Source organism: Leptosomus discolor, chromosome 1 (genome assembly GCF_034619465.1).
Source record: "Leptosomus discolor isolate bLepDis1 chromosome 1, bLepDis1.hap2, whole genome shotgun sequence".
Taxonomy (NCBI): domain Eukaryota; kingdom Metazoa; phylum Chordata; class Aves; order Leptosomiformes; family Leptosomidae; genus Leptosomus; species Leptosomus discolor.
The window spans coordinates 136,838,983-137,127,340 of NC_141391.1; the positions used below are offsets into that span (position 1 = coordinate 136,838,983).

At 42.1% G+C, this 288,358-nt stretch overlaps 4 protein-coding genes across 9 annotated transcripts; 1 reads left to right on the top strand and 3 right to left on the bottom strand.

The window, feature by feature from the left end:
- Positions 1–736: 736 nt before the first annotated feature.
- VWF (von Willebrand factor) lies at positions 737–142,577 on the bottom strand. Its single transcript, XM_086465735.1, has 52 exons — positions 142,554–142,577; positions 140,970–141,024; positions 140,237–140,395; positions 138,498–138,600; positions 138,203–138,411; positions 128,795–128,919; positions 121,459–121,675; positions 119,290–119,412; positions 117,667–117,778; positions 115,531–115,577; positions 111,134–111,270; positions 109,603–109,741; positions 108,895–108,995; positions 105,736–105,931; positions 104,478–104,693; positions 98,225–98,465; positions 97,308–97,402; positions 95,936–96,096; positions 87,975–88,078; positions 81,677–81,815; positions 79,852–79,986; positions 76,602–76,748; positions 75,807–75,947; positions 74,073–74,192; positions 73,315–73,471; positions 72,623–72,781; positions 71,299–71,434; positions 67,338–68,677; positions 66,457–66,576; positions 64,129–64,272; positions 54,962–55,105; positions 53,831–53,995; positions 51,463–51,506; positions 46,865–47,042; positions 43,062–43,282; positions 41,823–42,015; positions 40,822–41,163; positions 37,417–37,622; positions 33,489–33,591; positions 33,309–33,383; positions 32,687–32,791; positions 32,009–32,214; positions 30,561–30,710; positions 22,472–22,582; positions 20,376–20,559; positions 19,436–19,476; positions 14,416–14,532; positions 11,108–11,206; positions 9,621–9,749; positions 7,862–7,901; positions 3,223–3,320; positions 737–925 (listed from the first exon to the last, which is right to left on the bottom strand). The coding sequence occupies exons 2-52, from the start codon at positions 141,022–141,024 to the stop codon at positions 737–739; spliced, it is 8,418 nt and encodes a 2,805-aa protein (XP_086321861.1). The 5' UTR covers positions 142,554–142,577.
- A 28,997-nt stretch (positions 142,578–171,574) lies between these two features.
- On the top strand, positions 171,575–194,176 carry CD9 (CD9 molecule). 6 transcript variants are annotated; one of them, XM_086465753.1, is made up of 8 exons: positions 171,575–171,693; positions 184,100–184,202; positions 187,074–187,171; positions 188,383–188,457; positions 189,399–189,495; positions 190,077–190,162; positions 193,050–193,133; positions 193,832–194,176. In XM_086465753.1, exons 1-8 carry the CDS (start codon positions 171,628–171,630, stop codon positions 193,895–193,897), a joined length of 675 nt encoding a protein of 224 aa, XP_086321879.1. In that variant the 5' UTR covers positions 171,575–171,627; the 3' UTR covers positions 193,898–194,176. The 6 variants fall into 6 exon arrangements, with proteins under 6 accessions (XP_086321879.1, XP_086321893.1, XP_086321871.1 ...); XM_086465767.1 differs by having other exon boundaries at positions 190,077–190,156; XM_086465745.1 differs by having other exon boundaries at positions 189,399–189,491; positions 190,073–190,162.
- A 19,510-nt stretch (positions 194,177–213,686) lies between these two features.
- NOBOX (NOBOX oogenesis homeobox) lies at positions 213,687–230,829 on the bottom strand. Its single transcript, XM_086465782.1, has 9 exons — positions 230,784–230,829; positions 227,115–227,810; positions 226,609–226,715; positions 225,960–226,048; positions 224,846–224,979; positions 217,517–217,787; positions 216,624–216,970; positions 214,321–214,664; positions 213,687–213,725 (listed from the first exon to the last, which is right to left on the bottom strand). The coding sequence occupies exons 1-9, from the start codon at positions 230,827–230,829 to the stop codon at positions 213,687–213,689; spliced, it is 2,073 nt and encodes a 690-aa protein (XP_086321908.1).
- Positions 230,830–235,652: 4,823 nt separating this feature from the next.
- ARHGEF5 (Rho guanine nucleotide exchange factor 5) lies at positions 235,653–253,190 on the bottom strand. The gene is made up of 14 exons (XM_086465794.1): positions 249,611–253,190; positions 247,668–247,749; positions 247,246–247,310; positions 246,665–246,927; positions 245,606–245,766; positions 242,342–242,494; positions 240,811–240,940; positions 239,865–239,939; positions 238,310–238,399; positions 237,822–237,976; positions 236,986–237,147; positions 236,492–236,562; positions 236,076–236,180; positions 235,653–235,807 (listed from the first exon to the last, which is right to left on the bottom strand). The coding sequence occupies exons 1-14, from the start codon at positions 253,188–253,190 to the stop codon at positions 235,653–235,655; spliced, it is 5,247 nt and encodes a 1,748-aa protein (XP_086321920.1).
- Positions 253,191–288,358: the final 35,168 nt, after the last annotated feature.

The following is a 288,358-nucleotide window of genomic DNA, read 5'->3' on the forward strand; positions in this document are numbered from 1 at the left end:
AAGTTATGTTATCTAGAAACAAGGGACATAACTGATGACCTTTCTCTTCAAGTTGGTCTGTGGAAATGCTGAAGTATATAGGTAAGAGCTGTCCTTCAACTCCATTCACAAGCACTGAGGACTTGCAGAAGTTACGCAGCCTGTCCTCAGCACACAATTTCTTTGCATTCAGCTTCAGGAGGAATATGTATATGCAATGCAGAAAGGTATTTGGTTGCCTGAGCCATAACTAGCACTGTTTGCGTACCAAGAACATCACCCTCTTACTATGAAGTATTATGCTTCAGAATTACTGTACTCCCTGAATGGAGCGCGAAAAAAGACCAAAAGCCTCAAAGTCCATAGTGTGCCACTAAGGTCTGGAGTGGGGAATGCAAGTATAATGTCTCTGAACACAATGCTAAATGCTTTGGGATATGTTCTTTAAGTTGAAGTAACTGTTTCTGTTACTGGGTTGTGGGTTTGCTTTTTTTTTTATTTTTTTAATAATGTGGATTACTCTCCATGGTGAAGATGAAGGGGAACACTACAATCCGCAATACCTTTTCTATAAACCACCTCAAGAATAATCAGAAAATGCTCTGTTGTGCTAGTAAGTTTTATTGTTTGTTATGTTGATACAATTAGTTAGTCAGCATTCTACTGGATAAAACTCTACAGAGAGAAAATGAGGCTGGCACTGTAAAGTTCCTTCATCATAAAACTTGAGATTAAACAACTGAGTTTTTGGAAATATTCAGTCTGTACACTTCCGAGAAGAGCATTCACACTGAGAGGCAGAAGGGATATAATGCTGCACCATCGTCCCGTTGGCACACCAGAGAGGAATTGTGACGATGGTTGTTCGGGTGGCTGTACAGCAGCTGCACAGGTCTTCCCATTTCCCTGTCTGAACAGAGTATCTGGTATTGCTTCTGCACTTGCCCTAAGTGGAAAAAAGAGATATCAAGATTGTACAGTGCCAGACCTCAGTACAATTAGAATCCAGGTTCTTCCCTTCAAAACTTTCATGGATGACTTCACCCGGAGTTCAGTGCTCTGCTGTAAACCATGAACTCAGAAACAGACATCGATTCCAGAATATGGGGTGCTGGTCAAAGAGTAATGTCTCATGAGCATAATCATAGCAAAGGAGAGGTGAAGCAACTGGTCACACAAAAAAAAAAGCCCTCAATTTAAAATATCATCATCGATGCTGAGGGCTATTGCATTGGCTTCTAAGCACATATGGTTATCATCTCAGCTGTATGAGATCATGCATTCAGAAAGTACTTTAGCCCAAATGTTGCAAGCCACACATCTGTTGTTGTCCTGCTGGTTGCTACTTTTCCTTGTTCTACTTCTCTCTTCACTTTACTAATTTAGACCAAGCTGTCAATGCCTGTAGCTATATGCTTTCACAATGCAAAAACAAATGGCCCCACATCAAACTCTGTCAGAGTCCATTTCTTTTTGTGGCTCTGCACTCTTATTTCTGAGATTAATAAAAAAAAAAAAAAACCTGCATAGAATTATCAGGGAGGACTTTAGAAAAACTGTACTCAATACCAGCTGTAGCAGAAGTATTTAGTTTACTTAATATATGGCCAGATTCACAAAATAAAATCTGTACTTTTGCAGGGGAAAATTCCATATGTATGACACCATGGCTAAAGACATTATTACCATTGACTTTGTGGACAGGACTAGAGGTGAAGAATTCTTTTTTTTTTCTAAATGAAAGGTAAGGGGTTTTGTTGCTGTTCTTAAAGCTTCCACCCTTATTAAGATTTTGTAGCAAATGAAGGCCCTTTGCCAGGTAGCTATCTGAAAAGCCTGGGCATGAGGTGCTGGAGCACATCCAGAGCAGGGCTATGAAGCTGGTGAAGGGCCTGGAGAACAGGCCTTACAAGGAGCTGCTGAGTAAACTGGGGTTGTATGGTCTAGAGAAGAGAAGGCTGAGGGGAGACCTTATCACTCTCTACAACTACCTGAAAGGAGGTTGCAGTGAGGTGGGTGTCGGTCTCTTCTCCCAGGCAACAAGTCACAGGACAAGAGGAAACGGCCCCAGGTTGTGCCAGGGGAGGTTTAGATTGGACATTAGGAAAAATTTCTTTACCCAAAGGGTTGTCAAACACTGGAATAGGCTGCCCAGGGAAGTGGTGGAGTCACCATTCCTGGAGGCATTCAAAAAATATGTTGATGTAGTGCTTGTAGATATGGTTTAGTGGGCATGGTGGTTGGACTTGATGATCTCAGAGGTCTATTCCAACCTAATGATTCTGTGATTCTGTGTATGCTCTTAATACTACTCCTCCCCATTCCCATTCTTTTCCCAGTAGCCATAGGAAAGATGAAGACTCATTTTGCCTACTGCCTTAATTAAAGGGAACACACAAGGGGCTGGGTGCAAGCCATCTTCTTGACTGCCATCTTTGTATGCCATGGTTTGGATTGTGTATAAGGGTTGTATACAATCCTTGTATGAAACATGGCAATCTCAGATTAAGCAGTTGTCCTGCTACAAGCCAGTCTGGGAAAAGAATGTCGTCTTTAGTTCCCAGTCTCAGAGAGATGGGAACATATTCCTGTTTCAGATGAAACTTGCTCTATAAGGTGTAAGCAGTGACGGGCAGGAAATAAAACTTCTAATCTGATTATGGAAGAAATGCACAAGACATGCAAAACATAACATCTTAGTATGCACACTAATGGAAGAGTCATAGAGCTTACAGAGCACAGAAGTCAAATCTTAGTGCTCAAGTTTAAATGTCCTTTAAAGTACCATGCATCTAAATACCCACTTACACTCTCATAAATCAATTTCAGAGCCTGAAGAGGCATATTTGTGCTTAACTGTAAACTCAGATCTGAAAATCAGCTTCACTAACACTAAGATGAACATTCTTTTATGTAGAAAGTCCTAACAAAACCACTTTAGAGTCATTAACTTCTGATGGAAGCTAAGGAGAGTGGTACAAACAAAGTCTTTGTGTCTAACATATGTGCCTTTTTTCATGCTAGATTGAATAGGGAAAATTCAGCATCACCAAATTACTTTAGGAAACAAGTGTCAATGAGGTTTACACTGTTTGAGTGCATCAATGAGAAGGACAGAAACTGATGCTGAAGAGAAAGACAGAAACTGAAGAGAAGCCATAGTGGAGGCCAAGGTTTCCCTTGCAGAAGAGAGAAAGGGGACAAGGGCAAGTCCTGGGGCAGGGGGTTGCTTTTGTTATTTACCTCACAATGAGAAATAGGCACTTCCTTTTCAGCCACACATCCGTTGGTATTCCTATACTGAAGTCTGGTGCTTACTGGTCGACATTCCACTTCCACACCTACCAAGTTAAAAAAAAAAAAAAAAAAAAAAAAAAGAAAGAAAGAAAAAGTGTTTGATAGTGCTGAAAATTACTTTTTTAACACCTGGGCCCTTATTACTGAAATTGCCATTAGTGAGATGTCTTTACTGGTAAGAACCCTAGCAAAAGATTTAGGTGTGTCTCCTTAGAGTAAGTAATGTAGAGCTGTGTGACTATATCACACTACAGCCTTAAAATTCCACCGGAGAGCAGGGTTTCCCTGTTTCTTTTCAATTGACTGCTTTGTATTAAAGTCACCTTGCCACCTAACATTTGTCTTTTACTTGTTGGCTTCTGTGTTAGGAAACTCTCCTTTTAAAGATAGTTCAATGGTACATTGGGTGAGCCGGTGCACAAGAAAAAGATGACACACTTCGGAACTTCAACAACCTAATCAGAAATCAGAGAAACTGAGCACCCTGACCAGGCTATCAATGGGGCTGTCACAGGATAGAGGTCCTATTGTCTTGGGATAATGCCCTTCAAGATGAGTCAGGGGGAGCAACTCTCCAGATCACCTTACAGGTGGGTGGGTCACTGCCTTCAGGACTAGATGATATTTCGAGGTCCCTTCCAACCCCTAACATTCTGTGATTCTGTATGACTGTGTGGGACTCCTTATTCGATGCTAGGGAAGAACATTTTGGGATTCTACAAGATTTATTTATCATGGGATTTTTACAGGAGGACCCAAAGGTGGGGGAAGAGAGGGATTAAGGTGGTTTGGTGAGGAACAAGCATGGGCAAATGGATGGATAAAGGGATAAAGGAGGCTGGTTGCATGTTAAACAGATGCCAGTCCATACTTTCGTCTGACCTTGTCCTAGGTTTGATCACTGCAGTCTGTCCTGTCTTCTTATTAAACTTCACTTCTAACTACTTGTCCTGAGTGATGGACTCTTTGTTGTGTGTTGATGTGTGTGTATGGAGGGATAAGTGCCAGGAACTGGAATTAGACTATGGGTCAGAGGGCCCATGAGTCTAGGTTAGCAGGGATGCAGGACCAGTTACTGGACAGAGTACGTAAGACCACTAAAGACCTTCATCCTGATCAGCCAGAGGGGAGACCAGGATGAGAATGTGTGTGCTATTTGTGTTTGCCAGAGTACTGAGTGTTTCTCTGTGTACTAAAGAATGTGTGTGTGCCTACTGGGATATGTGCTAGGCCTCACTGTTGCCTGGACCTGGAGAAGCCTCGCCTCTATTGGCTAGATTTGACAACCGCTAACAGTCCTTGCATGTGTGGTGGATTTTGGAGAAAACTAATGTGACAAAAAGAAAAACTATGAAAAAAAAAGTTAGAAAACCAATTCCATGAAAATCTAACTTCAGGTCAATGGGAACTTTTCCACTGTCTTCAGTAAGTCATGAAATACTCTGATACTTGTTTTCCAATACTTCCTGCTCTTAATGTTAGGTAAATTATCCCTGTTTTTTTCTGTCTAATGAGAAATCCACACAAAAGGCAGTAGGTCTGGATTTCTTATGTACGGAGGGTGCAAGCTCAGGGAATCTGCTGAACCCTCTTTGTGAAGTGCAGTTGGTTTGCTATGATCTGTTAACTGTGGTAGTTGATGGTGACTCTTCTCCACTTTTGAAGGGAATCTCACCACTGACATGCTCAAAAACAGACTAATCCAGAATATTTTGTTCTGAACAGTCCTGTCTGTTTAGGTCCACATCTAAAGACTTGTGAAGGAGCTAATGATTTTTTAAGTGGGTATTTTATGCACTACAAGTAGCAGTTCTTTGTAGTGTTAATATAGTGCTATGCCTCTGTGTAAAGACAGGCTCCTACTTTCATTAAAATTTCTAGCTAACCAGTGGAGCTTCTGTATTTACCAGAATACTGGACTATTTTGCCTGTACTAGACAACAGCGTTTCAGAGAGCTGAAGGAATTCAGCAGGCCAACAGCACAACTTAGTAGATACATAAATTAAAGAGAAATGTATCCATCTTCCTATCAGCAAACATAGCTTTCAATACCTTTTCCATGGGAATGTTAGTACCAAATCAGCTTGGTGCCTTGCTAAGGCTTTACATGTCATTTAAAAAAAAAAAAAAAAAAAAAAAAAAAAGGAAGAAAAGGAAGCTTGAAAAGCTTTTCTGGCTCCAGGGCTGGAACTGCCAGTTATCTTTCAATAGTTTCATCACTTCATTTGATAAAACTTGTCCATCTGCAAGGAACACACAATTGTGTCTGCACAACCGAAAAGCCCAAACAAAATAATTATAATCAATCAGATGCAGCACAGCTTCATCACCTTTTCAATTCTGACTTACCGACTTGTGCTTGAGTTAGTTTACTACTTTCATTTACATTTTTTGTAGATTGTGACTCCTTTGCAAAGGCAAGTGCTTGTAACTTAACAAGACATATGCAATTGAGATCAACAGGGAAAAGAGGTAAGAAGCAGAGATGCAACTTCTTTGTTAAGTGGGAAAAATAAGGAATATCCTTTGCAAATAATCAAGTCCTTTGCTAGTACCACAAAAATCTAATGAGAAAATAAGCCTGCTCACTTATACGCTCCTATGTACTTAAAACCTGGTACAATGACCTCAGACACACTAATGAACTCCAATTGCCAAGGCATAACATAGAAAGGGAAGCTGGCTCCTTAAACAACCTTTGCTCAAAGCCATATAGGACTGTAGTGAACCAAAGGCATCACACTCTTTTGCTTTGAACTTGAGAGAACAAGTTATTTGCCCAATTTTTTATGGTACTGAGGTGTCTGAAAGATAAACTCTCTCAAGACGTGGGAAGGCAATGTAACCTCTATCTAAGTCTTTGTATCCACAAGAAACTGATTATTCTCTTATCTGACTTCCAAGAATAATTGAATTACTCTGGTTTTATAGTAGGTTTACCAAGCCTTAGTGTTCCCTGTAGAGTATGTAACAGACTGCATGTTGGTACTGAGTGCCCTGGTGGAAAGATATAAATACAGAGAAGAGAGAGAGTTTGGCATCTAGAAGTATCTGTTTGATTTAAAGCTGTGTGTTAATCACGGTCCTTCAACTGATAACCCACGGTTAGTTGGCTGGATGCAGTATGTTGGCTTTTCCCGTATGAAGGGCCCTGAACAGAAAGGCAACCAGGAATAGGACTGCATTGTAACAGGATTTTTCAGTTTTGAGCTATGTCCAAGCAAACATCAATGGGAATAATGATTTGAAGGCCCATACAATATGGGCGGTTTTAGGCCTGTAATGTTTCACTTAGATCAGTTTTCCTTTGCTACTGCAAGGACGTAGCGCTTTTAAATCACTATAACTGCTAAATAAATACACGTATTGAGCCGTGCTCATTTCTCCTCTCCTCAATTGCAGTGATAGGCATTCTCAACTAGTAAAGCCTGCCCACCACCCTGTCTTTTGAATCTTAAAATCCATTTTTGTTAATAAATAATTTTCAGTATTCCTTACTTGAAGCCTGTTAGACTAACGCTCTCTTAACTAAATTACCTGTTTGAGCCATTTGATGACAGTCTATCTCAATAGCTTTCTGACTCTATTTCTCAAGCCAGAACTCAGTGATTATAGAGACAGGCAATGGTTGCAAACTCCTCTAGGAGTTAACATCCTTCATCAGGGGTATTATTACAGCAGTTACTGTGTCAGTGTGATGATGGGCTGCTATGCTGGCCATCTTTTATTTATTAGCAAATGCATAGAGGGGAAAAAAAAAAAAAAAAAAGAGATAAAGGCAAGATGTTGATATTCTCACCTTAAAAGAGAATCTTTCATTACTTTTTTTCTTTATTTTAAATGAGCTACAGCATTATTAATTTTTTACCCACGAAGGAGAAAACTGAGAGGTTGTCTATTCACAAAAGCATCAGAGATTCATTTTAGAAATAAGAACCCAACCCTGCAATCCTTCCTCGTGTAAGCAAACCCTTCCTATGCTCACAGCCTGACTGACATTTGGATTATCTACACAATGATGCATGAAATTAAGAGTTGCAGGACTGACTCCTAAACTGCTGAATTTAAGATGCAGTCAGGCTGTCCATTAGGAATGCACCTTTGACAAGCATTTCCCCTACCATTTTTTGGTTATTATGTTATTAAAAAATAATCAAAATTACATTACTGCCACCAGGGGTGCTTTTTTTGCTAAATTCATTTTAAGTTGATTGATTATTCATTAAGTGGTTGCCTCACATATGCAGTATCAGGTTATCTGACTTGTCAACCTGTGTGTGCAATATCGTTCCTGTTATCTTTAGATGAACAGTAAAATAAAACATTCATAATTAACATCTGCATAAAATGTGGAGAGTATTTATTTCTTTCTAAGCACTTGTGAATACTGTCAAAACACATGTTCTAGTGGACAAAACATGACAGCATTACCCCAGTCAGAGGGCAGACTTGTTCAATGTTTTATTGTAACCGCATTGCTTAGCTCTGTTTCATTAAACTGCATCTTATGCAAAATGTAGCACCTTACTCAGTAGCTTACACCCTCTGCAATTTCCATACAAGACTTCTGGCTTATTTACTTACATGTGTCACAGCAGGTATTGCCAATTTTTGCAATTCTGCCCTAAAACAATAAAAAAAGAAAAATTCTATTTTGGCAGAAGTAATAAACACTTGTCCTGCTGGAAGAATACAAAGTGATGTTTAAAGCAGGGTATTAGGCAAGAAAATTGTAGTTCTATATTGTATAAAAATATAAATCTACATTAGTAGTCATCTCTCCATTTTAAGGTTTTGAACTTGTGATTGTATTTGTTGATAGCTGATTGGAAATAACTGACTATATCAGCAAGTACAAAACCTGAAAATATTGCTTTCACCTTATATTAGGAGCTTTCTAAAGTAAAGACATTGAATACAAAACAAATTCTGGGAGCCAGAGTGATAGAACCAATAGCATTCAAGTCTCATGTCTGTTTAAGAAAGCAAATTAAACAGTCCCTCTTGATTTTTTTAGCAATATAGATGAAAGCATGCCTATTCCACAACAGCTGAAAATGTACAAGCAAATCATCATAAAATGTCACATCTGTCAAATAAGTTTTAACGGCCAAAGTTTTTATTTTTTTTGCTTCAATACTACTATGTAGAAAATAATTTTCAGAAATATATGTATAGTGTAAAATTACTGAAAACTCATAGTGAAAGGAAAAATGGAGAAATATTTACACTGCAGGGTGAGGCCATTGTTGCACTAAACATCTGAACTTAAATGCAAAAGTTTAGAGGCTTTTTTAATTAAAAAAACCTAAACTTCCCATCTGTAGCTAGATGAAAACCACCAATTTTATAGCTGAAATAGTTCATTTTTTTTTGAATGGGAGGAGAATAAATGCAGTTTGGGAAGTTCTGGTTAAAAAATAAACTATTCTTCATTTATTTTCAATGAGGACCTTTAGAATACGCTAATAACCCCAAGCCTGTAACACTATCCAGCATTTTTCTAAATCTTTATATAACACAACTGTGTGGGCTACAGTGATTTCACAAAGTGAGAAATGAACTGTAGAAGCTTTATTCTTCCTCCATTATACACATCAAATCCTCCATTTGCTTGACGTGTATGTAGAGAGAGGTTTGGGCATAAGCTTTGTTAACCTTTTCCTGCTTCCTGTCATGCCCGAGAAAACGGGGACAGATGAATATAACCACATGTGTGATGCTAGCTGAGCAAAAGCAGGACCCCATGTAGTACACTCCAGCCTGCACTCTGGTCCTTAGTGTATGGCTAACCGCAAATCACAGGAAAGATGGGTGGACATGTTGAGTGGGGTTTTTATTATTACGCCATTATGCCAAACAACTGCAAAAGTGGAAGTTTGAGCGCTTCCTACAGCATTGCAAAAATTCCTTTCCCTAACCTCATATGATAGTAGAGAAAAAACGTCTTGAATTTCATATGCATATTCATAGAAAAAAAGGGGCTGATCTGACTATTTTCTCAGTTAGCATAACTACCCACACAGTTATGCTCTGGATACCAAAGCAAAAACATTGTTAGAACAACTATTTTCTCATGTTTGCTACTTCACATGGAACAGAATTACTGCAAGCTCAGCATCTCCTCTGCAGTATAATCCCATGTAAAACCAGTATATATTTTAAAATACAGAAAACTTACATTTTTCCAAATTTCAAAGAAAGTTCAAATTCAGTTTAGCCAAAGTGCTGGGAGAGGGTTGGGTTTTCGCACCCTAATACATATAAGGTACCTATATTCAAAACCATAACCATGACAGAGTCTACTAGGAAACCTGGAAACAGGACCCATGTCATTACTTACTCCTTCAGCCAAACATCTTCTGGAATCAAACGGAGGACAGCCAGTGATTCTCCTTTCCCAGATGAATTCCCCTTTCTCACTTACTTTACAGGAGTGACTATCACAGCCATCCTGAAGTGATTCGTTTGGCTGTAAAGATTTAAGGGCTGTTATCTTTACACAGAAACAACATGTAAGTTTTCAGGATACTATACAACCCTACTATTCCATTACTGATATTTTAATTAATGTACCATGGTGTTAAAGTTTATAAAACATGGGAATCTTTAGTAAACAGAATCATTTATAAACAAAGTCATTACCCTCTATTTACTTCCATAGCCATATCGATTACAGTTCAGTCAAGACTGCCAAAACCTGACCTTTTTCAGCTCTTAACAGGGAAGAAATTTCCATTGATTTAAGAGAGAAACTTGTCTAAGTGAGAAACTTGGGAGTTTGGCCTATGAATTTTCTTTTAAAGAGACATATACGTGTATATTTAACTTCTGGCTGAGTTGGGAGCTTTTTTTAAAAAAATACATAAAACCACACCCCCACATAGAATCATTGAATCATTTAGGTTGGAAAACATCACTGAGTCCAACTGTAAGCCTAACACTGCCAAGTCCACCTCTGAACCATGTCCCTAAGCACCACAACTACACATCTCCTAAATACCTCCAGGGACGGTGACTCAATCTCTTCCCCGGGCAGCCTGTTCCAGTGCTTGACAACCCTTTCACTGAAGTAATTCTTCCTAATGTCCAATCTAAACCTCCCCTGGCACAAATTGAGGCCATTTCCTCTTGCCCTATCACTTGTTACTTGGGAAAATAGACCAACACCCACCTCACTACAACCTCCTTTCAGGTAGCTGTAGAGAACAACAAGGTCTCCCCTCAGCCTCCTTTCCTCCAAAATAAACAACCCCAGTTCCCTCAGCTGCTCCTCATAAGACTTGTTCTCTAGACCCTTCAACAGTTTTCGTTGCTCTTCCCATACTCCCTCCGCCTAAAACTTAGCTCATGAATGGAACAAAAGAAAATGTTATATGCCATTTCTTGTGACAAGCTGATGCGTTTTAAACCAGAAAAATATCCACTCCTGATTAAGAACCTATCATGCTGGAGAAATTTTTCAAAATTCACAGTTTCAACTTAAATTATCCATTTCCCATTTAAAACGAGGATTTCATTTCCTCTAAGTAGTTGTTGGAGCTCATATTCCAGTCAAAGTTCATTGATAATATTCATGTTTCCAGGTGCATCTAGAACGTCCCTCTAGAAATCTGCACTGTGATATGAAGTCTCCTTTTTTCCATTTACAAACAACAACCAAAAATCACCTTTCTCTAGAAACCGTTCTGAGATATAAAAGAAAAGGCACTAGTAATACCATGCTGCCTAACCAAAAAGGAGGGGGAAAAACAATGCACTTTCCTTGGGTTCACCAGAAGTCTGTGCTGCATTTACTCATAAATAAAAGAAAGAGTGGTTAAAATTTACCTGAAGGTATTTAAGCCTTCCGTCTCTCAGCCTGATGCTACATGAAGTTGGCACACATTTTCCACAGCAAGAACCAGGGATTTCCTGCCTCCTGTAATTCTAGAAGATGAAGGACATTTTTCTGGGTATGTTTTATTTTAAGTATGCTTCCTACACTTATTTCTAGAAGCTTTTTTTATTTAAAAAAAAAAAATCAGTGGACAAAGCGATAGCAGCAAAATGCTTTTTTTAAACAGTAGGACTAGACCAGCTTAATCTAATTAGTTGCATGCTTTTGTATTTTGTTTTATAAAGGCTGGCATTAATCCTTGTACCGATTATCATACAACAACGAGAGTTTATTTCCAAGTACAAAGCCTCCTGCATTCACTAAATTCAATATTCTTTGACTATAACAGTTGCAAGGTCAGGTCCAACAAACAACGTATGACAGTAGGACAGGGTAAGAAACTTATTAAGAACTTTTGAGTGACATACAGCATTTGTGGTCTGCAGGAGTTTCTCTGTAAAGCTAATGAATGCTACACAGTGCAACTTGGAAAAGTAGTCTGGCTTAAACTAGGAGAAAAGGGCAAGATAACCAGTAAGCAGTGGGTATGAAAAGGGGAGAATAAGGCTAAGGTGGAAAATTTGGACTATGGAAAGAAAAAGAAAATGGCCCGATAAAACAAGAAAGCAAAAAGAGCATCAGAGAGGGTATGTTAAAATAAACCAAAAAAGGAGAGAAAAAAAGAAAAGAAGAATAATGGAGCCCCACAACTGGCACAGGAAGGAAAAAACAGTGGCAGGGAAAGGAGCATGGGAGAATGAGCAGAACTAGATGGAGAGGAAGAAAGGTATAGCGAGGATAATGGAAACAGAAAAAGAAAAAAAAAAAAAAAACAGAAAGGAAAGGAGTTAACACATGAAGTGTCCCACAGTAATGTCTCCAGCTGCTACACATAGCCAACAGCTGCTTATGATGAGCTGAACATTTTTAAGACAACAAACACTTTCTGGTTGAGTGAAGGCATGCATGTTATCCATATGTTTTTTATAGAAAAAGAATTTGGGGAGGGTGGGGGGTACTATTAAATAATTGGCAGAAAACATAGTTTTCTTTTGCTCTACAGCAAAAATTTAAGCACCTAAATTACACCATAAAATGACCAAAAAAAAGTGACCCTGATGAGCAGAATATGCTGCAGTTGGCTGCACTTCAGTTACCAGTGCACTTACTTTCACAGCTTCAGCATCCAGTAGAAAGCAGGTGCTCCTGAGAGAGTGTATACTCTTAACCCATTATTTTATCCATGATGAAGGAATTACTTTTAATCTGGGTATACCATGAAATCAATGACTCTGAGACAGGAAAGATCCCAAGTATGTGTGTGAATCCCACTGGCCTTGAAGGGATGAAGACGTTTTGTATCTTACCTGATTTTTTTTTTTTCCCTTCAAGCTCCACAGATTCATTACAATGGCTACAAAGGGATACATACACCTAGACCTGCAACCTGCCTTGGGTAGCTGCACATCTCCTAAACACAAGTTCATAATGCTTAATAAGCCCAACTGGAAATTGCCGTTTCTTCAGGGTTTTTTGTTTAGTCTGTACTTTTGGGTCAGGTAGGGGAAAGGAGCTGTTTGGGAATTGTGTAGGTGGTGAAAGAAGCAGGAGAGGAATGTTTCCCCATTTTTTCACCATGTATTTTATTGATTCCTCCCTCTACCTTTAATTTCTACAGCTGGCTTCTTGCAGTGAAAAGCAAGAATTGATGTTTGTGTATTTTTGTGTGGGAACATATATATGCACACATGTTTCTGGCCACAGATACATTCTAGTGTACCTGGGTTTTTTCATTGATCTGCCAGGTTATATTTTATGGAAGATGCTCAGCACTGAGCTTGACCATTTATTTTCCTTTCAGAAACCTGTGTCTATAATCGTAACTTACAGGAGCAGTGATATTAGGGTCTAGAACCACACAAAGTATTCCAGATTCTCCCTTTTGTCAGAGACTACATTCATACCAGCAAATAAAGGGGGTCAAGGCCGGTTTTCTGGCCCTGAAGACAGTGGAATATGTGTGTTATGTCTGAATTGCATTCTCCCCACAAACCAGGCTGGCCTTGGGTTGTCCTAACCACTGACCTGTGCCTGGGTATTATTTGGAAGTCTGATATTTAGAACAGGCCAGCTGGGACACTGCTGGCAATTCTTCAAGATAAGTGGTTGCAGAACACAATTTGTGCCTGCAGTCTTGCTCTATTTGGTTTATTAGCACAGATGAAACCACAGAAACTTGACTTACTACATTGTCCTTTCCAGTTCTACTTAGGGATTGAAAACTGGAATCATCCAAAACTCTGCCCCCCTCTTTTGCGGGATCCTAACGATGCATGCCTCTCCTAGATATCAGCCAGGAATCCCAGAAGACCATGTTAGAGATGTGACTTTTTGGTGCAACAGCCGCTGCTTGCATAGGCCCTAGGTTTGGTTGGGCCCATTGGGCTCCATCCATCATCCAGGGAAAGGCAGAAGAGGAAGAGGCATTTAAGCCTTTTTCTGTGAAACTTAGCTGCTGGTCTGTGCTCTTCAGAGAGGGGGAGATTAAGCCAGCCTCTGCAACTTGCTTAGATCTCCTTCTACTTGAGGTATTGGTGATAAGAGAGAAAACTACATGGTTGAGCAGAACTAGTCGGGCACTCCAGTCACTCTGTTGGTCAGTGGAGTAAAAATGGGAGCTAGTTGCCTCTGGCTTTCCCAGCCAAGCTCACACCTTGCAGATGATAGCGGCAAAGCAGCAGCAAAAACATCAAAAAGGCCAGTGGAACTGATGGGGAGAAGTACCTCAAATCACCTAAGGCATGGCTGGGAACCAGACAGAAATATTATTGAGCCCAGCTATTAGACAATTTGGAATAGTCATAGAAAAGCCCTGAAGCATGGAGATCTGGCTGAGCTGCAGGTCCCTGGAGGGGCAGATGATACCTAGGAAAGGAGACACAGCAGTTCCTGTTGCAAATTATTTGCCAAACCTTATTTTGTCCTAAAGGTAAGTAGTCTAAAATACACAATAAAATGTGCCTGTGTTCCTGGGTACTATGAAAAGTTACCTTTCCTATGGTGTAGATTTAAATCACATTTGGTATATTTCACCCAATTCAGGGAAAGAAGAACATGGGGCCATGACTTCTCAGAAAAACCTGAAGAAAGGCAACTGGTCCCAGAGTTGTACAGAACATAAACTGGTGTATACAATGATGAACACGACCTTCTTATCATACACATCCTTAACCAGAACATCTACATCACTCGCACTTACTATTGGGCATGGCTCACAGCTTAATTTTGTGCATGTCAGAGTATATCTCCGAGAAGATGTTGACTGGGCAGAGCAGAGACATGTTGTGCATTGATCCACCATCAGGCGTCTCCATGGCTGAAACATTAGAACCAATTTTTTAAGTCAGTAAAACTCAAATAAATGAGCAATTTTACCTAGGTTAAATTGCTTTCATTAAAACTTGCATCGCAATTCTTTGCAAGAGAAAACAGAAAATGTCCCCACTTTCAGAGACCCAAATTTTTGCATCTGTAATTCCACAACAAGCAGCATAGCATGAGGCTATTTTTAAAGCAAGCCCTTTAGAATTCCTGAATCTGTAAAATGGTATTGGCATTTCTTACTTCATTGCTTACAAAGCTAGCAAGCAAGAAAGGAATCTTTGTAAGTGATGAGGAAGATTTTGTCATGAGCTATCCTGACTATGTGTTAGGGAGTTGCCACCAGTTCATTTTTCCTGCGTGTAGTGAATTGGTTTGCCACAAGATTTTATTCTTAAGCCACCACAACCCATAGATCATTGCCAGAAATTACTTGTTATCGTTCTTCTAATAATACTGCTTAGACTCTCTGGAGGCCTAAAAGCTTAAAACTGAGAAAAGAAAAATAAAAACAACAACAAAAACAGAATTACTGAGTGAAGAACTGGACTTGCCCCTAGTTACAAGTAAATAAGTGGCTGAGCTGGTGCACAGTTCAAATTCCCTGAGTTCTTCCCCAGCGCCTTGTTTGCTGGATCCCATCACCTTTGCAAAGCAAGCAAAAATGACATTTAAAATTTAGAGCAAAAATGCCAAACTATTAAATGGAAAACAAAAGAATGTGGAGTTAGTAAATGGATTCCTAGCACTGGAAGGAGTTTTAAATAAAAAGTCTTTCTCCCTCCCAAGCACACAGTCTTTCATTTCAACACCAAAATAACAGACCACTGTGGTTGAAGGGACAAAATGGGAAGAGGCTATTCAAGACTTTCACAAAGAACTTCTAAAATCTAATAAGGTAAACAGAAACTGAATATTGCTCAATTATAAAAGCTTTGAATTGTTCTTCAAAAGTCAATGGAATGTCACTGTTGACTTTATCTGGAACACGAATTTCTCATGCTACACGCTATGCATATCCTCAAATTCCTTTTTTTATTGTTCCACACTAGTAAACACCCATGGAACAAATGAAGCAAAACTAAGAGGCTGGCCAGAGTAACAGGGTAAAGGTAATGCATTTATGGGTAGTTCAGAGCCAATACTCTGAAGGCTATACGCTGAAGGACAAATGTTCTGATTAAAGAATTTTAATTACATTCTTACTCTGCACTGCAGCACAACAGAGGTCCTCAGGCCTCAGTGGTTTTTTATAAAGCACCAGCAATAGCAATGACTTTTTTCTTGTTTTGTGGAGGTCTAGAGAAAAGATCCTCCACATACAATATGATGAAGGTGGTAATACTAATGGGGATATCCCTGTCTTCTAACAGCTCAGCTTGAGACCTTGGCACAGGTCTCTTCAGCTTTCTTGGTTTAAGCTTTTATAGTGAGTACTGGGTCATTAATGTGGAAGGTTAAAAGACCTCAATGGATGCAGGCACGAGGACACTCTCATAACATTTTCCTGTGGGAGAGGGATAGATAACAAATGTCATATGAAACTCCAGACTCCTAGTTTACTCTCAACATTGGAAAGCATTCAGACACCGGAGTGATAGTTCTAGTACAGACTACGTGGTCTCGCAAGGGCATTCAATCCTGACGCTAGTATTGCTGTGCTGGTTAGTAGCTCCACCACACATGCATGTGCATATACACACAAAAGTCCTGCAAATCCGGGAGATGCCCTCATCATGTTGACCTGTTTCAAAATACGTTTCAGTTTGTTCTGTTTATTATCATAATCACACTTAATTCAGGCCCTCTAGAAGTAGATGCTTATCACAGAATGCCTCCCTAGCTCTAGGCTTTCACATCATGAAGAAAAGGTCTATAAAGCTACAGCTAATATTATAACTGATATCCTCATTGGATCTTCTAATAGTTCTAACATTCCAATCAAATACAAAAAAGATAGATAAAGTTGTGTTTATACTAAAATCACTGTTACGGGCAGGAACATAGGGCTTACTAGAGACACGTTGAAACAAAATCCCCACACACAAGTGACTTGAACTTTTGGGGGAAGGTCTTACCTTGATCCAAACTTTGCATCACAGCTTAGTTCTATGATATTATTTAATGTATTTAGGGATCAGCATGCAAATGTTTAAGAATGGCTTTCTGTGAATAAACATAGCTTATCATGACAGAACTGAACGAAATAATGGACCAATACATCTTTTTCCCTTTATATAAAACACCTATCGTGTTTTCCTGGCTAATGTAGAACTAAATGTCAACGTCTGCTAACCCAGTGTTAGTCAGTGCAACCAAAATAACCTGCATTAAGCCCAAATCTACTCAGATCTCCTTCAAAAATGCCACTCACTAAAAGCCTGGGAAAACAGATGAGTGATACAGATAATCCTTTTTGTAAATACAGCCACCTGCTTGGAAGTCTGCAGTTAAAGCCCACAGCATTGTTAAGAACAGCAGAGTGAATGCAATACACCAAATTACTGGAATATAATATTGGTAATCAGATACAAGACAAAAATGCAAAGGGATTAAGGACACAGTCAGTTAACAGAACTGCAGTAAAAGACTCAAAACTTGGAACTATTCAGTGAATGAGTTAATGGAGCAAAGTTTTCCCTTGATATGAAATGAAACTTGAAACCTATTCTTAAAGGACCCAGAATAAAAGTTTTGAAATCCAGGAAGTATAAACTTCTGTGGACACCACATCTTCCTTCCTGACCAGAACTCTGGAACAGTCATTGAAGTAGAGAATAGTGTAAGATAAAGCTGTAGTAATGCCAGCTGCTCAAAAGCTTTCAGACATAGAGCTAATTAGCTTACAATAAGTCATTAAATGAAGCTAGTTTAATTGAAAAGTTCATTAATTTAAGACAAGTTCTAATGTAAGCTCTAATTTAATTTAAAAAAATAATCAAAATGGCTAATTTGTTTAGAAATCTTCCAAGATTATATCTCAACTCAAATTTCACACTCTCCATCCTGAGAAAATATTTTGGTAACTGCATTGCTGAATGCTAACTTCAGTAATGCTTGACATTTGCGACAGCAAGAGCACAGAAGTAGCGTAACAGCTGGGGCCTACCTACACCCTCAAAATCTTGCAAAGGCAATGTTTGATAAAATGATCAATTGTCAGGAAGAACAATAACACATTTTAAAGGCTGTATTAAAAGGAAAAAAAAAAAGAAAAACATTTTAAGACAGCTTTTATGTATAGCTAGTTAGCAAATAAGATTGAGCAAAAATGTAGTTTTGTGTCAGCTGAAACACTCTATGAATTCATTCCAAATTGGGAAAATTTTATTAAGATAGGAATTACTTTCAATATTGTAGAACCAGAAATAATTTATTTTTAAGTCTTCAAATTACAGATACTTCTCATTTTGCCTTCAACATGAAATTTTGTTTCAAAATTTGCTTACGCTTCATTTTAAAGTGTTCCCAAATATTTTAAATGACTCAAAATAGAACAAAGTCTGTACTTGACAGATCAGGTAAACATGTGTTGGAAGAGAAAAATTCAGTTGTTCATGAAAGAACAGAATGCAGCCAGAAAGACATCTTCTTTTTGCAACACAGAATATATACATATGCATATCCTGTATAACAGAAGGTGACAGAAGCTAGCAATTACTATACTGCATAACATTGTCTACAAGTATGGTCTTTATAAAAAGCCACACCTAGTTTTGACAACATACTATGGAGGAGACAAATAGAGGAATCAAAGAGAAAGCAGATTATTTCAGATTTTACCACTTTAAAACCCTTCTCCCAGTGTTCCGACAAGAAAGGCAGAGTTATTCCTTGGATTCAATTCTACCGGGAAGTAATCCCCAGAATGACGGATGCTTGATGACAGGGCTTTAGCTCTAAGAAACTGATAAACTTATGCCTATCAACTATGAAAAAATCAAAGCCAGAAGAAATCAATGGAGAAAGGTTCTCTCCATCATATTTCAAAAGTCCAAAGAGATTTGGATAAACTTATCTTTTAAATAAATGAAAAAGGAAGACATACTTGACAATGCAGGAACATATAGGTTAAAAGTTAGGTTAAATAACTAAAGAGGACCTGTTTCTCTGGGGGATGATGAGAATATTTAGAGCTCTTTGACACCAGAGGTGCTGCCAGAATATGGATTTAGGGAAACAATGAACAATTGACAGAGCTCTCCAAAGATAAATTCGGCATAAATGAGATCAGATGCTTAACTCTCATCATTCCCACTGTCATGGGTTGGGTTAAACATGTCTTAATCTATCCATTAAATATGAAGTTGAGAAAAAATTTCCTCTGAGGGCATATCAGCAGGGATCTTGAACGGGGACAGAGGTCAAGAGTGAGGAAGCTCAGCTTTCCTGTTCCTGCTAATAGCCAAGGAGGGATACCCCTTCTTCCACACAGGTGGAGCAAGAGTCTCCATCCTTTTTTAATCTGCTTTATCCTCTAGGTAGAATACGGGAAGTTTTTGCTTCCCTGAAGTGGGCAAGGATCATTTTTGAGATTATCCCTTGCAGATAGTTTCCTGTGTGTTTGGTAGCCTGCAAGTCATTACACAATGCAGATTACCACACTTTCTAAGCACTTTTCTCAAGCACCCTTTTAAGATAAGGAAACATTACTGTCCCCATTTTGCAGAGGTATTCATTGTCATATAGGAAGACTGTAGCAGGGTCATGAACTGGACATACAAGTGCTGAGCCCCTTGCCATTGCCTTTTACTCCAAGGTCTCACTTGCAGAGATTCTGTCTGAAAAAAGCTGGCCTGTATGCTTTCATGTATTCTGGCAAGTTTGTGTTCTTCAAAAGCTCATTCATATATCTAAATGTCTTATCATCACAGCAAATAAAAGGAATCATGTCTTACCCCAATAACGGTGCCATTCAAAGGACAACCATTCAGGGGTACTGAAAAGGAAGATAATATTCCATTTAGCATTACCATTATCATGACATTACCAAGATTTAATAAACCACTGCTACACTTTCTTGACTTACTAGAGTTCCAGCTGAGGACATTTAGATCCAATTTCACTGTAAAAAGGCATAATTGAGCCCTCCTACATTATACCTTGAAAGGCAGTAATTTGTCAGAGTTATCCTGAATTCCATCACCAAATATCTCTTGCTGAGCTGTTTTTTTAACAAGTACATGACACAATATAAATTTTCCGCTCCAGTTCAAGCCTCACACTCACAGAAGATGCACTCAGGTTTTATGCAAGTTGTAGTGCACATTTCACCTCCTCCTCCCACTGCCCAGCTCCTCACCCTGTGATTGCATATATACTTGTCAATTAAACGCAACTGGGAGTCTTCCCAGACTGAGGCCAATTAGCCAAATCTTCTGATCTGGACTTTTGACCCATGTCTATGCTAGGAAATGGCCATAGCCACAATGCTCAGAGACACGCAGAAGACAGCATAGCTGCATGTAAACTCCCTGCTCATAGCAGGCACTGGGAGAGCATTGAACCTTCCTAGGCCAAAAGCATCTCAAAACCTCTTTTAAACACTTAACAATTCAGGCTAGAGCTGTAGAAACATAGCCTTGTATGTCTCTCTCAAGCAATGCAAAATAGCTTCAACAGTGAGCAGTTCAAGAGGAGATAGTGAACATCAGTTGTAAAGAGAAAGTAATAGCAGCAGGTGCTATTGTACTCCATGTCTAAATTATACATGAGAGCTTCAAATTAGTACTATACTTGCATAACATGCACTTTTGAAATTGCTGTTGAGAAACAGGAGATCAGCACATGAGATGATTCATTCTCTAGTGATTCCGTTTGTCATACAAAAAACCTTACCACATCTGCAGGAAGGACAGCAGTCTATTATTTGGTCACAACGTAGTTCAGTTCCCTCTGGACAGTCAGGCACATCCATTTGAGAGCAAGAAAGATTCTTTTGCTGCACGAAAACCTCATTGTTCACCTGGACACACTCATTGATAATGCAATGGTTGAATGGGGATCGCCACTCTGTGCCAACCTGATGGGAAATTGTAAAAGGATTAAATACGGGTAGCAGCATTTGTGCCACTGGATAGAGGGAAGACTACCACAGCCAACATGCTGGTTTGCAAAAAGCACATCGCTGCATCAGGACAGTCTGTCACTCAACAGTTCTCCACAAATCCTTACAGCGACAGTTTCTAGAACAGCCTGCTGCTTGGTTTGTAGTGTATAGGAGTTACAGGAGTATCCTTAAGGTGAAAAATAAAGAGGCAGGTGAAATAACATGTGAAGAAGAAAAAGCACTCTTAACTAGATTTAAATCTACATTTGTTACCGGGTAGCTGGCTGCACTGCATTGCACTGTAGCCGAGATGGCCGTCTTTCTGCTGGAACCTGCTGCAAATCAGCTCTACTAAGCCCAGAGTAGGCTTTAGCAATAGGCTCCAGACCTGAAAATACTTGCAAATGTAGGAGACTGGATCCTGTTGACAGTCCTACTGATTATAATCACCCATGGGTCAGACAAAGCACGAACTTCAAGTGCTATTATGGGAAGAGACAGCACCACAGGCCAGAAAGTAGATGCTGTCACATTTCAACACGGGGCGGAGCTGATCGTTGCTTTGAAGCTGTATGCCTCCACTGTTAACACTCTGAATACACTTCAAGAACAGTAAAAGTGAAAATCAGATCCTCAACTCCAGTAAATTCAGACATCTTTCCTCAGAAAGTTAGGGAATACTTCTCTCTCATGTGTTACATAGTACTTTGTTAATGACGGAAGAGTTGGAAGAGGACATAGCAAGAAAGAGACAGCAGAGCATAAGGATCTATTACACCATTAGGACAGCAGAAAGCAGTAAGACACAGTGGGACATTAAAATAGGCCTTCTGAAGGGATGTTTTATGATGCAGAGAAGAATATTGATCCACATTAAGAAATGCCCTTGGTAAAATCAGGGAAGAGGCAGGCTGCAAAATGATAAATGAACATTTTTTAAAAGCTGCAGCAGACTGCCTTTGTAAAAGAAATCATTAAAAAGTTAATATTAAATATATGAATGTGAGATGTAGATGAAAACACAGACACATTGTAAAGAACAACACTTAGGGAAGAAAATGTAGGTAGGTTTATTATTTTAAACATATTTAACTTACTGTTCCTGCCTTCGTTGAACCCAAAGTCTGCATAGGATTATGCAATTTAATGCTACTGGGGCAGGCTTGCCAAGGGTGCTTGGATTAGGGACAGAACAAACTGAATAGCCTGAAGGAATTAAAAATGCAGGCAAGAAAAGAAACAAATATACACATAGATTTCCAAAGTGGTAGGGTAGCTGCAGCCCATTTTAAGTGGCTGTCGCATGCGCTCACTTCCTGTTGGGGTCTTTGAATCATAAGGGAAGAGGCACACTGCTGAAATTAAACTGTTATTCTGAGCAGAAAACAAGCATGGCCTGGACCACTGCGGTCTGATCTGACATGCAGCAATCATCTTCAGCAACCAGAGAGTAATTCATGTTTCTATCCTCATTTACTTCCTCATATTTCAGTGTGTACCAAATAGGACATCCTATTTGAATAGGACTGTGAAATTCAAGCAATCCACTACCCCATCTGCCTGCTATCCATAGAGTAATGCAGATTATTATGGGATAATTTAAACAAATAGCCTACACACTGAGAAGCATTCTTTTGACCTACCACTTGTGAAATTACTAATTTTACACAAAACTATTGTTTCCTTAGAGCCTGAAAAGGGTGGGGAGGGTTTGCTTGTTAGAACCAAATTAGTAAGTCACATGCCCCAGAAAACATTGTTTTTCAGTGCTGCTTGATGTATAGCAGAAATAGCTCATATCTTCTTCACCTCCTTCCGTGGAGCACAAAATAATTCCAGGACACTTCTGCTAGAAGAGGAAGTGTCCTCGCCACTGCCACCTCACCTCATGCAAACGAGGATCTGCATCACCCGGAGACCAGAATAGCTGCTCCTCACAGGCAGTCTTCTGGCATCTCCCACAACACTCCCCTTCTTGGACAACATATTTGTAACCCTATAGGAGAAAAACAAAAGGATTGGCTGATCCAGGAATAGGAGACAAATTAGAAGATTAATCCTAAAAGAAAACAGTGGGATAAATGTTTAATGTTAGCAACTTTTTATGGAAAGGGGAGTTTGAAAACAGAACTGTAAGGCCAGGCACCGCTATTACAAAATAAACAAGTGCTCCACCCAGCTCAGCATCCTGTTAAATGGTTAACATTACGTGTCAGAAAAAATAAATTAAAAATTACATATTAGGAGCTGAAATTCTTCCTGCTTAATATATATTTTGAAGACATATTGACTTCAGCTACATGGACTAACTCTAGGTGCTATCCTTGCTACTACCCTTGCTCAGGTCATGCCAATCAACTAATGGGCCTTGTGAGGATACCCACTTCTCTAGTGTGGTATGGAGCACCCCTTCTTGGAGTACAGAAAATGTTGATGGTGCTTAGCATTAATAAATAAATAAATAAATAAATCTGAAATTGCCTCGGAAACATCTTCCTTTTACTAGGATCTGCTCAAATATGTAATAGCACAAAGATTTGCCACAAAACAGAAAAGAACAATGACATAAACAGGTAGAAATGGAAAGGGAAGAGGTAAAAGAAAAATGCTTTCAGAGGACCCTGAGCTATTTCAGCATCAAGCAGTCATTTCCAAATGTTAGTTTATTGTATGTGAGCAGTTACTTTTACGCATTAGCCAATTGTAAAGAGCAAGTCTTTCCAATCATATGGCCCAACAGAGAAGTGTAAAAAAGTAAAAGAAGTAAGTCCACTTCTAAGGATGATTGTCAGAATTGCCATGCTCTTTGGTAGATTTTGAGAGAAAACTATATGTGAATGTTAAGAATCCAGTTTAAAAAAAAATCCCCACATTAAATCACCTCTCTTCTTACATATGAGTCACATATGAGAATTTTTATTTTGTATTTTGAAAATGTTTTTTATGTATAATACTATGTTACAAAAGAAAATGGAAGGCAAAAATTATTCTAACAGCATGTTAATCAGCATTCTTGGATGTTAATCAGCATTCACAACTCCCCTTCCCACCCCTAGGAATTCAAGGTTAGGATTCAGTCTGAGCACATTCAGACATCTGACTGCCCTGTGCTGAAGGAGAGTGAAGGAGTTGGTCAGACATGTAGTCTAGGGACCAGTTTTGACTGATCATTTCATCTTTTCATCTCCTGAAGCAACCAGCCAAATATTCAAGCATTGGAGTATCTAAGTGCAAGAAAGCTTTAATCTAATTAGAAATAATATATTCTACATTTAATAGCTAGGCAGTCTCCAAGGGGCAAAACATAACTCTTGATTTCAATAGAGTTGAAGGAAAGATATTCTGTCAAAGAAAATATTGTTCATATGAAAAATGTCAATGAAAATAAGCATAATTTTATTTTGGTCAACCCCTTCAAACTGAATTGCTGAAGTATTCCAAATCACTCCCTCCCTTCAAGAACTGTCCTTGATTTGCAATATGAAGCACATTAGCAAACCTCAATAATCAGCAGACTTTCATTTGGAAGTGCATTTTTTATAATGTCATAAAATGTAATATCAGAGTTTGACCTAGCTTTGTGGAAAAAGTTGTGCTGTTGAGCATTTTGTTTTATATGACTTTTACCTGCTAAATACATCTGAAGCATCTGAAGTATTGGATACAACTTTCTATTTCTATGGCAAACTCAGAGAAGTAAAAATCCATGAGCTGTTTGTGCCCAGAATAAAGCAAAATACAGATGCAGGACCCAAATTTCACTAAGTTGGTTTGAACGGAGCCCTCTAAAGTGAAAACAAAAACATGCTACACAGTAGACTGCAGGGGTGATTTGCATCCCTAAGGCACTGACAATGTTGGTTTGGGACAGTTCAGCTTGCCTGAATGGCCCTTTTGGTGTTCACTGTGTTCAAAATCTGGGGGCTCTGATTCCTAAGGGAAGGAAACACGGGAGATCACAACTACCAAGCTCAGTGCCTGCTGAGCATCTCCTAACACAGCCCTCAAGCCACCATAAACTACAAAACTGTCTCAGAAGACAAACCTGCAGTCTGCAGAAGTCTACAAGCTCCTCAACGAGCAAAGCATCCAGGAGTACAGTGGACAGTGTTCCCTGCTGTCGCAGATCCTCCACAGCATGAGAAATATTTCACCATCAGAAAACTCCACTTTTGTACCTCATACCATGGAAACTGGGGCCCACGGGAATAAAGAAAGCTTTATTTTATGTTTAATTCAAAAAGTGGAAATGTTTACAGTTAGATCTACGAAAAGGAAAATGTATTGTGCATTTGAGGTATTTTTTTATTGTTGGGTTGTTGAGTTTTTTTTCCAGTTAGATGACTTACGTACAAAGAGTATATGCTACCAGGATTATTCCTGAGCTGCACAGTCTATGAACATGAATGTCTGACAAGTCTCAGATACTGTGCAGTTGAAGGTTAATGTTAGACTGAACTACGCAGAGTAATCCATATCCATCTCTTCCTTCACTATTTTTCATTTCCTAACATATAGACAGTAGCACACAGAGATGCCAGTGCTCGCTATGGTTTGTTCAAGGACCACTTATAGTCAATATTGTGCTTATACCCTGCTTTTTCTGGACTGAATCTGTTCCTTTATTCCTCCTCTGTATCTTGGGGTTTTTTTTGCTTTTTTTTTCCTTTTAAACACAGAGTTCAAACTTCAAACAAGGAATTAAAATTCAGAAGAAGCCCTTGGTAAGTGTCTGACCATCCGTCACACTGAGAGGCAGATCACAGTCTACAGGACTGAAAAAAAACCCCCGTGCCCCAGGAGGTAAGGGATAAGGCAACACAAGGCACCCCTCGCATTTGAACAGGTGCACGTGGCTGACTTGGGAGTGAAAACCAGCAGCTGTGATGAAGAACCTGACAAGTGCTCAGTTATGCTGCCAGATCAGGCTGTTTTATCAAACACAAATGCGGAGATAAAGCTGGTCTCCTGCATGGAGGGTGACAGCATACGGATTAAGACATTCTACAGGGGGGGGGGGGGGGGGGACGGACACGGACACACGACGACGACAGGGCATGAATTTTGCATTCTTTTGAACTGGAGCTTGGCTTGTGACAAACAAAAGAGGAATGCAGATTAATTCTGTAGCATTCAGAGCATGCACATTTTGGTCTCATCACCTACTCAAGGCTAATGAAGGGATCCACACAGGCTATGGCTTGGCATATTTATGCACTTCCTCCTTCATTCTTGTGTTGCTCAGGATACACAGCTCATCTTTTCACGGGTGCTAAGGTTTTGGCTAGAAAACAGTCTGCTGTCTTTTGGCCATCAAAGCAGGAAAGAAAGAACAGAATTTATTCCTCAACAGGCTTCAGTATTTGCCTTTTACATATTGAGATGATAGTACCTAGAGAGGGTTGGAGGAACCAAAGAGAATGAGAATGGCAACAGTAGACTGAGAAAAACCCAGTAGGATGGATATAAATCCACTTGAAATACTGAAAGCAAAATCTTCAGTGGCAATGAATCAGCACAATTCTAGAGATTTCCCTGGAGCTGCACTCATTTACCCCAGGTGAGGATCTAATTCTCTGTTTGTAAGTCTCTGAAACACTAAGGTATCATTTCCTAATTTTCATAATAAATTATGCTTTAAAACAAGCAGGACTTTTGAAATTACCTCCCAACAAGACCTTTGCAGTTTTTAAATAAGATCCTGCACATCTAATATTCAAACAGTCTTCCTTTTACACTAGTTTCCCTGACCTCCTTAATATACACTATTAACCAATTTACTGCCATGCTTTACATGTTACTTCAAAGGAAAATAACCATTTGAAATATTGGAGATTAAAGCCATAGCTTTTGTAGTTAGCATCTGGTACAACCATCATTCACTGTGCCTTTGCACATAGGGTGTAAATATTCTTTATTTTAATTTAATTAATCAAAATGCTTGAAAATCTAAACTAATTTACACATACTTAACCAAATGGTTTTGTCTCAAAAACTTATCCCAGAAAATTATGTTTCATTCTTTTCATAATCATCTAATACTTTAAATTGTCCAATACTTTAAGCCACACTCTTTTATATCACTTACAAAGTACCTAACTCCAAGAACGTTGACAGAAATTAAGCAAAGCAAATGCTCCCTTCACATTAGTATACCAGTGATTTTAAAGTGTTTTGAAAGCCGTTATCCGTTTTATCACCATGATTTTCTGAAGGGATGTAACCCGATATACTCTCGGAAAAATGATTTCTGAAGCTCCAGGAGGGAGACACCACTCCTCCTTGTGGCACATGCAATAATTGCAGCAATTATCTGCTTGCTTTCTCAAAACTTTGCTAAGAGATAGAAGAGGACAGAAAAAGTGAGAAGACTATGACATACAACTAAGCAAATCCCAATCTGGTTTGCAAGTGAGAAGTCTGTATTTGCTGTTTTAACCTCCTCAGAGAACATTTGTTTAAATGAAACATCCGCTCTTTTTCCATAGCATTTCTTTACATTCTAAAACTGCAGATAGGATTTGAGTTTGGTTTTGTCACGCTCAAGAGAAGAGAACACCTTTCACTCATCAGGTGAGGGAGCTAGTACATGTGTTATTTTTTTTTCCCTTTTTTTGTGTAGCTAGATAAAAAACTGTAAGCTGTTTTCACAGAAGTTAGATGACACAGTCGACAATGATACTGCACAACATTAAGACCTGCCAATGGTATTAATAACCATGAGCACCAATGGAATTAATAACCATGAGCAGCAGACAGTTTGAACACCATCATAGTAATGATCCATGATTAAAGTATGTCTTTAATGACAATACAACTTTTGATGCCACCTAATCTGAGCTGAAAAATGAGCTTTAAGGCCCATTCAAACTCAATTACAGAACTTCTGCGGTCCTTGATATATATATCCACTGAATCAGGAATAAGCAAATGAAAAAAGAAAATCTGAGCTATCCAGGCTCTCCAACAGCTATAGTTTTGGTGGTACAACTTTGATAACCATTAAGGGAGCAGAAGAAATGGCAGATTCCCAAAAAGAACTGGCATGGTTTCCACCAAGGCAAATTTTTGTTTGTTTTAAAAAAAGCTTTTTTGATGCTGCAAGGCTTAAGACTGATTTGTCAAGAAACTGTAGCTCTGCATTAACGATACTTTATTAGAATAACAATTTATTGATAAAGTTATGGCTATGAGCCAAAACACAGCCAGGTATTTTAGATCTAATATTTCATAATAATTGCCATACTAGAAACAAGTCACTTCTACAAACGGAAATCAAAAGGATTCTCTTGCAACAGCAGAAAGCTCTCACATCTACCCTCATGGTTTTCACTGCATTAGGCATTCTCAAGCTTTCTCACCAAACACTACACTTGCAGAAAGAGCACTGATTTGTCTGGTGTTGGGGTTTTTTTAATGGATTGGTATTTTTTGCTCTGGTCCTAGGGAATTACGCACTGTTTAAGACACAGCAGAGGAAAAATATTATTCAAAAATTTAGCTTTTTTTCACACCTTCTCAAGTGCACATGCATCTATGCTGTCCAGCCTTGTTTTGAAATAGAGACTGTAAATTAAATGATATTGAAATATTGTGGTATTATCGCATTTGAAATTATTTGAAAACCAAGGCATAATTAGCTTAACAGAGTTCAGAAAATATAATTGCTTTTCAGATATTGGTTTGCTTAACTGAAACGTTCATAGCCAAATTTCAGTGCATGATTAACTGTTTTAAAATACATATTAGTGTAAATTCAACTGAGAATTTTAAAAAGTCAGACAATGCAGGTTTCTACAACATTAACTCATATGCTGCACATACATACTCTATGGCCAAGGTCAGTGTTTGACTCCCAGACACATTAATAATGATGTCTTTTCGAAAGCAAGAAGAACACCTCTAACTTCTCATAGCTGTATGTACAAGGTTTACTAATGAAGAGCTTTCTTCCAAATGTAACTAAACAAAAGCAAGGAGGAAGAAGAGTTATCATGTGCTGATTTTTCTTGGCCTCTGTTCTGAAAGCAACTGTATAAATGCGACTCATTCCCAAAAAATGGGCAGACTTCTTAAAACCGCTTAAAAAGTTTAGGAAGAACAATGGGAAACAGGTTGCAAAGATATGGAGAATTGGCCGAGGAGGGGAACGTGCATGACATATTTATCTGGAGATTCATTGTGTTCCCAGCAAGAAGAGAAAAACCTACTCCTGAAGCAGAAAAAAGCAAAATAATCTTGTCTCACATGCAGCCCTAGAAAACCCAGAACTTCACAATAGCATCCCAGTCACTGCAGTGACTCAAACACAGAAGCAGCACCTGTCCCTCTTAGTTAAAGGGTTTTGCAGTTATTGCTGTAGCATGCCCTCCTTTGTGTTTCCCACTGACAAATTCCAGCTGGTCACCTATAATGATACCAGGGCAGTCTGTTGAGTCACAGGCCACATGCAGACTTTTATCAGCTACTGGACCACTGAAAGCACTGGTGTTACAACATACATTTGTAAACACCTACAGCTTGGCCAACTGTTTGAATTTTGTGGGGGCTAATACAATATACAGCCTAATGTAAACATTTAAAAAGCAACTTGGAGATTTGAACAGCATTAACTACCTCATCTTTGCTTCTGCACTGAGGAAAAAAAACAAATTAGCTTCTTCTTCACTTCACAGTTCAGGGAAGAACAAACCCATCAGGAAAATCCTGGGTCAGTAAAAGACCTGCAGAGAATATTCTGAATTCCAGACAGCCACATTTAGTTGTTTCACATGGACCCCGCACAGCAATCTGAACTTGCAGATTGTGAAAACACCAGACCATGGACTAAGGTGGAGCTGCTTCAAGTCAGACGTGCCTTTTCATGAATGGAATTGGCTAATACCATCAAGAACAATCTCGATTAATCCATGTACATACTGAAAAATTTACAAAGAGGCAAAATGTATTTGTGATAGCCTCTGATGTTCACAGCGCAGCTTCTCTGTCCACATGGCACTTGGTAAGGGGTGTGCATTGTCAGCACTTGGCTGGTCTGGGCAACCTCTCCTGCCATCTGTTTTCCTGCTGTCCTCACTGGCTGACCCATCCACACTAACCTCATGAAACAAGGACATAGGAATGCTCAGGGATTATGGGTACAAGGTGCTAGATACCAGAGCAAAATGCGACTCTAGAGTACCACATTTAGTTTTACAGTGACTTTTTACTTCTTTATTCTCCATATAATGTTAAGGTGAGGAATGCTAGGTATGTAAATGGTGTAGTTGAAAGGAAGTATAAAAAATATTTTGAACTTTTATTTGCACAACTCATGTTGCGGTAAAAGTCTTCTAATCTATGACACTGGCAAGTGCTGCTGACTTTTAACCAATTCCTTTGACCTGCCTAGAATTCTTCTACCAAGATTTTGTACCAAGTATTTGTCTCCTCCTGCTTGACCAGCTATGTCAATATAACAAAGCAGCTCATACTCCCTTTGTGGGCTTCCAAAAGTAGACTACATAATTTTATAGCATGTAGCAGATGTCTGAGCATAACAAAGGCCATAGCATGAGGTGTTATTACTGCTATAATGAGCAGAGCTTAGCAATAGACAGAGCTGAAACGTTCTCTGTAGAAAGTGAACTTCAGCTAGAAAAGTCATTTGAAATAGAACTTCAGACATCATGAGCAGTCATTGTGCAAGTGGTGTAAATGACAGACACTTTAGGATGCAGTTTTCCTCTTACTGAAATACAAAATAAACTTCTCGCTGATTTCCTTGGCAGCAGGATATGATGCTAGAACAACAACCCTAAAATAAAGTCAGTAATGCCCAGGCCTTTTTAGACTCTGTTTCCAAGATAATTTGTTGCTACAACACTTATTTTCTCTTTTTCTCTGGTTTCTCTAAACACACAGGTTTAAATGTAATTATTTCATATCCCCATCATGGCTCTGCTGGCTAATGCAGCGACTTAAACATTACTCACCCGAGTACAGAACGTGTCACATGCTTTGTCATGACACTCCATCATCTGAAGTCCTGTAATGTCATCCCTCATACCAGTGCAAGAGCATTCCCTGCAACCATCTTCCCAGGTTGTCCCAACAGGATAGACTATGTTGTTGTGCACACATACCTATTGAATGCAACAATTAATACATGAAAGAGCACACTGCTGCTGTAAGGGCACGCTCCTGCCTCTAAAAGGCTGTTTTTTAAAATATGACACCAACCATAAATTTTATGGAATATTTTGAACAAAGTAGAAATGCTACAGGTCTTAAAATTGTGGCCACTCTGTTGAGGAAAGGAAAGTGAGTGTAATCAAAGCTGCTGTTTTATAAAGAATAAATTGGAGAATTTTATCTGCAGTTGGTGGAACTGCCCAGGGTCTGACTCAGTTTCCCTGGAAGTATAATGTGACCCAATATTTAGAGATAATAAACAATGAGTCCTGTAGAAGGAGCCATACACAAAACTTCTTCCAGATGTATCAGCTGATCTGAAAAGATCCTACTTTGAGCTACAAGCATTCATTCTCTCGCATCCTTAGGCCATCACAACTACCACAAAAGTAGTGCCATCTCTTACATTGCACTTTTTATTAGAAACTTTTACAGCATGTTATTAAAGAGATGAACATAATTTCTTTTTATAGATATAGCAAGTAAGTCACAGAGACACAAAATGACTTATGCAAGGTCATGAACTACTTAGCAACAGAAAATAAAGGTCAGATCTCCTGAGCTGCAAGACATTGTAACCCTATGTTAAGCTGTTTATTAGGTAAGGTTCCTTCAATTGAAAAGGTTGCTCTGCAACCTCTCCTCTAAGCAACCTTATCTTAAAGGTTGACATACTATAACAACTTAATAAAAGTTTGGCAAAATAAGTAAAAATATGTCCTGGTAAAGCTTTAACAGAGTTGGGTATTAATTCGGCAAAACTTTAGAAGTGGCAATATAGTTCATACAAGATTCAACGCCTCCTCAGGCAGAGGCAAAAGTAATCAATGGGTACAAGGACTTTAGGTCTAAGGTGTCCCAAATATTTCAATAAAGTTAGTTTAGGATTTAAAGAATATATAGCAACTGTACTGATCCAAAAGCATGAGCCTCTGTTACCCAGAAACAAATCAAAAATTTAAAAATTACCTCTGAAATTCCTTATGTATAAATATATATATATATAAAACCTGATTATCATAAAAAATATGTTGGTTATGTCACAATAAATGACCCTAATAAAGCAAGCAACAGTGTGATGCAGATGTGTATTTTTCTCAGACACATATAAAATAAAAATGGCCTGGCATTGTTATCTGGTAGTCTCATTGGGGGTTTGTTAATACCTAGCTACCCATTTACTTTGGTGCTGTCACTCCATGTATAAAATATACTCTTATCTGTGGATATGACAATTCATTCCTCTTACCCTGCCTGGAACACAGGTGGTAGATATGCAGCCGCAGTCATTGGTGAGAGATCTGGATAGATATCCCAGTGGGCAGCTCACTGTTGAGTTCGTACAGCTGCAGGTACACTCATATTTATCACAGCACTCCGTCTTCTTAACAGTCAGCTCTCGATGGGGTGGGCAGAAAGGTCTTTGAACTAAGCTGCATGCTTCTCTGTTACATTCTAGCAGAAAAAGGTAAGTACCATGTCAAGCACAGGGCATTTCGGAGTGCTGCGAGTAATCAAGACAGTTCTCTGGTAGCAGGGCACTAATTGCTACTGCAAGCTGTTAAAAATCTGCTTAAAGACTAGGAAGTAAAGCAGATATAAAAGACCCAGGTCAAAGACTGCGCTGCAGGTTCAGGAATATTTCCTATCCTGCCAAAAAATTCTTGTCTCTCATACAGTCAAAAAGATTCATGAAATAAGCACAAGGGTCAGAGAACACATGTCCAAGGGTAAAGTGTTTCTCTTTTCTGTAATTCAGAAGTGTACTCAGAAAGTGCCAACAATACTCTTCTTCCAAGTCTGTGAAATCATTACATGGTTGGCTCCAAAATTAAATCTTTTAGAGGGAAAAATGTCTAAAGGAAGTTCTCGGTGTTGCTCAAACGCAACGTTCCAGTGTCACTCCCTGCTAAAAAAAATATCTTACCACATGTGTAGTTCGGTCTGCATTCTCCAGGGTTGGTCAGAGCAAGCTGCCGGCCAAGCTCGCAGACAGGGACAGGAGGCAAATCACAGGAAACCAGATCACAGACTAAGATGAGAAATTGAGAGAGCATTTAAGATCACACTAACTAATTAGACCTCCAGAAAAAAACAGGCATACGCATGCACGTCCCCATTAAACTCTTTCTCCCTACACTCAATTGTTATCCCAAAGTATCAAGTAAGTTAGAGTTCAGCAGGTCAGAGTTTGTTTTCAAAATAGCTTAGGGAGCAGTTCAAGCTTGGGTTATGAGGATTAAGGTTCTAATGTTACATTTAATGTGCAAATATAGACCATTCTCATGTCGTTTAGATAAAAAAAAATGCTCCATTCCCTTCCTCATCTCTTACAGAAAGAGGCACAAAGTCAGTTTGGAAGCGAATGGAGACTCACATCCTCAGGAGCTGTTTATTTCCACACAGATGATTGTACAGTCATTCAGTGGTTTTAAAAATGGAGCATTGCATTAAATTAAAAAAAAAAAAAAAAAAAAAAGATTCTATGCCTTTGAAGCACCTGGCAAAAATATGGACCAAGAAGATTCCAACAGTTTATGAGAACCTACCACACTCGTACTCGGGGCAGCACTGGCCAGGGTCCCTGCGCAGACGAGGGACTTCACAGGGACCACAATGAATAGCTGGAGTAAGAAGAAAACATCCATAAAACAAGTTTGTATAAGAACTAGAAAACTAGGTAACAAAACCATCAAGTCCAATCGTACTTAAGAGCTAAACCAATTTACGTTTGTCAGTAGGGCAAGGTCGGACCGTGCAGTTTACTTTCTTGTTATCAAGACACGTGCAGATGTTGCAAGGCTCACTGGCAGGAATCCAAGTTTCCATGTGCTGCATGAAAATAATAAACCAAACAGATTGTTAGAAAGAAATCAAATATTCTGTTCACTGGCACATTAGCGATGGGAGTGGGTGAGGGTGAGTGACATTAATTTGGAAAACCAGAAGATTATGCAGAAGTGGTTGTTGCACTGTTAGCAGTAAGAACCTAAGAAGACACATAATTCTGAAATGACTGTAGTGTACCAATTTAGAAAAAGATGTGAAGAATGCATGAATGGGAATTACTATTGTTTTAAGCATGAAAAATGATCAGATGTTATAAATGCAAGTGCAGGCTATTGTGAGTAACAATGAACTTGTGCAATGACATACCATGATGGGATGTTCAGTGGTAATAAAGGAAACAACAATATTTTGGGAAATACATAGAAGTGGCTGCTAAGTAGTACTTAGACACAGAGAAATAAGCAGTGCGTATTTTTTATTAAGACTATGTGGGGTGTCACCCCTTGATTTCCCAGCGGACTGAAGACAGGAAAAGTACTATAGCAACCCCAAATCTGAAACCATCACTGTAATGATTACCTGGAGGGAATAAGCACATTCAGAAACTGCCAGTAAAGTGTATCATTATTCAACCACTGTTCCTTCTCATGAGAGAGAGGGAAATCATTGATGTTAAACATGTAGTTACCTATAAAGAACTATCCACATTTAACACCCCTGTGAATAGGGAGATAAGACTGAAAAGATGCATTATGGAACCACAATGTTAATTTGCACAACCTATCTATGTTCTGGTTGAGAACATGTAGAGTAGGTTAGAATTCCACAAAGGGAAAAGATGTCATCCAGAAAACTCTGGAGTGCAGTTTAAAAATAACGTTTTGCTGATAACTTTAGTAGTAAGAAGAAAGGAAGGAAATATCTAAGCATACTGTCACCTGTACCCAGAAATATCTATGTATTTTAAGCCATCACAGAGTTTGAAAAGATAGTTTACTTTCAAAGGTTATGGCAAGGATAAGACACCAGGTGCACTAGAACAAGCCAACCAGAGGTTTAACAAAGCTTAGGAACCAGATCACATAGGGTCAGTTAATCCATAGGAAATCTATTTTAGTCAAAGAAAGCTTCCATTGATGTATTGCTAGTAAAGAACATTATCTCAGGGCTTGGAAAAACAACTCAGAGCCCTCTGGCCAGAGCATTCAGTGGCCTCAGGGTTAAAAAGTCCTGAGAAGGTAGCTGATAGAGAATGCCTACATTTGCAGGTGGTGATGTGAAAAGCATGTGGACATTTCAAGACACAGACAAAGAGAATCACAACGTTTGCTCTAACATTTTCAGCAGCCTTGATTTTCACACAGGTTTTCTTCAGTATAAGTAGGAGTCTCTTTCTAATACCAGAAGAAATGACAAGAGATAGCATAGTGTCAGTAGAGCTCTATATGGGCATTGGTACTGAGAATCCCGTGAGCCCAAGCACGAAGTGAGGTAGAAAGGAACAGAGGAATGAACACCAGAGGGAAAGAAGGGGGTTAAGGAAATCATAACCCACCACCAGTTGCGCTGCCTGTTGTATGGCTCACACAGCTAATCCTGCAATGGTGGAGATGCAAAACGGCTGTGTGAGCTGATCCTCCCCTGCCCTCCACCTCCCCATCCACACAGCAGCTGCATCTAAGCCTTGCCATTGGGGTACAGACGACATGTTTTCAGAGTTAAAACCCCATTAAGGGGCATGCGACAACTCATGAATTTCAGAACTTCTGCAGAAACAAGTAGATATCACTGCAGACGTTATTCCCAAGATGTGCACTAAGCTTTTCTCCATGAGGGCTTGAAACAATTATTTAAATGGAAAATGCGCTGCATTGCCTGAGGATTCAGGGATTTAAGGCACACAGATCCTAGACTTTAATCTTCATTTGCAATAACCATTTCATACAGAATCATAATACAATAACTAGAGTTGTCAGGGTCACTGAGAGTTGTGCACAAGTGATTCCTGTTTAGGGCAGTGATTATATACATTGTAAGCCATTTTTTTCCTTCAAAAGAAACAATAAGATTTTTTTGTATTCATTTTATTACAAAAATTACTGGGATTATTTCCCTACCATTTTGCCAGCTCTATAAGCACTACACAAACCCAATGATACTGTGTTTTAAACAAAGATCCAAAACAGAACACAAAGAAAAAATGATGGCCATATGCATAGAGATACTTTAACCGTAAAACAAAAGCTAGTACAAGGTCCATGTGCTCAACCCTTCAGAAAACTCTAACCTTTTTTTTTGAAAAACATTGTTTGGATAATGCAGTTGTGAATGAAAGAAAGCACCTTCCCTATGTCTTCCCTCTCACTGCCAGAATCTATAGGGTATGTACACCTGAGGAGGGGCCTTAACACTTTAAGGCTCCTGTACTGGCCCCTTGCCCCGCAGTAGGAAACCCTAAAAATCATATTTAGTGAATACATTTTCAGTGTGCTGTGCTTTGACAGTCCCAAGAGGTGCCACTAAGGTACAAGCAATGGAGAAGTGGGATCCTCGGACCCCCGTGGGCCTGTCCTGTGCGAGGCCAGGTTGCACAGACATGTGCGGGGCTCCTGGGTCAGACCTTCCACCACTACAGCAAAGCAGTGCCTGGAACACTTGCTTCACTAGGTCAAGTGCATTGCTTACTGGTACCCTACCACCTAAAGAAAGGTGTTCGCTCTGTTAAGTTTGACACTTTTGTCATTATGTTAATCAATGCAAACAGCAATTAAAAGAGACTCCACAAATAGTCTTGCCTTCCTTTCAGTTTAACTATAAACATTTATAACACAAATTATTGCTGAACTAAAGGTGAGTCAAAATTCCAATGTGTAAAATGAAGTTATTCAGACTACATATATTCATTTACTTTTAAAATCTATCTTTTTACTTAAAGAATACACTATACACACACAGAGAGACTTCTGTTACTTACAGAAGTTCTGTTACAAAAATGATTCTGTCTTTGACAGCAGGTTTGGTGAGTATGATAAAACCATCCAAAAATCTCATTAAGAATCTAAAGCCTATAAAAATCCCTTCTTCTTAAAGTCCCATAACAAAATTGCAGATTTAAGAGGACTGGCTGACTTAGGCGAAAACTCCCAGAGCTGAGTAGCTGGAGGTGAAGAGGAACAACCCCTGTTACTTAGAACAGGGGATGCAGGTAGGAGCTTGCACACCCGCTGTGCAATGTTGAAAGGGAAATCAACAGTCTTTTTCACTGCAGTCTGGCACCCAGCACCCATAGCTCTTCCCAATTCATTCTGCTACAGAGAGGTCTGACTTAGCTGAGGAACGTGGATTTTCAGTAAAACTGAAATGATGAATTTCATTGAGGAATAATTCCCATCAAGGAAAAGGCTGTAGGCTAACATGACTTGACAGAAGGTCGCCTTGGTGTCATTGCTCCCCACCAACCATTGAAAATATTTCAGTAAGCTTTGCAAAACAACACAATACATTTTAAGTAAGGGTTCCAGATTTATGATTAAATTGACATTGCTGGTAAAAGCCTGCTGAATGGAGGTGTTTCACTTGGTGAATGCTGACTTATGCCATCCCTCCTCTCTTCCCTCTAGCCCTCCCTCCACACAAATTTGTCATGCATTTCCGGGTCTGTACAGTCCCAGCTGTGAATTTTATATCCGTCCCAGCCAATTTCACACTAGGGGAGCTACATGGGGCTGACAGCCGGCTGGTTATGAGGAACTGAGCTAGAAAATAAAGTATCCAAAGGGGAAAATAGTTAGACTTATAAGACAGATTTACTTGCAAAAGCACAAACCCCAACCACTCACAAAGGTAAGCTGCTAAGCATATAGTTACCTGATGGTGTGTGCCATCTTCACTGACGCATTGTGTGCAGACTTCTTCATCAACACAGCTGTCATTAAAAATCACCTGTCTGTCTGGACAGAAGCAGCCTTCTGTGGGATAATCCTTGCAGACACTGAGTTTGGTACTATTCTCACAGTGCTTTATGCAGGCTTTGTGGCAGTGATCATATGTCAAATATGTGGGACATTTCATTGCTAAGGAAGACAGAAAAAAACTCTTTAGATAAAGAGATCTGAAATGCAGATAAATGTTTCCACTCACAGTTTTTTTATAATTATGTTCAGGTTTTTGAAAGACATCAGCTGATGAACTTATTTTCTCCTCTGCAGCCACTAACATCTTCGAAAATACATTTTTAAAACTAACAAAATCCACAGTGGAAAGTGATTGAAGGCAATCCTTACAATCCTTGCAAAATCATCAAGCCACATTTTCAGGCTACATGAATCAGAAAAGTAGGACTTACCCTAATAATCATACAATGGCTTACATGAGCTGAACATTTTGCCTACTAACTTTGTTTTTAACACTGGAAAGAGACATAAGAATTGAGAACCACCTTTACGTGCATTAGAGAGCACTGGTAACAGTGCATGGTTAGGAGATATCCAGGACAGATTAAAGGACTGAACAAAGGTTTTGTTTTGACAATTTGATAGGCAGCAGTGTTCCCGAGCAACTACATTAAGCTAACGAACAGAACAATTTGGTACTTCAAAACTGAACCTGCTGGATTTCTGCACCTTATTAACTGAATTGCTTATTAACAGAATTAACAGAATCAAGTAAAGTTGCGTTCCCCCTTAAGCCAACACATGAAATTTTTACCGATAGGTTCATAACACTGAAGTTATTGTCTCTAAAAGCAAACAAAAAGTAAAGCTATTCAAGAAACCTATGGACACAGCTTCCATACTGTGTACTCCCTTAAGTCTACTTTACTTTTCTCTACAGCTTCAATTAGGAAAAGTGTTTCTTATTTCCCAGTTTGTGACTGCTGTGAGGTTTATAAAACTTTTTTCAGTCCCCTGACAAAAAACACTGAAAGAAAATTACTGAAGACCTGAGCTCCCAACCAAACAAGCATTCATCAGATGAACTGTCTACACACACCCTTCTAGCAGCCAAAGGAAACAGAAAAGAAATGTCTTTAATGTTAACCCTTTCCTGTTTCAAGCCATGCTAAATCAAATTCTTTATGGTGTATAGGAGTTTGTGGTTGTACGTGTGCATAACCATCATAGTTCAGCAGATGTAGAGGAACTTGAAAAGCTACAGGAACTTGATGGGGAATCCAATCCCACCATTAAATGCTTTGGCTTCATTCTGAAAACACGAAAAGGTCTATCCAAGTAAAATAGGAGAAATGGCCTGCTTATAAACCTATACTAGCAGCTACCTAGACTATACTATGTTTTCCAGAAAAACTCATTTCCAGAAACAGTTCTGTAAACAAGGTCCCTACAGTAAGCACCAGTGCTTACTGCCTGTGACGGTCAAATGTCAGCTCTAATGAACATGCGAAAATACATTTACAGCACCTATTAAGGTAGTGCGTCATTTACTTTTTTATTCCAGTGTTAGTAAATATACTCAGCATACTGGCTTTCATCTTGCTTAGCTACCACTAGCCCTAAAGCAAATCTAGTAAACCTTACCTGCACAAAATTATATTAATTTATTTCAGAGTTTAATGCTGATGCCCATCAGTATAGAACTTGGACAGCTCTCAGGAAGAATGAGTACCAATGCTAAAGCCTCTAATGTACTTCATGTAACATAGCCCTTCTCCTTCCTCCTCTTTGGCTGGCATTAAGGAGCCAGGTGTGTGGAAAACTGCAATGAAGAACGGTGCCCCAGACTCGAGATATGCTATTGAAAAGCCTGTATGCCTGTGTAAAATGGCAATGTTTTTTCAAGGAAGGAAGAAATGAGGTGGTTATATTTTGCAAAAGAAATATAAATGAGCTCACATGAATGCCCTTGTTTTGAAGTCACCTCTGTCCTTGAGGGTATGGGAATGGGATGTGCATAACCAGCGATGGGATAAACTCCATCAAAGTCTGGAAAATCATCCTAACCATCCTTTCATCCTACTGGCACAAAAACAATCAGAAGACTGTAGAAAGCTACCTTAGACACATTACTGCACTTATGCTCCTGAGAGTTGGCCAGGTCCTACATGAATTACATTTAACTCTGCTTTTTGTATGGAAACTGCTGCCAGAGTCGTGGAAGGTGAGGAGGCATGAAGGATTTCCCTGTATTATGACCCTGTAATTGGCAATTTTATTTCTGGCAGTTGCACACATGAACCTGTTTGAAGAAAGAAGATGATGCTATTGTTAGGAGACTAACTAGTTGTTTTATGCAACTAGTGTTAAAATGGCAACTTTGTCTATCCTTGTACACACTGTGTAACAAGCTGGGAATTTGAAAACTGCAGAGTTAGTAAGGTACTCATTGGCATTGAGCCTTGGACATTACAATTTGCAAAGTCTGACTGAAGCACTAAATATGGAAAATGGCTGGTAATATTCTCCCTCTGTCTTCTAGGACTATACTCCAAACATGCTCTGATGTTTCTCAAAAGATTCAGTCTGCACCAGTAACATGTTCTTCAGTAACCTATCATGGAAAGTCATTTAAGACAGTAACTGGAGGTTCAGGACAAATTCACCTTCAGTTTGATTAGCGTAGCTGCCATGTGCTGGCAAGAAAAGACACCACGGAGAGTGACTTTTTCCCCATTTTTCGCTGCAGTAGAAATTTAAAATCATACTGTGTCTTCCATGACAGTTTGAAAGGTTTGGGCTTTGGCTGGAATGTGGGGAATTTGCAAAACTATTACAGAGAAAAGTCTTATTTTGTGTCATTATGTGCAGCTATGACAGTGACAGGCTGGGAAGCAGTTCCACTAGTCCAAATTATGAGTTTCCCTGTCTGACCTGTACAGATCTTCCTATGTCTGTACTAAAGCAATGATATCTGCAGCTAAAATTGCCTGGCAGAATCAGAGCAGATTCTCAGTCCAAACCTGACCCCACAATGGTTTTGTGGCTCCAAAATCAGGTACTGTCACATAGCTGTGCTTACCTGTGCACAGCTTTCACAGTATTTTTATTTCATAGGTTATCCCTCTGGCCTTGCATAACTACCTTGTCTTTTACTAGCAGCTTACTAAGAAACACTTTTTCCATAATATGCAACTTAGTGGAAGACAAACCAGTTATCACATCTGCAATATGATTTGCATGGGAAACTTGATCTAGAACTTCTGCCCCCTTACACAGCATTCAAAAATTAATATTACACTGACAAGATGGTCGTTGTCACCACCATCACCAAGTAAGACAGTTTCACATCAGTTTTAACATACAGTAAACCCCTTACGACAAAACTCGGGTGTTCTCCAGTCTATGCAGATCCCGTTTTCCCTGCAGATGTGAGCGTAGGAAGTTATCATCTCGCAGGCTTCATCTTCATAGCAGCTGCTCTCTGCACAGGCCTCGTAGAATATATTGGGAGGGATTACCCTGTGGCACTCTGCAAACCGATCAGATAGTAGAAGGTGGCAGTGGCTCGTCGCATGCTCAGAGCATCTGTCTTCTCTCCGAATTTCACAGATCTTCCCTGGCTCGTCCACTGTCCAGTCTTTGATAAACACACTGCTGTCAGGAGTGACAGAGCCATCATGTAACATGAAGTCATTGACATGGTTCTGGTCACACACCCCTAGGAGAGTGAGTAAAAGGAAAAGAAAAAGCCTGAATACAGTCAGCAATAAAATAAACCTAGAGAAAACAGGCATGGGGTAGATGGAGCTGGTTGGGGCCGCTTGGTAAATGCCAAGACAAAGAGGAATGAATGATATTCCTTACAGCTATTATCAACAAGACATAAAAACCCTGGGTCTTGTTTCCCTTTTCCTTATTACAAGAGGTATAGACTGTGCTACAGAGATATAAGATAAACAATAGATTACAGCATTGGGGATACCATAGAATTAATTCTCCTAGGTAGTAGTATCTCTCAAAAACCTTTGACCTTTACTGCAAGCATAGGTCATGTCTCTCATATAAATGTATTTGTAAGATACTAAAGTTAAATCCTCATTTAAAAAAAAAAAAAAAAAATCTCCTTGAAATGTAACGTGAAATAAGGAAAACATGAGAGATGTCTAGCCTGTTCTTTCTAAGGTATTACTGGGAGTTAATCAGATGCTACATCAATGGCCATAGTAGAAAACCCTACATAGATTAGCAATGTGCCAACAGCAGGGAATCAGTTCAGCCAGAGAGTTTACAGGTTCAGGGCCACACAACTTAAAATAACATAAATAGCAGTTCAAGCCCAAGTAGGAAACTGTTAAAACTACTAGTTTTCAAACTTACCACAAAGCCCTTGTGTTCCTGAAGAAAAGCTCTTTGAATTAAGTTTAAGAATAAATTCATTGTTTCTTGGAGTAAATGTGAGATTATGTCCAAGATGGGAGAATTTGATTTCATGCATTATTGCTCCATAGACAGCAACTTCAAACAAATTGCTAGCATAGGGGATGTGAACCCTTTCACCATTAACAGCCACCTGTTTCCAAAAAGGCAAGATCATCACATCAGTTCTAGCAAGCAGTTAAAATCAACCCAATCTTAGAGTTGAAACACATTTTGTCTTCACAAGTACTTGAAGTTCCAACTGTATCTGGACATAAGAATCATCTGAAACTGAATACAAAGTGAATGATAAAGCTGAAACTTTCTGTTGAGTCTAAAACCGAGTTGAACTTCATTCTGTGTACTAGATGAACAACCCTTTCAACATTTTCCCATATGATTGCATTCCTTCAGCATCATGTATTTACAGACTAGCAATCTAACGCCGTGAAGTTAAAATGCTGCCTACAGACCCTGACTATCAATAAAACTCAGTGAAAGTCAGGGCTGTCCATCACCATGCAGAACTGGGTGCAGGTGTTTTGGTCCACCCTATTTTGCTACACGTGGCAGAAGAGATCACCTTTGCAGGCTAGCCAACTGCTGTATGTTTGAGGACGTCCCTTCCAAACCCTAATATTCTGTGATTCTGTGAACCCAGAGATTGAAAAAGGTGTCATATTGAATTTGAATACTCCTCTGCCTATAAAATAGATGTAATGCATACTAACCTGGCCTTTCTTCTGATGCTGAGGTCCACCTGCACACAAGGTAAGAACCAACTCCCTAGCTCTTCAACTAGCCAGTCACACATAGATCTGTGAAGAATAGACTGCTCTCCCACGCACCAAATTATAACACTGTGTAAAGGACCTCTGCCAAAACAGGAGAATTAGAGTGCAGTAGGTCCTTTCTATAATCCCTATATTTCTGGCAAAAGTGTCAGTGAGATGTTGCCAAATCCCATGTTCTTGATATTGTCACATCAGCACAACAGGGAGAACAAGGGGAGAAATGTGTCTGGTTCATTATGTGAACATAGATTGTGTCATGAAATTGAAACAAGACATTTGCTCAGAAGCCTAAGTATAGTCTTCAAGGGGAACAGAAACTGGATAAAGGGAACAAATTTGTCCTCATAACCTGAATTCCATAGCATAACCAGACAATGCACAGATCATTTCATTGCGTTTAGCTTACTGCCATGTCACTGAAGAGCTGAACAGATGCACCGCGATGTTTCACTTCAATGGAGTCCATACAGTTCATCTTCGGTGTTGCTCTGCATGGTCCTTCATGGAGGAGAACTTCGACATCATGTAGCATGTCTCGAAACAAGGTGTAGGAGCAATTGCCAGTCAGCTTAAAATTCAGCCCATCAAAAGTGACAATATGTCGAGATGAACTTCCTATGCAGACACCTGCAAATCAATGAAAAAAAAAAAAAAAAAAAGCCATACAGGCATTTGCTTTCGTTCAAATTAGACTATTTCTTCACAGTTGTTATGGGCATGTGGAACTAATTAATTGAGAAAGACAAGAAGGTAATGAATTGCAAATGCTGCAGCAAATCATTGACAAGAAACTTTGGTGAATACTTCATCACATTATTTTTTTGAAGTATCTTTGTCTGGAGCAATTAGTATTACAAAATATTTGAACAAATTCATAGAAAATGGCTTTGCATGAAATTTAGTCACATTGAATGTGATTTATTAATAAATTTTATATGAAAAAACAAAATCAGGGATTCCCTATTTGTAGAAAGGCTGTAACTTTTTTTTTTTTTAATTTTAGCATTGCATTTTTATTATGGTATTGCATTTTATTCTGTACCATATTACATTTGAAACAAAATAAGACTTTCATTCTTACCAAACACAAGTGACAAGTTGATACTAGGGGACATTTTTTTCTTTCAGATGGGAAACAGTAAAAGCACAGAGAAATAACATACACAGGATAAACCCATGGTTAACTGTCAGCTTAGTGTCCTAGTCATTAGGTCATAAAAATTTACTTGTCTTCACAAACTCGAAAACAAGGAGGATTAAAATCTCACAAGTACCAAAACAAAACCTGAGCAAAATGATCCTTCCAACTCATGCATTTTCAAATCTTTTGCTTAAAGATAATAAGGACAATAAAAGCAACGCCAGCTAAACATGTAGGAAGAAAATTCTTATTGTCAACAATTCAGCTACTTGGCTTCTAATTGATTAATTTCCCAGGAAAACAGCAACTTGTGCTTAAAAAAAAAAATAAAAGAAAGAAAGCCTATTTTGTGTATTGTCAGGCACAAACTGTCAAGAAAACACATCCCTTTGGAGCACTGAAGCATCTTCACTTATTGTACCTGCTTATAAAGTGCATGTATAAATAACAGTGAAACAAGTTAGCAATAAAACAACGTTTCTCAACCTTTTTTTATTCATGGACATCTAAAAAAATTCTAAGGGTAATAGGAATCCTTTTAAATTTCTCATAAGTATTCTGTAGCACAAAATGTATTAATGCAATTCATTTAAATGTAGTTCAGAAACACCCAATAGCCATGAATTACACATTGCAAATCAAATTACTATAAAATTTGTAACTAGTTCATCAAGCAAGCACCTTTATGGTGTAACTCCTGATCTAGTCTCTGAACTCAGTTACATAACACATGAAGAACACTTTTTCAAGTACTTCCTCTTGGCAAAAGCATTTGTCATGTCATCCACGCTGTCAAGCTATCACTCAAAACCATGCTTTAGCTCTCCAAATAACTGAATGCTACTTTGCTGAATCACGAGGGTCAATTAAGCATGCACTGTCATGCTCCTGCAGCTCAGATTGCCTAATCAGCCTCCATCCATAACAACAGAGAGATGCTGACGCACACTGACCTCCTACATTGCTATGCCCATCCCTAAAGTTTATTGATCACTGTGATTTTTGGCTCTGACTTCAGCACATACGGCAACAGAATTAAACTTCCCACCTGCTACTGGTGTTGCTTTAGTTGACACAGCATCGCCCTGGTTTTGCTACATAGTCATCGAAACAAGGGTTCTTTACCCACAAGGTTTTGATCAGCTGTGGGGCTGGGGATTTCCTACCCCTTCCTTCTATAACATATGAAAAATTACTACTTTTCCCTCACAAACTGTATCACCTTGGGAAAAAAAAAAAAAAAAAAACAATATTTGATATCATGGCTGGCTCATTAAATTCATAAAAAATTAGACAATTCTTAGCTCATGTTAAACAGCAGCAATCGCAAGTTAACTCAGGCCTTTTCATGATAATCAGCTAACAGTACAAATGGTAATTTTCATTTCATCCTTTCAGAAATTCTTTATGAAGACATGTTCTGAATGCCAAAGTAATGCCTTCGTGTTGCTATCAATACATTTAGGATCAAGAAAATTATTACAGATGCATTTTTTATTGGTAGATATCACTAAGAGTATCTTTTAAACCTTACAAAATATTTGTGATTATTCAACTAAAATCTTTCTACCTTCTTGAAATACTTATATCAAATCAGAAACGTTACCTTTAAAGGGTTTGGATAATCAAATGTGTTTTTAGAAAATGCTAAAAATTGGGGTATTAAAATTTTGGATGTCTAACAGTTCAAGGATCAAAATCTAGCTATCCAGTTCAGGTATTTCAAGCAGTGCCTTGAAGAAATTGTTCTTAAAATATCCAGATCAGCCGAGGACACTTTAAATTGAGATTATACATTAGAAAGAGAAGGTATATACAGGGTTCTGAGTTACTTTTAAAAAGTAATCATATGATTTTAGACGTAAGCCAAATTTTCAGAATTATGTTGAGGAGTACAGTCCTCTCAGTTTCATCACAGTCAAACAGATGCAGGCTCTGAACAGGATTTAAATGCTGTAACATCTACAGGTTCCTGTTCTGGAGATTTCTGCAAATTTTAGCTGTAATAGCATGCATGACTGGGCTGTAGAAATGCATTCTTTTGTCAAGCTACAACCTTTAAGAGTTACTGGAGCTGATCTTTTTGACATTTAAATCAAAATAAACATCTTGACTATTTTTTATGGAAATCAAGCATATGACTCTAGTGAGGAGATAAGGCTCAGTCCCCAAACTCAGGCTGAGGTGTACCAAAAGACCCAGTGACCTAACCAGTGAGCCTACCCCTCTTTCCACCACGAAGTGCTCTTCCCTGTGACAGCTGTGGAACAATGCCCTGTGCTGTGCTACATGCAGCCAGGCATCACTGCCTCCTTTACCCCAGACTGCCATTGTTTCACTGTTGTCAGAGCATCTGTCTGGGCACTGAGGCAATCTAGAGGTTCCAGCTTGGTTTTTTTCTTAAAAATCATCATTCTTCCTCTCTCAAGTCTTCCCATCAAATATATGGGATTTTCCTAAACAATCTCTCCTTTTAATAAATGAATCACCAGCCTCAGGGCTGAATCCCTCTACCCTGTAAATGTGAGTGGGTGCACTTAATTTCTGTTCCTGTCATCTCAGCCAAGGCAATAATCACACAGTGTTCATCATTTCTGCTCAGATACTCAGTGTGAGATTTTATGAGGAGCATTTTTTGTTGTTTCTTTAATACATGCGCTTGGTTGAGTTCAGGCCAAACCCTCAAGCCTAAGATGAACCAAAAATACATCACTTGCTTACAGCTTGCAGAGATAAATTTCTGGTTTCTTCCACACTTCCTCCTTCCCAGTTCACACAGATTTGGTAATCAAGTGTGAGATTCTCTGATAAAAAACTGTAGCTATACAAATGCAAAAAATAAGCTCGCAGTGGCCTTGAACTTGCAAATAGCATCACACATTCCAGGCATCAGTGAGACTCTCATGCTCCTAGCTGTTTGTTTAACCAGTGTACAGTGTCAATTCCTCCCACCTCAGTCATCTTTGATGTGTACAACAACTGAGCAGCTCCATTCATCCCCATACATTTCTGATAAACATTCCAAGTGAAGGGGAGGGAGAGGCATACATGCAAAGATAGATACTCACATGGACACATCCATCGGCAGCCACAAGTTTCTTCAATCTTAACAGCAGGAAGATTGCTGTGACATACTGGTTTTGGCATCCTTTCACAGTTAATTTGGTGACTCTCCAGAACTGTGTAATCTCCTGGAAAGCATGTCACAGTGTGGCACTGGTCCGGTAATGTCCATTTATCACCAGGCTAGATAGGGAGACATGGATATTTACCAATTGAAAAGAACATGGGCATAGGGGAGAAAAATGCAAAACTTGGCTGCTGCCATTGGTTCTACAGCTAGCAAGTAAAGTGACACTGACAGCAGTGCTGCTCAAATTAGCCTTGGATAATTAAATAATAGAATGCAGTGTATTAAGGACTTCATGAGGAGGAGAAAGTTTAAATTAGCAGCACTAAGAAATAGACTCTGAAATTCCAAGCAAAAGATAATAGTCTAGAACAAGAGATGTTTTGTTACAGCAGAATGAAGTATCTGGTACTCCATCTATTGTTAGCTTAGCCGTCCTGCAGCATGCATGGATAGCATAGTCAAGAAAGAATTCCCCTTAGCTCTTCTTTAAATGTCAAAGCCTTTATTTTTCATAAGCCATAAAATTATTTTAGAAAGAGCTCTGAGCACAGATGGTCATGGCACAGCAGGAATTAACAATATTTGTTCCAAGCTAGAAAGGCGTGGAATACTCTAGTTATTTCATCCACGACTCCAAAACTTTAAAACAGTTCCTCCCTTCCCAAAGGGAAATTGTTCCTTTAGCAGATTAATGTTACGAGATACACATAGCGGTTTTGTAAAATTAAAAATAAAATGTAAAATATATTCTCTTCTTCTAAAGGTTAGTCTAAATTTTAAGGCATCAGGATTACATATTACTCAAAGACAGAGAAATAGATGTGGTCACAATCTAGAGTATCTCAAGATTCATATCTGCAAAAAGATGAGCTCTCTGTCCCAAATCCCACAGAGCTCTAAATTCCATAAATAGGCTCAATGAATTTCAAAACAGAGTGTTCATCCCTGAGGTCTGCATTCCCAAGAATATCCCCAAATGTGGGAAACAGCCCTTTCTGACCTATCTCTACAGAGGTGAGTCCAGAAGCACTAGTTACAAGTGAGACAGTGGTTCTATGAACTGCGTAACATTTCATGGCATTCACAAGCAGAAACATGTGGAGAATAAAAGAAGATTGCTATTGGGCAAGGTCATCTCCCATCTTCTCCTTTTCAGCTTACCCATTATTCCCATGAAAAGGAAGAGAAAAGTGATAAAATATGTAGGTAACCACAACATAATTCAGAGACTATTCCTGGCACCAATGTGCAAACCATGAACAGTGATGTGAAAATATTTCTCTGTATCTCTGAGCTATGTGATACTGTCAAGTCTAAAAGACAACTGCCAGACTTGCAGCCATAAAAATTTACATATTAAATATGAGTTAATTTACTGGACCTGCTTTGTATGTTTCAGGACTCTGAGGTGTCAACTTGTCCTGAAAGTGGCTTAATACTTTTCAGGCTTGTGAGCCTAGAAGAAGCTGTGAAAAAGTAACAAGAGAAGCTTTAAGTATGAAAAAAAAATTAGATAGGAAGAAACGGAATGTTTTTTTAATTACAGTTGTCTCACCTACAACTCACTGAAAGTGGAGCACCTGAAAGGGTACATATACAGCTGTGCAAATCTGGCTTCCATACATATTTAATTGTTTTTATTTCACTCCTGAACAGGACATCTATCGGAAAACATCTAAGAGTTGGACAAGAAAAGCAAAGCACAGCTCTTTAAAGCAAAAGTATCAGTTGAAAGATTCAAAAAAGCCAGGAAACCTGGTGCAGAGGAAAATGCAGGACTCTGAAGACAAAGAAAGACTAAATCCCAATTGATATGAAATTGTAAGAGTAAAAATAGGACAGAAAGAAAAGCAAAAGCAGAGGTTTCTAAATCGTGAAGGATAAGTCTGCTGAAACCGATGAGCCTGCCAAGCACACCAGAGGAAGCCTCAGACTTCCTCTCTGAGGGAGCTCTGAACCTACGGCCCTGGACTTGCACACTCTTTCTCTTACTGTGCATATGCAGGAGAGTGAGCTACATATCTTGACCAGCTTCATCAGCTGGCACCTTCTAATTTAGTCAGGCGTTTCTTTGTTTATTTCTTCTTCTCTAAACCAAGTGCTGAGCAATACTAAAAAGTCATATTATGGAAACTGCTAGTTTAGGAATGTATTTTTTACCGCCATACGTAGACTAGAAATGCAGAAGATGGCTATACAGATCACTTCATGAAGAAGTGCTACCATTGTAAGACAAGTACCTACACTTCTATTATCACCTTTATGCCTGCTTACAAGCACCAAAACAAGACTACTGATGAAAATTAACTGCATTAAAAAAAACCTTAATCTATTGCAATCATTCACATATTCTGACAGCTGGCAAGTTCCAATATTAAAACAGTGGTTCTTTACACAAACTGTATTTAGCACTGTTAGAACTCCTTACCATAGGATGTGATGAATACCAAAAACTTACATGGATTCAAAGAATGACTGAACAAATTCATGAAGGCGAAAACTATCGAGAACTATCAAACACAAAAAGGTGCCAGTCGCAGCTCAGGGTGTCCCAGAGTCACAGATTGTTCAAGGCTAGGACAGTTCAGGGAATTTTCATATATGCTTACTAACATTCTTCCCTGACTTCTATTTTTGGCCACATAAACAGGGGGCTGCACAGATTTTTGGCCTGACCTAGCACATTTGATCTTCTGTCCTTATGCTACTAATGGTGACCTTAGCCGTGAATCTTCCTTCAACAGTCATTTCCAGGGTAGAGGTAATAACAAAGAAAATGTAACAAATTATATCACTCATGATAGTGATAGTATTTAGGCTGAGAATTTTGATCCAGAGAACTCTGATTTCCTTGCAAACTGCAAGAGATCAGTTCCCACAATTTCCAGGTGCATGACAGACATCCCGCTTGGGGAACTGAGCCTCCTGCAGTAACTCTCTGAGTAATGCCTGAAATATTATGGATCCGATGTAACAGCCTGTGCTTTCTGAATTACTAAAGAGCCTTGATTCTTCATCCCCGTGGATTTGTGGACAAGGCCGGAAGAAGGTAACAGGCCAATGGCACATTACTGCCAGTGAGGCAGCAGAGGAGTTCAGAGTGTGGGTGCTGAACACCAGAGGCAGAACAGTTCCATACTGTCCTGTAAGGACTACAGGATGCTCAACAGCCTGCTCCAAAAGGCAATGGCTACCATGTTGGCACTGACTTCTAAAACCCATTTTTTCTGGCTGATAGAAGAGGTAACACAGAATCCCCCTAAAGGCTACCATTTGAAAGTGTGGTTCACTTTTATATGGACTGCAGCCTAGATTAGTTTCTTCCAAAAGCGTTTTAGCCAGAACGGAAATTGTGCTTTAAGTTTATCACCAAAAAAAAGAAACCTAACATATCCAAAAATTCAAGTTTAGCCTTCCAGCACCTATCTTCATGTACCCGTGTTTGCTTCTAGGAGCCCAGAGGCCTGGACACACGCAATTCAAATGAATAAACAAGAATGTGATTTTTTGTTGTTGTTTTTAATTAATTTTTTCAAGTTTAGTTTTTGTTTGTTGTTCTTTTCTTAATTAGTTTGTCAGCCTTAAAGCCACCAGGTTATACTCAGTGTCTGATCTAGCTAAAGCCTTTCTGTGTTCTGACCAGCTGACCGAGGCCAACCATGTAAGGCAGCTTTGATATATTTCCTGTGTCTAGACAACTCATAAGCATTTCTTTATTAGCCACATCCTTCCTTGCAGTCATATCTTCACAAGGGAAAAATCAAAGGAATATTTCTAACGTACTGGCAATCCAAGATAAATCCTAGGGGAGAACTCATAATCGATCCCTACTAGAAAACATGTACCAAGCTTATGCTCACATTTTTAAATGAAGTATCACACACACTTGAAAACCTTGGCATTTCACCTGAGATGAAGAAACTGAACCATTTACAACATTCCTTTCTTAGAGTAGATCACTTTTGAGAGATGTTTATTAACATGTCTGAACATTTTCTCAGGATTTATAAAAGCTTTTCTGCAAATGAACACTAAGAACTTTGATTTCATTACTTAAGAGATTGTTTTCCCTAGAGACGTGACTATCACACAATAATTATCTTCCTATAAAATTTTCTTAGAGATAAGGTACTTGTATTTTTAGTAGAAGGAGAGGGGCTGGACAATAATGTTGCCTCCCCCTATACAGGCACTTTTATTTTGGCCATGTCTACCTTTCCCAGAAGTTTTTTCACCAGGAGATGGAAATACATTTTTCTTTGCCAGGGACAACACACACTGTCACAAGTTTTGACTCTGCACTGCCTTCATTAGTATTCAACACATTGCAAGATCGGGTGTCACTGGGGGAAGTCTCCTTTGTGTGCAGTTATCCCATCAGTTCAAAAGCCAACATTTTCCTCCTCCAAAATAATTCTTAATGCTTAATATTATCTAACATTTTTTTTTCCAGATTATCTATGAAGGTATTCATGGTCCTGCATAAACTTTGTAACCTGAAAGCCAGATGGATGACCCAGGCAGTACACTTACTTTCTTTTTGTTTCCATCCTCATCTATACATTCTCTGACAGGGTCTGAAAGAGAAACAGACATCTTTTAGCCATCTCATTCCCTTATCCTGCCTTTTCAGTGGTGGTCACCAAAACACAGATTGCTTACTTAAAAATGTGACTTAGGCTGTGAGAAGTTTTTTCTGTGTTAGAATGTGAAAATCCCTACCTGAAGACTGCAGGCATTTGTCCAAAGCATACAAAAGTCAAAGAACACACTTTGTTACTGCCAGCATTACCTGACTTCTGCAGTGATGTTGGTCCCAAAATACCCTCTGAGCAACAGGTAGGCTGTAATTCTACAGCACTCTTTGTACTGACATATAGCTCTGCCCAGACGGTACTTAAAAGAACATCATGGCTTTAGCTTTGAGTAAGTATCCAGCCTTACTTCTGCATCTTGTGATGAATTGAGAATATTTCTTGTAATTAGCAGGTAATGAGAATTTACACACCCATGCACACACATGGTATGTAAATTATTAATTTATTAAATGCAGAAAGGTAAATATAGTGAGTAACCCCAAGAGAAAATTTGTCAGCAACTAGCATAAATATGAAAATAGCTGCAATAAGAATACTCAAATTCAGTTTCCTTACATTCAGGCATTACCGTGATGGGCAGTTTTTTATATAATCAGGTAGATGGTCACAAGGCACCCAATGAATTGCAGTTTCTATGTTTATGTGCTTTCATAACATACCTAAGATACATGGAAAGCAATTCCAGGTAAGTACCGTGGCATGACAATGTGATAAGCACGTGTCTAGGAAATTAAAACATCACTGACTAGCAAACTCTTTATATAATACTATACTATGCTAGCATATATATGTTATATGCTCTGTCTTTTCCAGGACAAGCAATGTATTTTGAAAGCATTTAGGAAATCTTTTAAAACTTTTTAATAGTATTATTTTTGGTACACTTCCATACACAAAGTAAGACTCTGTCCGTACAAGAAATCCAACTGTATGAGTCTGGAGGGGAAAATTACACTTTACAGATTGTAAGAAACTTAAATAAAACAAAACAAAACAAAACAAAAAACTCACAAAACCAAAACAAATTTGAAAAAAAGAAGCTATTTCCCACCCCACAGCAAAGGCTTTATCATCAGCAAAAGGGAGAGCTAAATTTTTCAGGTTTAGGTGTCTAATATAAAATACCTATTATTCAAGTTTTTGAGCATATGCTTTGTGCTGTTGGAAAAGCTTTCATAAAAATACAAAGTTTTCACCTCTAGTACCGATAGGTTATAGCACAGACTGCAATAAGAAAATAGTTACTGTTCTCAAATTCCTGCTCCCCATTCTGTATCTTGGATCAATGTAATTTAGGGCAAGAAAATCACATATTTTACAGTGTGAGGAAAGGAAATGCATCTTTAAAAGCTCATTTTAAAAGAAAAGAAAGAAAATGGCAGCTGTTTAAATCTAGAAAATGGCAGCTGTTTGATGCTCTGGAGAGATTTTAAAATGCCAGAAGTGATCCCAGTGGAGACTGATCGGATATCTCTAAGCTGGACTGTGCACACTCTGCAACTTCCTCATTCTTAGTGGTACTTGGCTCTGCAAAAAAAGTCCACTTATTTTAATGGAGACGTAACTAAGCCCTAGTAATGCTGGTAAAAACCTGTGCAATGACTAACACGATGAGACAGTGGTTTGTGGAGAAGACACGTAGATGTTATTGTAACAAAAATGACAACAAGAATATGAGTAATAAATATCTATATACATACAGACCAAGGAGGCAAAAGAAGTAAAATACTGGCCAGAGTTGAAGCAAGTTTCCTTAGATGGGGGGCACTGCTATAAATGTTTGTTTAAAATACTTTACTTTTTTTTCAGTATTTGTTTTCCTGGAAAAGTTAATTCTTTCTTATTCTTTTTTTTACACTTTGGCTGAATTCTTTGTAGACATTCGCATAACAATACTTAGGTCTGTACAAAAAAATATTTGAATAATTTGAAATCTTTACTCATAACTAACTTGTAATATTTCTGAAACATGCTCCCCATTCATTCATGACAACTTGAATTTTCCTGTTGTCCTTCAAGATGATGACCAGCCCTGATTATTAATAAGATGATAGCTTGAAAGTTCAGGCCTAAGTAATTTTAAAAATCTTGCTGAAAGTTGGTTAATTTGAACAGCACTTGGCTACATGCTGACAAGGCATGTGATTGTGGTGGTCTAGGTTAGCATTTGTGATGATTGTTGGTGAAACACTAAAAAAGGAGCATTGGGCTGACCTCTCAAATCAAGAAAAATCATTATGGTTTTGGCATTTCAATTTTTGGCTTTTACTCCAGTTATGAAGCTACAGCTATGTTGGACTTACCCATGCACACTTTTTTGATAAATTCACTATTCAATGTGATCATAGTGGATAAGTCTTCAAAAGTCTGAAGCTTCATGATTCTGTTAGCAGCTGATGGCCCGGTCAAAGTCCTTAGTTGCTCTTCATCATATCCATTCCCAACTCCAATTGGAAACAGGGATACCCCTAGGAAAAGAGAAGAAAAGGTTTTAAATGAGCAATGCACAGAAGAAGGCCTCTGCTGTTGTACTTATTTCATTTGCTTCTTAAAAAAAATAAAATAACTGGGAAAAGTTTTTTTCCAGCAGTTAATTTTTGTGTATTACTTGCATCACTCCCTCCACATAGGCTAAAGGCAATAAAGGGCAGAAATGGTGATGCTCTAATCCCAGTGTTAGCTAAGATGAGCTCTATTAGTCCCAAGCATAGTAAGATCATGCATGGTCAACAAAATGCAGGTGCAGACTTAATGACATCTTCACTTTTTTTCAAATGTAAAAAATTTCAATGCGTTGTTTTCTTTCTTCAGTTACATGGCAATTGGATGATGTTCAAACCATTTAATTAAAAAACATTAGTTGATAGTTGTTACTTAGGCTGTGCCTTATTCAATAGCTCCCAAAGCAACCTACAAAGGAAGTCAATGTGCCTCAGCTGAACACCTGAGGAAGCTGAGGTACAGACTACAGCTAGAAAACTTAAAAAAACCATAATGCAGCACACACTGATAGCAAAAGCATATTCCTGTATAGCTCAGTGCAGAATCTGATCAAATCCTCTCTATATTTATTATTATTAGAGTGAACCTTTCAAGATTCACTGTACTGCAACAGTAGTGAATTTGTAATATTAGATCACATTTCTGTCATCCCTGTCTAGCCACAGTACCCTGGAAAACAAAATGCCACTAATTTGTGAAGCCTATGGAAGCTGTTCAGCTTAAATTGCAGATTGGTCCTGAATTTATCAATATTTCAAAGGCATCTTCATCAGGCACATTTTGCTCAGGCCTGTTTCTTACCAGAACGTTATGCACAGAAAGTCCTGAGCTATTACGAACAGCAGTGCCTTAATTTTTCATCCTTTGTTCTGTTGCATTACTTAAAAAGCAACAACTCCGCTTAAAACCAGCGACAGAGAAACAAGATTTACTGTTCATTCTTGCAGAAAGTGCAGCAGCCTCCACAGTGTCTTCTGATCTCCCTGAAACAATGACTATCGCGACCTTTGATGCGCTGGGTCTCCCTCCGTGGGATTCCGACATTGCATTCTGAACTACAAAATCAATGGCTTTTCCTAAGAAGAAATGAAGAGATAAATGAGAAATATGATAGAAAACACATAGGAGGCTATAAAACTAAATCTTACATTGTATTAGTAGGTTATACAGTACTGGAAAATACTTACTCTTAAAGGACTTTTAATGTCTGCTTTATTGCTGCTACATGACAGATCTCAGCTATTAGAACCTACCAGTACTATTAACACTTCCCAACACAGGAGGACCATCCTTAGGCTCCACAGTCTCCGAAGTAATGGGAATTTTACTACCTTTCCTTAGCCACGAGGATAAAGTTATGCTCCTCACTTCAGTAGTTACCTTTTCCGGAAGTATTACCATTGCATTTACACAAAAGGAAAGAAGATACTGTAGAAGAGTAGGTACTTATTTCCAAATTGCAGAACAATAGTGACATCCAGTGGCCATCTGATCTACACCGTCACATCATCCTGAACTGTACACACAACTTGCTCAGCTCGCAGAGATCTAGTCCTACCCTAATTTGGTCAGCTTCTTCTACGGATGTGAACAGGGTATCTTGCCCACGACTGCCAGGAACTTCTCTGAAATCTAGACTCAGGCTAACCCACAATGTAATTGGCCGATTCATATTAAAACCAAACCAAAACAAAACAAAACCCCAAAACAACAAACAAACCCCAGCAAACCCCACAAAACACACGAAGAAATTCTACCTTAGCTACCAAATCACAAACTGGCTTAAATGGGTAGCTGCTGCCCTTTCACTTAACATCCGTGAATGCTCAGGCAAATTTTTGTTCAAAATCATGACCTCAGCAAGAGAGCGTTTTGCTAGTACTTGTATTGAGGTATGTATTTGCACAAATATTTATTCTGGGAATCATGATATGCAGCTTTCTTAAAAGATCCTTTGGGCTTGGAAATTATCAGGTCAGGAAGTAGAAACGATACAGTGTGGCTGATTTGACATTCAGGGCAAACAGTGCACAGTGAATAATAAATACTTGAAAGACTAGCTCCTTTGAGTAATCTGCAATATCTGTGGAGCAAAAATATGTTTGCATCAGGAACCCACTGAACAATTTTAAATAACCAACACATTCATAACACGCTGGAAGTCAGATCATAGATAATTCACCAGCACACCCCCAGAATACCTTAGTAGACCTGAACACTTTGCACTTTGTGTTTTTGTTCATCATGTCACGCACCCCTTTTCACTGGTAGAAGCAAAGATCCTTTTCCCAAGATGCTGCAAGCATGGACAACCTCTAGGAAGCTCACTCAGCACATTGACTATAGATAATGTGGCTACAGCAGTCGGATATCATACAAGGCTTTAATTAGGGTTTCAGGAAGAATTTACCCCTTGGAAGAATCTAACCTAGAATAGGTATCTGGAAAAAGCCCAGAAGTTTCCTTTGCCACAGTACTCATCTGGAGGTGACTCGAATACTGTTGCTGTCTTGTTGTCCCATACACCTTACAGTCCCTGACTGACAGCCTCGTATCCCCTTCCCACCTTATCCAGCCACCTCTTCTTCCTTGTTAGCCCATCATCACTATTTCCTCCCCAGAGCCTTAGCCTCATCTTCATGTGCCTTCTCTCCACACAGGTGCCCATAACTAAAGAGAAGAGCTGGGATCCACCAGGAACATCTGCCAGGCCCTGTCAGACCTGCCGTGGGAATAGAATCCACATCAATTTCTCTTCCAATAAGCTTCCACTTATTATGTGCCACCTCCTCCACTAGCAATCTCCTGTCTAGAGAGGGTCACATATTTTCCCAAATGCTCATTTTCATATAGAAAGATACATGTTTGTTTAAATCAAAAGGCTTTTTGGAGATGTCAGTTATGATCAGAAGGGGCGGGGGGGGAATCAACAGAAAGCTTTCAACAATATTTAATAACAAAATAGGATGTGTCTCTTCTGTTCCTTGCTATGCAATGATTATCTTTTATTTAGTTCTTCTACGTGTGTAAATTCACTTCATCCCTATAATTGATTTTCATTCCCACTATAATTTTGAATGTTATTTTACATACAAAATGAAAACACTTCAGAGTTTCTGTTCAGTGGAAACCTTAAAATTTTGAATGTTTTCTACTTGCCACAAAACACGTTTTATAACATCATTACTAGTTGAGTGATGGTGGTTCCATTTCACAAACGACTATTCCTAAGCAGAAAAATTAAATAACCCCAGATATTAACTCATGTTCTATACAGCTGTCTCACAATCACTGCTACAAACGGTTTTGTTGTGCAGTAGTTACTCCATATGTGTTAGATGCAGAATGGCATGTTAGCTGTAAATAACTAAGGGATAAAACAAAATCCAGAAAATTAATATGACTATATTCCAGTCCCTGACATTACTCCAGGATGGTCGCTGTGCCAGAAAATTGACTCATTTCCCTTTTCTCCTATAAATAATTACTAAAAAAGTATTTCAGGTTTTAACTTTCAAATATTTTAGGTTAAACTTTTGCACAGTAAGAATCACAAATGATTTTTCATTCATTTGTAAAGAGTATTTGGAATTTCTCTGTCTTTTTTTAGTGACTCTTTGACTTTTGTGTGTTTGGTATGGTCACTAGCTGCTCCAGCTCCGTTTTCCTTTCTCCTATTAATTCTGAAAATTTTCAGAAACTTCCATAATATCTGTAAACTGGAAAATCCATTATTTTTATAATTTCTAATAAAGAAAACAAGTTCCATTGTAATAGAACCAGGGACTATTTCAAAGTCCCCAAAAAACTGTTATTCAATTTAATGCATGGAAAAATTGTTTTAGTGTACTAAAATCTCTTTGGATTTCTCCCCTTATTTTGAAGCCAGCTCTAGAGAAAAGAGCCAGGTGTCTGAAGACATGATCAAATGAACACTTTTGTCCTGCTAGAGGGATTCAGAAAGTCACCATCCCAAGCTAGAAGCTGTCACTTCTCAGCTGTTTGTCTCTACATCTCACCAGGGAGGGAAATATCAAACTCCTCAGAGGCCATAATAAAAAATATTGACTGCTAATAAACCAACCAATTCAAACATTTTCTTACTACTAGACTGCAACATAACAGTAATCTGCCATTTCATACCAATAAAGCAAATTTAAAATGTTTACACTGAAATAAATATCACCAAGCACAAGGCTACGTTAAGACTGGAGAGTGCACAGCATCTGGGAGGTAATTAAACCAGCTTTAAAATCACCAGGTCTGAGCCATGTAGGCTTCAGTCTTTATAAGACCACCTCCTGTCTTGTACACCCCTTCAGCAGCTGACATCGGGGCCACTGCTGCTGCTGGCTCCACTCCAGCTTGCTCTGACATAGCTACACACATTACAAATGCATCTCTGACTGCGTTAGTGCTGTAGCAAGCTGCTGGCAGAAGGAAGGGTCCTCTCCTCCAGGTGCTCCAGCTGGGCATGACCTCCCAGTCCCCGGCAGTCAGCACGGCTGCCCACCTGGCCACGCAGCTAGCTGCCTTGGGCAACTCACTATGTCTGAAAAACAACCTTATTTAAAAAGTTCACTGTTTTCAGACATTTTGGCCCTTCCCTCAGCTTGCTGAAAGCTCAGTGCACACCACTTCCCACAGAAGGAAGGCAGTGTATGGCACTGACGTGTCTGGGGACTGGGGCTGGGCTCTTCTGCAGTAGCTAGCGCTTAACTCTGTTTAGCTGTATGGGACCACACCATCAGCTACTTATTTCAGTGATGGACCCTAGAGAAAACTGAAATTCTAATAGAAAATACCCTAAATCATGCTCCATAAAACAACGAAACAATTTTTTTGTCTTCAAAGAAAATCTGACAGTGGCCAAAACATCATTTGCTAGCATTGACAAGGGGCATAAGTCCCAGTGAAGTGAATGGAAGGATTGCTATGGGCTTTAAGGGTTACACATTTTTAAGGATTTTCTCTGTGTGTGCATGCGTCCCTAAGCCCAGACTAGCAGCCAACATGTTCCCACATACTGGAAATAGGAGTAAATTATGTTAGTCTCATGTATTATTGTTACAAATGGTTTCTGTTTCTCACATACACAAGGTGCTATCACAAAAAAAAAAAAAAAAAAAAAAAAAAAAAAAAAAAAAGGGGCAACAAATGGGCTTTGGAAGAAGAATGACTTCTGTACTTACATGCATTTTAGGCATTAGACATACAACCTATGAGAAATCAAGATGGAAGTCTCAAAGCCAAAAGCCTTCATCGCATACAGGAGAATAACAGAGCTGAGAGCAGCACAACACACAATAAAAAAAGCTGTTCCCAAAGCCAGTGGACATGATGGGGAATGCAAGTCTGGTCATCTGTCCCTGACCTCCTCCATCCTCTTCTCCTACTGCCTCCTAACGTGTTACACTTAGGCTGGTCTTCACAGGCATAACAGCCACAATTAATTTTACACGTGCACACACACCCCCTTCCCAATTTGACCATCTAAACATTTATCTAGATAACTGAACGAAAAGGTCCAGCTTGCAGAAGCACTGAGCCTTTCAGCTCAGCCAGTAGGGCATGATTGCTAGCCATTGGGCATGTCCAGGGAAAAAGTACAAATAAATAAAATGAAAAAAAAAAACCAAAAATCACTGATCTATATGGGCCACTTTAGAAAGGGCAGGTCGGTCATTCCAAAGGCTGCCACCACAGCACAGCACCTTCTCCCCATCTTTCAGTGCTGATACACTCCTGACTACACTACAGAGTACAAAACAAAAGTCATGTTTGGAATAATACACGAAGAAGATAATACACAAAGATGGGGCCAGGCCGGGGCAGGGAGTGGGATGGAGAAGGGATGGCATCACTGCACAGTCTTCTCCTGTCAGCTAAGACTATGAACATTTGATGCTGAACTTCTGACAGTCAGAAAAGACTGTGTAAGAACCTTTTTCTGGTTTCCTTGAACAAGACTATTCAATATGGGCTAATTAGCTGAATAATTTTTTTTTAAGTCACCTGACACCCATTCAAGCCAGACTCATAGTCTGAAGCAATAATTCAGAATGGTTCGTGTAGAGCTTCCTGCAAGGGCTGAAAGCTGATTAAATGGACATAAACAAGCTTTAAGGACAAAAGACAAACTGTTGAGCAGGGTTGGAGGTGTTTACTGGGAGTCTACAGGGAATTACACTAGATTCTGCCTTATTGATTAATTTCATTAATGATTTGGATAAAGGAGGAAAAAATGTGTAAAAGGCATGCTAATCTGAATCACAGATATTAGATTGGGAGCAATTATGAACATCATGGAATGAACTGAAAGAGCACAAGGTGCCCTAGAAATATTTGAAACACATCCAAGAAATAAAAAACCAAGATTCATCCCAGAATAAGCCAATCTGGAGGAAAATAAACCAGTACAGACATTTGATGGTTTGGTGGGTGCCTCAGGAAAAGCAGAAATTGCTTAAAAGCAACCTTTGCAATTATTTTCTTTAATTTTATCTGAAGTCAGGAACAAAATGTAAAGCCCCTGTGAGGGTCTGTGGAATTGTGACAGACAGGGGATTCCAGTTAGGCGGAGGTTCCTGCTGGGAGCTTGTGAATCAGTGCCTTAAGTGGTCTCAGTGGTTTCACTAACACTTCTCCTACATCTTGACCAAAAAAGAAAATGTACTACAAGAGTTTTAATCACCCACAAGTACAGAGAGCTGCCTGGGAAGAAGCAAAAAAGAAATGGTTCCTCAGCACTTGCAGAGGTATAGAAAAAGACAACATTATCTGGACTGTAGATAATCCATATTGTGTCTATTTAACCAAGGACTTGTCTAATCAGGAACAACCCTCCATGACAATAAGCCTGAAGCTGGTCTTTATATCTTAGTTTAGAATCTTGACTTGACATTGAATTGGGGTTTTTTTTTAACTGAAAACAGCAGATTATTTTAATTTTTAAACAAATTAGCTATTGCAAACTCATCCCACAGATTGATGCTTTAAATAGCACATTGATACTCTGGCATTAACTTGTGCCCATTAACAGAATGGCTGAACTCTTCATGAACGGTACAGACCTGTCAGTCCAACAGCCCACCACCACTGAAAGGAGCAGCCTATGAGGCCGCAAACCCTCTACTCTGCTTTCCTGGCTCGGATCTGCAAGTCACAAATCCTGCTCTTACCACGAAGGGGTTCTGATGATCCTGGGCTCCATGAGGACCACATTCAACCCACAAACCTTATAAGAGATTAACTAAAGCAAGCAAACGAAAAAACCTGCCAGGACAGTGAATTAAAATAGCTCAGGGAAGAGACTAGTAGGCACCCAAACAAAGCTGCCTTCAGAAAGGAGCTGACGCTACCAATTCACAAACAGTAGTGGGGGAGCAAGTGAGGAAGACCTCTTGTCTTTCAGTGGATGGGAGCCTTTAGATCAGGTCAGGTGCTTGCAAAACCATGGCCTTGGGTGAGTGATGGGGAGCAAGACTTTGAAAATAGACTGCATCACTCAGGGCAGCAATCTGATTAAGGAAAGGTGTTATGGTGGGCCTTTGCTTCCTAAACCACAGTAGGGGGTTAGAAAGGAAACATTTATACCTTCTTAATCATGACAGGGAAAGTTGAATGCTGCTGTTCAAATATGCTAATAAATACAGAAAGTTTCAGTAAAAATGTTTAAGTTTTTTTCCTAAAGTGGGGAGCGGGGGGCAACAGGGTAACAGGACACACACATATTTCTTTCCCTAACAGTGCTTTTAATACAGTTGAGTCACATAGATCATACTTCCTCCAAATTTTGAGTCTGAGGCAGGCAGTGGGCATGGAAAACATCAGTCTAAATGAGCTACTTTTAGTAAATGTATGAGTAAGCAAAATCATGTTTTTATAAAGTGTTAAGTGGTATTTACTGCAGGGATTGCTCAGTGTGCTCCCTATGACTCTCCTAAATACCCGTGAATGCTGAACAGAGGCATGTTTATGCGATTCTCAGTTCTCTCGCATAGATCACTCAGCTGAATGAAGGCTTATATCGTCAGCTCTTGCTTGCAGATAGTTTACTCTCTTTTTAGTTATTTCTTATGTGAAGTTGTACACAATTTCATGATGTCTGAATATCCCCAGAGCTTCTTCTCAGTAAGTTACTTGAGCCAAAATTTGCCTGATGTTATCTTATTGCATAAGCATGGGAAAGATTTGTGGTATAGGCTGTTCTTTTTTGTTCTGCCTATGCCCTCAAATACTCTGTAGTTTTCCATTATTTCTTACTAATAAAATGTATCTCTCTCCTGGAGTTTCCCTATGGTTAAATGAAACACGAAAAGGAACACTATCTGCAGTAAGACTTGTGCAGCGATGGCAAGAGAGTCTATGGTTGCTCTCTGCACATATAGCTTTTTTGACCAAAATAGGATTATTTGGATCAGCAAAGATTGAATAAGGATTACACAGTATCATGTTTCGACCATAGGGAAGTCAGCACAAATGGGAAGAAAAAGCACTGGTCTGATGGTAATGATATTATTGATAGGTAAATCCTTATCAAGCCCTTCATAGGCTAGAAAAGATTTCCAAAGCTACCTACGGAACTGCAACATCCAGACTGAGCCATCCACACTTTTAAAGAGCCTCTGCATTTCCAGAGCCTGATCATAGACAGAATGACATGAATGACCATGCATTTCCCATGGATGCTGAATCTCCTACAGAGTCAGCTGAATTCACACACATTACAAGGTGCAGGACAGGACCACAGTGACTTATTTTCATTACTTCATTTGGGAGGAACTACTTCTACTCTATTCCATTTTGGTTCATTATACCACATCCCTCATCGTGGTCTCTGAGCATTTTCCAATGAGACATAAACAAATCACTAACGAGTATGTCATGTGGCTGCCTCTCCCATTTCATTTCCCAAAGGCCATGTTTTCTCTGTTTATCCTGTAGTTCAGTGTGGCTTACTATACACATTACATGGAAGGCTTCATGAAACTTATCTATTTGTACGTAACAATTTATCCCACAATGAGCCTATAGAAGTCTCATCAGCCATCTGGTATTTTTATTTCTCCAGGCTGAGAAAGCAATCATGGCTAATCCTCCTGCGAACTATGGAAGTCAGGTTTTATTTCTCACTTTTCTGTACCAATAACTCTTTACAGTCTGAAGTAGGCCAAAGACCCTAAAAATCTGTGTACTCCTCAACTCTTATAGGACCCTAATGCTAGGTGTCTGCCAGAGCAAATGTGGTTCCAGTCCAGAAGAACAAAATTCTCAGGGTATCTGGTGAAAGATCAGATATGCTGTAGGACAATAATTTTTTTGCTGAACCCTACAACTGATACATGTGTGTGTACTGAATTTCCACAGACCCAGTGGGAAATCTGTGTTATGTTTTAGCACATGAAAATGTAAGCGGACATGTTTTTCAGGATGCAGTTGTCTGGAACAGAAGGTGATGTTTCACAAGTAACTCTTCATCTAAGGTGCCACCTTAGGTGGTCCTTCCTCCCTGGCACTATCCCCAGCTTTGTGCCAGCCCAAGTCCTTGTGGGACCAGCATGGCAACTTGGATGAGGAAACTGAACCACCTAGAATATAACTACTGTTTTACTAAGTTATTTTTCAACCAGATCAGTTACACTGGCTCAGCACAGAGTAACAAACATCTGGCAAGGGCCGCTATTGAAGTCAGCAGAAGCAATTCTGCTGCTAAATGTCTAATCAACTAATTGATGCTGAAAGGTTAATGATTAAAGTCTGTACTTCTTAATTATGTTTTGGCTGCTGAAAGATAATGAATGCAAATCCTGATAATTACTTCAAGATTAAAAAGAAAACAGTCCTTTTCTTTCCAAAATACATTAGATAACCCCTAATTCGAGTAACCTACTGATGATTTTAATAGAGAAAATTGAACCTTTACCAAGAAATGTACATATAGTAAAGATATGAGCAAAATAAAAAAACTGAGAGTCCTACTGCAGGACGCTACCACAATAGCACTGACATAAACTGGAGATTGGGGCCAGGCTATATTAAGCGTTTCTGGGGTTTTTTCCCCTTTTGTTTAAACATCAACATCCACACAATCACTCACCTAGTCTGGTAGGACCTTGCTCCCTTTGTTGAATTGAGTGCACCATCCTTACAAGCTTTTCAGTCTCTTGAGGCATGTTCCATGAAATTTCTAGATTATTTTCCCTGGCATACTGGAGAACTGACACATGAATTGAAGTATTGCCTGAAACAGAAAATAAACATTTTAAGCAGTGCATACAAATGTCTTAAAATAAATCTAAAGGACACATTATCGTTGTGCTTTATATTAAGCAGAACTACACAGCAATTTTCCATCAATGTGAAAGCCACATTTTCAATAACAAGATCAAAACTGAACTATTCCCAGGTGAAAAAATGTGCAAGTACTGCTGGATACAGTTGCTTTTCTGTCAGGAATCAGCAAGCAGTATTTTACCTCAGATCAATTTGACCATAACTGGAGAATTTCACTGTATTGATCTCCAAGTATTATTCCTTTTCCATTTTAAAAGTGTCTAAATATCAGGGGGTTTTATGTGTACATTGTTTTGCAAGAGTAGTAGTTTGATGTCCCCTTTGTCTGATGGGCCAGGCTCCCCGGATGACTACATTTCATGCAAATTTCCCTCTGTCATTCATCATTTGAGTGACATACATCAGGCTGCAGCATGAGACATAGTGGACCCAGGGAGCATGACCTGCAAAGAGGAATGAAGAGAAATTCCAAGTTTCTGCTATTCTCCGACATGCTGGTTCTGCTTATACATTATGTAAGAAGTCTGAATAAAACTATTAACAGAGGGTTGATATACATAGTTAATAAATATCAGACTTGCAGAACTGAACTGGACAATACATTGTTTATAATAATCAACTGTACATCTCTTCATGGTCTTAGAAGGACTTCTACTGTATACTGAACATACTTATGTATACAGCATGTTATTCTTTATCAATGTTTTGTAAAACATTTATGAATGAAGTCAATAATAACTGTGATTTAATGTACCCAAATGTTGCAGCACTACACTTTACGACTTTTTCACATTCTTCTTAAAGATTCTAAAATACAGGCAATAGTGAGGAGACCCATTTCATACCTACATTATTATTGCACTGTTGTTAATGATCTAACGTTTGCTGTTATGGACTTCAATGATAAGGAAAACAGCTAGGCTAAAATAAATTGCCTGTTGGTTTATTGTTTAGTTTGTGTTTATTTCATTTGGTTTGCTTCTCTAAGTCATGCATGTACACAATTTTGGGAAACACAGTGTCTTCCATGTATGATCTCTAAAAAAAATCTAAGTTGTTCTAGACATAGAGAAATGCTATACTTTTCCTCTATGAGCTTTCTAATTAGTACAAGTGACAAGTGCTGGTAATCACCTCTTTTGGAAGAACACGTGAACACCCAGTGCGAAACACCAGTAGCAACAGCAGCTGCTCCATGCACACAGTTTAAAGCTGAACTGAAAAAGTATGATTCTGATCAAAAAATCCAGGTTTGTTAAAACAAATGCTACTGGGAAAACACAGGATCCTGTGCAGCCCCTGCTATGCGGATGCACTTGGTGCAAGGACACACAATGCCACCCAGTCCTTTCATGTATGTGCAGGATATATGGCATTCTGCCAAGGTGGCTGCACTGATAATATGTGTGCTGAATGACCTAACTAGAGATGTACCTCCCATCAGTACATGTTCTGCAAGCTCAGTGAGTCTAGCACCCCCAAAAAGTGTCTGCATTCCATAATGGATCAGGAAACAAATCTTTAAAGGTCAGTTCCAGCCTAGGTTAGCCAAAAAGGGCTGGTCAGAACCAGAAATGCCTGTTCCAAAGACCAAAATGTTGCAGCTGGACCAAACCTGAACAAAAAACTCTCTGACTTATCCATTCTTACTTGAACCAGAACTGAACTTGAACTATTATTTTTGAGTCTGTTGAACCTAATCCAGAACTGAACCAAAACCAAACACGTATTTTTTCTTTTCTGCCACAGAATAACAATTCAACTAAATACTCTGTGACAGGGACCTCTTTGCCTGTTTGGCACACACACTTCTTTTGTTCAGTACAGTGTAAAGGGAAGAGCTCATCAGAGCTGTTGTCCAAGCTATTCCTTGTCACACAGTTCCCTGAATTGGAGGTCAAGCCTTTATTCACCTGAACCAGAACAGCTTGGTTTGGGAGAAAACTGAACTGCATCTGAACCAAAAGCTTTACTAGCCTGATTTCCCCAATATAAACTTGATATTTTTTTTGAGGGATTGGAATGAGTCATTTAAAAATAAAAATTAAAAAAACCTAAACTGAGAAGCTTTTTGAGAAGCAAAAGAATACAAAACATCTTTATCTGTTTGAGTTAAAAGACAGATACATACTGATCTCAGCACTTTCAATAAATGCCCGTACGAAGTTTTTCATTTCCTCAAACTCTGATGCTCCAATATTGGAACTTCCATCCAGAAGAAACATGACATCCATTGGTTTGTTGCACAACTCTGAGGAAGGCAGGGGGAGGAAAAAGGTTTTTTATACATGATAACCATAAGTAGCATCTGCTAATCTATTGGTAGGAGCAGAAAGGGCAGAGATACCTCCATTTTGGGAAAATAAAGCAGGATGATGACCAGTTGAAACAATAAGTGATGCCTCTTTAATGAAAACCTTGAGATTTACATTCAATGGGATACATGGGTATTTCAATTCCTGCTTCTCTACTAACGCTGTTTTACTCCCAGAGAACTAAACCAAAACCAACAGCAAACAAAAAAAAAAAAAAAACGAAGCCAAACTAACAACAACAAAACCCCAACAAAAACCAAGCAAAACCAAACGAAAAAAACCCACAAAATACACCCCAAAAAAAACCCCAAACAAACAAACAAACAAACCATAAGAACAACAAAGCGTTTTCAGGAAAGAGGAAGTATAATTTTAACTTGCTTGAGGCAGACAGAGGAGATAACTTTTTTTCTTCTGTCACCCTCCAACCTATCTGAAAGCTACTGTACTTTACTGACAAATGGAGTCAAGGACTTTTGAGCCTACAGAAGGCTGGCTGCAGGTCTGTGCTCAGTACTGCTGAAATGAGGCAGCATCCTCAGCCTCCAGTGAAGATAAATGGTCCTTCCTTGGCATTTGGACAACAAGATACCAAATGAGATATGGGAATCCTTCAAATTTCAGGGATGTGAGAGGGAAACAGAGGAGACAGGACAGAGGAAAGAGGAAATTACACATAAAATAAGTCCTACGTTACCTGGAATTTCCGTCCAAATTTTATGAGAGCAGCACGATTGCAGCACTAATTCTGGTGCTTCTTCAATAAGTGTGCTATAACTATGCAAGATAATTGGGTTATTAGGCTGGCTGATCTTTCTGAGCTCTTGGATATTTGCATTGGGGGTTATGCCTATGGGAATAACATTTATGCTCCTGGGAGGCCGTGTAATAACATCAGTGGAAGGACTGGATGACACCATATATACCAAGTGAGGAACATCTTGCCTGCCCCCATTCACTTGTGTAAATGTGTGTTTGGAAATGTAATCAAGGGCATTGCCAGTGTTGGTAGCCTTCCCTCCTTGGTAGGGTATGCTCCTCACCTTCTCAATAATACTTTCCTTTGACTGTATTTCCCTAAAGGAATACTCCAGAGTGACAGTCTCTGAATACTGCATGACTGTAATATGAATATCTTCCCATCCCACATTCATTCTTGTGATCACCTTCTCAAGGAACTTCTTGACAATATTGAAATTTTCCTCCCCTACATTGTCAGATCCTTCCACAATAAAAGCAATGTCCAGCCTTTTGCGAGTGGGCTTTTCTGAAAAGGGTGGTGGTGCTGTAAGTCCCCAGGGGGGAAATAAGACACTGGATATTGTTGGAGTGGATGTAGCTTGTAATAGAGGACTTTCTTCAGGTCCAAGATCACATAGATGATCAATGAGGAGATCCCTATTATCCATTAGCTCTAACACATTGTTCATTAGGAAGGCTCTATTATCTTTTGACTGCTTTTCAATGAACCTGATTTGCTCCACACTAACATAAGGTCCAATCCCCACAGGTATTACTGCAATTTTTTTATTCTTCAAAGCTGTGAGGATGTTGCGGAGTTTTCCTGGAGACTTGCTTGCTATAAACAGCACTGCAATTCTGGCAGCATTGGTCCTTTCTGCTTTTCCAAACACGTGAAACACAGTGTATTTAAGGACTTCAGTAGCCGATGCTACTTCATCACCTGTGTATTTTATGCTTTGGACAATTCTTCTCATCTGGGACTGTGTTTTGATATCTTTAAGGCCAAGATAGATTGTGGGGCCAGCCCTATACACTAGAATTGACACTCGGATTTTCTTTTGGGAGATGTGGAGTTTCTTCATTGTGCCAATTATGAAAGTCTTCAGATGTTCAAAGTCCTCCTCTGACAGTTTATTGGAGCCATCCAGTAGGAAGGCCAAGTCCATCATCTTGCTGCATGAGTATTCACTGGGCAGTAATTCAACGTCCTCCTCTGGAGCAGGTGTGGTCGGTGTTAGGGTGTCTTCCACTGGTTCACAGGGTACACAGGTTAAGTTCTTCCCTTCACACAGACTACAAAAATCACCAAATTTAACTGTAAAAAATCAACACTTACAATAACACATCACCCACAATAATAAAAGTATGTCCATACAGAAACAGTTAAATATCTCAAAAACCCAACAAAACCAAAATATGATGTGAATAATTTTTTCCCTGTCTCATTTCCCCACAAGTCCCCACAAGGCACTGTACAGCTAAATCCTATATGTTCATCTGTGTTTGTTTAGATCCAGGAAACATATGACAAACTATGATGTGTTTGTCAGAGTAAACTCTCCTGATAACAGCCTTTGGCAGGATGTGTAAAATCTGTGTCTGGAAACTGTCTAGAAACCCACTGTGCTTCAGCAATATGGCTACCTACAAGCCACTGGTGGACTGAACTGGCAGATCTGGTTTGCTTCACAAGGAAGCAAAACATGAGGCAAACTATAAGCAGTTAATACAAAGTAAAATCCTAGAATGGGAAAGATGCTTTTGGCTCTGATATGACTTAGCGGACTCTTGTGAGGAGGCTAGGTTTACCTAGATTTTAACCTTAGTGAAACAACAAATAGCCTTTTTTCTACCTTTAAAGTGCACTACATTCCTTTTCTTTTAACTAACTTCATTTTGTTTTGAATGCAGCTTTGGCACATGTTAATCCTTCATTTTTTTAATGTCTCTCTTCCTCTTATTTACCATGTCCTCTTTTTCAGTCCCCTTTCTCATATTAAATGATATATTTCATGTATATCTGATATCTCTTTTTAGCCCAATGTCTTCCCTCACCATTTCTACTCCATTAGTACATTTTTCTTTTACCCTTCCCATCTCGGCTCCCATTTCTCTTTTTCCCACATCTCTGCCTTTTCCACTATTCGTCCTTCTGTACCGCCATGAGATTTTTCACCTCTCTCACCCTCCACCTTTTAGGATCTTGTTTATAATTCATCTCTTTCTATCTTTAGCAAGGCTTTAACACTTCTGCCCTTCAAATTCCTGGTTGCATGATTCTCTTTACTTCACTTATTAGCAAAGAACATGACTGTACTCATGCACATGGTGGTACAGAGTCAGTCAATATGTTTTATTTGTCTTACTGAACAGTCCAAGAAACAGAATAGGAAAAGTTTATGAAAGAGCAAGGACCAAAAAATGCATGTTTTCACTGTCAGAGAAAACCCAGAATGCACAAACTAAATGATTCAATACTGGAAGAAGGCGCCATTTTTGAGGAAAAGACTTCACTTTACATGTGGCACCTCAGTTTAAGCTCCCTTAGTTTAAGCACTATGTTCTTTTCAAGCTGCTTTTAGTGTCTTCCTAACCGAAGAATGCACAGCTACTTTTGGCATTAATGTATAGCAACAGAAGATTTATTATTTTAATCCTAATATGAACAAGCCTCTTCTAGTTTCCAATTTCCTTTGGATATTTGCTATAAAATTCATTTTTGTGCAATATTTTCTATTGTTTGTACAGATGGTGTAGGCATCTAAATTAGGTGACAGCTATGCAAAAGGATGTTTCCCTAGTGAGGTAAGTTTTCCTTATGTTCTGAGATCTTTTGTAAGCAGTGGCCAGTGTATCAACATTTAAGATAAATTACTATTAAGAATTACAAAAATTAGGGAACAGAGACTCATTTATAAAGACTCTTTCTTGACCTTTTGATAAAATTCAAGGCTCTTTGTATACACTGTTAAAAAAATATATTTAATTGATTAGCCTAACAGTCCCATGCCCTGGGTTTATAGCACAGAAGTATGCTTGCCCCGGCAAGAGGCCAGGAATTCAAAATTCATACCCATTCAGATCTTCTGTGAGAATCAGAGCATTTGGAGCTAAGGTGTTAGTCTGGGCTAATAGCTGCTGCGGTTTTACAACTCAGTTTCTATTAAATATGGTCAAATTACAAGATGGAAAACTCTCCTGTATTCACAGCGTTATGACTAGTGAAAGTATCCATCAAGAGTCTAGACATCTGGAGAACACCAAACTTCCAGATACTATAGGCCATGGCATAATATGCCACTGGGCAGTATACAAAATGAAAATCAGTCTCTGCTACATTGCAGCTGAAGGCCCTCAACCTGCATGGTGCACAGCATTGTGCACCCTGTCATTAATTTCATCATATTTGGAAATGCATGCATGCAGGATCAGTCCATGGGATATCATCTTAAAATTTGGGGGAAATTGGTTTTCCAGTAATAGTACACAATTCCTCAGCAAGTTCTAGACTGAGTGCACATTCAGGTCTTGCACTATATGTGGGATTTTTTTAGTACTGGCAGAAGGAAAGAATCTGATGGCTTTATTGATGATGAATCACACCTTACACAAAAAGAAGTGGAACATTTGAAGCCAGTAGGGCCACCTACACACGGGAAAAGGCCTTTTTTGAAAGGAATTTATGAATTTCACTTACTGAAATTCAGCTGACATCCTATAATCCCTGCTGTCACTGAAAAACTTCAGCTTCAGATTGTATGTGAAGGGATAGTGACATAAAAGATGGTTTCCAAGCCTCATCTTCAGTGGTATATTTAAAGTTATGTCCAAAAACATTCATGTGGATGTGCTTCATCTCTCTCCCTTCATCCTACTAAGCAGGCATGCTATTTCACTGCATAAACCCATCATACCAATTTTGACAGTGCTGTCGATCATCTCTGTTCAAAACTATTCTCCTTCCATGCAGGATCTGGATATCTCCAACTGCACACATGGGACAATTTTCTGGACTGACACAATCCAGGGACAGTTCATCAAGAATTTTCCCTGTTTCAAAATAGCACAGTAGTATAAAGACGCAGGTTTTCATGAATTGCAAAACCAATCCTTGCATTTACCCTGCTACAAAAAACACAACAAGGCTTCTCAGTTGGGTGCAAACATTCTAAATACAGTGTTTGTGTTATGGCCACTGCCAGCTAGACATAGAGAAGTATTTCCTTTCCTTCATAACTACTTGCATTTAGATACTGGAAGTACTTAACCCATTACATAACCTGCAACAGCCAGTACCATACAGAAGGTGAATAAATCTCTAGAACAAAGCATTGAAGATGACAGGAGAAAATGGCATTTTCCTTTTGGCATGTATATTATTTATTTCTCCCAGTATCCCTTACTTCACTCTGATCAGAGATACCAGGGCCTAAAATAGCTATTTTGGATCTTAAAATACCTTCTTTCTTTGCCTTCATGTCTTCTCACTGTTGCCTTTAGGAGCTATTTATTCATCTGAGTTTTCACTTTCCTTTTGGAACTTACTTGTCCTTCACTCTTTCCCTTTCTGCCTGTCTTTCCTCTCCCTGCTCCATATTTCCTGTATTTTTTCCTTTCCCCTTTCTATGAGATAGTTGTTAGGAACAGTTAAGCTGAAAGCTCAGGCTCACAGGAGGATGCCTGCTGTGCACACTCAGGAGCATTGGAGGCAGGAAGCAGGTCAAGGCAATGGATTTCCTCCGCCGCAGCAGTTGTTCTGAAGAAGAGCATTTTATGAGTGTCCAGAACAAATTCATACCCTACTTTAACCTCATAGTCAACAATCTCTGTTGCTACACAGCCCCTAATCCTTCCTGTCTTGTCACCCCATTCCCATCCTCTCTCGTTCTTGCTGGCAGTGTTTCATTCTCCTTTTATAGGCACCGCTTCATGCCCTCCACACACTGTGCTCATTTCACAAATTCAAACCAGGATACCTAACCACCTTCCTCCTTATGCAGTAAGAAATTGTGGTGAAAATACATCAGCAAGCTTGTGAAGGAATTAACAGCTACATCCAAGTCTTTTGCAAACTCCAGCCTTACAAATTTGTGAATAATTCTGGACTGTAAGACCTCTTTTCATACAATAGGAATACTTAGGGTGTAAAAAAACCCAAACACCTATAGTAATACCTACAAATACCAGGAGCGCAACAGAAAAAGGTAAGTAAATGCTTAAAGCAAAAGATGGACTTACCTGCAGGACAGTGTACATGGCATCCTTCCACACACTGCAGAGGGCACTGCAAAGGCTGTGGGTGTTGGCACGTTATAGGACAAGCAGGTCCACAGCTATTATATCTCCATTCACATTGATAATCTAATTCTTGTTTATTCAGGTCCTCACAGCTTTGTGCTATACAATGAAAAAAATCAGAGGTGAAAAAATTAAACCAAGGTGTATTCACCATGCCTCTCAGAACTATGATGCCAAACTTGGTATAAAGTTGACCACATATACACAGAAAAAGAGAGATTTCCAGGCAGGTCACTTCTTCACAGTTACAACTTTTTTCAGATAATGAAATACTTGCTCTAGACCAGAGATATTTGGTTTTGCTAAAAACAATTGAAAAACCCAAACTTCTTAAGCTTTTATATATACATACATATATATAAGAGAAGCCATTTCTTTCTCTACATTTGTTTGTACCACAGATTATTATATCACTAATTGAGGGAATGTTTTTTCCAGGTATGGTTCTGAACATAAATAGAAAAGGGAGTGGAAATGTCACTGTGAGCTGCCAGACCATTCCCATTAAAGTGAACTTCTCTGGACATCAGTGGGAGCAAAGCTGGATGAGAACAGTTTATCTGAGCCAACAGCTTACTGATTAAAACCTTGAGCCTTTTCACCCAATTCTTCTTCATCTACCCTGTACTTACGGCACAGAGCTGGTGATCTCCAGTGAACAGCGACACCTTTTTGTGCACAGACTTGTGCATAGGCTGCTATAGCATCACAGAAGCAAGCACAGTCCCCAATAGATTCACAAGCACAAGTGTCATACATGCAAATATCTATGTAGGGCTCAGGATTCACCTACAAAAGAGAAATACAGGGTACTGTACACTCAATGATTCCCTTCACCTCCATCTTGTAGACATTTAACCTCCAGATGATTTGGCTGCTCCATTTGCCAAGTCGAGGTGCCACATGAATCAGTGTAGATCTTTCTGGTGAAGTCAGCAAAGACTCAAATTGAGCCACGTTCTCAAAGTTGCTATAGACACTGCAGTCTATTGTCCCTTAATATTCCCTATATGGAGTAACTTTCTACGGTTTTGGGCCCTGTCCCCATACCTTCTTGAGCAGTAGCTTGGGCAGAATGCAGTCTGAATGGCATTACATTAGTTCAGCTACTCCTCCCCTCAAACCTCAACCCTTGTTCTTGACTTCTAGCCTTTAGAGTAAAATTTCCCTCAAGCAAAAGTTATTCTATAGCTTGCTACTAGGTGGTATCCTGCACTTTCCCATGAAGCATCAGCTACAGGACAGGTTCAGAGATGAGAATGCCAGTTAGTCAGCCCCCTCCAAGTCCTGTGTGCTGTCAGCACAACCATACTTTTCCCCTCAGCTGTAATCAGTGTCAGCACAGATCACACAGAATTGAAGAATGTGAAACACATGAAACAATACTCACGATTTTTTTGCATTCTTCAAACAGATCCCCAGATAAAATGCTGCATGACGTTTCTACCATCACCTGCTTCACTATGTTTCCATCACACAGCGGAGACATCAAAGTCTGTTCCCAGTTGGGCTTAATTTTGCAAGAGACAAGCACACACTGCATTAGCCTTGCCTTCAGGACCTCGGGACTCTTCAAATTGCAATAAAAGACTCACTAGCGCTAGACGCTTTTCATGACAACGGAAATTGTTTCTGTGAGTAAAGTTTCAACCTGTTGTATGACAGGTGCAGAACCTGCCACAGGAGAATGCAGAGTAGAGCAGGTCACCTCCTACAGTTTCTCCAGCTCTTATTTGTACATTGCAGTTTTAACAGATATTTTGATGAGAAGTCCCATCATACTAACCAACCATCCTGAAAAATGATCATTCGCAGCTCTACAGAAGGCCCACAGGACTCACAAATAATCAGTCTTCAGCAGACTATACTCAAGGCCACTGTTGAATAAGAACGGCTCAGTAGTCTCCCCTCTCTCATTTAATTTATCTAAGAACAAGGAGCACTAGCATTGACACAGCATTTATCTCGGAGACAGTCTGCCAGTTCTGTCCTGTGCCTATTACACTGAAACAAAAAGCTGCTCCCTCCTCAGTCTTACCCTGCAGACTCACTCCTCATTACTGCAACTTGTTCTGTGATCCACTCAAGTCATATCAAAAAAGTGACATTCAGCAAGATAATACTGTGGCTATGTCACACTAGTACATAATTAGCAAACTAACCCAAAAGATTTCATGTGATCAAATATAACTGCTTCATTTTATTTTCTGATAATTTAAATCTTTTAAGGTAAGATCTAAAAGGCCTTTTTTTCTCTCTCTGAAAATTTAGACAAATTTTCAAGAGAAAATTTTCAGCCTTAAACACATCATCTGAATGAAATAGTTCATTTTACAAACATCAAAACAAGTTGTCTTCAAGTTGTTTCCTCTCACTTTTTGATTTGGAAATACTTTGGGCCCTAAGTATTTGTCAGCTCAAGACAAATTTATTATTCAATTTCATTCTTTCAAAACTATATGTGGAAAAGAAGAAGTATACTCTCATGTGTAGCATAAATAGTACCCTGTGAAATCACTTAATCTCCGTCTCCAGGACATAGATAACACTTTCAGATAGCACATAACCTCAAAAATCAGAAGCAGTGTTAGATAGCAATAAGGTCTTACATCCCCTCCTGTATCTTGCTTTTTCTGTTCAAGCCTCTCCAATCTGAAAATAATGATGGAATGCTCTTTAAAAAAGATTGAGAAGCATACAGAAAGAAATTAACCTGCGAATTCAGTTGTTCATAAACGGACAGACTAAGATTTGGGATATAGAACTTTGGTCAGGGAAATACGAAATTTTTATCTGAACTCACCCTGTCTGAAAACTACAGCTGGTTTTTTTCGATTAAGCTCTAAAATGAGATTCCCAGTTATACCTGGATTTCAAGCATCTGGGCTGGCAAACTATGAACAGCCTCTACTGCACAGATCGGCTATTTTAACATTCATCTGAAGCCAGGCAGCTTAAATAAGTTAATTGATCTTTTATCAGATTTCAAGAAATAATATTATGTGGCAAAAATACTAGGGAAGGAGTTAATTTCCATTTATTTTTATCCTTTCAAACCTCTTTCCCACTCTTGAGTGATGCTGTAACCCATATTAATTAGTTTTCACAGCTCATTTGCAATCACCTTTTCAACATCAGCACAGTACGGATTAACTTTCCAAGAATTCCCAAAGTCAACTGGATCTACTTCAAGATGTTCATTGCTGCTGGTCAAATCATTGTTTTGCGTTCCATCAAAATTTCCACACAGACCACACACTTGATCCTTGCAGGGAAAGAAACACAAAATACATAAATCTTACATTTGTAGACTGGCTTAGGGTTTTGTTAAGAAGTTTCTTTAGCCTAGTGCTTTAACAGCATGAGGCTTAAAAACTGCATTATCCCTGCTCTTGCCAAGTTCACTAGAATAGACACAATCTCTCACAGAGAACATTTAGCTTCTATTCCCATTCTGCTTAGCTGAAAGTAGGACCATACTGTCTCCAAAGACTCCAGGAAGCAAGATGACAACTGTGATCAGTGGTGCCTGTTGGCTCTATTTGGAGTATGTCCCTACAATCCCATATTATTTCTCGAGATGACTGTCCTATTGCCATCACTAGTAAATCTGGCTCCTTATACAGCTCTTCTTGAATACAGAAGAAATTGCTCAAGGCATAGTTATTCTGAGGCACCACAGCATTCATCCTTTCTGTCACAGCTCATCTCCAATGACCCAGAATCTACCCCTTACAGCTGAACTACTGGGAAAGTAAGCAACCCTTCTGTTACTACAAAAAAATCCCTTCATTTTCAAGCAAGTGTCTAATACTCCATGGAAATCTATCAGCATGTCTGCATAAAAAAATTCAATTCTCCAGGGACAGGGTAAGTGCATTCTTGAGTGAAAATAAGAAGTAAAGCAAAAAATACTTACTTTGAAATTGCCTTTTAAGATAACTGAGACTCCCATGGACAGATCCCAGGTCACACTGATGCTTTTGCCCAGTAAAATGATGTAATAACGGCCAGACCTCATGACTTCTAAACCATTGTCATCTTTAGGCGGTACCTTGATGTTTACCTGAACAAGAAAAACACACTGCGCTACTGACCGTGTTTCTAATTACTACTTCTTTTAGGTCACTTTCGCAGTGGGACACGTGCTCATAGATTAACAGCTATTTTCAAACATGCTGTCCTCCAGAGAACAGATAGTTCCAATATACTATACAGAGGCTCTAGAGCACTTGCAAAATGGTAAGCAAGGCATGGGTTAAGGACTGATTACAGGCTTGTCTCTACACTGAAAAGTTCATATGGATAAATTATTGCCTTAGAAACAACACATCTGAAGAGCAAGTTGGGATACAAGTAAGATATTTCATCATCTTTCTATAATCTTGAATGTGGCCATGTCCCTTGTGCTCCTGGGGTATAACAAACACTCACCACAAATGCTGACACACAAAGCAATGACTGCTAAAGAGAAGTAGGGCTGACAAAGGGGACAAGGTATACCAAATTAATAATCAGTTTAGCATTCAGTCAATGGTTCACTGAATAATTACATTTTATTTTTATTTCATCTTTTTAGGAAACTAACAATTCTGTGCTCCTGAGGCAGGTAGTGAAAAAAGGGCTGGCTAGGTTTAAGTGTAATTTGAACTGCGAGAACCACATGCACCAGTGGCCTCTGAAGGACCAAAGCCTGATTCTGAAGTCAGGAAGGACTTTCTTCCCAACCACTTACACCAACAGGAAAAAAACCTGAGAGATTCCTTTCGGTGTCTCTTCATTTTTCCATCACTTTCACTTCCCCTGTGTGCCTCTTTCTCTTCCCATCTGGCTGCAAATTCACAGCCTCCAGCTACCAAGAACTTAAGAGATTAATTTAAAATGCTTTCTTTCACACCATAATCCCCTTTCAATGGGAACTCTAATAGGATTATTAACCACATTTGGAGAGAAAGGTCTGGCATGGCTGTTACTTTAGCACCATTAATGCATTAACAGAAAACTGTTTCATTGTGGAAGAGGCAGATGAAAACTTTTAATGAGTACAAATGGTGATTAAAGCAAGGACAAAAGAGGAGCCCACGAACCATTCACCCACTCCCTAGTTGCAGGGCAAAATATTTCCATATTTCACTATTCTTTCTTGTTCAATTCAGTAAAAGCTCAGCACTGTAAATCAATTCTCTTCATCTCTGGTTCTTATCAGAAACATGTATGCCCAGAGAAGACAATTCACATGCTCCAAGGATCTCCTACAGAGGCCCTTTTTCTTTAGGGAAGAATATGTAGAAAGATATTTTAGGAACTGGAAGCTTTTTCTCTTATGCCCGATGTATTACTATACAGTCTAGTCACATTTGATCACTTAACTTCCAAATACAGTAGTCTCTGTCTTTCCAAACTCAGGCAAAAAACAGAGGAGGACAAAGCTGAGCTGGGAGGTTGACCTAAATTACAGAATTTCTATATTTACGGAGGCTTTTTGCTGAACCACGAAGTCATAAACTTTTGACCTTGCAAACCAGCAGATTTATTTGTTTCAGAAAAGCAAAAATGATTTCACGATAGGTTTTTTTTTTTAATGCGAGCCAGAATTTTAACATGCAGATACTTCAATTAAGCTCCCATTTACTTAAAACTAGAAGCTGCTCTCAAAACAATATCATCATAAAACAATGCTGCTTGGCAATATTTTAATAGCAAAAAAAAAAGACTTGATTCTCCAGCTGCTTTTAAGGATTCTTGTGGAAAAAGAGCGTAGGAAGTCACCACCGGGTGAGAATTTGCCTAAGAGTCTTCATATCAGATGTTTTTCCTTAATCTCTCCTTTGGTTGCTGTTATTTCTAAGAAAACCTGCTCTAGATACTATTACAATGACCTTAAAACTGTCTAGAAAGACAGCTAAATATTTGGTCAAGATGATGTGGACAGTCTTGTGATAGAGACCTAGCTCTTGTAAGGACATACTTTCTCAGGAACCAAACACCTTCTGTTCCTGGAATTCCAGGATGCCTTATCACCTCCTGTTGTTTCTGGCCCTTCTTCAGGTGTCCAAATGGAATCACAGCTTTTCTGAAAATACGTCACCTAAAAAAGCTTTCAGACAAAGCCTGGGTCTATGCAATGATCCCTGCACTATTATGCACCCTCACCCAAGTAGTGGATTCTTTAGCAGTAGAAATAAAGAATTGGTTGGGTAACCAATGCATCCTATGTTCATTCCTCCAGCAACCAAAAGCCTACATGGATCATATGCTGTCAAGATGCACTGCACAGACATTATTATTAATGGCCATGTTTTGTGTGTTCCTGTCAAGTATCAGTGGCACACAGCAATTTGCAGGCAATTTGCAGGCTATGCAAAATCTGGTACAGCTTTGTCTGTTAACCCAAAACAAGGCAAATGTAGGGTAGTTTCAAGTTTCACTGGGAACATTTTTGCAAATCTCTGGTCCAGATGCCAGTTCAGAGCACAGTACCTCTGAAAACTGAGCAACCGAAACACTATAATCCACTGTAGCTCTGTAATGTTTGAACACACAGGCAGTCTTAATTGTTACAGTGCTCAAGGCAAAGAGCTGAACTCTGCCCTTTGGAAAGCTTGCTTCCTGCTGTGGAGGGACATGGGAGGTGGAAGTGATTCTTGGTCAATTCTTCAGTGTTTGTTGGTAGGCAAGCAGGAAAAAAGAAGAAACCAGTCATCTGGATTTTCCATCTGACAATTTAACAGAGGAAAGGATAGTTGATACTCGCTTCTGCAGTATCAACTTGTTTGAGCCATGACTTCTTTTTTGCCTGTGTGCTCAGTCCCTCAGATGGTTAAATAAGGTCTGAAGTTTTACTAGTCATGGGGCAGTCACTTCTTAGCTCTTCCTTGCACTTAATGTGGCTTGAAATAGACTTAGACCTCCCATGTTTAGAAAGCACATTCCCCATATAAGCTTGCATTGAACAGCATTGTCATCTGAGATAAATTTGTTGGCATCAAGCAGAAATACCAAAATGGCATTATACCTCTGGGAGCAAAATGGATAATTATAATCCTACTAATCTGTTCACATCTGATCAAGAACCACTGAGCATGAGGTCATTCATGCCTCATCTTACTAAACAACCTGAAACTCTTTTCCCCAAAACAGGGAAAGAAAGAAAACAGAAGTGTACGTACGTTTCCGTTAAACAACTCTATTTCCCCACTTTCATACAGAATGACAACCCTCTTGGTGCACTTTTCTCCAGTGAAGCCACAGCCTTCATTTGAAATTAGTATCCGGAATGTTCCAGAGTTATCCTTGCAGAAATCCTATCAGATGAAAATAAATGAATGAGTCATTAAGGTGGAACATTTGAAAAACATATACAGATCTATGGAGAAAAAGGAAGCCTCAAATAATACCCTGTGTAATCTATGGCCAGTAGGGTATATGTTGGCATGCCAACTGTTCCCATATTAATTTAATTTGTGCTTAGCATTGATATTCATGTGGTCCACCCCTTCCTTAAAGAATGAGGTATACTCTGCCTGTGACACACACACGTGCATATTTTGCAGGGTATTCTTCAGCAGGAAGAATCCATGATATTACAGTAACTCTGATATTTTAAAGATGTACAATGGGCACAGATATAAATTGATGTAACACTGATCAAGACTCTGCAGCTGTAATGATAAAATAAAAATATAACCTTAGAAGGTTAGGTTAGAAAAAAGGGTTAGAAACTTGCTGCCCAGTTTTGAGCAAGATACTTGATGTCTGTGTTTTCCAGCCTGTACATGAATAATCATTACAACAATGTCAACTTACTTCTTGAGGAGCAATTACATAGTTTAAGGTATTGATTTTCTTTTAAGTCAAATATTTCTGGGATGTATGGAGAGATAGTACTACATTTATCTGATTACTTATGACTTTCAGGCCCTTTAGGTATTTTGGGGTTTTTTCTGCACACACCTTTTAAGAAAAAGACCCTGTCTATAGTTCTCTGTGTTTGTCATCTTAGGAAAACAGATCTTGTTCTCATTTTAAGTAGTTTTTGTAGTACTGTATGTTATATAAGGCCCATAAGACCTTTATACAGAACTCTCGCTAGTGTCAGAGCAATCAGTCTTCTAAGGTAATCCAGCTAGCATCAAGGTGGAAGCGTACTTCAAAGATGTAGCCAGAGACAGGTTGATCACACTTTCCTGCCCAAGAACAGCAAGGAGGAACCTGCTTCATGAAAAGGGTCCATGGGGAAAGTAGTAGCCCACCCAAGAAATGTCACTTTTAACTGCAGAAGACTGCCGTTATCAATTAGCAGTGGATCAGTCTTTAGTTAGACCAAATTTTCAGATTATTTCTTCTTCTTTTGCACACACATTTTTAAATACACAACGATTTGCATCTGTAGATGGGCCTTAATCTCATTTAACTCTAAACCTCTGTCTGCTCCCACAAATCACAGGCTGGTATTAGTGTGCTATGCCTTCATCCACCTTTCCTCTTTGCTGTGAAGAAAATAGACATTGTCAATGTACTCCAAATAGGTTGGTGCATGGAACAGGACAGTGACTTCGCCAAAGTGAATGAGCAGAGTCTGCTCTGGATACACTTAGAGAAGGTTCACCAACCACTTCTTGTCTCACTCAGTCAGACTGTAAGCCATTGCCACAGGATAAAGAGGCTAGTGGAGAATGAGATTTATTTATGGCTATCTACAATTCCTTGTTAGACATGATATTCAGACAGCTCCACTCTGTACCATGCTGCTACTGCGTGTTTTATGACTGCCAGACAGACACGTGACAACCTAATTAATTTCTACAGAACACAATGCAATCTTCAATGTTCTCAAGGCACCTTTTGAAGTCATTAAGATCTGCTCTCCTCTACCTACATCTGGCTTAGTAATTAAGAATAGTTTACTGTGATTTATCCAAACATTAGACTTCTCTCCTGGTGTACAACACCTTATATATCATCAGACAGCTTTGGCATTTGACATGTTCTTACCTGAACTAATACATATTGACAGTTTCCTGGAAACTTGTATTTCAATCCATCAAATGTCAAATAATGAGCTGTACCAATTACAGTGCAGGTGCCATCACACGTATTTTTGGTGCATTCCCACTTTCGACCATGGCACACACTGTAACAGAGGAAATGAGTTATCACTATTTCCAATTAATATAATAAGCAAAGAATGCAAGGTGCTCTAGGCGAAGTGAAAGAGCAAAACTTTCTACCTCCAGGAGCTCATGATCTGAAGACTCTCCAAAAGACACACAAGTGGTGATAAGCTACTATTTTGCCTTGTTCTGCTCTTTTTCCTGGGCTTGGGTCAGGGAGTAACTAACTGCAGAACAAACAGGAGCATTGTTTCCTTGTGTGTCTTAACCCAAACATAACCAGCTGCAGCTCTGTCCTGCTCTCCATCCTCAGGTACATTCCAGTAGATCCACTCTATGTTTGGCCTTGAAAAGGTCCCCATAGAAGGCTCCGTGCCTGGGCTGCTGGAATCCTTCTCTAGATAGACTTCCATAACTACACTACACTACAGTGCACTAGATGACACTCTCTCTCATGAACGTAAATTAGCATATGTTAGGATTGGGTGCATAAATCCAAATAGTGCATTAACATGTTAGGTGACTAAGGAATGCATTTCCCTTCTTCTTACAAGTTGCATGTAGGAGTATGTGCTTTTTGAACTTCCCTATTACAGAAAGAGGTCAGGACAGAGTCTGCTAGAACATTTCATAATACTATTAGTATTAGCTTCTTCTCAGAGCTGCTCTGCTCTGAGTAACCTTCTAGAAAAACAGATTGATTACACTCTAAGGACCATTAGAGGTTAAATATGAAGTATAATACCAGCAACCCTGGTTTTGTTTGCAGCACTGTCCATTTTCCCCTCATTAAAAGCCAAAATAGTAGTAAACCTAACATCCAGCTGATGTCAAAGGACATGCACTTACTCTAGTGATCAACTTCTGGGACCAAGTAACCAGGACCGTAATTCAGTCTGCCCAGTGGTTTTTGTTCAGATTATATACTTAACTATAATACCACCCTTCTTCAAAGAGGTCTTTCTTTTCTTAAATTAAATTCATTCTTCATGCTGGTTTATCTGACCTAGCAATTGGAGACGTTACCTCACAGTCTGATGAGAGCACATATATGGATAGAAATATTTCTTTTTCTGTACATAGGTTCAGATATACATACACCTGAGGAATGTCCTATAGCATGACAATGTCCCCTGAGGTCTCCTGTGGTGATTGAACCAGAACATCTGCCCTACAGGAGAATCCAAGTTTGGCAACATACAAGTAGGACTCCAAGCTAAACCTCAGCTTATGCAATAGGAGATGGGACAAGGTGTGACAAGACTCCTGATCAGGAGATACACAAGTTGTTTCCTGCCTGTATAACTTGCAAGTGATGTTATCAAGGACACCTTCTAGACTTCCTCACAGAATATGCAAGAAAAAAAAAGGGGACATCCTGACTTGCAGAGCAAAACAAGATGCTACCTTGTTTTTTCAGAGGGAAGAATTCTGAAGAGCAATCAGACACAAGGTTAAGGTCTTGATATCATTACACCCACGTTGCTGTAGCAGCTATACTGCACTGTCATTATTGTACAAAACCAGTGATGGCATGATGAAAGGGACCGTGGGGTTTCTTTTTTTGTCTCACTCCTCCTTTTACACTCTTTTTGCCTTCTGTTTTCCTTTGTTGTTTTGGTTTTAGATTTGTTTTAAAAACCAAAACAGAACAAAACAAAAAAACCCACACAGTGACCATTTTCTGAGTGAATATTCAAAATGCAAAGAAGGCCAGTTCTCTTATCTTGCTGTGACTTAATTGGTTTCAGTCTAATTATACCAGTGTAACAGACAGAAGGAAAAATAGTAGGGCTCCTAGTCTTCATGATGACACCAAACCAGCCATATCCAACACCAATCACTATTAAATTTCTGAGCATTTCCAATAACATTTGTATTCTTTCATTGCTGTAATATATAATAATCTAAATCTCACTTGGTACTCTGATAAATAAGGTTCAAGGAAGTAAATATGCTCATGTTAAAATGAGGGAAAGAGGGAAATGGAGAAATAAAGATAAGAGGAGGCTTCAGAGCATCCACCCTGTCCTCTTGCCCTTTTCCAGAGGTATCCTGGAGAACCACAAGCCTTGCTACAGAAGCTGCAGATATGAAAGGGGATCTTTCCCTTGGCATCCACAGACTTTTGAGCAGTGAAATAAATTGATTTGCTAACTAGAAAGAGACTGAGCGAACAAACAAAAAGGTCAATGAAGCATAAAATCTGATCACTTTTTTGTTTGTTGTTAATTTGCGGAGTTAGAATAGCATCTGACACCATACCTAATAAACCAATCTAATAATAATAACAATTTAATAATCTAATAAGCAATATCTTGCTTGAGGCTGGAGAAACATTCTTCTACTAAATGCTATATGAATACAGATGGACACCATCACTGCCCCAGGGATTTTCTAATCAAGCTCTATAAGAGCAGGGAAAGGGGAATTCTATCCCTGCTTTACAGATGGAAAAACTCAGGGATAAAAAACCTCAAGTACTTTCCCAAGATCAAATTGCTAACCAAAGAAAAACCGGGTACTGAACTGCGTTCTCTAGTAATGCCTTAACCCAAGCATAAGCATTGTTCAATCTTGATAACACTTCACAGTATAACAAATATTGTGCAATACATTTTCTTCAAAGAATGAAATTTCAGTAACACAAAGCCTATCGCATCCTCTGCTATTAAATCTCTGCTAATAGATAGAGCAAGACCAAGATTTTGTATATATGTGCACGGACAGATTATAAAGTATGTGGCGTAGCAAAATTCAGATTAGCAAATTTCTGCTATGTACTGCCTCATAAATGTTATTCCAAAATTTTCACTGAGCTCTACATGAATTCCCAATACATAGCATAACAAAAGTTTTGCCACTGGCTTAGACTTGGAGACATTCCGTTGTTCATGAATTAGGGTCTCCCATATGTCAAGTCGAATGTAAACGCCAAATCTGACACCTCTGGCTCATATATTGCGTTTGCAGGTGTTCACATCTGGCTAAGAACAAGTGAGAATAAGAACTCCTGCAACAGCAGTACAAAAAGCAAAAACAAAAGAAAAGGAAGATCTGACCTCCAAAATGCAGACTCTCAATTCTTATTAAATCTCAAAGCAATAGTAATTTCCTATATCATTTTCTAAATGGCATTTGACTTGATATTTGCTGAGAACTATCATGAAACTTTTCAAAGTCACATAGTTCAAAAAAGCCCTAGTGACACTTTTGAAGTGACTTTATTTCCAATTTTACTTTCACATTCGAGAAAAATACCTAAAATGAGAGGAAGAACATTTCATCAATGAGAAAAAGCATGATTAACATTTTCTTGACCCTGATATTGAAGAAAATTCTATGTATTAGAGGAACTGTCACTTACAGTGGCATTGCCAGAAACAAAAGGGCAGTTACAAGAATGAAGCAACATGGTTATGACTATGTTAAGATTGAAGATTAAAGAATGACTGAAAATAAAAAGACTGTGCATGGTTATTGTGAAGAATCTTGCAAATTTCACAACATCATCTAGGAGTTTTACACCTTACTGTTCTTGTTACAAGAAAATTTTCATTGTGTCTGTTTTTCAGTTGAGTCATTTTACCTAGATGCAATGGGAGCAGGTTGTAGTTGACCAATCTGACATCTGATATCTGATTCTATGATAAAATGACTGGCTGGGTGGATGAGGGGAGGGCAGTGGATGTGGTCTACCTTGACCTTAATAAGGCCTTTGACACTGTCTCCCATCGCATCCTCATAGGGAAGCTTAGGAAGTGTGAGTTAGATGAGTGGACAGTGAGGTGGGTTGAGAACTGGCTGAAGGACAGAGCTCAGAGAGTTGTGATCAGGGGTGCTGAGTCCAGCTGGAGGCCTGTGACTAGTGGTGTTCCCCAGGGGTCAGTATTAGGTCCAGTCCTATTCAACATATTCATCAGTGACCTCGATGAAGGGACAGAGTGCACCCTCAGCAAATCTGCTGACCATACAAAGCTGGGAGGAGTGGCAGATTCAGCTGAAGGCTGCGCTGCCATTCAGCGAGACCTGGACAGGCTGGAGAGCTGGGCAGAGAGGAGTCAGATAAGGTTTAACAGGGACAAGTGTAGGGTCCTGCACCTGGGGAGGAGTAACCCCATACACCAGTACAGGTTGGGGGTCAACCTGCTTGAGAGTAGCTCTGCAGAGAGGGACCTGGGAGTTTTGGTGCATAACGGGATGACCATGAGCCAGTTGTGTGCCCCTGTGGCCAAAAAGGCCAACGGCATCCTGGGTTGCATTAAGAAGAGTGAGGTGAGCAGGTTGAGGGAGGTCATCCTCCCACTCTACTCTGCCCTGGTAAGGCCACACCTGGAATACTGCGCCCAGTTCTGGGCCCCCAGTTCAAGAAGGACAAGGAGCTACTGGAGAGAGTCCAGCGGAGGGCTACGAAGATGATTAGGGGGCTGGAGAATCTCTCCCATGAGGACAGGCTGAGAGACCTGGGGCTCTTTAGCCTGGAGAAGAGAAGATTGAGAAGGGACTTCATCAATGCTTATAAATATCTAAAGGGTGGGTGTCAAGAGGATGGGGCCAGGTGCTTTTCAGTGGTGCCCAGTGACAGGACAAGGGGCAATTGGCACAAGCTGGAACACAGGAAGTTCAGCTTGAACATGAGGAGGAGCTTCTTCACTCTGAGGGTGGCAGAGCACTGGAACAGGCTGCCCAGGGAGGTTGTGGACTCTTCTTTTCTGGAGATATTCAAAACCTGTCTGGACACGTTCCTGTGTGACCTGGTCTAGGCCAACCTGCTTTGGCGGGGAAATTGGACCAGACAATCTCCAGAGATCCCTTCCAACTCCTACTATTCTGTGGCTCTGTGACTCTGTGATCTATAGTAAAATATCAACTTCTCCATCTTCCTCCCTTCAAACCTACTTTCCCCAGTTCTAATTATAGTACATGATTCACAAACTAACATGTAGCTACAAAGGGAAAAAATGAAACAAAGCACTGGAAGGTCAATATTTCCATATAAAACCATAAAACCTTATATCCAAGTCTAACTTACACTAGTTAGGAAGAGTCCCACTAGTATAAAAACACAACACTTGAAATCACTGTTGCTCAGAGATCAATGCACAAAACAAAAACCAAATCAAATGACTCCTTAATGGCGCTGATTCTCCGATCCAACTCCACCCAGATATACAGAGGATAACAGAAACACTGCTTCTGGGGGTGCCACAGAGCTGGGCAGGGACATTTCAGGCAAAATGTACAAGAGATTCTGAAGTCTTAGTCCAAAGAGGACACATTTTCCACACTGCTGGTAGCTGCATGTCCTACACCTTGGACACTTGGAGCTCTGCAGGAAAGAGCCACCATTCCATCCATAATCACATATGGAGAGCAAAGCACCTCCAACGCAGCAAGTGTGCTGTGCAAGCAGAAGCCAAGAATTGCCCAGCAGGCAAATACCCTATACCTTACCAAAGGCTGTGCTGAGGGCTTCCCTCCATGCAAGTCTCACAGCCCAGCACTTTCTTTTAAATCTACAAATTCTTTTCCAAGAACCAAACAGGATAGACAGGGATATGGGTGAAAGACATGGAGCTCTTTTCTTCTAAGAAGATACCATCAACTCTCTCTTCTTTTTTTCTCTTTTTTTTTTTTAAAGATATCAATGGACTAAGTTCTCATTTGAGATATGAGGTCAACTCTGTTTCTGCCTGATTCTTTAACATTTTCCTGAAGAGCTTCTGTCACATTATAGTTAGCATATCACACTCCTTCCGCTGATGCATGCTTCTGGCTGAAAAGGACTGATTTGAAGGACCCCAGATGGCAAAAAAAGGGAAGCATGACGGCAGAGCTTAGTGACTCCATTAGCAGGCTCCATTCCTCTCACCCCAGAACAGCTCCTATATTGTTATCTTGTGATGCAAGATCAAGCAGCAAATCCACTAGCTAGTGGCTATAGAGGACTCGTACAGACACATAGACTACATATAAGGTATTAGGTACAGTTGCTAGATATTGCACTGGTCTTTATGCAACATGTGAAGGGAATATGCTAGTCTGTGCAATATGTGTGTTACTACACTGCAAAACCTGACTTTATATACAATAGATCTGCTAAGTAAACAATATTTGGTTTTATCAGGACATGTAGGTGCCCTAGAGAAAAACAGGAAAATGCAGTTCCAGTGGCTCACCAGGTGTTGCAGTCATTAGTCACTGTCTCTCCCTTGGCATATTCTCTTCCGTTGTGAAAACATGGGCATCTCTCAGGAGCAACACACTTGTTTTCATGTCGCACCTAAGCAAAACACATAGTCAGCATGTGGGTCTGTCGGTACGTGCTAGTACACAGAGGAGTAAGCACAAGAACATGTGGATAAAGAATAGAGGAAAGGATAGAGGAAATGGCTCAACACTACCTAAGGTTAAGAAAGGTACAGCATTTCTAATATTTTTGTCATTAACATAAATAGATCCATGAGTACATAAATCACAGTCTTGATTCAGGGGCTGAACACCATCTTAAGCTGCTGGGAGAACAGAATAGATTACAGAAGAATGTCATGATAAGAAAGCCCAATTTGACCAAAACCAGCATGTGGTGAAGATAAAATAGGCTAAGATGAATACAGAAAGCAGATAAATAGCATATGCTTCTCACACACAACAAAGTGAAGGATGGCCTACCAGAAAAGCAGCCAGATCCAGGGCTCAGCTGGGCTAAAAACTGAAGTATGAACACTGAGGAGGAGACAAGGAGCTGCAGTGCCAGAAGAATCCAAGTGCAAATGCAGATTCTGTTGTCACAGACAATTGCCCCCCAACAAAACCACCCAGCTGTCAACTTGCCTCTGAAAATTGCAGTGGTCACTCATTTTCTTTCAAATCCCTATTTATTTCCTAGAAAGCAGGACAAACATCAGTCGACTTGAGACATTATTCCACTCTCACAGGCTCTGTGGCTGGGAAATAGGTCATTATGTTCTGTCTACAATTTTTCTTTTTTCAGTTTTACCCTACTGATCTTAGTTTGTCTTTCTATAACAACAAATCATTTGTCCCACTTAAACAAACAAACAAAAACAATCCAAAAAAAAAAAAGCCTTTATACTATTTATTTTTTTCCATTCCTTTTCTCTGTTTATTTCTGTGATTATTCCCTTTCCTTTTTGAAGACAGCCAGTTTTAGAGAATCAAACAAAACCAAGGCTGGCTATGTTGGTTTTCACTTGGTTATGGTTCTGCAAAGCCAGGGGTAGATTTGGCTCTTGCATCACAGAATACCAAAATGAAAAGCGCTTCCCTCCTTCTCATTCAAAAGTCACAAAATATCACCTTCTCAGTTTAAACTCTTTCTGTAAAATCATTAAAATAGTTTCTTCTTTACCATTAAATATGGGCCAATGAGATCAATGTAGTCTGAACGCCAGGTTAATAAAGTAGAACAGCTCTGCCTTTTCCTATGGGGACCTAGAACCGCCACAGGGAACTACTAATAAAAAAGATTTCACAGCCCACAGACCCTTCATTCATATGCAGCTCCACATGCTCTGTGGCTTATGGAGATCTATATTATGCCAAATAAACTCACACCGATAGAAGCAAGATGGAAACAAAGCAATGCTTTTCTTGATGACAGAGCTGGGGCTCTGCCTCAAACTTACTCCACAATGGATGGGGAGCAAACAGGCCAGAGAAGACTATATGTTTCCAAGTATGTGTAATTCTTCCTTCCTTCCTGGTGGCATTCAGGAAAAAAGCAATATATGACTTCACACTCACAGCTACATCTCTGCAATTTTCCACAGTGTTCAGCAACACAATTCACAGTAGACTTGAGGGCTAGGCTCTGGATACAAAACTTGGGATTAGACATGTGGTTAGTAAAAGGAGGATTAGGTCCTCTTCTACTTGCTCCCTCACACATTGCCATGAAGGTAATCACAGCCTATCCACAACTTTAAAAACTTAATAGACTGGTATTAAAATTTCCATCACAAACGTATTGCCACCACGAAGCTACAGTCAGCAACTGTTAATCCACTGACAAAGGGGGAAGACCACCTTGTCTGAACACTGTAGAGTGGGTGGACACAAACACCCAAAGTGGACTTTGACCAGAAGATTAATTATTTTTGCTGCAAAACTCAATGGATTACGGCTTTGTTAATAGTAACACACATCTACTGTTCATGTTGACACCATATCCAAAAGCTAGTATGTCTGACAGCCCAATGCCATGCTGCACTACAAGTCTGTCGAGCACAGTAGCATGTGGTACTACAAGGCCAGTGCCATTATTCACAAACAGCTGGACTTTCTGTGGAAGTCTCTCAATCCATCAATAGATAGCATTTAATACAGGAGATCTAACAGTCCTGAGTGCCTGAGGTGGTGGGAGGCATGAGTCTTGGGGAGGCAATCACAAGAAAAGACACAGGTTTGTAATGAGAACAGCTGCTGTTCGCACCATCTCACAACCTTATGATGATGCTCCTGAGAGCACATGCGTGGGATTATAAGTGGTTGACTAGCTGATGATTCCTCCTCTATTTGGGGATCTGACAGAAATTTCCATTGTTTCCTTGCTCTGTCTTATTAATTGTTAAGCTTTGACAAATCTTGCAAAAGGAAGGACAATATTACATATTTCAGAACCTTTAAGATTCTTCTTCCCTAAACTCTGCCTTGATGAGGCTGAATTTTAATCTCTTGGTTGACACAGTTTTGATGAGTATCTCGCTGCCAAGGGAAGCTCAGATTTTCATTGTTCCTCCTGATACACCTGAAGGCTTCAGCGGAAAGTCAGCCAAAGATATAAAAGAGTATGTGATTAAGTAAACGAAGTAGATCAGATTAGAACCCAATAGCTGATACGTTTTATCTAAAATGGCCTGTCACCTTTTCTATGCAGGCAAAGACAAGACAAAAACATGTTAGGACAGACCACTCAACATGTGCTAGTTTACACTTGACTTTTCTTATGTTAGCTGTATGCTTCTTACGTTTGTTTTATGAAGCATTATCCTGGGGCAGATGCACATACCAGAAAGCTGGTACCCACCTCCTTCTGAACACTCTGTCAAGTTGTTATATAGGACAAGCCTATACTGAAGAATACAGAATAGAGCTAGCAGGAAAATCAAAACAGCACTCCATTAAGTTTTTGTTGAAAACAGTTTGGAAGGAAAAAACCTTTCTAACTTTTCTGACTTAAATGTTTATGGATTTTTTTCTTTTTTCTACTAACATATCATAGTTTCAAAAACAGTTTTATTTCAGCAGCCAGAATACAATAAAACGTTTCATTTCAATTTTAAGCCTTAAAGTTGCTTCAGTTGTTGGGAATTGAAAGAAATTAATTTTGTAGTTTTGAAGTGTCTGGATTTTGTGCCTTCTGATTGTTCTGCTCCTCTTTTTCCCCAGAAAGGTGGTTAACACTCTATTTGTATATTTATTAATATTTTCCAATGGGAAAAACCTGGAGTGCAGTAAAATAATCTGAGAAAGCATATTTTTCCCCACACTTCTGCACATATGTTATGATTTATCTTTTCTGCTCTGCAAAAGGGTGACAAGTATGGAGAATTTCCCACCCTCCAGATGATCAAAGACAGAAAAAGAAGAATTACTTTTCATGACATATTGAACATTTTTATTTTCAAGAAATCAAAACAACGTAAAATATTAAGTCAAGATGAACTGGAAAACTTATTTTCCAGTTAAAAGAAATTAGTTTTCATCTGCATTTTCTGACTGGGGAAATAATCAACTGATTGATTGCCAATTTCTTATCCCAGCAAATTTTCCAATTCAAATCCAGGCAACGGCAGCATCACGTTCACGAACAATGCTTGATTATTGTTTTTCATTATTTTTCAGATATGTCATTCAAAATTGGCAGGCAATTTGTGCATACAGATTTTAGACTATGGATTCCTCTGTTTAAGACTGGTATCTCAGCTAACTGATCTGTAAACATCTCTTTATATATGGATAACATTGCACTTAATTACATATTGTTATATATACTTGCAAATTCTACTGGAGAATTGTTTATGTAAACTATATATCTTTGACTGTGTTTCCTGATGGTATCAATCATTCTAGAGAAGCAAGAAGATATTTTTTTTTTGCTAGTAAGTTATTCATGACCATTCATAATTTTTATATACTACTGTACCGCAAAAGAAAAAAATCGTCAGTAAAATGGCACAATTTCTTCCAAAGTGATGATATGTGCAAATATTTATTCCCACAAATGTTCAGTAATCTGTTACTTCCCACAGGCATTCCTACAAACAGCAGCTCACCTCCATGAGTGCTTGTAAATTAAGCAGGATTACAGAACGCCAACAAGGGAGACTGACTGGTAAAAGAAATATTAACACCTTTTTCAAGTCCCTTTATTGCTCAGCTCTGTTGGTACAAGCCTGGAAAACACAGACTTCACAACTTTGCAGCACTTTCCCTCATGCTCAGAGTGTTTAAGGTAGAGAGGTAGAATGGAAAGGAGAACCTGGTCACCACCCCAAATCCTTCAGTCTTTAGCAACTGATACTGTAAGCGCGTTGCGGAATGGAGAAATAAGGAAAAGGCCTTCCCCAGACCATCCTGGTTAGGTACCTGTTGGTGATAAGGAGGAAACTGCTCTTTGATAACAAGCTGGCAGGTTGCATGGAGCCACTTGCCAGGAGTCTAACATATGGCAAAGGGCACTCACATAATGAAAGCACTGAGCTTGATCCTGACTTTGCATGGCCACGCTTACCACAAAATCGTCTATATACTGGCTTCTCCCATAGTGGTTTTGAGAAAAGCAAATCTCGCAATTTTTTTTTTTCCCTGCCAGACGTGAAGCCAATGAGAAGAGCAATTATAGACTGTTTACTGGAAGATTGAACCATACTGTCATCTAGCGGACAAAGAACTTATTTTACTAGTTTTCTAAAAAAAATACAGGGCCTGATTCTTCTATCCAAAACCTGACAAACCATCTTGTTGAATTCAAGGGCGTGTTTCACATCACTACAGGGTCATCTGGAGTTTCCAATTCCAAAATGCCAAAGACTGCTTCTCCTGGCCAGAATTTTGTGAAGCAATTGTTTGAATGATAGTTCCAACCTGCTGAAAAGGAATATGAAACTCTTCACTAAACGTGAAAGTTAACTACTAGAAAGTTCATTTGGGGGAGTTTGCGGGGCAGCTCCCCCCGCCTTTTCTTTTTCCCTGCTGAGTAGCTATCATAATTTGTTTTCCATGATTATCTCTAAAGTGTACTATTATCATAGCCTGGTACTGAAACCAAATCTCAAGACCCTTCACCAAATCGAAAAGATCTGACTGTTACGTACAGAGAAAGATCTATTCACACTGGGGCGCCTGGAACTTTACAAGCAATGAACTTTTGTAAGTTTATTTATCACACTACTATTTAGGAATATTCTTCTCTAAATGGAAAGACATTTAGAAACTGAAATGAGAAAAAAAAGCAACACTTGCTTTTAAAATTGTGGTGAAAATTTGCTCAATGTTAATATGGATGCCTTCAAAATCCATTGCGTATTTTTCATTTTGTACCTACAAGACACTTCACAAGCCTGAGTTTTTGCCTACAGCTGGCATTTCATTCTGGAGTAGTACCTATTTGCATAAATGTGTGTTTATCAGCAAAATATGGCAGCAATGCTTAAAAATCCATTAATATTAATGCTAGAGATTACTGCATTATGAGAAGTGGGGGATGTTTCTAGTAAGACAATGGAAGGAATCTGGGGAGAGAAAAACACCTGTATTCATACAGAAGACGAAAAACCAACATACCTTTATAAAAATACATGGTTCCAAGTGAAATTAATTGCTTTTTAAAATGGAATTTAAACTAGTGGTTGAAGTAAATTCCTTAGAGCTGAAGCCTAAACATAAACATGGACCTCAACCCTAGAAGTAATAACCCACTCCTTCATTTGCTAACAGTCAAGGTCCAGTGCACATTAATCTGAGCCTGAACCTTCAGCAGGAATAAAAGATTTAAAAAAAACCCATAAAAATCTTTTGCATTTCCAGACTCCAAGGTGCAGCATTCGAAAACACTTGCTTTCCCATATGCCTCTCTGAGTCAGAAAACTGTACCAGCATGTCTCTAAGTACCACAGGTATCAAATAAAATCTCACAGTTGTAGAGTATTTTAGCCTACAAATACAATAAAGATAGAATCTCAACTCTCTTTTTCCAGTATCTACTAGGTAAGTTCATGTGCATTTCATGCATTGAACATCACAAACTTCTTAATCCCAGCAGTTTTCCTGGACAGAGAACTCAAAAGTGCCATTTACTTACCTTCACAAAGAGTACCATATGCTTCACCTCTATCTTATTCACATGATGCCTGGGACTATACCCCTAGCCCCCAGTGAGATCCTGTGCACAGCACTTTGCCTGCCCAGACAGTGTTGCACAGAACTGAACACTGATGCTTTTTTCTATTGCTCAGAAAACAACAGCATTGATCTGCTGTCCATTCTACTCTATCTGCTTTTTATCAGGGCTCTGAATTGACATTGAGTCCACAGTCACTGGCTTAGCAAACAAATGTTTTCTATTTGTTTTATTTAAAAATTACTAAACTGATAATTACATCTGAGCATTGAAAGGAACATAACCCTGGAATCCTGAAAGCACCTTACCAGTGAAAAAAGCATGCTCAGCACACCATCTGCAACTCCAGGACACACTCTGGCATAATTTTAGCAATTTTCATGTCCCATATTCCCTCTCATGGGGAACTCTCTGGTGCAACACACAGGAAGGCAGCAGCAGAGATGGAGACTTGACAAGGAGGAAACTAGTATCAGTAGGAGGGTTTGGCTGGATGTGGGGTGGGTATTTGAGGTATAGATGCCTCTGTATTTCTGTCTCTCTGACTAGCGAAGTTCAGCAAGACTGAGGAGGAGTTTAGTGGAGTCCTTCAGGGGTCAGTACTGGACCAGTACTATTCAATACATTCATCAATGTCCTGGATGAGGGAACAGAGTGCACTGTCAGCAAGTTTGCTGATGACACAAAACTGGGAGGAGTGGCTGACACACCAGAAGGCTGTGCTGCCATTCAGAGAGACCTGGACGGGCTGGAGAGTTGGGTGGGGAGAAATTTAATGAACTACAACAAGGGCAAGTGTAGAGTCTTGCATCTGCGAAAGAACAACCCCATGTACCAGTATAGGTTGGGGACTGAGCTGTTAGAGAGTAGCGTAGGGGAAAGGGACCTGGGGGACCTGGTGGACAGCAGGATGACCATGAGCAAGCAACGTGCCCTCGTGGCCAAGAAGGCCAATGGCATCCTGGGGTGTATTAGAATGGGTGTAGTCAGTAGGTCGAGAGAGGTTCTCCTCCCTCTCTTCTCTGCCCTGGCGAGACCCCATCTGGAATATTGTGTCCAGTTCTGGGCCCCTCCATTCAAGAAGGACAGGGAACTGCTTGAAAGAGTCCAGCACAGAGCCACAAAGATGATTAAGGGGGTGGAACATCTCCCTTATGATGAAAGGCTGAGGGAGCTGGGTCTCTTTAGCTTGGGGAAGAGGAAACTGAGGGGGTGACCTCATTAATGTTTATAAATACGTAAAGGGCGAGTGTCAGGAGGATGGAGCTGGGCTCTTCTCAGTGATGTCCAATGACAGGACAAGGGGCAACGGGTTCAAGCTGGAGCACAGGAGGTTCCACATAAACATAAGGAAAAACTTTTTCACTGTGAGGGTGACAGAGCACTGGAACAGGCTGCCCAGAGAGGTTGTGGAGTCTCCTTCTCTGGAGACATTCAAAACCCGCCTGGATGTGTTCCTGTTTGACCTACTCTTGGTGGTCCTGCTCTGGCAGGGGGGTTGGACTAAATGATCTTTCGAGGTCCCTTCCAACCCCTAACATTCTGTGATTCTGTGAAGACATAAATTGGACTTAGAAAAAGTGGGGTTTGGCTTTTTGATTATCAATTATTATTACAAGCTAAACTTCACCTTCTATGCAGATACACTAATATGCATATTTTAAACCAGCCACAATTTGGCAGAGTTGATACTTCACAACCACATATTTCCAAGCTGCAAGATGACTGCTGATAGGAAAAAAATGATGGCAAGAAAATAAAGAGGAGTCCGCTTACCATCCCTTTTGGACAGAGGCATCCAGATATGCAGCCATGGCTGATGCACTCCAAGTCGTAATTCTGGCAAGTCTTGGCACACTCCAACCCTTCAGCTCTTGGGTTGTTTGCAGGACAGACAAATCTTTCCATGGGGTGTCTGCATGTTAAGCTCCTTTTTACTTCAAAAAATAAATTTACAAAAATTGCAATTAGAACTCAAGTATTGTTAGCACAGTTTTTTTCTAAAGGACAGATCAACACTTTTCTTAGAAAACTAATTTAGGATATAGAATGGAGCAATACCACTACACCACAATGATGACATTATAAAGGTGAAAGTCCCCACTTCCCATGAAGTGACCTCAGTTAGGCTATCATAAGAGCAAAAGGAGCTGCATAAGGGTTCAATTCCAGATTGCACTAAGGCTATGAGCACATTTTAGCAATGTCAGCATGAAATCAATGTTCTGAGAAGGAATAGCACCATATATTATTGTGTTTAAACTCATTTCCAACACAGAGTATAACTGCACGGGTGACTGTTAATAACAACACCCTTAGGTTAAACAGAAAGTTTTCAAACTCTTTGAGAACTCATGTTCTGGTAGAAGATCAGGATTTCCCAAGAAACTCCAGGTTATTATTTCAAGTGATGCTAGAAATATTCCTCTCTGAGGTTTTGTAAATCTTAACACACTAGTATCAGGAAAATTATGTCTTAATAACATTACAGCAATAGTTTGGTGAGATATACACCTAGAAGGCTTCTCCTGAAGGACAGTGGGGGCCATTACTTGTCTACCAAGACATCCTCTCCCATCACAATCCCATAAGCTCCACCCATACATCAGTGAGGAACCTCAAAAAAACCCAGACCACTGATGTTTGATTTTCCAGTGCAGTGCCTAGTTCTGCAAGGCAGTTATTAGTCTCCAGGAGGTTTTATGGCGAGATGCGTGGCGGCTGGAGAGCACACTCAGTGCCTGGCAGCACTCTGCACCAGAAAGCAGAGCTTGCAACCTGGTAGTCAGAAGTAGGAGGTATACAGCGGGCTGGTTACTGACATCGTGTGATCCTCAAATAGCAGCTGGGGGCCTCAGATCACCACTAAGGTACCTCTTCAACTAAAAAGAGACTGCAATGGCTAACTACAGTTTTGAGAGGTGGGACACAACGACCCCTGCACCCTCCTACGCAAACATTTTGTTCCTATCCTGTAACAAAAAAAAACCTAGAAAAAATTAGAAAAAATTAGAAAAAGACTCAAAATATCACCACCCACTGCAACTTCTGGTACTTCTTCCCTATTCTAGATTATCAAGACACTGAAGACAAAGAAAAGAAAACAAAAAAAATCAGAAAAAATATAAATTTTTTAAGGCTTACTAACTTCTGGCAGACGGCCTCTCATCAGCAAAAACATCTGGCAGGAAGGCACCAGGAACTCTGTTTGTACTGCAGTGCATGAAGCCATTTTCACAATAGCTAAGAAAAACAATTAGAGCTTATATTTAACAAAGTGACATTTAGCTTTCACTCACACTGTTATTTGCAGACAGGCCCGCAGGGAACTTGTCAGAGCACCAAAATTACACCCCCCATTGGGGCTGATTTGTTGCTCTCCATCCACTGTGCTTATCAACCTTAAAGGCAAACCTTCCTTAAGACAGTTGCGGTGATATACTAGCATGGTAACCCAGCTGCATGTTAGCCCTGTCCTGCTGAATCCAACGCATCTACACAGATATAAAGCTGCGCAGGATAATAGTCTGGTCTGCTGTGGAGAGAGGTAAGGGACCACTTAGTGCCTGCAACTTACGACTTCTGTGGTAGAGGAGAAAACAGAAGACACTGTTCCCAAAACTGGGCTTGCCAGGAGCTGCCCAGCAATTACATTGCTACTCTCGGTGTACTGCTACTGGATTTAACAATTAGAAATGCTCTTTAATATTTGTATCTTTGATAGAGGTAATTAGGTTTTTAACATTTAAGAAATGTATCTCAGTACATCAAAGTGACATTTTAAAAGCCTACAAAGTAGCTATTGTCAGTAATTAAACCCCATTTCAAACTGGCAGGAACTGTTCAAGGAACAGGGCTTAGCACTGTTTTCTAATTTGAAATTATTATGGACAGAGATGCAACAGCAAAACCCACCATTTAGTTTGTTGGAGGCAAAATCTTGCTCTCTTTTAAACTAGTTTCAGTGGAGGTAAAGGAACTGAGGAACTGAAACAGTTAACCACCCAGGTTATCCAAAAATTTGAGTCACATCATGTAGAGATAAGTTAGAAACATTGCGCTTACCACATGGTGTAATGATCCGAAAAGATGTCCTCTGGCTGGAAGATCTCACCATCATAGTAACAAGAGCAGTGGGACTTGGGCACACACTGCTCATGCTCATCCAGGTAGTGCCCAGGGGGACAGTAGCATCCTTCTACGCAGAGTTCATCACAGTCCTCATCTGGGTAGGACAGAGATCTGCAGGTCTGGTTGCATGGAGTCCCACACTGCTGGTACACTTGGCCTTCAGGACAGGTCATTGCTGTTGAATGATGTACACATCAGGGAAATCGGAACTCAATCCAAAGCCAACTGAAGGAAAGGCTGCCTAAACCAGACTGGGAAACTGGGGATTAAAATGTATTTACTCAATTTACTCATAGATGGAGGCCTGTATTACACTGTCTGTCCTTAACTCTGCAGCACCGAGGAAGCCTAGGGTACTGCTTATATATACATAAGCAAAACCCTGCTACATGCAGTTCCCAATAAATTTTAGGATTGGACTGCTAGCCCAGCGATAGAAATCCATCCACAAAATTTCATCCAGAACGAAAAATATGAGCTCTGTCCAACCTCTGTTATTACTTGGATCTACAAGTTTAGGAGCATTACAAGTCACGTACACACCCACACTTCTCCTCCTTTGCAACGTAGTTAGGGACAATTTGGTTAAAATGAGTAGAAATGTAGGTTTCTGCCTTGATAAGCAGGTGCTGCAATAGTTTAAAGCCTCACATCCCAGAAACTCTCAGTCATTTCTGTAGAAATGGGTGCAAATAATGAAGTCATTTAGTGATCGTGGAGCCAAACTTTGGGCACTAATGATTTTTGATGATGAATTCATTTTTATGGAGACCTAATTACGGCCTTTGGAGCCATTTTGGCTTCTTCATTTATAAAATTTCCACTTAGTTCTACAGCGCTGATTCCGAGGCGATCTCTGCATACATCAGCATCGGCACTAGGTGGCAGCTATGACAACACATTTCAGAGGACCAGAAAACAAGTTAATATTATCAAGGGCTTGTTAACAGGTCTCCTGACAACCAGGATTTACAAAACCTGTCATTTGTAACAACCTTCCAAAGCAAACGGCCAGAGCTGTAAGGTGGTGAAGTAGGCTGTTCAGCCAAGTGAGGGAAGCAGCTGCAAACAAAAGTTGGCACATTTGTACTGTGCTAAAACCAAGATCAAGGGGTTACAGAGAAAGAGAAAGAGAAAGCTTTTCCTCATCATCCCTGCAGAATGATTCAATAATCCCCACCCTCTCTTCTGTGAGCACACACCACTGGGAACTGTAGCAGCAATGGCAGTAAAAGAGAAACTATAGCAAGGCTACAGCCCTGCAGCCTCTTCTAGCTGCTAGGGGGGCTGATTAACACTGACGCTAACAAAGCAAGACCTACGTGATAATCAACATCTAATGCTCATCTTCTGAAATGAAGAATTACTTCTATCTACTGAAGGGAGGCATGGTTGCAGCAACATCTCCTCAACTTCTGTCAAGACACCTGAAGTCCCATACGTGGGTGCGTAAGCTCTTAACTTGAGAATCCAGCCCAGAGGCATCTAAGGTGACTTGAAGCCTTCTTCAAAGCAAAGATCTCCCAGGTTTGGGACTTGTGCCCAAACTATTTAAAGTACCTTTCACAACATAGTCCAAGAAATTTATGTATGCTCATCAACACAGCAGGCAGAGTAAATACCTTGTAACTCAGAAATAAATAGATGATAGGTTCCACTCACAGTTACAGGAGTCTTTGGCAGCTATTCACAGAACAGTGCATCTAATTTACATAAACACAATCTTTGCACTAAAGCGAATACCAAACAAGCACAGCCCAGGGCTGATGACCATTTTAAAAGTAACTTCTATGACTAAAGGCATGTGCAAGCAGGACAACCACGAAGCCCCAAAACTACAATTTGCTACACAGGAACCTCTGGAAACAAGGAACTTGTTTGGCAGATTTCAGGCAGGTACACCATTTTACTAGTCTCAAGATTCAAAAAGGACAGGATAACTGAGCCAAACATCCTACCCTACTTTCTAGTCAGTGGTAACACTCCCTGCCCACAGGGACAATTTTGCAGTGGATCCCTTTCCTTAACTAAAGCTTTGTAACTCATCTTACCTGCCCAAGCACTTTCTAAGATTTTAGAAACATACCCCGTTTTTCCAGTTATGCTACCTAGCCAATGCCATGTTCACACTCCAAGTCCCCAGTATACTGATTCATCACCTCCCAGAAACATCTGTTTTTAACAGTAAAGAGGCAAGACAACTGACCTGGGAGGGGACCGTTGTCTGTACACTTTGTAATACACTGTCACTAAAAAACCAACATCCCATTATTGCCAAGAAAATGAAAGAAAAAGGCAAGGTGCATCTAGTCTCTACGGATGCTTGTTATAAAATCAAAACAGCTTAATGCTGTGCTCTGAAGCTCAGTCTGATGCAGGGATAAGATGGGAAATAGTGGGAAAGCATTGGAAAAATGTGTATCCATCAGATAGTTCATCCAGCTTCTTGTGAGTGGTTTTTCAACCCAGAATGAAAGACGCATAAATCATGACCAGTTTCTCAGGTAGTGCAAGGTGAAAATGAAACCACACCTAGGTCAGAGGTTCTGGGTGAAGACGCACACTGTCAAGACTAGATTTAACATGACTGCTCCACCAGCACTAGCTGGCATGCTGAGCCCCACTGTGCCATGTAGCCATCCTCAAATGCTGCTCAGATCCTGCTCTTAATTCCCTGCTCCCTACTCCAACACTCTTGGATTTATCCCATACAAATCCTCTCACAGAAGTCATGTAAAGACAATACACTACCCCAGCACCATCACATTAAGGAAAATATTGGGCTTACCAACAGGTCCTAAAACCTGAAAGACCTAGGGATCTGTTGATTTACCAATACATACATACTTACATACATACATACATGAGACACAGAATCACAGAATCATTTAGCTTGGAAATGACCCTTAAGATCATCCAGTCCAACCGTTAACCTAACCTACCAAGTTGACCACTAAAACATGTCCCTAAGTGCCACGTCTACGTGTCTTTTAAATACCTCCAGGGATTGTGACTCAACCACTTCCCTGGGCAGCCTGACAACCCTTTCAGTGAAGAATTTTTTCCTAATAACCAATCTAAACCTCCCCCTGGCGTAACCTGAGGCCATTTCCTTTTGTCCTATCACTTGCTACTCGGCAAAAGAGACTGACATCCACCTCACTCCTTTTAGGTCGTTGTAGAGAACATAAGGTCTCCCCTCAGCTTCCTTTTGTCCAAACTAAACAACCCCAGTTCCCTCAGCCGCTCCTCATAGGACTTGTGCTCTAGACCCTTCACCAGCTTTGTTGCCCTTCTTTGGACACACCTCGATGTCTTTCTTGTAGTGAGGGGCTCAAAACTGCACACAGTATTCGAGGTACGGCTCACCAGTGCTGAGTACAGAGGGATGATCACTTCCCTACTCCTGCTGGCCACACTATTTCTGATACAGGCCAGGATGCTGTTGGCCTTCTTGGCCACCTGGGCACACTGCTGGCTCATGTTCAGCCAGCTGTTGACCAACACGCCCAGGTCCTTTTCTGCCAGGCAGCTTTCCAGCCACTCATCCCCAAGCCTGTAGCGCTGCATGGGGTTGTTGTGACCTAAGTGCAGGACCTGGCACTTGGTCTTGTTAAACCTCATACAATTGGCCTCAGCCCATCAATCCAGCCTGTCCAGATCCCTCTGCAGAGCCTTCCTACCCTCCAGCAGGTCAACACTCCCACCCAACTTAGTGTCATCTGCAAACTTACTGAGGGTGCACTCAGTCCTCTCATCCAGATCATTGGTAAAGGATATTGAACAGAACCGGCCCCAGTACTGGTCCCTGAGGAACACAACTTGTGACCAGCCACCAACTGAATTGAACTCCATTCACCACCGCTCTTGGGGCTTGTCCATCTAGCCATTTTTTTACCCAGTTTTTTACATGAATGTGCATGAGAGAGACAGTCCTTCACAGTATGGCCTATCTGCTCCTTCCATGCAGCATGAAGGGATTGGCTCTGTTGCTTATTCATGGTGGGCTACAGGGGTATGAGTCAGCTCTTAAACAATCAAACTGCATCTAAAATAACTTCAAATGGGAGATGAATGTGCTTGTTAGCTTAACACACAGCAGAAATGCTGTGCTACACTAATGACCTACCTCCCTGCCACTTATCCACTTCAAATCAAGCAAACCAGTTCTGTCAAGTCATTTCCCAAGAAACTGAACCTCAGTTGACCAAGGCAGGGGCAGAGCATGTGTTTAGTGCACTGGGCCATCAGCACAAATTACAGAACCTGCACATTCACGTCTCAAGCCCATTAAAAGAGGGATTATTCTCCTTCATGTGACAGGAGACATCTAGGGCATCAGCATTATTTAATGGGGGCTGATGGATCTGCAATCAGGGAAATCGTCACTTTATGAGAGCACAAAGCGCTCTGTAATGCACAGAAAGGAGGAAGCAGCTCTGCACTATTAAAGATTAATTGTGAAAATTGACTTGTTCAATTACAGAAAGAACGATGGTGCATTACCGCTGCTCTTTCTTTCAGCCTCCAGACCTGCACATTTTTAAAAGGATTTTTATTACATTACTGTTCCACTATCTGAACATTTACATAAATTAGGTAAAATATTATGAAACCATGCAGCACTTTAACATAAACTGGTTTTGTTCTCATTCGCAGTAAATACTCTCCATCTTGCAGAAGCTGTAGTCACTGACCTTACAGATACAGACCCCACCAGGTGGAAGGCCAGTGACTTCTCTTTCTGTCTCTCTTTCAGTTTCTACACACTCAGTTTATAAATGTTTTTCCCACCCCCTGTTTGGGAAGAAGTAGCAGAATAGATCTGGAGGGCTGCCAAGCATACATGTTTTTCCCAAAAATTTTCAATTGTCTTCTTTCCTTAATAGCAACATTGCTCAGAAAAATGGGAAAACATCCATTTCACAAATATTTATGGGGAAAAGTGTGTCCACATTCCATCAAAAATCCATTGCAATGGATTTTTTCCTACCACACTGACCTAACAGAGAAAGAAAAGAAACAAAATATCTTGGCTTCTTTTGCTCCACCTTCTTAGCAGTTCGGTTATTAATCTTGCACTGGACTGATCTATGCAAAAAAATCCTATTCTTTCTGCTACCCCAACTCTATAACTCAAGCACGCAGTCTGAATTTTCGTTCTATCCTCTTGCAACATCTCATCTTTTAGAATCCAAACGTTTGAACCAGAGTGACCATTTATTACAGGTGGCAACTTGCAAACAAGCCTCAGGAGAACTCAAAACTCAACTCTTGCTGACTCTCATAGGATATCTACACAAAATGCCACAGACAAAGCTTGTGTTTGCCTAGCTCAGCGACGCCACCCACAGCCTGTTGATCAAGGTTCAGGAGCTCATCTTTAACCAGATGCCACATCACACTAGAATTTACAAGGAGAAGGAGGAAGGGAGCTCATATGTGGTTAGAAAAATTATGTTCACCCACTAGCTGAACAGCTGTACAGAAAATGAGATCTGACAGAGATCTCTGCACCAGCAGGGTGAGAGAGAGGGAGACACTAGAGAGGTTGTGCGATCTCCATTCTTGGAGATGTTCAAAACTTGTCCAGACAAGACCCCAGGCTATCTGCTGTAAGTTAGCCCTGCTATGAGCAGGGGTGGTATCAGAAGACTGACAGAGGTCCCTTCTGATACAAGTTTGTTTATACTTGTATGATTCTGTTCTGTGACAACCACTTGATTGAGTACCTGCCTTTGTGCTTCTTCCATACCCTCAATTTTGACTAAAGTCAGGAGTCACTGATGAGGTCAGGAGCTGGGAAGCCTGGGTCTCGAAAGAAGGAGGTACCAAAAAAAGCAATTTATGCATTACTAAAAATCACTTGGAGATTCCTACCCTAGGATATTCAGAAAGTTTCAAGGTGAGTAGCTGAAACTTAAATACAGCTGAAAAAGGAAATCCAGTCAAAAGCTCAGCTGAGGTATGTCAGATGACTGCTGCTCTCCCCCAGTGCTGAGCAGTTTCTGTGAACAGTTTTTGCATCCTTGCTAGAGTGGAGGTAAGATACACTCTCTCATCACTTGTCATAATAAATATTTGGCAGCTTGCAGAAATCATGTCATTCTAGATTTCTCATCTCACGTTGCCAAGAAATTCCTTTGAGACAAGGAAAATAAGTGGGTTTTAGGAGCATTTCACTTACGGCAGAAGTCAGGTTCTCTCCACTGGACCAGGATGCTCTTCCTAGCACAGGCTGCTGCGTAATTAGCAATAGCAGAGCACAGACAATCCTTGCCATTGGAGCAGGAGCAAACATCAAAGCGGCAGTTCTTCACATAGGGAGTGGGATTGACTTCATGGTGACAGGGTTCAAATGCAGAAGACATCAGACCTGAGCAAGAGTCCTCAGCGTATTTGGCTGAAAAGAGAAAAATTACATGCTTGCACTGAATCAATCAGTGGCTTTCAAGAAAAGCTAGAAGAACCACAGTAAGCATTTTCTTTTTCTTTTGTAAAAAAAAAAAAAAAACCTAAACAAAACAAACAAACAAACAAACAAAACCCAGAAAAACAAAAAACAAAACACACAGAACAATAAAATATGATCAAGTAGGCATAGATAGTATCATAGCTCATACATCATGGGCTCCTCTAAAAGAATAATGTTTCACTAGTAAAACAAATTGAGGAAAAGCAATGCTTTTACATTCTGTTACCACTGTTTCTGTTGCTGTAATTCCTTTTACAGTGTCTCTGCTTTCTGCTGCTTTTTATATTTGCAAAATTAAACCTTCTAGGCTGCACTACACTCACGAATCACCACTGCCTGCTCTGATCTACAGACATAAAATTTTCTATGTGCTTGGTCCTCACAAAAATCAAAGGTTGCTGTAAAACCTGGGACAAGAAAATTTCTGAGAATTTCTTCTCATGTCCAACCAGGACAGCCAAGCAGTATGGAGGGAAAGAGGAAGGCTGTCCACTGGGATGCAGTAAAAGAAGGGAGACAAGGAATCAAGAAAAGTGTATAAGGTGGAAGGACAGCTGGGTGAAGAAGACAGGTGTTTTGTCCATCCAGAGGACAAACATAGTATTGTTATCACTTGTCAGATTAGTTTCAGTAGCACAAGTTTGTGCTGTGGCTGTGATGGTATAACTCTGACTGTGGTCCCATCTGAACAGCAGCATGTTCCCACATTACTGATTTTTGTTTTCAGTTTTCACAAAACTTACATTTGCCTTAGAAAGCCTGTATCAATCAGTGTCTCTGTCTGTTTGAGGGGTTTTTTGTTGTTTTTTTTAAAAAAACAGAAATTACAGCTACCTTACTGGCAATGTAAGCAACATTAGCTTCTCCTCTTTTTATGTATTTTTCTTTTATTTTTTTTAATTTTTTATTGTTATGTAAAATGGAAGATCACCGTTTGCTACACATGTTAGTTTTGGATGGAGTTCAGTACCTAAACGAGGATTTAGATTACAGGGGTCACTGTCTTGTTTCAACAAGTCTTGGCAGTCTGCATGGAGTTTCCAGGAGTTTCCAAAATCTTCCAGAAGAGCTTCCACCATTCCAGAAGGTGTAAGAAAATCATCCCCTTGGTTACCATTGTAATTTCCACATAGCCCGCACATCCTTTCGGAATAGACTGGAGACAGCTAAGGAACACAAACATTAGCCTGGTCATCCTCCAGAATAGGTTACCACTGTATAGCAAGATTTTCTAAAGAGTGAACCATACACAATTTAATGATCAAAGAAATTCTCAAATACATTCCAGTTTCATTCTACTACATTCTTTAACTTCTAAAAAAAATGTTACTGTTTTGCACAGCACAGTGATAATTTCAGATGGTAACTAAAAGTGACTAGGAGAAAAATGGCTTACTTTTGTGCCTTGATCAGCACTCAAGTTTAGTCTTTTCCTATTTTTCCCCTTCATTCACATAAATGAACAGGGCAACAGCGGGGGTTGCATTTTTTAATATAGCGAGATGATTGTATTTCCAACAGTAATTTGGGAAAAGATACTGCACCTGAAACCATTTCACATTTTAAAAGAAAAATTGAAGATGAAGAAAATTTAAACAGAATGTTTTGTCACAAAACAGGGGCAATGTTGGAGGAGTTGTTTCCCTCAACATTAAGGACCATTAATAAAATAAGGAAGAGACTACTACCCATAAAGCTACCTTACCTCATGCAGAGGTTCCTCTTGCCTACAGAAATGTATGACACACTAAAAGCAGCATTGCAAACAACCCACATAGCAGATGTACTTTTCACCCTGCCTTATTCTTGTTGTAAATCAAGGGACAGCTGGAATGGGACACTAAACTTAGAGGTAGACACAGAGAAATCTCCTAAGCAACAACACAAAGGTGCCAATATCTTTTATTCTAGTAGGAACGGAGAGTTTCTATTAGAATGAAGGATTTGGTACATCACCAGTACTACCAACTGTCATTGGGAGCTGACTCAGTGCCTTAATGCTACAGTAGCTCTCTGCATGCATTTAGTAGAATATTACTTTAGTCATATTGGCAGAAGTAATCAGCGAAACAGAACCAAAAAAGCTAGAAAAACACATTTTTGAAGAAAACTGGGTTTCTGTGTAATTAAAAATAAAAACATCCTCCAAAATACAACCTAATACTACCCTCCCTTCAAACACAGTGGTCAGAGAGTAAATATGGAGCACCTGAAAGGAAAAACCATTAATTATTACAGGATACGTATCCTTATTACTTCAATGGCCAAGGAAGCTACTTTTTCACGTACTCTGCAGATGGACAATGACTCTTAAAAATCCAAATTCTAATGTGTTTTTGAGTGGAAGCTCAAATCACAAATATCAAGTTGTCAAAGAAAGGGGAACCTTCTTGAGGAACATAGAAAGAAGTTTTACCAGAAGTCTGGCCAAGGTAATGGAAGTGTATCACTTCCCCCAATTGTCAGAAATACTTGGCAACAGGTCAGCCTACAAATCCAGCATAAATTAACTCTCCAAAAGCAATTAAAAAGATGCTTTAGATACCCAGTGAGGTAAGGAGCTCAGAGCAGAACTGAATAAGTGCAGACAATCGGAGAAACTTCCACCGCTTGTATGGGTAAAGGATCTGAAGCAGAAAATTAGATTTGTTTTAACAGTAAGAAAGAATTTGCCAGGCTATACGGGTCTCTGACCAGGCAGAAAAATACTTTGAATATTGAGGAAAGCCAAAACTTCTGAGATGCACGAAGGGACTGAATCGAATTATTCTCAGTCCCCAAAAAACATTCTAGGACCCTTGGAGCACAGAGATAAAGGCTAGATTGAAACAACAACAACAAAACCATGGATGCTTTTTAAAGTTATTATTGACCTTTATTCTCTGTTGTCTTTTCAACTCTTGTACTCACGTCTGAACTAGGTTTCATTAACCTTTACACTGTGACAGACATGACATTGAAGCCAGATTTTGGGGCAGGCAAGGAGAGTGCAAAAGCAATGCCATGGTTTTGAGAGGGCAGTGCTCACTGCTCAGTAGAAAACCCCAGGAAAACTTGCTTTCTTGGTAAAACTCTTCTCAGGGAGCAAAAGTACCCCAAGCAGGGCCCAGCTGCAGATCCCCTATTACACGTGGGGCTCAAAGACAGCAGGGCTGTGGTTAACCACCCATCCATGCAAACATGGCAGGAGCACGCAGGTACACAGGTCCATAGCCATCTAGCATCACTCAGGAGAACATTGCCCTGACTTATCACCCATAGCCTGCAGGTCATCACACCAGGAAGCAACACCACAGGCAGACTCATGCTCCTGAGGGAGCGAACACACCCTCAGACACAGCACTCACAGTTCCTGAGACCTACTGATCGAAAGAAAACAGCCTCTTGTATAAGTAAAGAGGGCGATAGATGGCTTAGCTAGAGAAGCTGTTATGGTTTATCAGCTATATCAGGAGACTATTCCACAGTCAATACTCTTCCCCTGTCCCCTCACAGGCTTTTCTGCTCTGCAAATCATTCTGCAGCTTATAACACACACACAGTGGTTTACTTAAACCGTTCTGTCGTTGCAGATAGACTGCTTCCCTTACAGCTGTTTTAGGTATTTCTACACTCTGCTGCAGTCTGCAGCACAGACAAACCCTAATTGTTAATCAAGGGTGACTTTGAACATTCCTCACAGTAGAAGGAGCATGCAACATATCTTCTATGAGTTAATTGATTTTTCCTGGAAATTATAAGTAACTGTGTCCCTAGAGCCATATTCTTCCTTTATTTTAAGTCATACAAATTCATTGTTTTAAACAGGACAGTCAAAGCAAATGAAAGCAAAAATCCAGTTTGGAAGGTATCTGCTGAACAAAACACAAAACTATTCATGGTTAATAATGGCTGTCATTGCACAAAAAAATAGAGAAGAAAAAAAAAGCTACCAAGCTGCTGTAGCATGAAAATGTTTGTTTCTAGAATACAAAAGGACCTGTATATTACTCTGGGGGTAGCAAAAGAGAATGGCATTTCTTACATGCAACACAAAGCAATTTCTCACTTCAGACAAGAAAATCTTTGTACATGTTTGGGCGGGACAAGAGAGGGGGACAAAAAAGGCAGAAATAGAAAGAAAGGGTACCTTCACTAGGAGTTCACCATGACCATCCCAGTCAATCTGTAAATCTTCCCCATAGGTAAGGTGAATTGAAGTCCTCACCGTGCGCTGGATACGGAGGGCACCTTAAGACAACCACAAAGTGTCAGTCAGTCAAGCCAGGATGCAGTGTTTCATTGCCTGGGACTGCTGTGTCGTGCTGAACAGGTCAACAGAGTGGCTGCCACAGAGCAGCTGCCACAGACAAGGGGGCATGCAGGTCTACCAAAGCAAGGGGTGCCAGCAATGCCCACTTCATACTTTCCAAGCTCTGTGCCTGCTCAGCAGTTTACATCTGCATGAGCTTGTCCATAGGCACTCAGGAGCACTAGAAGACAATTATCTGTGCATTCTGTGAAACCTCAGGCATTAACTGTGACATTTTGCAAAATAACTGGAGGATTTCAAGCTTCTGGATTAAAAAAAAATAATTATTTTACAAAGCATAGACCAATAGCGGTTTTCAAGATCACATCTCGCAAATCCAAACAAGCTTAATTCTCCTGGTTTTAGACGAGCTGATGTGTCAGCTGCATGAGGAGAAGTCAAAATGACAGAGCTCCTAGAAGAAGCTGCAAGTGAGAATTTGGTATTGAAAACAGTTTTTGATTGAACTGGGCTAAGGCATGCCAGAAAACACTAGTAAGTAGGACCAGCTCAATGACTGGCCAGAGTTAGCCTATGCGAACACACCTTGTAGCAAAGGGATCTGTATGTCTTGTCCATTCAGTGAAATTCCTCCTCCATGTTTCATTTTAATGAGGCTGTTGTCCATATCTCGGATTCGGACAGAAGCTGAGCGAGTGCATACGGCATCAGGATCATCTGCACACTACAGAGAAGGTAAAATTTGCCCCAAACCTGAAGCTTTCACTTTATTGGTGACTTAGCCCCAGGCCCCCAGAAGGCATTTCGGCATCTAATTTGGGAGGTGTTAAGTGTCTCAACAGTTTTATGGGCCTAGCTTCTGCATCCCACAAACACTAGACCAGAAGCCTTTCTTCCATTATCCTGCTAATCACGCACCAGGAGCAAGCCGCGGCTCCTCCTTTCAGAGCCTGGAAAGCAATCCATGGGCGTTACACCAGACCCTCAGGAGCGGCCCGTGTCAGTGACCAGCATCCAGCCTCACCAGCTGTGGCAGAGGCAGGAAGGACATGCTGCCCCACATAGCCCATCAGCTTGGGAAACAGCAGTTCACACTACCCCAGACTCGTGCTATTTATTTTCCTGGCTGTGGGTTACGCAGATGAGGAACAGGCATTGCAAGCCCCTGGGTCTCCTCCCTGGTTTCGAAAGGGGAGTTTCAGTGGAAACTCGTTCTGCAAGTTCTCAAGTACAGATGACCTCAGAGCTGCTTGATCAGTGCTTCCTAATGCAGGATACAGACGTAGACGGTGCGTAGGACCGTCACACCCCATTTCTCCAAAACCTGTGACTTCTCTGTTGCTTGTGTCCTACAAGGCAAGCTGATACTCCACTCCTGTCAGTCTCCTGACTCCACTGTACTTCAGTTCCTCCATCCCTGCCCCTTTTCTTCTCCTCTGCTTGATTCAGTACCCTTTTCAGTCTCCAGGTTAGTTCACCTATTTGCATGCACAACTGGTCGAGAAATTTCATGACCAGGTTAACCTCCCTGTGACACACCGTCCAGGGTCCCCTTCCCTTCCTGTGCTGGCCTGGCTCCCTTTCCTGTCTCCAGCTGTCTCTGCTTGCTGACCTCCAGCTGCCTCTCTCACATCCGTCAGAGGAGACAGCAAAGAAAGTCAGGAGCTGCTGACTGGCTAGTGAGCAACAGAAATCACCAGCCAATATGACTTAATGTCAAGCAAGTAAAGGTACTAATCTGCTAGTGCACCCTACTCGGTGTCTGAGGAAACGTCTTTTCCCTGGCCATTAGCAAGGCACCGGCCTTCAGGGTGCTTTGCAAGGGGCGCACCCTCCTCTGCATTTGTTTGTTCAGCTGGCAAAGAGGCAGTGAAATTCTCCAATCTCATTACAAATCTCAATCTCCAGGTAGGCTCCTGGGAATGGCAGCAAGGAGAAGCAAAACACTTATTAACTAAGGAGGAAGACTGCATCTGTTATTTAAACTAATTATTTCATATGAAAATTACTTTTGTTGGCCTGTGCATCTGCAATTCATATCATACCCCCACAGCCCTTCCCGCTCTCTGAAGAGCATGCACAGAGGCACACAGGCACCAGCCAAGGCTGCTATTACCTGCACCGTCTCGATGATCACAGAAAAGGAATTTTCCACACAGTCCTTGGCAAATAAGTACTGACAAATTCCACTGAAGGTGAAATACTTGTTGTCAAAGCTTTTGAAATGGGACTGGCCAGTGACAGAGCATTCTCCTGAAAAATGCAGAAAGCCATTAATCACCCCAGTGCCAGTTGCAAGCAAAATCCTGCTGGTCCCCCCCAAGCCACCAAGGGGGAAAAGCAGCCCAGTGGAGCTGGTTGCACAAGGCCGAAGTTCCCTGCAGACCAGAAAGCACTGGTGAGATGCTTATCTCACTGTTTATTCCTGTAAATCATTAACAGTGGTATCAGCGACGCAGACAAAACCTGGGGAATATGGTATAAATCGCACTCAAGAGCTGAAATTCAAACTTACGGAAAAGCCTGTATAATGTTTCAAACAGAGTGTCACGAGGATGCCAGCGAACGGCTCAGCTCTCTGCACTGATGCAGATTTGATTCTTCTGTAGTATATACCTCGGTGGCTCTGGAAATTCAGTGCAGTCACTCAAGCTCTCCACAGGCTAGGTCATACCCTAAGTGATGGGCGTTGATGGCACTAACCAATTTTAAACACCAGCCCATGCTCTCTTTTATGTGGAAACTAAGTTTCCTTTTTTATACAACAGGGAAATTGAGGCACAGAGAGTGGAAGCAGTAATGCCTAAGACTGGCAGAGCTGGGAAAGACACACAGGATTACCCAGCATTAGTCAGACACTCCATACACTGGGACATGCTGCCTCTTCACCCCTATGTAGGAGCTCAACATCTTGACATAACACACTTTAAATCTACTTTTACTTAGCCCAGTGGGGCACATCTGCAACCATGGAGCTGGCTACAGGATGCGGGCATTTTTACAGAGTTAAAAAATCAAAATTTGCAACAAGACTCATTGGACTCTCACTGCTGCTCTGCTCTTCTTCTGTAGAGGTGCCTCATTATCAGTCTGTGTTCCAGTTGTGTCTTGGCAGACTGTGAGCACCCTCTTTGTCTCTCTACTGGTGTTTTTAGAGCATTGCAATATGTTTTTATGTAGGCGACAGTGTCTGAAAGCCTCCTTCACAATGGCCTCCTCGAACACAGTCCCTAAAAAGTGTTGAATCCTTTGTTGGGCTGCTTTGAATACCAATAAGTTATTCTAACATTAAAGTAAAAATACCTTATCAGAATAAAGAGCTGGAATATAATCACTGCTGGAGTTCTTCCAAGGGCAGAATTTATACTGGACTTTACTCTGAATCATTATCTTAATTAACTAGCATAAAGCTAAAAATAATTCTATAGTTACAATAGCTACATCTAAAGTCCTTCCAGAATAGTGTGAAAGTTTGTCTTGCCCATGCTTCTACTACCAAAAGAGGCTATTTAAACATATCAACATCTTAAAATAATTTGGTAAGTCGTGGCTTTTCATTTCCAGGAAGGCAGTATTTAGATGCCACAACTGGGATTTAGTATCCTGTTATGCTAGGGTTGTTGCAAACACATAGGGAGGATCTAACTCTACAGAGCTCACAAAGTAATTCTTTCCTGTGAGAAGACTATAACACTTAGAGATGGTCCCATGGCAAACGAGGTGGGCAGAGACCTCCTTGCCCAGAACAAAAGTCAGATGCTGGGCCTACACTGGCAATTCACTGACAATGGGTGAAGAAAGGTTAAGTGTTACAAGCTGGTAGGTGAACCCTATGAGTTATTCTCTCTTCACTGCCTTAGAGTCCCACATAAGACCTGTTTAAGGAACATCAAGTGGAAATTTCCCTCTTCAACATATTATGCAGTGTTAACTGTCTCAAACCAGCCTGTGCTAAAGCACAACCTCACAAATTCTGAGGATTCTCAGCCTTGCATGGCTTTGATTTGCCCTAAGAAAAGTCCAGCACTCACTGGATGTTTGTCATCCCCTAGCAAGTAAGGCAGCTTGGTATTAGCATACTCTACCCTGGAAATCCTACTTTCTGTTCAACTGAACTTGGATAAAGGTAAAACACATGTTATTCTACTCAACTTCAGAGTCAACTAACTATCAGATGTGGAAAACAGATTTAAAGAAAACTAGGCATAACCCACCATAGTGCATACAGTTTGATTTCCAGGGCGTTCTCTGCAACTAGGAACCAAGAGGATGGGTTTGCAGCATGGAAAGCTAGGGACTGCTACCCCAAGACAAGTCCCAGCCCTCTGGCATTGCTCCTAGAAAGGAAATTTCTTTCCTGCAGCAAAGCCTCTTCTTATGGGTCCCTCTATCTACTCCATTTGGTGTAATGCAACCCACGAGATTTGAAACCTACTGCCTTCATAATTAATTTAATTATGATAGCAGCTTGAGAGCTTCTTGCTAGTGCTAGCCAGCTATTGCTAGTTGGCTGACACAGCAGTGCCCTCTGAATCACTGCCTCCAGCTAGGTACCGAGCTTTATCACCAAGCTTACAACTAGGCAAGTCGTTCCTACAATATAAAAGAAACCTTTCCTGGCAAACAGGTTTGTTAAGAAATAATGGAACTACCTTCAGCTTATGTGAGTCTAAGTACATAAACTTTCTGTGACACATGATTTTAGAAATATTTGTTGCAAAAATAACTAACCAACAATAAAAATATGCCGCAACATTGCTTCAAATAAAGACAAAACAGGACAAGTAACAATATAAACTTGGCTACTGTTCCTATCAAGGACTGCTACTTTAGGAGGCTTTGCTGCCATCCCATACTGTCTCAGTACAGTTTGCAGACATTAGCAGGTACACATGCAACAGCTGCACTTTACAGCCTTCAGTCTTGTACAAGCCTAGCTGAAAAGTGACTTGGATATATTGGCAGAAGGTACAAAAATAAGCCGGCTTTCTTTTTGACTTCTGCTCATTTGACATAGCTTCCCAACTCAGAAAAAGGCAGCAATGCTATATTCCCTCTTGCAGAAAGCTGTATATCAACATGGAGTTGAGGATAAAAATTTGGACCACATAGTATTCATAGCAGCCCAGAAAGCAAGGACATTAAGAGCTATAACCTAGGTAAAAAACAAAGTTAGGAAAAGATCTTGTTTGTAAATACGTTACTGCCCATTAGCTAAAAGACATAACAAATCAGCTGTGTCCTTGATTCTTTGTTTTAGACAGTGAGATTCCCTACACTTGGAGAGATCTCTAGTGAACACCTCAAGCACAGGGCTTCTCACAGTCCTGCTTAGCATAGCTTGTTAAAAATGTCATTTCTACATTGAACAATTGCATAACCCCCCCTTTTTTTTTTTTACTGCTGACACTTTGGGGCAAGAGCTCTTTCAGTCTAAAGCAGGAGGAAATGGAACATTGGTGGGTCAGGCAAGCTTAACGTTAATAGAAAGACAGACTTTTTGATGACCATTTTAAGACTGTTGTAATTCTCCTAATTTGTGAGGATTGCACAGTCTCATCTCAAAAAATCAAAACAAAACAAAAACACCAAACCCAAAAGACCTGCTCTCTCTTTTCCTGTCCTGCCATAACCCCAGTCTCCTTTTCATCCCTTCCACTCTCAGTTCCCAAAAGCAAGGAGAACAAACAAGATAAAGAGCTGTGCACTTTCCCTGCAGACTTCTACGCACAATGCAAGCAGAGTCAAATGTTGTTTCAGGTCAAGCAGGCCTTTCCATGGCTGAACATAGTGCAGGAACTGAGACAGGGGATGGGCCACAGTACTAGCAGGAGGAAATAAGGAAGGCGGACTTTGCTGGCTAATGCACAGCATGGAAAGTCACATTCCCCATGCAGGCAAAAAACTGGGACAGCAGCCACCAGTACCAGTGAGTTTGGGAGGCAGGGTAGGAGGAAGAGGAGTAAGAACACCTGCAGAGCTGCCACTCCAGTCTACCACCACCCACTGAAGGCAGTGTGGCCACCTTCTCCCTGAGACTGTAGCTCCTTCACCTGTAACACGACCGTTAGGGCCCAATCCCATGGGGTATTAAGAGTGATCCAATCTACTCCCAGTCCTTGAAATTGTCCCATCAACAGATGTATGCTGATTCAGACAATCAAATAGGGAATGGTGCCTGGTCAAAGAAACCCAGCAGCGTTCCTCTACCTAAAAGCCAGTCCTCTGAACATACAGAGCCTTATATCTTGGTAAACTAGTAATCAAAAGAGGAACTATTCTTCTCACTAAACAGGATATTTCATTGTTACACATAAACCATATAGCACAATGTCTGGCTTGTCTCACAAAAAGAACTTAGAAGTACGATCCCATCTGGATTGCACTGGAGCAAGCAAGTAAGAACAAAGACAGATACACTTTTTGTCTGGAAAAAAATATAAGTGGGTGTAAGTGGGAGGGATGTAGGCAAGGCTCACTTGTCAAAATCTGAAAAGAGTAGAGCCAACATACCTGGGCATTCCCCATTGCTGCAGATCCAGGTGCCACGTCGACAAATGCTGAGAAACATATCATGACAAGTTAGGCAAGAGTACATGAATTCAAATCTTCTGTTGCAACTTTGTCACAAATACTTGAAACATGGGCCCCTGTTTCAGGAAAATTAGACCAGTCCCCAACATCCTTTCCATCCCCCACAACCCCGTTTCTTAATACATCCATCCATTCTTACTATCATACAGCAGCAACTGCTGGTAATAAGAGCTGGAATGGTTGCAAAACTCAAGAACTTCTGCTTTCCCCTGCCAAAGTTCTGTGTTTTCAACTATATTCCACTGATGTGGAATGAGTTCTAAATGCAGTTCTCAAGGTATGTCTATTAATACAACAGAATCATAGGAGAAAAAAGACTGAAGGAACCTCCATGAAAATCATATACTACAACTCCCAGCTCAAAGAAGGGATCTTCCAAGCTAGATGAGGTGGCTCAGGACCTTGTCCATTTCAGTTGAGAAATCTCCAGGATGAGGTCGGCCCCTCTGAGCAGCTGTCCCAGTGCTGCACCATCTCAGGGGAAGAATTTTTTTCTTACGTCTAAACGGAATTTCTCCTTCTGCAACTCGTGTCAATTGCTTCATGCTCTTTCACTCTTTGCCTCTGAGAAGAGTTTGGCCCTGTCTTCTTTACAACCCCCCTTTAGGCAGTGAAAGTTCCCCCATGAGCCTTTAAACAAATCTATTTCCCTTTGCTTCTCCTCACGTCATAAACTCCCCTGCTGTGATCATCTCCAGTGTCCTCCATAAGATTCTCTCCAGTCCATAATCCTCTCTCTTGCAGTAGGGGCCCAGCACTGACCACACAACTCCAGTCACAGCCTCACAAGTTCATCACAGGACAGCAATAATCCCTTTCCTTCACTGTCCAGCCAGACTTATGCTAAAGCAGACCTTCATCACTCTGATGGCACACTGTCAACTCAAGTTCCTCTTGCTTGGTTTCCCTTTCTGTGCAAGTTGCAAGGAGATGAATTGTCTCTGCTTTAATGTCTTCAGGTGGTGGATTTAGAGCCATCCCACATTGGCACTACTAGTAACAAGTAACGTGCACTGATAGTGATTGAGATGGCTGTCATTCTTGGGTCTGTGGGATACCATGCCAGACAACCCTAAAATCTCCAAAAGCAATTGTTTCAAGAGATGCTAGATTCTTCTTATTCCTTTCATTATCTCAGCCCTTGAAAACCATTAGCGGGGAGTCAGTTTATTGAGGATGGTAAATGCAGAGCCAATGGAATGACATTCTCCACAGCAGTATCAAATTTGAGTACAGGAAGCATTTTCTAACAATACAGCCCATCAGGCAGCACGGATCTCCCAAGAGCACTAAGGTTGAACAATGTGGCCAAGCTCAAAGCTTCAGACAGCTCCAGGGAAAAAGACAAAATGCTAATGTCATTGTTATGGTTCATATTTTGTGACACATGGTGCAGGCAATTAAAAACTTCTGATTAATAGTGATGATGCATAGACCAACTTTCTTCTGCATATGGTGGCCCTCACTGAGTCTTTCTTCTGTACTCTAATTGGAAAAATCTGGGCACAGAGTTGTCTGAATTCCTTCCACGAATATGTTCACACTTACACAAACCCAGATCAGGAATACATTACTCGTTCTTCCCCTTCAGGCTGGCATTCATGAGCGAAAGAAAAATCGTGAGCCGTGCAGCTGGGAAGATTCATTAGCTTTGAAAGAAGTTCCAAGGATGTGGCTGAACTAACTCCTCACAGAAAGAAATGGGGTTTAGAGGTTAAATAATGTAGGAAGTCAAAACAAAGACACCACCGTTGACACTAACCAGACATGGGAACCTGCCAGTCTGTCTTATCCACAGGAAACAGGTAGTTCTCTACTGTTTGAAGGAGTATGACCCTCACATTGTTCTATCAGATCAAATATCCTTTTAAAAGCGGAGCTGATTTTGTCTGTGTGAACAGCTCATTTCTTGGAAGGGGCTGGCATTTCGAATAAGCGAGCAGAAGTTTTAAAAAAGGAGAGAGAAGCTACTAGAAAGATCTATAACAGTCACTAACCCATGTGCATTACCTATCCAGAGCAACAGCAACCATACCAGAGAAACACAGAGTTTACCATGAGTTGCAGTCCTGGGAGATGGTGAAGCCAGGAGGATAATGTTTCCCAGAGTGGATACAGGAACAGTCAGAGCTTTCAATGCAATGTTCACCATCAAGGAGCTTCCCCTCTGGATAGATGAGGTAGTAGCAAATACACATGCCACACACACACAGGGACACAAACATAAATATGATTATTTTTTCTAGTTCTTCATATACTTTGGCAAGACTTCATATGCATTATTATCCATAGTTAGTCACAGACAGCAATAAAAAAGAATGAGGCTTGCCAAAAAGCCTCATGGGGGCCGGTGTCTACTTTCCTTCTAGCACTGCCTCTCCCTCACATGTGCTGAACTGAGCTTTTCTGGTGCTCCTAGAAGAGGTCATTGCTTAGCGAGTCCCCAAGACCAAAACACACATATTGGAACATACATGAGTCAAATACAGGGAGGACAATCAAGGTTGATCAGAGCTGCTCTAGAAACATGACTGTTGGAAAAACACACGCATTTCACTGACTGCAGTAAAGAATGCTTAGACAGGTTTTGTATTTGTTGCAAGAGAACAGAAGAGGAGACAAAGTAGGGAATGAAGAAACAAAGTTGAACGCCATAAAAGTCTAGCAGACAGGGTCTGAGAAAAAGAAACATTATCAGGTGGAGCTGTGGTTTCTCAACTTCTGCAGAAGCAAAAAGTGAAAGAGGCAGCTTCCCAACTTGGATCCAGCTGCTGAGGTTTCCATATTACACAACTATAACTGTTGCCACAGAGTGCTAGCTTTGAACCTCCAGTAAGTGAGAAACTGACAGCTAAATGGGAAACTATGAATGCAATAGTGACTCCTCAAACAAGGCTGACATTGTCATCACTGCCTTGTTTTGGAAACCAAATTGTGTTCTTAGTAAAACTCCACCACGTTTTGTATCTTGTACAGGGAAACAGTAAATACTTCTGTGCATTCATACAAAGTCCAGATTTGAAGGGTGTAATACAGTGCTATTAAAAACAAAATCAACAACAACAAAACCCACAACAAAAAACAGCTAGAAATGGAAGCATATGGAGCTTTGCAGCCAGGAATAAAACTCTCCTCCTGCAGTTGTCTTGAGTAAAATAGACAGAAAAGGAAGACAGTGCTGGTTGGGCTGCCTCCCTTAAGCCAATCAAATCTCCTGTACTGACGATTCAATAATAAGTGAAATAATTCGTCTAAAATCATGAAGATCTTTGGAATTATAGTGCAAGCTCTATACATACTGTTTTTGTAAGAAACTCCTTCAGTATATTCTCTCTTACTTTTTCCTCTAACTGGATGCTTCTAACCAAAAGCAATTCAGAAGGAATCTAGATATGTCAGTAGTAAGTGGCCCCCCACCAAGAAAGAAAGGCAATTCTATAGATGGTGCTGATCTTCACAGAAACATCTACTTTCTGGTTGGGTCTGAAAAATGGCCCTTTCATGGAGTAAGCATACAGGCACTATAGAAACTGGTTTATTCTCGGGCATGGTCCCAGAAAAGAGAAGTGTTTCTGATTTCAGGAAAATTTAAGGGAAGACACAGCTTTCCTTCTTCTAATAAAATAGGTAGCATCATTGCCAAATGTTTCTCTGTAAATAACCCAGTAAATAAATTACCAGGGCAGCTGCAGCCATCAACACATTGTCCGTGACACACTTCATTGATATTCAGGCTCTGGCAGGTTTTGGCACAAGGGGACACGCATTCCTTATACTCCATGCCAACTGGACATCTTGGCCCTGAAACAATTAACAGAAATTAGAAATGCAAATTCCTCAATAACTCTTAAAAAAAGAAATCTCTTAATTATCAAAGGCTGAACCACAGAGACACCAAAAAGACCATATCCTCTCCAATCAATGATTTCTTTTTCAGAAGCAGAACATTTAAGAAAGATTTGATTTTCAGTTTGCTGCAATACCATCATCTGTCAGGTTGTATAGCAAATACTTAAAGGCTAAAGCCAATTTCTTTTCTAATAAATCGGGTCTTAATAACTGAAATCAAGCGCATTAAGAACAATCAAGCATGCAATAATACCTAAGTCATTTGGATAGACATGCACATTCTGTACCTTTAAGCTGTGCAGTTACTTCACTCATTTGTGAAATTACACTGTTTCATGTTTCCAGAGAAAAGTGGGAGACAGTTAAGATTCTGAAATCCCATCCTTCTTCTTCCAGAGAACTGCCAGCACAGCATAACAGCTATGCTGTGGTATCTTCACTGTTGTCGTTATCCTGGCTAGGCCATTACACAAGCACATACTATAGACATTCCTTCATTTTGATGCATAGACATACCATGCAAGATTGCATGGGCATGGAGTGGGAAGAAAAGATTAGACCCTGCCCTTTTCCAACAAAATACAGAGGTGGGAGGGTAACAAAGGAGCGGTCTTGCCCTCTGTGGCTCCAGGACTTGGGCACCAGCTTGCACTAATACCGTGTGCCCAGCACCAGAGCTCTCCCAACACAGCAGAGTGTTTCATGCCTCCAGCACAACTATCATCACTGTCTCCTGAGAAAGCATCATAGCATTGTTGAAAATTAAGCTCCTGATGCGGCAGCAGGCCACCTCTCTTCTTCATGACTCATAAAAAAACATGGTTTGTGAAGTCAAGGGTTGGACATGAGCTCTTAAAACTCATAGGAACAGAGAGGGTTTAATTTCATTCATGGCTTTAGTTAGACTTACAGACAGCCTTAGCAAAAATGGGTTCTCCAGCTTGCACCCTGAGCGAGAAGACAAGTTTTCATCAGATCCTTTTTATGTCCCAATGGAAAGGTAACAAATTACTGCCTAAAATAAGACTCTCCTCTGGTGTACAATCCCTTGAACAAATGGTTGGCAGTATCCTCCTGCCCTAAACATAATCTGAACGCACAGTTTTCTTCAGTGGTGGCCAACAGCAGAATATCTCTACCAGAGAAGAAACTGTTGTCAGCACAAATTAGTCAGTTACCCCATTATATCAATTTACACTAACATCCTGAGAAAATTGTCCTTCCAGTGTAATGTAAAAACATGAGCAAAAATCATTGAAAACATTATATTAGAGGATTGATTTTATTATTATTATTCATTTGTGTGCTTCTGTGTTTGACCAGGATTCTCCAGTGGAGGTATATGTTTATATCAACAGTGAGTGCAAACATGACCTTTCCTCTATAAACGCAATCCATCCCAGTCAAGCTACGTAATTCCTTGTTGCAAAATCTTAGCAGAGGTGCAATCAGGATCTCTAACCTAGGCAAAATTTGGCTTAAAAAAAGGCAACATCTCAATTTCAATGTAATTGGTTCAAGCAAATAAAGGATGAAACAACAGTCTTTACCAAAAAAACGTTAAGGACAGCCTTTCACAAGGATGCTGACTTACAAGTAAGGCTGGATAACATGACACATCTGAACCATATGTCAAATAGCTCCTATACATCCTAGTCTATACCTTGGTGTATCAAATAAGTCTTCATTGACTTTGCATACCATGGTGGGACCTGTTACAACTCAGGATCTTCTTCATAAGTGGTTCAAATAACCCTGCCTTAGGGATAACAACTTCTAGAATTAGGTGGATGATGGAGGGCTGAAAGGGGGAGCAAGCAAAGGCACTTCAGATAAATGAAAGTGACAGGCACTTCAGATTTTAACCTGCCATGCCTGAATCAACCTGAATTAACATCCTAAAAAAGTACCAGTTGCTTTTAGCTGCAGCACACAACCTGCAAGACAGGTATGATCTCATTTGGGATCAGCAGCCTAGGAATAATCCTGTCAGCTTACTGCATGAGCTCTCTTCAGGCCACCCATCCAAAATCACTCCTTCGTGAGAGCAGCTTCTTGCATAATCAAGGAATACTGAGCAGTGACAGTCCATGCCCTGGGTACAGGCACAGATATCTCTTTCACAGAAATCGATATATGGCTCTGGATCAACTCGATGGTGGCACCGGGAGAAGGTCAAAGATGTTCTTAGCAGCTGGCAGGTTTCCATGATGCCCTGCACAATAAGTGAGGAGCAAAGGTAGAAAGAGAGAGAGAAAAAGGGACAAAATTAGTTACTATAGTCTCAAGAAGAAGGGGGAAAAAACAACTTTTCTAAACACAGTCACCACTGTTGTTAAACAACATTATGGTTGTTATTTAACACCAGCATGTAGTTAAATAACATCATAGTCAAGAGCTAGTAGTGAGCTACATCCATTTATTCACCACATCCATATATAACATACTGATTATTATAAGTTTCATATAAGGAATGTTTCACACAGAAACATGTCAGTCAATCAGTCAGCAAAGGGAGGGAAGCAAAGAAGTGCTTCCTACCCAGTGAAGAACCAGATGGCATATGGAGTACTAGGAAGACACACACAGCAAGTGAGGGTAACTTATAATTTAGGTACTTAGGAAGAAAAATGACCAGATCATATTTTGGATAATGATGGAAAAGAGTAAGTTTCAGAGTAAAAGATCAAGTCTGACTAGAATGCAAGGAACCAAATTTGTTTCCCACTTCTGGCCTCATGTTCCTGTCGCTCCTGCTGGCTTGTCCAATGCATGACAGGTCAATTTAACTCAGATAAAAGGCAGAAAAATAACCCAGGGAAGAAAAGCAATTTGTTCTGCTCTTCGTGAGTTAAATCAGCATGGTGACAGCTAATGTAAGGAGAGGACTCCACAGTGAGATGAGGGGGAGGGTACCAGCACCTCTCCTTTCAGATGGCAGCAAGCTGAAATGAAACTTACCTATACGTGAAAAAAAACCTAAGGAAAACTTAGTATATGGCCAAGTTCTCCAAGGAAGGCTCCCAAATAGACTTTCTTTTATGTATGCATTATGTCACAGCTCAGTAATTCTGAGGTCCCCAGTGAAACTTTCTGAAAGGATGACACTGAGTTTAGGTAAGTGGAAAAACAATTTTATGATACAACCCTAGCACAAACAGTTAAAGCTACTTATTGTCAGTGTTTTATATAAGCAGATGTAACCACGCTGTATATCTCAGGTGTTACGCATAGTGCTGAGGGGTGATGGGGCATGTTCTTCAGGGTAGTTCACAGTAATGGTGCATTTCTCCTGAATACCTTAACAAGTACCTGAGGTGACAGCACATACAAGTTGCTGTGCTAAAGGTGGAGGGGGGGTGGGGGGCAGGGGGGAGAAAGAGAGAAAGAAGTCTTGTTTTCATTTTTTGGGAGATGAAAAATGGGGAGCAAAAAACCCCACAGAGTTCAGAGGACATCTAGACGTCTTCTCTGAATTGCAGATGGTATACCTGCATAGGAAAACTGCTGAGTAGAAAAGACTTTTTGCTAAAGGGCGTTTTATGCAGGTGATCAGCTAAAGCTAGTACATGTCTGAACCAAGAGAGACCTTCTTGCTTACGAAAACAAACCAACCAGAAATGTCTGGCCCATTGGGAATATATTCAGAGTTTAGCAAAGTGCTCAGTGAACAACTACATACACAAAGAGGTTTTGAGCTTTCTGAGAAAGGCCTCAGGGAACTCAAAGCAATGCTAGCTGAGCGCTATTAGAGAGTTGAACATGATTGTCCTCCAGCAAATGAGCTCCAGCCTGGAATAAATCTGATGCCCAGATAACAGCCACCATGCTGAACCAGCTGGAAAAAAAAAGACTAGAAGGAAGCGAGCAGGAACTGCATAAATGGTGGCTGCCACTGCTCTAAGACTACGCAGAAGTACAAGAAAGTGGAAAAAGTGCCCTTAGGGTGGAAGTAACAACAGAAGCAGCCAAAAAAGCTATTAAAGCAGCACTTCGAGATGAAACTGATATAACCGAAAGTGAGCTCAGAGCCATTCAAAGGGTAAACAGTGCAGCAACTTCTGAATCAAAGCCTTGATCCAGATACTATCAAATGCAACAGAAAACCAGTATATGCTACAAGCCCATTTAGGGGCTGTGTTAATAAGTTTTCTTAATAAGGTTGTTAAAAAGGTAATAAAACTCAACTGTTATGTACAATGGAACTCGGACTTTGTATATTCCACTAAACAGCAACACTAGTAGAAACAATCTTTTATGACCATGTTTATTACATACCAGTAAATGTCAGATGTGAAAGAGACTTTAAAAATAAAGGAGATTCCACACACACAAAAAAATAAAATTAACCCCCCCTTTTTTTTTCCCTATAGTGTTCTTTGGTCTTGGTCTTGTTCAATAACAACATACCTAATGACTGAGTTGTAGCTGATTATCAAGAAACCAAGCAATATACGTTAGAAAGCAACAAACAGTTAACTTTCTCTATGTAAACGTTTTCTTGCCATTCAAATCACTTCAGATTTTCCAGTGACTTTATACAAGAAAATATAGTTGAAATTTTCCCATCTTTTAGACATATCTCAACTATTGTGATGAATTAATGGACATAAGCTGAAATATGGGTAAATTCAAATAGATACAAACCAAAAAAATATTTTCACCATGAGGATGGTCAAAGACTGGAACAAGTTTTCAGAGAGGCTGTGGAACCACCACCTTTGGAGCTATCCGAAATGTGAGTGGACAAGGACCTGAGCAACTTGACCTAGGATGGCCCTGTTGCAAGCAGGGGGTTGGACTAGATGGCCTCCAATGATCCCTTCCAAATTAAACCATTCTGCAAATTACTTTTATTTTCTCTCCTTTCTTTCTTTAAAACTCGATGGTTCAGGCTGAACAAAGACAGGTCCTTGTTCTTTAGTTTAGAGGACAACACACATACATGGTGAGCACCAGATATTGGCAGTCTCACCCACTGCTGTAGTGTTCCTGCTTATGCAGCAACAGTCCTGGAAGTTTTCTTTGCAGACAAAGAAACATCTAAAACCAACAGACCAGGGAATGAAGCCTCAGGCTGAAACAGTGCTTGGAGTACAGGTGGTTGTAAGATTAAAACTAGCAGAACTGACTGCAGTATCCAAAATACAGGTGAAGGTCTTGAAACTTCTCCCTTGATTTCTGAATGAGTTCTATTTTAAGTGTTTCTTTAAATGGGTTGGCGGTGTCCTGGCACTGACAACCCTTAGTGACCACAAACTTGCTGACCCAGTCCCACCACACAGAGCCGTAGGTGGAATTTTGTACATTCTTCCAATTTCTGCAGAGTTGCCTTCTGCTGCTGCATGAACGCATTTGTCTATTGCTTAGCAGTTGCCATTAAAGAGATACAACTTAAAAAGTAACATTAGAAACCAGAGACACCCTCTCATTCCTTTGAATTTAAACCCTATGGTATATAGATACACAGAAGTGTTTCTCCAGATCATTCAGGAAGGGTATATTTTGGTGCCATAACTGGATATAGTATAATAGGATATATTTCAGAATACATCTTCTTTTGGTTCACTCATCAAAGGGAGAATGATTTAGTCTCCCATCTTTCCAAGTAAAAGGCACCCAAAGCCAATATGTTTAGTACACTAAATGCTGGCTGTATGCTTGAGCAAATAACAACTGACAGAAGTCACTTCACTTGGATACTGATTCTGATAATCTGTATATTTCAGGAGCAGAAAAATGAGATTTTAGATATAGTGGGCCTTATCTTCACCCCTAAAATGTGTTATAGTATTGTACATCCACATCTTTGCTGGACTTGCTTGCGACCTCTACTACTACAAATTATGGTCCAAAAGTTGATAATTTCTCCCACTTGCTTTTGGATCTGGGGATAAATGCGATTTCTTCATTGCATAGGGAAGTACTCCATGGGATATGAGTGGGACTATTTCTTACCAATCACAGCAAAAGCTGAATTTCAATGAAAGCAGAAATCAGCTGACTTCTAATTTCAGTCGTTTTCACATCTAACATGCTATAGGTATGGTTTCCTAATAAGAAAGAAAAAAATGACAGAAAACAGTGGAGTGTGGCCTCCATGCACCATTTCTATTAGAGGTGAAATAATATAGGAAATAAAGGTAATGTCTAAGACCGCATAAATCAACTGTAATGCTTTGTTTTCAAGGCTGCCTCATTACCACAGTTACCCACATCACTCCATTTTATACGTCAAGATCCATCTTACCAATGCTGTTAGTCATCTGAAAGACTATTAGATTGCAGTACTTCATTGAACAGGCAGCCTAAATCATCATATCTGAGTAGTGAAAAAAATGGATCAGACAATGCAGAGAAGCTCTTTCTTTTTGGTAACTATTTAAACAGTAGTCAGAGAGGGCAGGGCATGGAACGGAGGTGGTAACTCCCTCCCTTGAACACTACCAAGCTTGGCATGCTCTTCAGATCACACAACAAGGTAGCTAACAGGCAGCTCCACCATGCAGATGCTAAGCTGCTTCCAGCCCTAAGAGGGGAATAACTGTATCTGAGAAGAAACCATATCCGCAGGCTGAGCAGTAGTCAAACAAATGTAAGTGTGTATGTGTTTTGGAGGCAGAGGGCAGGGAGAGGCCCAGAGCAACAGTAGGGTAAGAGTGTGAGCTGAGTCAAGACCTTCAGCTGATATATGGAGCCATTAATCAAGACAAGAGCTCTTCCTTATTAAAGAACACGAAATTGCCCACATTTTCTATGATTCAAAGATAAATGAGCAACAGGGCTTTCTGGCTTCACTGCATCTTGCAAAGAAGTCAGAAGCTGTCTCTCCAAGGATGCTGTTGGGTTGAGGGTGCTGAGAGGGCAAAGAAAACCTCAGATCTATCCCGAGTCAGGGGACAGGGGCAGAAAGATCACACTAAACCAAAGCTGTTGTTTTCCTCACCTAGAAGCTGATCGCCTGGCAGGGAGGGAAGCTGGGAGATGGAGGAGATTTACATTCCTGAAGCTGAAGCAAGCAAACAAAGTATGCTATTAAAAAGTCCTACATTCTTCAGCAGGCACTTGTTTCACTGGACTACTATTACTAGCGCTGTGTTTATTCTTGCACAGTGGATAAATTAAGCCAATGTTAAATGCTGTGAGCTCATGAACTCACACGAGAGAGAACATAATTTCATCTAGTTTGCAGGAGAGCAAACTTTATCCAACAAAACATCAATATTTAGTATGATCTGCATAAAACTCACATTCATTGCAGTCTACCCGTCAGACAGGATTTCGTCCTGCATGCCACTCCCTGGCCGCAGTTGCAATGTTGACATTTTCTAAACATTAAACTTGCCTGAATAGATAAAATTCCAGTGGCCACAACCTTTCACAAGAACTAGCCCTGCTCTAGAGCTGTAACCAGGTTTAAAATGCAGTCCTGTCCCTCAGAAGACATCTCAGCCAGGTTGAAACCCCTCATGCTTTGGTCACACTCTTGGCACCATGCACCATTACTCAAGTCAGGTGTTCAGTCAGTCCCGACCCCAACAGAAACACCCCATGCACACCGGCTCAGCTGAAGTAAAAAATACAGGCTGGAGATTTCCAGCCTGAAATCACTGCTGTATTTCCTTAGCCAAGTTTGTAAGCTGCAAGGCTGAAGCTATAGTGCTAAGAGGCACAAGCATGCTTCACTGAATTTCAGAACATGTCCAATACAAGCGTCCCCATCCAAAAGCTTAGCGGAAGTATAAATAGTCAGAACTTTGCAAGCTTGTCCGAGTCTTAGCTTTCTCCAGGCAACTAGGAAACCAGCACTTGAAGTGCCTGTAGAGCAGATATGTTCCAGGAAGTGCTACTAATCTTCAGAAATTATTTGAGCCTTGTTTAACAAGTATCGGTCTACAGGACTTGTACAACAAGGAACCAACTGCTAAATATTTGCTTCAGTTACTCTGGTGTAAATCCAAACCTGGTCCCCGCCAGATCATTCTGATTTCCAACAGAGTACATAAGATCAGATGCAAACCCTCGATGGATGAAGGCTCAATTTACCATGACAGTCATAAACTTTAATACCACACGCAGTCAGTATATATTCAAAGCTATTTTCTTCCCTGAGCTGGTGACCATCTGCGTGTGTCCACCCTGTGTCTAAGGGAAACAAGGAATACGTATATACTTATAAAAAAGGAAAAGAAAAAGGTTGATGCAGCAAAGGAGGTGACAGAGTTGGCTGAGGCAGGCAGTTCCATGTTTCTTCAACAAATCAGAGCTACTATCTATGTGGGTAGCTGAAGGCTACTACTCCTCCTCCTGGCAAGGGAAATAGCCTGGTGGCACAGAGCACCTACAGAGAACATCTCTGTCAAAAATAGCCTGGCTGCAGCATCTGCCCACTCTGCTGACTCCCAGGTATATGAACTGCAACACATTCACAAATACTATTTGTGCTAGTGGTGCCCACAAAGGCTTCAGAACTGATGCTTCCCTGCTGGCACAATCAGAGAGGGAATTAACTACCTCATTCTACAGGCACCACTTAAACACACCCTTCCCAAGCAACACCAAAGTTTCTTTGGCAGCAACTCACACTTCAGGCTCCAATGAGCTGTTGGTTTCTTTATCTGTCTGATGTTTGTGTGTTGGATTTGGGGGTTTTGGGGGGGAAAGGAAGGAGGAGTAGTTTTAGAAAGAATAGCGACAGGTAGGGTGCAGTAGGAAAGAAAAACAGCATCCACTAACTAGTGAGCAAACTTCCTTTCTCAACACTGCATGTAAATAAGTCACCAGTCATACCATGCAGCCTCCGAGGTCACTTCTCTACAGCACCAGGCAGCCCAGCCCAGTGCTTCTCTATAGCACCAGCCTGAGTCTGCAGGGAGGACTCATAGCTACCAGCTCAGGAACTGCAAGCACACAGCTGCATCCTGCATCCAGCCCCAAGCTCGCTCACAGAGAGGCTGGGAGCACCCACCAACAGCACAGGCATGTGCTGCAGTTGTGTCACTTCCACCTTCTGCTTGCACTTGATCCTGCTGCACCACAGCAGGGACCTACATATGGCCACCAACAGCCCCGTGGTTAACTCCTGCCAGGCTGGATGAGAAGCTGAGCTCATGAGCTCACAAGATCAGTGCCTAGCTATCTCAGACCACACTACACCTCAGAAACCCAAAATGGGTATCTCCTGCACCTTGCATTCTAACTGTTTGGAGAGGGAGGACCGTGTTAGGTACAGACAGGGATTCAAAGAAGCTTATGTGTTCTTCTGCTGAAGGTCAGGTAAGCTGCCTTCAGATAGGGGAGGACCGAAATCAGAATGGTATCTTGTGGCACTAACCTTCTCTGCAATATCAGATGAAATGTTGCAGGTGTTGCTTGGAGTCTGCACTCTCTTGCACCGCTTGTTTTCACTGTGCAAAGCCCAGGAGTTTGCAAAATCGTAACTGTTTTCCACAAGGGTCCCTGTGAATGAAGAAGAGAAGAAGCGCATGGCAGTTAAGGGGTTTGAGTAACAAGTGGTCATTATTGGCTACTATCAATGTGACTGTCTGCTGAAAGCTGTTTTTAAAAATAAAAGCTGTCGTATCAAATTAATTTCTATTCCAAATAGACTGACTGTAGAAAAACCACTTTCAGCAATCTGGACTGACTCCTGCCAAAGACCTCTCTGAGCTCAAGGACAGACTAAAGCCTGCACAAGGCAGGTCCCAGCATTTCTCACACCTGCATGAGCATGGTAGGAGTTATTTGCTGGTCAGCTATAATCTGCAGAAGCCTAAGCATGCCTACACATCTTCCTACTATTTAAAAGCTGCCAATAAAACATGAGGCATATTAGAGAGGTAAACAAAATGAAGCTGCTCTCCTTAACCAGAGAAAGTATTAGCATTCCTAATCCCAGCTAGCCTTGATTTCCTCCTTCTATCTGAAACTAAATCTTGTGTACAAAGAAACTTAACATACACCATAACTCTTGGGCCTATGATGTTGCTGTGTAAGCTGTCCTGAAATATGCTCCTCTGTCCTATTACAAGCAGCTCCCGGCCCAGGCTTGGCAAGATTTGCATCCACTTTGCATAAAAGCAAAACCGGAGGAGTTAATCTGTAGGGCTGCTGCTTCCTGGGAGATGCAAGCCATGTCTCTGCTTCTCTTGCTCCATCCTTCTGAGAAGGAGGATCTTCCCAGAAAGGGAATGGTCCCTCCTCCTCCTTTTGCCTCCTACAGCCTGGTTGATTTAAGGACTACCTCTGCTTCCTTCTGTGGGTAACCGCTACAAAATACTTAATTTCATGGTGCTCTCAGTTCTTTAACTTTGCTTTTTAAAACCCTACTGTGTTGCATGTGAGAATATCAGTTGTGACTGTTAACACATTCCCAAGACCTTATGTAGACAATATGTTGACATGTGACCCTGACTCTATCTGGAAACCAAAGAAATGCTTCCCAAATACATCTATATAATATTTTTATATTTTATATTTTTACAATATATAATTTTTAATATATATATATATATTTAATTAAAATTTCATTGAGCTACCTGCTGTACATTAAGTACAAACACACAGAACATACTGAACACTAAAACTGTTCCTAAACTAAAGGATAATCATGATAACTACACTGAGAATGCTAAGGCAGATGTAATAAAGCCAGTAGTCTTTAGTAGACCTTTTTTTGTAAACTAGAAATTAGGGTCTTATAAAAGTAGCATATGTTAGGCCATAGCAGATGTCAAAGGAGGAAGACTCCGAGAAAATGATGACAGGGAAGAGTGGTAAAAGGCATGAAATTTTCATCTATGCAGCCAGAACTCAGCACAGGAAAAGAAAAACAGCAACAAGAACACAACTCTTCAGCTCATCAGAGATTGTAAAGACTAGAGTAATGATGAAATCTAGTCTGATGAGAAGCAAGGTGCCAAATTAAACACATTCCCTTTTATTTGCACTAATGCAGCCTTACACTAACAGTTTTATAATAGGAGATGGGCTCTGCTCTGAATTAGTGTTCCTCTGACTCTGAATGCACGTCCATGTTGAGCTTCCCACTGGCAGGTACCACCAGATCCTCAGTTACCCATAAGTTAAGATTTGAAGGTTGGGACAACTGTTGGCCCTGAAATGCTAGTCACGTGTTTTTTCATTTCTCCCCTTCCATTAGAATTTTTTCTTCTGTGGTGCTTGTAAATTTATACCACTTATGTAGTTCTTTTATGAAACATTTGTATTATACTATTTTAACTCTTCTATGATAAATACTTTCAAGTACAATTTTTTTAAAATAATTTCCAAACGTTGGTGGGGTTGTTCATGGGTTTTTTTGGAACCTGCTTTTCAAACTCTCTTGCTCTCAGCACCTGTCTGTATAATAGCAGACCATTCCACAGGCACAAGCAATTTGGCAACAACTTTCCAGGCAGTTCTTCAACCTTGCCAAGTCCTGGAGCCCTTAAACCAAGTTACAAGCTGTTTGGAACAGGCAATACTTGATCAATTTCGGTTTGCGCAATAGCTCAAAGTTTTCTCCCAGGTAAGCCTCCTCAACATACGACAGTAAAAATCTAGGATAATAATGAATTACCAGAGATCAGTTGACTTTATTTTTCCTTTCATTTGTCCAGTGTAGCCTTAAGTGACCTATAGCAACAGATAAAGGGCTGGAGAGGCACTATGAACTTAAAATGAGAGTGCTGCAAAACTTTGCATGCGTGTTTGCCAGTCTGCTTTTCCCCAGGAGCTTTGTCCTCCATGCTAAACAACACAGTCACTAAAGATGCACAGTATTCAACTGAATACCATTAGTTATTACTTCCAATAACATAGATCCAATAGAACCTGTATTTTCAGAGTACTTGTATTTTTGTTGAACGAGCAGCTTTATAAACACACAGTTAAGATGCAATCCATACTCCTGGAAAGGTGAAAAACAGCTGGACATGCAGATTTCACTGACCATCAGAAGAGCTTTAAAATGAAACTATGAAGTGACTCTGGGGCCACTGAGCTGCTTAACAAATTGGGGTCATGCGGATAAGTTTTTTCTGCAGAAGGTAACTTTGAAGAGGACTCTTCAACTCATACTCTGCACTACATGCCTTGTCGATCACCATGGTGATTCTCAAATATTTCCATCTACTTGATGAGGTTCAGGAAAAAAAGAGGGGAGGGAGAATTTTCCCCAGCATGTCTGACTGCTCTGAGCAGAGGAAAGAGCAGCCACCACCACTGCTGCCTTTTACCCAACACTCCATTTCCTTCTGCTGAAGGACTCAAGGTTGTAGGAAAGGAAAGGTGGTGGAAGGGATAACACAACAAAAACAACCTAAAAAAGCCTGGGGTTTCTTAAGTGCGCGGGTGATACTATTAACAGAGAAGCTGGGCAGCTCAGCTGCCTACTCTGGCACTGCACACCTACCATGCAGCGCGACTGCCCTCCTCTCCTATACAGCAGTGTTATGTTTTCCTTCTGTTCATTCCATGTTCGGTTTTTCTTCTTTCTCTAAGCAGCCAAGATTCTGGAGAAAGAACTCCTAGCCAGGGGTCATCAGAGCCCCACATCCAGAAACCCTCCATACAGCCTGGGTGGGATTTTTGCTAAAGAACTTGTTTCGTTTGTCTTGCAGGAAGTGTGTTGAAAATAGATGCTGTCAAAAAATGTAATGAAAACATCTGGACACAAGACAAGTGCTTAAAGTACCAGGGCCTGATGTGGACCACAGTACAGACTGATACTGGCATGCCAGCTGGCTGCTCAACAAGCAGCTAGTTAGCATCCAGTCTCCTTTTAGGATTCAAGATGGTTTCAGGAGGTAGCTGTTAAAGCACAACCCAAATCTCACCTTCTCCCTACATCCCAGAAACATCCCACCACTTTGATGACCCTGCTAAGGTCTTCCAGGAGAGGGCTACACACCAATCAACTGAGCAGCATGTAGGGCTTCCAAGGGCATACTGTTGGACTATGACTTTAGTGCTCTGATTCCTGCCCTCATGTCTGTCTCTTTGCAGAGAAACAAAACCAAACCAACCAAAACCACACACTACAATGACATGTTTTGGGCAAGACTTTCCCCCCCACCCCCTTTTTTTTTTGGTCAAAACAGTTGCTTTCACTTATATGAGTTTCAGATAGATGATGTTCACTCTTGACAGAAAAATCAGTGTTCACTGTGATAGCTGGGTCTCAAAATCACCAGTTCCTTTTGAAATCTGAAACCTGTATGCTGCTTATTTACTTTGAGACTGACGGTCAGGCAAGGAAAAGCGTTAGCAATAACCACCTCGCACTGACGGCACACCAGGCAGGAACCCTAACCTCGCTCCCTGGACCTCCTGCAGATTTTTCATATGGCCACAGGCCCACCAGGCTTACTCTCCCAGGGTCTGTTAATTAATCTGTAAAATATACGCAAGAATTTTTTCAAGACACTACAATACTGTGAGTAGAGATGTGTAAACATTCACATGTTAGTTATACCAAGCAATGGGGGTTTTTTGTTTGTTAGAGTTTGGGGTTTTTTCCTGGTTTTACATGGTTTAGTACATGGTCCAGACAAGCAAAACTATTGGCAAGGTTGACCAAAAATTGATCCATAATTTGGACCAAATCAATGATACAAAATATTGAAGTCCTGGGCAATAAAGTCTTTCCTGCCCTCTCTGGTTCAATGAATATAAAATTAATAATATTAAACATAAGAAAGGGAAAGAGCCATCTCCAAAACTCTACAGCCCAGTGATGAAGGCACACTCCTCACAACAAAAATGTCTAATTTTGACTCCAAACTCTGAATAAAGCAGAGCAGGTTATGATTGCAGGTTCCTGTCATCTCAGACAAACATCGCATAATGAAGACAGGTACAAGGCAAGTCTTCTTCATCTGTATAGTTTGTAAATGACAGCTAAATTCCCTTGTGAATCTATCCGCTTTGCTTTCAAATTAAAATGCAAGAAAGAAAATGAGATTATTTACTTAGGCCAAACAAAAACTCACCTAAAATCAAATTACTGATATCCTTTAAAATGCCAAGAAATTTGGATTTCAGAAAACTTTTGTTTATTTTTTTAGGAGAAAAAAATAGATCTGCACTACCATCACTGTGACTTTGGAACATGCTTTAAACGCTTCTGATAAAAGGTACCTCACACAGGGAAGCTGCATATTCAGTCATGTGCATTAATACCACTTCTGGTACAAAAACATTACATGAAACATCAGATTTTTCCTTGTAGACACTGTCTGCTTCTACCTGTTTAACCTATATTCACTTTCCGGTGGCATCATATATACTGTATTTGAGCAGCTTAAAAGGCTGGAATGTGGTGCTGACAACTGGAGCAGGCTCAGAATACCAAGCCTTTTCCAAAATTAGCCATAGGTATTGTTTTATCACTAATGCCTTTGTAATTTGGAGATAGATTCTCAGAAAAACACGCTTCCTGCCAGTGCCAAGAAAAGCATAATGGGATGCTAGATGTTTTTTTTTTTCTTCCATAATGCTAAGAGTATGTAATATACACAAATAACAAAATGATAGATTAATATCCCTGTGATGGACTTGAATGAGCTCTTCTGCACAAATAAACTTTAATGAAGACCTAGATATCCAAGTGTCTATGGCAGCAATATCACTGTGAGACAGCTCAACAATAAGACTACTAGTCAAAGACTGAGGCTACAGGCACAGAAATAAGCTCCATGAGCTTGTGCTGCATCCTCTCTCACTGGGGAGAAATTACCTTACAATTTCTGCAAAGGTAAGAGCATGCCCTTCGACCACTAGCATGCTGCAAGGCTATGGTTTTTGTCGACTTGCTCATGTGTGCATGCCCTGAGGAGATTTCATGATTAAATTGCCCGTGTTGTGCCAAATTCCCCCTGTAGTATTCTGAAAGTTATCACTTCTGGCCTGTGCTTTTGACTCCCAATTGTAAAATGCTCATGACAATGATCAGAGACACTCAAATGCCACAGGTGAAGGCTGCCAAATAGATATCTGAGCATCTAGAAAGGACTCAACTTCATGTTTCTGATATGAGCAAAGACTGGCAACCAGTTAGAAGTCTGTGACGATGTCAGAAAGCAAAGCCTATTCAATTACCAAGTCTTGGAAGCATTTACAGGATAGCTATAAATGACCAGAGCCTAACTGGCAAGAAAAAGCAGAGGAGAAACGAACTCCTTCATTAGGATCTAGGGGAAAAACAAACAAACAAATAAAAAGCCCTGGAAAGCTTCTGAGAACTTTCTTTTTATATTTTGGTTATGCTTAAAGTGTGAGAACAAACTCTCAAGGCGCAGCTGCCTTGTTTTCACTGCCATATCCAATAAACAAGCAACTACAGACAATATAATCAATTTCGTTTGTAAGTCTCAAAAGGACATGAGCACTTCTCTGCACAATGAAGTAGTTTAGTAACCAGCTATGTCAATGAGAGTGACTCAGGACCCCATCCTCTGTCTGAACGACAGTGGGTGTCTAACTCTGAAACCTACTGGAGAGACTTTTCTTTTTGAGGTTCAAGAGCTACTGCCGAAGGCTACTACAAATTTGCTAGAGTATCATAGCTTGAGCCACATCACTTAGACCTCCAGGATCTCAACAGCTGAGCATCAAAAGTGCATACAGACACAATATGTGTTATCCTCTCCTCAGACTATCAGTTCCCAGTTTCCACACCAACACACAGTGAGGGGTCATAAGAGAGCCATGACAATAGCACATGACTGGATAAATTCTAGAACACGAGTATAAATATATCAAGAGAAAAGAAAAACAATTACACACTGTTCAGTAAGTTTAAACACACTTTCCTTCATGCCTCCCTTATTTACTTTCTGTAAGTGGTAAAGTCCAGTAATATCGCAGGTGCTTCACCTCTTATTTCACAACCACCCCAAAATAATCCAAGTGCAATTAATTAAGTTCTATATCATAATCCACTTTCTTAAGAATAAACCAAACTAACCCTCTGTGTTATTAAACCACAATTTTATTTTTTTCTGAAATATGGAAAAATCATGTTTTCATTTGTTTTCAACATAAATGTTGCCATTTTGTTGAAACCATCACAAAACGTGTCGCTACACGAAAGATAGCATTTCTGGGCTAGATTCCATCCATGACAATTCTGACTTCTGCACAAATCTGGGACCTGGTCCTCTGGTGCTACAAAGAAGCACTAGAAATGGGACATCAAACCACGTGAGTTTTTTCCTGTGCAGGCAGGTACGAAGGTGATACACAAAGCACTGCATTAGCTTTTAAACTGTGTGAGCTACAGCCTGTGAGAGACAGAAGAGAACATCTCAGCTGCAGACCTCTTTCCATCATAGCGGTTCTTACAGATTCCCTCCTAGCAGGCAAGGGCTATTAGCAACCAGACAGGTTACCATTTCAGTGTAAATCAAAGCAGTTTAAAGGTTAGTACACCTTGAGGTGACTGCTCAGCCTTTAAAAAACATGGAGGAAGGTTCAACACACCTCAGCTATCTGACGAGTTCATTGGCTATAGCACAATACCTCTAGCATCATCTCTCTTCCTTTGCCTGTGACATTCAAATCTGCATAGTGCTCCCCAGGGGTTTCCAGACGAGAGCCCCTAATCTTGGCAACATTAGACCGTTGTCTTCTTCCTTTGCACGCTGTGCTTCCATTGCATATTATTCTGAAGCTCAAAGATCTTATTGTATTTATTATCAATATAAATCCAGCCCAGAAATATATCTAATGAATTAGAACTGAGGGTCCCATCTGATAAACATGCCCAGATTTTCACGGGAAGCAACAGACACATCAACAGCAGAGTTCAGTCTTCCGGCAACCTTAAGGTAACCCTTCAGTGCTCTCAGATTGCTAAGTCATTACACCAAGCTCACATCCTGGGCTGGGCTGACCTTTATGAGATCTAATCAGGCTAAAAGGAGAGAAAATAAAAGCTGCAGTGGAAAGAAAAGGCTAAACTACTTCATAGGCTACCAACAGACCGCCTAGCTCTTTTGTTTAAAGAATAGTGCTTGTGTTGCCCCTCACCTGGAAGTTAGATTTAACAGTTTAAAAAAAAAAAAGAAAGAAAGAACAAAAAAAGGTCTGAATTAATCAAAAGCTGGTTTTACTTGTAGCAAGTTAAGAAATGTTTTTATGAACAACCTCACCAGCAGAGCTGCCAAGGAGACAAACAGCATGTGGGTGTAGTGACGTCCCTCACTGATACAACAAATTCAAACATAATTAGTTCTAATTCCTTCTAAACTAGTTTAAATGAAAGGTCTATTGTATCAGAGTAAAAAACTAGCAGAATTGCTGAGATATGATTCTATTCTTTAGGCTAAAATCACAGATCTGTATGTCCATGCAGTTACAGAAGTCAGGGCCTTCCTCATACAGTAAGAGCTGCGCATATTCTCTGTCACCTTCTCTATTATTTTTCAGCTCTTCCAAGCAGTGACCCTGTCATGTACTTCAGTACATTCGGAAGTCTCTGGTTGTGAAAACACTGCTTTTCTTAAGAGGGCGGATACAGTCTCCAGCGTGTTAAACAAACACAGCATGAAACACATTTAAACATGAGCAGGAGGGAAACTTCTACATTTGAGCAGTCTATGGCAATACAGTCTCTCCTTTTCTGCTCCTACTTTTTATAATAGCCTCACTCTTATTTATCGCAATACAAAGATGTAAACTTCAGATCTCAACACATTCAGACAACAAGATATCCAAGACCTGCCAAGCCATTCTGTGAGCTGAGTTTGTTTCTTACTATTTACATTGCTGAAGGACTGATCAATCATTTTAACATATTATGAAATCAGGTTTTTTCTGTACATTGAAGCTATGCTTATGTATCCCAAGTGTCAGCAAGCACACATCTCTGGAGCACTGCCAGGGTCTTCTCCAAGTTGCTTTGTCTCTACTTTCTGCATCATTTATTTTTAATACATACTTTAAATTATCAATTTAACATATTAACGTATTAACTAACTTTACTCTAAACCTTTCCTCTTCAGGTTAGGGCTAAGAATTAAAAGATACTCTGAAATACCACAAATCAAGATCAGTCCTTCAAGGTCATATTCAGGGCTTTTCCAAAACTCTTACTCTTCACCCATGCTGACGGATCTCACACAAAGGCATAGAGAGCAGCAAAAGCAGTCTTGTCTCTCCACCTCATTAGGAATTGGTGTGGTGTAAAGTGCCCCTCCAATCCAACAGCCCATATAGACAGGGAAATGCCATTAGGAGGTAACCACTTTACACAACAGCATCCCATGCCAAATCCAAGCACAAACCTGCCAGTAGCAACCCCCAGGATTCACTATTCTGCTATTGCAATACTATCTATTCTTACTCCCTCTTGTCGAACTCATGAAAGATTAGAAGTTGAATTGAGTATTCCTCACACCTTTTTTGCTGTGTCTTCTCGCAGTTGGTCTCCCCACACACTGTATTGTACATTATTTAGCTTGTAGCTTTATCATTGTATTTCAAGATTCAAGGTTTCTAAAAGTGTTTAAATTCAGACTTCTGGGGTTTGCTCAGGAATGAGATGAGATAATAATTCCCTTTCAGGAGAAAGGAAGATGAAAGAACTTAGTCAGACACCTTTTCAGTGCATCAAGATGAGGTACCTGAGAGGTTTTGTAGAAATTTTTTGCTGGATCAGCAAAATCTTTGTTGAATCACCCATCAGGAAAAGTGTGCAAAGCGTACATTAAAATATAATCAGTTAGCATAGTCTTACCTTCCTGAGTTCTGAAGTCATCTTCAGCAAATTTATTAAAGTTGCCACACAACCCACAGGTCTTATTATAGTGCTTTTCTTGAAGGAGTATCTGAATATTCCCACTAGTATCAATCTTCACCACAAAGCCATGCTCATCGCTGGATAGTTTATAATAACCTGCCTCCTTCTCTATAAATATGCCATTGGAGGCAAAAGGTATGGAAATCCTGTGAAGAAAAACAGGAATTTCTCAGAATATGACACACAAAAACCATCGGGGTTTTTCTGCCAGAGTACTTGTTCCCACAGGTACCTTTTTTCTTCCTGCATCACACCTCCATCAAAAGAGAAGCGAAGGTTGAAATATTCTCCGAGATACACAGAGAAACCAATTTTCTCCCCATCCTGGTAGTCACCTGAAGAGATGAGGTATAAACAAATATTATTAGTCTTGGGACTCAGGAGGACAACTTGAAAGTACACATTGCAGGGTTGGGAGCATATCATCTAACATTTTCAAGAGCCATCCAGCTATTTCATCCCATAGTTGTTTAATGTGAAACGGACAGATAGTCCCAGGATGAGGGCTGGCATCAACCACTGGCAGGCACATGACTTGGCACTGTCTGTGGACTCACAGTCTCCCTGTTATCGTCTCTAGACACTGAATTCTCCCTCGTACCATGCACACTGGAGGAGTTGCCACAGGACATGCGCTCAACGATCTGCCTTGCTCTTTCCCTTCCTAGTTTCCTTCCAAAAACAATCCATAGCTCAGTGGTAAGAGAAGTGGGTTGAATCCATTGAACTGATGGAAGAACTGAGACTAGGTATCTTTGTTCTTGATAAGCCCTCTAACCATCTCAACTGCTCTTTCAGGGGTGGATGACAAATTGGCTATGTGAGTTGGGGGGCAAATCACTCTGAAATTTTCAAAAGGAGCAGCTCATAGAAATGGAGACAACTTTCTTAGGCTCTGAGAGAGAAGAAGGTGGGGGGGTCAGACATAGTCCTTTCTCTGCTTTGGCCTGTTGTCTAGCTCTGACTTTCTAGCAGCCCCTTGTGCAATGTGCCGCCCATTCTGGACCTCCTGTTCTGAGGCAGCCAGCTCTGCCCAGACCTAGACACTTTACTCAGCAGCGCAGATGGCACTTCACAGACAGGTATCCAAAACCAAAACAAACTCACACACGTATAGTAAGATAGGAATCAAAATAGATTATGCCATGCTTATGTGCCCAATATAAACTTCAAGTTCCTGCTCATGGCAGTTTTTTTAAGATTTTATTGATCACATAAAATACTGCAATAAATTCATCCCTCACATATGCTGGTGGGTTCTTCTACATAGAAAAAAATTGGACCAAGTTGTTCAAGTTGAAGAAGAAAATCATTTAAATGGGTATATGGTTCCTTTTCAGAGTGATGGGATCAGTTTAATTTACTTGTAGTTAGTAAAAAGTCACCTTAAACTAGAACTAATACACAACAGTTACTAGTGAATATATGACTATCTATGAAAAGAGTTTACTATGAAAATAATATACAGTTTTGGTTCTCATATCATCTCTTGCCCATCCCCAAGAATAACATTGCAAAGGCTCATGCTAATTCAAATGCCTTTTCTCGTGCAGGATGGGACTTTTCTTACTGGAGGGATTTACCATACAGGTAAAATTAGTTCTACAGGGTCGTGTAGTTCCTAGTCCTGTACTCAGCCACATTCCCCTAGCAAATTCAAAATTAAAAAAGGTCTCACTTCCCCTCTTCAGAAAAGCCAGTAAGAAAATCTCCATTCCTTGACAGCTTACTTATGTATGAGCCATATTACCCAGGGATAACAGAAGCCAAAGGGACAGAATTTCCTCAGAAGTAATCCTACTTTCAAAAAAAAAATATATAAACAAGATCCTTTTATGCAGTGGTCCATTCTATCTGACAAAGGGCAACTGTTCGTCTTTTCTTCTCAGTGATGGAACCCAAGAGAAGTGCAATGCTACATCCTTACAATATTTTGCACTTGTTACTGCTTGGTACCTTGCTCAGACTCACCTAAGAGTGTGAAGGAGCGCTTGTGACAATCCCCAGCAAGGAGGTAACTGCAGTCCCCAGCAAAATTGTAGAAAGAACCATCAAAAGTTTTGATGTGATCATTCCCAAAAAGGCTGCAACGGGAAACTGATGACTCCTGAAGCAAAGAACCTGATGATCCTGGATATCGAAACACAACATAACTTGCAAGGTAAAACAATCATTTTGTAGTTCGGGAATTTATCTGTTGAAATTTATCACCATTCATCACAGTGTGTCCTGGATCTTTAGCTCTAGCTTCTAGGCAGACTGTATGCTTGGCATAACAGTCCATAAGATCAAGTACAGATTTATAAGATGCGCTAGTGAAATGGCTTTTTTGCTTTGTTTTACTAGCCCAAACCTTGCATGGGTAATTTCATTCCTGATCCTCTAAGGAATACCGCGTGTTCATTCATTTGTGCCTGCCTGCAATCCCATTAAAATTAATAGGGCAGTAGCAAAGCCCCATAGTTTGTTCGGCCAAACATCACTGACTTCAGGGAGACATTGTGACTCAACACAGTGCTTGTTGCAAGGTAAAGAGCCAAAAGGACTAACTTTATCGATCTCTCCAGCATGATAAGAATAATGCCTAAGCGAGGATTGCAGGATTAGATGGGCAAAAAGATTGGGGGAGGAAAAAAACTCACAGAAGAAACAGTGAAAATGTATGATAGTTCCTAGACATCTGAAAATAAACATGTTTTCCTACCTGATGGTGCGGTGGCTAGCAGTAGGTTTGTTAGTAGCACTGCCAAGAGGACCATCTGTCAAAAATCAAAGAGATAGATTAGAATATTCTTAGTTTGGGGTGTATAGTCTGTTTCACAACAACTCACCATTTTCTATCCTTTCTTTACAAAGTTATTTTTGAAGTTCTACAACATTTCAAAAAGCCATAATCCATGCAGACTTTCACAGTAATTCAGTTACCCACCCATGCTTCTTTAAATAGGTAATCTAGGAGAATAACTATTCTTTGTACCCATTTTCACTTATTGCAGGGAAATGTGGGCTACCTCCACAGGAAATGCAACCCAATGTACACACATATTCTGATTTACCCGAGTTAATACACCGCACACACAAAGCCCTTCAATACGCAGCATTATTTATCAGACAACCTGACATGAAGAAGCACACCAGACTGGATCAGTCAACTTGGCTTCAGTAGAAGTCATCTCTGCTGCACAATATTTGCATCCTGCCCAAACATCCACGAAGGGAAAGAATATATAGTTTTTGCATCAGCCAACAGGTCTGGCTGGCAGACCATTATAACCACATGTTTATAATCCACTGATTTCAAAGTGATAATATGTTTAAGATAAGGGGCAAGAAATAAAGGGAGGAAATTGTGCAGAGATTAGAGACCCAGGATGAAAACTTCCATTTACCAAAATCATTTTTAGCGTTGCCTCCTGCTTTCTACAACCAAAACATCAGCCTTTGTTCTCCATATGTCTATTAACTAACTCGAGTACTGCCAGGCCTTTAAAAATAATAATAGGATATGAGTGTCATGCAGATGGTGAACTACAGATGTGTTCTGTGTCAAGACATTAGCAGTTAATGGATGAAAGCTGTAGGGTGCTGCATCTAAGTGAGTTCATTTCAGTGATGATATAAGCGACTAGAGAGGCTTAAATATACCATTCTTAATACATCAATTCCAGGACACCAGGCACACCTTTCCCTAAAATAACTCTCTAATTAAAGGCTAGAATACATTTTGCAAAGACAAATTTTGATTTCAGTTTACAGATGTACACTTCTTTTGATGTCAACTATCCAGGTCAAATAAATAAATGCAGAGTTTGCCTTATTTACGAAAGATGGGGAAAGAAAGATCTGTTGTAAAACTCCGTCTAATATAATGCTGCAAATGCCAGTCTGACATAAGGCTGTTACTGCTGCAAGATAGCTAAGAAGTGGCAACTGCATGGGAATGCAACTACAAAGTAATGGTAAAGAAAACAATAGGCATTATTCTCAGATTACACACTTGCTAGTGTATTTTTAGTGCATGCACTGTGTTATTGTGACCGAATCAGCTATCGCTTTTCTTTGTTAACCCTTCAGTTTTACAAAGCAGGCAAAGAAAACAGACAGGGTATAAAACCCTTCTCTTTAGGCCCTTTCCATCTCCCACACCGTACTGAGCTGCAGACTCAAAAGTTTCCCCCAATTCTAATAAGAGCAGGTGCCACTAACAAATCAGAATACAATCAAGTAAGATCTGCCAGTATACAACCCTCTGTAATTTTATCACTGCCTTAATTAGAAATGAATGTACCTTCTTCTGTGCGAGATTCCTCTTGCACACGAACAAGAAGCTCCTCCAGTTGCCACGCATGGTCTATAACACCATTGTTGCCATGTTCCTTCAGATGACAGGACTGGAATGGCTTTGGTCTGAAATTTGTTTTTGTACAAGCCAGGAACTCTTGTTCATTTAAAAGGAAAGATAAAGACCAAACGTCACATCCGTCTGATTCTCAAGACAATAGATCAAATTGCTATCATGTAAATCAGTAGCCTTAATTGCCAGAAAGTTACAATGAGGGGAAATAGTTTTAAAAACTTACATGACAGATAAGTCTTTGAAATATATTTCGCATGGGTATGTGTGACAAATCTCACTGGCGGTAAGTGTGACAAATCTCACTGGCTGAGCCAACAAGCAGGATGCTAATTTGAAAGACTATTGTTAAAGAGGAATAGTAAGATGCTCCATACCTCAAAGACCACGAAGCCATGTAGTATTTTTTCCTGCGAGCAATTGCTTTAAAGGAGAAAGCAGAAAAAAATTCAGAGCTAGTAATGACCTGTTTTTGTTCTCCAGGTACAAACACATTTGAATTTTGTCACATTCTATTAGATTAACACATTTAGTCCTTGAATTTGCAAACATTTATAGAGGTACCCTCTAGAACAACACATGGTAACAAGTTAAACACGTAAAGCTTGTTTACAGAGGTGGGCACACACTTGTTTACAGAGCTGGGCACAAGCTTTACAGGTAGATGTACAGCACTGAGAAAAAAATGAAGAGCAGATGACATCTTACTTTACTTTCAGTGTCCCGTACTTCATATTTTCAGCAGCTGCTATAATAACAAAGGGATTAGCTTTGTTTTCCTGTAAATCATATTTTGCCACTAGTACACAGAATCAGGCCCTCACTTTAAACAAAGAAAACCAATGCAAAACAATAAAAATATGCCTCCTGAGAGTCCCCAGCAGACGTGCCTGTCTTATGCACAAGCAATTCTGAGAATGAAGTGAGCATAATCCCTGCACACAGTTCTTAGAAAACAAAAAAAAGAAAAGAAAAAAAAAAACCCAACACATTAAAAAAACCACACATTGTAATATCATCATTTCTTCCTGCAGGCAATTTCCCTTATGATTTCTACAGATGATGAGGCTGATACTTGCAGAATGGTGATGGATTATTTTTGAGACAATTTAGGTGATGAATCTGCTTAGGATACAGAGTTACAAATAATACAAATAATAAATTGATAGCCATACTTACTTTGCCTTGTATGAACTTTTCATGACATCTGTGCGTTAAAATGCTATAGAGATGCACTACAGGTACCGAGTGACAGAAATAAAGAAATACAGACCAAATTGCGTCCTTCCATGTGAAAAGCCAGAGAATGAGATTTTAAAATGAACACTTTCCATCAGGAACTTCTCCTGCCTCTTCTCCAGCAGCAGCAGGGTTTGCTCCACTCTCACTCATGGCAATGTAAGGCCCACACCTGACAGCAACTGGGAAGATGCTGGGGAACATACAAGAAAATGCCCCACATGTGCAGAAACTTGGCATCCACTACAGTCATGGCCTTTGCTGTGCTCCACAGACATCCCTCCAGCATGGGGCAATCCTAGCAGTCCCTGCTGCTGCAAGTACCGGTAAAGGACAATAACGTATCCCTGCAGCTACTGCCCAAAGTGCTCCTCTGCATTTGCAAAGGAGTAACATCTACGGGGAAAAAAATGCAAGCTGAAGCTTTAAAAATTGTTTCTTTAGCATTTTTGCATTAGAGGGTGCAAAAGCAAAAGCTGGGAACCTCTAGACAGAGAAACGAATAAGTATGGAGACTCTGACTCTGCTGAAATCTGCAGACCAGGGTTTTACCCAGTCTAAATAAATCTCACATGACTCTATAGAGAACGGCTAAAAACCTTTCGTGTGAAACTGCCTTCAAGGATGAAGTTACAGCTGAACAAGCAGAAATGGGGCAATAGCAGAGACAACAGGCAGAATGACTCTTGTTTTTCTCTTAGTCTCACTTCTGCTTCTGGTTTTGCATGAAGACAGAGGAACAACATTGACTGGGAATCATTCTCTCCTCTTACATCCAGCTGCCCACTCTCAGCACATCCTTCATACCTCTAAGAGCCTGGGCATTAGCGATCACAGAGAGATGGTCTCAAAACCTTTCACTACAGGAATCCCAGTATTATTCATGACATGGGGAATAAGATCTCCTACAACCATGATCTTTTGTTGTCTTCTCAGTTTTAAACCTTTTAGTGCCTGAGCCCCAAATAAATCACTCCTTTTGATAACTTCCTCTTGGAAATTTAAATGTAACAGGTAGCTTTGATTCATGCTTTTTTGTTTGGCACATACAGAAGATAGAGAGTCCCTTAAAATATTTCTTAAAAATAGAAACATTGCTGGTATTGTTCTGTAGCAATTTCTTTATTGTTATTATAAAAAGTGTCTGGTTCTTCAACAATACAGGCTTGTGTAGTCTCTAACTGTGATGGATGGCCAAGGTCTTCCTTTATTAGCTTTTGTGCCGCTGCCTTCACACCCTGAGAAGCTTTATCTGGAGCACTAGTGAGGGAGAGAGCAAACCACATGAAAATCTGAGCCCATCAAAAGGTGCTTCAGAGAGGAGCAGGCTGCAGGTGGGCAGGTTATTGAACTTGGACTGAGCCTCTGAAGTCCACAAGCGCTCGGCTGCATGATCAGAGCCTTGGTCTACACCGGGGGACATTTTGTGATTCACACTGCCGACGTTTAATAAACAGTTCAGATAAGCCAGACATCATGATATTTCTTAAGTGTCTTAGGGACCTTGGGGGACATAACAAAGAAAATTAATTGAGATAGACACCCAAAGAACAAACTTCCTTTTTCCCTCCTGGCTCTGTTTTCTCCCAGAAAAAGGAAATGGTAATTAAAGAGCACATTTATTGGCTGATATTGTACATTGTTCCAATACAAAGCTTGGTGATGCTTGGGTAGATCTGACACGTAATTTTATAAATAGTACACTCAAGACACAGGAGGAACTATAGAAAGGACTATGCACTGTTGCTGGAAAGCCCCCTATAGCCATTTCCTGCAACATAATAGGAAGGACCTCTGAGAAAAATTATCCATAATTCTGCTTTTCATTGCTTTGTTCAAATACTAGGTCACATGCAACAAGTCCAATGTTTCCTAGGAGTTATATGATATATGTACTGAGGCATTAGTCAGCATGTCATGTTTGTCATCAAGTTTGTTACACAAATATGTACGCAAAGTGCCCATATTGTGAAACCTGCAATGCTGAGTGTAGGAACAGTGATGAAACACACAGCACCTGAATAACAAAAACTAGCCAAAATATCCTGATGTAGGTAAACTGGAAAACTAAAGCCTAGCAATACTGAATCTTGATTCAGCGCTTAGGAACTGACCAATTAGATTAGGCTATGGAAGCAACACAGGATATCACTTTAAGACTATTTGAAAGATGCAAGCATCCGCTGTAAAAGAAATTCATCTTACTTAAGGAAAATATACCAATGAGGTTCAGTAACAAAATTTTCTTTAAAATTGTTTTTGAAGAGGGAAACAAGCCAATCTAGGATGTCAATACATAGATCTTAATACAGCCAACTAACCTGAAGATTTCAGCCTGCTTCTGGCCCTGCTGTAAGCATGTTGAGTTGAAGTACTCTATTCTGGACAAAGTTTGTTTCTGTAAGCTTCACCTAATTTCTGCAGGCACAGGCATTGATTGAATTTCTGAGGTCTAAAAAGTGTTCTTAGCATCTTGAGTAAACTGAAATCCCAAATGGCATGTCCTCAGATGCCACACAAAAATCAAATGAAGGACAGTGTACTTTGCAATGTAGGAAATATTGGAACAGAAGACATGCCTCATGAATCAGCAAAAAGTTCTAAAGCAGGCACTCATGGGGAAGGACACCATGCTGCTTGGTTGCTCAGTAGTCAAAAAAGTGAAAGAATTACAGGAAATGAGTAAGAAATAAAAATCATTGTGCAATCATAAATACAAAGTACACTTTAATCTTTAATATTGGCCGTGTTCTTGGCTGTATTCTCAGCCAGCCTATCTCAAAAATAGTGACATTCTTAAGGATAGAAAAAAGAAAAGATAAAATGATGATTAGATGTAGGAAGCAACTTCTCTGCAAGACGAGGAAATTTCCAATCCAATTTTGTGAAGAAAAGCACAAGAAGCATCTACCATATCACAAATGGCACAGAGGAGGTAAATAAGTATTCATCATTTCTCCCAGTGTAAAGGCTGGGAGCAGTCAATGAAATTGTCGGGGAGTTGCCTTTAAAGCACATAACTGGAAGGCTTCAGCACAGGTCACTGTGTCAAAAAGGAGTCAGACAAATTCATGAGGGGCTAGTCCATCACAGGGATGGATCAAATCACAGGGATCAAATGATGAATCAGGTAGAGCTTGTGGCTTATAAAGTCTTTACCCTGTTGAGTGCTGGAAGCAGAAATCCCATCCTTTAATGTTACACTTAATTTCTTACAACTCTTTTCCTAAGCAACAGCTCTTAGGCACCAGAATCCAACTTTTTGGTCAAAATAAAAAAAAAAAAACCCACAAACACAAAAAGACGACAGCTTTCTTTATCCTAGTCTGCAGGAAGGTATGTCTCAATGGTTTTTCACAACTGAGATTCATATTAACTTTTCCATTAGTGACCTGACAGTGAAACTCAGCATAAGCAACAATGAATAAGCTAAAATAAGAATCATTGCAAATAGTTCTGAAAATAAAAGCATGCCGTGACAGTTCCTGAAAGCCCAGAGCAGCAGGCCAGAAATAACACAGGGCATAGGCTTAGCAATTACTTCTGCATCCCCTCCTACCTTCCCCATGCCCAAGCGAAAAAAGATTAAAAAAAAAAAAAAGCCACATCCCCCTTAGAAAAACCCACACACATGAGAATATCAGCTGGCAAAGTCCACAAAACCCTATATTTGAACCCCTCCCTTTGGGATATTTAGGCTACTGTACTCCTTTGAGGAAAAAGTTAAGGTAATGAACAAAGTACAGTAGTACTGAAATGGAGTGTTGACCTTCTTCATGCAGAAAAGCCTTGAATGAGATTTACACTGCATAATTATTCATTGACATATTTTAAGGGTGTAAGTAAGTGTAGGGAAAATAAGCCAGTTACAGGTATTCAAGAGAAAGGAGGACATGCAGACAGCTGCAGTGGCTGAAACAGAGAACAAGATATGTACTTGCAGCGCAGTACGGTACCAGAAGCAAGTGATACTTATCGGGGCTGCCCAGAAGGCTGCCCCGTGTCCCTGAGCAGGGCAGTAGCAGTGCCTGCTTGCCATTGGAGCTGCACGTCACCCCTTCACCGCTTCTCTGCTGTGCTGAGGGGCTCCTCAGCAGGGCAAGATGGACAGCTAAGCTGCATCACAACAAGGAAGTCAGAGCCACGATCTGTCCCTGTGGCAGCTGCCCAAACAGGACTATATTTGTTGCACGCAGCAGTGTAAAATAAATTTCAGCAAGAAGAAGCAGAATACATTTCTTTGAAACTCCCAGAAAGCCTATGTGTAAAATTAAACAGTGCCATTGGCTTTAGTCCGATATGAATTGCAGGGGCTTCAGTGCTTTTTTGGGGTCATCAGTGCTCAGCTCCTTCTTCTGGCACAGTTAATGATAGATGGTTTAAAGAAAGACGCTCCTCAGAGGATATGGGAGACACCAACCACCCACATATTGTACTTGTAACGCCTCAGCTTCTGGACATCCTTCCACATGCTGGGAAGTTCACACACCAAAACAAACACTTGGTTGCTCTCTCTCCTAAATATGCAACCTATCAGAGAAGGGCATTATTAGAGATGATCGTTCTCGCTACCAGCTGAACTCCTTCCCTGATGGCAAGTTCATGGGATTTCCAATTACACAGCCTTACCCAGGGTTATCTTTTCAATCATCCAAGCCAAAAGGACCTCAGACTGTAGAAAATGAAGTAAGGCTCTCTGGTGCTACTCTGTATAAAGCTCTTCAGTGTAGCTGCCAGACCACCAGACCACAACCATGCCATGTAGCAGCCTGACATGGAGGCTTATGAGCCAAGGTGCATCCTGTAAGCCCAGCGATCTGCAGCACAGTGTCAATACAAAATATCCTCCCTCCTTTACAATGACCCTATAATATCTCTAGGGAGTAAGAATACTATAGCTTCAGCTGGTGTCAACTGGTACCGCTCTGCTGAAGTCTCTGGCACTACTCTAGTCTGTGCTAGCTGAAGAGCCAAAAGCCTCATGAATTTGCATTACATTACAAAGAGTTACCAGAAACTGAATGAAATGGCAAGGGAGAGATTCTTTTTGTCCTGGTCTATGGCAATTTATCCCTTATGTAAGTCAGGTATCACCTTGAGGATATACGCCTTCTACACACCGACCTTCTACATGTACCTTCTACACATTAACACAAGTCCCAGCATTCCCAGGAAAGGGATGCTCCTACAGCAGAATAGCACAGCCTGGGAGTGGATCGCTTGTTTTCAGTCTCCTCCTGTAAGAGTTTGGAAGCAGTTGCTCACTGCTTTTTCTCTTTTGCATGTTAATGTCTTAAGCCTCCACCCCTGGGTTGAAATTACCTACATACACAGAGTCAGCCGAGGCCAGTTCAACAATTTCCCCCTCCCCTGGAACTGTGGTTTTCATATTCCTTTTTTTTTTTTCCCCGACTAGTCAAAACTCTAGCCTTACTGGTTTACAGAGTGTATTTACAGGCATAAGATTTTCTAAGCAGGGTACTCGATGGATACCTGCTATTCCCTTTACAAAGTCCACGATCACCCTGTGGGATGCTTTCTATTCATCTAGCCTGTTCCAGATAGAGCAAACATTTCAGCATCCTCGTCATACCTTAACATCAGCACTGGAATCAGACAATGACCAGTCAACCACCACAATATCACCATTAGGCTGCTGAAGAAAAAAAAAAAATGCATATGATATGAGGGAATTTTTCCATTAAAATAATGAGAGAAAATGAGAGGCTAAATTCTGCATGACGTCATGTCAGTTTTCAAAAGCAATGCTTTAAAAGGAGTTAATCCTTCCCTCTGAGATTAAATTTGTCCAAATGTCTCGCTGCTAAAATGCCTTTAAACAAAACCATGAAAAATACGACTAGCTAACGCTTCTGGGCTGTGGGCCTTTAAAACAGCTGCAGTAACAATTCACTTTGTAACACCATATATACAGTAGAATAATTTATTACTAAATTAGCCAGAGTCACCCTCAGACACACAGCAGTATCTTCAAATCTCATTTATATGGAAAATGTCTCAGTTAGTCCTTCAACTGGAATATGTAGTGTTTGGTAACCTTGTAAGATTTACAGTTTAAAAAAATAAGGAAAAATAAAATCATCCTTGATTGATGATCCTGGACCAAAGGCAGGAGGAGGCCAACAGACAGAAATAGCTTTGAGTGGACATCAGCCAAAATAGCCCCACCACTGTGCTCTCCATTCAGGCAGGAAGGGGGAGAATCAAAGTCTATTATTAACCCCAAAGTGATTAAGCACCATGAATGCTTAGGTACATGTATGTACATGCATGTACAAATACACACCAACATATGCACCTCCTTGCATATAACCACCAATTACACCTGTTCTGACAGGAAAACATTAATGTACTGAGAAAGGAGCAGAAGTAAACAGGAATGGCCAAAAGATGGGAAATACCTTCTTCATCTTTCTTGGGAAAAAAAAAAATAAAAAAACAGAGGAGGAAAGGTATCTTTCTTGTGTGTGTGTCCTTACAACTAACGTCTTGATTTGTTAGTTGTTACTGCTAATGTCTTGATTTTGAATCACCTATCTTGTAAGTGTCCATGCTTTTGTGCCTAAAAACCAACTGCCTGTCAGTATAAATCCACTTATTTCAGCAGTTATGACAACAGAAACAAGAGTCATACTTTGCCAGATGAGATTTAAATAGCATAAGTGGTTATTTTTGCAGTGAGGCCTTGCCTTAACAGAAGGGAGCAAACACAGACACTGTGCTGCTGCTTTACCGTTTGAAAAGCAATTTCATCCCTCGCCCCTTCTGTAATAAGAAAAAAAAAAAAAATTAATTTCTGTATTTGCATCACAAGTGTGTAAGCAAGGATAAATTAATTAATGTCTTCTGCTCCATGCACAGGGCTGGTCTAAGGTCCTAGGAGGTTTACTAATGATGGCAGTTTACTAATGACAGACTTCCCAAAATGCTCCTGCAAGATCACAAGTTTCCATCCAGGGTCACAACTGTTAAACATCTCTCCACTGCTCATCTGAGACAGCATCCAGAGCCAGCTGGAGCTTCTGTGTTCAAGACTGACCCCTGTAGGATTGTTCTAAATTAGTTATTTTTGAACTAGAATACCACCAGGGTTCATATAATGCTTCAACCTTACACAACTCTTAGTAAACTGTTCCAACAATTAATGCCACACCATGTTAAAGATATACACTGTAACTCAGGATTCAGCTAGCCGATCTTCAGACAGTGGATTATATGAAAACACCCATTTCTCTAGAAACATCTATTACCATGCTTTTCCCACACACTTGCCCAGACAGTGAGTTCAAGCCAGTTCTCCACCATCCACTTACTAAGTTAAATCAACTGAGCTCCTGGATTGTCTCCCTAAAGCACATTTCTCCCCATTTCGAATGGTTTACATGGCTCAACTCTTAACTTTCACCAGAGACCAGAACTAGAGCCAGGTTTAAATATCTAACACTGCTGCTATCCCTACAAATACAACATTGCCTTTCTGGTCCATGTCGCTCCCTCCCCTCACCAGCGTCTTCTACCAGCTCACCATGTTAAATAGCATAAGGCAGAGAGGTGCTATCAAGACTCTACCAGAAACAAACCTCAGAAGGATGGTTATCATTTGGCCACATACAATCAATGTGACGAGTACTCATTTGTTAAGGGGTTTTTTTTTTTGCATCATTCCAGGTTTTCTAGTCACCCGAGTGATGTTACAGAAAATCTTAAAGGTGCCTAAATACGTTGTATCAATACTATTCTCCAAAGTTGTGATCTCACTGAAGATTTATAAGGCTTGTTAGACATGATCTCTTTCTCATAAACCCACCAAAATTCATAAAAAGCTCAAGCAGCATAACGTAACTACCAATCTGTCCAGATCCTTCCACACTTTTAAGTATAAATTATTTGGCCTTGTTTGTCTAAAATATCTAACTTGCATTTACAATGACACTTAGCAAAAGAATGCTAGAAGTTGGCTACCTTTTAAGTAATGAAAAAAAAAAATCACATTATAATTTCCTAATGAAAACTCTTCAGAACAAGTTACTTTGACATAAAACCAGGTTGTAACGGTGCTGTCAAAGTACAGATGACCAGAAATACCAATGAGCAGGGGAGATCTTATCCATTAAAATATTTTTTTCCATTGATTGCAACTTCGCTGGGACTTCAACTTTCATATCTCTACCAGAGATTCAATAACTATATTCATATTGGCCTTCACTTAATAAATTATTCATATATGCTTTCAGGCTCATTGACTTAATTCTCTTTTGAATATGGGCTACAAAAAGGAAATTTCTCAGTTTAAATGCCACTATACCTTTTCTGGTGCCAGGAAATTTCTGCACACACCCAAAACAGTTTTAAAAGATTGGGAAGAGTGCTGTGAACTAAAATAAACTGCAGAGAGATGTCAGTTCCCATTGAAAAAAGGGGAGTTTCTGAAGGGTCTCCACTTGGAAGAGCAGTCCCCAAGACGGAAGTCTTGGCCCATGGAAGTTCATTACACTAAAACAAGGGGAGCCAGGATTTTACCCTAAACATTTATTCCCTTTTCTTAATCACTTTTGAAAAAGAAAGGTTGTCTATGGATGTGACTTCTATTTAGCTCATTTTTGTAATGCTGAGCAAGAAACAACTCTAATAATAAGCAGATCGTTAAGACAAAGTCACGTGTTTCTCTTTCTGAAACACTGATTTACCCTAGTACAAGACAGAGCATGTTACTCATTGTGGAAGACAATTAAGTTGCAGAAACATTCACTGCTCACTGGGAACAACTGGCACCATTATGTGATCAACAAATCTATGTCTTATGCGCATTCCCCACCACCCTTTTTTTTCTTGCAGTCATCTAATATAAGCATGGGGGGTGGGGGGGAGAGCTCAGATTGTGAAATTTGCATCTAGCTCTTATTTTTTCCTCACATATTGGGATACAGTGCATGCCTTAAAATCACAAGACTAATACAAAACTATGAAATTCTAGAATAATAAATGGTTCTTTCTCATATGCTTTTTGATTTTTTTCTAACATTTTTTCTTTCTAAAAATTTACAAGATTTTCTTCAGAAACATGAAGGGCAGAAATTTACCTCAAGATGAAAAACAAAGCCAAGATATTCACAAGAACTCCCAATCCCTGTATTTGGCATTCAAATACAAGAGAAAACCCTCCAAATACCGTAAGATTCCAAAATATCATCAGGCAAGTTTACAATGCAGATGCATGGATTGGGGTGGGTCTACATCTCCCACTGGACTGTTCCAAATATTATGGAATTTCATATAAATTGCATTAAAAATTACAGATAGCCTCTAAGTTTAACTTGAGCACTCTGTTTTAAAAAAAAAGACATGGGTCAAGCAGCCCAATTTTTTTCCATTTGGAGTGGGACAAAAACTGTGCAAAAATTACATTCTAATAAAAGTTTAGTTTTTGAACAGCCTCCAAGTTGAGAGTTACCTTGGGCTTATTATTTTGCAAGCCCATTTCCAAAGATTTTATCTTTAGAACAGCAACAACAAAAAAAGACTTTATCTTGCTTATCTGTGTTTGATTGCTTGACATAATACTGGTCATAAATTGTTCTGAAAACATGAAACAGTTAAATATGCTTACTTTCTGTATCAAATAAAAGTAATCAGAATATATTCTTTTTTCCTTCCCTTGCTTAGCAGAAAAAATGCATGGTATTTAGAAGGAACGGCATCTGAGGATTTATGAAAGCACAGATATACCTGTAATTTTTGTTTACTTGCTTTTTACTTTTGTTCACATTCTCCTTTTTTTTCATTTTTCCCTATTCACAGCATAGGCTCAGCACCCTCCTTGTTGGTTTTGAAGATATACATAGAAACAATTCTGGAAATACTCAGGTCCCAACGCACATATGAAACTGAGCTATCGATCCCAGCAGTCTGACATGCTTTCTGGAAGGTGAGATTCAAGCATGGGTATACAGAGATCTCAGGGAGGTTAGGGCAGATTTTATAGCGTACATGAAATCGTCGAAAGCCAAGTTTAATTTGAACTGAATGGGCTGAGAGAAAAGTACACTCACCTTTTGGTCTTGGTGTCCAGGATAATTGTCATGGTGTCTGCAATGTCATTCTCGCTCTTTCCCATTTCACCTTTCAACACAGGGCATGAAATCACCTTTCCTCAAATTTCAATCAGAAAATGAATGCCAAACATTTCCAAAAGTTAACTCACCTTCTCACCTAGAATTTTACTCTAATACAGACTACTTAATTAACATGCTGTGACGTACATTCTTTTACGTACATTCATCGTTCCATGTATTACTCTATTTTTTCTCTCTTTCTTCCCCCGATTTGAGAAACACATCCCAGGTCACATCATCACTCTCAGACTCTCTGGAGGACAGGAAGGCAGAGACACACCGTCGGTATTGTTATAACAGGTGTCAGTATTAATTGCCTAAAGATAATTTTATAGCAGTTACAGTGACGGTAGAAGTGACAAAACTGATTCCAGGGAGCTTTTTTCCTCATTTATAAGTAGTAAGCATCCGCTACTTTAACTAACACCGTAAGCCAAATAAATTAATTGTGTCTTTATCATGTAGAACCATCAAGAACTACACAGAATAGTGGCAAAAATGGAATAAGTTCTCTGTAAGTAAAAAAGATTGAAAACATTTTTTCTCTATCATAAAACAAATTCTAGTATAGGCACTTCTTTGAGGAAATAAAAAAAAAAGAAAAGAAAAAATAATTTAAAAAAAATTAAATTAGGAGCACAGCCACATCACATTTATTAAAAGACAATATGAAACTTAGTTCTTACAAGCACATACTGATTTTCTTCCAGATTCAAAAGTGTTGAGCCACTTACACATGCTTAGAAGTGGAAACACATCTCACAGCAAGTGTTTTAATTTATAAAAAGGGAAGAAAAAGACTTCCATTACAGACTCCCTAGGAGTACCTATGAGACCACTCACAGACCAACGTCCCATTATGTTAAGTACCGTACAAACACAGGAAAAAAATGCTGTAGAAACCCAAAGCTTCAGTAGGAAGACCACAGAAAGAATGCTTGAGTGAGGTAGTTCCACTGAAAAAATTTTACAGATCATTGAGTAGACCTTAGCATGGTTTGGGAATTTCCTAGCTTTACAAGTAAATTAAGCTTTAAATATTTTAATACTACTTTTAGCTATTTGTAGTTCCACAGTCTAAAATTTGTAACTTGAGTTAGAGGAAAAAAAAGCCTGTTTAGAGAAGACAAACTGAAGAAAGCATTCCTCAAAGAAAAGCTGAAAAGCACTGAAGCCTAGATTTCCAATAACTAGAACTAGTGAGAATCATAATAACATCAGTAACTACAAAATTACAAACATGGGCTAAAACTCAGATTTAGTCCCTCCAGAGACTTAAAAATAAAAATATCTGGCTGTCATATTTGTTAGGCAACAGAAAGCCGTGTTTGTACGTACGAAGCTCTATGTTACCATTAAACTACCAAAGGGCTCTGTCCTGAAGCAGTGGTTCTCAGGCACTGAACTAAGTTTATGCTGAGCTCCTGACCATGGGACCAAGCTCTTCCAAATCCTGGAAAAACTTTTTTCACTGTGAGGGTGACAGAGCCCTGGAACAGGCTGCCCAGAGAGGTTGTGGAGTCTCCTTCTCTGGAGACATTCAAAACCCGCCTGGACGTGTTCCTGTGTGACCTACTCTAGGTGGTCCTGCTCTGGCAGGGGGGTTGGATTAGATGATCTTTCAAGGTCCCTTCCAACCCCTAACATCCTGTGAGTCTGTGTGATTCTGTGATCCCTTGGCTCTTAGTTGATGGCTGGGGATTAACAGCACTGGAAACTAAAGTTATAATTTTCCTAAAGTGATGTACTTTAAGCCTGGTTTTCAGTCTGGTTTAAAATTTATTTGTATACATATTTTAATATACATTTAATTCTTTGGCCAGTTCTAACCAAATAATGTTCTCATGTGTTTAACGAGTATCAACAACATCTCATAGGGGATGGGGAGGGGGGAAGACTGTCCCCAGCAGAGGAAAAACTGAAGCACCCACTCAGCAGTTACCAGCATTGCCTCAACGACAAACCAATCAACGCTTTTTCCCCAGATAGTAGTTTGTAAACACAGGAGGGAGCAGGAAGCCCCTGCTCTGTAGGGTGGCTTAGGTGACAGCAGGAGGGGAGAAAAGTGGAGGTCAGAGAAGGGAGATGGAGGAAGAGAGGCTGGGGTTATTACAGCGGGAACGAGATGCGGGGGCAGGGGGGACAGATCTATCTGTAGGATATTTAACTCCACTACTCCCACTACTCCCAAAACTATTTATATATGTTTAGATTTATTTTTTTTTAATGTTCCATCTAGAAAATCTGACATGAGATGTGCAAAGTTCCTGTCCTGCCTCCTGACTGAAAGGACAGAGCAGAAGCTTGAAGCCTGGAAATTCCTGTTAGACCTGTAAAACTCCACTCTGCTCTGGTGATAACTGAGATAACTGGGAAACAACAGTTTTGCCATTTAGAAAATTAATTTCCAAAAAGCTTTCATCCCAGTTTGGGAGGCTTCCGCGACGCCTTAGATCCCCTCACTCCACAACAGCCTAATCAAGCAGTCTGCTGAAAAACATGGGAATTGGGCAAAGGGATACCTAAACCAAAGGTGCCACAGGCACTATGTATATTCTGATGAACTATCATTTTCCAATGACAATGTTAGAAAGCCGCTGACCAGCTGTACTGAAAACTCAGGAACCACAGCTCCTGTCAAACAGTACCACAGTGCCCCCCCTCATCAACTAATTTGCTTAATGGGTAACGCATCAGGAGAAAAAGGAGGCTAGTGGGGACAAACAAGGACTCTCAGTGGGGACAAAGGAAGGCTTGTGATCTTACCCAGAATTGTCACTCGGCCACACAGTAAGATAAATCTAACAAGGATGTTCTGGGCAGAATAATGCTCAAAACAGTTTGCAGTCTAGTTTTATCTGGTCACCATTGAACAGTACAGGAGCTGAGCAGTTCAGGGGCATAAAAGAATGTATCCTGATAAAGATTTAAAAGTGTGACAGCTGGTCCAGACCACTACAGACCACCACCTTAACAGGGTGTCTGTAAAGAGCAGAACAGGACCTTGATAGCGGCTTGGCTGCAGGAACCGCCCAAGGGCATGGCCAAGGATGCTGACCAATATTGTTTCACTATTTTTTGTCATCCTCCTGTCTACAGGTAACTTTTGTCTCATCTTTTACGTACAGTGTAAACTATTTGGAGCTGGCACCTTGTTGGTATTCGTAATTTGTACAGCACTTAGCAAAGCGGTGACTGGGTCCACTACTCTGCATTACAAATAGCATCAGCACCACACCAGGAGGGGAAAAAAAAAAAAAAAAAAAAAAAAGCCAAAACTGAGCTCTACCACATGCACTGAACTTGTTGAGTTTAATCCCATGGAATGGAGGGAAGGTAAGACTTTGCAAGTGCTGAAAGACACATTCATATCTAGGCTAGAGTTTATAGCCATCAAGGAGCTAATCACACAACTGACATAAATCCTAGTCTAGACAAAGCTTTGTACACTGAAAGGAGTAAAAATACAGTGCAATGGCATGCAAGACAGCTTCACACCCTTCTGTAATGAAGGTTGAGATCATTTCAGCCGAGGCTAGAGAAGATTTTAAGCACCAGAGACTCACGCTGACTTCTGCTGTCTTAACATTTTACTGTGCCTTTTACGCACACAGTCTAAGTTCAAAGCCCCTCAGACAGGGATCTACTAAACATACACCAGTTATTCACAAAGGTCATTTTGCATATTTGTGTCTCAACAGATATCAGTGTTTGTTAGCTACTGACAACAGTGAGAACATGATGGTTATCAACCCTATTTTCTAGAAGCCCTTCATAACCTCGTGCACCAGGCCAGCCAGTCCCCTGATTCTTGCTCCCTCCAACCATTTTAACTAACCTGCACATACTATGATACCTCGCATGGAAAACAACAGAAATGGTGTTGCACTAGGTGAGAAGAGGGAGAGAAGGAGATTAAGAGACAGGGAAAGAATAAGAATGTAGCCAAGGCACTGCGTGCCCCACACAGTCACTGCCAGGAAGCCAGAGACTCCGAAAATTTCAGCCAGGGTTAAACGAGCATCCTGAGAGATTACTTCAGAAAAACGCACACATCTGTACAAAATAGTAACTTTTAAAAAAATCATTCTTCACTGAAAGGTAAGGATGTGCAGCAATAGCTTGTTCTCAGTGCTAACCATGGTTAAAGAAATCTCCAGAAATCAGGGACTAACAAGGTAAGGCAGTATAAATGCAAACTGCTGAGCAGTGAGAAATGCAGAGTTAAAGACTGCTTTGTGAGGAGATGAATACCTTAAATCCATCCTGCTCGATGTGAGGCAGGAATAAATCTAAACTTCTATTGCTGTTGTTATACCAGCTGCCTAGCAATTATTTCTGGCCTTCAAAATAGACCATTTCTACCACAATAAGAGAGGAGGACAGAGCAGGAGGCAGTGCAGTCAGCACTGCCGTGAGTCTAGCCTCAGCTGTATTCACTGGCAGAGGGAATAACGAAAGGAGGCTGGTGAGGAAGAACATAAGGGTGTGTAACTTCTGAAAAGCAAACATGTAGTGTTTCAGTGGGGAGTTATGTTCTGAGGGTTCTCTCCTGTCAGATACCATGACTTTTCTCCCTGCCTTCCTGGCTTTCCTGCTCCTCAGCATGTGTATTACTCTTCTGCAACTTCTGTTGCCATAAAAATAGTCTTGCTGTGGTAAGTACCTTGGCAGATCTTCAGATACAAGGAAAACATCCATTCTGGCAGGCACAAGCCCCTGCAACATCATGAGATCAAGTACGGCAAGGGCCAGATTAAATCTGAGGTTTATTAATATCAATTTTGCACAACGCCTCTACCTAATATACAACACTAACTCTTCCAGCACAGGATGTGTCAGGGTGGGGTTGCTCTGAAGCACAACTGTATTTGCTATAGTCCCAGATCAGATGCCGGTGTACTAAAATAAAAATGTCTTCAAACTTTAAAATTTATTTCCTTAGATTTACTTTTGGTACTGATTCAACACTGATATTAGTAATACTAGTATCACTGTGATATGAGAAGGCGAGTTACATTATTCTAACTGTGCAAATACAACTCAAACTGTTTGTCTCTGGGAAATGTTTTCTATGCCGTTTTTAAGCATGGAGACTCAAAATGACAAGAACACACCTGAATATGCATCCAGTGGGAAAGTACCTACTGGGCTGCTGCTATCTGCGCTGAGGAGCCCTCGAAATGAAAACAAACTAACCGCAAATCATACTAATGGGAAGGCTGTCACTTTTGGATTCAATCATAGAAATGAAATATAATAGGAGAAAAAAAATATTGGCTTTATTCCCAGACACAAAAAGTAAATCATCTGCAAAGAGAATGACATTCCTATCTTCCCCTTCATCCCAAACCAGATATCAGATCTATGGAAGTGAGTATGCAGAAACTTTCCCACCTTTTGACAATCCAACTTAAAGAAGAAAGAAAACAGAACGAAAAAAAAACCCAACAACAGAACATCTGTATATGCTTTGGAGAGTATATGTATCTATTAAAATCATGATAGAATTATCTACAAAATTTAACAGCATCCTGAAGTTAAACAACAAAATATGTAATCTCAGCAATACCAGGATCTCAGTTCTCTATATATACATATACACATAAAGGTCTGAGGACTGAAATATTCTCAGTTTCCTGGCCTCGTATATCAAGCTGGACACCTAAAAAATATTAAGATTCATCACCCCTTTAAGCCTCCCACCTGGGCTCAGCAGCTCCTCAGGAAGCACAGTCCCTCACTCCGTCCCCCTGACTGAGCCAGGTCACACAGCTAAGGCAAGACAAAGAGTTGCCCCCTCCCAGGTGCATGGCCACAGACTTCTAAAGGACAAGAGAATATTAAATGGCAACCAACCTAGTAATAATATCCATCACAAGTATCACATAATTGGGGGGGGGGTGGTGTTAGCTTTCGCTTTTTGTATCGTCTAATCCCAGGCTTGAGCCCATGTTCTGTGATGCCTAGGCGGAATCAAGCACTTGAACAACGCATATTTGCACGTGACCATTCCTATTTAGACACCAAAATGAATGACCTCAAATTAGAACAGAAACTTTTTGAAATATTCATTTCTAATCCAGGTACTCAAATGAGATGTGGGACTTTCCTAAAAACTTTGCTACCAAACGGCAGATGAGTAGTGGATAACCCAGGTTTCACACACTTGTTACCTCTGCAGTCAGAAAAGAATAGTTATGTACTCTGCTCTCACAGCCTTCTGAAGGATGTATTCCAGTCCTCCAGAGCTCTGGTATCTGGCAAATTTTCAATCTCACATACTTGCTGACTATCCTAGTGTGCGCCAGGATAATGCTGAATTATGAACCCAGCCCTTTGCACAAAGTGTTCCCGTATTCTTTTCACAAGACTTCCCTCATCCACCCAGAAAGTTAAAGAAGCGATTCAGTCTCCACTGTGGAAATACCAAGTTTGTGTTTTAGCTAAGAGGACTGCAAGGCAGGGAAAACAGTGGTTTACAGAGAAAGAAGGGACAAGCCAGCAGCCCTGATGAGAAGTTAATGCAGGGGGAGGTCTGAGGCCACATAGAAAAAAGCTGTGCCTCTCATTCCTTCTGTATAAAGAACTGAGAGCAAAATGATCAGGAAAAAACAGTGCTTGCGTCAGAGATGAGCAAGAGAAGCGTGAGTATTGAGGAAGAAAAAGAATTCGAGGTAAGCAAGTATGCAACAACTAGGTTAAAAAAACAGATTTAAAAAAATCAAATGGATCAACAATCAGATGGACACCACAGTGCTGCCTCTTGCAGAGTGATACTTGCTATGCCCTAAACTGCAATCTCGAGCCATTAACGGTTTGGGATGAACATGGGCTATTTTTTTAATCTCAAAAGATATCTGCTAGCCAGCTGCTAGCTAGGCTGGCCCATTCTTCTCTGGCATCTCTGCATAGCAGATAATCTGACAGATGTAACAGGTGGTTAAGACAAGAGTGTGAGCAAGAAAACATTTTCCTAAGGAAATAATTCAGCTGGAAAGAAGAGGGTGGCAGCACTCCGCAAGCCCCCCTCCAGCCCTTGCAGGCCAGCCAGCGTAAGGAAGCAAGGTACCACACAGAGCCAGCCTCAGACGCCTACTGCTGCCGTGTGACGGGGCAGTGTCTTGCACAGGCCATTCATGCAGGATAAAAGGGTGCCATTCTGCAGGGTAAATACATAGGTGGTCTCCAGTTCAAGGTTGAGCCATGGTAATTCCACTATTACTGCTGATGCCACACTTGATAGATCAGAAACCAATTTCTACTCCTGCCTGACTACCATCTTTTATGATTATTGAAGGCACAAAGGTAATTTTAAAGAAAATCAAATGCCCCTTTCTGATTATTTTCTGTGACTTGCTTTGGAATAAAGATACTTGGCAAAATCTTCAAGGTTAGCAATTTAAGTTAGGCACTTAATTCCAAGTTTAGAGACTTAAATACAGAGATATCCACACACCTGACTCCCTGCTGAGAATTTATAAAAGAGCCTTATTTTTAAAGAGAACAAAGCCCTGGGAGTTGAGGACACTGAGAACTACAGCTTAAGTCAACACTAGACTCTGAGACTGAACAAAATCAATCCTTTCTTGCTTTATATGTAGCTGACTGGTTAGCCAATCACACCAAACATTGGTTAGCTTCATGGCAACAGGTTTTTATGCAAGTAATAGAAAGTAAAAATAAAATAATCTTTTAAAATGCAAATCTGAAGTATTTGTGTAAGATCTGTATCAGCACTTAATATTAACTAGACATAGCAGATTTTATACCACATTAGAGCACATACCTAGACAAGCAGAACTGAGGTTTATTTCATGTATAGCTGTGTTCAGGTTCAGATATGTGATAGGTTATTAGCAATTTTTAGGAACAAGTTGACTTAGTACAAATCAAACTCTAATATCAATGTAGCTAGCAAGGAACCCTACAAAGCACACATAGAAGCAAGGTCATAGTATTCTATTAGGAAGGTGATTTATTGTTTGGCATTTCTTGAAGTTTTGGGACCATCAGTAGACTACAGCCATGTGCCAATTTGGAGACACACTTCACCGTCTGTCTCTGCCTACTGGCATTTGAAGACTAGTTGTTAAAGTTAAAAACTCTGCTCCTCTTTTCCCCAAGACACCCTAAAAGGTCTACTGCGTTTTTTCTAGTTATATATTATCCAGGTTTGGGTCTACTTTACTTCAATCACCTATCCTCCATGTAGTCTGGAGAGACTACCCCTCCTTCCTCCAGAAGGAGTCTTCACAGACTTTATTAAGCAACTGTAACCTTTTGGGAAAACAAGAATACCTAGTCTAGCCCTGAGAAAGCACACCTTCAGGTATCTGAAGAGCACATAATTCCTCCCAGTTTAATTACGCCGATTATTAACATTTTTCGCTTTCAGTTTGGAGCCAAAAATCAATCGTCTTCTAAAGAGACTTCTCCAAAGTCAGGTCTTTTTTATACGCTTTGGCTTTAGAGCACTCAACTTGAAACTCCTAAAAGAGGTTACAGCTTTTTTGGAAATACTCAATCCTTACCTTGAGAACCAGGCTCCCTTGCAACGATTTGGAGATGAACTCACTTGTTTCTTCACACCTCCATACTACAAGATTCATTCTAAAGAACGCCAACAGTGCTTCAAAGCCTGAAAGCCACAAGGCTGCTTGATTCTAAAAGGCCCCAGTATACTATGTATACCTTTCCCATGCTATTTCTTAAACTCTAGTATTTTTTTCAGGAAAGAAGGGAGTTGTTTCCATTTTGCAATGCTTGAAAGGCACAGGCAGATTGTAGCAGCCTTATTTCTTACTCCTTTTCTTGAAGATACAGATTGGTTTGCCTCAAGCAGGTCTTGATGATCTATGCTTCTCTGTTTCCATCACTGAAATAAATAAACAAACGTCCAAGTAAGCACAGGCACAAAAATAATCCAAGGAGATAAATTTCAACTCCCAAGAACACATCTATCGCTTGTATCAAGTCTCCTGCAACAGCTTCCCAGCTGATTAACGTTTGACAACAGCAATTGACAGTGGTCAAATGCTCTGAACTGCTGAGGACAGTGAGGGTACCCATTGAGTCATGCTTTTCAGCAGCAGCTATAGCAAAATAAATTACGTAACGTGTTCCATATGCTAGCTGGATGTCTGCTCACAATACTTTGCCCTCCACTGTCACAACATTAAAAAAAAAAAAAAAAAAAAAAGGCAACACTGCATGGCATTGGCATTATTTTCCACAGCCTGAGAAGATACTCAAGTACCTCTTGGTAATTTGAGAGACAAACGCTCATCAGCACTTTAAAAGATGGGTCCACTAGAAGCACATTTCAGGTCCTTGTCAGCTGATTTTCAGATGCAACATAGAGTAGGCAACATGGTTAGATGCCTTTCTTTTCTTTTCTGTGAAAAGATATGCTGCAACCCAACACCACATTGGCAATTAAAGTCCTGTTAAGGGTTTTCCTACATATGTTAATAATAGGCCTCGTATGACATCAGCCCAGATGACCTATACGCTGTGGTATAAAGCAGCAGTTCCCATCTGAGGACCTTGAACATTGTTCCAGGTCCGCAGGAAAGACTTTGTGAAGGAAAAAAAGAGATGCTGATAGAAAAGGGAAGTGATTTTTCACAGGGTTTCCAAGCTATGAAGCAATCTGCAGCATGATCAGTAGGAAATGACCACAGACCTCATGATGACACTAAATAGTCTGTAACCATAAATATTTGAGAAACACTATTCTTGCTCATTTGATCATCTCATAGAAACTATTAAGGTCAATGACTTCACTAGAATGGAAAAAATAAACAGTTCATTTTGAAATACAGTTCCATAACACTTTTTCTCAGAGACCTCAAGTGACTTCTTCAGAGCTGACAAGTTCAAAGGAGCAATATTCACCACTCCTGTGACTTCTCCTATTCAACAGTCTTTCCTCCTCAGTTCTCAAGACAGAGTCAAAAGAAATTGAGGGGAGAAAAGGAAAAGAACCAAGAAAACATGAGAACAATTTGAGAACCAAATTGGAGTGAGGAGGCAAGGATAAGGAACAAGAGAGAGAAAAGAAATTAATAGAATAGAACATAAATCTCAACAGCTTTTTTTTGATCCACATATTCAAAGCTATGCATAGCTGCTTTAATACCAAAGAGTGGTTTGAAAGCTTAAAATCAAAGCCATATGTTTGCAAAACAAAGAAGCTGAGATCAGTACTGGAAAACAGTCAGCCTTATCTAGTCCATCATTAATTAAACCTGTGCTGGAATATCTATTTAGATTAGCTCCCTCAGATAAGCGCTGTTTCAGAATTTTAAAAGAAAATTTAACCTCACCTGCAAGTGCTGTGCAACTACCCAGAAATAAAACCCTGTCCCTTTCAGACAGAGTGCTTAGGTGGGAAGTTTCCCTGCAACAGCTGATCTAGAAGAGCCACTAGGAAATGAAGTCATGCTAATTTTCAGTGAGGGCTGAGATGATGCAGCCTTTTTGTGTACCGTAACAAGTCCTAATACTAAACCTCTACCGCTAAAAATAACAGGTATCTTCTGATATTTTTTGTTATTTTCATGTATGATTTTTTTGTTGTTCTGGATATAATTTTTTTGTTCTTGGCACTGACATAAAGAAAGCTTATTTTCTTTCTGAGAAGACAGTGGGAAGAATCTCCTTGAACAATTCTGTATAACTGAAAAATCAGGGAGAAATATCCCCACTTTCTCCATTGTTAAACATTGCTTTTCCTCCTTCCTTAGTTTGAATGGAAGTTTAAACCCCAGTATTTTAAAGCTCGGCCACATAGCTCTGATGTTCCTAGTCAGGTGTGAAAAATATTTATACACACAGATGGATTTACAAACACAGTTAATTGAGATTCTGCTAGAGTGTTCAGACTGCTTTGCATCAGAAATTTAAATGGTAAAATTCTTAATGTAACCATGAATCTCAGTTTTAAAATAATGTCTTGACATTTTTCAGTCAGCCACCTAGCAGCACCAAAAAGAAAAGCACAGGTATGTCCCTAACCCATTCTGTGTGGCTGTCCTTGAGTCAGATCACGTATGAGAGGGCCACTGAAACTGCCAGGGGAATTTGGGGAAAACACCTGGAAATCCACCTCTGGCTGCCCTAGCAGAGCATCCTGGTAGCCCTCCCATAGAGCAGGCACAGGGGAAATCCAGGCGAACTTGCACTGCAGGGTGTGGGATGCCAACACCTAGGAAAGGGGCAGAAAGGAAGAATGGAGAAAAAGGCAGAAGCAGAGTGAGTGCGGGGTCTGATAGACCCGACAACAGCATTGGGAGCCCAACATGAATAAACGTGAACCAAACACCTTCTCTGTGGTGCCACCGCTGCCTCCCAACCCACATCCCCTGAACTTTCTCCTCTTGACTTGGTCAAACAAACAGATGTAGCCAACTGGTGGAGCTCAAGCCAAGCAGATGCAGGGAATGTGTTGACTACCACAAAGAGACCCGTGAAAGATTACGGAGCTCCTCCTGGAAACAGAATGAAGACCAGAAATATTTTCAGAACTGGGACTGTAACTAGTAATCATGTTTAAGAGGCATTTGGCCAATGCCTTTAATAGCATGCTCTAACTTTTGGTCAGCCCTGAAGTGGTCAGGCTGTTGGACTAGATTATTGTTGTAAGTCCCTTCCAGCTGAATTACTCTATTCTTCTGTTCTATTCTAATCATTTTATTTTGAAGGGGCGGGGGGAAGCCTCCAGAAAGACTGTTTTGTAATACAGGCAACCGGTAAAACTCCTGGTAAAGCACTAGTTTGAGTAGCCATGCCACTGGGGCTGCTGCACAGCACTGAGTAAACCACTTTCTGATCCATTCTGCTAATAGTCTGTTTGAAACGCACACTAGTACCTGATACATTGAGTACTGTTCACATTTTAACTGAAATACTATTAAACATATGCAGGTAGTTCCTCATCACTCCAGCAGCATAAAAGTGCTAGAGAGTAGCCCTGGGGCAGCAGCACTTGGAAGAAATCCTGGATGTTTTAAAAGCTGCACTTAATATGATTTATTTCTTCTACTGGTCATACAGATGAAAACCAGGGACAGCTTAGTGTGAAGTACAGAATAAAAATGCAAGACAGTGGATATCACCAGTTTATGCCAGCCACTCACACCAGGGGAAGCTTTTCCGTTTAGAGCAACAATTTTGTTTATTCTAAATGGCACCTTGTCAGACTTCCAGTCAAGGGGTATGATTTAGAGTCAGTCACCTTTGGTGGACATTGGCACCCACCCATTGGAATAATGAGAAAACATATCGTGGCCTTTGTTTTCTTGGCTATGAGACACAGATCTCGAGCCATTTCACTCTTTTCTGATGCTACCTGTATTTCTCTCTCATGCATTTGAAAAGCCATGATGTTTTTCAAGTTCGTTCCACAAAAGTCCTAGATGACCCTCGCGACCTGGTTTTTAATCTGACGTCTAGAGAGATTTGCCCTAGGTCACCACACATGCTAAAGTGCCATATTACAGCAGAGAGATGTGGCACATTGTGAGTCCCTGTGCTCAATAACCTACTTAACTGCATGTACCTCAAGAGCAGCCACAGCCTCTGTCCACTTCTGTCCTCTGATCTTAAAATAACATCAACTATACCAAGACATCTGACACATCCAGACATCAAAATAGTAGTTAGATGAATCACACTTAGAGCTGCATACGTGTTACAGTCATGATTTCCAAAAAGGCATTTTGCAAGCCTTCATAGTCACAGCATTTGTCACTACCAACAGCCTACTGTTTATTAAAGCTTTGGGCTTCCATCCTACAGACTGCTCACGTATTGAAAGCCAGATACAAGCACTACTATTTGCAGCATGAGGGTCTTAAACAGTAATTTAACTCAAAAAGGAGTTAAACTGTAGGCTACATATTCAATGGTGTCAAACTGCTTCTATGAAAAATTAAGGGTTATCAAAACTATTCTGTTTATATCGCGACAATTAAAAAAGCAGGTGTGTTTTCCTTTCCCTAAGTAAAACAATGACATTTTCCACATCCTTCCTTCCTGAAATGATGTACTTTTCATCATTGGTAGTACTGAGAGAGTCTGAATTATTTGGAACGGATGCTTATACTTTGACTAAAAGTTTCAATTTAAACACTAAGAACAAAATATTTTTGCTTTTTATTCCATGCATTTTATCTCAGAGTTTGAAAAGGATAACTGATTATGAAACAATTTTATAAGGGTTCCTAAGTTCACCTTGAGAGTTTCCAGTTGCTCTCCTGGCAGTATCAGTACTAATGTATCATACACAAAGGTTTTACGCTAAATATTTGCAAGGATGTGCCTAAATCTCTTCTAATCTTCCTCAAATCTCTGTTAAAAAAAGTGAACTCAAAACATAGAAAATGAAGAAGTCTGGCTTCAGGTCTTTACTTCCAGCTACACTTCCAGTTATAGAGGAAGACAATTTCTAGTGAAATCCCACTGGGGTTTGTGGATTCTTCAAAGCCTTTCTCTCGTGGCAGAAAGCAGACAAACTTTCAGAAGCACAGATTACCTCACAGCATGAGGTTTTCCAGAAGAAGAATCTGTTATGGATACCACTTTTCCTCCAGCAGTGGAAAAAGCCCAGTGCCTTTGACACAGTGCTATCAGCATGACTGAAACCTTGACTCTCCAGCTCCAAGACCAGGCTCTCCCTCGCAGCCCTAGAGGCAAAAGCCAGCAGGAATCATGTACCCATCATGGCTCTCTCCTGTATATCGTGACATTCTAAATTATTGCTGCATTTAAAAGAACCAAAGTAAGTACCTGTAAAATTTGCTTGAAAAGGTTAGGCCAGAAGAAGTAAGGCACTTAACCTGAAGTTGCACAGGTGAAGTCGGGATGGATTTTGAGAAGAGGAAATAGGAAGCCATAGACCCTACGCCGGTGTCATCTGTGTCATCTTAAACTCTCAACGCCCTGACAGCAGAGAAGCAATGTGGTCATACAGCCCCCTCCCTCACCAGAAGGCCGTATCCAGCCCAGCACATACCAGAGTCACCACTTACACAGCAAGAAAATTCACTGAAGCTAAAAAGCAAGCAAAATAACATTTTGTTTTTTTTTCTTTTGTGACCGGCTTGTACAGTCAGAGATGTTATTTCTCTACAAAGAAGAAAATTGTTATTATTTTTTTTCCTCTAATCCACCCCTCTCAAGAAACTCTGTTAATCCCTGTGCTTCAGTGGGGAAAGCTTTGTACTTTATCTCTCTGCAGTTCAAATTGTTTATGCCTGGCTGTTTAAGGGAGCTGAAAGAAACATTTTAAAAGACCTGAAATTGTTTATGCAAAGAAGGCTGAAGGCATCAAGCTAGTTGACACTAGTCCTTCCGGATATTTGTAAACAGAGAAACGGCAAAACAGGTCAAGGAGGCTGTGAAGCTCAGTACTGCTGCAGTACTGACCAGTGATTCCCATCACCCTTTATCACAGTAAGGAGAGAAACCCCCTCTCTCCTTTGGCCTTGCTATATTAATCAAAGGATCAAGGTCCTTTGCGTAGTGCATTCTGAGAGGAAAACCCTTACTGGTGAGAAGCAAACACTTCTCCTCTTGGCCCAAACAAGACATTTAGTTTCACATTAAATTGGATAAAATAATTCATCTTATCTGTATATGAAACCTAAGTCAGTGTCATGTCTAGACGATTAGAAAGGTAATTTTAAGAGGCTTCTGGTAAACTGAGATTTCTTTTTATCAGCAATATCCCGAGTTTGTTCTTCTCTGTTTCAGTATTTAAACCATCCAGTACAATTTTAAGTGCAGATAATAAATATTTCATGCAAAATATTTTGGCCTATTATCCCACATAAATACAAGGTTTAAAAATAATAAATCATTCTGATGTACTTCTACAAGGGTCATGAATTTCCATTAGTGATTTCTATTATGCAGAAATTCAGTTGATTACTATCTCATCCCAATAGTCAGAGAAGTCCAGGTATGTTCAGAGAGATGCATCTATCAGATCATCAGATTCTCAAAGACTGAAACATGAATGTTCTCTCCAGACCCTTCATATGGACTGAAAAAAAAGCCACATAAGAACAAATTCTAACTATTTTCATTCTGTATTCTTGAAATACTAGAAACGCACAAATGAGTTTCACTTCTTCAAAAATTAACTAGTCGGATGAGTGGGGAGAGTTTAGTTTTAACTACAAACTCACTGGAGGTTTTGATCCAACAGGTCCATTTCTTGCCTCTGATCAAAAGGCTACCACCCACGAATTTTAATGGGAGCTGCTTTAACACAGTGTAACATGAAAAGCTTAATAATAGAAGAGTGGGAGGCAGGTATCCAAAGTTTTTCTTTTATCCTTAACTTTAGAAAGTCAAGGAAAGCCGTATCACTGATATTAACTAACAGGCATAAATTCTTAATGGCAAAGTTACAAAAAAAAGTCCCAAAACCATACAGAAAATCAGTCCCAGCTCAAGAGTGAGACACAGGACCTTCACCCGCTCAGTTTACAGTTACTGCAAAAGTTTAGTCACGTGCATTTACTAATTTCAGCCTTGCTGGATCTATATTGTTGTGGCCAGCCTCCATCCCTCCAGTTCCCTTTGCTGACTTACGTAACAAACCAAAATGCTTGAGGTAGAGTCTGCTTTGAGTTAAGCACTGTTCGCTCTCTTCTCTGGAGTCAAGCTCATCTACTACCAGCCCATTTAGAGACCCCAAACCAAGAGCAGCAGCAGACTTCCGATGGCATCATTTAACACACTGCGGCTCCCCACCCTTCTGCTTTCGGACCCTCAGACCATCAGGCCACTGGGATGCTTGGCTACAGCCAGGCACGGTTCACAAACAGCAACGCAGCAGCCAGACGCCCTTCCCAAACTCTCCTTTTCCACTCCTACCTGTGGTGCAGCAGCAGCAGAGGCCTCCCAGTTTGGCTATGCTTGTGCCCTCACAATCATCTCTGCATTTTTCCTAGTTCTTTATTTTTCTGCCTTGCTTTCTAATGGAAACATATCAATGTTTTGAAACGTGCTCTGAGAAACAGCTGCTCAATTCAATGGCTCCTCCACCGTATTAGCTCTGGAATGCGCTCTATCTTATCATTTATTTTGGCAACAATAACTCCAACATGGTTTTATTTGCATTTCAGTAAGTATTTTCTGTTCTTTCTGCTTGGGTTTTTTTTTGACTTTTGAGAACTGCTGAATTTTAGCCACACTGTATTAAAGACAAATTAAGGTACAAGCCTTCGGTTTTCGCTCCTGAGCTAACAGACTCAGAAGCTGAGTGCTGAACTTCCCATTAAAATCAAAGGTAAATTCTTCACCGAAATTTAACACGTTCTGCCTCACAGCCGGGGTGACCGAAGGGTGTGCGCGCAGCCAGGTACAGAGCAGATCGGCTGGCGTGCTGAAACTTCTCCCGATATGGGAAAGTAGAAAATATCTGAAAATATTCTTCTTGAAATGTGTGATATGCTTTAGTCTCTGCAATATTAGCTAGCTAGCCTTGTCTTTGGTAAACAAGAGTGTAACCCCCTGCCCTTGGCAGGGCTTAAGTAGGGTCTTGATTACTCGAAGGCCTGCTTCATTGTTTTAGGTAAGATGGGGATGAGGGAGAAATTGTATTTGTGCAACAGACGTGACCACGGAGGGGGATGTTGCCTTGAGCTGTGGTTGCAGGGCAAGACACTGCCCAGCTGTGCCTGAACTGCGCACTCTGGAGGATGGGTTCAAAAGACAATCACGATGAAGACTATCAAGGAACTCTTACTTCCTCCCCAAGACCACCAAAAGACCCCCAAAGGGGAAGACTGGGCCTGTGCAAGGGGGAGGAGATCTAATTTACATCCGAAGCGGGACAGAGTGATAAATATGTAAATATGTAAGTTTTGTTGCTTTAAATAGGACACAATTGCCACGGCCCGGGGTGCCAGCATCCTTAGGGTGCCTGACCCTTGCTGCACCCAGCGCTGCAGAGCTGTAATAAACATACCTGCTTCACAATCAACTTGGATTGCGGAGTTCTTTCGCAGATCACTCCCACCTGACTTTTCTAAATTGCATGCTCACAATTTTGTACAGGCGCATTTGAAAGATTAAAGCAGTTAAACTATGCCGTCAGTTTATCTCGTATGGGAACACCCACTTAAGCTAGACCGATGCGTTTAAGTTAAACTAGACCTATGCCAGAGCAGGCGAAGTACTGGCCCACACACAGCTGCAGCCTGTCCATGTTCTCGCCCATGACACTGCCACAGCACCCAATTACTTCCCCCGCACGACCACGGCCGCTGGGCGCCGGGGCGCGGCAGCTCCGCACCCAGACGGACGCCGCGCCCGGGCCGTGCGCGCCCGCGGTTGGAACAACCGCCGGGCTCCCCAACCCGCGCAGGCCCCTGCGCAGCGGGGGCGGGAGGGGGGCCAGGCCGCTGCCGGGGCGGGGCGGGGCGGTGGCAGGTGCGGGGAGAGGCGGGAGCGGGTCATTGGGCGACCCGCCCAGGGGCGGAGAGGGGGCCGGGCAGCCGCGCGGAGGGGGGAGCCCGGGAGAGACCTAGGGGCAGCCGGATTTAAGGAGTGGTGCAGGGCGGAGGTGCTTTCGTTGCCGCTGTCCCTGCCGCCGCGCGTCCGTCGCCGCCACCACCATGCCCGTCAAAGGAGGCACCAAGTGCATCAAGTACCTGCTCTTCGGCTTCAACTTCATCTTCTGGGTGAGGGACCCGCTTCCGACCCCGGGGGAACCCCCGCTGCGGAGCCCGGGGCGCGGCGGGACCGTGCCCCTTCGCTCGTTCCTTCCTGCCCCGGCGGGAACCCACGGGAGGGGGGTGGGGAGGGGCAGAGTGCCGGGGGTGGGGGTTTTATTTGGGTTTCTGTTGTTGTTACTTGGTTTTGTTTTGCCGTTTTCTTTACTCCTTTCCCGCCCCGCCCGGGAGGAGAGAGCTGGGTGCCCGGCCCTGCTCCCCACGCTCCCTCATGCTGCGGGGGTTCCCACCGCCCTCCGGGCGGGGCGGCGGCAGCGGCGCCCTCTCCGCGCCGCCCTCTCCGCGCCGCTCTCTCCGCAGCCCGGCGGGGTCCGTGCGGGGGTGGCCCCGGCGGGCGCCTCTTCCCTCGCGGCGCCTGGAGCCGCCTCGCCGGGACGGGCGTGTCCCCGGCCGCTCGGGGAGGGGGAGCGGCGCCCGGTTACCTGTTGCGGCGCTTAATGTGCTGCGTGCCGGATACTCGGCGGGAGGTGTCTGAACAAGATACCTACCCGGGTCGCTACTTTATTCTCTTTTTCTTTTTTTTTTTGTTTGTTTGTTTGTTTGGATAGGACAGTGGTCGGCAGAAGGCAGGCTGTGTGTCCTGCCCGCTGACGTGTGCGGGGGGTGCTAGGTGTAGGTGTGAGGGTAGCTCCCCCCCACACCCCCGCCCCCAGCAGTACATACAGCGCTCGCCCGCTCGCACAGAAACTCCCCTTGTACTCGTCGGTAGCTTGTACCGGTGCGAAGGCTGTAACGGGGCTGGGGGGGGGGGGGCGGGGGGGAGGTGAGTCGATCGCTTACAAGTTCGCGCTTGTGGTCCCGGTCGTTGTGTACGTGAACTCGTCTTGGTTGGAGCTTCTGCTGAAGCTGTGGCTTCTGCCTTGGGTCTTCTGGGCAGTATTTTCATAAAGAAAATACTGAAATACTTTAATCCCTAGGAACGCACCACCGTCAGAAATTGAAATACTATTTCCAGTGCGGTTTCTGGCACGACTCTGTTTGCCAGGCAGTGTCAGAAAGCATGGCTTAACTGAGGCTTACGGCTGCTTCTCAAGCACTTGGGGTGTGGACGTCTGAATTTAGCATCATCTGCCTCTGGAAAAGTACACGTGGAACACAGTACACCTGCCTGTGTGCCTAATGTGTATAGGTGTGAAGTGTAAGGTTCAAAAAATGAATTTTCTTTTGGCTGTCTGCTACAGTGGAGAAATGCATGTGTGACTCCTTTCCACCCTCTGATGTGGAGAAATTAAGTTGGAGCTGTGGAAAGAAACCACTTCTGCAGTCAGTTACAGTATTGCATGTGGGATGACTGAAAGATGCAGTGCTAACAGGTAAAACATTTGTGATCTATCAACTTAAAAACAGGGGTTCAGCAAAGTAAGAAAATGGAACTCGGCTGAAGTTGAGGGAAGTTGTGTGAAGGAACTTTACAAGGGGACAGGAAAGCATATATTGCCACCTGAGATTTGCCAGCAGGGTGAGCAGGGGCAGGGGTGGGTGTCATATTTGGAGGGTTATAGCTGGTAATAAGAAAAAGCCTGACAATGCACTGGCTGAAACCTCTGGGTCAGTGAGGTGCTGAACCTCTTGTTGAAACAGGACATATTCGTGGTTTGCCTTGTGGGTTTTTATATTTATTTTTTAAAGCTACAGACTTTTTACAAACTGTTTCATAGCACAAGAATGTTTGTTGTGGGAACGGCATTGCCTCAAAGATGCTCTTAAGATGAGCATCAATGCTCTGCTGCCTGGGGGGGCCCAGGTCTAAGAACAGGGAGTGTCTTTTTGTTTTGCTCAGGAGGTATCTGTTACTTGGGAATGTCATGGTGATAAAGCTCAGAAGCTTTAATTACCTGTTTGGGTGCCCAGTAAGCATGACTGCAGGTTTGACATGTTAACAGGGTGGAGGGGAGGAAGAGTGGTGGTGGGGAAGAGGGCTATACCTTGCATAGGCTGGTACAGCTGCCCAGAGGAGCCATAAGGATGCAGCTCTTCAAGTGGCCTTCTTGGGGGTTGGCAGAGCCCAGCTAGGATGTTGGAAAAGGAAGAGAAAGAGTAAGAAAATGGAGATCAGTGCTTCTTACTAGCTGAGTATGCCAGCAACTGGCTGGAAGCACCAGGAGGAAGTAGATGTGAGCAGCTTGGGTTAGCCAGAAATAAGTGTTTGTAAATGAGCTGGAGTAGTCCTTGGCTCTCAGGGCTCACTACACGTATCTGTGCCCTAACAAAACTGTGGAAGGGAAGTTTCAAATATAATGTTAGTGAACCTCATGTCCTCTATGGAGCTATAAAGTAGCAGTATCTTGGGCAATTTTAGACTGTTAGGCCTCAATGCACAGTGCAAAAAGAAAAGAAAGGTGTCTTGGGGCAGGCAGCACTAGAGGACAGGAACGACCCCAATAAAAAAGAAAGCTTTAATGTTTCTTACAGTATTGGAGATGTGAGAAGTCTGTTAAGTAATGGAAGTAAATTGAGTGAAAGTGTTAGGCCTAATCCTAAAATTGAAGGCACAATCAGTGACTGGCTCTTGGCCTTGGGAACCCCCCTCAAGATAACAAACAAGCCTTTGCTTGATTATGAGTAGCCCGTGGGTGGGGGTCCTATTGCCCAAGTGCGACTCGGAAGTGGTGACGATGTAGTTGGATTTAGTGCACCTACTGGAGCAAGAGAAGCTAAAAGATCCTGTGAAGCTGTGATCAAGTTCACACAGGACCTCCTTTTTAAAATAAGTTGCCTCAAAAGGACAGGTGAGGAATTTAAATGGTCTGCAGCAAACCTGCAGGTATTTGTAGATTGCACATAAGGTGGCATCTGTTTGCCTCCATCGGACTTGACAAGCGAGGGCAAGAGGAAGCAGGAGGAGTGAAACAGCTTGGTATAGGAGGCCATTAAATCAAAAGTTGGGAAACCCAAGAAGTTGAAGGTGTGTCCAAAGGAAGGAGATAAAGATTCATAAATGCTGGCAGGTCAAATACAAAAATATATTAAGGCTAGCCAAAGGAAAGCTTCAGGAATAACTTGCAATAGCAAACCCAGCTAACGTATCCCTCTTCAGACATGTTAGGACCAGGGAGCTTCCCAGGGAATCCTTACAGACAGTAATTGGTCCAGGTGTGAGAATATGTTGGGAGTGACATTCTGTGGGACCTTCTTTTACTGGAGGTGCTTGGGGAAGACCTTGGGGAAGTTCTGTGCTGTAACTGATCTTTGACTCTGAATTCCTCAGAAGCTTGAACTGACCTTGGTGAAAAGGTGGTGAAACAACAGCAGCAAATGATGATTAACAGCTTTCCAGGGTCACACAACAGTTACTTCAGAACTATAAATGCATTCCGATTAAGTAAAACCTCCTGCTCACCGCCCACCTCCTTGCCTGAGGGCTGGAATGTGGTGAATTTGAGGCTGCGTTTTTTGTTTTATGTTATTCTGAGGTATGTAGAGAGTGGCACATGTTGTTCCTCTGGAATAGGCAGAGGAGAAGATTCATTAAAAATGAAAAGTTGGTGTATACATGGAAATGTGACACTGGAGGAGAGAGAATGGCTACTGCAAGGGGAAGTTGAACTTCGTGAAGCTGTTAACTTGAAGCCTTTAAAAGCCTGAATCTTAGAGACAGCAAGGGCTGGTTGGTGTTAGTTCACTTGTTCAATGTCTCCTGGAAAACTCAGGGCTCTTAGAGAAAGTAAGCAGTCCTGGAGTAAGATCCTGGCAGGGATGAAATCACTGACTGAGCAGAGGCAGGGTTGAGATGAGGTGGAGCTCTCTTGTGGTGGAGAGAACCAGCAGAGTTGGCATGTGGGAGCAAGTTGCGTGGTGGTCAGTACAGTCCCATCTCATCTGGAAAAGCATGTGATGTAACACTTCAGTGCACGAGTAGCATCCCTTATTCAAGAGCAGTGAAGATGGGTGCATGCTGACCTAGCAGGCTATGTGACAATGTAAAGCAAGACACTTGCCAAAGTAGGCATCAAGTAGCATGTGTGGAGGAGCAGGAAGCAGCTTGGAGTTACGACCGAGTTGGTTCAGGGGTAGCTGCTGCCACAGAGCAATGAAGTCTTGGGAGAAAAGGGTCTACAATGGCTTCACAAAAGCACCAGGTGAGTGCTTATCAACAACAGAGAAAAACCAGCTTCAGAAGTGAAGGACCTAGAGAAGAGGAAAGATGGTGCCACTGCATAAATCCATGGTGTGCTGGTATCCTGCAGTGCTGTGGGCTGCTCTGGTCTACTTGCCTACCTTGAGAAGAATATAGTAGAGCTTGGTAATGTTTGGGAAAGGAAGAGGAGGGGTTTTGCTATTGGGATTCTTCAGCCTGGAAACAGATGAGTGAAATGTGCTGGAGGTCTGTGGGATCACAGTTGACCAGGTAGTAGGTAGGGCCTGACTGTATTGGAAGAGTCAGTGAGTAGAACTGAGGTGTGTTAAGTCTGAAAAGAGGAAGTTTCAGAAGAAAATGGTATGGCTGTGGGTATGTTGATGGCACTTGCTCCCTAGGAGGTGTTGCGAAGTTCAAGGGGTACCTAGCTGACATGGTGTTTAGCAGCCTTCAGTTAATTTTTCTTCTCTAAAGGTACTGAATCTTTGCTCAACATGTAAACTCGGAGGTTAATCCTGGGAAATGCTACTACCTGCCCTGATAACTCTTCCTGAGGAGCCCCCTTGTAGGATGCTGTGCTAGATTATGGCGGTAACTGGCCTGATGGCTTTTCTCCAGTTGGTAAGGCTGGGCCAAGTGTATATCTCACTAGCATGACATTCTCTGAAACTTTTAGGACTCCAGAGCTTTGGTTAAAATGTGCTTGTGACCTAAAGGGAAGCGGGATGGGGGGGGGGGGGTGTGAAAATGGGATGGGACAGGACTTCTGGATGCTTGCTAAAAATGTTTCTGAAGTCTGGTTAAGCATTGCATTTGTAAGGAATGGTTTTTACTGTTGTGCTTGGATAGATCAGTAAGTTAGGTGATCCAGTCCCCTCTGAGGTATGGGAATGGGGGGTGGCTGTATTTTCCCTTCAGTTAAAATATTGCTGCAGACACCAAGCTCTGTGCTGCTGTTGTGCTGCTCTTGTTAGGGCTGGTGTACTCCCACCTGGGTTTGCATACCGCTCTTCTGTCTCGGTGTCTCTGGTGCTGGCCCTGGCATCTTTGATTGGGTCTGGTCTGTAATAAATGCTGTACTGGTTCGGTTCTTTGGAAGTTTGGGAGTTGACTTGGGGTGGGGGAGGGAGAGGGAGGTGTTGAGACTGATACAGAACTAATATAAAGATTTCTTTCCACCAGGCTGGCTCAGGCTTGGGAAGAAGTCAATGGAGGTATCACATTGTGTGCCTTAAACCTGAGCAGAGGCGTGGTCTTACCAAAACTGATTCTGAACAACTTTAGTGTGAGCGTATGCTTGATTACCTTGAGTTGTGTAACGAGTAACTACCTCTAGCTGAGCTCCCTTAACTCACATGGTTTGCTCAGGCTTGTTGGCCCTGGTGACAAAGTCTCTTCCTGGTAAAATTCTTGGCTCCTCTAGACAGCGTGGTGCATGTTGGGCAAGTGCCTGGCATGGCCGCACATATGGAGCGTGTGCCTGCATGTTCCAACACTGGGTTTCTGCTGCTGAACAAAAGCAAGGGCTTGCATCATTAAACTCAAATGCAAGGTTTTTCATTTGTGAATTTTGTGGAATACAAAGACTGCTGCTAATATTTATGATTTAATGTATTATAGCATACAGTTGGAGTTCACAGTGAGTCTTTGAGCAATTATTTTCTTACTCCTTTACACTATAGGCAACTGTCTTGTCCTGGCTCTCTACTCTTCAGAGTGTTTTGTGCTCTGTCAACAAATGCATTTGTCTATGGGAGTGCCTGCCAAAGTAAGATTAGCAAGATGAGGCCTGGAGGGCTCTTTTCTTTCTGTAACTTGAAGATACCTGTGACTTAGTTCTGAGCAATCTCATCTGCTCATGCAGCACCAAGAACAGACAGTAGCAGTTTGGTGCTCTGACTTCTGCAGAGGGTTTTCCCCTACTCAGGAGAAGAGGACTTGCAGGATGGGCAGGGAAATATGCATGTGTGTGTTTGTATGTATATTTGCACACGCATACAAAAGGAACAGAAATTAGTTGCTGCTGCTTTTTGTAATCAGCTGGTTTAATTGCTGGCTGTAGCATATGAATCAAAATGATGCTTGGGCTCAGCTCAATGTATTTTGACTCTAGTAAGTTCTGTGAAGTCAGGAATAGTGTTGGAGGGTGTTGCCTTGAGAAACCTGATGTGAAGCTAGTTGAACCTAAAGTTCTAGCAGTCTTAGCTCCTATTGGCAATTTAAATTGCAAATATAGTAGACTGGCTTCTGAATAGGAACTTGTATGAAATGGGCACTAGTCTTGGCGGTGGTTCAGGAATTCTGTAATGCTGCTCCTACTGTACTGGAGCACCATTTTATTACAATAAATACTGTGACATTAACTTAGCCCACAACATTCTTGAAACTAGCTTAAGCAGAAAGAAAGCTTCCTTTCCAATCTATTTTTTTAAAATGAGTTTGGAAATAGCTGCTGTTTCTTATATAACTGTTAGCCCTCATTGCACATCTGTTAGGGAAGTGGGTTTTTTTTTCAGAAGTTTGAAAACCTGTGCTGTTGTGGATAACACGAATCCTGTAATTAAGGGGTTAGAGTGATGTTGAGCTTCATCTGTACTTAGTGTTTATGGGCTTTTATTTATAGGGTACCAGCAAGTAACGGGACAAACACAGTTCATTACTGTTTGCAGTGTTCTCAATTTCTCTGTCTGTGCTTTGCAACGTTATATATCTGGTCCTGGCTTTGTTGATCCGCTGTCTTGCACAGTTATGAAAAAGTTATTTGTCTGTTTTATGCAGAAGAGGATCTGATGTTTTTAGCTGAAAGTTTTCACCTGTTTATGAGGTGAAGGAAAGATAGTGGGGTTTTTTAGCATGTGCTTGGTACATCCTGGGTAAAACCTATGTAAGGAATAGTCATGTAAAGCCTGACATACCTTCTTAATTCAAGAAAAAATTTGTAACAGTATTTTGTTAGATGCAATGCTGAGCTGACAACACTAAAAGTAGTACTTTTGACTGACTCTTCCACATACTGACTTATCTTCTGCTAGATGCAATGCCACAAATGTGCTAGAAGTTGCATATAAGCTTGGCCTGAATGTGCAAAAACCAGCAGAACCCATAGTTACCTGCACGAAGGCTTTTTTTACAGGCTTTGATCCGTATGTCAGAAGTTCTTGCAGTGTCTCTTTTTTTTTTTTTTCCCCCCCTATCCCTGCCTCCATGCTGTGGAAGTGGAGTAAAGGGTGGTGGTAACCTGGTGGATGTGGATGTGGGGGTGGGGGGAATTATGTCCCTCCCAAAGTTTTATCTGCCAGTTCTAGAGACTTGATATCTGTTTGGACCTTGAGCCCCTTGAGCGGCGGTTCTGTCCATGGAAAGGTAAGATGCTCTAAGATATCTGCAGCAAGTGTGGTGTTTGTCTGGGGATTGTCCTTTCTTGAGGTAGATCAAGGTAACAAGATCAGAAGGGACTGAAGAAAACGGTCCTTGCAAAATAATGATTAAACCTAAAAACTTTCCAGCTTCCCAAAGTAGTGTCCTGTATTGCTGTATCATGGGTATGTTAATACAAATTGGAATTTCTGGTTTGAAATGCTCAAGCTTTTAATCTGTGTTTATACCAGTATCATTAAATCCAATGATTCCCTTTGCAAGCCTTCTGCTAGGAGACTGTATCTGTGAAACCTTAGGTGTTAATGGGGGGGGAAAAAAAGTATGCAGTGGAAATTTCTTGATAGCATGCCTCAGCACTGAATGCTCCAAGTTCGTGCTGGAGTTAGCCAAGTATTGTGAGGGGAAGAAGGCAGAGTGTTCTGTATGGCTTCTGCCTCCAGGATAGAGGGGTTGTTTCTCATCTATATAGCAACGGTCCTCTGCAGTGGTACGCAGCACTTGTCTGTTATCTCTTGTCGGGTGGAAGGCTAAAAGAAAGCAAAGTGTCAAAGATAAACACTGGAACACACCCGTAGATGTGCTCAGAAGCAAAACTGTGTAGTTTGCAGGGGGTGACCAGAGCAATGGAAAGGGCTGACTTTGGAGAAGGCACGAGTGTGGGGCTGGATGGGTGGGATGAGGGAGGTCCTGCACAGGAGGCTCACTGGGGAAGGTGCAGGGCTGTGTAAGAAAGGAAGACAAAGCAAGGTGGTTTGTGGGTTTTTTTTCCTGTTGCGATGGGCAGAAGGGTGCATGCAGGAGTAGAACCTGTGAGACAATGAGGGTATGTTTGCATGTGATGCAAAAAAACCTAAGGAGCCTCCATAGGACTGGAGGGCGAGTGACCAAGTATTTTTATCCTTGCTTAGCATATGTCCATTGCAGCTATAGAGTAGAGATAAGTCAAGCAGAAGTGAGCTGAGATGCTTGGTAGTGGCTAGGGGAACCAAAGTAACTCTCGTTAGCTTGGACGGGGACATCGGTAGCACACTTGTGCCGGGACATCGGTAGCACTCTTGTGCCAGGACATGCTGTTATTGGAGAGTCCCTGCCACACTGAGTGGGTAGTACCCCTTTAACTTCATGTTTTGGTCAGATTGGTAGAAAAACCCTGTCTTCTGAGTTTCCCTTCCTATACTTGTTACTGCAGAAACATACTATTTACATCTTTCTTAAGCACACAAACCTGCTTTTTTCTTAGTTTTGTAGGTTTTTGCACCCACAAAGTGATTAGCTTCAGGAAAACAGACAGTTTTGTTCTTTATCTGCACAGAATAGATCTACTTAGAAATATCCTGTATTACTCAACTCCTGTGACAAAATGGGTCTGTTGGTCTGCTAGATTGGGAAGACACTTGGATTAAAAACCCAACAACCAGCTTTTCAGGGGATCTGCTTCTGTGCAGCCAAGGGATGGGGGGTGGTGGCTTGCACCCCTTTCCCAGGGGTGAAAAACACAGCTACCAAAACCCACCCCAACATGGCTGCCAAAACCTACTGGCATATAGCATTGCTGAGCAGAGGAGGTGACCTCATACCAGCCTCTGTTGTGCCAGATTGGTCTGAGATGCTGCCAAGTGCAGTGGGTGCCTGTGGGGCTGTGCTTGCCTCTTCCTCTGAGACTGGTGTTGGTGCCCTCATCTCTCATTGTTTTGATGGAAACTTGAAGCTTCAGATGACTTTCTTGCCCTCTGCTTAAACGGCCTCTCTTTTGTTTTGTTTTGGTTTTTTTTTTTAGTTCAGTGGTCATTCAGTGGTCTTGCAAGAAGGAGCTGCATTTTTTTGTTGTTGTTCTGGTGCACTAGGGAGAGAATTATCACTTTACTTAGTCCTACAAATTTTTAGTGATGTGGAACAGTTCACTGACATCAAGTATTATCACTGTTCTGTGATTCCATAGTAAGCTCTTGCCTCCTGGTGATAATAACTTTTTTCACAAGATGACTGCTTTCCCAAGGAGAAAACATGACAACCCTCCCTCCCAATCAGAGTTAAGTCTGTTTTTTAAAAGGAGACATACTAAGTATGTTAGCTCTCCCTAATGTTAACCAGCCAGTTTTTCTTGAAGAGATCATTGACTGAGTGTTCTGCTTTGCTTGAACTTGTACGATTATCTACATAGTTGTAGTACAGCTTAGAGTTTCTTCATGATTTGAATACTCTGGCCTTAAAGGTGTGCTGGGGGATCAGCTCTGGGTTTTAGTTTTACAGTCTTTTGCTGTGTCCTGCTGTGTTTGCAGTGCTGCCCCCACGCTCTCTACTTGAACACTGAGGCTTGTCAACCACAAATATAGGTAGGTGCAGACAGCAGGGTGTGCTCAGGCTTGTGGCTTTGCAATTCATGAGTTCCTAGCAAAACAAGCAGAGGCTGTAGATTTCTTATGCTGCAGATCTGGATGCCTATAAAAAAAGTTTGACCCAGGAAAGTGAGTCTCAGACAGAGTATTCTTAAATACTGGGTGACTTAACTGTAGGCTAGAAGTGGTGTGTGAGGTTTTTTTCCATCACTAAGCCCTCCTGGCTTTTGAACTGAAGTGAGATGAGGTTGCAAAGGCTTTTTTTCAAGTGATGCTGTAGCAGTGAGCACAGGTAGAGCAGCAACTCTTCCCGCTGCGAGTCCCTGTCTTGCACCTCTCCCATCCCCTGGGGTGCTGCTGTGGCACAACAAATTGAAATAATAATGCTGTTGTGACATACTATATACTACCAAGGTTCTTTGGCATAACTTAAAATTATTTCGTCAGCCTAGCCCTAACAAGGAAAGCAGCAGGTATGTGCAGGCTTTGTTCTTGCTGCGTGCTTTGTGAGTAAGCCTGTGCCTACACACCCCTGACACCAACAAAGGGCCTTTTGCGTAAGTCTGGAAACCTCCATTTGGGTTTGGCTCCTTCTGCGTTGTGTATCACTTCATCTTTTTCCCAGTTAAAACCCTGCAGCTTTGCTTTGAGGCAGACTTGGGAGTCAGGTGTCTGCCGTACAAGAAATGCTGGTTTTTCTGGCATGGCTGACCTCTTGCTTTTTCTTTGCTGATACCTGAGTCCTAGGAGGCTAGGGAAGGCAGTCAGGGGCAGCGAAGCTGTGCCTGGATTTAAGCATGACACTTCTATAGCAGGGAGAAAGGGCTCTTGGGCAACCCATGGGGAGAGCATGAGGCTGGAAGAGTTGGGCTCCGTGTGGAAGCGGTATGCAGAGGGATGCTTTCTGTGGGAATGCCTTCCATATTCTTCCTGAAAATTTCCATTAGGAAATGCTTTCCAGTTTCTTGGAGACAAATCAAGAATGTTGTTCCCTCCTAGAAGGAACTTGTTATCAGAGATAAGGGTTTAACTTTTTTTATGAATGCTTTGCCTTACCAAAGCTCCTGACTTTCTAAGTTTATTGCTCACTGTTAAATTTAAATTTTTCATGTCTGCTGCAATGTGTGGTATTTCTGTCCTTGTCTCACTTTCGTAGAGCTTATTTTAATAGTTAAATGGTTTTCAAAGGAGAGAAGGAAGAGCTGAGAAGCACACTTCCCAGGTTTCTAGTTTGTTCTGTTTTTCTTTTTTTGTGTGCAAAATGATCCCAGTTTTTTTCCTTTTAAAGCAGGGAGGATTCGGTTTGTTCAAACCAAACTGTTAGTGTTTGTCTTACCAGAGTGCAGTTCCCTCTTTTTTTGCAACACTTCACTGATGCCTTCTGCCAGATGCTTCATCCAGAAGCTAATTTATACACACAACTTGCCACAAACACAGGCACCAATGTTGAGAGGAACCTGGATGCACACAGGCAGAGATGATAATAAAATAAAACTAAATCTTATCTAAAATTTGATTGTGTTGTTCCAGATCAGCACACAGCAATGTTGCTATTTCAGCAGCCTGTATTTTCCTCTTCCTGTCAGTGCAGTAACTTATTGGATTGGTTTTATCCTGTTTTGCAAGAAAGAGCACTCTTTCTAAACTCTATACTGTGGTACATTGAACTCTTACCAGTCATTTAATATGCTAAAACTTTTAGCTGGCCTTACAAGGCACTTTTTCTTGTGATACACTTGTCCTTCAGTGTAAAGAATCATAGAATGTATTGGGCTGGAGGGGACCCCCAAAGGTCATCTCGTCCAACCCCTCTGCAGTGAGCAGGGATATCTGTAGCTAGATCAGGTTGCCCAGAGCCCCATCAAGCCTGACCTTGAATGTCTCAAGGGATGGAGCTTCTATCACCTCTCTGGGCAACCTGTTCCAGTGCTTTACCATGCTTATGGTAAAGAACTTCTTCCTAATATCCAATCTAAATCTACACGTTTCTCATTTAAAACCATTGCCCCTCATCCTATTGCTACATGCCCTTGTAAACAGTCCCTCCCCAACTTTCCTGTAGGACCCCCTCAGGTACTGGAAGGCCGCTATAAGGTCTCCCTGGAGCCTTCTCTTGTCCAGGCTGAACAACCCCAACTCTCTCAACCTGTCCTCATAGGGGAGGTGCTCCAGACCCCTGATCACTTTCATGGCCCTCCTCTGGACCCACAAGCCATGCAATGTCATTGCAGTCACACAGAATAAAACAATGGGTGGAGGGGTCAGTGGAAATACTGACACTTGCCACTTTGGTAAACCTCAGGTATTTTCCATAAAGATCAAGAATAGCATTGTTCTCGTGTGGCATTGTAGTTTAATATGTAAACACATCTGTCAGCAAGATGCCTCATGTCAGGTGCTAAGTTTGTTCTTGATTTGGTATCCCCATACTTTTATGCTGGTTCTTTGTCACCACCTCTTTAAATAACAGAGCCGTAGCCTGTGTTTACTTCTGATGTTGATGCTGATGCAAGGGTGAATGTATTAATTGGTATTATTTAACAAGGCTTACTTGTTCTTACAGCTTGCAGGGACAGCAGTTCTTGCGATTGGACTATGGCTTCGGTTTGATTCACAGACCAAAAGCATCTTTGAACTGGAATCCAACAACACGACGTTTTACACAGGTAAACTAGGAGATGGCTTGGGGTGATAGATCACACTTCTGTGCCCTGATTTCCAGACTGCTTAAAAAACCTTTGTCTTCCCTGAAGGCTAAAGACAAAACCCTAAACGGCCTCAGTGGGGCAGAGAGCAGCATCCCCTGACTGGTGCAGGGGGCCAGCCTCTGTTGTGAGCTCTCGTGCAGACAGCAGCAGTGTCATGCTAGCAGTTTGGTAGCAGGCTCTTGCATTGTATATCATCTCATCTTTTTCCCATCTTAAACCCTGCAGTTAAGCATTTTGTAATCCCAGGGACTCCTGGTAGACATAGAGGATGTCTCTTCCTGATGTGTCTCACAGTAAGTCAGCGAAGTTTCACTCTAAATGGGTAGTTACAGATGACATCAATAATTAATTTTTTTCCTCCAAAGTGACCAACCTAAGCTACCCAAACCCACAAGTATTATTGTCTCATCTCTCAGAAGAAGTATATGTACTATTGTCTGATATACAGCCCTATGTATGCTAACTTACACTGAGCATAACGGAAAGGATGCACAAATACCTTAGTCTATATGAGCAACTATTATGGGCAACCTAGATCAATGTAGCTTTAGTTAGGCCAGGTAGAAGTTATTCCTTGATATATTCTTTTTGCAAGATTACCAATTAGGCAATGAACATGCATGTTTTCAGTTTGTTATTCTAATGTTGTAGGAGTTCGTAACTGAATTGGATGTTATCCTAACTGTAAGAGTTCGATCTCTATAGTCACTCTTAGGCTTGGGCAGAGGAACACATGCTGCTTTGGTTGTTGTTGCCTTAGTTCTTCAAACATTTTTTGAAACAAAGTAGCTGCATTTGAAGACTGCTAGCAATTGGGAAGAAAGCAAATTCTGATGTACCTTTCTTACACATGTGTCATCTTTGATTTGAACAGTCCTCGTACATACGTATTTCACATTCCTGTAGCACCTGGATTTGCTGTACCCTGTATGGCATCACTCATTAGCCATCCACAGCATGGTTAGGTTGGTCTTGCCAAGAAAATCAGCTCCTGCAGTGAGCTACTCAACCTGTCACAACACCCAAACTAGTGTCTAAAGGGTCAGTAAAGACTGTGTAAGACATGCTGGGGGGTGGAACTCTTATTGCAGCCTTATAGTACCAGAGTAGCCTGTGCCTGCTGTTAAGAATGATGAGTTAGGCTTGTTGCAGACCATATCTGGGAATATTGAAATGCTTGTGTGACTTCAGGAAGAGGCCACAGGCATGCAGATAGCTTATCTGTGAGACAGCTTGTATTTCACCCTTGGTATGCTGGCATGGTAGCAAACTGGGTTCTTTTTGCAGCTGCCAGGAAGCTTTCCAAATGCTCTTAACTGGACCTTGGAAAGGGAACAGAAATCTGAACTTAGCCATTGAGCTGAATATTTAACAAGTCATATTTTGGGTAGTCTAAAACAACTCTTTTGCTTCCTAAAATGTAAAAGTTTTATGATGTGATACTTAAGCTACTGGCTGAATGCAGCAAGTGAAATCTACTTGAAATCTCTGTAGGTTAAACTGGGTTTTAAAAAAGTTTAATAGGAATACTGTTTTAACATATTTTTATGGGAGTAGTTACTGACTGCAGTTTCCAACAGGAAATTGAAAGAATCTGTCAATTTGCACCTAGTAACAAAGCAACTTGCCTCAAAAGCTTTCTATATAACTGAAAATAAACTGAAATAAGAGGTTCTGATGGACTTTTTTTAAAAAAAATGGGAAAAGTTTAAGCTGAGGTAAAAAAATTGGTGGCAGGATTTCCTGCTGAAATGTCAGGCTTAATCACTTACATGCTTAACCAACTAGATGTTTATTTTGGCAGTTAATCTTACTGGTTTGCATCTAGAAAGTATCATTTGCAAATGCTTACATATGGCTTTCTTTAAATAGTACTGATTTGGTGTCTGAAGGCTAGAACTTATTTTTGTCTATGTTGATAGAAATGTCATACTAATTCTACCTGCTTTGTGCTGATTCTGGCTCATGTTTCACTACCCCAATAATACTTTCTTGCCATCCTACTGAGTCATTTTGCTTGCTACATCTTGCTGCTCTCACCAGCTAGCAGCTGTAACGCTTCAGCTGGCAGTTCCCAAGCTTAGGAGGAGAGGATTTGGCATAAATGGAGTGTTTTAGGCCAGAAATGTTTGCCCTCTGCTCTGGCACACTCGCTACCTAAATTCTGGGCAGAATGGTCTACAGGCTCAGTCTCTTGATAGGGTTTGAAGAAGTATCTGCTTTTGCCAAAGCAGAAAATGTCAAGTTTCTTGTAGTTAGAGAGCCTGTCAAGTTGGGCAGCTGAAGTGTAGAGTTCTACCACCATGACTGGTGGAATAATTCAGTGTTTCCTGATGGAAGAGCAGAGTGGGAAAGCATTTAAAACCTTGTGACAGATGATTATGACACCTTTTAATACCCATTCTCCTAGAGGTAGTGTGCTTCAAGAATTCTCAGATGCTGATAAATCACCAGTTCCAGCTATCTTTAACTGCAGCATAATCTTCATCTGAAGATAAGTTGATAACTCTGGCTCTGAGCTAGTTTTAAAATGTGTCTTACAGTTTGTCTTAGCTTTATCTTGCCCATTTTCTAAAACTTGTGAAACTGCAATAGTGGTACACATTAATTGTAACAAGTTGAAGCTTTTGTTTATCAATACATTTTCCTACAAGTTTTGAGATGTGTTTGCTTTGAAAATTAAGCACAACACTTTTTTTACTTGAAACACCTCAGTAATGAAACTTAAATCTTGGTGAAAACTACAAATGCTATTTGTGGAGCAACTAATCTTATACCTTGCTGCTGAGCTCTCAACCAGCCTGTATACATGTGTCTCTCTCCTCCTAGGAGTTTACATCCTTATTGGAGCTGGTGCACTTATGATGCTCGTTGGTTTCTTGGGATGCTGTGGTGCATTGCAGGAATCTCAATGTATGCTTGGCCTGGTAAGTGTTCAGAGTAGTGTTTAAATTTTTAGCAGCATGATGAGAAAGGAAGGAAAATATTACTGTGCAGTTAAAGGGCAGCAGATGCTGATTGTTTTGGCTTCACAATGTTTAAACTCATGGTCCCCTACATAATGCTAGAGTTAAATTAATATAGTTTCCATTTCTGATCCTAAATCCAAATGTCCATGCTGTATTTGAACACAGGATGACTTCAGGACTTAGTGACATATTCAGGCATTGAAGTATCAAGACTGCGAGTATGTCTGAACACAGAACTAAAAAGTTGATAAGAGTAATGCTATTTATTAAACAGTTTGTTCTGAACTCTGAAGGCTGTGCAATCTTTAGTCTTTGAGACCAGAACTGTGATATTTGATCCTTGAAACAACAAGCCTCTACTGTTCATGATAACAGGATGAGGTCTTCTAGTTGACAACTGCTCTGCAAGCCAATTATTGGAGAGCAACCTCATTGTTTTCAGTCTGGAGGGGCCAGCAGAGCTTACTGGGTTCATGCACATCTGTACACTTGTGGAACTACTCATCCAAATTACTAGAAGACTTAGTTAATAAAAGACTACTACTATAGCCAGTGAAAGAACAATTCCCCTTCTGTGTCATGGAAGAAGTTAATTTCAGATATTTCATGCAAAATGATGTCCCTAGCCCTTCGTTGTAATTCTGAACATCTCTCTTTAAACTGCCTTTAAATGGTAGTGGAGTTTTGGACCCAGCAGTCAATTATAACACAGAGATGACACTTTTATTTCTGTTTTGTGGGATACATGCCAAAGAAGTGACCATTGGCTCTCTGGGAGTTGGTAGCAAGCTAGGTATTAAGTAGTGACTCCTAAAGCAGTAGGAGTGACAAATCAGGGAAACAAGTTAGTGTCAGTTGTTGTGATGGTGTCTGAGCGACCTGGGCAACTTCAAAGTCTGAGTTAACAGATGATTAGTTTTAATTAACACTGATCAAAAGGAGGACTTCTGCTTGGAAAACACTTCCAGGCTTTCTGATCCTCCTGGGAAGAAGTGCTGACCCAGTGCAGCATTTCCTAGTCTTACCAGTGTTTCAGACCTCCATCTGGAACTTGGTTGAGTGATGGTTCCCACAAGGCTGGACACTGGGGACTGGACAAGCTTGCAGTATATGTATGTGATGCTGTTTTGTGGTGCTGTGGTCTTAATGATGTGGTCCTTCTTTTCTAGTTCTTCCTTTTCCTTTTTGTGATTTTTGCCCTTGAAATTGCTGCAGCGATCTGGGGATTTGCAAATAAAGAAAAGGTAGGTAACTCTTAAAAGTTGGTGGGGTGATGTGATGCTGGCACAGGTTGCCCACAGAAGTTGTGGATGTCCCATCACAGGAAATGTTCAAAGTCAGGTTAGATGGGGCTTTGAGCTACCTGATCTAGTGAAAGATGTCCCTGTGTATGGCAGGGGGAGTGGACTAGATGATCTTTAAAGCTGCCTTCTGACCCAAACAATTCTGTGATTCTATGACTGTGCCCACAGAAAGTTAGCAGTCTGAAATCTATACCAGTACTAGTCAAATCCTGATTACCCAGAGAATTTGGGGGAGGGAAAGAAGATGCGTTCTAGCAAAACTATACAAGAAATTACACTCAAATGCTTAAAAATGAGACTAGCAGAGAATCCAGACTCCAAGATGCTGTTCCATACTAGAGATGCCCTCCAGGCAGTACCTGGCTGAGCTGTGAAGCGGGCCGTCAGTGAAGCTTTACCACTTCTAGATATGAGTTGGGTCAGCTATGGGCTGAATGTTTCTGTATCTAAATCATGACTGACCTGGGGTGTCCCCTCACAAGCAGCCAAGACTCTGTCTTCTTTCAAGATGAGGTGCTTGGTCATCAGGGTTGCTTTTCTGCTTCTATTATACAGCAGAGGAATACAGTGACTTCTGGGGTACAGAAATGAGTATTTTTGTGTAATCAGGGGCCAAGGACTTGGTTCTCTTACTCATCCTAGAAGCTCAGAGCTTTAGAAGGGAAACTGAATCTTATCTGTTTAGGTGTGGCTTTTAAGGTGAATGTACCAGTTAGGCTTACCTATTTAGAGTGAGAAATGCTGTCCACCTTACGTTTCTACATGTCAAAAGGATGGGTATTGTAGGTTGCAGAACTTTTAATGACTGACTCAAAACAACTTTTTCATAATTAATATTAAGGTAAGACAGTAATACACCACAACTCTTTGCTATCCTGTAGGTTATTGAAGAGTTAAAGGACTTCTACAAGGAAACCTATGCAAAGAGGTCTCAAGCACCTGCCAGAGAGACACTGAAAGCATTTCAGTTAGCTGTAAGTACATGGTTATACTTAAACTAGACAGTAATGCAGCTTGTTCACACTGTTCTCAATGTGATCCAGTCCCCTCTACGAGTCTAGTACCTTACTAACTAGAAGAAACCAAAGGAGTACTAGTAACAAGTTGCAGAGAAGATCTTTTTATATAGTATCAATGAATTCGGTATGCTTTTTTGTCCCTCTGAACTGCATAGAACTAGCTCTTGTCTTACTAAAACTCAGAAGCAAGCTGGGAAAATAGATGTGTGGTATTGATCTAGAGGCACCATTGTATGCATACCTGCATGTCTACGAGGAGTTCATCCTTGTGTCTGTAAGGAATACAAGCTGTCACCAAAATTAATGTGTATATACTTAATGAGATCTAGCTCTTCCTTTCAGAATCTTGCCTTTAGTGTAATAAAGGCTTTTTAAAATTAGCTTTATAGCAGTCATATTAGCAGGACTTCAAAACAAATTTTCATAAGATCTGCAGTAAAACCCATTGTAACCTATTTCTCCTTTTTTTTACCAGATACACAACAAAAATAAGAATTATTTAACCTGGTTTTCTTTTTTTCTGTTTTCTCTTGTAGCTAGACTGCTGTGGTCTTACAGGAGCTCTTGAGCAGCAGTTCATGGACACCTGTCCGAAGAAGGCCTTACTCGAGTCTCTTTCTGTAGTGGTAAAGCATGACTTAATTCACCAGCAGCTCTGCCCAATGAGTAGAATGAGAAACATGTTTCTGAATATTCCTTCCATGGGAAATTCCGGTGTCACACTTACTTAGCAGCCTAGCTCTATAATCAGTCTAGTTGTGGAAAATGAACATAATGTCACAGTGGAAAGAAGTAGGGTCAGCAGGAAATCTGAACTTGCACAAGAAGTGTGTGGTCTGTGTGTCACTAGGCTCACTGGAGTGATGGACAGTGTAAGGCCAAAACTTCACCTAAAAAAATGCTAGAGGGCTCTTCTCCTGGTGGCTGCTGCTATCACCAGAGCACCCTTTTAGTGCTGTGTAGGAGCTGTTTCTTCCCCTCTTGGTTAGGGAAAAGTAGACCATGGGGTGGGAGCATGTCTGAAGTTTTAACAAGAAAAGGAGAGGGGGGCAATGCAATGGTTGGTCTGTTTAGGTGAGTATGTCACTGTGAAGCTCTCCGAATTGGAATGCCCTTTTGAAACATTGCTGCAAAGATGCCTGTATGCCACAGATACAGGAGAGGCATCTTGTATAGTTCTTAACTATCCCTTTTCCTCTTTTTCTTACAACTGCTTTGTGCTGTTGCTTCATGTTCCAAGACAGCCTGTATGCTCAAAGACAGCCTGTATGAGTCTTTCCATATCAAATAAGGGTATTACAATGCAGGAATTCAATTAATGACTTGATTTTTCCACTTGTGCTCTTCCTTTCACTACAGATGATTCTGTGCCTTCAAATACCTGACCACATGAGACATTTCAGTCTGACTTTAGACTGTGTCTTTAGTCCTATCCATACAATATGCAATGAGTTAGACTATATGGGAGTAGCTGAGAGAGCATGCAGGTTTTATTGTTTGCTTTTATTCTGCTAAGTATGTTTTAGCTTCATCTGTTGACTTAATCTTGTGATGTGTTTATGGCCTAGTCCCAACTGTAGAAAAATGGTAGATAGACTGCAAAGTTAAAGGGATGTAATGGTGTGGCTGATCTGTGTGCCTCTAAGAGGCAGTGCTGTATTGATATTCTGACTTTTTTTTTTAGATATTCTGACTTTTTTTTTAGATATTCTGACTTTTTTTTTAGATATTCTGACTTTTTTTTTAGATATTCTGACTTTTTTTTTAGATATTCTGACTTTTTTTTTAGATATTCTGACTTTTTTTTTAGATATTCTGACTTTTTTTTTAGATATTCTGACTTTTTTTTTAGATATTCTGACTTTTTTTTTAGATATTCTGACTTTTTTTTTAGATATTCTGACTTTTTTTTTAGATATTCTGACTTTTTTTTTAGATATTCTGACTTTTTTTTTAGATATTCTGACTTTTTTTTTAGATATTCTGACTTTTTTTTTAGATATTCTGACTTTTTTTTTAGATATTCTGACTTTTTTTTTAGATATTCTGACTTTTTTTTTAGATATTCTGACTTTTTTTTTAGATATTCTGACTTTTTTTTTAGATATTCTGACTTTTTTTTTAGATATTCTGACTTTTTTTTTAGATATTCTGACTTTTTTTTTAGATATTCTGACTTTTTTTTTAGATATTCTGACTTTTTTTTTAGATATTCTGACTTTTTTTTTAGATATTCTGACTTTTTTTTTAGATATTCTGACTTTTTTTTTAGATATTCTGACTTTTTTTTTAGATATTCTGACTTTTTTTTTAGATATTCTGACTTTTTTTTTAGATATTCTGACTTTTTTTTTAGATATTCTGACTTTTTTTTTAGATATTCTGACTTTTTTTTTAGATATTCTGACTTTTTTTTTAGATATTCTGACTTTTTTTTTAGATATTCTGACTTTTTTTTTAGATATTCTGACTTTTTTTTTAGATATTCTGACTTTTTTTTTAGATATTCTGACTTTTTTTTTAGATATTCTGACTTTTTTTTTAGATATTCTGACTTTTTTTTTAGATATTCTGACTTTTTTTTTAGATATTCTGACTTTTTTTTTAGATATTCTGACTTTTTTTTTAGATATTCTGACTTTTTTTTTAGATATTCTGACTTTTTTTTTAGATATTCTGACTTTTTTTTTAGATATTCTTGCCAATATATCCCTTTAATACTTGATTCAGTCTTTCATTCTAGACTGGATAAGGAACAACTAAAGAAAAGTAGTTTTCAGCAGCTCACTGTAGACTGCTGCTTGAATAAGTAGGACAGGAGTTGGGATGAGACTTTGACCAGTTACCAAGCTCTTAAAGATACATACCTCTGTAATGTTACCTCTGTAACATAGCTTGTTCTTTTTCTTGGCTACCGTGTGTCTGCTGGGGAAAGGACTGGACTTAAATTTTTCTTTAGCTGCAATGGCAATTCATGGTCCTGGGAGGTTCAAACTGGCACTTTTATAAATCTGCCTATAGCCCAGCATGTATGCACGCAGCTCATGAAATCCTGCCATTCCCGTGCACCGTAAGGTGTCTGCAAAATAACAATAGCAATTGCAAATACCAAGAGTGGCTTCAAATCTATTTTGAGAAGGGCTGAGCAATACAGCAACTTAAATGCTGACAGCCATTAGTAACAAGCAAAGTCTTAGTACAACTGCAGTTGGTCTTGATCTACCTGATTGACTGAAGTGTTGAGAAGAGAATCCTGCTGTAGCCAAGGCGCAGTGAAGAGGTTTAGATACTTGAAGAATAGATTTAAACTTCTTCACCAGCTTTTGTGTTGGAATATCCCTGACTCTCTTTAAAGATGTGAAAATCAGCTTTCAGAAGATGAGTCTTCATCTCTAGTGCAGGCAGACTTGGTTGAAGGTGTAGCATCAGTTGTCAGACTTGAGCTCAAACAAGTAAGCAGAAACAAAACTTCTGTAATTATGAAACACTACTGAACAGTCTGTTTCCTTTCAGTCATGCCCTGATGCCATTGATGATGTCTTCAATTCAAAATTGAATGTGATTGGAGCAGTTGGCCTTGGCATTGCTGTGGTAATGGTGAGTTTCCAGATTATTTAGCAGGCAGCTGTATGGCCAAAGGACACTTACAGCAGAAGTCTGTTCAACACTAGACATGGCAGTCTACAAGCCCATTCCATTATTGACAAGTACCAGCAGGATCAGGGTGTGTTCTGCGGAGCCCTGAGGCAGCAGAGGGTGGGGTGTCTTGGACCTCCCTGCTTCTGCTTTGGATTACAGTCTGCCTCCTTGTAGTTTTAGCAGTGGTGAAGTTTTATTGGTGGTGTGTGTATGTATAGGGTGAAGATGTATTGGTCATGTTGCCAGCCCATTTTTCAAGCCTGGTATCTCTTCGGGGTTCTTGCTTTTGTTTCCTTTATAGCAATTAAAGAGTCTGCTGGACAACTGAAATAACTGTGCTAGTAAGAAAATTTGCAGTTTTTTGTTTGAATACTCTGGAGGAAAGTATGACATGGATGCAAATATGCTGGGATGATCAATTTTTTTTTACGAGAACTGATTTATAGCTGATTTGTTTTGAAGTATTGAGGGTGAAGGGGATTCATGAGAATGGGCTGAAATTTGGAGGTGGAGGGATGGGAGAGGCAGGGACATGAACTGCAGAGTAAAGTGTTAATATGGCCTCTGGGCTGGGAAGAGCAGCTATGCTTGTCCACATGTTGATAGACAAATGTGCTTTGGTCCCCTGACTTCTAATGTGTTTGCTTTCTTCACAGATTTTCGGCATGATATTCAGTATGGTTCTCTGCTGCGCTATCCGCAAAAACAGAGAAATGGTCTAAGAGCTAAAAACCCAAGACTGCTGCACTATAAAAATCTTTGTCATTAACTTCAGCGTTCTGAAAGCATTTCTAAAAAGTTATATATTTGTTACCTTTTTAATGCTTTATTTGGTACTGATGTAGGTTTGCTTTATATGTTCTAGTTAAAATGATAAAGGTATATCTGACTCAAGAAAAATATTGTATATAAAATACCTGACTTTCTTGAAACTTACGTAATTTGGATGTAATTTATGTTGGAGACAATTTGATACTTAATAAAGAGTAAGATGTATTATATGTTTGTGGGGGAGAAGAGATTTTACTATGCTTATTAATCATGCTGTTTGCATAGCATGGAGTTGAACTTGCATAACCTGTTCAGTGTTAAATCACTAGGGCTTTAGTATAAAGCAGGGAATAACTCCTGTGCTGATGCCATATCTGAAGGGAATTCCAAGGAATGGAAAAGTTGACTGTCAGAGCATGTTAGGAAAGGTGTTGTCACTCCTCCTTTTCCTCGGTGTGTGTGAACAAAAGCAGTTCTTATACTCCTAAAATGTTACTGCTGTAACACTTCCACAGTCATCTTCATACAGGGTGGCAAAGGATGACTGTCATACTGATGATAATGCAGTCAGACCATGGATGCAAACAGCCTGGGCTCTACCCTGGAGCCAGCTGGGCTTTCTTATATCAGCCTGGCATCTGACATGGCCTCAGTCCCTGGACAAGGCAGATTCCCATAGTGTATGCTCATAGAGTTTTCTTAGTGGCTGGCTTTGTGCTTTGTATCATAGAATGGTTTGGGTTGGAAGGGACTCTCCAAAGCCAGTGAAGTACAATCTCAAGGGCTCAAGCGTGTGTGCCAAATCTCAGGTTTCCAAGTGGAAAAAAACAAAAGTTGCATGAGAAGCTACTGTACAGCTCTAGTTGCTGCTTACAGCAGCAGCTACACCTGTGGCTATCCTGTTCAAGTCTAAAAATGGGTATGGGAGGGAGCAGAGATATTAGTGTGGAACCCTTAGCCTAAAGAATTACCAATTTGTCCTGTACTTCTACTCTAAATGGCTTCTTAAGTGTTTTTTTCTCTCTAAAATATCTTCTGGTGGGAGCTGCCTATGCACTTGGATCCTTACCAGCAAGTTGCTATGCTATACCTGTATCTGGTGTTCCCCTACTGTAGTATCTCAGCTGTGTTCCTAGGGGCTTCTGGTCTTTGTCTTCTAGGGACTACAAATGTCTTTTAGTAGTCCTTGCTTGTTCCCACCTTTCTCTTGAAAGGAGGCTGTTTATTATGAGAAATATCAGAATTCTTGGGAGTCAGACTCTGGCTGTAGCTCTGGACTAGTGCACAAATGTATTGCCCACCTTTGTGTTGTGCTTTGTCTCTCATCTAAGAGGTTATACAAACCATACAACTCATGTGTAATGTGTGGCACTATTCTGTGTTAATGGGCCCTTCTTAAAAAAAAGTCTGTATTTCAAAGAAGTTGATGGTTATCATGCTTTTGTGTGTCTTACAGAGACTGGAATGACTCCAGAAAGGAGTTGATCTAATTTTCCTTCTTGGATACATGAGAGAGCCTGGTGGGAAAAGTCTAATCTCATATGGGCATTTGAGACCTACAGTGTCCTTGAGCTTTTACACAACTGAGAAGTAGCATTTTTGTCAGCTGTGCAATTCTGGGCATGAGACTGAACCTGACACCTGAAAGAGCTGGGGTGAATTTGTTAACCATAGTGAAAGTTTACTGCTGACTTTAGCAGCCCTTGGTTTTATTGCTCCATGTTGTGCATGTGTGCAGGTTGTCAACATCCACTGCGGCTGTAGTCCAACACTAGCAAAGCTTGTCAATGTCCAGGAAAATGCAATGAGTTGTAACTAGGGTGAGGAGAACTAGGCTGTAGGTGCAGTGACTCAGCTTGAGATGTGTTGAGGTGACAGCTACAGAGAGCTGTCAAACTGGCATCCAGGTCAGCTGAATATCCAGAAGACTTAAGTTTATACCTTCTGCTGTTGCTGCCTTCTACAGAAGCTGGATGGGGACTTCCTGAGAGTTAGTCTTTATCTTACAATGCTGCTGTCTTAACCAGCATTTACTGCAACATTTTGTGCCTCTGATGCCTGCCCCGTTCCCCCCTATGTTTAAGTCCTACAGCCCAATCTTTGGCCCCTATTTTTAAACATCTGTGTAGGTTGCTGTTTTCCGAGTAGCCAACAGATGGGCAAGTCTTTTGTCAGGGACTAAAGAGCTACTGTTTATTACTCAAGTACTAGTTTCCTTTTAGCAAGAACATGAACTACAGATGCAAAACCTGGTTGCAGTCATCCTACAATCTGCAAGCTGGCCTGGAATGAATGAGTCTCAGTTATGAATACTGATGAGTTATATGACAAGAAGCTTTGCTTTACAAGTAGCATTTGTGACTAAATTTCCTGAAGAATTTGGTTCTAAGCAATGGCAGCCCTGAGTGTCTCTGTTTGTAGCACTGACTGTCCAAGGAGGGAGGGAGTTCCCATCCTCAAGTCAGATTAGGGTTGTCTCAAGGAAGCCAGAGCAGAATGTGACTTGTGAAGTAACACGTTAGAGGCTCAGGTGTACAAAAGGGACAACATATTTTTTTCTGGGAAGCAGGAGTGTGGGAACTGCAATACTGAAGGGGAAACACTGTTTGGGACAATGTCAGAGTGAGAATTTTTTTCCATGCATGTCCTGTGGCAGAAGTGACTAATGGTGGCTTAATGCCTGTGAAGGGAGGGAGAGTGAAGTGAGTCAGGACACAGCAAGGATTCCTGTTAGGAAGGGGTCTCTCCTGGTTCAGTGGGACAGCAGAGAAGTACTGATGCTTGGAAAAACTTAGGAGTAGAAAAAAATTATCCTTGAGGTGGGATAGAATGTGTATTGGGAGGAATAGCTAGGATGAAGGAAAACAAAGTAAAATACTTTCTTTTCTATGCCATTCTAGTTTCCCTGTAGGTAAACAGAAAGGTGTAACTATGTTAAGACCTTAAAGCCTGCCTGGAATGTGAGAAACCACTCCAGAAAGCAAAAGGGCTTAAGTAGTTTTAATTCCAAACACAAGCAGATTTCTTCATTAAGCACAGGTGCTGGTAATCCTTTGCACTGCATTTGCTTAATGTAGCTATGGTTGGTGGCCAAATGTGATACTGTATGTTGTACATCTATGGGAATTGCTTGTGGATAGCAAAGAGCTGTGGGATCAGAGCAGTCCTGGTCTAGATAGTGGCTTGGATTGGGAGGTAGATGAAATGATAACTGGCAGTGGGCATAAGTCCTATGTTAGGCACTAACATAAGCGCTGTCTGTAATGCTGTTAAATGGATAACGTTATGCAAAGATTGTATGAGCTGATGAAATGTGTGTGGCAAAGTGGCAGAGCACAGGTTGCTGCTGGGTTTTGGCTTGTGTAGGTGGGGAAATACTGGTGGGCTCTGCGCTGTATTGCTCTGAGGCTGCTGTCAGCTGTGCCCCTTGTCTGCTGCTGTGAGGAAAACAAGGGGAGATAAAGCCAAACCGCTAAGGGGTATGGCTATTTATATGTTGTAAGCTAGCCAAGGACAGTAGGGAAAAATAATAAGCACATGTAGAATATGGGAATTTGCACCAGGAAACAGCATATCTGCTTGACTAAGGGGCAAGGACTTTACAGTGAAGTCCTGAAGAAGGTTGGGTTTGTCAGTCTATGAAGTAATTAGGCCAGGAGAAAGATCTTTACACTGACTTTAGAAAAATCAGAGCTAGCATGCCTGAGGAACAGAGTCTCAAGCTAGCTGCATGGTCAGCAGTGTCAGAAGCTCCACCAAGGCAGGGAGAGCCTGGTTTTCTGCACAGATGGGGTTTGCACAGATGTAACTGCTGGAAGTTAGCTTCCTTCTTTACAGTGGAGCTGGGAACGTCTTTTGTGGTACAGCACATTGTCATTTTACAAAAATCCTAGTGCACCAGCACGGTAATTGAGTACAAGAGAAGAAATTACAGCAGGTCCATGAAGTGTGGGATGTGGGGAGAAGTTGTCCATAGTGGAAAGAAAGGTGTGAGCCTAACCCGTTTAGGGGGGACTAAATCGTATCCTCTCAGACACTAAGAAATTAAATCCATCATACCATGTTCTGACAATGTTTTAGCAATTAATAGGCCTACTTCTAAAGGGTGTAGAGAAGATGTATTTGCAGAAGGGGAGGATGTACTTGCCTGCAGGGTGACTTTGAAAAGAGCTCCTAAAGGAATTGTTCTATAGCCAGAAAAGCCTGGATTTATTTTGACAGGCTATCCCAGTCAGGACTATACTTCACCCTCTCCACCCTGTAGGAGGAAAGTATATGAAGCGTTTGCAGACAGTTTTTAGGAACTACCTGTACAGCTCCACTATTCTTGGTTTTCAGATGAATTTGTAAGTCCAAGCAAACTTGGCAGAAGATGGGCTCAGAGCAATTCCTCTGAGGGAGGAAAATAAAGGGGGGGGACGGGACACATGACACACACTACACTCCCAGTGATAAATGTGAGTCAGATGTAGTTTCCATGAGGGATGTGCTATGAAGTTCAGGCTGAGCCCTGCCCTGTTTTCTTACAAGTGCTTGCAAGCCTTTGCAGAGACAGCTGTAGGCAATGATACAAGCAATGCAGGGGCTCTATCTAAGTACAACAGCACCTTTTTTTCATCCTGTTTTCTTTGTTTTTCGCTGCCAGCCTCCTGCTGGCAGGTTGCTAATAAAGTGAAAGCAGGCAAGAGTGAGAGCACCCTGGGAGGACATTGCTGCACTGCGTAGCCCTGGAAGCTGTGCTGGGGGCCAGGTGTCTTGCAGTGGAGTAAACCAAGTCTGTGTAGCAGCTCCTACTGCTGCCCATGGGGGACACCCCATGGGGCTGGGGGCTGCTGTCCCTCGGTGAGGGTTGCTGCTCCAACTAAGGAGCACGAACTTAGCACAGCCCAATCTGGGTTTTGTTGGGTTTCTATGTTTAGGGGGTGGTTTATGCCTATGGCCATGGTATAATTATCATGATTATAAAATAGCCACCTCTTCAGTTTCTGCCTGTTGGCAGCTCTGAGGAAATGACCTAATTTGAACTGTCAGCCGTGAGGACCTTGAACCCTATCAAAAGTCACTTTTAAATGAACCTAGAACATCTAGACAGTTGCCAGACTTTGCTGGCAATGATAAAAATAGGTTAGTGAGATTTTTCCACTGCTGGACACAGGCTTCCACATGCGTGGCTCCTACAAAATGAATCCACAAGGCAGCCATTCATGGCATGTTGAATGCTTCTTTTCTTTTGCCGCCTCTTTCGTGTTCAATAGATATTCAGGCTGCGGCTGAGAAGTGACCTTTTATGCCTTGTTCTTAAGGCTGATGTTTAGTCCCTAATATGCCACATGCTGGACTACTGCGCTTCTACTGCTCTGTCTCACCAGCAAAATCACTCCCTTTGAAACATTAACGTGGCAGGTCCTGCTGACTAAAAGGAGTCTGTGTCTCAGGATGCTGCTCTGTGTCCATGTACAAGGAAGGAATAGGGTGGACAAGAGCTGGGGAAGTTGCACTGCAGGACAGGTTTTTTGGCTTTGTAAGGGTGCAGCTGATGCAAGCTGTGCTTTCAGCTTATGCTGGCACCACCTCTGCTTGTGGAAAGATAGGGGAGTACTCAGCAGCCGTTTCCAAACCCACAGTTTCACCTCAGCTCAAGGTGTGTAATTAAAAGAATAGCTTTAAATATCCTTGACAATCCTCTGTTGCTGGGATTTCTTGGTCCCTTTCCTTGCCTCAGTACCCTAGTGCGTGGTTATCCTCGCGGTGGAGATGCAGGGCAGAGCGCGTTCCCAGGAGGGAGGTGGCCATTTCAATATTTCGGGTTACATCCCGCCATCGGCAACGCAACAGGGGCAGAGGAGAGACAGGGCCAGTGTTCAGCAAGTTATGATTTGTGACTTGGTCTACTTGCAGGCTATTCAGGGCACAGTGTAAATGCTGACAGATGTTAAAAAGTGGCAGTGGGTGTTCAATAAAGTCACTGTTTTGCATCTTGTGTGGGACTAGCCACTCCTTTGCAGTTCTCTGTGACTTCACTCTGCATGAGAGTGAAGACAGAAAAATCTTTATTGTCCAGGGATGACAGTGGGGTCTGTCTCTTTTCAGATGGAGTCTGGTCCTGTAAAGCCACACAGCCATGCTGCGCTATGGGGCAGGTTGGTTGCTCCACAGCACTGTGGCTGCCTTTGCCATATGAGGAGGGAGAGGAGAGAAGGGGCAAAGCCCATGTTAGCCACGAGGGTGTGCCTTTCCTTGTGTTAGCCACGAAGTTGTGCCTTTCTTTGACTGGCCTTATTAGTATAGTGAATTTGCAAAAATTTCTGTATCACAGAGGTGAGCAGGGACCCATCTCATGTTTCACCAGCCAAGATGAAAAACCCAACTACCCTTCTGTGTCCTGTCACACTCTTTAACACAACCATCATTGTATCTGTTTTAGGTGAGAAACAACTTTATTTGCAGCATGAGTCCTAGGGGCAGGTTCTCATCCTGCTTTACAGTACCAAAAGACAGCCCCCTAAGGAACCTCTGCTCTTACAGGGTGGCTGTTTTGTAGCATGGGAACAGTGCGATTTGTAGACCCTCAAACATTAACATCAGCAAAACACCAACTAAAGAAAATTGTTTTCATTGTGGTTTTACTTCTATTTTTCTTCTTTTTAAAATTTTCCTAGAAGCCATGTAAGCATTCAGCTTTTACATGTGACACGAAAAGGGACTTTTTTCCACTCTCTCATGCACTCTGTGGCTGCAGCCTTTCTCCTCTGCACCAAGCTGAAGGTATTTGCATGGTGTGCACACCAAAAATGCTCTTGAAAAAGAAAACAGTTCCAGATATGGTATAAATAGAAGGAAGAGGGAAGACTGAGTCAAGTCCCACCCCCCTGATCATGCAAATCATGCTTTAATGGCAAATGTGTAAGGTGAATGTGCAAGGCCTTTCCCTGTAGAAGCAGGAAGGATGACACACTGCACACTTTAATTTTTACACCAGAGGCTGTAAAAATCTGCATGGTGTGAGGACAGTAAAGCTTAAAGACAATTAGGATCATAAGACCACAGAACAGTTCAATTTGGAAGGGACCTCAGGAGGTCCAACCTCCTGTTCAAAGCAGGGGCAGCCATGAGGTCAGATCAGGTTACTCAGGGCTTCACCCAACCTGATCTTGGAAAACCTCCAAAGATGGAAACTGCACAGTCTCTTAAGGCAACATGGTCCACTACTTGGCTGGTGTCCTGAAGAGAAAGTTTTTCCTTATGAGTTTGAAATTCTCTTATTTCAACTTATGCCTGTTGTTTCACCATGGTGAGAAGCCTAGCTCTGGCTTTTTGGTCTTCTCCTGACAGATCTGTATCCACAGAAGGCTGCCATTAGACCCCCACCAAAGTCTTCTCTTGTCCAGGTCAAACAAACTCTGTAACCCCATCACCTTCTCACAGGGCATATGCTTCATCCAGAGTGATGACCATCTTGGTTGTCCTCCACTGAGCTCGTTCCAGTTTGGCAATGTCTTTCTGATATTGGGGGGGACGAAACTGGACACAATGTTTTGGATGCAGTCTAATGAGTGCTGAGAAGGTGGAGGTAATCACTTCCCTTGATCCACTGCCTATACACCTCTTAATGTAGCTCAGGATGCTGTTGGCCTTCATCATTGCTGGGGTACGCTCCCAGCTCATACTCAGCTTGCTGTCTACACAGCCCCCACCCCAGTTGCCCCAGCAAGGGCCTTTTTAGCAGAGCTGCTCCCCAGCCTGGCAGTCCCCAACCTGTGCTGTTGCCATGGGATTATTTCCTCCCAGATGCAGTACTTTGCAATAATCTATCTATCTTGAATTTCATAAAGTCTCTGTTGGCCCATTCCTCTAGCCTGTCTAGCTCTCTGGATGACAGGCCTGCTTTCAAGCATATTGATTGGTCCCCCTGCAAACATGAAGAGAGTGCACTCCGTCACCTTGAGCTTATCGATAAAGATGTTAAACAGGACGGTCCCCTACAGACATGAGCAGTGCCCCACTTATTATTGGCCTCCTTTAAAACTAATGTCTCTGCACACGTGTAAACTTGTCCTGCTTGTGGGCTACCTGCAGGTTCATTTCTGACAGAAGCAATTACCTAAATGTAGGGAAAATACTTTACCACTGCTCTGGGAAAATCTTCAAGACCTATCTTCCCTATAGGGCAGTTGCCTGAAAAAAGTCATCACAGCCATGGCTTTTGTTCTGCGGCTTTCTGGGAAGAGTCTGTGCCCTTTTGCTCCACCTTGGGGCAATCCAGCCCGTTCGTTAGTAGCCAAGGTTAAAAGAACTATGCTGTTGAAAAACAGTAAGCATTTTCTTCAGTACTTTACAAGGTTTTGAAGAACAGCATGTTCATGCTCAAGGACTTTATTGTGGAATAAAAAGGAAAACTGAAGGTGGAAATGGGGCAGAAAGCTGAGCAACCACTAAATGTGCCTCTTGGCAAGTTGTTCCCATCAAGGACTGCTAATCCTACATGCCAAGGTCCACTAGAATGTGTAAGTTTCTCCTCTTTGCAAGGGTCAGCTTGACTCCACCCTTGACTTGGTGCTGTAATTAGTAAAAGCTGAATTTTGCTGCCACCAATTCCCCTTCCTGAGCCTGTCAGCATATCTCGCAAGCTGCTTCCTCTGCTTTTCCAGACATGTGGATACAAACAATCGCATCCTTTCCCAGGACACCGAGCCCTTTGCTTACTGCTGATGGCATCTCATTACAGTATAAGAGGAGCTCTTCTCCCTCTGGCTTGCTGGCGAAAGTCTCATCTTACACCCAGCGAAGATTTCTATTAAAAAGTTGAGTTTTCCCTTTTATAAACGTTTTGTTTTACAATGCCTGTCACATTTCTCCGTAAAATTAGCCCTGCAGCTGGTACTAGCTATTCTTCCATGCTTTTTGTGATCAGACCCTGTTATCAGCACCTTATCGTTGCCAGAGTTCAAGTGTCTGGACTAAAACTTTCTATGCTGCCTGCCTCAAGTTGAATGGGGTTTTTTGTATGTACTGAAGTATCAGCAAATGGACTTCAGTTGTTGCCAACAATGAGCTCAGAAGAAAAATGTTGTTTTGCCTGTGTTCTTTTAAAAAAAAACTAGCAACCATCTAACTGAAGTACAGCTTCTGTTTTGGAGGCAGTGCCTAAGAGTTGTGGATGGTTTCTGGTTTTTGTTACAGATGTGCCTATGGGTTTTTAGAAAGGAAAAGAGCATCAAAGTGTAAGCTTCTGGGAGACACCTTCATCTGTTCTGTATAGTCCTGCTAGACCCGGAAGTGAAGCCACCAGAATACACGTTAGGGTGTCCCTGGGACTAACTCAAAAGCTTTGCCTACACTTAGCCCTACACGCACTAAAACCTGTAGATAGTCATCAGGCTTTTCCTGGGAACAAGAGCTGTGCCATAATGCAAACCAAATTTTCTCAACCTGGTCAGAGCTGAGTTGGGTGGCTCTTGCCTCAGGCTGCCCCCAGGAGGAGATGGCCTCACCTGCCTCCCTGGGAAGGTCTCTCCTGTGTGGGACGGTCTTTCCTAGATGGCTTATGGACATCTACGCACACCTGGAGGGCATGACACAGTGTAAATACTCCAGAGATAAATTATCTCAGAGACCTGGCGGGAGGAAGGGCCGTTTTATACAACAGACTCCCTCAGGAGCCCCTTCTCTGCCCAGGGAATGCAGCCCACCAGCGTCCATGCCCATATCTCTAGATGAGTGGCCAAATTACTTCTTTGTGTGCTGTCAGTTGCACGCTGGGTGGAGGAGGGCAGGCTTTCTCGGCCCTCTTGAGGCCCTGGCTCACCCAGGCCCATGGCACAGCTCTGCCATCAGCTTCATGCAGCAGAGGGGGCACACGTTCTCTTCTGGAGAGAAACCATGAGGAGCTAAAACCTGAAAGCATCAGACCTAGCACAGCTCAACTGTAGGCTGCCACAAAGCACCCAGGCTGCTGAAATGTGTCCTGAGGTACCAGTCTTTCAGGCATGCCTGCAAATAGCCCTCTGCTCTGGCTTTCTGCCTCTGGCGGGACAATACCCTGCAAATCTGCTGGTTTCATTCAGATTCACCTAGTCTTTTCCCCTGCCGCCCCCAGGCTCCACAATGAAACACAAACAGAATGTATCTAGCAAGGCTCATCCTTAGGGGCAGTGTGGGAACACGAGGTTGCAAGTGAAGAAAACTTAAAAGGCAATCCTGGATGGTGGTTAACCTGCCTTAACCTCCCCCAGTGCTCCCAGCCTCTCCTGGCTGGGAGTCACCTGGTGCCTAGGAATTGCCCTAACCCAGGGTGCCTCACTCTGGGTTCTTTCAGAGCTAGGGCCATCAAGGGAGACAGGTTTTTTGGATCCTTTTATTGGTATCCCAAGTGTCCAGCTATTCATCTCAGGAGGTTTATCTGCTGTGCAAACCCTGCTGATCCGGTTTCGAATGCCCTGGTAGGCAGCCTTGATGTTTTATGTCTAGTCAGCCCCCCTGGTTAACTGGGTCATGTTAATTCTGTCAGGTTGATACTAAACACTCCACAGCAGACTTCACAGGACTTCACTGTAAAACTTGCTGTCTTGGGTGTGTTGCCAAGTTCCTGTAGAAACTGCACATGACACAACAGCAAAATGTGCCAGAAGATGCAGAAACATCTTGCTGTGCTGCAGCTATGAGAGCAGGTTTTCTCATGCCCACACCTTCATTGCTGTCCTGGTGCTGCAGTATGCAGGACAGCTTGATGCTCGGTGAGACAGATGACTTTGCAGCTCAGTGGTCGTGGCACTTCTTGGCGCTGGGAGAAAAGAGATGGCAGTTCCAAAAGCATTCGTGCATTTTACACAATGACCTCTTTTATAAGGAACTACTTAGCACAGCCAGGCCTCTGCATCCCCAGAATGGTACAGGGAGGGTTATGCTCCTCCCTTTGGGACCTTTTTGATTTTTCTTCATTTGTTTCAACAGAAAAATGATAAATCCCAGAGTACCCAGTGACCTCTTCCTTTGTGCCAGTCCTCAAAGCCACCAGGCAGCAACAGAGCTGGAGGCACTTCTACAAAATCATGGGGGAAGGCCCTAGCCACTGTAACCCTAAGTAGATCAGTAGGGGCCAAGGGCACCATGTTCTCCTTCCATCCCCACTCCCCTTCCTGGCATCATTTTAAAATAAAGCAATAAGCCATTCCCCGTGTTTGCTAGAAGCAGCACAGAAAGCTTCCCCCAGGTGTCCTGTGCTGTGAGCTGGAGCAGGATTTCGTCAGGACAAAGTACAAGGTGAGACTTGCATCAGGAGAAATGAAGCCGAAGAGAGGGGCTGGGAAAGTAAGGGGAGAAAAACTTAGGGATGGAGGAAAGGGTCAGTGCTAGAAACAGTGGGGAAGACAAATGCAGTGCAAGGATAAAGATAAGCGATGAACAACAAGTTGTGGGGAATGACAGGAACAGGTAATACCTGGGAGAAAATGTAATGGGCTGGGTATACAGGAGATCAGACTGAAAGGTATAAAGGGCTCTTGTGGCTTGAAATGCTGGCACTACAAAAGGATCTATCAGCTGGCTCTTTTGCTCAAATGATGAGATCGAAGACTTCAACCTTCTACGGCAGTATGACCCTGCACCATGAACTGTAGCTTTTGCTGTTTATTTAAAAAAAAAAAAAAAACAAACAACCAAGAGCAGAGAATAAATGACATTAAGACTGCAAGACTGCAATCTCGGGTGATGCTAGTATGAAGAGCACAGAGGAAACCTCTGATTTGTGCGCGCATACATTGCGATATAGATCTGCAAGATCAATGCTTCCCTTTTGGCAGGAGCTTGGCGGCTCTGATGAACAAATCGAGGAGCTCAAGAAAGAGAAAGGCCTCATGATGAAAATATGTTGATGTTGTCCTGCTTCAGGCTCAAAGTGACATGGGGCAAGTCACACAGTTTGGCTCTTTCTGTATTCCTCATTTTCTGAGATTACTAGATAAAGTGCTTTTAGTTTTGCTGGGGTGCTGGGCCCACATGGCAACAGCTGAAGTCTGTAAGAGCCATGGACTACAAAACATTGCACCTCCTAAAGAATTATGCCTCCGTTGTCTCAGTCCATCACCAGTACCTACTTCTGAACTTAAATATTTTTGTGCCTGAGCTCCCAAGCTGTAAAGCCAGGATGTAGAAGAGGATGGTAATAATGCCTCCTATTCCTGCAGGGTGTTATGTGAATGCTTCCACGTTTGTGGGACAGTGACAAACAATACTGATGAGCATCACCGAAATGCCACATGGAAATTATTAACTACTCAGTGAGGAACTAAGATTACATGAAGTAAATATGGCCTCAGCCACACACTGGCTGAAAAGGCTAAAAAACCCCAAATTGCTACCTACCTACTCACTGGTTGAGACAGAGGTTCTGAGCTAAAAATAGTCTTTAATTACAAGATCATGGATGCACAAAAGAGGCTGAATAAAAGTTGCACCTTCATAGCAGCATTTCCTAATTTTTGAATGCTCAGCTCTATTAACTGAAGTAATTTTCTCCATTTTTTTGAGGTGAGACATTTACATTTTTTAAAGTGCTGTTCTACCCTCTAAAAAGTGATTATGCAAGGCCCTGTTACTGCTGCCTGTTACCGGCTGCACATCAGCTATGCTCTGTGTAAAGTCTCTACGTTGTGTTTTCTGCCTGCCAGCTCTGTTTCAAGCAGGATATTTTCCATTTTGTATGCAATTGCCAGTAAAAGTCCTAGAGAATTCCATGCGTGCCTCTGCACCCTCTCTAGATAGCAGCTCCTTTTTATGTTAGTGAAATGATGTTGTGGCTAATTTTGTGCAAATACCTTTAAGGGCAAGAGGTGCTCCTGACCCAGGAACTTAAGCTGGCTGGTGATGCGTGGGCTCAGAGCACCTCACCCATTTTGCCCTGGCTAAGTTGAGTTTTGCAGATCCAGTAAGTTAAATAGAAACAATTCTTACTTGAGTATTTTACTTGGCAGCATCACATTTAGAGTCACTTTACAGAGCAGAACAGGGAGTTCCCTCTCCTCCTCCTCCTTTTTTTTTTTTTTTTTTTAATTTTTTTCTGTGCTTACAGTCCCTCAGCCTGTGTGGGACAGAGAGAGTGTGTTGGTCTAGACCATGTCCAGCACACTTATTTACCAAGAGCTTTGCCTACAGGAGGAGTCATGCCCACCAGACTGGAACCTGCTCAGGCTCCAGAGCAAATGCTCCTAAAAACAGCTTCTACTAAAGACAACCCTGATGAATAAGACATTGCCAAAATCAGCAAAAGGATCCCTGTAGGACTTGGCAACATTCCTCTGGCTGGAGGGAGGCACCTCTCTCCTCCTGGTTTTCACAGATGCGATCATCTTCCTCTTCAAATGCCAGCAATACTGCTGGAGACCCTCCACTTCAAAAAAGCCAGGCATCCTGTAGCAGAGCAATGATGCTGCGTTATCTCCCGAAGAGTCCTCACCCACACCTCCAGGCCGTGTGCCCGATCTGACCAACCAGGCTGGCTCACGCTTGGGGCAAAAACTATTTCATTTCATAAGGAAATAAGTCAGAGAGGAATTAAGCCCGTTTCCCACTGCACTCCTAATTTGTGGCCACTTCGACAGCAAATGCTGCGATGGGATGCAGCTGGGCTTGCACAGTGGGCACAGACAGCCCTAACGCAACCCAGGGGGTCCCACCAGCCTTTTGCCCTGCCCACGCTGGTTCCCCTCCTGCTGCCCACCTGCGCCTCCTCCTTGTCTCTCCTCTCTTCACCTTCTCTTTTCCACCCTTATTCAGCCGCTTTGTAGCCGCAGTAGAGAGAGGTGCATATTCCAGCAAGTATTACTCACTCTTCCCCCGATGCAGAGGCTCTCCCGTGGGAGCAGGCCAGCACCGCAGGGCAGGGCCCCCCCCCCCCCCCCCCCCCCCCCATAGGGAGGCAGGGAGGTAGGGATTCCCTTTCCGTTTCCTCCTTTTGTTTAGAAAAAGTTTAAAACAGTGCTTTAAATCAGCGGAATGACTCACTAAAGCAGCTCTGGAAGGGTGGGGAAGCCTAGGTTGGGGGAAAAAAAAAAAAAAAAAAAAAAAAAAGAGAAGAAAAAAGGCAATGACTTTTGCTTTGTGATACGTTGGCTGCTATTCAGTCATCAGTACACAAAGGGCTTTTCTTCCTGAGCCATTAACTAAATGAATCAGCAGAGAGCGTGCCTCCAGATGCGTCGGGGCAGTGTTTCTCCGGAGTCTCATCTCGCCCGTACTCTGCAGGCTGGGAGGGCATGTACGTCTCTGGCACTGCAGGAACATTACACAAACAAGAAGGTGCTTTTCCAAACGGAAGGTGGCTGTAAAAATAAACCATGACTCTTCTGCAAAGAACAGCAAATAGAAATTATGGGAAATATTTTCAGCCTTTGTTGTTGCAAACGGAGCAAGTGTAAACAACCCAGCCGGCAAAACAGCTGGCCACCGCCTGTGGGATGGTGGGCAGCAGCAGCCTGCAGCGTCCCCGCACGCCGGCTTACATTTGCGGGGCCCCAAAGCCACTGCTTTGGGAACCCCCTCTCAAAAAGGGTCTCAGAGTAACTTTTATTTTGGTTCCTTCTTCCCCAACAGAAGCTCAGAGGCAGCGGGTGCCCAGAAGCTGCTGGCTTATGAGAAGGGCTCCTGTGGCATCGGTACGGTTTCAGGCAGACCAAAGCGCTCCTCAGAAAAATGCGATGATGACCTCAGAGGGCGGACGCGTAATATCTCAGCATGCAGATTCCAGCGTGAAAATCCAAAGGAGAGATTAAAAACCGTGGCTGGCAGCCTTCTGGCCCCCATTCGCCCTTCTGCCAGCACAGACTGGCTTTTGGGAGCCCAAAGCCTACAGGTCACTTGTGGAATGAAAGCTGGCAGGGGCATGGCCGGAGGAGATGCCAGGCAGCAGCAGCATAGATGCTGGACGGACACAAACACATTTATAATGAACCAGAGCTGTTCATGGGCTCAGGATTCCCATCACCACCGAACACAGTCACATAACCTGCCTTTTCACACCTGTTTATCCTCTCTCTTTCTTATTATTCTCCCCCCCTTGGTGCTCTCTTTTTTTCTCTGCCCTTCTCCCACCAATGTCTCTGCACTTCTCAGAGATTACAGGAGCTCAAGACAAGAGGCTCTTGCCACCCCTGATCACGATGTTTTGATTTTACACCATCTTCTGGAGCCGCGTGTGGCGCAACGAAGAGCCTGAGCACAAATGGAGGGTGCTGAGCCTTTGCCCAGCCCCCAGGCAGGCAGACAGGTGGGACTCAGGAACACACAGGGCTGCCTGCCCACCCCCATCCACCCCCCCCCCAAAAAAAAAACCCAACACCCGAGCAAAACCAAAACCCACCTAACTTCCCCAATCAGCTGGATTGAGGAGAAGCAGCCATATGATTTCCCTGTTAAAGTAGAAAGGCAAGGATGAAATCACCTTCCCACAGAACAAGAAAGAGAAATAGGTTCCCCTCCCCAAAAGCTACACAGAGGCTCATGCCTCAGCCCCTCTGTTGCAGCAGGTAGCGCTGCAGGAGCTGGGCTCCCTCTCTGCCCCAGGACCAGAAGGTGAGGGGGACCCGACAGGTACACTTTGCAGGTAAAACAGGCTGCAGCTTTCTCCCTTTTGCAAACTTTGCTCAAAATTCATGAAAAGAAACCAAGGGAGGAACCTCACCCCTTTGTTCTAGGCTCTGTAAAAATACACAGTGAGCACAGAGGGCACAAGAAGTATCCCAAGAGGATGGCTTATATGCCTGTACGTAACTGGAACCTTTAAGCTCCTGGCTATTTACGGCTGCCTTGCCCTAAAATCAAACACTTTTCCACAGTTCATTTCTTCAGCAACAGCCCTTAGCAGGCTGCTACCACAACCCTGGTCTCTGTGAAGCTGTTGTCTTCACGTTCAAGATTTACCAACCCTTGTCTGATGGGATCACACAGATGTGGGGGCATAGGACACGCAAGAAGACTAAGCAATGTGTCCTGGAGTCCCTCAGTGTTGGTTTTGATGACTTATGCTGTGCATCTTACGCTGTGCAGTCTCATCTGGCAGATTTATTATCAGTTCTGAAGGTATGATTAACATTAAGCTAAATGAGGTATCACAGGTGTTTCCATGCTTGTCAGCATTTAGCTGTGAAGAGGCATGGCACTGTCAGATAATGGATTTATTTTTGTTGGTTTTCTTTTAATGTATTGTTCCTGTGCTTAGCACAGCTATGTGAAGAAAAATTAACATTTACAATTCAGCAACAGATTATTTTCTCCTGTGATTCGTAGCAATCTTCATAATAAGCAATGCAAAAAATACCTTGGGAATTTCAACTGCTAAACTGAATAAATGTTGACACTTTCTAACACATCCAACTTTACAAAAACTAAGAAGCCTGTAAGAAAAGTTTTCTCTTTTTGACTAAAACTGAAGAGTTAGTTCATGAGGTTTTATGTGCTCTGACCACATAAAACAGGACTCGTTTGTAGAAAACAATGTCTACTTACTGGCTAAGGCACACAGGAAAAGGTTAATATACCAAATTTACCCGTTTATACATCAGCTATTTAGAAGTTGCAAAAGGTTAACAATTTAATTATGTTAAAGTATGCAGTATAGAGGGATAGATACGCATACATGAGTGTGTGCGTGTGTACACTGTTCAGTGGAACAGCCACGCTTTGAGTGACCAGGCAAAACTTTTTCCTTCTGTGGAAACACGCTCACAACAATGTCCTCGTTCCTATTTCCAGTCTTACAACAATGGTACTAGATTAGTCCAATACAAATACAAACATCCACAATTTGGCTTTCCACCTTGTAAAACCTCTCCATTAATTAGGAGAAAACCCACAGTAATACTTGATAACGCACACAGCTATATCTATTTGCACCAAGTCTGACTCACTTCAAAATTCTTTGCTTGGTGCTTCCAGCTAAAATTACAGAGGCAAAACAATTCTTCGCCTCAAAAGAGGAGATGCCACAGTCAGAAAGCCATACCATTTTGAACTTTGATCCTGCCACTCTAACAAAGTGAGCCTTCCTGAGACTTAACATGCAAAGGAAATACCTAATAAAAGCACACAGGGGCCTAAACCCAAGGTGTCCGTGAAACATGTCCCTAATTCCACCAAAAGTAAGCTGCAGCAGGGAGAATGGCACAAGGAGACCAAGGCGTGATGCGATTCCAAGAGATTAGTGCAGCGTGTATTGCAGGTGTAACAGGCTCACAGAAATACCCAAGACTCTTCACCTTGGTGGGTGGCCTGGCACATGGTCAAGGGCTGTTGCTGCTTCTGCCGGTGGCAGCACCGAGCGAAAAAAAGGTCTGCGTACCTGCGGAGAAGATTAACCTTGGTTTAGCTCCAGCGAAGTTGGTGGAACCACAGAAGGGATGACTCCGGCCATCTACGTACCCTCAGGTACCCACCCTTTCCTCCAGCTGCAGATGAAAGCGATCTCAATTCAAAACTTCAAGCCCAACTGAACCTGGCAAGGTTAAGGTAGAAGCACAGAAAGGAATCAAACGATCCCGCTCAAACCGTTCCCAGAGAAGCCTACATTTTATCCAAAAGCTTGAACAGAAAAGATTTTCCATTTCAAAAATGTGACTACTCTCATTCCATCCCCAAACTTTTTGAGATATAACATAGCGCTTAGTGATCCTGAATGTCCAAATGACATTTCTATGGGAAACGTCATGGGCAGAATAGGCAAGCTGGCTGCACAACTGCCACCAGACAACATCCAAAAGGTGTATTTCTGAAAATGAAAGTTTATCAAAAACCACCCTAAATTATTTTTTTCTTTACTGTAAGAGAGGGGGCAGGTAGGGGCAGACAAGCTGGCATTCTGGTGTTTTCATCCTCTTCCTCTCCTGGAAGAGCTGGGTTTGGACCCAGACAAGATTCATAGCCAGCCCTAGCTATGAAGAATTCTGTCGTCGTCACCACTAACAGTTTTCAGAGCGCACTTGTAATTGCAATGAAAACTCCTATTCACACCTCTTGGAAATAATTGGTTCAGCTGTGGATGAGTGAAACAAGCGTGAACTAATGCACAATTCCCCACCAATTCTCAGCTTGTTACAGACAAGAATAAGCGTTTGCTCTAGGAAATGGAAACTCCAGAATCTGTACACATATCTGTAGATTCGCTATATAAATCCATCCCTGACTATATTGCTTAGTCTTCAGCAGTCTTCACCCACTGCCAGACATAAACCAGTGTTTTACAAGACACAGGAGAATGAAGAAAAAAAAAAAAAAAGGAGAGGCACAGCAGCATTCAACTCCTGCCAGACACTCTTTATGAACAGACTATGGAGAAGCTGAAACAAAGAGACCTGCTAACTCTTAACTTCATGAGGTACAAGAGGGGCACCCAGATCCCTGTAAATATAAAAATTATTCAGGCCTTGCCTGTGTCCAAAAGACAGTGGAACTAAGACTCAGGGTTAAACACAAAGTATCAAAGGAAATGCACCTCCAGCTTCCTACAACACAATGGTTTTTCCTCACAAGGACACATCAAGAGCCTCACATACATTTTAGCTGCTCATATTATACATCCCACACGGTCAGAGGGTTAAAGCCTATTTGGAAACCACGGTTGCCATGGACTGCAACCGCTTGTTTCTGCACCAGAGTGAACAAGCTCTTCACTTGAGTCCTCTGCTACTGCTGACTGATTTGAGAGACGTATTTTATCTATTTCCCAGGCTGACAGTCCCAGGTAAAGCAGAAGCTGAGACTATCAGGCCAAGATCGCTTGCTCTACTAAACTACTGCTGCTAACGCTGCAGCTCAATATTCCCACAGTAAGATTTGAGGAATGCAAGAGAAAAGCCACAGTTATGAAACATCCTATCAGATCAAACTGCACACATCCTAACAGGATGCAGATGTAAATGCAAGGCTTACTCACATAAACCGCCCACAGTTCCTGTCAACCGAAAGAGGCAGAAGAGAGCTCAACCCCTTTTGAAATAACTGAACCACCTCAGCCATAAACTATTGGGTCAGTCCCAGAGATGATGGCCAAGTAACTCAAGAAAGTGGTACCCACCAAACACTTAAGCTATCATCAAATTCATAAAAAAATTTTAACACTGTCCCAGACATTCAAACCCATCTACAATTCAAAGGGGATGCTAAACCTGTTAATAACTGATACGGATCTGGTTACACTGCCAGCATGTGTAGCTACAGTTCTGCTGCTGTTTATTGTTGTAGTTTTATACTGAAAATAGTATTTTTTAAAAGTAATTCAAGGCTAGCAAACACCAACCCAATGGTGGATTTCTAATGACACCACTTTCACTGTCTGCAGTCCCCAAAATTAGGTGTGGTTGCTGGAGTTCCTCCCCCTGTTTTGCATACGCCTTACTCTTCCTGGGCTTTCTTCCCACGTATTCCAGGATACCAGCCATACCTTCTGACTCTTTTCTGATCTGAAATTTCCACCTGCCCATGGCACTCTGGTGCCTCTATCAGCTCTTTGTCTGCATGCTCCTCAAGGTAAGAAGAATAAAGTCAGGAGATTTGCAAAAAACACAAACCAGAAGCTTTTATTGATTGGAATTTCCCTGCTTCTTTCCTCAGCAGGAAAATAGTCGTGGCAACAACCCAAAAAAAGAAACAAGAAAGCACTTCTGTTGCAAATATTATTATTCTCTTCTCTCTTTTTTGTCTTCTTGTTTTGCAGATTTTAAAATGGCAATGGTTCCTCTTCCTTTGTTTTTTTCCTCAGAGTGAGGCATCACTCATTAGTTTCTTCTTTAGTATCTGAAGAAAAAACAGATTCATAAGAAAATGTGATCTCACATTAACACAAATACCTTCCATTTTTTCAAATGTTTTATATTTCAAAATTAGACACACACCCAACAATATTTAAGGCATATGACACCTTTCAACAAATCTAGAGTAAGGTAATTTTTGTTTCCAAAATAAAAGTCTGAAAATGGAAATCTAAACAGAAACCTCTCCCTTCCCCTTCCCTTTCCCCTCTTCTTGCTCAAGAAGTTCTGCCTGGAAGAGAGGTGTCCATGCCTCTGAAAAGCTTATAATCAGTCCTGTGTAGCCATTCAGCTCACAGCAGATGACGTCTGACAGAGGACAGAACTTTGCCATTTATTTTACTGACCTATAAGTCCCCATTTCTAAAAATAAGTGAATCCAAGACCTAGATATAGGATAACAGGACCCATCTTGGACAGCAACCCAGGGGAAAAAAAAAAAAAAAAATCCATTCCCATTCATGCCACCGTTTTGATCTTACATTCAGCAGAGCTACTGCTGTCTTGGAACTCTTTCCTTACCCCCACCTCCTCAAAAAAAAAAAAAAAAAAAAAAATCAGCTGGCCTTCCAGTTACCAACAATAGTCTCTCCTTTCTTGCTGCTACTCTCTACTTCATCTCTTTCGGCAAGCAATATCAACTCTGGCTCTGTTTGGTGGTTCTGGTATGAACTCTCATCTGGTGGTGTCGCTCCATTTTGTTTCCCAGTATGTGGCACGGATTCCAGTGTTGTTCCATTAGGCACTTGAAAAAAATACGGAGAGGAGGGCAGGCAAGGCAGCTGAGTGTAGGAAATCTGCTCTGTGAAGTACTGTCCTCCTGCTGTGCTAGAAAATAGCATTCGTGAGTGCAAGTGATTCGAAAATGGAGCTCCCTGCATGTAGAAATCATTCCAGGGGACAGCTTGATGGCCAGTGATGCCTGCTAAAGAAAAAGCAACAAAGAAAGGACAGAATAATGAAAATAAGGAAAGGAGGACTAAAACCATGTATATATAAATATGTGTACGTTGTGCTTAAGAGAGCATGCTTAGTGCAAATACAGAATCACAGTTATGCCTTAATGGTTACTGCAATAAAGCAGACGTAACAACATGTACAAAGGTTAACTTTGTTGTTTACACTGCAGTGTATTTATCCAAAACACAGTTACTAGGAGAATAACTTAGGAAGTTCACAGCATCATAGCCTAAAAAACCCATGATGTCACTTCAGTGCAGATTCTGAATGTATGTAACGATATTACAGGCACACACCTCCTATTTTTTTTCCATCCTCTCCTATTTTCCAAGTTAGCTCTGCAAAGCATTTGCTGGATGCTTAATCTTCACTTTCATTTATAAGAGCCGCAATCCAGTAAGCAGGAACATTTCTTAATTAATATCAATAATTCAACTAAACTGCTCACTTGCTTACACGCTGAAGTAAGAATTATGGGTGTGTCTACACTGACAGATTGGTTCCTTCCCCATTGCACTTCTGGAACCCCAGGCTGTGGTCATCCACACTGTGTAACAGTCATAGGATCCTCTCCCTGAACAGTCATAGGATCCTCTCCCTGAACAGTCATAGGATCCTCTCCCTGAACAGTCATAGGATCCTCTCCCTGAACAGTCATAGGATCCTCTCCCTGAACAGAAGAGCCATGCACTGCCAGTTGTGCTCTGGACAGAAGTATGGAGGCAGCCATGCACTGCCTCTGTTCCTTGAACAATCCTCCAACTGTGTCAGTCCTAACAAGGCACCTTTACACACCCCTTTATGCTCCCACGACATGCCCCAAGGCATGCAACACACACTCCTGGCATCACGCTATAAAAACATTAATTTGGTGCACTGGGACACAGCCCTCTCATTACTTCTGGCACTCCAAACTGAAAAACCACAGAAAATAATAATTATGCCTTGCAACCAGGGAAGAGAACCAGACCCAGTCTGCTAGACAGCACAGGCGCTGCCAACCTGTTCTGGAGAATGTTAGCCATGAACAGTGTCAACATGAGCCAGCTTGCACCCACCAGGCTGTGAACCAGACTTCTCTCCCTGACAAGGTCCACAAAACCAGTACAAAACCAGGAGCAGCATCTGTGGTCTGAAAAATATTCTTTTATGTGATAAGAGGAGAGATATATTTCCTGGACTGTCCAAACAAACTGCAATAGTTTACCTTTTGGTTGTACTTGGGCTTGAACAACTTTAAAATACAAATTGCTGACAGAAAACAAGGAGACCGACAATGCCTTTTTTTACCTAGTTAACTTTTTAGAAAATTATGCAGAAGTGCTTTAATCTAAGAGGTGTTGCGAATTCATGACAGAGGAAGAAAAAGATAAAAGCTATATCCTCACGCTGTCATCCTGTCTCTAACTCTCTTCTTCTGCACTACCCTAAGACACACAACATTCTTTCAGAATGGCTTCTGCAGAAGCCCAGCAGTTAGAAGCCCGTTTTTCTTGCTGTCCCCAACTACTCCATTTTCTGTGGCACCTTTTTCACTTTGCATCCTTGAACCCCACCCAAATACACCAAAGGCACGTTAGTCTGCACAACAGTACACCACTGAAAAAGTTAGCTCTCCGTTCCAGACAAAACCGTTGCACTACCCAACGTATTCATGTGGTAACGCTCTCTCCAACATACAGCCTATGCAGTAATTTTTGATTCAAATGGGTCACTCAGCACTTTAAAAAAAAAAAAAAAAACAAGCATACAAGGAAATAAAAAAGATGACCAGCATATATCTATATCTATATATCTGTGCATGTACATGCACGTTCTTCTTTCTGTCACAGTCATCAGTAAAAACACTGACCATCCTGAATGTTTCAGGGTATTGTTTAGTCACTCCAGAGGAGCGGGATGCCAAAAGATTTCAGAAATTTACCCGAGTTTCCAGTTGGTTGCTGTACCAAGAGCTGTCCCCCCATGTGATTTTGTGCGTATCCCTGTGTGGCTCCTGCTGCCCCATGGGTTACGACTCCACTGTTACCAGGTAAAGCAAGAAAAGCCGTATGGGACTCGGCAGGTGTTGCACCAGTGAGGCAGACACCGGAGAGCACATTGCTGGCCAGGGGACCTGGCAGATGGTGGAACTGGGAGAGCTGGTGCTGCTGGGGATATTGGGGCCGCTGGTAAACCCCACCCTGGCTGCTGTACTGACAGTATGCGGTCTCTAGGTTGCCTGCTGGCTCCAGCTGCTCAGGGTAATCGCAGGAAACTGGTGAACTCAAGCTGCAGAGAGCAAGGAGAGGCAATTCAGAGGTTGAAGTAGGGTCAACAGCTACAGCAACCTGTACAATAAACAATTGTTATCTCTTCCCCTAGACAGCCCCTCCACCCCTTCCTCCCAAATGCCAGGCACAGAACAAGGACAACAGAAACCACTTGGGCCAAGGGCTTTCACAGGAGGATTCTTTACAACGCATGTAGCGGGGATTACATTTCCTTCAGTTGTCCCCACTCTCCAAAGCACGCCCCAATGCTTAGAACACCCTCTCTAAAGGATCCATTTTCACTGTGCTTCTGAATCCCACTTTCACTTGACAGGCATGCAATTCTGAGAGCACTCTGATTAAAGGGATCACTTTTCTGATAGCAGGTGCCCCGTCCTACTACACACATTATACATTTTTTCACACTCCACTTAAAGGACATTCTCACTCCCACATCTAACTTTTCACTTGTGCTCCCACCTATTTCCTTGTCCAATGACCCACTTTCACCCTCCCAAAGTTCACTTTTTTCATCTCCCTCAAAGACAGTCTCATCTGTTCCTACCCTTGATTCTGGATGCTGTAAGTGAAGGCCTCCCTGGAGCCATTTTCCTTACTGGACAAGCTGCATTCACCATCGGGAGTGTCCAGCATCAAGGGAACAATGTGACTGTTGGAGTTGAAGGACAGACCGAGAGGTAGGCTGGCCCGGCGGATGGGTGGAGGGCTGGGAAGACTAGGGAAGCACTCCATTCTGCTGGCACTGAAACTGAGCTGTGGTAACACTTTTGTCTGAACTGCTTCACAAGATGCCACCATTCCTGCCACTGAAGAGACTGTGAATAAAAACAGAGACTGTCACGCTATGCTGTCATACTGAACATTAAAAGGAGCAAGCAGAGGGAAGGACAAGAGTGGCAGAACAGAAAAGCAAGATGCCAGTGAAAGAGTAGAGGTTAACTGACGGGAATAAAAGTAAACAAGTACCAGCATTGCTGCTGGGAAGCAAAAGGGAGTAGTAGCAAGCTCTCTGGAACAGAGGATGATGTTTATTGGTTAAATAAAATTACCTTCATGATTTCAGTCTCTGCATACTGGATTTATTCAGCTCTCAAGGAGGCAGCCAAATGAAGCAAAGTACTTCCTGGAAAAAAGCCAGGAACAATCCCCCTGCCATCTTCCATCTCTACTGTCCTCTGGGAAGAGTGTGCTGCACAGATTACCCTTTTGAAAAATTTAACCGTGGTTTGAAAGAAACAAAAATGTGCCTTTAGAGATCCACTAAGCCATTTTTTAACAAAATTTTCACTCGTGGTTTGGCCTCTGATAAGTCATGCCAAAAAAAAAAAAAAAATTAGAAAGCAGAGATGTCAGCTGAAGGGCCTTGGGAAGGAGAAGCTGGGAGATGGAAAAGGAAACCAACACCACTTGGTTGCTAGAATCTTGTTTGGTGACCTGTCTCCTCAGTCACTGCTGGAAAAGGAGAGAGGAACAGTTTCCTACAGAACAGCCTCTGTGGAAAGAGGACAATACAGGAAATGAAAAGGTCAGAATTGTGTATGCTGGTGATCCAGAGTAACAAGTACACACAGAAGTTCAGGAAGCTTGCACACCGTGCAAGAGAACAACATTCTCTTTTATTACGCCAAAGAGCAAATGATTTCTCTCTTGAGAAGTGTAACCATCAGGTGTGCATGACAATTTGAAACGACTTTCCAAGCCTAGCTAGACTGAACCAGCACAAGGATAAGGCAGATACAAAAACCTATCACTGACCGTTCAGGTAAAGTTGGTCTGCTCCCACACACTGTAAGGCATTCAGGGAAAGAAAGCACAGATAGTTTACAGCTGTACTTCACCCTTGCAGGCATACAGAGTAACATCAAATGTACTCCACCAGGTGCGAATCAAAGGCCTTAAACATAAAACCTAAACATAAAGCTGCCACAGCAAGCATAAGCAACCTTTAGAGAATTTTGGAATGCATGTCCAGAAAGCTGATACCACTTCTTGAAGATTCCACTTCAAGCCCTTGCAGCACCGTTTCTCAGATTCTCCAGTGTGCTGTGCAACCGTGTCCATCTTATTGCATCTTCCCACAACAATTCTTTTCCAACTCTCCGCAACTATGAAGAGAGGGAGTCATGACATTTCAATGAAAAAGTGAATAGCCCTGATTTTGGGCTCATTTAGAAAACTAGAGCAAGATCTAGATGGCATCTCTAAAGCATTCACATGCCCAGGCAATTCTCAGCGGTTCATTTTTTTTTCTATTTGAACACACTATTTTCCTGTGTCAGGCAGCATCTATGATGTACCTGTCACATTCCTGTTTTGACACAGCACATATCTAGTCCCACACAACAAAGCACTAGTCAAGACAGTATTTAGTTTCCTCGCAAATCAAAATGGCTTAGCCACAAATGAAGCTGAAGATCTCTTCTGATTTTTTAAAAAACTTCATTTGCACTGGTTCTCCTAACCATTCTGTCCCAGAATGCAGCAATTCACACAAACGTTATCGAACAGCAGCCACGTGGGGTACAACTTACCTGAAAAACAGTCTATATCCAGATAAAGCTTCAGTTCAACAATGACAGTAGTGTTGGCTATTCTGCAGCTGGCCTTAGTCTTGCTCAGGATGAATACAAGCAGTGTTAACAACATAGCCCAGGAAATCACACTTCTAAACCTGCTTTCACACCTACTAAGAATTAAGTTCTGGTTTTTTGAAACTTTTGGAACACTTAGTGCAGGTAATCCCTGTGGATCATGGCATTAGGACCCACAGGCAAGGAGAGTGTGAAGACAGCACACTCTGCCTCCAAAGACCTGGTTCAGCCTTTTCTAAAATTTCCTTTGCTTCTCTGGCCTTTCAAAGAAAAACACTGAATTTGTATCTTCTAAATAAAGTCATAAATGCAGTAGGAATAAACAGTACCCAGAGAGGTAGTATCTGCTAAATCTGACACTATATTTACAGAAGATTCCAGCATCTTGTTCAATGATGAATTTCGATCACTGGCTTGAGATAATTCTTATATTTTACAATTCTGTTGTTCTTCCTGACATTCATGGAGAGAGACAGATCATCTCAGAAGGCTTTCCAGTTAACATGGGAATGTTACAGTAAGATACTTGTTTATCACTTCCATTATTTCCGGGTCTTCAGCCCATGAGACAACCTTGGGAATTTTAGGAAAGCAATTTAATAATTTGCAGCTTCAGACTTCTGAACCAGTCGTGGCACTACACTTGTCTCAACTCAAGAACTGCTATTTTAAGTCACCAGCTACACAGCTGCCTTCCCCCTACTACAGCTGCTTCCTCAACATCCTAGCAGAGCTAAGAGACCCATTCTTTAATGCAAATAGCTTCCAATGAATGGGTCAGAGTCTTAAATTTAAAAAAATGGACACGTATATTTCTGTCAGGGTGACTCTGATCTCAGTCTTTCTCTAGTCTTGAAGGAGACTGAGGCCTATTCTAGAGAGGTGTCCATGAACCTAAAACAGGGCATGGTTTCAACTGAGAGACTGTGTTGCAGGAAGCTCCTTTCACTGTTGTTAACAGACCAGAGCATGGGAACAAGTTTTATTACCTTAGTGACAACTATATGCACGGCAGCCCTTCATCTTGGCACCAGCCATGCCTTGCTTTCTTAGTCAAGCACTTACTAGGGTTGACTCCAAAAGGCCTTGACATAAGACATCAGCATGATTCTGGCAGTTCACTATGCAGCTGCTTGCAGACTGTTTGGGAGGCTGGAGACCACGAGTATAACTTTTACAAGCCCACTGTTGGGCACAATGCAGCTGATGTGGTTTACAGGCTGAGCAACCAGTCTAACCTCAGATGGTCTACTTGCTAGGGCTGCTTTCTCAACCATCAAATCAAGAGTTCAGCAAAAGGCTCTATTACTATGAGTCTCTACATCATACACTACCCAGTCCAGTTTCTTTTAATAAAACATGCCTGTGTCATTGCAACATTTACTGGAACATTAAGGCCATCACCAAGCTTTTCATACGTACATCCTCTTCCTGAAATCATGAGAAAATACATTTCTCTCTTGTAAATGACATCTTCAAAGTAGAAAAAATATTAACCAAACTTAGAAGCAATGGCATTCTGCATTTCATGGACTGAAGCTCAGTAAACCAACTTCAGACTCTAACTGCACTGCTTTGAGAAGTGTGTCAAGTCTGATCTTCTTCTGGATTTTCAGTAGGCCAGAATGTACCACTTGTTTAAAAGGCATGACTCTTGCTTGCCATGTCAGCTACACATCATCAGCTTTACAGTAATTTGTTCAAAAGCCAGAATCCTATTTAGACCTTGTAATTAATTTACCATTCTTTGCCAGATCATATCCAACTTCATCCAATTGCTCCCAAGACTTCCACTACAATCCCATCTCCGCCGGTGAATAATCATCTTGCTATTTGCGTAAGAGATACCAGCACCGACTGGGCTCCTGACATGTGACGTCAGCAAGGTAGACACGTGGAACAAAGCATTTCCTGCTAAAGCACCAGTGGGGCAGAAGAATCTCCTCCCACAAACCAGTGGCACAGAAAGCAACTTTTCTTTCTAAAGGGTCAACTCTAAAGAAAACATAAACCAACATTTTAAGTCAATGAATCACTGATATCTATATATCCATAAGAAATGTCAGACAAACAAGAAAAATCTCGTATAACTGCAAACGTCAAAAACCCCCTCTATTAACTTAAAGCAAGCTATCTGTCTAGCAAAAGTAGTAAAAAAACAATTCTAAGATCAAAACAAGCTCAAAACCGAATTTTTGAGGCAGAAAAGGCTCTTAGGGCAAGTAGTGTAGCTAATACCAAAATTAGAAGTCGTAACTGCCAGCAAGGTAGAGCACATCTCAAATACAGCTTGCTGGCATTTTTCATCAGCTCTTTGGAGAGCTGTACAAAACAGTGGGACATGGGAAAACAAACAAACCAACCAACCAACCAATCAACAGTCAGAACTACTGGCTAGAGCAAGGAAAAACAATGGAAAAGGCAGTGCTGAACACTCTCCAAGGGTGTCAGGTAACAGATCGTACTGTTCTCATGCACTTGAGTCATTTGCTTGTCCTGCTGAAAGTGGTTAAACAAACTGCTACCAAGGAAAGCACCTGAATAGCCACTCCATTAGGCCACAGTCTCCGAGTACAACTGCACCACTGCGCACAGGTCACAGATGACTTTACTGAAACCTGCCATGAGCTGTTTCCACAAGGGCCACTTTTACTAAGCAATTGGTTTTGCCTTGTAAATTGATGACCTTTTTACTCATTTGTGCACGTTTATTTTGCTTCTGTTACTTTGGATTTATCCAATCCAAGTTTTATTTCCTTAATTTTCTGCAATATTCTAATAAAGAAAACAGGTGGCCCTATTTACTGAGAAGCTTTTTTTCTCAACAAGGAGGCCAAATGAATTCAAAAGTCGCATTGTCTTCCATGTTCTTCCGCATTTCATTTTCTGCTTTCATTCTTAAAAGAGAAAGTCTGCCTAAGCAATGCTAGATAACAAAAAAAGCAAGTTTCATTCCCCGTGACTGTGTTACCCTGGACCTAGTAAGGCAAAACTGCAACTGAGGCTTTTCATGCAATTGTGCCATGCAGATCTGTCCTCTGTGAGGACTCTCCACACCTGGTAACTCTTTTCCCTCAGAGGGAGCACTAACTTAGGTCTCTACTCTGCCCAGGCACCAATTCTCCCATGACTTGTAGGAATGTAATTTTTAAGACTTCCATGTTCTGTCAAATTTGATTAGAGTTTAACAAATTTGGGGGGCAGGGTGGGTTTCATAAAGAGAGTGTGTGGCTCATTACACATACCATATTCCTCCCTTCCCTCAAGAAATCAGGTTAAAAACCAATCACCAAACCTCACAGTTTGTGTGCTTTAGCTAAGCATGCTTCTTCTCAGAAGTGACTTAGAAAAGGCACTTTTTTTCCCCAAAACGATCTGTAACTGGAAAGTATTTACCAGTCTTAGATGACACAAATAGATTTCATTACTTCTTGCCCAGCACATCTTAAAGATAACAAGGGGGAAGCTTGTTCCCTCACATAGATCAAGCAGCATGAAGTACACTCTCATCTTCACGTGTCCTTAACGCTGAAGATACAGGGGTTTCAGATAAGCAAAGGAAGCATGCGTTTCATAAAAGCCAGATGCATACGCAGTAAATGCAATAGGTGGCAGTCAGCAGCACGTTCAAAGTATTCAAGGAGTAAAAACCCAGATTCCCCAGAAAGAAATCGCTCAATACAGACAGATGACAAGAACACATTCCTGAATGAAACTTCATCTCTCTAACAGACATACTTTCTCTTGACTGAACAGCATGTCTGCAGGTGTACTTTAGGAACCAGGAGAGTTCTGAATACAAGTATAGAAATATGAGGATGTTTGGTTTGTTTCCTTTAAGTGAAAAATTCTGCAAAATCTTGGTCTTTATCTAATTAAATACAGGACTCAAGACTGCACCACTTCATCATTCTGGGAAGCAGTGAATTATTCAAACACTTTGACCATATTTACTCTGCTGCAAGAAGCGGAAAAACTGGAACTAACTGAATTAGTGTCATATTGGTTAAACAGCTCATCAAATTGACTAAAGTAGTCCTTACCTTAAGACTATGACAGGCAAATTTAAATGACAGAAGTGCTAAATTGCAGTATCAAGAAAGTATCTCAGTCAAGTACTTTTAGCATACGTATCTATTTATTAGTATTCTAAGCTTACTGATACAAATTATAGTTGCTTTCTACAGTGCCAAAATACTTTTAAGGTATCAGCACTATTAAAAATACATTAAAGTCTTTGGGTCATTATTAGAAAATTACTTGCAGAGAACTGCCCTTAATACTGATAAATTTGTATATTAACATACAATGAAGGGGCAGAAATGATGGTATGAAATTCAAAAGAATGAATCACACTGGGAAGCCAGAAAATACGCACAAGAGTACCACACGTCAGCACATCTTGCTTGGGATATCCGTTCCTAAGGAAGTGGTGAAATCCTCATCATTTTGGAAATATTTTCAAGTCATGACAACTTGGAGAAGTAAAACATATATAGGAAATGCTTTAGGGAACATTCCTGACTAGGGAATACTCTGATACTCCACACTTTAATACATAACTGAACAAATCCTCTCTTTTCAGTTGCCATCAATCTTTATAGTCTAAATGCAGCTCAGGTAGAAAACTGGTCCAACAGCACAACCCACTGACTTTGAACAACACTGCAACAGCCATTAAATTAGGCTGCATGCTTAAGAACTCAACTAGTCTCACTCCCTAAAGGTCTTGCACAAAATGGAAAATAGCACTGGCTGGAGAAGTAAAGGAACCTCCTTTAGAGATTTAAATGTATGGAGTACCTGAGGTTGTACTCTACAACCCCAACCGTTTATACAGTGCACCTGACTCATACAGCACACTTGACTATAGAATGTTAGCCTAAAGCAGAATATGGGATGCATCTATCTGCCGTGAAGAACGTAACCAAAATAATACTTTCACCATCACTCAGAACAGCAGGACCAGTGTCAAACAGCTATTACAGAAGAATGCCCTGATCACATATCCTTACAAAGTCATATCGAGATTTCCTTGCTGGCTTGTGCTAGGACACGAATGAGGACTGCAAATTTGGCTCTAGCATTTGCACAGAAGCACCACCGTGCTGGTACATAACTGGTAGACACTCGATTAGCAGAGAGCTGTTAAACCTGGTGTCACTTTCTGGACTGATGGCATAGGGCTCTCATATGACCTTCCCTAAAGTGCTTGGGAACCTACCAGCACCACGAGCTAATGCTGTAGCTATGCAAAATACTTGTGGTGATAAGGGTCTCACCTGATGAGGTGGCAAGTGGTGCAGGATGTCCACTCAGTAGGCTGGAGTAGTTCCCAACTGTAGCGTCTACACCCAACATGGCAGACGGGTCAGCAGCAACATCAGGCAACGGAGGCATGGGTGGGAGAGGTGCCCTGGAGGCATACATAAAGGGTATGAGCATGGACCAGAGGACAAGACGAGACATCACAACAAAGTATACACTCTTCTAACTATCCTACAATGGGCAAATCCTAGATCACTAGCAGGCGGAAAGGGAAGGCACTGGCTGATTTATGAGTGCAAGGAGAAACAGTGCAAGAGGCGCCATATCAACAGTATTCGGGGAAGCGGCCCCAGGTCACTAGTGTGAAAAGGACAGGCAGCAGAGACAGTGCAATGAAATCAGTCAGGTGGCCTCCAGTCTTTCACTTCATTTTCTCTTTGTTCTGTTTTCTTCCTTTTCTTCCCAGGAAGACTCTCGCTCCAGACTGCCATAAAGACCTCCCTCTTGGAGACTAATTTCTTCCCTCCCTCCCTTGCCCTTGAAAGACCACCCACCCATTCTCTCACATACTCCCTTCCCCTGCCCCTAATACACATCCCCTGCTCACCTATGAAAGGTGCTAGCTTGTATTTCTCCAAAGCAGCCCATGACTTTATAAGACTCATCTATGCAAGCAGCATTTCCATCACCAAGTGAAAATCCATAGAAATGGAAAGTGATGGTGGCAGGACTGGGATAAAATTATCACCAAGTGCACACAAAGCGCCTGGCCAACGCATTCACAGAAAACTAAAAATGAAGGGGTGATTCCACAAACCTTTTCTATCTCATCCCCTGCTCTCTACACAACTCTAGCAAAAAGGATTTCAACAGTTTTATTTCAAAACAGTGCTACAGGTTAATCAAAAGTGGTCTTAAGAGAGCCTGCTATGATTTGCCCAGAAATCTGACACGCTGCAGAATACAAGAGGACAGGCTACCGAGGTCCAACTCAATGGTCAGCTCTCCATAGCTTAAATGTAACAGGGAAATGGCTAAGGAAAAGATTTAATGCATTACATATCTACTGTGGAGAAACAAGAAGACAAATTCCCTCACCCATAAACATCTGACCCAAAGGGGACTGACAGAGCTGATGACATTGTGTATTTTTTGTCGCCCTTCACACTCAACTTCTCCGATTTTCGCCACTTTGCCCTGCGATTCTGAAACCAGACCTGATAAACGGAAAGAAAGGATACATTCAGAGAGGAAACCATCTGCATGGGGACACAGGCAATGAATCAGCAATGACTGTCTCCACACATCACCAGGTGAGGCCAGAAACCTTTCTTCCAGAGAAAGGAACCTCAAGAAACATTTCTTCCAGAGAATCTGCAAGAATCACTGCAACGAGAAAGAGAATAATAACAGCAGAAAGATGCTCCCAAACACCACATTTCTTTGTTGCCCATGATCTTCAAGATAGAGATTAACATCAATCTCCTTAGCTTCTTTTACCTACCCATTATGTGTCTCATCTTAGGAAATGGGAAGAGATGGAGTTCACAACCACAGACTCCACTACCATTTTGGGTGGGACAGTTGGTTCTGCAGTGTTCATCACTGAGAGCTCTCTTCTTTCTCTTGTTACCAGTGGCAGGTGTAGTCTCTATCCCATTGCTCATGAGCTCCTCTTTCTTTCCTACTCAAGCTCCTCTTCCCTGCCCCAGTCCCTCTCCCTGTCATTTTTCTGCACAGAACCCACAGTCAGCACTGTTACCCACACAGGCATTACCATGATACGCTGCGGCGTTACACCAACCACAGCAGCAATCACCCTCCTCTTCTCATTGTCAGGGTAATGGTCTTCTTGGAACATCTTCTCCAACTCTTCTAGCTGCTCTAGAAATGATGCATTGTTGAAAGAGAGAAAGGTGGGGAGTATGTCATAAAAAAAAAAAAAAAGAAACGAGATGGGAAAACCAAAACAGAACATTTTTTACTATACTTAGAAATAGATGAACAACATAAAAGATATTTTTTAAAAGTAAGCCGCAAAACTAAACAAAAATCTTATTCCACAGTAGAACAAAGAGCATTGCTAGCAATACTTCAAATATAAGGCACACAGCAACCTTTATTTGAAGAAGTTTTCACACATGTAATAGTGTAGAACGTATCACAATACCAGTTAGAGCAGTTCAGCACCCCCATGCTGTGCCTTCAGTATGGTGAAGGAAATATCAGCACCATTGGCACTACAAAGGGTTACTGTCTGCCAGTGGGTTCCCTGGTATCTACCTGCACTGTAGAAGGTGCGTGACTTCTTCCTGACTGGTGGCAGAATTTCTGGATTCTGAAGCAACTCTTTTTTTCCCTTGGTCCCATCACGGCTACTTCTGTATTCCAGGACTGAAGACACTTTGTAGGATTGCTGAGCTGCAGCACTGGCTGAAGCGCGTTTGGATGATCGGCAAGTAGCTGGGCCACACACATCCTGCCTGCAGAGGTCTCCAGGAATTCCACTAGATGCTTTCTCAGCGTAAATTCCACTCCTGTTGTTACTTTTTTTCTTCTTTGCCTCCTTTTCAGTCCCATCAGTGTAATAACCCTCATGCTGTTCATGTGACCCTGACTGACCTGTGGGCTTCTGTGCAAATTCAACCACAGAAAGGGGGGGCAAAGCCTTCACGTCACTCAGGAAATTTGACAGCCGCCCACACACTGAGGCAAGGTCGAGCTGGCCATCGAGGGCCACTGAGTCTTGGGAAACTGACCCAGTTGCCTGCAGGATGCGGTGTCTTCCATCTTCCTCTACCTTCTTTACAGGGCTGAGCCTATCTTCTGTTACCAAGGTACCCCTAACTTCTTCCTTTATAGCTGTGCTTTGGAATGCAGCTAGCACACTGCTCCCTGTACCATGCCCGCTGACAGCATCAGCATCTACTACAAAGTGCTCAGTATTCAGCGATGTGTCCTGCTCCTCGTCTTTGCCCTCTACAAGGAAAAAAATGAAAAACAGCACCCCTCCACCCCACATGCACATTGTCTAAGCCAGATGTGCCTGGATGGCATGAGAAAAACGGTGTGCCTAGATAGGAAGTTTCAGTTATGGGAGAAGGAAAACACTACATGATGAAACCTGAACACGAGGAAAGACGTCTATGAGGGTGACAGAGCACTGGAACAGGCTGCCCAGGGAGGTTGTGGAGTCTCCTTCTCTGGAGACATTCAAAACCCTCCTGGCCACAATCCTGTGCGACCTGCTCTAGGCAAACCTGCTTTAGCAGGGGGGCTTGGACTAGATTATCTCCAGGGGTCCCTTCCAACCCCTGCCATTCCGTGATTCTGTGAAACCCAACATTGAAAAGAATTAGTGCGTTCAAAATAAAGACTGTTGCCAGAACAAAGCACTGCTAGGAAAGCAACAGCAAAGAATGTGATATGGTCAGTATGGAGATATTCAAACATCTGAGATGAGAAAAGCCTCATTTTGAGAGTGAGGATGCCTGCAAAAACAACCAACTGTAAGCTACAGGAAGAATTCATTCCAGACAGAGAGAATAAAGGGAAGGTTGTGTGATACACATACAGTAGTGGGAAAACAGCATTGGGGATAACAAAGGTCTTTGGAATAAGGAACAGAACAAAAATAAACAACTTCAAGACACCAAGTGTCACCTTATTAAAATGAGCAAATGAAAAATACAAGCAAAATTCTGGTCTACAGTGTCAGCAGTGATTATCTGACAAATGACATCACTTTTTGATTTATAGAAGTTTCTCTTTCTATCATACTCAAACTGACCAAGCAAAAAAAACCAATTAATTGTACAAACTTCCAATAACTGAAGCTGCAGTTTTCTGCAGCTTTAGCCACACCGCTTACGAATAACAGGTTACAAGACAGGTAACGACACAGCTGGCTGAGGACAAATATAGATGAAGAGGTCAGACCAAGTTTAACAAAAAGCACAAACTGCATTACACTAAGAGAGACCAAACAGTAGAAGACAGGTCAGAAAGAACACAGCAAGAGAAATAATTAAAATAGGCAACAGAATAATAAAGAAGCATTATACATTCCCAGCAGAGACACACATTTCTAAAACAAGAAAACCTGCTGATTGTCTCGGAATATGTGAGTCCATGTGATTTCTGCTACTTAAAAAAAAAAAAAAAAAGTTACTATTTCTTAAGAATAGAAAGTGGAATAATAAAATCAAACCCATGTATCTGCCTCTGTCTGGAAAGAAGAAAGTTTGAGCAGACTGTTGGCAGCATTTCAGTTGCATGTGCCTACAGAGAAATGTGGTTGTTTAATTGGGGGGGGGGGTGGGGGGGGAGGATGTAAAATAATTTCATTTCACTCTGTCCCACTTTTGATATGTATTAGTGCAATGGCAAAATAAAGGACTTGCTTTGTGCCTCAATATCTTTTTCTTAAACAACTGTTAATCAAGAAGGAACCCCACACCACCAGTCAGATGGGAGAATCTTCATGGAAGTACCCCCTCCTCACGCTTGGAGGGGATGCCAAACTGCTTCCAAGACCTTCTAATTGCCTTTTTACAGGATTAAGAGAACCAAATTAGTTGCAGGGGAAAGAAACAACAACAGGAAACTATGCAACTGTAATAATTTGATCTTGCTAAGCAGCAACGGTTTCCACTGCTGTTAAATGACATGAAATATCCTGATGGGGAGGGTCAAGAACTGAGCAAGGCAGAAGCTCGCAATGCTCTAAATAATTCTGTTTTCGACCATCCTCCTCACTGCCTGAGCTCATCTCGCTCATTATGTGAAAAAGCTAATATTTTCATGTGTCATCCATTGTGCCACTCACCCTCTGCTTCAAGTCAGGAATAACATTTTCAGCTTACTGCTTTGATTTGAGAAGGCTTTTTTACTTACTTTTATGCAAACATTTTTTGCTTACATCACAAAATACATTTTAAAATCTTGTGTGTGTACCTCGTATCTGCAGCAGAGAAAGAGACTGACACCTTGAAGTTTTATATCATCTACAGGAGTACTCCTCCAAGAAAAAGTATATTGCTGTCTCTATTCCTAAAACATACAGCAAAGGCCTGACAACAACTTGAGATTGCCAAGAAAAGACCTGAAATTAAAATAAAGTTTGGAGAGAAAGATAGGTCTTCACAGTACAACGAGGGAGTTGCCAACCCATCATTCATGGCAAGAGACCAGACTGAATATCACTTTGTCCCACTTTTAGATAACTATAACGCTAAGCAGAAGGGATTTTAACTGACTAGGAATATCATACATAGAGACTGAACTGTTGAAGGTGAACAAGCAAGAAGCTAAGTCCTCTTTTTCGTCTCACAACCACCTCAGGCATTTCTGGGAACAAGGTAACCACTTGCACAGTGACAGCAAGATTTTTAAGATTGTTTTGGGTGTTTGGTACAAAGCGACCTGAGCACACGCACAGGGAGAAACATCAGCTTTCACAGGTCCACCCACACAAGCTCAGACAAGGAGGAGGAAAACTGGACAGTGGTTGAAGGTGCCAGCCGCCTTGAAACCCAGAGGCAGCGGGAACCCCTCAGTGTGATACAAAGGAAAGACCACCTGCCCCTCAGCTCTCACGGTGCCTTGCCAGGTGACACCAGAGCCACACAGGCACCGGCCGAGCAGCAGCCATTGCCCCAACCCGCCCCCTCCAAGGCACCCCGGGCAAAATGGCAGCATCCCCCCACCCTCCCCAAGGGCTAAGACACCGCGGGGCCACCTGCCCAAGGCAAGGAGGGGAAGCAGGGGCTAATGGCTGCCGACCCTTGTCACCACAGCCCGCACGGCGAGCCCGCCGCACAGATAACGGCCTAGAGGAGGCGACAGGGTCGTTATCCTCCACCGGGGCTGCTCATTAGGCTCATTGCCGGGTGCCCTCCTCCCCGGTCATAAATGAGAACCGGCGCCCCGGCCCCACAGCCCGGCCCTTACCCAGCCCTTTGGCCGCCCGCTCCTCCTCCACGCCCGCCCCGTCCATGCTCGGCGAAGGCGCGTCCGGCCGGGCTGGGGCGCGTTAATGCCGCGCCCTGAGGCGAGCCCCGCGCGGACTGAGGCCGCCGGCCCCGGCCGGCTCATCAAGGCCACCTGGGCCAGCAGCGACCCTCGGGGGCGAGCGAGGCCGAGGCTCTCTGACCGACCTACCTCAGCCGCCCGGGCCGGTGGGGAGGGGCAGAGGCGGGCTCCCACAGCAGCAGCAGGAGGAGTGGGGGCGTCGGCGTCCAGCTGCACCCGCAGGTAACGGGGCCGCGGCCCCTGAGCCGCCACCGCCGCCTTTCTCCTGCCCCCTCAGGTGTCCCGGCCGGGGGGGAGCCATCTTCCGGGGACCGCCGTATGGGAAGGTGTGTCTGCCCTCCCTCGCAGCGTGGGTGTGGGGGGCCAGAGAGCCGCTCTCCGGAGGGGGAGAAACACGGTCCCCGCACGTAGGGTGCAGAAGTATTTCTAGCATATCTGAGGGCATCCGAAAGACCGTGCTTCGTGAGCTGCCGTGAGGACCGGGCTTAAATACCGCTGATAGCACCCCTTGGAAACCCAGATGTTCCAAAATTGGATTGTGTAATAGGAATGAGGTGAACCTCATTATCTTTCCTTGTGGGCTGGCAGGAAGGCAGATTCAGCGCTTCTGATTCTCCATAAACCCGTGGCTGCAAGAAGTAAACAGCACTTCTTGGCCTTTAAGTGCTGCAATTTTGCATCAATACTTAACAGTTTTTAGAAAAAAACAATGGACTGGTGCCAGGCAGTTAGTGATCTCACACTACCACAAGTGATGTCATCTGCTCAGGTAACATTTAAACCAGCTTTGTGCTCTTGCAGGTGTTGGCACGAGATGCAGGGCAGGGGTGAACCAAGCCTGGCTTTCTGACTTCCTTCTCACGTGCGGTGATGGAGAGCCCTGTGCTGCAGTTGTGGTTGTGACGGTTACAGAAACCAAGACCTCTGCTCTTGCGTCCTCTGTGCACAGCTTTCCTAACCGCCAAGTGAAGCGCAGGCGGCTGTAAACACAACTTGCATGTCTGCAAACAGCAAAGACAGTGCTTGCTTAATTGTGTTCTGGTGCACCAAGATAGGATGAAGGATGTTCTATCTTGGTTACTGGCTCAATGTCTCATTGCTGGCATGGCACCATTCTCCTACTGTGCATTTCCCCATACGCCCTCTTTTTTCTCAAGGTTCACTCCATTGAAGGTCCTGCTTCTGCAGATGCTTTCACCTGAGAGTAATTTCATGATGTTAAATGAGTGTAACCCAAAACACGTGTGCCAGCATTTTGGAGACAATATAATTAGCCTAACAGTGCACCTGGTTCAGCCACCAAACCCAAGATATGCTAGCTGGAATGTTAGTGCAGCTAAAATAGCATTGAATTCGTTAGCAGCATTCAGCTGATAAAAACACAACTCTGATCTTAGAGGGGATGTGATAGTCAATATTAGATAAAGGTGCAAAGATAAAAATCACTAACTGCTTCAGAGGTTCCTGTTTCTGAGCAAGGTTGTGTTTATTTACTGAACTCTGGTCCTAATGTCAGCTTTTTGTTCACAACACTTTGTGAAAGGGAGTAAGAACTGTGGAGAATGCTTTCATTTGTTTTCTTTTAGGAGGAACCAACATAGGTCTCCAGGGCTGTGAGTTTTTTTTTCTAGAGCCACATAGATATTTTTATGTATTTTATACTTTTTAGTATGAAAAAATGACAGCAGTCATTTGGTTTTTCAGACATAAACCATTAATTTCTCCGATTCTCAACAAAACTTTTAAAATGTAGTTCATGCTTGTATCTCATTGCTGTTCTTACCACAAAAAGAGTGTAACTGCCCTATAAAGGTTGTCTTTAGGTTTTTTTCCAGTATAGAAATACTGAATTTCTTTCATCCAGATATGCTATGTATCAGTCTCCACAGGTGCCTGTGGAAGACGATAGTTCCCTCATGCTTCAATTTACAGCCAGCTGTTTAAGATACACTGGCATCTCTCATAGAATGTTCCTGTGGACCTTCCTTTGGGATCTTACTAGAAAAGCAGAGGGATCTGGCTTACAAACTCTACACTTCTGTATCTGTTTAATACTGACTTTCTGGGAAATCAGGTTATCCACATTAGATAATGTAGGGAGAGATCCTGACTCACAATTAAGACTGTAATAGGATGCAGTAAATAATCTGTCAACTTGATTCCTGCCTCCTGAATGTGCAGTTGTAAGTGGTATGGCACTAGTTTGGTTAAGGTTGTATAAACCAAGGATACGTTAAATTCGGTGCAGATTTGTTTATGGATTTTGGTGGCAGGGTGGTGCTGGGGTTAAAAATTTAACTGAACAGTGAGAAGTTGAGGCCTATCCGAAATGTAAGAAATCAAAGTAAACCAGGGTATAAGCACTTATTCTTAGAGGCATAAGCTGACCTTTAAATGTTCCTAAACATACAAAAACCTGACAACAGAAAATAAAGGCTCCCTGTGACAGGGAGAAGTTAACCTTTGATCCAACTAGTTAAACAGTATAGAAGTCCTGTCAGTCACAACAATGGCCTTGAGTTTCCCATCTCAACAAGGATTTTAACAAGAACATACAGAATTTCATGTGGAAACCACCTTAGGAGACCCTAATGAACAATATGCTTGCTTGGTTTTGAGAGCATACTTTGAAAGAGCAAAGAAGTACTGACTTGTAAGTAGCGAAAAAGAGGCTGATAGGGGTATCGCATCCCTCAGACTGTCTGGATAAGACGACCTTACACGAGCACATACTGAGCTGATCCCACAGCACTGTTCTGTATCCCAGATGAGACACTGGTGATCCTGATGATTTATGTATTGCATAAATTCATGACAGCCTGGGACAAGCAGGTATCTTGGATCTGTGAACATTCACCAGTCTTCTTGGGGATTATAATCCTTCTTACGTCACTTATTTTAGTTTGAGGTAGGGCTTTGCTTTTGGCCTTAGCTAGGGACCAGCTTCAGTTCTTCTAGGGAAAACACATGCAAGCAGATTGTAGTCTGGACCATAGATTAAAAGACAATCGAGCAATTGCATCCTGTCTTACTGTTATAGTGGACTGGACTCTCATCTTCTGTAGGTCATCCCTTCAGATGACCTTAATATACCAACGATTAACACCAATATGGAACCTGCAGCAGCAGTCACTTCAGGGCTGGTGATAATGCTCTGAATAATCTTAGGGTATGGCTGGTAAACCAAGCTTTCTTCACTGCCTCTGCTAAGTATAGCTGTTTGTACATAATACTCACTTCGAAACGAGAGTTATATAGAAAAATAATGAAAATACTGAATATATATTCAGTAAATATTGAATTACTTACATTTCAAATGAAAACCTAAGTAACAAGGAAAGTTAAAATTGTTAACTGGAGAAGTGCATGAGTTTATTAGGACTAAAAGCAACTGTTTTTTTTTTTTTAATCCAGCTAAAATTATTGATATAAATAGGCTGTAATATGCTATACTAGATACAACATAAATGGGATTTAAAGGCAGAATGTTACAGAGACAGAAAGCTGGAGATACGAAGATAACATTCTTCAAATACATTAAATGCAAGAAGGCTACACGTGCTTTCTTTGGTGTATTGATTCTTGTACTTGATCTTGCATTGACTGAATGCAACACTTTAACACAGAAAACAGTATTTTACAGTTGAAGGCATATCCTCAAATAGACATATTCTGCACAAAAGCAGGACTGCATGTAAACTGGACTTAAAACCAGAGACTTCTTTCTAAGAAGAACAAAGTCCCTGGTACATATTTTGACTTTATCTACAGTGGCTAAATATCTCAGTGTTTTCTATAAGTGTGCAAAATGGTGCATGCAATACCACATCAGCTATTGGATTAAGAGCAGCAGGAAAGTGCCACTTCATTGCATATGCCTAGTCATTACTTTGTAGAGGGCATGTACCAACACGTAATAAAAAAAAAATCTTTGTCAAAAGTCACTGTTCTACTTTGAGCAGGAGGCAGAGTAAAAAAGGGTCATTTCAGATGGCTTATTGGGACACTTGTTCAGAAGAGAGGTGACCTTTGTGAAACAGATTCTTCAGCTTGATACCTCTTAAGGTGGGGGAAGTCATCACAGTGGCTTCTGAAAACTGTGCTTAACTCCAGTGGATTTTCTAATGCTGTCAAGGACTCTTAACAGTATGCCGAGACAGAGTTAAATTTAGGTACAATGAAATACTTGCCTATCTAAAAAACAGCAGACTTGCATGATCAAACAGTTAAATTGTTCTAAATGGAAATTACACTATGGAGATCAATACCATCATGATATCAAGAGGATACTCAAATGGAAAACTCTCCTCAACTCTGTTGTGCTTTGCACTTAGCACCTTCCTTCTCAGAGCTCTTAGTATGCTAATACTAGTGAATTTAGCCTCACAACATAGAGTGAGGTAGGTAAGTTTACCCCCATTTCACAGATGGGAAAACTGAGGCAGAATTGTGAAGTGACTTGCCCAAGGTCCTGCAACTTGTCAGTGGTAAAAACAGGAATATATTTTCAGAAGTCCAGATCCCAGACCTCTGTCTGATTAAAGTCCCTCCCTACTACCACAAAGCAAGCAATACATGCAACTTTTTTTCCTCCTACTGCTGCCGTAGTCCTGGTGACAGAGGAAGTGAATGATTTTTCTTGATTGAATTCCCGCTTTCTTTGGCAAAAAGCACCTGGTTCTGTCAAAGTGCTGTATTATGCGCTTCGCAGAGGCATTTCTTCTGAGGCACAATAGAAAAAAGATGTTTTCCCCATGTCAGGGAGACTGTACAGGTCCAAACAGAGTCTTATTTCTTGCAGAAGACCTGCTGCTTGGCATTCTTCACACGTTGTTCCTCCTTCAGGTTCTTCTGCCGTGCTTGTTTGCTGGAGATGAGTTCCACGTGTTCTGAGGGGAACCAGCCTCTCTCCCGGTCTGAAAGTTTCACTCCTTCCATCCATCCTGCGGTGTAGGGAAAAGCACAACATAAGGCAGAACAGTCAAACGTTTTTTCATTCTTCCCAAAGAGCCCCTTCCAACAAGGCCCAAAGATCAAACAAAAAGATCCCCTTTCAGCTTCCAAATAAAGCATCTTAATCAAGAGTCTCTTCATCCTCTCAATCCAAAAATCGCGAATGAGAAGCTCCCTCTGAAGCCTGTTTGTGTTTATTAAACTACTAGAGTAACTTCCTACCCATAATTTAAGATAGCCACAGTTCATTCTGCTCACCATCATTGCTGTACTGCATAACCATGATGATATCTGCTTTCTCCAAAGCCAGCTCATCATTTTCCCGAGCCTTGTAAGTCTTTATGCATTGAACCTGTGGTGCATCTAAAGGGGAGGAAAGATCATAATGTTATACTAGAAAGCAACAGTAAACCTGTGTGCATCAGCCCCAGAGGTGGTAGGGCCTAAGGGACTGCCCAAACACTAAAAAGCAGAGAACTGGAAGGGAGGCTACAGGTCTTCTGCCTAATATGAGTAAAAATAGGTAAAATAACTGGCAGAACCTGGCACTGAGGGAAAGCCCATGAGTATCATCTTTATTTACAAAAAGGCAAGTATTCTGCCGTGGAATCACTCTGGGATGTTCCACCTCACAGTGACTCCAACTCCACTGAGCCAGCCCACCCCCATCTCACCAGGGCATTCCAGGAGGTCCAGTTCTCCTCGTGGAGGAGCCAAAGCAGAGATCCACCTCAGCTTCTCGCTGCTGGAAAACATCACCAGACAGGTGTCAGGATTGAATGTGAGGGACAGCAGTCTGATGACAGGAATGGGGGGGGGGGGGGGGGGGGGGGTGGGGGTGTGCACGTACAGGTTGCTCACAGGAGGGAGTACTGAGGAAGCAGAGAAAGTGGAAGTGGAGAAAGGGGACGGGAAAAGGCAAAAACTCCCCTTCTTGGAGGATGATGGTATGACATAACATGGTAGTACTGTATGAGCAGCTATGATGACAGAGAAGCATGGTGGTTCACTAGGGGCTTGTTATGGCAAGAGGATGTTTTTCAAGTCCTCTGTTCAACGGCTGCATTTGATATTTTAGCATTTGGGTAGCTGAGGCACAACCATCAGGCTCCTAAGAGGTGTCTGCCTATGGTAATGGGATATACTGAGGGTAACCTTGAGCTCTTACTGTGTCTCTGTACGAAATAAAAACTCCACTCTCTTTCCCTGGTAATTCTGAAGTAGAAAGAGACGGAAGACATTTTTGTTTGTTCCATGCAGTTTCATCTCGCACTTCTCCCCACGCACATCTGAGAAAGCAGCATGATCAAACACAACAAAACGGCCACCCCTGCAGGTAAAGAGGAGGAACAAAACAAGTTGTGAGTTTTAAGGTGATGAGGGGTCCATGCTGTTTTCTGATGTCAGGAAAGCAAAAAGCTCTTAATGAGTCTTCATCTACTTCCAGTACCTTAAGCTTTGTCCTTGCTAGAAGTCTCAGAAGGCCAGAGAAGAGAGAGGGGACTTAATGAAAAGGGTAGAAATACTAAGCTCTGTCCTGTCAGAATTTTATTTGATAGCTTACAGCTTAAAAACAAAACCACCACCCCTCAAACCCCAACAAAACCATCCAACAACTCTCTTAGTTTCTTGACAAACCAGTGATTTGCACATTCACTAATCTTCACACTGTCCTTTAAGAAGAATTTATTTACCAAGTAAAACTAGAATAAATGATTATTATTAAAGTGCTTCACATTATAGGGATGGAAAGGCAGAACAGAAGTGTTGCACTAGGGACCAGAAGATAACTTGTTATATTATCATATGTTGTCATTAAAGAGTTAGGACTATCAGATTCCACATACTTGCAGGATACTCACATCATGTGGGGTTAGGAGAGTGACTTGACAAATGCTGCCACTTGCTGGCAGGCAGAGGGAAAGGACTCTCTCACCAAAGCACAGACCCAGAAAGAGACAGGTATTTTAGAAGGGGCAGCAAGAATTGTGTTGAAGCACTCACTCCTTCGGCCGAGACAGGAGCAGACAGTCATTGAAAAGATGTAGGTAGATGGGACGGGTGGTAACTTTCCATTTTGGACTCAGGGTGTTGAAATCCAGTGCTGTCAACTCGCCACACTTCACAAGTCGCCTCGACTGTGAGATGAGAGGGAATATCTGCAAGACAGAAATAAAGATTTATGTCAAGTGTGTACGAGGAAATCGGTATCCATGAGTTTTGGATCTGCATTTTTGCCTTTCTCTAAAGGAAGTGTGCTTTCACCTCTCCAGCTGGACAGGTGTAAGTCCTGGTAGGCACCTTCAGCTGAAGGCTGACATGAACAATTCGGGAAGGGAAACACTGATGAAGAGCTACCTGTGTATGATATTCTGGTTCAACAGTTCTGTATATATTGGACAGGAGAACAAAAAGTAAGCACAAGTGACTTTGTGGGGAAAGACAGAAAATACATTAGGCTAGAGCAAGGCCCAGGGAATGGACGAGCTTACCTTGCACTCAAATTCAATCTTCTGGCTGAGGTAGATCAGCTCTTCAGTGCTCTTCATGCGCTGGACATTTTCATTGCAATCCTTGATGAGCTGCAGAGGAAAACAGACAAGCAGTGAGGTGGGAGCAGAACTGCCTGGTGAGATCAGTACTACTCCCAGGAGCCCCTCAAGAGCCAGTGTAAGTGACAATTCCTTAGGCATCTTCCTGCAAAAAAAGTATTTTTCCAGGCAAGCATACTAAACTTCTCCATACCTACAGTGACCATCCTTCTCTGTTAAGGAAGATATTCTTTGGATGAAGTCTCTGTGATAAGTACCGTTTTAACTTTGGGATACTGGGGGAAATACTAGAGACATCTCTCTCAGGTGACAAAGGCTGAATTGCTGGTCATTTGGAAGCAGCTCTTATTAGATGCTCCACTGTGAACACAGGAGGCTGATTAGATGCACAACATCAGCCTTGATTTTCCACAACCCAGAACTTACTGTCAGTACCTGCGAGGACAGGATACAATGAAACAGAGGTACTTCAGCCTGTAAGCTGCCTATGTAGCTACCTGATACAGGGCAGCTGCATAACAACGTCACAGAGACAACGCTGGCTTGAAGACAGCTGGAGCCTAAGCACTTCAGTGTATGACATCTTGCCCACCCACCTCAGACTGCAGTGCTTTGGGAGCTGTTCGATATCAGGTTCATCACATCCCAGCTGGCTCCTGCTTTAGTGTTTTCTGCTCACAGCTACCACTGCACATGCAGGAGAGTCATATGAACACACTTATTTGTTACTCATGAGGGTCAATGAAAAGGACTGGGCCACTTCGGTGCCCTGCAGCTGTGTGATGCAACATGGCTGTGGAGAATCACAGAATATCCTGAGTTGGAAGGGACCACGAGGATCATCGAGTCCAAATCCTAACTCCACACAGGCCAAACTAGAAGTTAAACCATGTATCTAAGAGCACTGTCACACACTTCTTGAAGACTATTAGGTTTGGGGCCATGACCACTTTCCTGGGGAGCTTTTTCCAGTGCTTGACCACCCTCTCAGTGAAGAACTTTTTCCTAATACCCAATCTGAACTTCCCCTGACACAGCTTTAAGCCATTCCCTTGCGTCCAGAGGAAAGAGATCAGCACCTCTCTCTCTGCTCCCCCTCATGAGGAAGTTGTAGACAGCAATGAGGTCACCCCTCAGTCTCCTCTAAGCTGAACAAACCTAGTATCCTCAGCTGCTCCTCCTAAGTCTTGTCCTCTAGTCTTTACACCGCCTTTGTTGCCCTCGTTTGGACACATTCTAATATTTTTACATCCTTCTTACACTGTGGAGCCCAAAATTGCACACAGTACTCTAGGTAAGGCCACACCAATGCTGAGTATAGTTGGACAATCACTTCTTTCAACCAATTAGCTATACTGTGCTTAATGTACCCCAGGATACAGTTGGCCCTTCCTTTTGGCTACTAGGGCACATCGTTGACTCGTATTGAGGGTACCATCAACCAAAACCTGCAGATCCCTTCCTGCAGTGCTGCAGAATGGATTGATGGCCTTACCTTTTCAAGTGCATCGTACGCCTGTGTCGCTTGCACTTCCTCCTCAGACCCAGGGCGAGTTCTCTTCAGGATATTCTGCATGAGAAAAGATGTTTTTCATAATTCAAACAGGGAAAGCTGGACATACACATCTGGGAGGGGTAGGAGAAACAAGGAGACACCAAGATGCCAGCCTCAAGGGAAACTAAAGCAGTGGTAGGTGATGAGATGCAGAGATAACAAGGCTGGAAATTTGACATGCAGAATGTCACTGATAAGCTGCATTGCACAGGGCATCCCTGAAAATCTAAATCTTACTATCTCACGTACAAGTTACATGGCATAGGAAGCACAACAGCCCTTTGCACAGAATTGTTCTTTGCCTGACACTCCTTTTCTCCTGTTAAAAAGGCTCAAATAATCAAAAAGAAAAGTTTCATAGAAAGAGCTCAAAATTAATTCATTAGGGGCTTCCTGGTTCCCTGTCTGGAAGGCTCCTATTGGTCAAAGTTGCAGGCAAACAGTAAGAGACAGGCTGCCTTCCAGAGGGCAGCCAAGGAACCCAGCAAGAAGTCAAAAAAGTTCAATAAAATGTAAATCAACATGTTTTGAGAAGACTCCATAAATTAATTATTGGAGTACAACTGAAGCAGTGTTGCAACAAAGCCCTAACCAGTATACAAACTGCATTGCCTCACACGGGCCATCATATCCAACTCATGGTGCTGGTCGAATGCATAGCAGGCATTTGTACAATGACAAATGGGTTTGTTTTTGCAAAGGCATATTCATAATGTACACAGAGTGGCTTTAGAGCATCTTGCCAAACTTGTCACGGCTGCAACACAAAGGGCTGTACGCAGTCCTTCCACCCAGTGCTGGAGCTAGCTCATATTTGTATGACTTTCAGACTTGAAGAAGGGTCAGCTTGAGAGAAACTGTAGGAAAGCAGAGAATCAACAGTTACCTGTAGGAGGAGTTTAAGTCGAGTGATGCGCTGAAAAGGGAGGATGAGGAAGGATTTAAGTGAGAGGCGCTGGCATACTGGATCACTTTCCAGTCTCTCCAGGACTTGCTGGAACCCTGCATTTCCATTTCTGTGGGAGTGGTAAAAGAAAGAAGATATCCAGGCATCAGAGCAAATAAAAAGTCTTCCTAATACCAGGTTTCAGTGAATGCTGGAGTATTCCTAACAGTCAGGTTTTGTTCCTGGGGCAAGAGATGTCAAGAAACTGCACCACTCTGCTGAGGCAGAGCAAGTATGGGTTTCTAACAGCGATAGGACGGCAATACAACTGTTATTATATCTTTCCCCTTTCTGTCACAGCCCTCTGGAATAAAAGCCAGAAGTAACACCTACATTTAAATTCCACTCTATCAGGAGGGCACCTTTCACAGAAACAGTGGTGGTTTGTGTTCTTCCCTTACATTGAATGGTCAGCTCCAGGGGTTGTGTTCAGGGTCAGGAAACAGCTGCCTCCCCTCTCTTGCTACTCTTGAGAGGAGCTGCCTTCCCCCCCAGTGTCTGTCTTACCCTCTTAGACACAGCCACTGCCACCCAGTTTTCCATGTTAGGCAGTAGCAGATAAACGGCTAATGGTAGGAGTGGCACTGGCCACCAAAATAGCCAACCCCATATCCTTGAAGAGATGGGGAAGAAGGTTGTAGGCCCAGTAGACATTGCCCTAGACAATATCCTGGAGGTTCTTTCTGTGTGGACTTGAGCCCTCCCTGAAGGGAAATCGATGGCAGACTAGATCTCTCCCAGTCAGCAGCACCCAGAGGCAGTGCCTGAATAGCCTGTTTGGAACAGTGTCTTCTCCTGAAATCACTATATCTTCACTAGAACTGGGCTGTTATGAAGGGAAGCAGTGCTGAAGCGGTAAGGAAACCTTGCTCAGGGCTCGGCCCATGCCTGATTAACGCACGGTTGTGCCACTGGGTACAGAGGAGGAGGGCACTCCACCATCCAGAGCAAGAGAGATGGTGTTCTCTAGCCCTGGGAATTTCAATACATTTTAAAGAATCCTGGATAGCCAGCTTAAGCTTACTGACAGCAGGCATATTTTTCTTAATTACAGAATCACAGAATGGTTGTGGTTGAAAGTTTCGCTTGAGATTATCACTTTCTAGTTCTTACTAGTCTGCAAACCACAGACTGACAACCATTATCCAGGACAGTCATTTTTGCTCTCTTCAGTAGAGGGCAGACAGAAAGAATAGGCTGCAATGGAATCAGATATTAATTATTATTTCCCTTTCCAGTGCTATGGGAGAGGAGCTTGCAGGAACTCTGTCCTGCTGTCCCAAGTGCCACTGAATTGAAGAAGGTTCCTGCCTGCTCTTACAGGGCTGTAGTGAGAGCACTGGCCAACAGCCTGTACCTGCAGCATTCCCCATCATTTGAAAGAGTGAATATTTGAGGTACAGCAAGGAAGTAAGGGGGGGGGGGGGGCGGGAGAGGGGGGAAGAAGGGTGCAACAAATGAGAAAACTTACAGTAACCGCTGGAAGGTTTGCTCCTGATATGTCTGGTTTGTTACATATGGTAGATACACCCTGCGGAACTCGGGGGCATGTTTCAGAGCCACATCGCACACATGGAAGGTGAACATGTCCTCCTCAAATTTCTCCTCCAAGTCAAAGAGGAAACTGCAGCACGTGGTTGTGGTACCATAAAAGGAGAGGGAGACAGTGTCATTCAGTAAAGCAGGAAAGGCCTCAGTCCTCTAAAATCCTGACAGCCCACATATAAGCACAATACAGCTCTTTACTTCTAGAGAGAGCATAATGCCTGTACAGTGACAATTTAGGGCTAGATATCAGCAAGGCAAAAGACCTCTGTTCTCAAAAGGTCCTACTTCTAAAGGCATGGTCAGAAAACAACTGAAAATTAAGACATTACCAGAATAATCCCAGTAGCAGAAATTGAAAACGTAGGAGCAAACCTTACTAGCTTAGCAACATATGTAGCCAAGCCTTGCAGGAGAAAAGCAGAACAGAATCCTAAATTCCTTGCATGTGGGGTCATGTCTACATTTTATGATTTATGCTCAATTGGTTCACATTAGGTTCTGTCAAATGATGGCTGTAACTTAGTTTCCCCACCACCACTTTTTTCTTTCTCCTGTTTTTTGGTCAGGGCTTGCATAGCTCCTTCTTTTGTCTTGCATTTGGGAGGAGCTGCTGTCTAGTTAGTCAGGTTTAGCTGTAGAGAATGTCTTGTGGAGGATATAGCAGTTGGAGGCAGTCTAGGGAACAGTGACCACAAAATTATTAAATTCTCTGTTCTTAAGAGATGTTAGGAGGGAGGCAGCAAAACTGCCACTTTGGACTTTCGAAGGGCAGACTTTGACTTGTTTAGGAGGTTACTTGACAGAACCCCTTGGGAGTCAGTTTTGAAAGGAACAGGGGTCCAGGAAGGCTGGACACTTTTTAAGAAGGAAATTTTAAAGGCATAGGAACAGGGCATCCCCATGTGCCGTAAGACGAGCTGGCAGCAAAGAAGACCAGGCTGGCTGAGTAGGGAGATTTTGCTTAAAATCAGGGAAAAAAGGAGAGTCCATGGCCTCTGGAAGAAGGGGCAGACCACTCATGATGAGTACAAGAATGTTGTTAGGTTATGCAAGGAGGCAATTAGAAGGTCCAAAGCCCAGCCAGAAGTTCATCTGGCTTTGGAGGTAAAGGGCAACAAGAAAAGTTTCTATAAATACATTAACAACAAAAGAAAGACCAGGGAGAGCCTCCATCCCCTATAGTGGTAATAAAAGACGGGGATAAGGCTGAGGAGCTTAATGCCTTCTTTGCCTCAGTCTTTAGTAATAGGAACACTTGTACCAGGGAAAGTCAGCCCCCCAAGCCAAGAGACAGGGGCCAGAACAAAATGTCCCCCCCCCAATTCACGAGAAGATGGTCAGTGACCTGCTGCTCCACATCGATGTGCACAAATCTATGGGGCCAGATGGGGTACATCCTAGAGTGCTGAGAGAACTGGCAGGGGTGCTCACCAAGCCACTGTCCATCATTTATCAGCAGTCCTGGCTGACTGGGGAGGTCCCAGCAGATTGGAAGTCAGCCAATATAACACCCATATATAAGAACGGACGGAAGAACGATTTGGGAAATTACAGGCCTGTCAGTTTGACTGCAGTGCCAGGGAAGCTGATGGAGCAGATCATCCTGAGTTTCATTATGCAGCAGATGCAGGACAACCAGGTGATCAGGCCCATCAGCATGGGTTTATGAAGGGCAGGTCCTGTTTAACAAACCTGATCTCCTTCTATGACAGGGTGACCCGCTTGTTGGATGAGGGAAAGGCTGTGGATGTCATCAATTTTAGTAAGGCATTTGGTGCTATTTCCCACAGCATTCTCCTAGAGAAATTGGCTGCTCTTGGCTTGGATGGGCATACGCTTTGCTGGGTGAAAAACTGGCTGGATGGCCGAGTCCAGAGAGTTGTGGTCAATGGAGTTAAATCCAGTTGGCGGCCAGTCATGAGCGGCGTCCCCCAGGGCTCAGTACTGGGGCCACTCCTGTTTAACATCTTTATCGATGATTAGGACGAGGGGATGGAGTGCACCCTTATTAAGTTTGCAGATGACACCAAGCTGGGTGGAAGTGTCGATCTGCTTGAGGGTAGGGAAGCTCTACAGAGGGATCTAGACAGGCTGGATTGCTGGGCCAAGGCCAATTCCATGAGTTTCAATAAGGCCAAGTGCCAGGTGCTGCACTTTGGCCACAACAACCCCCAGCAGCACTACAGGCTTGGTCAGGGAGGAGTGGCTGGAGAGCTACCAGGCAGAGAGGGACCTGGGAGTGTTGATTGACAGCTGGCTGAACATGAGCCAGCAGTGTGCTCAGGTGGCCAAGAAGGCCAACGGCATCCTGGCCTGTATCAGGAATAGTGTTGTCAGCAGGAGCAGGGAGGTGATCATTCCCCTCTACTCAGCTTTGGTGAGGCTGCACCTTGAGTGCTGTGTCCAGTTTTGGGCCCCTCTCCACAAGAAGGACACTGAGGTGCTGCAGAGGGTACAGAGACGGGCTGCCAAGCCAGTAAAGGATTTGGCGCATGTGTCATATGAGGAGCGGCTGAGGGATCTGGGGCTGTTTAGCCTGGAGAAGAGAAGGCCGAGGGGTGAACTTATCGCTCTCTACAACTACCTGAAAGGAAGTTGTAGCGAGGCGGGGGTCAGTCTGTTCTCCCTAGGAACAAGCAATACAACAAGGGGAAATGGCCTTAAGCTGCACCAGGGGAGGTTCAGGCGGGATATTAGGAAGAATTTCTTTACTGAAAGGGTTGTCAGGCATTGGAACAGCCTGCCCACGGAGGTGGTGGAGTCATCATCCCTGGAGGTGTTTAAGAGTCGGATAGATGTTGTACTTCGGGACATGGTTTAGTGGTGTTGATAGGGCTAGGAGAAAGGTTGGACTCTGTGATCTTGAAGGTCTTTTCCAACCGAAACTGTTCTATGATTCTATGAAGCCAACAGCACATGGCTACAGTAGCATTGAACATTTTGATCTCCTGCAATGAGCTCTGTGCACAATTGAACCATAGTATCTGGGACTGAACACCAGGATTTACATTGCCCTGCCACCTAAAAAGGTGAACATTCCTTTCAGGGCAGTGCTACGTGTGTTTATCTACCTTGAAGGTCAGTGAATACGCAGAATAGGAGCGAGAGGTGTTACAGATGGAAATGATGGGCTGTGCCTGTGCTTCATGTTGGGCATTAGCCCTGGAAGCAAAGGGCCGCATCTCACCTGGCACTGACGTCACGTACATCATGGAGGCGGGAGAAAAGCCACTGACGCTCTTGATTGGTGAGCATTGCCTGGAGTTCTGCTGATCGCTGGAAGTGATCCACTGCCACATTTAAACTGCGCAGGTATGAAGCCTCAGACATTATCAACTCAAACTTGGCCTTGAGATACGAAATAAGGGAGCATGGCATCAGTAGACTATGCAAGTCTGTGAGGAATCTTATGGAGAGAAGACAGGGGCAAAGCAAGAAAACCTCCCAGTACACGATGTAAGTAGTACGTAATTACAGAAGAGTGGCTTTAGGAATAAAGGCCAAGCATGCCATTACATATAGTCTTGTGGTATGAATCAAGAATAGCTACCTGCTTTCATTTTACTTTTTATTCCCCCTCAGCTCCACTTTCACTAAGTTCCCTGTTTTACATGCTCCCATAAATTTTCCAGAATCCGCATCACCCACATTCTCCTCCTTCATCGTGTTTCCCCACGCTGTCGTTTTCACCTCTTTCTCTGGGTCCTCCCATCCACTTCTCAGTTCCTCTCCTTTTCCTTACCCAGTTTCTCTATGTACCATTTTGCTGAACAGATACGTCTTCCTGTTTCCTCTCAGCCCTGCAGCTCACACAGGTCAATTTGGTAAACTCACACTCTACCACAGGAACTACGATTCACTATGGTTTTATTAGCGTCTCTCCTAAGCCTATGTGTGGGAGAATGCTGGAAGTCTTCTACTTCAATGTCCTCTTTTGCACTGAACATGCTCAAAATTCCTTGGTTTATCTCATTCCAATTTCCCCATGTGTCTTCATGAAGTTACTGATATAGTCCAGAGTCCATCCTTCAGCGCTCCTTTTCTCTACAATTCTGAACTTCAGCGCTATACTACTTCACAAGCACTGGTATCACACCCCCATACTGCTTACATGGGTAGAGGTGACCTCTGCATTCAACCACCTGCATTCCCACATCAGAGTTTTTTCTCTCCACTTTAGCTACCCTTCTGGGGACTCTTTCTTGACTACACATCACCCATCTACCTTGTTACATCTGTCCATTACCTCTTGCAGCTTCTGCTCATCACGGGACATATTGAGTAGCATTCTGCTGCCCCGTATCATGGGGATGTCCTGCCAGAGGGATGCATTAGAGGAGACTGACAGACGTTGCAAATATGAGTCCTGGGGAGACAGCACTTTCCTCCGTAGCCTTGGGGAGCTTGGGAAACTTGACTCTATATCCTCTGCGAAAGAATCCACTCTCTTCTGGCTTTGAATGGCCTTGTTCAGAACCACATCACTGTACTCCTGATACAGCAATCTTGCTGTGAAGAGAGGCATATACATTTATATTTTCTATAGCAGCTACTTGCCCTCTGCTTCAATCTGGAGAAAACTCTGTTACTGTCTCAGATTAGGATAACTGAATACAACAGACCACATGCAGCTGCTATAAGCGAAGCTCACCAGCTGCCTGAGCGTACTGTAAGACTCTGGTTTCACTGCCTTCTCTGAAAACTGCTCTCTAATGCTCCCTCCTTGCTTCCATGTGGCAGCAGCCCCTCTCCTTTGTGCTCACTGCAAGGGTGAGAGATGATGGAGGAGAGGGTTCTGCCACAGCACTTCAGGCAGAAGGTACTTACAGGAGTTGATCAGTTTGGAGTGCCGGCGTTTGAAGTTCTCCATTGCATCTGCAGGCTTCTTCTCTCTGTCAGGGAATAAGGATTTGTAAACAAAGAGTGAATTAAGAGCACAGCACCAGAGATGGCTTATCCAAATCTTAGTAACGATCTGTCCCAGGAAAGATCTCTCTTTCCAACAAGCTCAAGCTCCACGTTACTTAACAAAGGACAAAGTTTGGCTTAATGGAAGCACTGTCCTAAAGGGACAGAAATACTTCTGTTGCAATGGGGTCCTATACCACAGGGCACAGAGTGAAAGTAATTTTATTCTAGCTTTCCACTCCTTATCATGGTCTTTGGTCCCTCAGGAACAGTGGACAGCATCAAGTGCCTGCACTACACAGGGATGGGGGCAAATTCTAAGGGTCCTTTGAGAGACTTACCGCAATATAACTGTTTCTGAACTGACTGTTTTTTCCCTGTGTGCCTTGTGAGCTTCCTCCTCTGAAGGAACAGAAGGAATTTCTGCATATAAGACAATTAGAAAGTAAACACATAAGTCCATTTTTAGAGTCAAGCTACAATCCAAACGATACACAGATACCACTTACCTATACTCCAACTAAGTGGTGGTCTTGAGTTGGAGTACAGGTGCCCTCCTGACCTTTATTTCTGGGTCATAAACATTCTGGTTTTAATAATCCTTGACATTACTTACACTTTACATCTGTTACTTAGCCACACTTGCTTTCCATACAAAGAAAAAGGCTGACACTTCCAGTGATGACAGTAAGTCTAAGAGCTTCCCTCTCCAGTTGCCCAAGTGAAGATGCTGCCTGTGGGCCCTATTTGGTGCTGCCTTTCCCCTTTCAGCAGCCTGTGCCAGGCATCGGAGGATCAATGGACCCAAAGTCACTAGTCATGTCTGAAAGCCTTAAGACTTTCTTTTGTGGACGTGGAGCCCCAAAAAACTCTCAGTGACTTCTGGGGCAGAAATGCTGGACATCTAACAAAGTCACTCCTGTGAAGGACCTTAGAAGGGATGTGGCCTGAGAATAAATGCTGCAATCAAATTCTCACATTTATGTACTATGGGAGTATTCACAAAGTGCTGCTTGAGTCGTCTTCTGTTTATGTAAAATGGGCAAAGTGTGGATTTTTCTTTTGGTTTTTGAGGGATTTTGTTAAATAAGGTGTGAAGAAATTTTATATAAAATTCATTGGAAGTAGGAGAAGGACTAAAGTCCAAAGACTGAGCTGCAAGTATGGGTGAGGGGAAAGACAGTACTGTTGCCTTGAACGTTTTAAAATCTGGAACCAAGGATTTACAGGTCAAACATATGAACAAATCTTGATTCAAGTGCTTGACAAATCTTGATTCAAGTGCTGCCAAACCTTTTACACCCTTCCACACTGCCCTCCTTTTCCTCCGTGCCAAAAATCCAGCATGTTGTGGAGCTTGGAAAATAAACTAAGTAAGAGCTAAGCAGCAAGTATGTTTAAAGATCATGTAAGATATAGTAAAGAACAGACATGCCTCTTGACAGTAAGTACTGTCTGAATGAGCTGCATTACAGAAGATGCATGTTTTGCATTTGTGACATCAGTGATTTGTCTTCTATGCAAGTTGGGACCTTGGATTTGACAAAATTGCATTCTTATCTAATCTCAAATACTACGTTCTGAGGAAGATCATATCTCTCAGAAGGTCAAATTGGAACCTAAAGGTGTCAGTTGCAAAATAAAGGGAGGTGGCAAATAAACAAGGAACTAAAACATGCGGTAACAGATACGGGCTACTGAGGGTGTGTGAATGTGTTTTCCTCACTGCTCAGGAACGGGCTGCTCGAAGGGCAGCAAAATGCAACGGCCACGTGATGGCAGCAGAGATGACGAGCAGGAGCTCTGAATGGAGCCCCATCAAGAAACTCATTCCGGCAAGTAGGCCAAAACAGCCTGTCTTAATGAGTAGGGGAGACAGATCATTAAACACGGAGAAGGGATGAGAAGAGAAACTGGATGCAAAGTCGAGGGGTGAGGGATCTGTGAAGTGAGATAAGCTCTCTGTTGCAGGTGTTAGTGTGAAGTGAGGGGACGGAGCCCCAGAGTGCAGCCCTACTCAAGAGAACAAGCAGGATGCACTGGTTACCCGGGCAGCAGTGAGAAGCTAGGGGAGAACTGGAAGGGGAGAGCTTGGGGCAGGACAGCAAAGGGGCTACAGGGCTGGAGCGAGGAGCATTACCAGAAAGGCACAAGAGCAATGCTGGGCTCTCTCGTGCCTCTCTAGCACATTGCCTATTTAATTTCACTCTACGGTTTTGGTATCTGCAATAAGGTGTGGGGGGAGGGGGTATGGTGGTGTGCAGGAATGGAGGAGAGGACTCACCCTGAAAGATGTCTGGTGGTATTGATGTCCTCTTCAGGCCCTGACGGTGCCAGTCCTTGCTTTTTACTCGGCGTTTAATTGGGTTTTCTTGATTGGCTGCTGGCTCCTGTGCAACTACCCTGATCATTTTTTTGTCTGGCCAACTTGATGATTTTTCCAAGGGTGAATGTCTGGGCATTTCCTCCCTTGGCTGAGCTACCAAGTGGTGTTGTTCTTCTCCTCTGTCCAGCCTTTGCTTCACCCTCCTCTCCTCTTCTGTTTTCTCTGTGATTGCCACTGGAGTTTGGATGTTCTTTGTGTCCACACCAAAGATGCCTGCCTGTTGCTCCCATCGTAGCTCCCCCGTGACCTCCTCCTCTTGGCAGATGGTTCTGGTGGTTGGTGGTGATGGAGGGCTGAGCTGGAGAAAGTGGATTGGATTGGTGAATGCTAGCATTGGAAGTGGCTGTGCAGAGTCTCTGCTTTTGGAGTCTGTGGATGTTATCAGGCCTTCCAGCGAGGGCCAAGAAGGGTGGTCAGGTGAGGATTTTCCACACTGTATATCCATGTGCTCATCCACTGTTTCAGGGCTGGTGTCAGAGCAGCCAGCCAACGCTTCACTTCCAACAGCAGAAAAGCTTTTGGCCAAGAAACTGACCCCTGAGTCATCAGAAGTCTCTGTATCATGGGTACCTGAGTCACTGAGATCCCACTCTCTAGTTACTGGAACAAGGTCATCTTTCTCTGCTACATCTCCATCAGAAGCAGAGGCCACAGTGCTAGAATCAGACACAGAGGCAGCAGTCCGGACAGGATGGCTTATAGCAGGGTTAACGGCTAGTAACTTACTATCGTCCGTACCACAGTTGAGATGCGACCTGGAACAGGGTACAGGAGCCTGCGGCTGGTAACTTTCAAGGGCTGAAGGTTGAGCAAGGTGATTTGCATTAAGTGGAGGGGCCTGAGCTTGACTGGGGCTCTGGACATGGGAAGGAGGATGAGGAAGCTGTTTGGCATCAGGCTCAGATACCAGAGGTAGGTTTGAGTGGGACATGGGGGACAGAGGTTGTTCTTGCTGGTTCACAGCAACGACAGTATCTTCTTCAGAGGGCCAAGTTAGGGTGCTCAGGACACTGGAGATTCTGGATCCAGGCTCTTTTTGGTTTAAACTGCAGTCAAACTGATCAAGAAAAGGCATTTGTTGCACTTCATGATCCACATTTGCTCCCATTTCTTTTCCTTTGATAATGGCACTTTTTTGTCGGGGGTTTTGTTGAATTGTCTCTGGGTGGTTCAGGGGAGTGGAAGTCCTGCCTGGTGTTTGGGGTGGTTCCAGAGACCCTGCAACGATACCCATAGTCCCCCTATCCTCAGGAAGGCTCCCCTCTACAGGAAGACAGCTCGTGCACATTACAGAGAAAGAAGATGTGCTACAGAGGTCTTCATGAAAGCCTTCCTCAGAAGGAAGGAGTTCATGGTTAGTGTTGTCCTCCCCTGAATCAGTACTTACAACAGCAATTTCATCTGAGGTTGGGTTCTGCACTTGTACAGGAGCGGCTTGGTTAGCTGGCGTCTCTACAGAGTCTAGTGGTTTGTTCAGGTTGGCACCAGGACAGTCCTCCGGGGTCACAGAGGCTGTTCCATTAGCACCCTCTTGCTGTGAGCCAGACATTGAACCCACAGAGGTGAGCTCTGAGGGTAAAGCTGGAACGAAGTCCTGAAGCTCAGCTTTTCCCAAACTTTCTGTAATGGGATGAAGAGCTACAGGATCAGGTGGCTCCAAGTTCTTGGTACCAGACAAAGGGTGTGCTGGAACAGAAGCCTCTGGGTTCTCTGCGCTAGAATGTGCTGCCACTCCTCCACAGAGTGGTGCACCTCTTCTATCAAACCCCTGGACAGCCTTTCCATGCCCATCATTGTGCTCATCCTCCCTGCCCAGTCTTGTCCTGTCATCCCAGTCAGCTTCTCCAATATCTTGACCACCAATGGAAAAGCGGCCAGAGTCTTCTAGTTCTTCTGTCTGGTCAGAGATATGGCATGTGTGTGGAGGCGCCATTGGAGTCTCACCCACTGGATTCAGGTTATTTGAGGACAGAGGACTGACAGTGAGTGGCTGACATCCAGAACCTGCTTCTGTGACATGAGATTTCAGCAGCACATCCTCACCTGGACACTGATCCACAGGGACAGGTTCCTCAGGAGGAAATGCTGATCCTGTTTGTTCAGCCAAAAAAACATTCTCCAAACCACTCAGGTCCACATTATGCCTGGGAACAGAAGACAGCTCTGGCCTGAAAGCTGATGATAGAGCCTCCAGTTTGAGCTCTTCCCTCTGCAGTTGTTGTTCCTGCTCATTTCGTTCCTTCTTTTTCTGATCTTTGGGCTCCAAAGATTTTCCTTCTTCCAGCAGATTCTGCTCTTTGCACTCTCTCTTCTCCTCTTCCTGCTTAAGTTCACACACTGCTTCCTCCTGGGCTGGTTCCTTATGCTGTGAAGTTTTCACTTCCTCAAATTTCTTAGCAGTATCCTTTACTTGGAAGGCACTCTCTGCTGGAGAGGCAGGCCTGCCCTCTGTTTTTCTGTGATCATTTTCAAGATGAAGGCATTTGGAAGTGGACGAGTTTTCTTTAGGAACCATTACTGTTCCCTGGTCTTTGACCATGCTGCTATTCCTTGTTTCACCAGCTGAGACATTTCCTTCTGCTTGTAGTGAACTTATTTGGCTGTCAACTGTTAAGGTGGAAGACAACTGATGGGAAGAAGAAAACTCTATATTCTCTTCCAAATCCTGGAGTGCTCTTCTGCTTTCATCAGCATCTTCAGAAGTGTAAGGTTTAGCCATGTCCTCTACTGCTTCCTCTGAGGTAGGCTGCTCAGCAGTTGCTGGTGCCACTTTTTTGCTGCTTTGCTTCTGCTTTGCACCAGCATCAACCTCTTGCAAAGAATCTGTGGAGATCTTATCCGGAAATGGTTCGGCCTTATAATGTCCCTCTGAAACGGTTTTACACACCAAGAAGCACTTAGGTGTCTCTCTCTGAGAGGAACTGGCATCAGCCAAAGGAGATTTCGGATGCTGGGCCTGAGGGTCTGAGCCATGAAAAGCCAGTTCTGCCTGGCACTGAGGAAACGCAGTGCTGAGGTCCACAGCCTGCAGGATGGTGTTGCCAGGGTCTGGCCCATCCTGGACTATGCTGAGAGAGGAAGAGTCCTGGTTGCTTTCCACATCAACCAGCTCTACTTGCTTAAGTTTCAGAGAACAATCCAGTCCACCCTCCTCTAAAAGCATTTCTCCTTCCAATTCTGAGAGTCCCTTTTGAGGCTCTGCATCACCTTGCTCTTGTTCCAGTCCTGCTGGCACTTTTTGCACAGGGTTAGAGGGCCTGCCCAACATGTCTGCTGCTTTCCCTTGAGCAGAAAGGCAGTCCTTGGGAGGGCTGAGCTCTGTTCCCTTTGCAGAGTCAGACGGGCTGGTGCTCATTTCAGCTGATGTGCGAGTGGCATGATGCTCTCTTTCAACTGCTGTAGAATCCCAAGCTTCCCCAGTGGTGCTGCTGGCTTTTGGGGGAGTGGTACCTCCCTCACTGGTTTCTTCAGACTCCATCAGTAACGCATCCTGCTAAAGAAAAATACATTTTTCTGTTACTATTACAGAATGATATCGCAGATCTAATTGGCTTAGGAGACTTTTAAAAACAGGTACTAATGCGGCTGAGGAAAAAAACAAAAACAAAACCAAAAACGCATACTTAGTGGGTGATAAGAGCTGGGAAACAAATACCAAGACTGAGAGCAGGCAAACACCTGACGCAAGCTTGCAGTATGAGAGTAACACCAAAATAAAACTACTAGTGTCTTTTTAGTTTTACGTGCAACTCCAGAAGGTGACTTTGGTCAAAAAGCAGATGCTGATCTCTCTAACGGCTGCAGTGCAACTTAGGGAAAGTGTTGGCCATGGCTAGCTATCTCAGCCCCAAAAGGGGACACCAGAGGGCATTCAGGGGACTAGAAAATCATCAAATTCTCCATTAATTTCTGTGGGGCATGATGGACAAATACTCATGACCTCTTCTAGTGGCTAGTTGAGTGTTAAAAATCTCTTTGATTTCAACAGGGAAAGGCCTGTACTTCAGAGCTGATGGCGCTCTTGACAAATCTCTATGTACGTGCAACAAAGGGCCTTACTGCAACTGATCACAAGAATTAATTAACAAAACATAAGAATGTAAGAATTGGATTAACAGATAACTAAGACATGACACAAGACACAGAGATATTTGAAGGCTGCAAACCACATGGGTTGAGAGGAGTACCTCTGGTGTGCGTGGACATACCTGCAGACTACAAAGAGAAACTGTATCATCATTTAGTCTACTCTTTTAGGGAGGGGGCGGGGGGAAGTAATCTCAGGATTGCTGGACAGTTTGCCAAAGGATGTAGTGGAATTTCCCATCCATTATTGCATCTGAAGTTCAGACATGACAAAGCACTAGGGAATGTACATTTGGGAAATGTCTGTGAAAAGGATGGTAGAATCTGATTCACTGCTTTTATCTTTCTGGCTTCTACCTATCCCATGACCCACAAACCCTACCTTAAAAGACATGAGAAAGAGACAAACCTTAGTGACTCCTCTCCCTTTTTTTCTGCCTTTGGGACATTTTCTCTAGTCTTCCAGCCTGTCTTCTCTATTCCCTATCCCCAGCTTATCAGAAATGGCTTATAAATTGCTGCTTCAGGCTCCTTCACATACACTGTGTACTCTTGTAGTCATACCAATGCTTCTAACTTAGCTCTGAAGGACCTGCTGCAACGCGCAGCCACAGTCAGACTTCCCCTTGAACAAAGGTTCAGCATTCTCCTCCTCCATCATATCTTACAGATGTCAAAGTTTCCAGACACGAATGCGTAGTCCTGCATCTTTTGGCTGGAGAAACCATTCCACATTTCTTCAGCTAAAAGCCCACTAGCTGTTTAGTGGCAAAAAAGAAAAAAAAAAAAAAAAGCCCCAAGGCCTGGCTCTGAAGCATTCATAAAACATGTGCAAAAAAAAAAAAACCAAAAACCAAAAAACCACAGCCTTTTCTTGCTCAGAACAATCAAATCTATATGCTTTTTCTTCCCCTGGCATTCCTAGTTTCCCTACAGTTTTAGAAATACCATTTTTTCCAGAGTTTCAACTGCTGTTGTGGGGTGTGTGTGACAATTCCAACTTGGGACACTCACAAACAAATAAAGCAAAGTCTCTGCATGGAAAGAGAGCTCTTTGGTGATCTCCTTGTGTTGGAGTGGCTCTACAGTCACAAGTAACTTTTTCTGATCCCACACAGAAAGTAAAAGCAGTAAGGGCATGATTACATCTGGACTAATTGTCCCAGTTAACTCCATGGCCAGGATATGCCTGACCTGAAAGCTTGTTTAGCTTCTATTTTCCCTTATGTCAAGTGAAACAGAACACCTGCTGTGAAAGCAATGAGCCCATGCTCTGGAGTTAGAACTGAAGCATTATATACACTTTAATCATGGAGATTGTCATCACCTTACAGCTTTTTTTAAAAATGGGCAAAAAATTGAGATAACTGAGTTAACTAATCAGTTAACTTGTTCCTGCGTATTTTTTCTCACGTAATCTTTAATTTTTGTTTATATTGACAAGATAATAGTTCTTGCAAAACCAGGCCAAAACCAGGATTATTCAGCAATTTGGATTCCACCCACACACACCCCCCCACAGTGAGTAGTTGTAAACAGTTATAATTTCAACAAACAGTATGTTTCATAGCGCTATGTCCATTCAGAAAGTTCCCATGGGGCTTTTGCCCTGTCTTGCCTCTGTTAGTGAATAGTAAACTGCTTCAGTGCTGCTAAACTGTCTTTTGAAACTGTTGCACGTGGGAAGGTACAGGACTGTCAGGAAGAAGCTCCAGCACAGAAACAAGAGAGCTTTGCAGAGCACAGAAAGGAGCAGGGTCATAAAATTGTAAGCAGCCACCTTGTCCATGGCAGGATCAACTTATGTTGTCCCCAATAGGTACGTCTACCCCTCCTTTAAAAAAGGTTCCATGATCACATCAGATCACTCTTGTGCCACACTGCTCTTGGCTCTTCCAGCTACCTAACTCGAGTCTCTTCTGCTACATGACTAGAAAAGTACTACTTTGCACCTTTAATACAGTCAGTTTTCAAAAATGAGTTCCCCAGGAGTAGAGAGACTATTTAGGGAGACAGGTGGTCTTGGACACAAGCTGATGGCTAAGGAATGTTTACAACTACTAAAGACAGGATGCCCTATAAAGGTCTGAATAGCAAGATCCTCAAACTCAAGCCTGTGCTCCGCGGGGGGGAATAAGAACTCTTGCTCACTGTGCTGTAACACATGTACACAGCACTGAATTTCCCTTTATTAAGCTCAAAGACACAGTTTTCACTTCCCCGACTCTGTTGCGAGGGATTTGGACAGGTGAAAGGACAAGTTCAAAGCTGCATTTGGAGCAGTTCCACGATGATATGGGAGACAGGGTAGAGGGAGGTACACAGCAGATCAACACTGGAAGCTGCCAAGTGAGATTTGTCTCATCATATTACTGCCAGGTGTTTTGCACACCTCAGGGAGAGCAAGAGAGAAGCTTTGGGAAGGGAGTCAGGAGAAAAGACAGGGAAACTTTCTGCAGAGACAGTGGGGGAGGACTTTAAGCATCTAGTCAGGAAACAGTTAAGCTTCTTCATGAAGGCTGGTGCGCTGTAGTGCAAGACACAGATGTCTCTGCAATAAGGATTTCATGGAGATGGAAGAAGAAATAATAAAACAAGACTGACTACACCTGTAGCCTTCATATACAGAGGAGCTACGTACAAGACCCCAGCAGTTACCAGAAGATATTGCCTGTGGAGCACTGCCATGTTATGCTCCCACTGCAGGTCAGCTTTGTCCTCCACTAAAGAAGGGCCCAGGAGACCCCCAGGAGCTGGGCTAGCCAAAGCAAACTTTCAATTAGCATTTGCAGTTGAGCCAATAACATGGCAGACAAGCATACAAGAGCCTATCTAGCAACTGCCAGCTTCTAACAGGCTACATAAACTCCCCCAGAAACTTCACCGTTACCACTGTAGGGGCTTACTGATCTTTCACACTCTCTGGATCAGATGTTGAGCTTGCCATCACTCCCTCATATGCTTTATTTGTCAAATGAGTTGATCCGATGTTGAGACAAAGCTAGCCACACTCTTCTCCAAGAGGGCCTGAAAATCCACAGCTCACATGCACCTTACTCGTAGGGGACTCTGGGTGCACAAACTCTGCAAGCTGGAGCCATGAGAGGGTATAGCTGGCTTCACGTCTGCATGGAAACAAAGGGGCAATGCTTGGTCATACTGCAGTAGGGAGCACAAAATCAGTGTCCTTGTCCATGCCCATACTGCAGTAGGGAGCACAAAATTTGAGAGGGGAAGGGTGCAGAAGGTGGCCAGATAAGCAAAACAGGACAGCAGTGAAAGCACTAGTGGACAAAGCAATTCCTGCAACGATGCACTCATCCATCCACAGCTTTCCCAGATTACAAAAGGCAGTATGAATGCCATACTTCCTTCCAGTGTGGGTTAATTCACCTGGACGGAGATGACAAACGCTTCTGGTTTTAAATAGAAAGTACCTCACCTTCCCTCCGCACCTCCTCCAACAAACAAGAAAGGAGAAATAACAAGTGCTATCAAGCACAGACAAGCCCTTCAGCTAGCCAGGAAACAAGGCAACATAGAATTAAGTGGAGCCCCAAGATCCTCCTCCTCCAAAACCAGGGAGGCCTAGCTTTCGGTGTGCCATCTTCACCCTCCCCACATGGTGCTGGGTGCCTCCCAGACAGCCTTGGCCCCCTTGGCAGGGTGGGCCACGGTCCCCATCCCATTCCCCCTGCCGCAGGCGTTGGGGTGGCCCACACACCCTAGCTGCTGCCAGCACACTCCCAGCAGAGAAAGCCCTGCCCTCCCAGTCAGAGTTGCACCGGCAGCCAGAGACGCTCCGCAGCCCACCGGGCTGCCAGTCAGTGCACCAGGGGCTCCTCTCCCCGGCTCTCTGCCTTTTCACTGATGCAGCAGCAAAAGCTTCCGGCTGTGAGAGGAGAAAGCCATTCACAACCAGTGGGGACAAGGACACAGATCTATGGGCATGGACAAGGACACTGATTTTCTTATTAGAACAAAGGCTTTCCCAAGCATTCCGTCGCTTGGGCATATATCCTTGCTCGCACAGCCACAGCTTGGTGTAGCAATGCCAAAGCCAGCTTTAAGTGCTGCAGCTCAGGCAGGAAAGAGCTCCGTGTAGGCTGTAACACCTACCCAAAGGGCAACAAGGCTGCCCTGAGCCCCTTTCTGCTATTTCAGCTCAGCTTTATCATCTCCGTCACATGGTTCAGAAACACTTTAAAAGGAGTTGGGTCGGTGGGGGCTCTCTCAGAGCCTGCCTTTCTCCATACAAAAAACAGAGCTCATCGTGCAGGAGAACTGCCACCAGAGTTATCATCTCTACTGGGAGGCCACACTGCCTTTCAGTTTGGTGAGACACTCGGGAAAGGGATCCATGCAACTGCTCTTACACAAAGCCTGCCCTACCCTAAGTCTCAACTTTTATTTCGATGCAGCTATTTCATGCCATGCTTAGGCCTGCTTGCTTTCGGAGCTGGATGCCCCCTCCATGTGAGAGGTGCCCACTGCATGCATTCCTCTGCACAGGAACGGTTACCAATCTTTATGCACCACCTCTGGGCTGCTCTATCACTGTACAGCCCATCAAGAGAGGTGAAGGAGTGGGGTCAAAACTCTTGAGCTCAGGAAAAGATTACACAGGGCACTAGAGATAAGAATGAAGGAGGGAAATAATGTTACGTGGAGGCAGCATTAACGGTATGGAGACCAGACAGAGCTTGCTGAAGCAAAGAACATCTAGAATAAGAAAAGCAATCTAAAAAGGCACATGCCAAAATAACGTCGAGTCTACTGCTGTGCTAAACGGTCTATGTGCTGTTAGTGTTCTGGGAACTAGGAGCAGTGTTTTAGGCAGGGAGGAAAAAAAACAAACTTGTCAATAGTACCTGATTCTTCTGGAGAATGCATCGGAGCTGCTACTGAAGCTTGGAAAGAACGAACGAGACATCCCAATCACACCAGTGCAGGCAGTTTGCCTGAGCTTTAACACTGCCAGTAGCATCACACTAGCTTTCACTCATGGGTAGGCATACTCAAGATATACCAAGCCTATTAATTACCTAATGATTCACCAATTGAGAAAAAAAAAAGAAGGATACCTTTCCTACATTTGTTTTCATTTAAGTAGATTATAATACTTAATGCTAACCAATTAAAAAAAAAACCAAAACACACCACCCCAAAAAACACCAAAGAAACACAATTTTGGGTAGAAAAAATTTTCACCTTGGAAATTGCTACTGAACATTTGCCAAACAGCGAGTGAAGACTGTGGCTTGGATTGCACATTGCACTTCCCAGAGATGCAACAAAAGTGATTCAGTCTTAAGATAAAATGGGGTCACTTTAAGCAGAGCTTAAGTTTTATATTCATAAAAGCAATGGATAAGCCTTGATATTCTGCAGTCTTCTATAAGGGGATGAACCGGTGTATGGTTCTCACTGCTGTAGCTTAGCAGAAAGACTACTGACACTACTGGGAGGATGAAGGAAGAATTCCCATGGTGAAAGCAATGTACGGAATCACTGCAAGTTGCTCTATGCAGGTGTCTCTACAAACTCCGGGGATGGAGAGATGACCAACAGAAACACCTGGGGTATACAAGGAGGCAAGGATTTCTGAGTTGTACCCTGATTTCTTATGCAGGGTTGGCTGCTAGCAGCATGCTAGACAGATTCCTAGATAGCAGGCTTGCTATAAACTAGAGGGGTTCCCAGTTTCCCTTTGAACAGAGTGATTCAGGAGCTAGATGGGAGAGACTCTCCAGTCAGCAGCAGAAATTTCGTAGTCTCTTACTATGCTACAGAAGGATGAGCCAGAATCCCACGCTGCTGTTTTTGAGTTTCAGATTAAAGAATGCTAATGTTTGCACCAAACCATTTTGACAGATGCAAATGCCATTAAAACATCAAAGGGCTTGGAAACACACTTGAAAGCTTGGCCTTGCCTAGACTGCACAGTGGAACCATTGCTGAGCACGGTTGTTGTCACGTTACCTGTACCAGTCCTGAGCACAGTTAAGCTACAGACAGATAAGGATGAACAATATTCAGCAAACTGAACTGGGACAAACTGTCCTCCCCTACAGAAGGGGCCTCCAAAGTTATCCTGTCTGATGTTCTTGCCAAACATGTAATATAACCTCTTTCACAGATGGATCAAGTTCCACCTTGAAAACTAAGATTTCTTGCTGCCATTACTAATAGCTGTCAGAGCCCTACAGGACAAAAGATACAAAGTTGGAAAACTTCAGCAGTATGGGACAACTGATAAGCTATACAGCAAAATATACTCAGCTATAGATACATTGGTAAAATGCCACTTTTATATCAATAGGTAAGGCACATCCTATGCAACCAAAGCAATTTCCAAAATACCAACAAAACTGCACTTGTATGTCATACCATGCTAATGACTTCTACCAGCACAACTTCATCAGCCATAACAGCTATACCTACAGCAGAAACCTGTACCATGTATCTGGCTTCCATATTGTTACTCCCATCAACTGGAGATAACAATAAAAAATTGTTAGTATCAACACACCACGAGATAGCAACAACAACAAAAAAATAAAAATCTTGAATATGTTTGTCCTTATTTTGTGCTTTTAGAATGCATGGTTTCAGCCTTAGCTCCCCCTTGCATACCCAGAGCATTTTTAATTACCTTATGACTCAAACAATGAGATTTATTAAAAATTGTGAAAAAATGTTATGAGACTTGTATCATAATCAAAAATACTTGGCAATACCGTAACAGTGATGCAGCTTTGTATTGAAAACTGCAGCTAAAGGAAAAAAAAAAAAAAAAAAAAAAGTAGTCCATCCAAAAGGGATATAGGGATGCGTGTGGGGAAAACAGATTTTGATACAACCCCCCCCAACCCAACTTTTCAGGGAACAAACCATTCTTTCCTGGAAATTTAATTGGCGTACTTAGATCAAAGAAGCCAACAAGCACAATGGGACATGTTTGCTATTGGGAGCAAAAAGTATTAGATATAAATAAAATGTTGTAAGAAATGTAAATGTGGGAAAGCACCAGTGAGGACCCTTTCCCTCTCCCCGTGGAAAAATAGCTTCACACACCCAAAGCCACAGGAATTGTGTGGGTGCTGAATAGGAAGGTACTAATGCAAACACATGGAAAACTTGTTGTTACTCACGGTGTAATGCCTGCATGGCCAACTGGCATAGGTTTATTGTGCACATCACAATATCTTCTGTTTTTCATATAATCCCACTTCCTAGAATCATGTGGTTATGTGAGAATTTTGGCTTACACTTAAGAAAAATGCATGTCTGGCCTTTAATGGGTGTGGAAAAGGCCTGAAAAACAAAGTACTGCTCAAAAGTTAGATCTTGCTGTCTGGGTTTATCTTAATTTTTTTTTTTTTTTAGCCAAAATGTTAAGCCTTAACTTGTGACTAACAAGAGCAAGGGCAACTCTCCCTTCCCCCTCTACCTAATTACTGTTTTTCAGCAGCTAGGACTGATGACACCGAACTTGTTTGCAGAGTATTTAGACCTGTTCCAGTGAGCTACAGTAGCTACCAGAAACTAGAAGACTGGCAGAGAAGTATGCTGTGGTATAACTGGGTTAAAAAAGATGTCAATTTTGTTAGGCCAAATTTAGGTATTTGCAGATATTCTGCAAAGTTCACCTGTTTATGGTCCAGTCCTAAAAAGATGTAGAGCTCCTTCAATTCCTTCTGCCGCTGCTGACTGTACAAACCATCCAACGCCGCCTGGAACCAGGTCCTAATAGATTTCAATTAAAACTTGACGCAGTGCCCTGAAATCCAGAACAGATTACGGCTATATGCATCCAAGTTGCTACCATCTTCTCCCATGTACCATTGCTCACGTGAACATACATAAGCCAGCTCAGGGAGTTATCTAGCCAAAAAAACAACCCAGAAACAGAGTGGTGTGAGCAGCCATAAGGGTGTGACACAGGAGAGGAAAAAAACCAACCCAATAAATAAAGGCAAATATCACAGCTCCCTGCAGTAGCTGTACGTGCAGAGGTACCAGCCATAGCAGCAACTGCAAGGAGTGGACAAGAACAAGAGGCTGGATGATGGGCTGGTGAGCGGGAAAGCAGAAACCTGGACTTAGACCTAAGTTATGGTGAAACCACACCCAGGACCTACAAGCAAGTCCCTGACGCTCCAGCGTAGGTGTCTTGCCGCGTGTGACTGCCAAGCGCTTCAAACGCAAAAACAGGTGCACGCTCGCCAGCCCACGCAGAACAGAAGCAGCAGAGCAGGGAAATACTGCATTTTCAGTACTTGCCCTCTGCTAGTAACATGTTTGCTACCCTTCCAGGTTAGAAGCAAGCACTACGGGAAGCGGGATATTCTAATCAGATTTACAACCATTTCCAAAGGAGACGTTATTTTACGGTTTAACGTTTCCTTGGCCCATTATTGCCACTGAGCCTACTATTCCCGTGAACCCAAATGTGGCCTTGTCTCCTCATCGAAGGGCCGGGTCTAAGAGGACCGTGTCTAAGAGGGCATTGCATGGCAGCCAGGTGAACTCGAAGGAGCCAGCCCCCTGCGAGCAACTCTGGAAACAAGAAAAAGGAGATGCTAGGAAAAGCCCTGGAAACCTCCCCAAACCCTCTGCAAAGTCTAGCATGGAAATACTCCAAACGGAAGGGGAGGGGAAGGCATTTTTGTGACCTTGTCTTTCAGAATGAGCAGCAAAATTTGTATAAATCAGGGTTTTAAATGGTGTAACATCAGCCATATGAAATGCTTTTTATAACTAGCTTCACCAATTACCGCTACCTTATTTCAAAGTTTATAGTAGTAATTACAGCTCATAGATGTTGTAGTTAAGATTTAGCATTAGTTCCTAATACTGTAATTAACACAGCATATTATAAAAATAAAATAATAATTAAAAAAAAAGTAAAGCCCTACAGGTACAACCTTAAAAAAAATTTAAGGAACAGCACAGCCAGATTGACAATACTGATATTCTCTATTTCAGCAATATTTCCCCTTATTTGTCAATGGGCAAAAGTTATGCCCACATACTTTCACTGTGCAGTACAGCTCCAAGTCTGTATCAATTTAAAGCACAGATCTTATACCAGCTTAGAAGTATCCCTAGCATTTCTATGATGTACTAATTACAATAGTTTTCCTATTTTAATAATTAAATGAGTTTCAATGAATAAGGAACAATTACAGACATTTGAATCCTTCCTCCCTCCATTTTCGTTTTTCTGCATATGAATGAGGAGGCAAAGTCTGCTTCCCACCACCACCGTTCAAGATTTCCTAAAATAGTACTCCTTGATGGCTCTATGGCTCTTCAGATATTAGCTGAGCAACTAAAATCCTGAGACTGCCCTTTGGCAGTCTTTGAAGACATCGACTCTGACTCTTGACTGGCCTACGGCTTCCTTTTCCTCAACCCTGTGGCATGTAAAAACTACCTCCTTCTTTCCCCTCCCAGGTCCCACCCTATCAGATGGCAATGCAGAGGAGTAAAATAAGGTCTGCATGCCTTACATTCACCTCAAGCTCATGACTTCAGTGTGCTAGTGAGAAATTAGAACATGAGGCAATCTAACTCCTAACAGTCATCATGACTAATAGTGTAATATAGACCCGATATGATTTCCTTTACCTCTTTTATGACACTATCACAAAATAATGCCAGCTCTGGCCAAGGAACGCAAAGTCCTTGGTACACTTGCATCCACCAGCCTACGCAAGCGTGCATGCTGTATTCTAATTGCAGTTGTGCATACTTTAGCATGAATGAGAAGCTTCCCCTGGGAAGGTATAGGCACTAGTTAAATGAAATCTAAGACTCGGCTCGCTGTCTTTCCCATTACCTGCCACACACTTTGATCATAAACAAACATATAAACATCCCATCTCTCCCGAGTTCAATGAGATACAGCAGAGTTCCTCCAGCTCAGTCTCATAGGTGGCTCTCAGCCATAACTTCTGACACTGCCCATCAAACTCACCTAAACAAGTTCAATGGACTTGCCACACAGCAAAACGCTTCGCTGCACTTAAAAAAAAAAAACCAACCCTACAGGCAACAACAAAGAGTACAATCTAGTATGCCTGTGACTGCTGTAGTTCAGGAAAGCTAAGAGCAACAGAGGTGCTTGAAGGGGCAAGGATTGGAAGGGTACCAGGAAAGGGGGTGAGGGTGTCAGTGGACCACACCCAAGAGGGACAGAAGAGTCAGAGCTCTCCTTCTTAGAGTCTTCTTCCCAAACGCCCTCCTGCACGGAAAATGGGTCTCCAGTCTTAACCTCTGCCAGACTGATGCACTTGAGGAACGCAGCTTTCAGCACAAACGTTTGCTGACTATTAGTGAACCCAGCACCTCGCCTCTCCCATGTGTGGCAGCCAGCTGGTCTGCACATTAGCAGACAGGCTAGGGCACAAAGCGAGCAACTTTTGCAAGTCCCCTGCTCAATAGGACAGAAGAACTGCAAATGAGGCAGAAACCTGAGAACAAAGTGAGAAGACAAGCAAGGTCCCACCTCAGAGCAGACTTAGCAAGAGGCTGAGGCAGTGGTCCTTGCCAAGGAGGCACAGCAAAGCAGGAGAGTTTAACAATGCGAGTCCAGCTACTGTTTTATGAGCAACGGCTCTGCCTTTTCTTGGTGGCAGATCCTGCAGGGCTGACAGTTGTATCTGGCTACGACTCACTGCCACGAGCCTGTTGAAGTGAAGAACAGCGACACACATCTTGATGTGACAAATCTACTCTGTCACCCTCGGCAGCGCTTTACACAGGAGGTATGACACAGATCACGGTAGATCGGCTCCCAAGAAACAATCGCATTAAAGAAGGTGCAATTACAGCTATGTCCACAGCAGGAGATATCAGCATTACTGCTTTTGTCACACACGGGAAACACCCTGCACTCCGAACATTTGGCTATACCTGCTCTGCTAGCATTTACCCTAACAGAAGGTGATAAAGATGCACCCATAGGACTGCTCTTTCAAGACTTGCCTTCAACAGCTATAGCTTACACAGTTAAAGGCAGTTGCGGTCACCTAGAAATGTCAAGGTAGTGGCTCCACAAAGGGCAACTATGATCATCAGTAGTGTAATACAGGCTGAAATGGGAACGTGCACGTTGGGATACTAGGAGCTCTCCTTCCTTCAATTCCCCACTGCAGTCATTGAATAAAAGAAGGGTCTACAGAAGGCTTAGATTATAACGAGGTTTTTTTCAGGGCAACCAAGAACTGTGCCTTCATCCCTGGACCTCATCCAGCAGAACCGCCAGTTCCTAATTCTGGCAGTTTCTGCCTGTGTGAGGGTCATCTGTGCAACAGAGGTAATACTAACCCCTCCTACCTCACAGACATACTCTTGAGGATTAGTCAGGGAGTGGCCGCTCAGTGCACTGAATATGCAAAGCCCTGTTATAAACTCTGTATCTGACTGCAACTGTAAGCAAAGTCTTATTTAAGCTATCCCTTCATCAAAAAAAATATATTGACTGCTCAGTCTATTTTTCCTTCTGTGTCTTTTGCTTCTAAGCTCTTTGAGATACAAAACATGTTACAAAGATTATTTTCCTTTTGTGCTGCAGAGCTGTTAGTACAAATAATAGACACATTTTTCACACAAAGTACTGTCCATAATTAGTTGTTTCACCTCATTTTGGATCAGTGTTACTCCAGTACCATACTTCTTGTACTGTAGGGATCTCCCTGCCCAGCCACTGAAAGCCCCCACCCCATAACCTCACATACGCCAGATACTCACAGTGGTCTGTTTCTGACTGTGTTCACATTCAGGTGTGATGTCTTCTGCAATTTCATCAATTTTATGAACCTAGGATATACAGCATGGGATATTTCTTGCTACCCCTAAACACAAAACTGTATCTCTCTACCAAATGGTTCTTTAAAACCGAGTTGGTGTTTTTGCACATGCCTACTGCAAAACTTCTATATTTGGCTCCTGCCAAATGTCCTGTTAGAGCATTTATTTTTTTTTTCTTTAAATGAACTTTGTTCACTCATTTCCATTGTCACAACTATACTTCCTACAATGCCACCTTTTAAATTAACCTTTCAAAGGCAACATTGCAATAAAACACAATACATTTCAGGGCAGATTTTCTTCCATATTGCCTTGCTGAACTTGAGACTTCTGATCATGCCAGTTTTCATTGCAAATGCAATACAGCACATCTCATGCTTTCTTGTTCTGTTTCAAAGTCATTTTGCTATCCCTGTCAGAGTGAATCCATTTTCCCCTTTTTTATACTTCGACGTCCATTTTCATGCCTTTGGTACCACTATTGTTACACGCTCGGCAGCCAAATAAGTACAAATTACTCTGCATACAGAACGAAGGAAAAATGGTTCTGTTATGTCTGATAACACTTACTGGGCAACTCAGCTGTCATGATTTTTCTATACATGCAGCGAGAATTCTAGGCTGCTTTTTTATGGCCCTGACCCTCTCTTGTGACTGGTCAGAGCACACACTACAATGACGTAACTGGCCTGCCTGGCCTTGCTCTTCCAGGATATGGCACATTTCATTGCTCCAGCATAGGTCCAAATTGCTCACCTTCCTTTCTCTGCACCTCTCTGAAACAAAACTGCTGAGTTTACTCATTGTGCAGGGGCAGGAAGATGAAGTGGACTGCATGGGCAATGGCAGAGGAAGCCTGCCTTCACAGGCGGCACAGGACTCAGAGCGAAATGAGCAGTGTTGACTCTGGGCTTTCAGGAACATCTTACAGGTTCCCTTTCAGTCCCCACCATGTGCACTAAAAGAACACCCCCTCTTCCAAGTGGTGCCCAGGGATGAGGAAGAAAGAGACAGTGCAGTAATGTATTTCTCATCCTTCAACACAGCACCAGAAATTGAGTGACTTGAGGGATAAACCCATTGCTCTCTATCACTTGGACATTTAGGAAAACATGTCATGAGCCATAATTTGCTATAAAAATAGGGATACTCCCGCTTCTCTTTGCCCGTCTCCCCACAGCACCCTCTCTCTGCCCCGAGGTTTGTGATAGTGTAGAGCCTTGACAGGGTTGTGTGTTGTATTGCAGCCTTCTCTGTGCTACCCCCCCTGCCCATCGTGAGCCTCTTCTTGCCTATACCTGAAACATACCTTTCCAGGGGAAAACACCTTTCCTGGGGAGGGTTAGAGAAGCAAGAGAAATGCATCATTCTAAAGACACCCATAAGATCCATCAGCTATATTGTAGTCAGACTCAAGCCTGAAATACCTCCATGTGCAAAGTGCGTTACAGAAAAAGAGAGATGTAGAGAAGTAACAAACAATGGGAAGAGTTATTTGAGCCATCTGCAACATCAACAATCAGGACTGAATCCTCACCATTCTAAGTACTGCACAATGAGACGCTGTTCCTGTCCTACTGGGCTGGCAATATACTTGGAACATCTCTTCTCCTAAAAATCCAGCAAGAGAGGGCAAACAGATACACACTGCACCTCTTAACTTCACTGCTACCAACCTGACAGTCCTCACCTGTAAAAATGGATAGTGAGTACTTCAGAAAGGAGATCAACTCAAATGCTGCAGCTAGATTACATTTCATAGGTCTAGAGTTACCCTCGGATGCCTGCACTGTGGAATACCTGTGGCAAAATTTCTGCATCTAAACAGAAGCTCAGGCTTAATCCACACCAAAAGGATTTTGCCTAGAAACTAGACCCACTAAAGACACAGCTAAAGCATCAGAGCTTTGCTAGGCACTGGTACAGCTATGGCACCCTTCCTTCTATGAAATGAAGTATACCAGCAAAGCTATATTCTCACTGGTGTACTCTTACAAAGTTTCTGCTAGCACCTCCTCACAGGACAGGAATCTGTAGTAAAGATATAAGGGCCCAGTCAAGACTCGAAGAATATATGCAGGCACATTTGATCACTACATCTGTAAATTCTTATGAGTATAAAGCACATACAGCACAAAGCTGACACATGCTTATTTTCTGTAGCTGCCCAGCAACGCTGTGGGCAAAGCATCTTCTCCTTGAGACCCCCTCCTCCTGCTAGTGGTGTACGCGCTAGTGTAACACTGATCTGGGCATCTATTTCTATTATTAAAGGGAATACGCAAGCGTAGCCATTGCAGCCACCTTGTGGCAGCTGTGAACAACGACCACGTCCAACGGGTTACACGTCTGCTCGTAATCCAGGCTCGTGCCTTGCGCCACACATCCCCTGATTATCTCAGGGCTTCTGTGATCTGAATGAATCGTGCCCTGACACGACCAGGATCCTAAAACCCTCCCCTCTAGAGGGGTGTATTTTGGATCCATAAACTCTACTGTTGGTTCGTTGATGAAGCGGCAGCTGTTCCTCACCTCTCCTCCTCCAGTCACACCCTGTGCAAGGCTGGGTCTGCTCACCAGCGTATGACTGCTCTGCCCACAGGTGGCACAAACAGGGGACCACCAATCTCGTGGATCCCACTAGGCACCACCTCAGCATGACATAAGGATTTGGGAAGTTTTGTGTATGATCAGCAGCAGGGACTCCAGTGCTGAATGCACTCTGAGCACCAGCAAGGCCACAGGCAGTGGACCTCACACACTGAGCACCTGCATGCAGCTAAATGTTCAAGTTGAGACTACAAAGAGGTAGCTTAATGTCTGAATGTCACACGCTTCTATGCGACTTAAACAGAATACGTTCTCAGGAAGGTAATTTATGGCCAGGTCTGCTTTATACTGCATTCAGTATTCTCTGAGTAGCAGGTTCACGCACTTCCTCCCACTTCAGTTCACTTCTTGTATACGATCCAACTACAGGTTTCTATAGCCACTCCTCCTAACCTCTTTAGCATCAGAACACCCTCTATTTTGTATACATTTACATATGTGTGTCTAATTGCGTACATACATTTGTACATGTCACGGTAATCACCTTCCCCCTCCTCAATTTTTCCCACTATCAAAACCAATAGCACTCCCCCTGACCCTGCACTGAACTTGTACTAAAGTCATGGGAATTTCTTCTTTGACTTCATTTAGCTGTAATCAAACCCCCAAACCATAAGCTCATGAGTCTCCACTGCAGGCTCAGTTCCATGTCCCCTGCAGTGTTCAGCATTGCACTTGAGGGAACGGCATTTAAAGCAATAGATGGGGAACAGATTTTGTCCCAGCAAACTAATTCCACTAGAAGAGCAAGAATGCTGGAGTCACTTGTTAATGAAGAGACAAGATTAACAAAGCTTTCCAAAAAGGGTACCCCACCTTGTTCAGGCATTGAAAACCACCAAGAACTTCCTATCTAGAATGCATGAATACATTAGCTTGCAACTTTTCTGCACTGATGAACCTTTCACAGGTATCAGTACATCCCAGCCAAGGCACAGACGTTCTTTGTACATTAGACTTTGTGTGGGAAACAGTATCTAACTCCAACACACACTTCTTGACCAAAGACAGAAATGCTGCTGACCTAAACCCAGTCTTGGCTAAACCCAGTTGTCCCAAGTCACGCAATGGAGTTAACCTGGGCTACTGAGCTAATCAGGGCAGCTATTCTCACATATCTGCTGCAAAGAGAAGGTGAAAAAATACATTAGCTTCCATTAAGATTTAAAGTAAGGTGTGCTTGTTAATTCCTGTATCTCAAGCCTTAGTTTCACAAGCTCTTCAGCTTGCCAAAAGGAATCCCATCCTCTGCCCTCCTTACTCCCACCCTCACGCTGCCCTTTCTCTTCCAGCGGTATAGGTATGCATGTGGTCTCACCACGAACCAGAGCAGGGAACCAATGAGGATGACAATAGGTAGGCATGACGGTTTCTTTCAATGGCAGTGCCAGCTGAGAGGATTTGTGCAACCACAGCCTGTTTATCTGAGCGCAGAAACACGGGAACTAAATGTACCATTCCCTCTTGCATCTAATTCGGCACAGGCACAGGGCTGCTGCTGAAAGAGGTAGTTCTTCTCCACATTTCTCGTGCCCAGTGGCATGCCACCTTTCTGCATTATACCTAGCACCTCTGGCCACAGAGCAGGCTGATCCAACTTCCAGATCCAAAAGTCGTGTATTTTTGTTTAGGGAAGGGGGTTAATTTTGAGTTTGAGCAGTGACTGAATGGATCTGAGGCCACTTGGTCACTAGATCTGATCCAAGTGAAGCAGCAGGAGGCTGCAGCCAGGACTGGAGGAGAACTGGATCACTCCTTCATAAGCAGCCTGTAGTTATGCTGGATTAACCATCACGTGAAGCCTTATTCCAAGTTATTCAATCGCATTTCTCCGAAAGCCCTGTCTGCACAGAGACACCACAGCCAGGCACACTTAGCCACTGCTCTAAATTATACCATAGTCCCCCTATGACTACAGCTCCACAATTGCCTCTTCCCAGAAGCAAGAAGTTAGCACAGCTAACAGCAGTAAGCTTGCGGTACAATAGGACCATCTTTTTGCTGGAATGTGTCATCCTGTCAGCAACAGGCTCTGCAATCTGGCATGAAAATTTGTAGCAAGACTTTGTGGCTAGGAACCAGGCTGGACAGATCAAGATAAGAAATTAGAGAGGGTAATCAGCTGTTGGAATAATTTACCTGGGGAACCAGTGCAGCCTACCACTCGGTATCTTGAAATCACGACTGGGTACTTTTCTAATAGAATTTTGGATTCGATGCAGTGATAACCAACTGGGAATGTAAATACCTGCCAGGGGTCAGAATAAGGCATCACTCCCCAAATGGCTGATACTATGAACATAAACTGTGTGATCACCTCACAGAGGAGGGAAACAATTTATCTCTGTACAGCCCAAGGGCCAAAACAATAGAGCACAACTATACTTGCACCAAAGTCACTTCTAAGTACTTCATTAAAAGATACAACAGGAGTTCAGTGAGGAGCTGCAAAGCTTAAAAGAATTATAAAACTTACCAGGCATGACTACTGAAATAAGCTAGTTATGTACAATTTAGCTAAACAGTAACTAAGCAGCCAACATCAAGCTGGAAAGATACCAGATGACAGAGAGCACAGTAACTCTTAGAATCAAATATTCTTGGAAAACAATGAGATCCCAATTATGAATTTGAAATTTTGCCTGGAATAACCACGGAGAGAGAATGTAATTTACAGGAATACAAACTAATTAAATAAAACAGCCCACTTTAAACCAGACTCCAAAGTAGAGTACAGTAAAAAAAAAACCCAACCCCCCCCAAAAAACCTATAGCAAGATTTGGCTCTTTACCTCTAGAAAGCCCTTGAAACAAGTGAACCATAAGAAAGGAGAAGACTCAACAGAACAAGGGCAAAAATACCTATATAAAGTTAACAGGATGAAATAAAAAAAAAAGTCCCAGGGAACAGAGTCTTACTGACAAAATCTATCAGGTCGCACACGGGGTTCCCAAAGGAAGTACTTGTGTCTCACTACTTCAGACAGCAGACACAGGGAGCTTCAGCAAAAGCACCAACCTCAAGCCTAGCTGCCTGTTTTCACTAGCAATTAGATCATAAAACCCCACTCAGATCACTAGGCTACTGTACAAAGAGTACAGTACAAATGCTACCCTCAATCACAAGTTGACAAAGTGAGGCGTTCCAAATATTAACAATATCTGAAAATTAAGAAGAGTTCGGATTTGGTACAACTTTAAGTCTGATTTACAGATGCCTCCTCCTCACCCATTTCAGTTGCAGTTCTTAAATCTGGGTCACCCATACATTATTCCTCCAAACCAAGCCACCTCCCTCCCGTGCAACCCTTTAAAAGGACTCTGCCTCTATCTAAGCCATCTCCAGCAAGTCATTTACTTTATGAGAAACTCCAAAACACCAGAGAATCAGGTCACAAAACTTCAATGACAAGTCACAGATGTGGCTTGTTCAAGAGAGCAACATGCAGCTCAAGGAGAAGCCAACGGCATCTACATCCAGCAGTTCCTTGGCAAAGTCTGCAAAAAGTCAACACAGGTGAATTGAGCTCAGACCTCCTTCCCCGTCCCTATTCCCCACCAGGTCTAATCCAGGTCTTATCCAACCTCTGGGAATACACGAAGCATCAAGTGCAAGGACAACAAGTGTGCTGGGGAGAGGACGGGTCAGGCCAGAGCCGTGGGAGCTGAAAAGCCTCCCTGGCAGATTGTTTGGGGCGCTGAGGTTGCCATCAGAGCTGCTGCAGCGGCTGGGGTTCCGAAGTGACTGCAGGAAGCGAGCAGCAGGCAGGTATCTCGCCTTTCGTTCCCCTGCCTTCCCTCCGTGACAGGCCATAAAAGTCACGAGGCACCAGCCAGCAGAGCAAGGAGGAAAACAACGAGGTGTCCAGAGTTCAAGCACAGCCCCGAAACTGCCGGGCCCCGGCCACGGGCGGCCGGGTTGGAACTGAAAACCCCGCGAACACCGTGGGATCTCGCTCCTGCGTGGGAGGCACCATTTCTGCGGGAAGAGGCTCCGGCTGCTGGCAGCTGAGCCTGGGACCGGGCCTCTGCTCCGGGCCCTACCTGCTGCCGGCAGCAGGAGGAGGAGCGCGGCGGGGGGGGGGGGGGGGAAACGGACGGGCGCCGGTGGCGGGGCGCCGAGCCTCGCCGTCCCGCACAGGCCGCCGCCAAGACTGCGGCTCCCCGGGGCCGGCGGAAAGGCGCCCCCTTCGCCGCCCCCTCTGGAGGCAGCGGCCCGCCGGGCTCACGCCGCGCGCCCCCGCCAGCAGCGGCCCCCCGGGGCTCCGGGTCCCGGCGGCGCGCCCCCCCCCCCGCACCCACACCTGTGCGCCGCGGGCCCGGCCCCACGGAGGAGCGCAGCAGGCCCGCCGTCCCGCCTCGGGAGAGGCGAGCGCTCCCTTCCCCGAAGATCCCTCCTTCCCTGCCCCCTCGGGTCCTAAAATGGTGGGCCGCCCTCCCCTTCTCCCACCCCCTCCTCGCTCCTCGAGCCTGCCCGCTGCCCCGGTCCCAGGGGACAAACGCCCCTCCGGCCCGGCCCGGGCTCCGCGGGGATCCGGCGCCAGGCCCGCGCCTCACCCCCGCCTCTCCCGGGAACACGGCAACGCCGCTCCCGCCGGGCCGGGCCGCGCCGCGCCGCCCCCGCCGGCCGCCCTTACCTGCGCCAGCCTCACATCGCCGGGCCGGGGCCAGCGCTGCCCTCCGCGGCGCCGCTACCTCCGCGGCCCCCCGGCAGCCGGCCGCCGTCTCCCCGCCGCCCGCGGGGCCGCAGGTATGTCATAACGCCGAGGCTCCCAGGTGAGCCGGGCACACCTACAGGAAGGCAGGCGGGCCGCCCTGATTGGCGTGCGGGGCGCAGCCCGGCCGCCAGCGGCCGCGCTCCGACGGCGCGGGGCAGGGCAGGGCGCAGCCGCCGCCGAAGGGCCAGCGGGACGCGGCGGGCCCCAGCCCCAGCCCTGGCTCCTGGTCCCGGTGCCCCTGTCCCGGCCGGCCACAGCCCTCCGCGCCCCTCGTCTCTCCCTCCGACCGAGCGTAAGGTATTTTGATTTTTTTTTCCTTTTTTTTTTTTTTTTTTTTTTTTTTTAGCTGCCGGGGTTTTAAAGAAAAGCGCCGGGTGTCGGGAGAATCGTCCTCGCTACACGTGGCGGGGCTTTGCCTCTGCAGCAGCAGACCTCAGAAATCCCAAGATTACGTCCGAGGTCGTCAAATAAATGTGAACGAATTAAACACCTGGATTCAGAAAGAAATCGAGCGGGATGTGGGTAGAAAAACGCTGTAGGTTGTATTAAAAATCTGAATCCACAGCTACCGTTCTCAGGCATCCTGTCGCTCCTAGGTACACAGGTAAATTCCCTGAGGAGCCCGACCTGCATCAAAGCTTTCTCTGGTTGCTGTGCTCAGCTGTGGGCTGAAAGGGGACAGCGTATGCGTTCCCAGTGAAGGAAATTCTGACCCTGTCTGCCAGCTTGACTGTAGCGATAGGGGCAGAGAATCTGTAGGGAGATTTCCCCCACATAGGAGCAGAGCTTGGCAGAAAAGAGACATAAATAGAGTGAAAGAAGAAAAGGGGAGTATCTCTAGATACACGACAATGCCTTTGGGAGTAGCAGGGGAAAGGGAAGCCCTGACACAGCTGATTATTGTGATCATAAAAGAAGGGGTAAATTCAGAAATTTTGGGAGTTTCCTTCAATGGCAAAATAAAGAGTAGGTTGGTTGTTTCTCCACTGCCTCAGTTTTGTTATTTGCAGGATAAATGCCTCCATCTGCTTAAAGAAGTACAGGATTTATGTGAGAGTGCACTTTACTGCAGTATAGATCTCTGCTAGATAGGTGACTGAGAAAGGCATTACTATCTCCTCAAATAGATATCCAGTGCAATCTCTTTGCCAAGTCTTTTTTCCTAGTCATTTCATGAGGCTTGGAGGTGTGCATCCTCCAGGACGTGCTCCAAAGTGTTCAACAAAAGAGAAGGGGGAGTTTGTCCTAACCACTGGAGAAATCCTGTGCCCCACACCTAGGCAATTCTCAACTCTCCCTTCCCTGCATGACCCGTGCAGGGTCTCCCAGGCAGGAAAGCTCCCCCCAGAAGCAGCGCAGTGACAGCTCTACCTGGCCAGCGACAAAGTCATACTCACACTTGCTACTCCTTTCTGATTCAATTAATACTTTCATTCATTTGTGAGGATGAATTATTTCACTACAGTGGATCAGCTTCTGCAGTTGAGATTCCTGTTCCACATGACTGCGTTTACAGTCAATGGAGAGGAAAGGGATGCTTCAAATTCCCACAAGCCAAGAGACAGGGGGAATCAGCTCTGGATTATGTCTCTTTTGGGTTGGTACTCAGACCTCTGGGACATTCCATAAATAGGCAATGCCTCTTCCTACTGCATTTTATAACTTCCTAGCAGCTGGCAGCAGTCTGGATTTGGGCATCCTGACTGGAAAACGGCACCTCTGTCATCCAGAAAAGAACAATTTATTGTCTAAGAAGGGCTTAACCTTTACCCCTCTCCTTGGCACCTCCAGCAGCTGCAGAGGCAGTTTTGTATTTGACTTGGTGAATCATATCCTGAGGTACCTTGCTTTCCCTTGCCGTTGCACAGAGATTTTAAGTGCCCAACTTTTCTTTATGCATTACATAAAGTGAAGAAGCACCTGAAAGTCATAACATGCAGCTCTCGGTATCACAATATCTATATCCTTCTGTGGGCCAAGATCTCCTTCCCTAACTCTGTGGGAACTGGGCTCCTAACTTCTCTGTGGACCCATGCAAAATTACTGCAGTGTTGTTAAGGTACTTCTGCCAGTGGCATGGAGGAAATGTCAAGGAAGAACAGGTGTGCTATAGAATCGCTGAGGCTGGCTGGCACCTCTGGAGATCATCTAGCCCACCCACTGGCTCAGAGCAGGGTCAGTTGGAGAAGGCTACCCAGGACCTTGTCCAGTTGGGTTGTTAATATCTCCACAGGTGGAGACTCCACAATCTCTCTAGGATACCTGGTCCAGTTTGACCACCCTCACGGTAAAAGAAAGGGGTTTCTTATGTTTAGAACGTCTGCACATCTGGAGTGCTGCACAGTGTGAGCAGGAGAGATGCTGGGAATACCCCCCGTTCTTCTTTAGGAAGGTGAACTACAGTGAGTCAATGTTTTTTGGCCAGTAGATCCCACAGTGTGGGGGTCCTCTTCCAGCAAGTCAAGAGATGGCATTAGTGGGAAGCAGGACAGAGAGCAGCACAGAGGTGTCCCAGGTGATTGGGCTGCATTGTCTCCTATCTCAGCCCACCAGACGCTGGGCTGCACCAAATACCCAGCGTGTCCCTTCCCCCACCCTCCCCACCCACCCCCCAGAAAACACAGTCCAAACAGGCCCAGCAGCACCAAGAGCAGGGTCCTGTACCCTGATGTGCTCCTGCTTCCTGCAGTGCCCTGTGCTATCTAAGCACACCACGACCTTGGTGGGCTGAGAGGCACTTCGGACACTAACCTCCCACTCAGACGTCCTGCTCATAAGCACCCTGTCCAGCTAAAGTCCTGCATTGTCACGTCCTCGCTGCTCCATAGCAGACATTGTTCTGGGTTTAATTTCTATAGGCAAAGCACATGGTTGTAAATATAAAAAGCCAGGTAGACAGCAGGACAGAACCTGGCAGTTTTAGTAACAACTAGTAAAGCTACTGACACGTCAGAAGTACTGCAGAGGGAGGTCTAAGGATCTTTCTAAAATTAACTACAATCATCTGCTTGAATCCTTGCTCCTTGGAAAACCAAATAACTGCCCGTGGTGTGTTTAGCAGCTATACCTTCCTCCAAGCAGATGCAAACCTGTGTGTATGGCAAGAAAAACCCTTGTAAAAATGGAAAGAAACAGAACACTGAGCTTGGAAACTGAACCAAAGTAAGTTTATACAAGCGGCAAATAAAACACCCATCCCCAGTGAGTCAGGTCCTGGCTGTTTCCTTCATTTCCTCCAAGGCTTGCTGTGAACATCCAGCGGTAACGGTCCTTCTGAAATTCAGTCACCTCCTTTCCTGCTCCTTATTTATGGCTTGCTCTCAGCAGTTAGCAGAGCCCCAGCATCCAGCACTGCACTTCCACAGGCCCCACTCCAGCACATCGAGAGAAGTGCAGACTCTCCCAGACCTCAGCTCAGCTTTAGTACTACAGGTCCTATGCTCTTGTTGGATTTGCAGGTGCTAGCACCTTGTTGAGTTACAGCAGATGCTGGACTAAAAGAGGAAAAAATGTCAGATTTGAACAGTTCATGGTTTTTTTCTTATCTTGAATATGGTCTTATTATTGACAGGGGTTACATATATTCCTATAGCCATCCCTTTGGACTCAGTCTGGTAGGGCAGAAAGGGTGCAGTGGAATATTAAGCTGTGTCAGTGTGCAAAGTGTCTCTCAGAGATACGGGTTTGAGCCTCCCCAGTTCACATTAAGGTGTACCTCTTGCTCTGGTTTCCCCACAAGACAGCACCTAGGAAGGAGCAGTATTTGTAGCTTTTGTTTACTTGCGGTAGTTCTTCACTTGTGGAAGTGAGCTTGGGCCTGTCTTAGTCTGAGAATGTGAGTTGTGGATGCAGTTATAATGGTTATTCAACCTCCTACTGTTGTCTGGCAGACCCATCACTTATCCTATGTGTTCAAGAGACTATGGACTTCATAGAGACAAGTACTGATTCCTGGCATCTTTCCTGAAATTTGTTCCGGCATATGTCCAGGATTAGGTGGCAATGACAGAAAGGATTAGGAAAATGCAGGACTGGGAAAGTCCTTCAGGTGATATGGTTAGAGATGCTTTCCTATGCGAAATAAGTTATAAACCTGTGTTGCTGACATTAATGTGAGTTAATGACATTATCTCTGAGACAAAAACTTGTGTTGTCAAAGAGCATGTACATCCCAAGAAAGGCAGTCACAGGCTGAAATGGGCATCCCCCATTTTGTACTCACATGCTTTCTTTCCTGGGAATCCCAACTAGCCTGCAGCCAACAAGTGATCTAGACTCAGCAGTGTGTTTGCTCTTACAGAATAAAACCAGGAGCAAAATAATCCACTTAAATTATATATATTTATAATCCTTATTCAACCTCATCCATTTTTTTTTCATACAAAAAGCAGTAAGAACTCTTTGTCCAAATGGGTACCTACGTATGTGACATGGAGCGATAGCTTTATATCATGATGAACTATGTACCAGTTACTATGAAGGTCTACGTCTGCAGGATGGATTAAGAATGAATGGCCCATTTAGTGTGTTCTACAAATGCCTTCCAGAATAATAGCGGTGGTCTTGCTTGATGTGCAAATTGGGCCATTGTCCTAAATGAGTTCCTTGCTAAACCTCACTTTCTTACAGGTGCTGCCAGGAAAATTTAAACAAATAGACAAGACTTCAGACTGACAGTCAGAAACAAAGGCTGCTGTTAGAGGCACGAGGGTAAGGGCTTGTCTGGAGAGTCCCTGCCTGTCAGCCACATAAGGTGGCAAAAGCATATTTTTATTTGCAGACATCCATTTAGCCCTGACATTGCCCAACAATTCACTTAATTATAAGCTACTGCCTGTTTTAAAAGGAAAGAAGGTGGTTCTTACTTTGTGGACGTGGGCCTGGCGGAGGCTGATGGGCTTTCCCAGTTAGAATCACAGCTGCAGCTCTTTCACTGCAATCCCGACCTGTGTCAAGGAAAATGACTGCTCATGCCAGGGCTTCAGAAAGGTGCGGGCTTCACACGTGCAAATGCTGGTTTCCTTGACCTTTCCTGATTTTGGTTGAATTTGAGCTAGGAATGGCCCATCTTCAATAGCAAAAGCAGGCAAAATAGCCTCAGATGTTGGTGGGGTTTTTTGCTGAGGGTGCAAACATTGTCAGCTGAGCAGAAGGCAAGACAAACTACTGTGAACTGCTCATAGCATTAGGTACAAACCAAAGAAAGAAAGAAAGAAGGAAAGAAAGAAGAAGAAGAGGAAAAAGAAGAAAAATCCCCACAACATATCTCCTACACAGGATTTCATATGATTACCTACAGCAGAACACAACCCAAAACTTCACATCTGTTTCCTTATATACTGTTTTAAAAGACAAAAGGGAATAGCTTAAAGCTTAGCCCAATTCAATTAAACGTCCTTTTATCCAAGGTTAGTAAAATATGGACTTCTCACACAAGCAAGAAGCTCTTTTGAATAAATATTAGGGGAAAACATGAGCTATAACTAAACAGGGTATATTCTCTGAAGCAGACCCAACCTTTCACGATACATACTGTGGTCAAAGCAACCTGTTTGCTGCTTACCAATAGTATTTGGCAACTCAGGGACTGAATTTTCGGTGAAATAGTAGTAAGCTTTTACATTTTTAGGAAGACTTTCCTCAGCCAAAATTGAAAAATTACATTTACTATACCTAATGCAATATGACATCACACTCCTTCCTGTTGAATATATGGCTTTTCAAGCCACCTACTCCCACCTGATGAATATACGAAGATCTATATGGAAGTGTCCCTGCAGATAAATAACATGAGCTTGAGATATACTTTTTTTTCCAAAATGTAAAGCTTGAACTAGTGCAAGGAAAAGATTTATGACCAAGAACAGCAATGAGGGCATTCCTTGGTACTTTACACTGAATGTCAGTATAGGTGTCTTTCACTGAGTAAGTCCGCTGCAGTAATTTCTGGCCTGTTATCCAGACACATCAGGAGGTCCATGGGCTACCTGAAGAGGATCCACAAAAGGTGGAATACAAGGCAATATCTGTAAACAAGGATCCTAAAAATAAAAACAGGTTAAAAAAAGTGGTGCTACATGTCATCAAGATACCTCCAAAAGGACAAAAACACATTATAGAGAAAAAAAAAAATTGTGTTAGGGAATGAGCAATCAGACAAGGAGAAAGATAGGAAAGCTTTTTAATGGGCTTTGCCCCTACTCTATCATCAGAAGTGTTAATTCCTGATAATTCCAGAATACTGACATTGGTCTTACCATCCAGAAATACCACAAACAAATTTTGAAAAATCTTAATGAAAGCTAGTTATGCAAACATTTCCAAACAGATGGGTTTTTACCCAAATGGACAGAGGCAATTGCTAGCTCAGTTACAATTTTAAGGAAATCTTTAGGCTTACTCTTTCTCGCTGAGATGCAAAGGATACTCCAGTTATTGCTTATTTCTGGCAGGTGCCTGTCACATCCTCCATTGCAGCTCCCAGGGAGGCTTTAGGAGGCAGCGCTCTTGTTTCCTGCAGCACTCTAGATTTCTGTGTTTGTGATTCTGAATGAGTTTGTGATTGCTGCAAGAGGAATGCAAAAAGCTAATTTTTCCCCAAACCCTTTGGTGATCTCACAGATCAAAGATCTGCGAGAACAGCTGAGAACATTGTGGACTGCAGCTCAGGAGAGCAGCAGCTTCCTGAGGATATTGCAAAGTCTGGTCTGGGCAGTGAGGCTGCCAGGATGCCACTGCAGCTGCCTGACTGGGATCCAGTTCTTAAGAGCCCTGTCTTGAGTATTGCCTCCCTTGAATAGGAGACTAATTTGCTAACATCTTTGCTCTTACATGCTCTTTTTCTTCTGTGGCTCCATCCAGAGCTCAGGCTAGGTGGCTGTAATTCATAGCCTTGATACTTTAAAGCTATCGTTTCTTCTCTTTACTCCTGCAGGACTCTTGATCCTACGGACATTTAAGAATCACATTCTCCCTGCAGACTGTCAGGGTGGATGGCCTGTGAACTTGGCCTGTTGGGATGGAGGAAGCGAATGATCAGCGTCAGCAAACAAGCAAACAGGAATTTTTCAGTGTCATGTCCAGCCATCCTTCCTGCGTGGTGTCAGGAGAGGGGCAGGAAGGGCACCTGTGCAGAAGATAAATGCATGAATTAGACCCAGCTAAATCCTCAGGCAAACATGAATCAGAGTCCTAATGCCATGTCTTGGTGCAGTAAATTGTTTCCCAGCCCACTCCATACACGTGTCTGTCTTTCACATATACATGCAGATAGTTTTTGTGTTGTCCCACAATTTGTGGAATTTCCACCTAGCACCCTTTTCTGCGCAGGTTTGAAATAAATAAATATCTTGGCTCTGTGTGTATGATTGGCTTGTTTTACACTGGGTACCGGACCCAGCTTGTGGGACAACAGTTTGATTGGAGTCTCTTAAGAGCCTTGCCCTTTACCTGGACCTCACACACTGACGTTTCCCGTCCTTCCTTAGGAATGAGAAAAGGCCTAAACAGAGAGGATCAGTGACAATGGCTGTTTTCTCCTTTTCTCTTCCTGCAGCATCCTTTGAGAAGCCCAGAAGGCTATTTGGACTCTTAAAATACTTCCACTCCATTTGCCAAGGCAAGAACTTAAGCAGAGGCTTGCTCTGTACTTTTCTCATCTGTATGGGTGTTTATGGCAAAAACTTAAGTTAGGTGTGTGTGTGTATAACACTCAAAGCCTTCTGTAGAAAGGATGCTGACAACAAATAAATGAATTAGCTGGAAAAACTAGGAAGCTTTATTGCTTCTTTCTGCTCTCTCCAGATTCAGGTAGCTAAAGGCCAGTTATCCTGTGGCAATTTGTTCAGGCTTTCTGCTCAAATGTGAACTCTAGAAATAAATTACTATAAGGCAAAAGTGGAATACGGGCAAAGTCACACCACTGCAGGCAATCTTATTCTAGTCCAGAGCTGCTCACACAGTCAACTATAGTTAGGACCTCAGCAAAACTGAGCATGGAGAGCAAAAATGAAAGGAGAAGCGTACTGCCTTGGAGAGGCTTGCCGAATAGCCCTCTGGTTCAACCTGAAAGGGAGGATCTTGCTGTATAGAAGCAGGATGCAGAAAGCACTGCACATGCATGTGTGCAGGTTTTTACCCACGCAGGCAGCTGCAGCAACTTAGTGTGTGCAGCACAGGTGGGAGGATGACATTCAGAAGCCTTCCCCTGTGCTCGAAACAGCAGCACTGCCTCTGCCCCAACCCCATCCTGCCCATCCCTGTTCACTCAGAAACAACTGTGCTAGGAAGCTACTTCATCCTGGCTGAGATCCTCATATGATAGTGTCCGTCTAACTGTTGTGCTTGTGGTATAGGTCAGTAGTAATGACTCAGACCAGCCCTTCACTTTCCTTCCTCTTGTTGGCTGAACACAAAATCCAGCCCACAAACAGATTAATCTGTGCCATGCACCAATAAAGATGTTTCCCTGTTAATTAACAAATTGCACACAAAAGTCTCTGGCTTGTGTTAAGAGGCTCTTGAATGGCTGTGAAATCAAGCACTTAAAAGTTCAGAAGTCCAGAATCCCCCCTGCGACCTGGAGGTAGGGTTTGGGGGTTTTGTTTTGGCTTTTCCTGGTGGATATAATTATGCATAATAGTGTAACTTTTAATGAAATAAACATAGTAATTTTTCAGCAACTTAGTTTTTGCAGAGGAGGACAAAGAAAGCTGAAATGTGTCTTCCTCCACGTTCACTGTCTTTACATGAGACCACTGCTTGAGATGATCTCCAAGCCGCTGTATGTAATAACGTAGTGCCCCCTGTTGGGAAGCTGTTCCTGGCGCTGCCTCCTGCCGGCCTCCAGGTGAGATAACATTAACACAAATAACACACTGTCATACACGTTCCTTGTGCATCGGTGAAGTCTGTATAGCGTCACACCGTCAGGTTTAAAAATCACCTTGCCTTTTCCTCCTTCAGATTTTTTTTTGTTAGGCTCAGGCAAGCAATTGCACTGGATTGCTAATAAGGCTTTCTGTGAGAGTGTTCAAGAAAGATCTACGATTTTATGACAGTTTCAGCTTTTTAAAAACACGATCTCATGTGATTTTAGCAACAGAAAGAAACAAGAACCCCTCAATCATCTCAAGGCACACGAGTCAAGCTGGCTTATGTCAGCAGGGAGATGTTTGGGGCTGCACACTGGCTGCTTACTCCAGATCTGTAGATGGTGGAGATCAGCTTTAGCCCAAAGAAACGGTTCCACACAAAGAGGGGTTGTTCCGTACAGGAAGCAAATCCTACTGCCTGGGACACCCTCTCCTTTAGTGCAAGTTACTTCTCTCATTCCTGACAACAGGAGAAACCCCTCTCCCCTGGGTTTTGCCTGATCCGTCTTCCTCCCCTACCCTGCAGAAGCAAGGCCATGGTTGGTCCTTTTATCTCCCACCCCACCCTGCCATCCTCAACATGCAATCCTAACCATACATCAGTGAACCCTCACTCTACTCCAAAAATCGCAATGAGATTAATGCTATGGTTCTTCAAAACACCTGCACTGTGTTGGCCCAGGATAGCGTAAATTGGCAGGGTCTATCTGGAGAGCAAAGCCTCGGTCACAGACATCTTCTGTGCTCCAAACCCCTTTCTGTAACCCAACTCTCACCTTGTTTCTGATATTTAATACCAATGACCTTGTTAGACCCTGAAAATACATGTTCTCTTCTTGCCCATGGTAGCACAAGACCAAAATCCAGCTAGGCCACCCACAATGGCCTTCCCGAAGGCCCTAAACTTAGCATGAATCCTATAATGGCCCACAGATTCAATAACAGAAAAATGAGCACATGTTCCTGAAATTGCCTCTGCAATGTTGGCCTGTTTTATACCAGAAGGGGATTCCCCGTGCTCCTCACCTCCATACCTCAGTCATGGAAAATGAAACCTTTCCCATGTGATGGGTTGTAATGATAGATGTGAGCTTGCAGAGAAACACAACCGTCCACACAGTGGTGGGGTAGTATTGTTTGTCTGGAGCTATGATGCTATTGTTGGAAGGGCAGACTGAAGCAGGATTGTTTCATATGAGCAAAGGCACAGTTTTCATGAAGTAAGCTTTTGTCCTTAACTCACAAAAAGGGCCTTTTTTGTGATCACACAGTGTGTTATTTTTAGTTTTCTTTGCATTTAATTAAGAATGGGACAAGCATAATATTGCAAATAAAACATAAAAGCAGAACGACCCTATAAAAAAGTGGTTTTTCTATCTTAGAAAAAAAATTGTACATTAAATTGGAAGGTTAGATTGTAAACTAGCTGAGGTAGGAACCACATCCTTGTCCTGTGCTCCATTTGTCACAGTGAGCGTCTTTTCTGTCTTTTCTGAAATTTTCACATCTCCTGGGACAGGTGAGTTGCAGTCCCCAAAGCTTCTGAGAGAATAAAGAAACAAAGACCAAAAAGTTGTTTAAAGGTTAGCTTGTCACAACTGTAAGTCAGTGGATATGAGATCAAGATGTTTGACTTCTGTCAAGGGACAGAAGGTGAGGGAAACAAACCTTGTAAGGTCTTCCGTAATCTAGGATCTGCAGTACTTACAGGCTACAGCTAACAGTAACTAATGAAGTGCAAATAATGATTTATAATAACTCTAGAATACATTGTACTATGCTTTCTCAGAAGAGAACAAGGATAAAGTTACCTTCTTTCTGTTATGGGCAGCTGCTCCAGATGCCCCAGTTAACTACGAACCCAACACTCAGATAGCTCTCTTAGCACTCCAAAGATGTCGTTTGCTGTCCTGCTGACTCCACTTACCCTGCTCTTTTTTTTACCTCTTTTTTTCCCAGTGTCTGAGGTATCCTATGGCCTCATAACCTCAGATGGTGGAAAGATGACTGTATAATCTTGCTGTGAGGTTGGCCCAGCCTGCAAGCATTTCAACAGGAATAAAATTGCCCCAAAGAACACAGAAGTGGCTAGCACTTCTCTGTAGGACACAATCCTGCAGGTCACTACGTGGGAGCAAGAGATAACAGAGGAGAAGGTGTGATGGGCTAACATGTATGAAAGAAATAGTGCTATAAGATCTTGCCAGCATTTACATGCTCAAGAACTGCAAGGCAATTTCTTTGAGAGAAAAGATCAAAGTTTGCTATCCAGTTTTGTTCTTAACAATATATTGAATTTAAATGCTTGTATTTGTAGTAGTAAAATTAGGATTTGTAAAACTATAGTAGTTTTTTTACCTAAATAAATGCTAAGCATTTTTATTAATCATCCATGCATTTAACAACCGGTATGATATATATGGATTTTTTCAATTTTGTTTTTGAAAAGGTTAAACGAACCTTCACTTTCCAAAGGCTGAGAAATAGCATGGCAGTCCATCCTCTACTGAGAGAGCATGGCAAAGTTTGCGCAATTTCTTACAGCTTCCGGTGAAGCGGGTTTCACAACCTCCCTAAGTAATCTATTCCAGCACTGCCTTACTCAAAGTTTTTGCAACATCTAACCTTTTTCTTTTTTTCCTTTCTTCTTTTCTTTCCTGAAAATTAAGCTGATTAGATCTTATCTTTGTCCTTCCAGCAATGTAATCACTGCCTTTCTTCATAACAACCTCTCATACACTACAACCACGTTATCAAGTCCTGCCCTACTTCCAGCCTTCTGCTCTAGACTCAACAAACCCAGTTCCCCTGCTTCTCCACAGGGACTGTTTTCCAAACCGCTTATCGCTGCAGATGTGCTCCTGTGCCCATGCTCCCTGCCTGGACCAGCCAGGCTGCTTGCTGTTCCCTTGCTTATTTTCAGTGGTGGCTTCTCGCTTCTCTCCAGGTGCGCTATGTCACCCCACAGCCCCCAGTCCAGGCACCCCCTTCCCCTGCCCCAGCAGCTCACCCACAGTAGGGGTTGGCTGGGATGCTTGCCGGGGCCAAGCAAGGGTGCTGTGTGGGCGCAGGGGGCCCTGCCGGGCCAGGTGCTGGGAGAACGGATGCCAGGCCCCCGGGCCCTGCCGAGCACAGGAACTGGCATGTGCAGTTCACTCCTCTTACCTCCCAGCCCTGCCGGGAAATGGGCGTCCTTGCTTTCTGGGGTTTGTCCTGAATTCCCAGGTTCAGGAAAATCACCAACTCTCTCCTCAGGTCGTAGAATTGCAGAACGGTTTGGGTTGGAAGGGACCTTTAAAGATCATCTAGTCCAACCCACTCTGCTGTGGGCAGGGACACTTGCCACTAGACCAGGTTGCTCCAAGCCCCATCCAACCTGACCTTGAACACTTCCAGGGAGGGGGCAGCCACAGCTTCTCTGGGCAACCTGTTCCAGTGTCTCACCACCCTCGTTGTAAAAAAATTATTCCTTATATCTAATCTAAACCTACCGTCTTTCAGTTTAAATCTGTTGCCCCTTGTCCTGCCACTACAGGCCCTGGCAAAAAGTCTTTCTCCATCTTTCTTATAAGCCCCATCTACATATTGAAAGGCTGCAATAAGGTCTCCCCAGAGCCTTCTCTTCTTCAGGCTGAACAACTGTAACTCTTTCAGACTTGGTTCATAAGAAAAGTTAACAAATTTCTGATTAATTTCTGGTAATCTGCTTTGGAAATTCTCTTAGGAGGCACAGGTCCCCACGTTCTACGGGATGCGAACATTTCAGGAGCTCCTAGAGAGGAAGGGCTACCAAAAAACAGGTGTAAGTCCTCTCCATCATTTTAGGAGCACCAGCTTCCAGGCTCTGTTAGGAGTTATCTAGCCCCACATTTGGGTCTTGACAGTCCTTGTATCAGCTGCTTCAGTGGACAGAGGTGGAAATCCTGGTCATGGACAGTGTTACTGAACCAAATCCTTACAGTCAAAAGACCCAAACAGTATGTAGTTGGGTCATTATTACCAATATTCCCATTAATACTTTATTACAAAAGTGGAACTTTTGCTGTTCGTTATTTCAGCCTGAAGAAAATAAGCTTATTAGAGCTTCCTCTCCCCAGCAGCCCTTTCCCCTCAAATCATCCTTATGTCCCTTACATGTTCCCCACATATTCAGTGCCCCTAAACCAAATATTTTGACCTGCTGCCTGGACAAGATGTTACATAAGCTGCCAAACAACAGGGATAAAGGCCAATCTCTCCCTGCTGATCCTACCACGAGGGTGCTGGTAAGAGCTCTCTGCTGTACCCAGCCACTGATCTCTGGCTACTGGACCATGATCATCTCTAAAAATGATCATCTATTAAATTTGATTGAAATGAGCCAGTTGGTTCTTAAGTGACTAATGGGGGACTGACAGTGTGATAAAAGAGCCTTAGGTCCTGAAGAAAATACAGAAAAAACTCTACGAGCCTGTCAAAAGTATATCACAAAACTGATTCCCAAATCTGAAAATATGTATTTTAAAAAAGATTAAATAGAGCTTCTGAATCAGTCTTCTGACTTTGAAAAGTCTGTCTCATTCTGAATATACCTAAGTGGAAAGAAAATTTAGGGTGAGCAGACTGACCCTGTATTCACAGGGAAGAGGAGGTAGGAAAACACTTTCTAATTCTCTTTTGACACTTCATCCAAAACTTCTCTGTTCTTGAGGGGAGGGGTGGGACAGAAGAGCTCTACCTGCCCACTGCAGCAGCTCTCATCGAACGCTTTTCTTTAGAAAGCTGGAAAAGGACAGGCAAGCAACCGAAGGTGGCAGGCAGACTTTGCTCCCCTTCCACCAAGGGCCTGCTTCTGCAGGGTAGTTCCTGCATAAAGTGAGGTGCATTTGAGGCAGGGAGGCTGGGAGAAGACTGGAGCTGGTATTTGTCTGCCTGCAACTCAATAGCTGCAATCTGAGTTATGGTCCAGGCGCCCTTCACAGTCACTAGAGAGAAATGGACCCTGTTAGGCAGTGATTCATCTGACCTATTTTAGATGTCTACCTTAGGAGTAGGTGAATCATGCCCTAGAAATGCTTCTTGAATATTTGAATAAGGGGCTTTTCTTGTTTTGTTCGATGACTTATTCTCAGTTTGTTATATGCAAGATTTCTTGCTTTTAAGTAATATTTTAAAATTGTTTTCATTTTTAATACGGAGTCAATCTTTGCTGAGGATGTGCTGATAAGACATCTTTCTCTGAGAGCTGGTGTTTCAAAAAATCAGCTATTTCACTCCTGTGATTTTGTAGTTTGTCTTCTGGAAGGGCTGTGTGGAATAGAAATGATGAAGTATTAAGACCAAAGAAGACAGAAGCCCAGAGGGGAAAAAGATGAGCAAGTCAGAATCTGAAACAACATAGTCAGGGAACACAGATGATGTGGTTTCTGTAAAAAGCTTGTTTGTTCAGTTAGAGGGGAAGGGAATTTGCGTATGCATAGCTGCAGTTTAATTAACTGTACGAATCACTGTGTATATATAGAAAAAGGCAGATTTTTTAATTGGATAGACTATCCAATATCATACTATGTTGGATATTATATGATATAGGGATATACTATTATAGATTTTATAGTGAGAGGGGGTGCGTGTGTGTGCATACTGTTGTAGACTCCAAATCTATGTGTGTAAGGTGGCAGAGGAGCTTGATAGAGAAGGGTAGGTGTAAAAAAAGTGGAAAGTACTGGAATAAATGATTTTTTTATTCTGTCCAATGATCCACCTAGGTCTGCAGTTTTTTTCTAACCCTTCAGTATAGCTAAGAAACACTTGGAGATGGGACCTAGCTTCAGAAATGGTCCCCTAATGTAAAGATCTGTCTGTAAAAGTTAAAGATGACTTTTTTCAGTTGCCTAAATTTAACCTCTAGTCCTCTTCTGCACCAGGGCAGCATGTGCAACAGATCAGCAGCTGCTGTATTTTGAAATAAGTATGTAGGGATGCTGTGCTATTGCTCCTGCCCTTCCAAAGGTGTCAAGAGTTTGGTGTTGCTTTCTCTGTCCTCTTGCTTTTTTTTTTGTTTCTTGCTTATTCAGTTGGCATAGGATGATGCAAGGAGCAGTGCAGGAAGGGGTTTAACTCAATGGGACATAGACCTGAGCTCTAATTCATGTTCCTGTGTAAACACGGTTGTCTCACAGCCGTAGGCCAGGTTTAGAGGTTCATCACAGACATTTTATTCTCTATTGTATTTGCTTTCCCTCCTGGCGAGCCCTTGTCAAGAGCTACCAATAAGCTACATTCGTTGTTCTTTTTTTTATATGTGTTTGTATGAATGCTGTATTATAAAGTATATGCCATACAAAATGTTGTTGTATAAAAAGTGTTTACAAACTTTACTTATGAAAAGGGTTATAGACTGAGGTATAAAGGACATTTCGCCGAGCAGAAGACAGAACTCAATTTACAATGGATAAATGCATTGTTGTTACTTAAGCTGAGCAGCATGCAAGCTATTCATGGAATGGCATTCATCTTTAATAAATATTTTACATAATGCATGCAAGTTATTCATGGAATGG

Excerpts from the sequence above, each read along its gene's own strand:
- NOBOX (XM_086465782.1), bottom strand. The coding sequence starts at position 230,829 with ATGGACGGGGCGGGCGTGGAGGAGGAGCGGGCGGCCAAAGGGCTGG. Across the intron at positions 226,716-227,114 it reads ACGCACCTTCTACAGTGCAG|AGCAGCTAGAAGAGTTGGAG; the intron begins GTAGATACCAGG and ends CATCATTTCTAG. Across the intron at positions 224,980-225,959 it reads TACACAATGTCATCAGCTCT|GGCACCTCTCCCACCCATGC; the intron begins GTCAGTCCCCTT and ends GTATGCCTCCAG.
- CD9 (XM_086465753.1), top strand. The coding sequence starts at position 171,628 with ATGCCCGTCAAAGGAGGCACCAAGTGCATCAAGTACCTGCTCTTCGGC. Across the intron at positions 188,458-189,398 it reads GATTTGCAAATAAAGAAAAG|GTTATTGAAGAGTTAAAGGA; the intron begins GTAGGTAACTCT and ends GCTATCCTGTAG. Across the intron at positions 189,496-190,076 it reads AGCATTTCAGTTAGCTGTAA|ACTGCTGTGGTCTTACAGGA; the intron begins GTACATGGTTAT and ends TCTTGTAGCTAG.
- ARHGEF5 (XM_086465794.1), bottom strand. The coding sequence starts at position 253,190 with ATGGAGTCTGAAGAAACCAGTGAGGGAGGTACCACTCCCCCAAAAGCC. Across the intron at positions 247,750-249,610 it reads ACCACCAGACATCTTTCAGG|AAATTCCTTCTGTTCCTTCA; the intron begins GTGAGTCCTCTC and ends TCTTATATGCAG. Across the intron at positions 236,563-236,985 it reads TTATTTCGTACAGAGACACA|CAGCGAGAAGCTGAGGTGGA; the intron begins GTAAGAGCTCAA and ends GATGTTTTCCAG.
- VWF (XM_086465735.1), bottom strand. The coding sequence starts at position 141,024 with ATGGTCCTCTTGGCAGTGCTACTAACAAACCTACTGCTAGCCACCGCA. Across the intron at positions 71,435-72,622 it reads CCATGTACACTGTCCTGCAG|GGAAAATTCTTGATGAACTG; the intron begins GTAAGTCCATCT and ends ATTTTGAAACAG. Across the intron at positions 64,273-66,456 it reads TATTGAAAGTGCTGAGATCA|GCAATACTTCAATTCATGTG; the intron begins GTATGTATCTGT and ends TTTCTGTTTCAG.